Source organism: Centruroides vittatus, unplaced genomic scaffold (assembly GCF_030686945.1).
Source record: "Centruroides vittatus isolate TY-2023 unplaced genomic scaffold, ASM3068694v2 scaffold_576, whole genome shotgun sequence".
Taxonomy (NCBI): Eukaryota; Metazoa; Arthropoda; class Arachnida; order Scorpiones; family Buthidae; genus Centruroides; species Centruroides vittatus.
Window position 1 is genome coordinate 2564256 of NW_027122713.1, and position 258228 is coordinate 2822483.

Consider the following 258228-nt stretch of genomic DNA (forward strand, 5'->3'; position numbering starts at 1 on the left):
ATATAGAGTTGCGTAAACATGATGCTTACGTTTCTTCATATGTGCTATAAATAAAATAGTATAAATAATTTATAAAGGAGGTACTAAAGTTCAAATTTTAAGTTTAATAAATTCCAGTCCTGAAATATAGTAGTATAAGATTTATATACAGTATATAGACTTTATAAACAAAATTAATTAAAATTTTAAGATAGGATAAATTTATAATTAACCATTCAATTTTAATTTAGGATTCCAAATTGAAACTGAATAGTTCCCATCTATTAATTTCCTATCTTATATAAGAAAAGTCCTTCCATGTTTTTATATAAAATAGAAAATTAAAGCAATATATATATATAGGCCCATATATATCGCTTTAATTTTATGTAACATTCAGAAGAATAAAATAAATTAATTAACAATAAGCCTTTAATTTTTAAAGATATTTAATACAAATATACTTTATTACACATACATAGAATATTATAATATTCTATCTGTGTGTAATTAAGTACAGTACGTTTGTATTAAATAATATAAATTAAATTTTAACATAACATCAAATAACACAAACTAAAAGAAAATCTTTTTAAAAATTTATAAGTTGTAATAATCATTCAAGTCTATGTTAGGTGAATTTTAATAACAAAGACAATTTAATATCATCACTATGTTATATTCATAATTCGATAATAGGATGTGGCACTAATTAAAATCAAGAGATAAATTTTTATTCTTAAAGAATTCTTTAAATTACAAAATTTTGGGTCCAATTTTAGTCCATTATGTATATATTCTATATTTTTATATATTATTTTCTATATTTATATTTATATATTTCTATATGCATATTTCTATATTTTATGCGCAGAGAACTCGCAGAAAAAAATAACATACGAGTCAGAGAAATTTAACTAATGTAGGATAGACACATAAGGGTGAGATTAAATTGTCTTCGTGTTTAAAATACATTTGAACGATCGTTGTAATTTATAATTTCTTCAAAATAATTTAGACAAACTTAAACATTACACAAAGAAATTTAAAATTAGACAAATTTGATAATATGTTAAAAATTATATGCATAGACAACATGTTATTTATTTTATTAAAGAATGTTATATCAATGTAATAATCTGATATAATATATGCGTATAATTATAATACAGTATAATACTGATGTATTGATATTATTATATAATACTGATAATATAATATATTATATCAGATTATTATGTTGATATAACATTCTTTATATTTTATAAAAGATATTATGCAAAAAAAAACATAATTAGTTTTTAGCATGACAAAAGTTTTAGCATTCAAAATTAATTTATTTACATATACTTTAGTTTAAATTGTTTATATTTATATTTATATTTTTATATTTATATTTTTATATTTATATAAATGCATTGCCATTCTTTTTCAACTTTTCTTTTTAGATCATCACTCGTGTTTACGTTGCTTTAGTTAACGAACCGTAACATATAAAGTGTAAATATCCAGGATAAAGTCTTTGAAATGTAACAAATGCAAAACAAAATATAACGCTTGTTTTTATTTTTTCTGTATTTTTTACCTTTCATTTTTTACTGGCGAAGCAAAGTGAAGAAAGAAAAAAAAAATGTAAACATATCTGCAAAAACAACATGGTCGTTAAACGATTAATTTTCAAGGTTCTGGAGTTTTTATCACTAGTTTATGTGTAGAAATTTTTATCATCAAATAGAGAAAAAAGGAAAATTTAAAAATATTCCAATTGTGCAGTAAATCGAATTGATAGATTAGTCCAAATTAGTGGAAGAAAACGTTGACACTGTATACGCGTTGGTTCGGTGTTGAACTTAGGACTATTGAATTACACCAAGAAGACAGGAAGTGCATAGAAAAGTTTTACTTTCCTAGAAAAGAACTTAGAGAAGAAATATATATACAACTGTATAAAAACAGTGTTTCCGTTCGGAAATCTTCAGTTGATAACCCCAGTTGTCGGTGTCAAGATTATCGACAAATTAAGTACTTGGCATTTCACTCATTTGATAAGGACCAGTAGATAAAGTTTTCTCGAAATTAAGCAAGTAATAGTTGTTCTTACAGGAGGAAAAAAATACCACGGTCGAACCTGATCTAGAGGAAGTGCTAATTTATAGTAGCGAAGAAAGATAAAAAAAAACCCTCATAAAAAAAGTTTGAATAGGTTTATGTTACAAAACATATTTAGTTTCTATTTTATTTAGGGCGGTTTACTATAGGTTGTTTGTGGATGGAAATTTTCTTCGGGAAAATAACTTGAAAGAAATGTAAATGTTATTTTATGTTAGAATAAAATTATTATATTTAAAAACTTATAAATTTAATTTTGTCCTGATGTAAACCGTAATGATTTTAAATATGATCTATTTAATTCTATAGATCTAGAAATGATTAACTAGGAAGTTAATTATCTCTAGATCTACTTAAACTACAAAGGCATAGAAAATTCATTTATAAAGCTATGAAAACTCAATAATAGAAAAACAGCTTTAAAAATTTAGTTTATAATCCAGTAATTTTTTCTCTCAAAAATATTCAATTCGGTTTTCAATTTTAAAAAATATATTTGTCTGTTTCATATTTTGCACTTTTACTTACTAAACAAGAATTTTTATGTTATAAAATTAATAAAGTTTCTCTTTCTTCTGTTCAATATTTATTTGTGCATTTGCTTACTCGTTTTAAAAATAAATTCATACTAGATAAGAAAATTCATATTAAAATTATTATAAAACCCAAATACACCTGCAATTCATGCACAATGTGAATGTCTAAAAACAAAAATACAAATATTTAAAAAGGTTAAAACTTTAATTTAGGTTTTTAGGATTAATCAAATATTCATGTCACTGAAATGTACTAAAGTGAAACTTTAGTACATTTCAGTGAAATGTACTAAAGTGAAACTTTAGTACATTTTATATTTGGATATTATTGAATATTTGAAAAATTGCGATTTTTATAGTACAGAATATGGATTTATAATAAATTTACTAATTTTTATTTTCGTGTGTGTATGTATATATATATATATATATATATAGGCTTAAATTAGGAATCAAATCTAATTTCTGTTCACTTGCAAAAAATATGTTAAAAGCCTTATTTTTATAAATTTATTTAAAAAACAGACTTTAAAATTTTCACCTCAACTTTTTCTTTCTATGATCAAGTATCTATTACTAAAGATTTACAGGAGGAAGTCGTATCTTTACCATTGACAATTTAATCCTATTTCCTCTCCTTGAGGTGAATGTTCGCTTAAAAATCACGTGATTGGCGATGATTGATCTATCTTGTCGAAAACAGTTTAAGACTTAAATCCCAACAGTCTACGTGGGAGAGAAGTGTGAGAATAACCATGTAATCATAGCAAGCTATACTTTTAAACTTCACCAATAGTATGTAATAAGGAAATAAAAAGCATTCATATTCAAAAAACTGTGTGTGTCATATTTTATTGTATTACTTAAAATAAATATATTTGTCATGTATTATTTTTATTCGAAACACATTTTAACTTTGCATGTAAGATACTGATTCTTAAAGAAAAACAAGGCTGAGTGAAAGCCATTTACAATCACATAACCGCAAAAATAAAAATTGGCAAGTGGAATGATATCAACATTCATTCATTTGCTGGTTCTCTTTGATGTAAATACTGTAATAAAATAGAAAAAGAATAAAAGAAAGTGAAATACTATCAGATATTGGACATAAGACACTTTAACCCACTCGCCTAATGATTGATAGTCCTAATTACGTAGAGTTTAATAACGCATTACAGTAGGTTAGTTGTTGCGCATAACACAACACTTGAAAACCAAAGCAAACATTGGATAACTCAAGGTTGGAGGCCCAATAGTTGGTTTCACTCGACTCTCTACTCCACATTCTGCTGCCGATATGGCTAGGGTGCAGACGTTCATCCCCGTACTCATCGCATTGATGAGTACACTCGTCACTACCGAATTTCATAACGAAACAGAAAGGGAATATGAGATATTCTTCAATCGCGGATTTAAACAGTCTCGTGTGAAATCCCCACCGGGAGATAAATCTAAAGTGGACGTTTTAGGTAGCGTGTTGAAGAGGCACGTGGCATCACTACGAAAAACCACTAACAAACAAGTGGAGTTGGTGTTTCTGGTGGACAGTTCCGCATCGGTGGGGGCCGAAAACTTTTTCAACGAGTTGAAGTTTGTAAAAAAATTGTTGGCCGATTTTACCGTGGCTTATAACCAAACTCGTGTAGCGGTCATTACTTTCAGCTCCAGAAACCGAGTGGTAAAACACTTAGACCATTTGACTCAACCATCCATAAATAACCACAAATGTGTTTTGCTGGAGAAACAGTTGCCTAAAATCTCCTATTCAGGTGGAGGTACTTATACTTTAGGTGCTATGCTTCAGGCTCAGGTAAGTGGATTTAATTGGAGTAGAATAATTGTTTTGTGTTGCTTAATTTAACGAAACATTTTGAGATTCTAAATTCGAATGTCGAATGATAAAAAAAAAAATATACATATATATCTGGATTAAAGAAAATATATAATTTAAATGAGGTTAAATTGTTCATTTTTAAATTTAAGGTATATTAAAAACAATCGTTATCATATCAGTTAAAAGTTATCATATTACATAATCTAAATTATTCAGTTAAATAGCCATTTTAAAAATATTTTTAAAGAAAATTTATCACATTAAAATTATTTATGTCTAATTTTTAAAGAATTTATTGAGGAAATCTTTTGAAAATTTATTAACTTTTGAGCTATGTTAATAATTTAAATGTCATGGAATCCATATCTTTTATCATTAGTTTTCAGAACTTAATTATTGAATAAATTTTGCAACTATACTTAATCGTGTAATAATTTTTATATAATTTTAAAATCGATAGATTCTATAGTTTAATTTATTTGCGATTGAATCTAGAGATTCCCGTTAGGAAATGCTTGTTTAAATAGATATAAGAAAACGATATTAGTTTAAAATAGTCGAGAGGAAATTAAATAAATTTAAATATGTAAATTATATTTAAATTTTTCTCTTTCCGTGATGGATAAAATGACAAGAAAATATTTTATTAATATTCTGCTCAGACTCAGCTTCTTAATGAATACAGTAGAAACATACAATACACCTTATCGCTGAGAACAAACAATTTATTACCTAAAACTAACGTTTTCGGCCCAATTTATGGGCTATCTTCAGGTTACAGCTGTTCGATTCCGATACAAAATCGAACACATTCAAAATTAAACCAAAATAGAACATACGTTTAAATTAAACCAATAGAACAAGCATAGTACAAAATAATAAATAACAAAAATTAAAATAACACGAAAAATGAAAATGAAATTAAAATACAAATAAAATACTGTGACTGGCCGTCAATCTTAAGGAACCATTCGTTTTGCATTAACCCAGAAGCCTACTGAGTGACGGCAGACTCATTATCACGTGTGTTACGTCTTACTATGTATTTCCAGGATGACGGTAACACCGTCGCATCCTTATAATTTAAACATCTGCCAGCCAAACTCGCTCTGTAGATTTCACATTTCTCAGTTATGGACGACAGCGTTGGCGAGTGTACTTTTACAAGAATTTTGGCATTTTCCCATTCTACCACTGAACCATCTGCTTGCGCCATTTTGGATAACGCTGTTGTGCACCTGTTTTTTGTGACATCGTACCGATGCTCCTTTATCCTCACTCCAAGGTTTCTATTAGTGACACCTACGTAGTCCCTATCGATTCCCAACTGGTCATTTTTGTAGGGAATTGCATATACTCCCGCCTGTTCTTTAACACCAATTCTTTCTTTGTCATTTCTAATCAACCTATACACTGTGGGGGCCCTTTTGCATATTAAACTGGCGTTTTTGTGCCTCGCTATTTGCTTCATAATCGGGAAGAGACATTTATTATATGTAAACTTTGTGAAGTTACCCCCAGACTCCGGTTTCTTCTTAGAACTGCTCCTAGGCTTTATGTACGCCGCTATTAAACGTTCTATAGTTCTTGTTCCAAACCCTAACTCCTTTGCTATCTTTTTGATTCTACCCAGCTCATTCATCTCGTGTCCATTATATTTGAAGGATAGGATAGGAAGGATACAAAAGATAGCAAAGGAGTTAGGGTTTGGAACAAGAACTATAGAACGTTTCTATATTACAAATGAAAATTATTAAATTTAAAAATTTGATTCAGCCTATCATTATACGGCATCTCATTTTACGTCACACGTACAGTACATGACACGTCATAGTCAATAAGCAATAATGTGTTAATATATCCCATATTATAAAAAAATATAGCTTTATTTAAAAAGTGCAGCTACGATATTCTTCATAAATTATGTTATGTATCAAAAACAATTTAATTTAATCAAAAAATTTATTTTACGTCGTGCACGAAATAAAATAACTTCTAGGATTGTTTTTAATATTGTTTATATTAAACATAATTAAATACATATTGAAGTATTGATAAATGGATATTAATTGCTTATCATTACTTTAATCTCTACGAACTTTATTGTGACTGATTCTAATGATTGATTCTAGCAAATGCATGTTTAAATTGTCATAAAAATGATATTGATTACAATTATTAGTCTAAAGAGAATTAAAGAAATTTCTTAAATATGTAAATTATATTTTCCTCTCTCTCACCCTGTAACAAACAGACGGGCAAAAAATATTTTATTGAGGGACGTATTCTTCAATGAAACTTACTGTGATGTTAATTTTGAGAAATTATTTAGAAATGAAGTTTTCATTTCTATATAATTTTTCGTCCATTCAATTTTAGTACATTTATTTTAACAGAAAACATAAAGTGACGTGCAAAAATATTTTTACCAAACAGTAAAGTTTCCTACAGATTGAAGTAATGATAAGTAATTAATATCCATTTATCAATACTTCATTATTATCATTTATTCATTAATAATCAATTATTATCCATTTGCAGCATCAATCATTAGATTCAGTCACAAATACATTAAACCTAATTGCGACTGAATCTATCGATTTTATAACTGTATAAAGTATACATAATTGCAAATTTTATTTAATAATTAAAATCCAGAAAAATATAATAAAAAATAAGAATTCCTTAACATCTAACCTATTAGCATTATTTAAAAGTTAATAAATTTTCAAGAGCTTTCCTCAATTAATTCTGTTAAAGTTTGGTATAATCAATAATTTTAATATGATGAATTTTCCTCAAGAACGTTTTAAGAATGGATATTTACTTGATTTCTACAACAAAAAAATGTAAGTAAAATCTAGTTTATGGAATAACTATTTTATTCATATTTTGCCTACAACATATTTCCATCTTGATGATGAAATGATTAATATTATATATTTTAAGTAATGTATAATAAATTCACTATTGCTTAATATAAATATGTCTAGAAAAAAAAGAAAAAATGTTTTAAAACTTGGAAAAGCCAAAGTTTCCTTCCCTGGTTCAAAATAAATATATCTGCGCTGTTTCTTTTTAGAGTAATCAACATGTGGCAAGTGGAGCGATTTATTTATACTTTTTGTAGCATGTCTTCAAATGGTTTGCAGCGATTAAATTTAAGGAGGGGAAAAAAATACATAAAATATAGCAGATACAGCGTTACGTTGACTTTATTCGCTTTTTTTAAAAAGATATTTTATTATTCTATATATTTTTAAGATTGGATGAATTTTGATATATAAGTTTACATCTAATTTTCTTTTTAATATCTAAAGTTTACTAACATAATAAATTATGTACATGTTTAAAGAAAAGGCTACCTCGAAAATATTCTACACTAAATTTTTCGCATGTTTATATTTTCGTTCTGTAATATATAAAGAATACTAAATTTATCGCGAGGATATTTATCTTTAACACAAAAATGGAAATATATACAGTGAAACTTCGATTTAGCGCTATCATTTGTTCGTCTCGAAACTGACATTAAACCGAATTTGGCGTTTAACTGAAGAATCTTAAACAGTAGGCCTAAGAATTGTATAATTGTATTAATGACATTTACGCACAAGTTTGAGAGTTTGAAAGTTATGTGATTTAATGATAATGTCATTAGCAATGCAAAATCGTTCATGAAGAGTTCTCCATTTAGTATTGATGAGAAAGATTCGTTCACAAGTTTGGTTTAGCGCTTTACGTGGGTAGAGTACTTAGGAAGACACTATATCGAGATTCAACTGTATACATGTGTTTTAAGCCAATTCTTTGAAATTTTTATGGAAAATCATAATTTAAATGTCAAATATCTACCATGTTGGCACGAAATGTAAGTTACATAGTGCTGATAACAGTTTCTTTCACGAATTCAGAACTTCGTAATAAAGTAAATCCTCGATTTAACAGATAATAATTTTCTTCTTCCTAAAGGAAATAATATATGTATATATTTCAAATACATTCGATTTAACGGACTTTCGACAATAGCAGACATCGCTTTCCCAATTAGTCGTCAAATCGAGAGTTTAGGCTACTGTATTATAATTATTATGAGTCCTAAAAGAGAATATTTAATTAATTATACAATTTTTTCTTTTGAATTTTAAAAATAAAAAAAAAATTAATCAGTTGGCGCAAAGAAATGAAGCTTCAGATCTTCGTTCTAATCCTTTTCTAGACCAAGTGAAAATGGAAAATTTTATGTATCTGACTGAGAAAATATTCTACTAATTAATAAACCATTGTTGGGAATAAATCATTTGAATAATTTCTGTATTTTCATTAATTCTTTAATTGTTAATTTGCATTTTAAAGTATTACGACATTTAATTTAATAATATAGACGCGAGGTTAATCGATAAAACAAAATTAAATTTAAATAACTGAATCCAGACTTTCAGAAATGTATAAAATATAGTAATACAGTAGAGCATTGATTATCCGACCCTCGATTAACCGACTTATCGGTTAACCGACCGCGTTCTAGTCGGCAAATTCAAATGTCCGCTAGTGATGTGGCGCTACAATATTTGGTTGTCTTATCTACTTTAATATTCTTTTTGTTAAATTTTTGCATGTTTTAACTGGCAGCACTGGCTCGACCATGAAAAGGAGGCTAGTATTTAAACCAGGCCTATACACTATACTAATAATGTATTTTTTCATACTTTTCGGTTATCCGACTTTTCAGTTATCCGACCAACCCCAGTTCCCAATTAAGTCGGATAATCGATGCTCTACTGTATTCATAAAAATACCTAAAACTTGTAGCTTTTAAAGACAGATTTGGAATCGCCTAAGCGTAAATTTTAAATTGCATTTGGCAGCCAATGTAGATTTCTTTTCGCTTATCCCCCTGGCGATTTTTTCCCCTTTCTTTCTTTCATTGTAACTTTGTTTGTCCTTAGGCACTTAAGAGAGTAGATTTTAGAAAGCCCATTATGGGTTCGACCGGTCCCACAATGGGACAGCCGGTGGTATGAGGGACGAGGCACACCCAGGAATTTTTGACCCCTCCGGATTCGATCCCGGAGAGGTAAGCTGCCACTTTAACCGCTAGGCCAGTGTTTTTCAACAGGGGTGCCGCGGCACCTTAGGGTGCCACGGCGCCACGATTGGGGTGTCGCAAAGTTTAGGACCTTTAGGCATTTTCATGGAAATTTACTTAAGTGTAGTTCAAGATAACTCATTGTCAGTATTTCGACAAAATTCAATGGACTTAAATTTTGATTTTAAACACGTAGAAACACTATTTTTGCATCAAAATGCTACTTCAAACTGTCAATTTTTAAAATTTTTTTCCAGGGGAGGGAGTCCCCTCCCCGGACCCCACCCCAGCGTTGTGCATAATATTCGTTTCTGTAAAAACTTCATCTGTCCCCTATTAAGCCTCCCCTTATTCAGATTCTAGACCCGCCGCCGGTCAAGGGTCCCACGATTTTTTATTTTTCAATCAGGGGTGCCACTCAATGAAAAAGGTTGAAAAACACTGCGCTAAGCGATCAGACCGTCACTCCCTGGAGATGGGAGAAGCACTTCTAGGGGAACGTGTATCCCAGGTTGGAAAATTCAACTTTTAGATATATCAACAAATATTTTAAAATTGCTTTGAAAAATTTGTTGTATAAATATGTTGTGATAATTGTCTTAATAAAACAATATTTTTATGTTTATATGATTTAGAATATATTTGTAAAAGAAACAATTTTTTAGTATATATATATATATATAATATAACAAGGAATACTTTTAGTGTCTCAAAATCCTCTACCAAGTTTAATAATTAATATGTTTCTTTATAACAATTTTTATAAGGCTTCCATTGTAAGGCAAAACCAGCCATTCACATTCAATGTTTTTTCTTTTTTAATTTTGTTTCTTTGTTTGTACTTGTAATTGTTGTTTTTAAAATTAACGCGATGCGAGCGTTCACGGACCCTCCCCACCTTCCTTTCTTTCATCCTTACTTCCCTATCCTCCTTTCTTCACCACTTCATCCTACACTTTATCTCTTCCCCCTCCCTTCCGTTTCCTTAGTTAGGACTAAGTCAGCCGTTAAACGAAAGACAGCCCTCTAATTCCTTTATTAAAAGTAAAGTATATCATAACTGTGCAGGCCTGGCCTTGAGGAAATTCAGAATTTCCTGTCACCCACATACGAGGAGGATAATCTCTCAGTTAAATTGTTTTATTGCCCTGTAAACAAAAGCTTTCTCCCCGATTTTAAAAGTCGGTGTTGTCATTTTATTGCATTTAGAAGTGTTCGATTCGTGGAAACAGTGCACGTGTTCAAATCAAACTGCCACTTTGTATTCTTTCAATTTGTCGTTCGACATCCGTTTGGTTTCTCCTGTCTGTGCAGGCCTGACCTTGAGGAATTCCTGAATGTGTGTGGGGGAAAACTGTACAGTTTCGGCGGCCTGTACAGTCCACCGAAGTAGAAACGAAAAACCATTTGATTTTCCTGCACAGTTTTGGACTGCGCAGGCCGACCGGAACGTGTGTGGAGTCGTGTCGTTCAGTTGTGAGGCCGCTGAGTAGTGAGAACAATGTCCCGTGAATTTTTGGAGGAATTTTTAAAAATTTACGAGAGCGAACCATGCCTTTGGCATGTAAAAAATAAAGAGTACCACGATAGAAGCAAGAAAGAAGCTGCTTATTTACGTTTAATTGAAAAACTAAAAGAAATAGAGCCAAACGCTAATAAAGAAAGCGTTGTAAAAAAAATAAACAACATCAGAAGCGCATACAGAAAAGAAATTAAAAAAAATTAAAGCGTCAATTAAATCAGGAGCAGGAACTGAAGATATATACAAACCAAAGTTGTGGTACTTCGAATTATTAAGGTAAGCTTAAATTTTTAACAATAAAATACGACGAAAAATTAAGCAATTTATTTAGTTGTTTGTATTTTAAATTAGGTTTTTAGATGACCAAGATACGCCTCGAAGCAGTCGCTCCAACATAGATAGTGACGATGATATCGACATTGGGGTATTGTAAAATTTGTTTTTTTAATATAATACTTATATTTGTGTCTTTTGTGTCATAAGAAAAAAATTGAAATATAAATATTGTTAAATAAATTAATATGTCATTGTTCATTTAAGTATATATGCTGAGTTAAAAGTACAAAATTTTTATTATTTTAATGGCAATACAATATTTGGTTACAATTACAACGTTGATAATGTTTAAATGAAGTTCAATTGCCACGGAATTTGGCCTTCATTTACAAAGTAATCCATAAAGTCTTCTCTCACTTTTTTTGCTAAAAAACTTGTGTTTCCTGGATTTTTTCGAGCCAGTTGCGTCATTTTTGAGTCGTCTGTGTTATAACCTAAAATAGTAGTTCCGACATCAGTATTTTCGTGATCAAAACATTCTGGAGGAGAATAAAAACTTGGCACCGATTTCATTAAAAAGTTGTGCAAAACACAAGTAGCCATCACAATTGATTCGATTTTACGAGGTTGTAAATTAATTGCCGTATGAAATATTCGAAACCTCGATGCCAAGATACCAAACGCATTCTCGACAATGCGTCTTGCTCGTGATACGCGATAATTATATATTTTTCTATCTTTGGAAATTAGATTTCCTTGTCTAAACGGTTTCATCATATCTACCCTCAAAGGAAAGGCATCGTCAACTACAAATACGTAGGGCATACTTCTACTACTGTTTCTGACTTTACTTTCAACAGGAATATTTAACTTATTGTTTTCAAGTTTTTCAAAAAGCTTGGTGTTTTTTAGAACACCTCCGTCTGAAACTCTACCATTGGTACCAAAATCACACATGATGAATTGATATTTCGCATCCACAATAGCCAATAAAACCATGCTGTGTCTTCCTTTGTAATTATAAAATTCTGATCCACTTCCACTTGGAGGAATAATGTTGATATGCTTTCCATCCATTGCTCCAAGGCAATGCGGGAAATTCCATTTTTCTTCAAAAAGTTTCGCTATATCCATCCATTCTCTTTCTGTTCGTGGAAACTAAAAAGCAAAAAAATATAAATAAATAAATAAATATCTGACTGTTTTTAATTTTGTGTGACGAACCGTGTTAAAAGATAATCAATTTCCTTTACTACATTAATAAAATTGTTATTTTAGGATAACGCTATGGATAATACAACGGAGGAGAATCATAGCAGCGACGATATTATTACTCCATCAATAATCGCAACACAGGATTTAATAGAACTTTCGGATAGTACACCAGTACAGACGCGACGCAGCCGTCCCCCTAAACGAAGTCGAGTAGACCAAGAATCGTTGACGAACGAAGTTTTATTAACCGTGAAAGATCATTTTAACAAACCACACGTTCAAGATGATCGTTTCGATATTTTCGGCAAGAATGTTGCAATCAAATTGCGTGAACTCCCAAAGCAACAAATGCTGATTGCCGAAAAGTTAATAAACGAAACTTTATTTCAAGCGGAGTTGGGAACTTTAAGTTTATCGCATAAATTGGTGTATGAACAGCAACACTTGCCACATCAATTTTTTCGTTATCATCCACCAATTTCTACCGGTTTCGGTATTACTAGTCGTCCCCCTTCCAGCACTTCCGTCCAAATTCATCATGATAACCTTAATTAATAATTAATATATGTAATTTGTATATGTTAATGTGTAATTTGGCATTTTTGTACGTTATGATAATAAATATCTATTAAAAAGAAAAGTTTGTTCTTACCTTTAAATAATCTTTATGAAGGACTTTGTAAATAGCTTCACATGTTTCAGGTATGATGTAGCCAAGAGCTTGAGGTGATATTACTGTTGAAAATTTGAGATCTTCAAAACTTCTGCCAGTTGCCAAATATCTTAAGGTCGCCGTGAGCCTCTCGTGTGGTGAAATTGCTGCTCGCATTACAGTATCTTGTTTTTTTATAATTGGTGTAACCAATGATAATAGATTTAAATACGTTTCTTCGTCCATTCTTAAATAGTTGTGCCAATCTTTAGGTACTAACTTCAATTCTGAGATCAGGTTCACATGAGAATACGATCCTCTTTTTTTAAGCCACTCTTTACACCATAGACTCCTACGCACATGTTTTTTCTTGCGAGTTTTAATAGAATTCGTTGCCAATAAGCACCCAAGAATAGCCAGTACGTCGTCATCAGATGCCATGGCCGACTGACGAACTGAGAGATTAAATTGTACTTGCGATAATGTAAAAAAGATTTATACAGGAGAAACCAAACGGATGTCGAACGACAAATTGAAAGAATACAAAGTGGCAGTTTGATTTGAACACGTGCACTGTTTCCACGAATCGAACACTTCTAAATGCAATAAAATGACAACACCGACTTTTAAAATCGGGGAGAAAGCTTTTGTTTACAGGGCAATAAAACAATTTAACTGAGAGATTATCCTCCTCGTATGTGGGTGACAGGAAATTCTGAATTTCCTCAAGGCCAGGCCTGCACAGTTATTCCTCAAAGGATTTCCTGAACGTGTGTGGCGGCCTTAAGTCAGCCGTTAAACGAAAGACAGCCCTCTAATTCCTTTATTAAAAGTAAAGTATATCATAATGTAAATGAAATGTAACAAATATTGATGATTGACAAGTGAAAGCTTTCCCTCATTATAATACTTTATACGGCAGCTGTAGCGGTAAATTCCTTCTTAACTGATTTACAACCAGGTGTGTTTAACGGAATCTAATTGTAAGTAGGGATCTGAACAGTGGCGGATTAAGACCTTCCATGATCTTAGACACATATGATTGGGGACCTTTCTACATAATTTTATATCATAAGTTAATAACGTCTAATTGTAGCTATGAAATTATAAATTATGATACACAATTGCAACAGTAAAATTGCTTTTTCCAATTTCGGGCTCCGAGACCCGATTAACTGTTCCGAACATTAATAATTACCTTAGTTAAAAAAAAACCGAATTTTTTTAGAATTAAAATTGATTTTAAAATACCGTAGTTATAAAAGATTTAAAACTAAAATTAATTATAAGTATTTAGAATTTTTATATATTACATATGTATATTGAAAACAATGGATGAATTTATGCAAAATGGTATTTGTAGATATTCAGATCTTAATAAAAAGAAATTATCATTATGTGTAAAAATTATTATAAAGTAATATAATGAAAAATTTGGATATTTTTCCCCAGCTTTATCGCTTAATTTATTATTATTATTATTATTATTTTTCATCTTCGTTGTCATGATTTGCTCCAGAACCGTAATGAATTGCATGATTAAATAGTGCAATGTGTAAAAAGGGTGGAGTGATTCATTTAACTACCAAGTGATTGTCACAATAGAACCATAACTAAAAACTGGGCCAGTTTATTTCTGAATTTCATGCCTAGTTTAGTTTACCAAGAAAATTTGAAAACCCACCAATAATAGTTTTCACTTTATCTACTGATTATCGTTTTAAATAGGTACTTAAGTTAATTAAGTGTAAGTTTTGTAAAAGCTTGTTTTATTACACAAATCTTCTTTAGTACCTTTAAATAGTTTTTATTGTTATAATCCGATAATATTATTTTAATCTTCTTATGTAGCATAACTGTAATTTTATCTTTATTTTGATCTTTGAACAATGACAAAATAAATCCTGTTTGTCATTGGTCAAAATTGGGCGCTAGTTCCTTTAAAAGTTCGGTGAACGAAATGAAATTTAAAAGTTTGTTAGTATCTTCAAAGGTCTGATATACGTTTGGTGAGTGGAATTTGACAAAAAAAAAAAAAGATGGCTGCGCAGCACGTTACCTGGTGTAGATCGCGTATTATTAGTGTAATTATTATGACAACTTTTTTCATTTTTATGTGTGCCCTTTTGGTAGTGATGTATAAATACAAGGACTATAACTCAAAAACCGGATACAGAAACAATGTTACGAAAGCGTATAACGAATCTGAACTAGTATCAGAATTGCAGAAAACGAATTACACTTTGATCGAGAAGTTATTGAAAAGATAAAAATTTTGAATTAATATGTCAAAAAGTTGGATATTTGTAACTGTGGTGAGTTATTTTTGTCTATTTTCTCAATTATGTTTATTATCAAACTATAGACTATGACTATTAACATAGTAAACGCTAGCTAAGCTCGTTTGATCCAAATATTAAAAATTATTTTCTATTAATTTACAGATAAATTTTTATTTTTCGACGATTTTACATCTCCTTAACACTACTTTTTGAAGATTTTATTTGCACACATACAACTAACGAATTTTTACAATGATATTTACCCTATGAAAACAATTCAATACCTCAAAATAAACGGTTTTTAATGTTCCTGATACGAAGAATATATCGAATATCGCAGAATAAACAAACTTTTAATGATCCTACGATGAAAAAAAAGAATAGAATACCTCAGAATAAATTGTATATATTATTAATATTTAATTTAAATGCTGAAAAACAGTTTGTACAATATTTTTTAAAAAATAGGAATAAAAATAAATTCTATATATTTTAAATGAATTCTTATGTTTATTTCGAATTGTTAAACATTCTGAAATATTTAATAATAATAAATTACTACAAAATTATAAATAGGCATAGCAAATATTTTTCTGAATTAACAATAATTGTATTTTTCTGCTAAATTTTAACTACGTTGTTACATGTTTACGTTCTTCGCTAGAACTTGAACCACGTGGTTTGGTTCGTAATCGTAGTTTTTATTTTTAAAATACTCGTCTTTCCGTCACTTAATATCGTCTGTTTAGTATCATTAAAGAAGCTGATTAATACTCTTAATGAATGAATGAACTTAACGATTCATAACTTCATAGGAAGATCACCGGCTTCTAGAGATCCGATACATGTTAATGAGTGTCGTGGTGAAAGTAGTGCTCTAGATTTTCTTTTGAGTTAGTTGTAAGCTACTTTACATTGTAAATAACGCACCACTTGTTATTAAGCAGGAAAACAGCAATATATAATTTTAGATCTTCGCTTTCGTCTGGTTAATATTAAAATGTTTAGTTTACATTGATTAGTTAAAAATATGTTTTTATGAAAATTTGATTGTTTTGTCGTTGAGAATTCTGTTTTTATTATGATTTTTCGAATTAATACGATCGCTGTTTACGTTTATTTGTATTACTACGATGAATATGCTCATAAGTTACCAAATATCATATGAATATGATGAAAAATATAATGATGATGCTTTACGAAAATTATAGAGAAAAAATTAGTATGCGCATTTCGAAACAACAAGTCTACAGTATTCGTAAATTCGTCATGTCAACATATAGAAATTATTCTGCATACTGCCACGCAACATTTATGCTATTCTAATAAAAATTTTAAAAAATTCATATTAAAATAAAAAATTTAAATTAACTGTAAAATTTATTGAAGTTATAATATTCTTTGTAATTTCAGATCTAATGCTTTATTTGTTGTATCTAATGTTTATATCTGTTATATAAAATCTTTCAATCCGGTCTCTTCGAAAACCTGACAAATTGAAGGGTTAAGAAAATAAATGACACTCGAAAAATATCTTGCACAACCCATTTCTCTCAGTACAGCTACAATCAAATAAATTGTCATTAGTTATAATTATTAAAACGAGATGATGAGTAAAGACTTCCTGTCTTCGTTTTACTCTACAAAATAAAGATTAATGAATTGCAAATATTAATATAATATATATAAGCAGAATATTATGCTTGCTACAAAACAGTCTTGCTACAAAATTAATTAACGATTTAAAAATCGATATTTGTTCTAGATAATTTGATATTCGTTTGTTATTGTTTTAATTTACAAGATGTTGCTAAGTAAAATAAACGGGTATTTTCTTGCGTAAATTTAACGATTATAAAATTTTTTTGAAAATATTATTGATCGAAAAGATGTATATTTAAAAATAAATATAATAATAATAAAATATAACAGTTACGATGTATGTATGATTTGTAACTTTCACATTTACTCAGTCAAGCTATTTCTTTTTTCATTCGTTAGAAAATTATTTTCTCATCACCCGCTTAATGTAAAGGCCGCCACACACGTTCAGGAAATCCTTTGAGGAATAATTGTGCAGGCCTGGCCTTGAGGAAATTCAGAATTTCCTGTCGCCCACATACGAGGAGGATAATCTCTCAGTTAAATTGTTTTATTGCCCTGTAAACAAAAGCTCTCTCCCCGATTTTAAAAGTCGGTGTTGTCATTTTATTGCACTTAGAAGGGTTCGATTCGTGGAAACAGTGCACGTGTTCAAATCAAACTGCCACTTTGTATTCTTTCAATTTGTCGTTCGACATCCGTTTTGTTTCTCCTGTATAAATCTTTTTTACATTATCGCAAGTACAATTTAATCTCTCAGTTCGTCAGTCGACCATGGCATCTGATGACGACGTACTGGCTATTCTTGGGTGCTTATTGGCAACGAATTGCATTAAAACTCGCAAGAAAAAACATGTGCGTAGGAGTCTATGGTGTAAAGAGTGGCTTTAAAAAAAGAGGATCGTATTCCCATGTGATTGTTAAAAATTTAAGCTTACCTTAATAATTCGAAATACCACAACTTTGGTTTGTATATATCTTCAGTTCGTGCTCCTGATTTAATTGACGCTTTAATTTTTTTAATTTCTTTTCTGTATGCGCTTCTGATGTTGTTTATTTTTTTACAACGCTTTCTTTATTAGCGTTTGGCTCCATTTCTTTTAGTTTTTCAATTAAACGTAAATAAGCAGCTTCTTTCTTGCTTCTATCGTGGTACTCTTTATTTTTTACATGCCAAAGGCATGGTTCGCTCTCGTAAATTTTTAAAAATTCCTCCAAAAATTCACGGGACATTGTTCTCACTACTCAGCAGCCTCACAACTGAACGACACGACTCCACACACGTTCCGGTCGGCCTGCGCAGTCCAAAACTGTGCAGGCCGCCGAAGTTTCTACTCCGGTGAACTGTACAGGCCGCCGAAACTGTACAGTTTTCCCCCACACACGTTCAGGAATTCCTCAAGGTCAGGCCTGCACAGACAGGAGAAACAAAACGGATGTCGAACGACAAATTGAAAGAATACAAAGTGGCAGTTTGATTTGAACACGTGCACTGTTTCCACGAATCGAACCCTTCTTTCCACGAATCGAACCCTTCTAAGTGCAATAAAATGACAACACCGACTTAAAATCGGGGAGAGAGCTTTTGTTTACAGGGCAATAAAACAATTTAACTGAGAGATTTTCCTCCTCGTATGTGGGCGACAGGAAATTCTGAATTTCCTCAAGACCAGGCCTGCACAGTTATTCCTCAAAGGATTTCCTGAACGTGTGTGGCGGCCTTAAGAATAGAAGTGATTTCATTTTCAAATTGCTTGTTAACAAAGTTAAAACTTTCAAAATGTAACTCAATAGTTGTTGCTACTTGATTCTTGCCATTCAAATCATTTAATGTTTGCTCAGAAAGTTACCTCACAAGATAATAAACAATTCATGCTTACTTGTGTCGGTATCGGTAATGTTACTATTATGCTAACACTATACAATACAGTAGTATCATTGAAAATAATATATGTATACTTATTTGAAACTAATTGTAACCGTTGTTTTACGTACTGTGGAGCATTTCCTAGCAAAATTTATGATCTATATAAGGTAAGTGTCAAATAAGGGTATTGTATTGCATTTTAGATCTTTTTTTTTCGATTATGAAACAATTGACAATAAATTTTTTCCTAAATAGGTAATTATACATTTCTATTTAGGAAAAACAATTTAAATAGAAAAAACTCCAGCAACAACTTGCGTGAGTTTCCCGGCAAAAAATTTAAAATTGTATATGGTGCCATCTGTTATAAAAAGTTTTTTAAAAATAAAATATCATATTAATTATTATAAAATCACAAAAAGCTTAATTTCCAGAATAAAGATGAAAATTATATAAAAAAAGAAAAAATTGTAAATGCTAATAACGAGTAATCTTCGATCTCAGTCCGATCTCACTCTAGATATGACACATGGCCCACTTTCTATCTCCTCATCCCTTTGACCTCTAACAAAATTTAATAGCCTTATGCGTGAGCATCGTCTCTGGACACAGAAGTAGTGTGCCCTTGTTGAGTTCTCTGATGAGTCAGGATACAATTTGCAAACTGATTCTCGACGAGTTAACGTATGGAAAGAGCCTAGAATACTCGTGTATTCTACTGTAGAATACGTGATGTTTGAGAGTTTATCAACTCTCAAACATCACGGAAATTGACTGCTATGGTGGAGGTGGAGGTGGAGGTGATCTCTTGGTATGGAGACATCATGTTGGATGGCGCAGCTCCAGCACGTCTTCAAGGCAGAACTTTGACCGCCCAGTGCTTAGAGATGAGAATCTTTTTCGGGATGCTATCGGCCCCAATTCATTTTTACGGACGATAACGCTAGGCCTCATAGAGCTCATCTGGTTATGGATTTCCTTGAAGAGGAGGATATTCTAGCATGCAGTGATCTCCGGGCCTTAAACTTGATTGTTCATGTCCGGGATGCTCTGAGGAAGGTCATTGCACTGTCTAGGACATACCATGAGCTAAAATCTGCTTTTGTGGACGAGTGGGTTTATCGGCCCTAGGCCTTCCCCAGAACTTCGTCAACAGCATGACTGCCTATTGTGGGTGCTGTATAGCTGCCAGGGATGATCACATTCTCTATTAGCATCTTTTTTTCTGGGGGTCTGCTAGTCATGTTTCGGGTATTCTTGGCAAAATATGCATATCACATGACTAATCCCTTGTGGCATGAAGTCTGTGTACAAAATTTCGCTCCGATTCATCAAATACTTTTTCAGATATCCTGTAATTTATTTGTTGCCTCAATTTTGGGCACCAGTATATATCACGAGAACATTGCCACATAAAAATATTAATTTTAAAATAATAATAATTTAACAGAAAAGAAATGAAATTTCGAGGTTGAGAGATATGGAAAGCTTAATGAACTATTAAAGAAATTTAAGTAGGCTTACTTACTGCATAAGATATTTTTATAAATTATTAAATGAAAAATTCAGTCATTATTTATTGGATAGTGTGCTATAATTATTTTATTACATTTATTCTTGTTTAATACGCTATTAAATAAAACACATTAGAAAATGAAAAAACTTACTGCCATCTGGAGAAAATTAAAACAAAACTTATAGAACGAACATCTTGAAATGTTTCGCTCTGTAATTTACTATTTAATTATTGAATTTAAATTTGATAAATTACATCACATTCCATTCTCTTAGAAATTGTTAGTATTGTTTGTAAATAGTGTTTTATGCAGTATATGTTCACTAAGACATCATTTGTCCCTGGATAGATGTTTTTCTAGCATTTCACGAGTGTATGCATATGATGCATGCTTATTTCAGCGCTAAAATAACCGAAGGAAATCAGTTTAAGATCATTTAGTATAACATGCAAATAATTTCCAATTGTAAAGAATAAAGACAACGTTGCACAAACTGATACAGAAAAGTGAGCTTTATTTTGTCAAAGATAATTTTGTTCAAAACGACCGCCTTCGGCAGCAATACAAATATGTAGACGGTTTTGCATGGCTTTATGGATGGCAGTAGCATTCCTGATGTCACCATTTCACGAGTCTCTCGTATGCGTCTCCAGTTCTCCCAATTCATGCGGCGCTGCTAGATACTCATCATAATCTATGCTTTTAGGTGACTCCCCAGGAAAAAATCCAGGTCAAGTCTGAGTAACGGGGTGGCCATAGAACGAGACCGTGTTGTTCTATCCAGTAGTTGCTAAACCGCTTCGCGAGCCACTGACGCACGTCTGTCTGGAAATGATGTGGCACCAATGGCAAGATTGGTACCACCTCATTCCCGACAAATGGCCCAATTTCCTCATACTCAATGGCTCGATGACTTCATCTAGCCATTCGTACATGTTTAGAAAGTTCAGATATCGGTCACTAGTCATGGTGACGTCAATGAATATGGGACCAAGAAGCTGCTTACTCCAAATTCCCACACCAGACGTTTAAGGTAAAACGTACTTAAGTGTCTTCGTGTGTTGCATGCATCGTGGAGCACACTCTGCACAATGGTGCACGTTGTGATGGTAATTCACTCAATTCCGGGAAAACAACGTCTCGTCAGTCTATAAAATATGCCGAAGCAGTTGTGGTTTGTCATGCTGTAAATTTAACATCATGTTGCGCCACTCAAATCACTGAGCGGCATCCTCATCATGCTGTGTTGGTTGCAGATAGCAGCGGAATGGGTGCATGTCATAGCGAATAGCGACGTAGTATCTGGTGTATTTATGTTATTGCAGTCTACAACCTAACCTAAATTAATTTAATCTAACCAATGCTGGAACGATCTCTTTTGCCCTCGGATAGAGTCAATTTGTTCAGTGTATTTTAATTAATTCCGAACTGTGATTTTCGTTTAGGTAAACAGGAAACCGAAAATTATATAATTTTCGTTTTCCTGTTTACCTAAACGAAAATCACGGTATGCAGACCTTTAAGTTTATATTTTAAGATTTTATTTAGATAATTTTTTAAAATATATCTGAAAATAGCAACTATAGAGATAAATAATAACAGTAGGCTATTACTTATCTCTATAATAGATAATTAATAGCCTAAGAACGAATCCTTTTCGCGAGTCTGCAAATTTGTAATATAAAAATTACATAAAAACAGGCTTTAATTGATCTTTTATCTGAGATTTTTCACGTTAATTTGAGTCAAACTTTGCCTAGGCAAACTAATTTTAGTATACTTAATCTACTAAATAAACGAAAATTATATGACCTCAACATTATTAAAAATAATATGTATGTCGTAGGCAAATTGGAAAAATCATCATCTATTTGCCATTCAGCCTGATATTTCTTAGACGTTTTGCAATCAAGCCACAGAGCTTTAGGTAATTAAGAAAGTGAACTTCAGTTTGTTCAATTAGCCTGCTCGATTCTAGGCTTATTGTAATACGCCGAAGACATGGAAGGCTTATTGAAGACAAACAGCAGATAAATGTCAAAGAAAGATTATTATTGTAAAGTAGCCTTAAAATAATTAACATAACGCAACATAATAATAGCAAGGTTGAGGCCGAAGTTTTAAACGCGAAAACGTGTACGTCGGACGTTTAGCGCCGCTTTCTTGTAAGTCTAGAAGTTTGACAACGGCGTTTGGAATGTCGAGCATGATTCCACTGACTTTCCAAACGTCATTGTCAAGCTTCTAGGCTTACAGGAAAGCGGCGCTGAACGTCCGACGTACACGTTTTCGCGTTTAAAACTTCGGCCTCAACCTTGCTAATGATAGAAAAATGAATAATATAAATTAATTATGAAAAATAATGAATAATAATTTTAATTGGAAAAATAATGATTAATTACAATATATTTGTGATATGACAATGAATAATATAGAGTAACAATGTTATATTGAAAATTAATAATACTGAATTTTTATGAAAATAATATTAAATTGCTCGAAGACTTTTTGTTCAAAATTAATTGTTAAAAATGGTATAATTGGGAAAAATAAAAAATATTGATTTACAGTTTTCACTTGAGACACAAACGTTTCATTTATTTATTTTCACACGATGAACTGCTGTGACATAAACGAAAATTATATGACCCTAACATTATTAAAAATAATATGTATGTCGTAGGCAAATTGAAAAAAATCATCTTCTATTTGCCATTCAGCCATTCACCTTCTTACACGCGCGGTTGATTGTTTGACATTGCTTTTTTGATACTATACACTTACAACTGACAAATCCTTGCCCCAAACTGATTCTTTCGCTACAGCTTCTCGTAGAGATACATATTTTTCTGGGATGTCTTCAAGAGTCTGCGTCCCAGAAATCTGGAAATCACTTCTACTGAATCAAGTCTTAATTAAGCCACCCTTCGTTCCAATTTGATAAATATTATTTTTTGCATCAAGAATTTTTCCTATTACATTTTGGCAGTCTAATGGCCCTCTGTCAACCTTTGGAACGTCCAATAAAGTAAAGCCCCAACTTCAACAGGTTTTAGTTTTTTTTTTTTGTAGTAATTTCAATAATTTTTTCTGCTGCTCTTTTCTGGACTCTGTGTGATTGTTGACGTTCCTCTGCAGTTTTTCCTTGTCTTTTGCAAGTGCCACAAACAAACGTCACTAATGTCTTTTGAGGTTCCTCCAATGCTCTGAACACAATTCTTGTGAACTCTCATCGCACACGACGAACATAATATTACGTGTGATTCATTCAGATCTCATACACATACAGAACAAGTCGTTTTCTCAAAATTTCCCTGCTGATTTTCGTTTACTTCCTCAAGAGCTTCTCGTTCTAAGCTGCTTTCCTTAAGTTTCACCAAATCTTCTTCACTATGAAGAGTTTGTAAAATTTCTGGTAAAATATTCGTTGACCCTAATCCTAATTTTGGTTCCGATCCAAAGAGCCTGTAACTCGATGCTTAGAAGAGTTCTTTTTCCACTGAACGAAACGGCAGCCAGTGGAACTACCCAGTTTGTACTACCAGTATCATCCATCCATGCACGTAACATATTTTCAACATCCTGATTGCATCGCTCTACACTCCCCTGGAATTGTGAATGTCGGGGTCTTCCGTGACTATTTTACTGAGAGTCGCTCAATTACATTAGCTGTGAACTCTTTTCTGTTGTCACTCTGCAACATATAAGGCGACCAAAGTCTAAAAATATTTTCAGCAGTTCCAGTGCAACTTCCGCTGTACGTATTATTTTCAAAGGACGAAGAACACAAAAATTTGGTGCGTGATCATGATAGTTCATTAACCACTGGTAGTTTCTATAGGGAGTAGATTGAAAATCAATCAAAACAACTTGATCCCAAAGATTGAAATCCTTCGCAGTAATATGTCGTACGACGATGTTTTTGTGATGATGTCTTCGATTAGCACATTTTACATAGCGATACAAATACCTCAATAATCGGTCATGGGATGTAAAACTTTATTTTTCAGAGCAAATAACACTTTATCACGACCTCCATGACCTGTTGAGCGATGATAGTGAGGTAATATATCAAAACTAGAAATTCTTCCGTCAAGCATGACAGAATATTTTTTATGAGAAAGTAGAGATTGAGAATTGAGAAGAGCCTCAAGTAGAGATTGACGTTGTGATGCTTTTTCTGTGACCTTTGTCAAAGCCATGTTGTTCAAGTCGGACTTCACGGACTTAGAGTGGTCTCGGTAGTTCTTATTCTTTTAGATCTTATTCTTTTTGATCTTTCTAAATAACGTGCCCGTTATTTAGAAAGTATTCCTGACCGTAATTCCGTAATCCTGACGTGTGTGTGTATGAATGCAATGTACGAACGAAACATGCATACATACGAAAGTAGCTCAACCATCCCTAACCTCACTCTCGAAAAACATGACTAAAGCATTTTTAAAAAAATTAAAATTATTTCTTTAATGTTTAAAAAACGATGTCATGTTAATCAACGTATAAATATTTGCCAATGATTAATTTGAAAAACCATCTATAAAAAGTATTTTTTCATTGATGAGCATCCCCGATTTGACGGCTTCAATTTAATTGCACTCTTGTAATATAAAGTGAACATGTCTTTGGTTGTCTTACACATATATCAGATTTGTTAAATTTCTTCTCGAAACTATTCTCTAGTGCAAATGCAATAAGTTCAGAAAGATGATCAGATCACTTGTCAGCCGTCTATGACAAATATTGATTACCACATGTTGCGATTTCAAGATGTTATTGAGTTGGCCTTCTACAGACATCGTTTGTTTCTCGAAATATTTATTCATCTGGTGCATCCATCCGCTTGACATATCCCAACAACATTCATCTGATAACATGCCACCGTAAAGAATGAGTCAGATATCTTCGGGGTATTTTGAGAAGAAAACATTTTAAAAAAAAGCAAAATATCAAATAACAAATGAAAAACGAACTGATTTGTTAACATTATTTATATAATCGTAGACAACATGCATAATAGTGTATCTATTAGCTGTACACACTCGTTTTTTGTAAATTTCCGAATTCAACACTATTTTATCGTCTAAATGTTTAATGTTTTATTTTATTTGTTTTAAAGTATAAAGAAAAATCATTTATAATTTCTGTACATTGATAATAAATGGATACTGACTCAAACATTCAAAATTTCAAAATAAGAATAACTAAAGAAGTAATTTTACTTGTTTATTAAAGAAACAAACAAACAAATTTATTATATTTTGTATTATTGTTAATATTACGGCATAAAGGAAATAGAAAACAAAAGTGCTGTTAAAATTCCTAAGGTAATTTTCATGCCCATTTAATTTGCTTATAATACTGAATATTTAAACATTGACTCTTAATACAGATTAAGCTAGTTTATTTTACTTTATTTCTTAATTTAGAGAAACTAACATACAATGTATAGGCTACATTAATGCTAAGCAGAAATGAATTTTTTCAATATTTCGTTTAATGCTCACATTTTTTATGTACTGTAGTTTATTACAATTTATATTTTTCTAAAATTATGTTTTAATTTAAAATTTCACTATCGTCTAGACTGGTTAACTAGCTTTTTACTGGTTTTTATTAATATTACGTTTTAATTGTAAAAAAAAAAAAACATAATATAATACATGCTTTTAAAACCGTTTTCTACAATGAAAGCAGAAAAATTGCTGTACCTCTGCTTATTTGTAATTTAAAATTATAATATTATGTTCAGACAATAAAAATTTTGAACATTTTTACACACTTTCGTCATTAGCATTCTACAGTTAAATAGAAAGAGCGTATACGGTAGAAACTTTAATTATCTATTATCTATATATATATAAAATTACATATCCTGACTCACTGACTGACTGATTCATCATCGCTCAGAGCAAACCGCTGAACCTAGAGGTGAAATTTGGTACACAGTTAGGGTGCGTCATGAAAATGCACATTAAGAAGGGATTTTTCGAAATTCCCCCGCGGGGGAGAGGGAGAGAATTAAGGCTTAACCTGAGGAACGGCTTCTACTGTACTATTTTAGATGCGATTATTTGTTTTTGATAGTAATAACTTAATTTCCAAATGTACAATATTTACCAAATCATCCAAATCGTTTGCCCGAGCAACACCAGGCTCATTTGCTAGTTGCATATAAAAATAAATTGATATCCATTGCACTATGTTTGCTAAATAACTAGTAATTTATTTTTAAGTTTAATATTACAGTATTTGTAAGTAATAAATAAATTTTTCTTTAAGTTTTAATTAGTTTTGTCTATTATTTTTAATATTATCGTGTTAAACAATACGTATAAAGATATTATTGCTGTATATATTTAATATATATCACTACGTATAATTTTTATGTTCAGGACCATTTGTTACGAGATTTTATTTTAAAATATTTATGATATTAATTATTATAAAAGACAAAAAAAAAAAAAAAAAAAACAACCGTATTTTGGGGTAGGAATGAATTTTTAAAAATTATAAATGACAATAACAAATAAATTTTCATTAAGTTGAATCCCACTCAAAATACGATCCTCTAACCTGCCCCTTGACTTATACTCTCCAAAATATGATAGCATCACAATGCCCCACATGGAGTATTCTTACCAAATTTCAAAATTTTTGGACTATGGGCCTGAAATAGAAAGCAAAATACAGGCCATTACACATGTACAGAATTTTGTTTCCCTTTTTTTTTTTTTTTTTTTTTTTGTTTTGGGAATCAGGAGACCTTAAAACGTCGAGAAATAAAAAATAAAAAATAAAAAAATCTGCCGGGTCAAAATTTGACCGATAATAATACTTTCCTTCTGTTACTTTAACAGCTGAGAAAATATTATAGTACCACCCCAAGTAATGTGAACCAATGATAAGTCGGATAAAACGCGGCCATTTTGCATTCAAAATTACGAATATAAAAGATTTATATGGTAGGGCTTTTAAGCCTCTTTTTATACTTTAGTGAATTTAATCATATTCTTATACAGTAGAGCGTCGATAACTGGAACCAATTGGGGACTGGGGTCGTTTCAAGTAGTGATTTTTTCCAATTTCCGATTATGTACGAAAAAATATATTAACCTGTCCGATGTTCAAATTTTTCTTTGTTGCGTATCGCTTCCTGTTGAATTTTTCTCCGTTGCGTGTCGCTTCGTATTGAATTTTCGTCGATTTTAAGCCTAACGAAAATTTTTATAATAATAATCGAGGCTATCGTATCGTTAAAAATTATTTCTTTATTTTGTACAAACAAAATAAATATATTGAAGAATATAAAAAACATGAAAATTATACTTTAGAAGTAAATTTAGTATCAAAAACGTTCGATTTCAGCACGACACAGTCCGACTGAAAATCGTTCCAGTTTCCGGCCATTTCAATTACCGACGTTCCAATTTTCGACGCTCTACTGTATATAAAATTGTCGTTTCACAATTTTTATTACCGTACTCCTCTGAAACGGCTTTACCGATTTTCACCAAATTTCATATGCATATTCAGTAGGTCTGAGAATCGGCTACTATCTATTTTTCATACCCCTACACCATTTCCCCCTTTCAAAAATATATTTATATATGGATTAAGGCTTTTATGTCCAACAGATGGCGCTAACCTTCCGACGACCTAAGTTTGCTTTTCTGTCAGGCATTCTGCTTTTCTGTGAGAATGGACTGAAGCAGATCATTTTCTATCTTCTATCTATATAAATAAAATATAACGTTCGTTTGTTCCTACCGATTCCTTTGAAATTTTGACACAACGTTGCATTCGAATACGCACGTGTTTTTATATAATATACATGTCGAAATTCCCCCCAGTGGGGGGAGATGGACGGGATTAAGGCTTACCGTGAAGAACTCGGCTTCTATTATACTATTTTACATGCGGTTTTTTGCGTTTTTAATTGCGTTTTAATAGGTTACGTCAACAGAATATACACTAAAAAGGGATTTTTCGATATTCCCCAGCGGGAAAAATGACGGGATTAAGGCTTACTGTGAAGAACTCGGCTTTTATTATATTATTTTATATGCGTTTTTGATTGCGTTTTAATAGGGTACGTCAAGAGAATGTACACTAAGAAGGGATTTTTTGAAATTTCCCCCACGGGGGAAGTGTTATACATTTATAATAGATACATTTTGAGCCACAACAACACGTGGCCGGGTCAGCTAGAAATTACCTAGAAATAATTTATATGGCAAAACAACGTTTGCCGGGTCAGCTAGTATAAGAATAATAATTTTAACAATATTTATTATACAGCTAATACGTATAATACAATAATTTTAAGAATAAAAATGTTATTATTGTAGTTACTTTCTAATATGAATAATTGTTTCACATTGAAGTTAAATGTTAAAATGTAACAAATTATTTTGTAATACATGTTATCGTTTTAAACTTACTTTTTAAATCACTGTTTAAGAAAAGTATTATATTCCCTTTACAGGTTCGCCTCGGATAATACGGAAGCTCGGTTAATCGAGGTTCTACTGTATATATACAATTGCATTCCTTTTCATTTTCAGAATAAATTTTTCTTACCACATAAAATTTACACAAATTTGTCGTATCAAATATAATTACAGTAGAGAGTCGTAATCCGAATCAATTGGGGACTGGGGTTGTTCGGATTAGTGATTTGTTCGGATAACCAATTGTATACGAAAAAATATATTAACCTGTCCGATGTTCAAATTTTTCACCGTTACCTGTTGCTTCGTGTTGAATTTTTCTCCGTCGCGTGTCGCTTCGTGTTGAATTTTCGTCGATTTTAAGCCTAACGAAAATTTTCTGGCCACACGCGGGTTTAGACCCGAGCCACCACATCTCAGCCCTTTGAGCGGTACATATATAAGACCGGCCGCTTCGCCTAACCACCAGGCGGCGCATCGGAAGAAAAGCCGACAACGGCCATACCTTCCAACATAAACCCACGAACAAGAACAAGAACAAGAACATAACGAAAATTTTTATAATAATAATCGAGGCTATTGTATCGTTAAAAGTTATTTTTTTATTTTGTACAAACAAAATAAATATATTGAAGAATGTAAAAACACGAAAATTATACTTTAGAAGTAAATCTAGTATCCAAAACGTTCGATCCAGCACGGCACAGTCCGACTGAAAATCGTTCAGATAACCGGCGATTCTGATAACCGGGGTTCGGATTCTACTGTATTGTATATTCATCGTATTCATTATCATTTCATTTTTAATATGTACGGTACGATTTATTGTAATTAATGTATACTTTACTCTGAATTCGAGAATGTTATTCATTTATTGTAGTATTTATGAAACCGTGCCGGTACTTATTCTGCAACTTGAACACTAACTATATAGTGTATTTACTCGGACACATGGCAAATTTCATCACTAATCTTTATTCAGTTGATCAACGGAATAAAAATTAGTGATGAAATTTGCCATGTGTCCGAGTAAATACACTATATAGTGTTCAAGTTGTTGTTCATTTAGTGAAATAGGCAGTTGATGTACCAATTCCCAGGAATTTGGCAATGTTCCTGCCAAATTTATGAAATTGGCAATTGCCTCAAGTAATGTAAATTTATCAACTTAAGCAATTCGGAAAGCTTTTATTTTGTTTCGTTTTCGTTTACTGCTATTTTGAAATTTCTGGTTTTGAAGTTTTTGTTGTGAATACCCTACTTACTTCTCTATTATAGGCCTATGCTTGAAGCCGGCTATACATGTACCGTATCGGTATACCTGATCATGTGGATGACATGACTGTCATTCCTTTTTCATCCACACGTTCAGGTATACCGGTACGTATGTAGCCGACTGCCTTAATCGTGTATGTAATGTAACATGTACAGTACGTAATAAACATCATTAGGAAGTATAAAATATCATTAATTAACTTTCAAGCAAGAAGACAATACTAAAATAATTCTTTTCCTAACGTTTTCTAAGCCATAACTCGAAAGTCAGTGGCACGTTATTCTATAGACAAAAAGGGCAATTGCCTGGGGCCCCGTCAACAGGGAGACCCCCAAACCAATCTTTTACAAGAGAATATTTCCTCCCAAAAATTCCCTTCGAAGAAAAATGTCTAAAGTACATGGGGCCCCCTGATACAAACTTTCCTGAGTGCCCATAAAGCTATAACGCTCCACTGACAAAATTCGATGTCTTATTGGAAAATATAAAATGGAAATTTCACAAAATAGTCAATTCAAAATCTTCCTAATTCGTGAAATCGGTAGTTGATGTACCGATTTGACGAAGTACAAGAGTTTATTCGCATTTTTCACCGGATGCTCGCCCTCTGGTGTTTAAAAACATAACTATTTTATCTGGGTCGTTTGATTAATTCTTGTGTATTATCAGCAGTAAATATGAATAACAATAGAAAAAGCAAAGCTTTCTGTTGCGTTCCAAATTGCAATTTCAAAGATTTACGGGAGCCTAATATAAGTTTTCGTCTATTCTCACACGAAAAACAGATGATTATTCGGAAATCGGTCGGTTATATTTATGACCTTCTCCGAATTGTGAAAGAGTGAATTAGACTTGGCAGTTTCCCGATTGTCCGATTTTACACGAACAAGTTATGCTGTCAATTTTAAAAGATATTTTCTTAAAGTTAAAATGCCAGTTATTTTGTGTGGGACACAGGGTCGGATTTAAGCATTTCGAAGCCTTAAGCTGAATGTAAGTCCCCTTACCAACCCTTCACAATTTTAGAAGTCAATCATAAAAAGAAAAAAATTAAATCAGACTATCTCTCTGATTCAATACGGTTATTGGAAGAAAAAGATGTGAGGTTTCACTAGTCTTTTGTTTTATAACTGAATTTAATTAAATTTTTATACCCATTCCTTTAAAAATCTTTTTAAAAATTGATTTTATCATTTTTTTAAAAAAAAGACCTTACGTTAATTCTTAGAAAAAAATTAACGAAATACTACACAAAATAGAAAGTAAAGTATGTTTTGTTGGTTTGTAAAAAAATGTTTATTACAAAATTCGACTTTAATTTTTTTTTTGTTTGTACAAATGTTTGAGGCTCTTTGAAAGTCGAAGCCTAAGCGACAATTTACATAGCTTTTTACTTGTAAATCTAACCCTGATAGGACAATGTCAAAGCTGATGTTTTTAACACAAAGGGCACAAATATGCATAGAACGATCTCGCTCACTTGCTTCGATACCACATAATGACGTATCCCGCCAGCAATAATTGTTCTGCTACTATAAAATTTCTCGATAAACAGCTACAAGCAGCATATATCATTATATCGGGCAGTAATATATGATTAATTTTACATTACTAGTTACAAGCGACCCAGATAAAGTAGCCATTTTGTAAAAATTCAGCGCCCTCTATAGTTCATGAAAAACGCGAATAAGATATCTGTGCTTAGGCCTAACGTTTATCATAAGGACGAAACTAGTTTGAAAAATAAGTTTGCATACATTAATTGTAGCAAATCAGTATAATAGTCATTAAAAACTTACCTTCGCCGTTGTTTTGCAATCGCATTTAATAATTAAAGTGATTCAGACATTCGATAAATTATAAACGATTTCATAAAGCTTTCCCGTAAAAACTGAAAAAAAAACAGACGATGTTTTCTCGTTGTCATGACAACAAGGGAAATGTCGTCTGCTAAGAAATCGTCATGGCAACGAATAGTTTCGCATTCGACTGAAACTTAATTTTATTACGATAATCGTAAATATAAATAATATAAATATTAAGATAAAATATATTTAAAAACTTTTAAATATAGCCTATATTTTAAATAATTTTAAATAAATTTTAAATAGAATGTGTCGTATTAAAATGTAAGATGAACATTACATTAATCTACGTATATGCGGTATTAAGAACGATCGGCAAGATCAAAGATTTCGAATTTTATTTTTTCGCGATAATCGAAGTCGTGAACATTTTAAAAATTTCCGTTTATTGGCATATGTTAGTAATTAAATACTTTCGGGACGTAAATGAACTATTATGAAATTATGACGTCAATTGAGATATTTAAATTAATGTAGACGTCGTATTAGATTTCCCTAAATGAAAGTGATGTTACGATAAGATCATAGTTTTAATTTGACTTTCCACTTCTTCCTACGTTTTCTTACAGATTCGGTTTCATAGCCAAATCAATGTATTAAATTTAATTATCGTCTGTAGGGGGAAAGAGAGAAACAAGTGTTTGTTTGATCACTAGCGTTAATAAAACACCCATCATTAATTTTATAGCATGAAGATAAAATTTTATTTATTTTTGTAAAGTGTGTATAAAAATTTCATGAGATGGCATTCTATGTGATCGAGATGAAGACATTTCGTATTCAGTATTTCTGCATTATCTTCGTCATCTCGTTCTCATCATCTTCTTTTCTGTCATCATTTTTAGCTTCTTCATCTTATTCTTTTGTCATTTTTTAAAGGATCCACCAGTGCCCGAATGAATAAAGCCACTAAACACTAGTTGTGGTGTTTTCTGAGTTTTCTTCGCGTGTCTAACGCCTAAATAGGGGCCAGTTTTACAAAGTCCTCCCTTAGCACAGGGATGGGCAACCTGCGGCCCCCGGGCCGCATGCGGCATATTTTGCGGCCCGCGACGCATAAAATGTGAATAAATATATCAATTTCCTAGCTTAAGGAAGTATGCAGCAAAAATTCAAACGTTATTTTTACAACTTATGTATGTGAATAGTTTTTCCCGCAATGAATTTAGTAAAAATTAAAACAAGAAACCGGCTAACAGACACATGGAAACGAATTTAAAACTAGCAGTGACGAATATTTAACCAAATATTTCAATATATTACGTTTACATCAGTTCCAGAAGCTAAATTAAGTATACCTATTCTAATTTATAATTATATGAATAAATAATTCTGATTCACCAACATTTTTTTTTCTCTTTCTCTTGTATGCGGCCCGCATCAGTTCAAAAGTCTTAAAATGCAGCCCTTACATAGAAAAAGGTTGCCCATCCCTGCCTTAGCAGATCATCCATAAACTGTTGCATTACCTTTAATTTAAATTTAAATCGTCAACTAAAACATATCTATTATTAGGACTTATTATACTGGATAACTTGTTCTGCAAATGAAGTAAACAAAGTACACGATATCTTTGTGTTTCGGACCTGTTGGTTTACCATCGACATTCTCTAAAAAATTTCAATTTAAAATTGTTACAAAATTATTTAAAATAACATAAAATTTCCGACAATAAATCAATTTAAAACTTACAATTCCTGAGTTTTTAAGTACATCCTCGAAACTGGCAATATTTAATGCAAAATTCAACAATGTCAATCCAAACATATTCCTGCTTTAAAACAATATAAATAATTAAATTAATGAAGATTGGTTTAAACACATTTTAATAAACTTACATCATCGAGCTTTCGCATTCTCTTGAACGTCGCTTTTACCTCACTTGATTTCTCCTTTTATACTTCTCCTGTCTCCCTCTTCTTCTCTTTTATACTTCTTCTCTCTCCTCTCTCTAACGAGAAATAGACCAATCATGGAATAGCATCATCTATAGAGATAGAGAGGGGAAGTATAGAAGGAGAAATCAAGTGAGGTAAAAGCGATGTTCAAGAGAATGCGATCGATGATGTAAGTTTATTAAAATGTGTTTAAACCAATCTTCATTAATTTAATTATTTATGTTGTTTTAAAGCAGGAATATGTTTGGATTGATATTGTTGAATTTTGCATTAAATATTGCCGGTTTCGAGGATGTACTTAAAAACTCAGGAATTGTAAGTTTTAAATTGATTTATTGTCGGAAATTTTATGTTATTTTAAATAATTTTGTAACAATTTTAAATTGAACTTTTTTAGAGAATGTCGGTGGTAAACCTGCTGATAAGGGAACAACAAAGATATCGTGTGTGTTCTGGTGATAAATAAAGACTGTGTTTTTCTGACTTTGTTTACTTAATTTGCAGAACAAGTTATCCAGTATAATAAGTCCTAATAATAGATATGTCCTAGTTGACGATTTAAGTTTAAATTAATAAATTAAGGTCACAAAGGCATTTAAATTTGTTGCATTACCTTATTCCATCAAAAATCATCTGCCTCTCTTCTTTACCTTTATCCTCTTGGCGGTTATTACACCTATTCGTTCTTATAGATTAATGTTTAAACGTTTATTATCCTTATCTTTGTTAAATTCAGTTGTAGTAGGTCATTTATTTTTTAAATTCTGTTCTTTAATTTAATGCATTGTAATGTTAATGTCACAAATTACATTTCTTATTTACTATAATAATGAATTCACTCGTGGTACAGTACAAAGACAGTAAACTCCACTTTTATGACTTAAAATTTTTAAGGTCTTCACTGTATAGTGTTAAATAGTTCAAATTATATTTTCACGAAGTTAGTCTCAACGTGTTAACGGGTATAGGATTGCTCGTATTACGTATTTTTTTTTTTTTTTTTAATCGTAAAGTAGGTATAAAATCATTACGTTGTTTCTCCATTTAATTTAATTATTTTACTTTCAGACTATTTGATAAAGAGATGCATTTGAGTAAAAAATCTACTTTTTTAGACGCAAATAATATTAAAAATTACGAAATTACTCATAAAACTGTTTAGAAATAACGGTTCGTGCATTTGTTTTGCGATGAAGTCAGATATTTTCCATATTTCTTATTGACACCTATTCTTTTTAACTAATTTTATATTGGATCTTCGACGAGTGCCTAAATAAAATACAATTAAATCATTTTTAAAACCCCTCATCCAGTTAATTAAGGCCTAATTTAACTTGTTTAAATTTATAATCAGTTTAAAGTTAGCATGAAGACAAAATCAAATCCACATTTATATATTCAAAAGCAAAATTTGCTATAGTTATTGGGCTTTTTTTTTAAATTAGCAACATCTTTAAGATATTTGACAATCGATTTACTTTCGTTTAATGCAAAAATTAGCAAATAAACTCAGCAAATGTCTGAAAGTATGATTTTTTTTAATACCTTGAATAAAAGGCTTTTTTTTAGGATCACCGTTCCATATAAGGCAGGGTATTGTAGTTCAATGACTTAATGTCGCATTTCGGGAAAATAAATACATTCACATTCTCAGGCTGATAACCAATGCACTCATTTATGAACTCACTCTCGATTTTCATTAAAGTCCATTATTGCAGTGGGTCTTATTAGAACACCCATAGTGCCTTAAGTAACAATAATGTATCTTAGCTCTAACGAATGTAGCATATCCCCCATTCCTTCATACGTACAGTAGCCTACACGACTGCTTTTTCCCTTAATATCATTCACAGCCTTGATATTTTATTATCCTTCCTAAATATACTAGAAATTATATTCTAGACAGATATTTTTTACAATAGTCTACCAAGATTTACTTTCACGTTCTTTGAATACATGTAGACAACCGCCTGTTTTACGAACAACAATGAAACTTCCACACTGCAACCCATCTGTGGCTAGTGAAAATACTGCAGTATCATCTGTTTGCTAGAAGCAGCTTAACATGTTAATACGTCATTTGGGTTTATTAGGAGTTTGGCCTTGTTAAGTTACTTCATATATGGAATTCATTAAGACTTTACACTTTTCCATGAAATTTCATTAAAATGAGCAATTTTCATATGCAGCTAAGACTGCTCAATGCTTCTTGTGCTATGACATTATTTATTATACTTGTTTATAAGATATGGGAACCCATTATGGACTGCCAAGTTTGGACTTCCTTATCTTATTTACTGTACTATGTACTAATGTTTTTTGTTTTTTTTAAAATCTTTCAGGAAGTACTGGAACATGCTCGTAAAACAGCAACCAAAGCTGTATTCCTCATAACAGATGGATATTCGAATGGAGGAGATCCTAGGCCGGCTGCTAAAACGCTTCGTGATGAAGGTGTTCGTATATTTACATTTGGAATTCAGAACGGAAATGTTCGAGAATTATATGACATGGCGTCCGATCCACCCGAAGAACACAGCTACATTCTGGACAGCTTCGAAGAATTTGAAGCTTTAGCAAGAAGAGCATTGCACGAAGGTAGAAGAAAACAGAATAAAAGCATTACTATAGATTTTTTATGCAAATCACTACACTTTTTATTATTTTTTAAAAGTTCAAAAACTATAATTTATTCATAAGTGAACATTACTGAATTTAATTTTAAAAGAAGTATTAGCATGAGCATCCGCAGATATTTTTTCAGGGGGCAAAGTTTGGAGACAAATAATTACATCAATAAATTTCTATTTAATTATTTAATTTTGGGGGATCTTTTTAAGACTTACAAAGCGTCTCATGGTCGAGGGTGTAAGTATACATTTCAATCACTTTTATGTTTATAATTTGTGGAATTTTATATTCAATCCCACGGGAAGGCAAGTGCCCCATTTCCCCCCTCTGCGGACGTCCATGAGAATATTAGTGATGTATGAATTTTAATAACTTCAATTTTGAAATTCACTCCTGTATAGTTTTCTTGTACACGCATGCTCCCAAATTATTTATATTAATAAGCAATTATTTCTTAATTTTATCTAAAAGACTATCAACATTGGAAAATAATCCAAAACTATTGCTTTTTTATTCTAATATTTCAATACGTCTCAAAATTCACGTATCTTATCGACGTGTGCTTAATTTTTTTACTCTTCAAATATTGTCGATCTTAATCGTTGCTCCAATTTTAAAGTATTGACAATTGAAATTGTTTAATCTTTTAGATTTGCACATTGGAAATTATTTGCCACAAGATCCTTCGGCTTGTTCGAGATTGTGTCCAGAAGGAGGCAATTGCTGTGATAAAGATGCTCAGTGTACATGTGGAACTCATACGGGATATTATGCTTGCCTTTGTAGAAAAGGATATTTTGGGAATGGATTAAATGGAGATTGCCATCGTGAGTAATCATTTAATTGTTTCGTAATGCTTACATTATAATGTTGAGAAATAAAAATTAATTCTCAGTAAAACTTTTTAAACCACATTTGATACGTTCGAAGTTTAGGAGAATCTTCCCCATACACATTACAAATTTTTTTTGTTTTTTTAACCATATGTACGGCGTTATTTCCTTTCCGAATCTCATTAGATAGCAATTTCTCATTAATGATTAACGGATAATTAAATTGAATCGATTCTTTAATTCGTTAATCAGCTGTCCTTTTTCATAGCTATACAAAGCTATTATACGATACCTGCCCAATGACATATAACTACTAGACCCCAAACCGGGCCGCCATCTTTGAAGCGAATTGAATGTGCTTCTGCATGACACTAGAAGGCAGAAAGGTGCTTACTTGCAAGAAATACCTAATACAGATACGACTGTTCATCACATAAATACACAATTTTCATGACTGTAATCTACAGAACCGATAAATAATAAATGAAATAGTCAAAATAATCTGAAAAATATTAAACGAATCTTTAATAGTAAATTATCATTCATATCTTCATATCGGCTGGACATTTCGCCAAATTAAGGTGTACAAAATATAAGGCGCTCCTCGACTTGCGAACGATTGGTTCCTGAAATCTTGTAAATGGAGGAGTGCCTGCACTGGATAATATACATACATACAAGATAGACATCAGCCGTACACGAAGTGTTTAGCCGGCAAAAAAAGAGGGTAAGGAAAAGGGAACGGGAAGCAGGAGGGAGAGGAGATAGACAGTAAAGAAAGATAGAATAATATACTGGATAATATACAACCGTTCATAGGGGATGTCCATAAATGACTTCCAAACTGGAAGGGAGGGATAAATTTGACAAGGGAGAGGGGAGGGGCTTCAGTGGACGTCCGTATATTTCATTAAAATTTATAGTTTATGCATTTTATTAATTTATTTCAAAATTTCTTGTGTTATATATATCATTCATAAAGTGATTACGTTTTTAAGGGGGATCGCGTTTTGTTGGACGTCCGAAAACCGTAGGGGGTTACTGAAACTTGGAGAAACTGAGACAAGAGGGGAGAGGGGAAGCAAAAATTTCAAGAAAAATGCGGACGTAATTTAAAGACAGCCCCATATATTTTCAAATGCAGTAATCCATCAATAAACGTAATTTATTAACCTTTAAAATGAACAAGTTTTGTGTAGCCTACATTTGTCTTATAGAAACACCACGATGAGCCTGACGGGACATTCCAATTTTCAACGCTGACTCAGCGCTGATCTCAACACTCGTTAAAAGTCGTTCCTTTTTCAACGTTGAAGTGGCGCTGTTGTCAACGCTGACTCAACACACTCAGCACTCAACAGATTGTTGACTGCTACTTTCCAATGAATTGTGGGTAATTGGTGAGACATTTGAATAAAATCCATCTTGCTGAGAATGGAATTATGGAAACTAAGCACTTCGTACTCGAGTTGGAACGTCGTTGATGATGTCAAATTGTTGACTTCAACACTCAACACTAGTGTCGAAAATTAGAATGTCCCGTGATTGTCTGATATGGTAGGTCAGGCATTTGAGCTTCATCTCACTGCTGCACCTTCTGCTTGTCCTAGGTATCATCATCTATGTTAGCCAAAGATGTTTGCCTTAGTGGTCTTCGTGGCACTACTGGCTGTCCCTGTAGATGCTGAGGAAGATCAAACTTTGTAGGAACCGATGTTTCATGCAAATAGGTGTACCCTGTTCTGTGTATAGAAACAGAGGTTCAAAGTACCGACTGCAAAGAACACTACTACTATGTTTACTTTCCATTTGTCACGGCGTATCACTGTCAACCACCGACTAAAGTATTGCTTGTTTTTACGAAACCTGTCAACAAAATATCCATCATGCGATCGCTTTAAGTACACAAAAGGATGCCATATCATCGGTTGGCGATCAAAACCTTGTAACTCCAATATTTGCTCAAATTTCACTTACATCATTAGTGGATAACGAAACATGTTTCCCGTGATCTGTAAAACTCTTGTAGGTCCTGAGTTCAGTACATAAATAAATAACCAACATAGGGTAATAACAGACTTCTGAAGGAAGTTTAATGTTTCTCCGGAAAAATTTCTTCAGCAGGAGTTTATACGAGATTTCGATCACCAACTGACGATATAGTATCAAAGCAACTAGGCCTATATCTAACTTGCCGTTGAAACATGATACCGGATCCTTTTTATACCGTGCCATACAATTAACTGCATGGCAACTCGGTAGCATTCCTGTTATGTTCCAGTGACAGTTCCCACAGTCTAAATAAATAGCAATTACGCCAGAAATAGCTACCTTAAGTCAGCATACAACAATGTCCACAGCATATGCACATTTTGCCTTGCCCCACTGTCGTGGCAGAGCCTAATTTCTTTGGCTTCCGATGGCGGCACTAGTTTCTACATTAACTTTGAACTGATTTGGGGTCTTATTCTTTAACTCTTTCCGCCCTGTGGGCACCAAAAGGGCCTCTTTTAGCAAGTCTATTATGGATTCAGTCAGGCTCACAATGAAGTGGTCATGTAGTGAGGGATGGGAAAAAAATTTCTAGGGATTTTTCAACCTGTCCAGATTCGATTCTGGGTCACCCAGAGTGGTATGTTGCCACCTTGACCCCTCCGGTCATCTGGCCGTGGAGTCTAGTAGTTATATGCCATTGACCTGGCCAAAAAATTCTCAAAAATGGCCATAATTAAATTTATGATTTTCTAATGTGTCTATGTTTAAGAAATTTTAATATCTTTTAAAGCTTGTCCGCCAGCAACTTATTGGAATAACAGTGGTCCTGGAGATTTATCCTCATGTCTGCCATGTCCTGATGTAAATCATTATTCTGAACCAGGAAGTACTAGTCCCATTGATTGCAAATGCAAAAGAGGTTATCAAGAAGTTAATAAACAATGTGTAGGTGTGTAAAATTTATAAAAATGTAAAATCTTAAGATTATTTATATACTAAATGGTTTACCATTTCTATTTTAGTTTTGAAATGTCCCCATTTAAAGCCTCCGAAACATGGTTTCTTTGTAAATGACTACTGTAATAATGTTTTTAATGCTGCCTGTGGCATTAGGTGTGAACCAGGTTATAAACTGGTTGGTAGCAGTATTCGGCTTTGTGCAGAAAATGGTAGTTGGACCGGAGAAGATGCTACTTGTGAAAGTATGTATTATAATTATGGTATTTTGAATTATAAATTTAATATTGTTATATTAAAAAATTAATTGTTTTGTAACAAAATACAGAAACTGGAGGGAATGTCAGAAAATAAATTCACACACCTTACATCCATTACTGGAGTTGATTTCTAAAGTGTGAATTTATTTTCTGTTAATTCCGTTGCTTTATGTTAACACAACTTTTTCATTTTTATCCAATATTTACCAGTAATTAAAATATAACTAGCAGGAACCCGATGAAATTGACAGTTTTATACAATTAAAATATGATCAATGTGTTCATGCAATTATTTTACTAATACAGTGGAACCTCACTTAACGAGCACCTCGCAAGAGTATTTCGCATAACAAAAAAACACATTGTAAAAATGACTCACTTAACAAGTGAAGAGGAGAGGGGAAGTCCCGGATTGTGCGCATGTTCCATCAGTCTGTGTTTAGCACTTGTTCCGCTAACATCTTAGTGTCGCCCGTGATCACACATTTTTCCAAACTTGTGTTCACACATATTACGTATAAACATCAACAATCATAGCCCGTTGTATAATAAACACGCCAAACGATATGCCAAATTCTTGGGATAGATGAAGGCTATAATTAAATATTAGAAATTGATTAATTTGACTAGAGGTAGGTAGTTACGCTGCCATCTCGTACTAAATTTATTGACCAATTCCCAAGGTCCTAGATCTTGACCAATTCCAAATAAAATTTTTAAAATGTCTAAATTATAAATTAATTATGAATAATTATTAAATTTAATATGAGATGGCAGCATAACTGCCTACCTCTAGCCAAATTAATTAATTTCTAATATTTGATTATAGCCTTTAGATAGCCCAAGAATTTGGCATATTGTTTGGCGTCTTCATCAGACCAAGACCACCTGCCGATTCTCTCTCTCTATGAGACCAAGCATATAGACTAGTGTTACCAGCCATCCAGTTTTCACCCGGACAGTCTGGAAATTGACTCACTGTCCTGGCCAAAAAAGGTGTTGGAACAAAATATTAAACATGCAGTGGTCTATGTTCATTGACAGGGATGATGCAGCAGTCTATGTTTTTGATGCCTGTGATTCAAGTTTGACTGGCTCAATTTTGTTAAACTTGCAAGATATCAAGTTGATATTTAGCAAAAATAAATATTAATTACTGTATATTTGTTTTAAATTATGTAAAACATTTATGCAATGAATCAAAGCTACTTTTTTTTTTTAAACCTATCTATTGGATGGTATGTTAACTGCAGCCTAATCTAAGTTCAGTGGTGACTACTGTAGCTGTGACAATGCAATACTACTGTTTCTCTCCTACTCTGTAGAAGAGTTAATATAAACATAACTCTCTGTAAAACTGTTGCACCTCATTTTAGACAGGTTTTTTCATAATATTTACAGAAAGATTGGATTATAAGTTTGTTTACAATAAATTGTATTGTTTGACATTCTAAAAATTTTTAAATGTTCAAGAGCCTCTATTTGATAATGTAACGGCATTGTCAAAAATCCATTCTCTTCACTCTATGCTAAAGTCACTGCCATTGTATAGTATAGTTCAGCCATGATTCATGAAATGAGCCATAATATAGAATATTTTATAAATATTATTATTAAATGCTTTACATTTGTTATAATTTAATATCATTATTTCAACATTATTATATAATAATAATAATAAAGTTTATTATTTTGATTTTATTAGTGAAAGCATGTCCACCATTAAATAAGCCACGTCATGGTTCCATATCTTGTACTACAGAAAATTTTGTTTTTGAAACGGAATGTCACTTTTCTTGTGATCCTGGATATACTCTTGTTGGCTCAAAGGAAAGAACTTGCTTAGCTATAGCATTGTGGGATGGACTACCTGCTTTCTGTAGATGTGAGTTTTATTGATATTATTATTACCAGTACTTCAAATATTAAAATAAATTTATTTTTATACAAAAAATTCTCAAAAATTTTAATTTTTTCTACAGCTATAAACTGCCCATCATTATCTCCATTAGCAAATGGCATTATTACACCTAGCAAATGTACTCAGGGTAAAAATAAATTTGGTGATATCTGTCAGTTTGACTGTAAAGAAGGATTTGTTTTAAATGGACCAAGTAGTAAACAATGTATTGATCCTGGAATATGGAGTTCAGAAAACATCCAGAGCACTTGTGTTGGTAGGGTATTAATAAGTATCATAAATTAATTATTATTTTTATATATGCTCTTATTCTTGAAATTACATTTTTAGTGGTAATTTTTTTCTAAATGTAATTGGAAGAATTGAAATTTTTTAACAGTAGAAATTAATTTTTAATTTAAAATCTTACAATTTTTATGTATGACATAAATTATTTTAAGCCATGTTTCATATATTGGTGCTAAATACTACATTTATTTACTATAAATGGGTGGCCAAAAAGTCTATTAACCATTGTAAAGACTAAGTCTTTACAATGGTTAATAGACTTTTTGGATAACAGCAATTCATATTTACTTGTTATCTTATTCAAATAATTATTACTTAAAAACTGTGGAAAAATTGTTCAAAATAATATCCTTCTTGTTCAATATTCAAATATAACACTTTGACACATTTGCATAAATTTCTTCACATAAATCTACATTACTGTCAATCTCAAAAAATAGTTAATTTACTTTTGGCTTACCCTAAACTTAACACTGTATATTCAGACTGTTATACTTATATAAATTGTATAAAACAGTTTATATAAGTATAACAGTATGAAGTATTCTATTGTAATAGTAATATCTTGCTATTACAATGGAATACTTCAGACTGTTATAGTCTGTGAAGTATTTGGTAAAAATTGTATAACAGAGCCTTTTGCTGAAACAGATTTATCCTTTATATTTGAAATTTATTAGAATAATAAATAATCTAAATTATGTAAAAGCATTATCCATTATTACATAAATATATAACTAAATAATAAATCAAGACAAATTTTTTATTAAATAGATTTTATATCTTTAATTTAAAAATATATAAAATCTATTTAATTTTTTAATTAATATATGCAATAATAAACTTTAATAAGGTATATTATTGGATATATTACAATATTTAAACTAAATAAAAATTATTATAAAATATTAATATATATTAAAATTAATTTATTGCAGATGTTCAACCACCAGTAATAAAATGTCCAGAAAATATTGTTGTGGATGCTGAGGAAAATGAAGCAAGTGCTTTGGTTACGTGGGAAATACCAATGGCTGTTGACAACAGTAGAGATATTCCTACAATTTCAGTAATCCCTGCAATTATCCCACCAAGAAGGTTTCATATTGGTGTTTCTACAATTACATATATTGCAGAAGATAAAAATAAAAATAAAAAAGCATGTAATTTCACTGTGACAGTAAGAGGTATGTAAAAATATCTTAAGTTGGATTACGTTCCAATTTGAAAAGGATATTCATAACCATTTATAAAACTATTTTATAACTTATTGTAAAAAAGCAACAAGTTGCATAACTTTCCCAGTGAAAAACACTAAGGCATACAGTACCAAATTAAAATTGTTAGTGGCACCATCTATTATGAGATTTTGTTAAAAAATAACTTTTATATTATTAATCCATTATGAAATGGAAAAAAGCTTAATTTTGAGGATAGAAATGAGTATTATAAAAAAAAATTGTAAATTCTAATAGAAAGTAAAATCTTCAGTCCAACCCCATTGGAAATATATATAACTCCTTCTATCTCCCCACTTGCTTAACCTTTAACCACCAAAATTTAATAGCAACAATACCCCCTTATGCACAGGATACCATGCCAAATTTTATTGTAAGTAAATGAAATAAATGCTAACACATGCACATTTGCAGAATTTTTTTCCATTTTTTTGACTTTTTTGGGTTCAGGGGTCTCAAAATCGAGATTTTCAGAACACCCAATGGGTGAAATTTGTGACAATGTTCAAAATATCTTCCATAAGCACTTATACACAAGGCAAAATTTCTCTTCAACAGTTTTATATACAGTAGAGCACAGTCAGTTGAAATTTATACAGTTCCTTCTATATTGTTCAAAGTTCTTCTTTATGGGTTCTGACTATAAATTTGATCTTATTGAAGTTTTAAAATTGCTAGTATCATTTAGAACCAACTTTCTCGCACTAAAATTCAATTGCATGTTGTGTCTTCTATAAAAATATCAACAGAGAATACATCCATACTTGGTACCATATTAAAGAAATGAACAGTGAATAAATGCTATTTTCAGGAATCAAACAAAAGTTTTTACTAATTACTTTTCTAGTTAAATCTTTATCACTTTTTGCACAAAAGAATTGTAATTTTGAGAGTTTAAAACGTCAACCCATCTACAATCTAAAATTATGGAGTCATTTGCATTAATTACATTACTTTTGTTAAAAAAAAAAATATATATATATATGTTACAGTCAAAACCTGTTTTTAGTTAGAATGCGTTTTAACTAGTTGAAACTAGTTTATACTGGATGTCTTTGTTAAAACCCGTTTTGTCTAGTTAAAACTAGTTTTAACTCAAATTCATTTTTGACTAGCAGTAAATTAACTAGACAAAATCCATTTTGTCTAGTTAATTTACTGCTGTATATGTTTTGATTTTAGATAAAACTAGTTTTAACTTTTAACATTAGTTAAAACTAATTTTAGCTATATAAATATGTTTGGGGGAAATAAAGTTATGTATAGTGATTCAGGGGAAGATGCCTAACATTTTGCTTATGAAGGAAATTATAACGATAATTTTGGTTTTGGAGGCCTCTAACGAAAATATCATATTCTTGAGCATGTTTTTCAAATAAAACTTTGGAATATATGAAAAATAATTGTATATTGTGTTTGCAATAACGACTTTTTTACTGTCTGGCATTTTAGGCATCTCACCCCAAGTATCCGGGTGAGATGCCAAATGCCATTAGGGTAAGATAACAAATATAATTGCATAAAATTGATTTTCGAATATCTTAACCAAATTTAATTTATTGCATATGTAGTACAAAGTACTTCATAGTAAGTATAACAGCGCAGTATAAGTATTGTTAACTTTCCGCCCATTCTAATGTGCTCTATAGCTAGCTGAAAGCTCTTTTCACTCCAAAAATTTTTTTGAGAAGTCCTTATGTAATTCCTATGCATATCCTGCAATAGAATGAGAAAACAAAAATTTATTAAAAATAGGCATATTGGAATTCAATTAACAAAAAATAGGCATGTTACCCCAAGAAAAATGTGGCATCTTTCCCATTTGTCGGGGTAAGATGCCTAGCAGAGTCATGTGTTTTAGTGTGTCTGATCGGAATCAGCGGTAGCTCACAATGGAAACTTTAGAACCTTAACTACATCACACATTAATTGTTTTTTGCAATTTTTAATAAATTTTATTTTAACTTTTAGTTTTAAAATGATTCTAGAAACATTTCACAACAAAAACTTCCTTCTTATCTTGCTTTTATTCTTCTCAGATATAGAAAATGAGGTAACAGTAGCCAACTACAGCTTTCCGCACTCAATATTGGTCCAACGATTCATCATACAAACACATGACAATGTCTGATGTCACCGTTTGAAAATATCAAAAAGTAGGCATCTTCCCCCACTTACCATCTTACCCCGAATCACTCTATATGTTGTAGTCAAAACCAGTTTTTAGTTAGAACGCATTTTAACTTGTTGAAACTAGTTTATACTGGATGTCTTTGTTATAACTAGAATTTACTGCTAGTCAAAAATGAATTTGAGTTAAAACTAGTTTTAACTAGACAAAATGGGTTTTAACAAAGACATCCAGTATAAACTAGTTTCAACTAGTTAAAACGTGTTTTAACCAAAAACGGGTTTTGACTGTAACATATATATAACATTGTTCTATAATCCTTAACATACATTTGTCTGTCCAACTTTTTATTATAATAGGGTTTTTCCAAGAAACTTGTATGAACTTCATTATTAAGTGTCCATTTTGTTAATGCTGTAGCACATTTTTTGTCATTTAATACAATTTCATAATGCTTTTTTAGGCGTTGCCATAGGGTTCTGTACATTGATCCTATATAGTAGAAGCTATTATTCATTGTTTTTAAGGTTGACCATATATACTCTTGCTTTATACATTTGTTTTATCTTTTCCTTATCCATAGTAGTTACATAATAGAAGGGAAACTTCTGATAGTAAAGAAATATTATTCCTTTTAGCGTAAGTATTAATTAAACTGGTCATCTTTACTTTTGTAATTACACATATCTTATTATTAGTAGCTTGATCTTCTTTCTTATTTTCTTTATTATATTCTTTATTGGGACCAAATTCATACTTTTCTACTGCTGCTTTGATGAGACCTTTAATAACCTTACTAGGAAAGCCATGTGTAACTGCTGTTTGCATAATACAGATGAACTCTTGTTACTAGTAGTAAATTATTTTTTAATATCAAAATTAGTACTGTATTAATAATTTAAGTAATTTTATGCTTATTACTTTATGCTTTTATGTGAGTAAATGAATATATTTGATTGTATTCTGTATTTTAAATTTTAGATACACAACCTCCAGTTGTTGATAAATGTGTAAGTCCTCCAACATTTCTTTCAAGAGAAATTCCTGTTGATGTTTCGTGGGAAGAACCAATGTTTTCTGATAACTCCGGTGGCAAAGTGACCATATGGCGATCACATGAACCAGGTTATTTTTCTCTTGGTGAAACATCAGTAATTTATGAAGCACATGATGAAGCAGGAAACAATAATACTTGTATTATAAATATTGTAGTCCAAGGTATTATTCATTGTATTTTTTCCATTAATTAATGTTTTATTTAAAATTTATACTTGTATATTATGTGAGATCGATTAAAATATATTTAAATATATATATGTAATTCTAAAACCTTTAGAAGGGAAGGTATTTTTTAAAAATAAAATAACTTCGATCTTTTTAACAGAAATAACAGAAGAGATTTACTTAATGCATTTAGTGTAAGCAAATCTCTTCTGTTATAAATTAAAAAGGACTGTTAAAAAGATCAAAGTTATTTTATTTTTTAAAATATTTTCCCTTTTGAAATTTTTTAGAATTACATATATATTTTTAAATTTTATTTAAACAAATTTATAAATATTTTAAAAATATTTTAAGATTTGACAATGTATTATAAAATTTCATTGAAAGATTTTTTTTTTCCATAAAAATATGTGTAATTCCACATAAGAACATTTATACATGTATAATTTATTATTAGTAGTATATCTTTAACAATTTTTTGCATTGATTCTTAATAAATTATGGCTTAGTTCATCAAAGGAACAAAACAAATTTCTTTTTACTTGTAAGTTAGTAAAATAGACACTTTACCAAATAAAAATAATAAATTAATTTAATAAAGTATTTTGGATGAATGTTATTTAAAATTTAATATTATACACCGTATTTTACGGACTATAAGATGCACCTTAATTTTTAAGCAATTTTTCGAAGAAAAAAGTGCGTCTTATAGTCCGTAAAATACGGTATACAAAATATAATTTATATGTATGTATGTGTATATATTAAATTTCAAATTAAAATTCCTGAAATTTTTATACAGTATTACATTCATTTTTATATAATTATATTTTCATTGAAATTTATGTTACAAATATACTTTTTAATTGATTCTTTTATATATTCTTTTGAAATTTAGAACATGCTTGTAATTTTCCATCAAATCCTATCAATGGACATACCAACTGCACAGAAACAGAAAAAGCAGTTTATTGTTCTTTATCATGTAAAGAAGGATATGCTTTTGCTATTCATCCTCCTGAAAGTTATTTTTGTGAATATAATGGTATTTGGAAACCTGAGGAAGATATTCCTATTCCTGATTGTTCTGGTATGTGCAAAACAAGTTTTACAGTATAAAATATAAAATTTTCTAAAATGCTCACCAGAAACTTTAAATATACAATGTAAATATGAAAATTATGAAATTTAATTTAATCGTATATGTAAATATTAACACAAATAAATATTCATATACTGGTAATTATTTTAGAGTAGTTTAAAATAGAATTATAATTAAAGTCATTTCAGAATGTCTTACCTTTAGAAATTCTAAATATTTTTAAATCTAAACACCAACCAAATGCCGAAATTCTATCGGGCTAGTTTAAGGCTAATTACTAAATAAATTACGTAAGCAATTTGACTTTAGAGGGAGGCGTTAGGTGCCATCTCGTATTAACATTAATAATTATAATTTTTAATTAATTAATTTAAATAATTTAGAACCGCTGGGAGAAAAAAATCAACCCGGAGCGGGACTCGAACCCACAACTCCTGCTTACCGTTCAGATGCATTGCCAGATAGCATAACTGGCAACGCATTTGCACGGTAAGCAGGTGTTGTGGGTTCGAGTCCCACTCCGGGCCGATTTTTTTCTCCCAGCGGTTCTAAATTATTTAAATTAATTAATTAAAAATTATAATTATTAATGTTAATACGAGATGGCACCTAACGCCTCCCTCTAAAGTCAAATTGCTTACGTAATTTATTTAGTAATTATCCTTAAACTAGCCCGATAGAATTTCGGCATTTGGTTGGTGTTTAGCTTTAATATATCGGGTTTAGAGATGATGTTTATATATTTTTAAATCTAAAAGAGGCCTATTTAGTTTTTACAATATGAACACCAATATTGTAATTACTTTCAATAAAATTTCTAATTTGAAAATGTTTGTTTTTTTTATTCAATACAATGAAGTTTATTAGTTTGTTTCGTTTTTTCGTGAGAATAATAAACATGGAATTGCTTATTGATTTTTGAATGTATTGATGCTATTGCTCTATGTAATAAAAAGTACACAAATGGTGTTCCATGGCCTCAGAAAAGTTGGAAGCAAACTGTTCTAGAGCAAAATAATCTGTTAAATAGAAAATAATCTAATAATTTTAAATTATTAGATTATTTTCTATTTAATGTTATAAGCAACTACTGATTCATAAGAGGAGAACAACAGAAATTCATAATCTTCTATTCTTATGAATCTTACAATTATTACCAATATTAAAAATTAAATATACAATTTATTTAATTTGAACTTAATATTTCATATTTATAAACATATTTTATACAGTGGTTGAGCTATCCAATTCATTATATCAAACTGGTGTAGTATCTGTGATAGCAGATGGATTTGATTGCAAGAATTCATTTTTTGTTAGTCAAGTGAAATCACATCTTCAACATCAAATTTCTAACAAGGTAATATCATGTTTGTTCAAGAAAAGTTTTTATTTTTAAATATGTATTAATAAAATCTTGAAGATTTGTAAACTGTATATAAATGCCATTAAATTAACAAATTGGCATTGGCAATACTCTTAGACCCATGAGGCCAATGCAATAAAATGCCAATTTTTATAGCTTAGAACCAAAATGCCAAAAGAATCTGCTAATTATTTACTTAAAAATGATTAAAGGGAAGCATATGTTAAAAAGAATAAAGTTACATAAGTCACATGCAAGATAAAACATTCCTGTTATCAAAAAATAACACAATTAATTTTTAGATAAAATATTGCATGAATTAAAATTAATTAGTCTTGTTTTGCCCTTTATGTTTCAATGTCAATGATCTCAAGATATATTTTAGGACCCAACAGGACATCTTGAAAATGCCCTCAAAAATGCCATAAACTGTGTACAATTTTGTAATTATTCTGTGAACAGATTCTCGAGAATTTTTCCATATTAAGCTATTTGCTTAATATGGAAAAATTTATGCACCAGAAAAATTTGAGAAAATCAGATATTAAACTTGTTAACTTGAAACTGTAATTAGAAGTCAGGTTTATTTTCAATCCTTAAACTTCAACTTAACAAGGTTTTACTATTTGTTTTTTTATTATTTTTTTATATACTTTTAAAATTAATAATTCTTATTAAAATTATTAATTGTTAAAAACCCAAATAATTTCAGATGTTAATATTAGATTTGAAAGAGTCAAAGAATTCAGCAAATTATTCTTATAAATTATATTGATGTATATTTAAATATTATCAATTACTATTAATCTTAATAAATCATTTATTTTAGATTTCAAAAGTATGTAATGAACCAATTCAATGTTCAGTTGACCAATTGTCTATAGATTGTGACCAGAATAAAGAAGGTACGTAAAAATTATTTTTAAGCAAATGAATATAATTTATTATTGTATATAGCAGAGCATAGCATTAATATTTTAATTTATTTTGCAAATTTTATTAATTGAGAAAGTTTAAATCTTATTTTATTATACAGTAAGACCCTGCTTAAATTGGGGGATGCATTCCTAGACAACAAAATGCTAAAAAAACAGCATTAAATGAGGTTATTTTAACATAGAGTAAACAGGGAAAGGGGAACATGCAACAAAAAATAAACAAATTTTACTTTAATTTTAAGTTATTTTTATATTAATTTGTATAATAATATATATTAAATAACACATAAACATATGCACATAGAAATGTAAAGTTCATTTTTTGAGATGAAGGTCCTGGCTTTTCTGAAATTCTTGTTTTTTCTGATAAAGTCATGTATTTTCATTTGTCACTTTTTTCTTTCCTTAAGCAAGTGTCGGTAGCAAGAGATCACATCTAAAATGCCTTCTCTTGCTTTTGCACTTCTTTCAAAATCTGGATCGTTTGCTACAGTTTGATCAACGATTTCGGTTATCATTACCAAACTTTTACTAAGGAAATCTGTAGAGAAATTCTTTGGGTTCTTCATTTTCAGAATCACTATTTTCCAGTTCTACATGAATTCCTTGTTCTGCCAGTTCTTGAATGTTATCGTTGGTAAGGCTCTCACCAGAAACCTGCTGTAACTCCTCAATATCTGCTAGTCTACATCTCCTAGTCCTGCTGTATTGATTAGGTTGATCAAATTGTCAACCTAACGATATAGCAATAGGCTCTTCTCGTTGAGAATTCTTGGATACCTTCAGCCATAACTTCTTCCACATTTCATTCATGCATTTATCAGTTAATTATTGCCAAGCAAAACCGATATTGCCTATGGCATCCATGATGTTATATTTTTTCCAAAATTGCACCAAACAAACAAAGATTTAAGGAAAGTACAGTGCTATGATGAATTGCTGATTGGTTCATGTTCAGGAATAATTGTATTATATACGAATCAATGAAATGCCATGATAATTTGAATCAGTGTAAATTTTGAGCTGTTTTTTAGGCTTTGAGCAGACTGTGTTACATCAAATCAGCATTAATCGAGGCAGCGTTAAGCAGGGTCTTACTGTATTTATATAAATTTAAAATTTTTAACATGATGTTAATTTGTTGAGATTAATTTTTGTGCCTATTACTTTCATTATAACACACATACTTGTTTAGTATTTTTTATGCATGTGTCATATATATCCAAATTATCAATATCTTGATAAATGCTTTGGATAATATATAATATAAGTTTATCAAAAAATTATCATTAGTTGATTAAGAATTTATAAATAGTATAATTTTTTTAATATATATTTAATATTTCTTAAATAGCTGTTGAATTATTTTTGATTGTATTAAACTGTGATAGAATTACCAGATGAGCAAGGCAGATGAAATATCAGCTTGCTACTCTGAAGGACCTTGATTTGAGCCTAGTTGGATCCTTAGAAATTTTCATAGTTAGTCTGCCCTAAGTAAGAGTCTTAACCCTCATCACTTATCTGTCCCATTTCATGCCTGGCCAAACCCAAAATAATTGAAAGTAATCCAAGCCCACCAGTGGCCAAGTGGATGAAATACTGAACGCTGGTAGTTGGTTGTGGGTCTGTGCCTCATCAACAGGCTGGCCATGTGGAGAGTTTTCCGTATTTTCTTCACATCACTAATGCCTAAATAGAGGCCAATTTCCCATAAAAGACCTCCTGAGAGGCATTTCCCCATGGCAAATTGCCTGTGTATCATGTTGCCTTAATCAAATAAAACCAAAACCTCAGAGTAATCCAAATATTACAAAAACGTTTTTATGAAAAAATGATAAATAGAAAGGCTGTGTCACACCACTAGTAAAAATATCAAATGTTTTCAAATCATTTATGTTGAGAACAAAACAAACAACTTTAAAACAATCATTTCAAAATTAATTGTACAGTAAGACCCCGCTTAACGCTGATTCAATATAATGCAGTCTGCTCGAAGCCTTAAAAAAACCTCAAAATTTATGCTGATTTAAATTATCGCAGCATTTCATTGATTTGTATATAATACTATTCTTTACGAACATGAACCAATCAGAAAAAGGTAGCAAAAAGGTGTACTCTCTTTAAATCTATGTTTGTTTGGTGCAATTTGGAAAAAATATAACATCATGGATGCCATAGGCAATATCGGTTTTGCTTGGCAATAATTAACTGATAAATGCACGAATGAAATGTGGAAGAAGTTATGGCTGAAGGTATCCAAGAATTCTCAACGAGAAGAGCCTATTGCTATATCGTTAGGTTGACAATTTGATCAACCTAATCAATACAGCAGGACTAGGAGATGTAGACTAGCAGATATTGAGGAGTTACAGCAGGTTTCTGGTGAGAGCCTTACCAACGATAACATTCAAGAACTGGCAGAACAAGGAATTCATGTAGAACTGGAAAATAGTGATTCTGAAAATGAAGAACCCAAAGAATTTCTCTACAGATTTCCTTAGTAAAAGTTTGGTAATGATAACTGAAATCGTTGATCAAACTGTAGCAAACGATCCAGATTTTGAAAGAAGTGCAAAAGCAAGAGAAGGCGTTTTAGATGTGATCTCTTGCTACCGACACTTGCTTAAGGAAAGAAAAAGTGACAAATGAAAATACACGACTTTATCAGAAAAAACAAGAATTTCAGAAAAGCTAGGACCTTCATCTCAAAAAATGAACTTTACATTTCTATGTGCATATGTTTATGTGTTATTTAATATATATTATTATACAAATTAATATAAAAATAACTTAAAATTAAAGTAAAATTTGTTTATTTTTGGTCCTGTGTTTCCCAATCCCTATTTACTCTATGTTAAAATGACTTCATTTAACGCTGTTTCGTTTAGCGCTTTGTTGTCTAGGAACACATCCCCCACATTAAGCGGGGTCTTACTGTAATTGTAATTGTCAAAATAAACATTTTTTTTTATATATACAATAGTCACATATGCTACAATCTTATTTAAAAATTATCTCATTTCCTCATCTAGATTTTTATAATATCTGGATCACTCCTGCCCTCATTAGTTTGAATAAGGAAGAGTCTACTGTATATTTTGCCATTTCTCAAATAACATCAGTCAACATCAAGTATTCAGAATTTAAAAATAAAAAAATTCCAAGATCATTTTATAACAATTTATATCATTTCAGAAATACTATTTAACATTCTCTTCTACAAAATAAATGATTGCAAAGGACATGCCATTTGTTATCATTCAATATCCAATGAAAAGCCAATGAATATCAATAGCAAAAAACTTCAAATGATATTTTTACTAGGGAGATGGTGTTTACGGATCTCCTTGGTTCCTACAGGTTGTTGTTTATGATTTTCCACAAAATGTATTACAGAAAATTTAATTTTTTTTGTAAATTTAAAATAAAAGTTTAAAGTAGATGTACCTAGTTCAATTTTTTTTATGAATCATGATAATTACTGTATTTTTGTGCATATAACTTGAAGGTTATCTGTGTTTAGTGCCCATAGGATACTAAAATAGGAATAAAAAACTACATCTTCAAATAAATAAATTTAATTTGAAGAGAATGCAGTTTTTATTCCTACTTTTTCTACCCTATGGGTACTAAGAGAATTGCTGATTTATTGTCCTTTCTGCTTAACGTTGCTTCTGCTGATATTTTCCCTAATACTGTGATCTTCTACATGCATTACTTTATGTCTGTAACGCACTTTCAACAGATAATAAGCTATATTGCAACCTAGAAAAATATTTTTAAGAGGTTAGATTATGTGACCAGACTGAGACTCCATTCTCTCATTTCAGTGGTCTATGGTAGCCAATAACTTACCTCCTACCCCCAAGTGGACTATGTGGCTTGAGAATATTCCCTATGCAAATATTATCATCTTATATGCTTAAGAAATTTTAAAGTTCTGTGCAATATTTATTCACAGATACATTCCTCTGTCTGTACTTTTATTGTAGAAAATTATTAAAATAATAAGTTTAAAATTATATTAATTATATTACCCTAGTTATATTTGTATTATAATATTTAAAAATTTAATTTTATAGAAACTGAAGAAGAAAATAATATAATTTCTCAAAAAAAACGTAGAAGTATAGATTTAAAAACAATTGCAGATCATAGTAAAGTTGGCATTGAGCCATATTTATTGGAATCAGTTAATACATCAAAAAATGGTAATGTAAGAAATAATCTTTTTATTATTCATTCATCTTTTAAAAAGTAATTATTATGATTTTAATAAATTTAAAAAGTGAAATTATACAATAGTTGCAGAGTTTAGAAGTTATTCTTCTCATCATGCAATTTTGGACCTAAAGCAAAAATTCAATGGTTCTAGTCAAAGGTATTTGCAAAATGAGGATAATGTTATTGAAGTTGAATTTGAATTGGCAGGTAGAAGTTACTTTCAAGTTATTTTATATTTATTTTATGATTAATAGTTAAATATGGTTATATAATCTTCAGGAAACAGAAACATTTTAGATGAACAATTAGAAACAAATCTTCAGCAAGAATTATTAGATCGAATGGAGACAGCAATGAACGTCTTAAAAACAGCAGCACAAAAAGGAGAACTCGATCTCTCGCTTGGTAGCAGACGTGTTAAGATTGAACATCTAAGATTTAAAAGAAGCAATCCAAAATTTGTATGTGAACCTGGAAGTGTAATTGAGGGAAATCAATGTAGTACGTAAAAATATTTTGAATTATTAATGACATGTTTATTGATGTTTATAAATAATTTTTATACACATTATGCATTGATTCCTTTATGCATTGTAGTAAGTGCACGTGGTGAGTGATTCACAATGGAATATAACACAAAATTATGTTCTCGTCACCCGTGTTTATTTACTTTGTAGGATTCCTTTACAATTCCAACACTCCTTGTTTTTACAATAATAACCCTTTCCACATATAATTCCGGCAGATGCTCGGATAGGATCGTCACGCGACCTCGCGACAAAGGAATATTCAGCGCGTTACAAAATATAAGGACTAAGACTAATTACTTAAAACTACTTATATAACTAAAAAAGATAGGGAAGAAAAGATAGACAATAGGATAGTTGGAAGTATGATAGAAAAGAATGGGTACCTAAAGTGTCGACGATCTTGGGGTGATGGTTGCGAATACTAGATTGATAATTTTCTGTGTTGTTGATTTTGGACGTTTCTCCGATCCTCCCAATAAGGTTTTTGAGGTTCCTATATCAGGATATACTTCGGATTTCTCACGAACGTTGGCTTAGGCTTATCATCCTTTGTCCTCCAGTTGATGCTAGAACAACCTGGAGGTCTTCACAATACATCCTGTCCCTTCGACGTCTCAGTCAAAAAGTGAGCTGTTGTCCCTCACTAGGCCCTCAGGCTACCACCTTTTCTTTGTCTTTTAATTAGGTCACCACCATTTGAGCAGGGAAGGGTTAGGGAAGACAGAAGTTTCTAGGAAAAGATAGACAAAAGAACTAACGAAGAGGAAGAAAATGGAATAAATACTAAAAATAAAATATACAATATACAAATTAAGGCGAACGGCCACAGCATAAATATTTTCCCATTGTTATATTCACAAATTGCAAGCATTGAAAGATAAATTTTGAAGAATTTTTAGATTTTTTTTTGTTAATATAATGATTAACAATAATGCAAGAAGTTTGGTTAATTAACCAAAACTGTATAAATATATTGTTTGAATTTAGAATGAAGAAAGTGCTTCTATTTATTTACTCTCACATTTGTTTTGATATTTGATTATGCAAGCAAAAAATATTTTATCTTTCAAATTTGTATTTCTGTTTATTGTGTTATAAGTACAATGCGAAAGGAAAAACACATACACGTGTTTACTAATAAAAACGAATTTAATTTCACGATATATGTAGATATATATATATATATAGCGGGAATCCAAAAAGAATCTGTAATATATATATATATATATATATATATACAGATTCTTTTTGGATTCCCGCTGTTCTTTTACTCGTTTACAATTGTCCTCAGAGATGGTTTCGGCGTTACAGACAATCCAGGTAGTTGGTCTTATCCCAACTCCAAACCGACAATGATTCTTATCTAATAGTCTCTCGCGCGATTCTTAATCTAACTTAATCTAATAGAAGGTAGATAGAAGAAGGGGAAGTAAGAAGAGTAATAGGATAGGAGTACCCAATTTTTTCGGCGAGTAGTCCCAGTATTGCTTCGCCTCAAGTTCCGAGTCTTGAATGTTATGTTTTCTTGCAAATCTGCTGTCTGAGGGTTCTTCTCCCGATATATCAATATACTTCCTTCTTGATCCGTTTTCTACGGTCTCCTTTCTTACAGTCTCGTCGGATTCTACTCATGAGCTTTGCCGCCACACGTCTGTCACCTCTCGAGTCCGGCCCAAGAATGTCCACTCGAATCTCTTTTTCCCCTCCAGGTTTGTCGCCATCTATTGTCTCTCCCCTACCTCCTGGTGGGCTAGGGGTAAGTCCAAGTTCTTGGAAGTTCGAGACAAAGCGACAAAGAAAATTGGAAGGAAGGATAAATTTATAGAAATAGAATACAAATTAAACCTAAAACTATACAGAAATAAAAGGCATACAGCCACAATTGAAATATTTACTATTTTTAATAAGCAGTCTAAATAATTGCTTTCTAAACTTCTAATGAATAGTAAACCGTTATTGTATTTTCATCAATCTGCAGATTATCTGTATTTGTAAGGTAGTGTGGTGAGTGGATTATAAATCAATTTTAAATTGCAATTATGAATTTGTGACTAAGGAGCAATGGCTGCTCTCATGGGTATGGTATATTGGAGTGGATTACACTCAGGTTTTATTTTTGTTATAGCAATTTTCAATGGATTATACACATGAAAATATAGCACTAACTTTTTTAGTATCTGTTCATGAACACCTGTTAGCATTAATTTATTTAGCAATAATTTTATTACAATGCATAAGCTAACATTCTGCTGCTAATTACTTAGTTACCTGACATTTTAGTTTATTTTCTTCAAAATAGAAGTTTGTTTGTGATTATTTACTCACCCCAGTAAGTTTGAGAAAAAGACTGTTACAAATAGAAGTTTTATAACTTCAAATTTATTAAATAATAAGATTTTTCTACTTGCATTACCTTGCCAAATGTTGACTTTTATTGATTAAAACTCTAAATATATGATTTAAGACATTTTTTTAACTTATTTAATTTATGTAATACGTACATTTAATGTTTTTTTATATTTCTGTTTATAATTATATAGTTTACAGTTCTCTTTATGTGATTGATTACTCAAAATATTTTATTCTGTTTTGTAAAATGAATATTGTATATTTTCTGATTCTAATTGATTTACACATTTTCTTCCCTACTAGTAAAATGTCCTGTTGGAACATTTTTTAATGTACTTTTTGAGTATTGTGAAGGATGTTCTTTAGGAACATATCAATTCCAAGAAGGACAGTTATCCTGTCTTGTATGCCCAGAACGTACATCAACAACTACAGGTCAATCTAAAAGTGTTGGAGAATGTAAAGGTAAGGATAGTTCTTATAATCTAAAATGTATAATTACTTACTAAAAGTTATTCTAATATTTAAGTAAGAACAATTCCTTCATTAAAATCTAAATTAAAATGCATCAAATTCCCTGCCTTAAATAATCTGATAGACCAGGGATATAAAATCAATATGGTGGCGGGGCTTATTGTGACACCCTGCCTTTATTTGATACAGCACAATGTTTACCCGGCAGCTTCTCATCAACTGGATTAGAAGTTTGTGAAACTTGTCCTCGTGGTTATTATCAGCCTCATTATGCCCAAACTTCTTGCCTTTCTTGTCCTGGATTAACAACAACTTGGAGAAGGGGAGCACGTCGTCAAGATGAATGTCAAGGTAAGTATTAATTAAATCTCAATATTTTTAATAAAATTTAAGCAGCTTAAAAGTAAAATTTAAATGTAAAATTATATACATACATGCTTTTTATTCCACAACTTTAGAAACATGTCCACCAGGCCATGTATCGACAACAGGACTCTTTCCATGTTTTGCATGTCCTATTGGTTATTTTCAACCAGCTGCTGGAGAAAAAGCCTGTTATCGTTGTCCTAATGGAGCTACAACAAATTCACAAGGATCCACGTCAGTAAATGATTGTGCAGGTAAGAAAACAACTTCTTAATCAGTATTGTTTCCTAAAAAATCATAAGTCGAAAATTGTGAATAATGTAAATAAATAGGAAATTAATGCAAATTTTTCTTAAAATAATTTGTATATATGGTTAAATGTTGCATTTTAAATTTAAATAATTGAAATCTAGCAAAACTATTAACTATAAGATATTTTTTTATTCTGTGTAAGATAAAGCAGAAAATTAATTAATAAATATATTCCAATATTTAAATTACATTAAAATTTCTTAAATTAAAATTTTTTTAATTCAATTAAAATTTTATTGTAAGAATTATTTGATACAGGAATGAATAAAATTCTTAAGGATGATAAATTGACTATACCTTTGAGTGATCTGTTATTAGTGAATGATTGCTTTTCTGTTCCTTGCTTAAATGGTGCGACATGTGAAGCTTTAGATTTTGGATTTTTATGTCATTGTGTTCCTGGTTACACAGGTAAGAGGGTGTATTAAATTAAATATAATTTTAGAAAATTTATTGGGCTGCAATTTGAAAAATTGTAGACCTATAAATTCCCACTATTGCCAGCCTGTCCTTCCTTAATCTTGGGAACAAAGTTAGATAGATGGAAGTCAAGACCAGATATGGACAGTATAGGTGCAGGAGGCCCAAATTAACTATATATGAACTTCTGTTGCAAACCTGAACTCGTGTTATTTCAATTAAAAAATATTCCCCAAATGGAGTTAGATAGATGACCAATGTGACTCTATTGCTAACAGAAAAAGTATGATGAACAGGGGCAAGACACTACAAATTTGAGGTTGAGATCATATATTTTCAATTAAATAAATTACAAATATGATATTAAATAAAATCATATCATATTTATATCCTATGATAAATAATTAAATAATATTTTTTTTAAATAAATTAAAAATATGATGAATTAAACCTCCAAATATCCACAATATCCTACTTAGGATTCGGTCTTATCAGCTTCCTGGACTTCGAGGATCCTTGGCCTTACAATGCTACTTTGGATATTCATGTCCTCTCTCTCCAGCTCCCATCCAAAAAAGTGTCTCCTCAAAGTTCCTTCTTTTCTTTTAAGCCAACCACAAAACCCATTGGACTAGTTCTTACCTGGACAAAAGAGGGCACTACTCCATAATTGGAGCAGATCCTCATTGGCAAAGAAGAAAGACAGCCTTACGATAGTAGAAGGAAACAAAAAAAAAAGATAATAGAAAAGAAAATTAATGTTAGCACATATAAAATTATGGCAAACAGCCACAGTTTGTCTCCATTGCCTAACATCTTAATTATAATATTAGTTATAAGTATGAAAAACTGTAATAAAATATTCTATTTATTCCTTATTTTTTTAAAAATTTATATTTTTATGTGTCAGAATTCTTTCAATTATAATGTAAAAAGATAATTATATTTAATATGAATAAAAATCAGAACTTTTAATAGTGATATATATTTAATACTTTTTTTATATTTTTTAACACATCTATTAACATATTTTTAAGGAATCTATTGTGAAAATGAAATCAATGAATGTGAAAGTACTCCTTGTAAAAACAATGCAACTTGCCGTGATTTATTAAATGATTTTGTTTGTGTTTGTCTTCCTGGATTTACTGGAAATCTCTGCCAAAAGAACATTGATGAATGTGCATATGAACCCTGTCTCAATGGTGGTATTTGCACTGATCATATTAATAAATTTTCATGCAAATGCCCTGAAGGTTATGTAGGTATGTAAGATGATTTTTTATATTTTTCTTAAAAATAAAACATATTATGTACTGTGAAAAAAGAATAATTCATAAAGTTTTTGAAAATGCATTACAGTTTACACAGAAAGAGAATTATTCATAAAGTTTTATATGTATAATTCAGTTCATTTTGCCTATGCAGAATGGTTGTATGGGGTATGAAAGCCTGTTGAATTAGGTGGTAATGCTGATATCATGTAACTAAGCAGATCATTCAAAATTGCTTAGCAATTTCCATATGCAGTCTTTTTAAAGCCTCATTATAGTTAATAAGCTCGATCATTCAGTGCTGTGATGTTAACACGAAATTAGAGTTAACTACAAAGGTAGACAAGATATGATAACAATAAGATAGTATATTTTTGCAAATAATTTATTTTGTGTTTTAGTACAGATTCTTATTAGGGATTCCAATATCATGGTACAATATTATATTGTACAAAATTATGGCATGAACAATAGTTTGGCAAACTATTGTTTGATATATATATATATATATATATATCCCGATATCCTGATTGTGACAATATGATCAAGCCCGAAACCTTAAAAACTAATCTTATATACTAACTTACTACTAAAGATAGAAAAGGATAAATTTAAGAAGATATAAGAAATAGTATATAATAGAAGTACGTAAGACCCAGGGTTTTTTGGCGTATTTCATTCTGCCTATTGTTGGGTGGGATGCCACACGTTATTCTTATATAAATGGCCTGTTGTCGTTTTTTTCAATAAAATTTTGTCCTTCTCTTCTTTTCTTATACTTAGTTTTTGCACTGCCTCATTGCCACTACAGTAAGACAGGATCTCTTCCTTAGACTTTTTTCTAAAACCTCTGGTCGTTGCTAACGCGACTCGGAATGCTCTACACCACGTCCGTACACTTCCTAGTCTAAGCAAAGAATGTCTTGCCTTCATATCTTTGGCCTCAGGGTCTTGTTCTCTCCTTTGTTAATCTTATTTCTTGGAACTGGTTACCTACCCAAGGGAAACGATTATAAAGGAAGGTTCTAGAAGGAAAAAGAGATAAGAACAAAGAAAACTAAAACTAACTTAAATTAATAATTACAATAAATATGGCGTGCAGCCACAGTGCACGTTTGTAGCAATGTTTGTTGATTAACTGTACAATCATTTCTATTGGATATGCAGTGTTATACCAGTGTTCTGGATAAGCAAAATGACCTGAATCATATCAAAAGTATATAACAATTCTATAATTTAAAAAAAAATCAATCTATCATAAATTTACTTTTATATACAATTAATGATTTCATTATTAATTCCATGAAGTATTTTTTATGGTCAGTTCAAATTATGTTCATGTATTATTTGTATGTGATATGATCTCTTAAAATCATGCAATTGTTAAATTTATAAAAATATTAAAAATAATGAAATGTTAATTTTTGGATAAAGCAATGTCTAAAAGAATTGATTAAACATTTGTGATAATTAAGAAAGGGTTTTGTTGATCAATGAGGGCAAACACACAGAAAAAAATATACATGCGAAGTAGAAGATAGAAAAATTAATTTATTTCACATGATGATAAAGTACAGGTACAAAGGGATTCCATTTCTAGGGGTTGTTGATTGACAGTCATCCAAAGTCCAGTTATTGGTAGAACAATTTACAAAATTATTGCGATTAATACAAAAGAAACCGGTGATGATAATAACAACAAAATTTTCCTTAACACTAATTTTTAATACTAATTTATACCTAGAAGGAAATAGAAAGGAGGGGCAAGAAGTAGCAAAGATAGCAGATAGGATAGGAAAGAATATCCAGGTAGTGCAAACATTGTTTGGTTACTGTGAGGGGCCACATGGAAGTTTCTTAAACACAAAATTCTCTTTTCTGTCTTCTCTTTCCTCAGTTTTTTAAGGGTTATTTTGTATTTGATTCCAATAGCTGGTCGCATGTTTGGATTCATCAAGCTGAAACATAGACTAACAGACTAACTTTGGGCTGAGGATTTCAAAGTTCCTGCTTGAAGTTCCGACTTCACCTGTCTACTTGGGCACCAAACACTGTAATGTCTCTCCTTTCATTGTCCTCTCTCTTCAAGCATTAGCTCAAAAGTGACCTTCCTCTGCTTCATGTGCCCTCAGGTAACCTTGCCTACAATATGTTGGTAAATGCTAGGAAGTGGCCCTCACCTTCAAGAAAGAACAATTAAAAAGATTAGAAAGTTCTAGAAGGTAGAAAGAACAAAGAGCAAGAAAAATTGTCATAAGAACAAAAGGACAAAAGCATAAAATATGACGTAAAGCCACCTATTTCATTATTTTGCTAAATTTAAATTAATACTTTAGTAAAGTAATAATTGTTAATTGTTAATTAGGGATTTTAGGTCAGATGGATGATTTGTTAAAATTTAATAAGCCATCTGATCTAATTTTATAGTTATGTAGCTATAAAATCAAGATTTTCAAACTTACATATTTGCACTGAGTCCCAAACTATGACACTATCATCTCTGTTACAAGTTTGTTATTAAACTTTCTTCTCTCAATTTGATCCTCTCTAAATTTTTATTCTGTTGTCTAAGTAATATATATATATATATGTTTTATATATATTTAATTTTATTTTGTTTACAAAAATAACATTTTCCAAAACTTTATTATCTCTTGTATCTTGTATCTCTAGAACAGAGATACAAGAACAAGTTTCTCAATTTATTATTTTCACCTATGTAAAATTTCTTTTATATTACTTTCTCTTGATAATTATTTTACTGTTCTATAAGAATTCTTTAAAGTATTTTATTTTATTTTTATTTTTGGATTTGTAACTTCCAGAATAGAGCTTCAATCCAGAAACAATTAAATATATCATATAAAAGCTGGAACTACCTACAACTAAACACCACACAGTTTTCTTATTTTTCCAGCAGTCACTTTAATAAAAGAACAAATGTTTTTGGTCCCTTTATGGATCTGCTTCAGGTTATTAAACCATTTGAATAACTAAAGAGCATTTTATGTTTTCTAAAATAGAACAGTTCAAATCCTACATGGCATCATTTAAAATTTAATTTGATATACATATACAAAAATATGTTCCGAAAGGTGTTAAAAATAACAATAATGAAGTTTGATATCAATTAATAATACTTATCTTTATATGGTGGAAGGTTACATAGCAGTTCCTGCCATGCTTGGAAAAAGTTAAGGCTTTCTTTATTATTAGTGCAGCTACCTTCAGCATTACTCTAAAAATCTCAATTTCTTCAATATTTCTTAACTTATGAGTATCAAATATTTCCCTTATAAGCTTTTCTTCTCCCCAACTTAAATATTTCTACTATACAAGAATATATATATTATTAATTGATATCAAACTTTGTTATTGTTGTTTTTAATGCTTTTCAGAATGTATTTTTATGTATATATGTCAAATTGTAAATCTTTAAATTTAATTTAATTTAAGTTTAAATTTAAATCACATCATGTAAAATCTAAACTCTTCTATTTTAGGAAACAAAAAAACTCTTTAATTATTTTAACTGTTTAATAGCCCAAAACAGATCCCAAAAAGGGACCAAAAACATTTGTTCTTTTATTAAAGTGACTGTTGGAAAAGCAAGAAATGTGTGGTGTTTAGTTCCAGAAGCAATTTTTATTACCTTTATTTTTGGGATATGCTTTTGCTTTTCTGAATAATCATCTTTTTTTTAATTAATTCTATTTCTCTTCATAGTCTTTCTTCATTCTAGTACAGGTACACCACTGAATTTCCAGCTTATGGCAAAGAAGATGCTGAAAATTTGTGGTGTATCTGTATACATTTGTTTTATTAGTTTTTACATATTTATTCAATTTTCTTTCATAAAATTATATAAATGGTCATTAATATTACTTAAGGTACTGTACATTCAGATGTATAATAATTCTTAAAACACTTAAATTAAATTAGTTATATATGAGTGAATAATATGCATGAACTGATTTTCATGCATATTTATTCAACATTAGATTAACATATATTATGACATACTTTTTCTATTAATTAAATTAGTTTATAAAAAATAGTAAAACTAATTAGTTGAAAGTAAATAATTTTTATTAATTCTTTGTATGATAGCTGAATGGTAAAAAAGTCAGCCTATCTCTCAGGAGAATTCAAATTTAAGCCTGGAGCAGCTACTCGGAAATTTTCATGGATGGTTTTGTCCAGATAGCCATTCTCTAACCATCTAGCCTCTTGTAATGAGTCTTCACAGGTTCAATCAGGCCCATTATGGAGCTGTTTGAACCATGATAGACATGATAACTGTATTTTCACATGATCAATAGCATGTCAATGCACATTTCTTGAAAACTTTGAAAATAATCTTAAAATAATTAAAATATTTTAAAGTTATTACTCTAAACAATGCAGGTTTTACAATAAAGGTATTATTCTAAATGATGCAGTTTTAAAACTAAAAAGTGAACTTTTTGTGTGGATACATAATTTTTTACTTTAATTAGAATTAAAATTGAAAGATGATATAATTTTTAAAATGAATATTCATAAAAAACACTTTTTAAAAAATGAATTACTATTGTTTATTTTTAGGCCCGGTGTGTCAATATAATATTGACGATTGTCTCAGTAATCCTTGTCAAAATGGTGCAACTTGCCAGGATTTAATTGCCAACTATACGTGCCACTGTATACGAGGTTTCACAGGACGTAACTGCGAAACTAACATTGACGACTGTGCAGATGACTTTTGCCAAAACAATGCTACATGTATTGATGGAATTGAAGAATTTATGTAGGTTGATTATAATATAAATGTTATGTTCCTGTAAAAATTTCTACAGATTCATTCTTATAAAAGATTTTTATTGTAGTTGCCGGTGTTTACCTGGATTCAGAGGAAGATTATGCGAAGATGATGTAAATGAATGCCAGTCAGAACCTTGCATGAATGGTGCTACATGTTTTGATCAAATTGCCCATTTTACTTGTCTTTGTGCTCCTTCATTTACGGGAGATCTCTGTGAAACTGGTAAGTTTAAATACTTGTTTTTGTTTAATGAAGCAATAAAAAATATTTTATTGTGACAAAAAGTTTTAAATAATATACTTTTGCTACAATGGGTACAAATAACATTGGTGGTTAGTTGCATGAATATGTATTATAGTTATATTTGAAGAATGATTGAAATTAAGCTTGGAAACTTGTGTTACATACCTTCCTGTTCTCACTATTGGGATAAATTGTTAAAAATCAGTTAATTTTCCCCATTTTCAAATGTTCCTTTCTTTTTCAATATCTGTTTATTCTGACATATTCTTATTACAAAGTATTTTCAAAGATATTTTAGATGTATTGTAACTAAAGTATTTCAAAATCTTGTGGATTTAATTGAATTTTAACACTTATATGAAGAAATACCCTCATTCTTAAAATATATTGTTAATTAAAAAATGTATTGAATTATTGGAAAATAATAATAATTTACGTCTTTTGTACTATAGAGTTACTAACTGCAAAAGTTTATTTTTTCTCAATATACTGTATATCACGAATTTATATAATGTTTTCCAGAATTGTCCCAGGATTTTTTTCTTGTGTTTCCATCATCTGGAACATTAGATTTTCTTCAACTAGAAGGTTTCCAACATCCTTTGGATCATGTTACAGTGTGCCTTTGGATGACCACAGTTGACAAGCATAACTATGGAACTCCCCTCTCTTACGCTAATGAAACAGTTGATAATCTCCTCACTCTTACCGATTACAATGGGTATATTTTCTGAAAATATTATTAGTATTATTTATATAATGTTAGACTGTAATAGTTTTAGAATGTTTAAATGTATATTTTAGATTTGTATTTTATATAAATATGCAAGAAGTGGTGACGGATGTGACTGCTAATGATGGTAAATGGCATCACATATGTGTAACTTGGTCTTCACCAAATGGAGCATGGAGTATTTATAAAGATGGTGAACAGGCAGATAAAGGGATAGGATTAGCAGTAGGAACTTTTATACCAAGTAGGTCAAATTAAACACAGTATTAAGTTTTATAAACTTTGTAATTAAAAAATGTAAAAATTTATTTTAAAAAAGTATTTTTAATTTTGATATATTTTCAAAACTCTTATTTGTTTTGAGAAATGCAGTAAAATTGTTATGTTTTTTCATGTATTGCACATAAACTAGTATTGAATAGTGTATTTAGAAACCCAAAACATCAGTTAATTTCAATTGATTTTTGCTGAGTTTACAACATTCAATTTGCCTCTTGAATCATGCATTTTGAGGTGGTAAACTTGAACCCATAGAACTGCTTATGTGAACAAAGAAGAAGAGAGAACAAAAGAATACATAACTTTATTTGACAGGTCAGTATGAGAAAGGAAAGAATAGAAAGATGATTATCATGGTTAACAGCTCTTTAAGAAACAATTACTAAAATCATGAATGTAATCAAAATACAAACACTATAATCGTCATATAAAAGATTCATCCCATAGCTTATTAATTCATAAATATTACATTAATAATTATGGAATTTCAGTCACATATATCCAGGATTTTGAGAATATGGCTGCTCAACACAGTTTTCAGGAGTATCAAGGCACATGCACTATCATTTTTCAGAGAATGTTATTCAATCATCTTAGTTACCTAACTTTTTATATCATCCAATTTTTCATTAGTTTTTTGAAATTGTTAAATGTAGGATGGAAAACGGATAATTGATAATTTTGAATTGATAGATTGATTTTAAAGTTTTCAAATTATAGTATGATTTATATTTTGTATGATTATAAAAGGAAGAATAGAAAAGGTATAAAATCATTACATTTCTTATTTTCATTAGAAATGATTAAAATTAGTTATTTTGAATTCAAAATTACACAATTAAGTACTGGAATTTATAACTAGCCCTTTCAAAACCTTTTTATTTCCAGTAAAATATAATAATATTTACTTGCACGAACAAACATTTTCGTATCTTTATTGAGATCTGCTTCAGGTTCGATAATATTCTACCAATGGAATGCCCAAAGTTCAAAAATTAACTGCCAATTAATTCGTGTTTGAATTATTTGGTGCAAATTAATTTGATTATTTATGTTCTACTCCATTATATACATTCACTGTCTGCATACTAATACTTTATCCCAAACTCTATGAATAAGATGTCAATTTTGTTGTGGATCTTTCTGATATGTATATTGTCATGCATTTGATATAGTATTGCTGTCTTTATAATTTATATGGCTCCCTGCTCTGCTAGCTTTGTATGTTTCCAATTTTTCCAATTCTCTTATATGGTCCATTTGGAACGATTTCTTTCTAAGGGTAGCACTCATCGTAGACTGCATACCTTATAAGCAAAACACACTCAAAACACCTTATAAATGTGCAGCCAGATTTATTAAATTCTAACGTTTTTGGTCATATTGAATGACCTTTATCAAGAATAAACTGAAAAACAGAAAAAAATCGAACACTTAGAACATTTGCATTAATGAACAAGTGTTTTGGAACGTTAGAATTTAATAAATCTGGCTGCACATTTATAAGGTGTTTTGAGTGTGTTTTGCTTATTAGGGTAGCATTTCCTAGGTCAGCATGTATATCAGGGTCTGGCATATGTTCTCAATGCTGTGGTATTCTTACTTTTGTCTATATCATATTTATGTTTTTTTAATCTTTTTTGTAGCAACCTTTTTGTTGATCCTATGTACACCAAGTCTTTATCAAACCTATTATCTTTGATTGGTATTTTGTATACCCCTGGCACTCTCATGTTACTCAGGTTGTCTTTATCATTTCTAAATAGTTCATATATTGTCTGGGTCCTTTTGTATGTTAATTTGATCCCCTTCTCTTCTGCTATTTCTTTATATATATGATGAAGGTTTTTATTGTATTGGACAATCATTTGATTTGTGCTATTTTCTTGCTGAGGAATCTTAGTAGATCCTGCTTGTCCCATGTTATTGCGGATTCTTGTGTGTGGATTGTGGAGCTTCCAGGCTAATTTATGAATTATGCTTCTAATATATCCATGCATGGCTGCTATATCTTCAAGGTGCCTGAGTTCTTTAGCCATGTCTTCACTTCTGCTATTGTGGGTAAACACTTTTTTTACTAATGCTTTGAGTTATAGCACATATGGTGCATTAGATCAAGTATATGTTTCCTTTGTGATGGTAAGTTGTACTTGGTGCCGAAACTTATAAGCCTGTGCCTTCCATCAGACCAGTTCTTGACAAAGCCAGATCCCCTACTAGAATTCTGGAGAGGAAGGTGTGTGGTTGTTCGGAAGGAGATATTTGTGGTGTTAGATCGCGTGAGTGTATGGCCAACGAAAGGACAGGAAATACGACTAAAACAAAACTGTGGTGTGACGGGTTAATGAAAACCACGTTATAAAATAATATCACAGATACACACGTATTACAATTAAACGATAGTAGTAACAGTTTTATTCGTTTGTCATTGAAAATTACAAAGACGAAGCCGATGACTCTTTTTCATCCACAATGCGTGTAGTACGAGTTACATGTTCAAGCTCCAAAAACAGTTGGTTCACAATCAGTTTTAATCTCTTAATAGTACTAATTAAATCTACTTAAATTAGACTAGGACTAATGTTAGTTAGATAAAAAAGAAGAAACATAGGATAGTTATGTTATAAGAAGACCCCTCTTCTTTGGCGAGTTGGGAAGTCTTTTATGATTAACGAAAAACATAACCTGATCAAGTGGAATTCCTTCGGAGGGGCGAAACATCCAATGGTAAATACCTATATTATTTCTTAATCACTCCAGTCCTTGAACACAACTCTGATTCTCCCTCTCTCGTTCCTTATTTTCTTTACCGGCGACTTCCTTTCTCTCCGCACGTGCTTCAACTCTCGTAGTCTCCTTCGAAAGTGCCAAAAATCCTCCTTTTGCCCTTTGACACGGGGTGGGTGACCACGTACTAGCCCAAAACTCGCCAATAAGAGGGTATTTTAGAAATGGGTAAAATAGTCATAACGATAGAGTTAATGGAAACAATGTTAACAGTTACTTTATAAAATATGATAAGATATACATAATTACATGGGGGGGGCTTTATCCACCACATCATCTCCCACCGACAGGTATTTTGGTTACATTACATATAATGACGAGCCACTAGTATCCATGGTGTAACAGGTGATAATTGATGCGCCGTTGTACGGCTCAGGAACCATTCCCGGCTGATCCTTTTCCGGTTGCCTTCTGGCTACTTCATGTTGCAACCCTGTCGAATTCTGATTGCATTCCCGACTGCCTCTGGTAGTTGAGATGATGCGGGGATCAAATTCGTCGCCCTTCTCCTCGTCCATAGTAGTTAATCCGTGGTCCATTTGCATACCCCTCACTCTCCTCTGGCTTTTATGGTTTCTATCGAGGTGTGGTTTGAAGTAAGGTTTAATTCTGTCTATGTGAATGGTTTGTTCGTTGTTATTATTTCCCACACTGATTCTGACGTTAACATCATTGACTACTTCGGTAATGTGGTAAGGGCCCATGTACTTTGGGGAGAACTTTTTCCTCTTCGGGTCGCTATGGGGCCTCAATAACCAGACTCTCTGGCCAACTACAAATTTTCTTACGTTCCTATTTTTATTCCAATATTTGTGTGCCTTTTGTTTTCTCTCCTCACTAACCCGCCTAGTGGATTCGTATACTATACACATTCTCTCCACAAGTTGTTCATGGTATGATTCTATACTCTCACCTTCCCTTGATGGTGTTTCGATGTTAACTTCATGCAGGAAGGCTGGGTCGAATCCATACATGATGAAGTTTGGCGTTTCATGTGTCGTGGAGTTTACACTATTCCTATAGGCAAACATTGCAGCGGGTATGTACTTGTCCCAGTTTCGATTGTCGCCATCTGATATCTTCGATATGATGCTTACTATTGTTTTGTTGGCCCTCTCCACTGCACCATTTGATGTGGGCCTATACGACGTTGTGACTTTCCTTTTTATTCTCAAGTTGGTGCATAGTTCTTCCATAACTTGGCTTATTAAATTTGCTCCTCTGTCTGATATCAGTGTCTGCGGGCAACCGAATCGGCAAATGACATGGTCGAACAAGGCGTCAGCGATTATTTTGGATGTTTGTTGTGGGATGGGGATGGCTTCGGCGTACCTCGAGAAGAGGTCGATTACCTTGTGGTAATCGACCTCTATTTCCAAGGTCTGATTTAGGCAGGGGCCCAATCAGATCCATCCCTAGCACCTGCATTGGGCGACAGATTTTATTAAATTCCTGCACTGGTGCCTTCCCCTTATGCCTGTTATATTTCTGGCAAACAGTAGAGGACTTGACATACTCCTTAACTCTGTCCCACATTTTCCTGAAATAGTATCTCCTTTGCACGTGCTGGTGAGTTTTATACACTCCACCATGTCCTGCTAGCTGGCTATCGTGGTGAAGGCCAATGACCTTTTCATTTGCGTCCTCCCCTACGCACTCCCTAAAGCAGGACCTGTCACTGTCATTGCCTCCCACGAAAAAGAGAGAGCCGTCGATTATGTCAAAGAAGTAATAGAGAGAGGTGGGTTGTCGCTGTCTTTCCTGTTTCCTTGTATTGTGCGTTTTATGGGCCCAAAGAGCGGGTCCATTTCCTGAGAAAGCACTATAATGTTATGTATGTTCTCACACTCATTGCTTGCCACGTCTGCACTTCCGCTGTCGGGTCTTGACAAGTAGTCAGCAACGACGTTATCAGCTCCTCGAACGTGTCCGATTGTGCAATCATACTCTGAGATCTCCAAGGCCCACCTCATTAGGTGCCGATTGTTGTTTTGCATGTTCTTCAAGAACATTAATGGGCGGAGGTCAGAGAAGATCCTTATTGGCCTTCCGAGGATGAGGTAGCGGAAGTGTCTCAGTGCAAAGACGAGTGCCATACACTCTTTTTCTATTGTTGAATAGTTCAACTCACTTCCATTTAATCTCCGACTGTAGAACCCAATCGGCCTTACCTCCAGGTTCGGACCTTCTTGTTGTAAGGTTGCACCAATGCAGTTGTCACTTGCATCTGTATATAGCTGAAACTCAGCATCAAAGTCGGGATGACCTAGTGTGGGGGCCTCAGAAATTATGGCCTTTATTTTCTCAAAGTCATATTCATGTTCATCGGTCCAAATAAACTTAACATTTTTCCTAGTCAGGTTTGTTGTTCTATTTACTATCCCAGACAGACCCTTCATAAACGGGCGATAATAGTTTATCATCCCTATAAATCTTCTCACTTCTCTCACATTGGTTGGTGGCTTTATCTGCCTTATAGCTTCCACATTTTTTGGGTCCGGTGAGATACCTTCTGCATTAATTAGATGGCCGAGGTATTTTATCTTCCTCACGAACAGGTGACACTTTTCGGGTTTTAGTTTTAGCTTGTGGTTTTTTATTCGGCAAATGACGTCGTCTAAGAGTTCGAGGTGTTCCTGTTCCGTTTTCGAGTAGAGTACGATGTCGTCCTGAAAGATGTAACATCCATTTCCGATTATGTCAAACAAGATTGTGTTTATTACTTTTTGGAAGTAGCGCCCGCTGTTCTTTCCCCCCTTGCGGCATATGGCAGAGTTGGTATTTGCCTGAGGGGGTCGTGAATGCGAATATCTCTCTCAACTCCTCATCAATCGGAATTTGGTAATATCCTGAGCTGAGATCTAACACAGAGAATATGACACTACCTTGGAACTGGGTTAGAATATCATCCACTCTGGCCATTGGGAAGTCTTGGCCAACTATGACTTCGTTGACCTTCCGTAGGTCGAAAGTTAATCAGATGTCTCCATCGTCCTTCTGCACCAGGTGGATTGGGGAGTTCCAGGGGGAGGTGCTGTTTTCAATTACGCCAGCCTTCTTGTAATCATCAATTTTTTTTCTCAGTTTTGGTAGCAGGATGTGAGGGATTCTATATTGACAGGTGTGTATAGGTCTATTGTCCGTGATCTTAAACTGGTGAGTGAATTTCGAAGTTTCGAAATTCCCTCACCACTCACCTATTCAAGTCACTCACGTGTAGCGAGAAGCACGCTCTGTATTTATAATTATGCTCCTTATTTCATCCTTCCACGGGCTAGGCACACCAGAGAGATCCACTTTGTCTAATAATCCATCATTCGTCACTTCATTGCATGATAGGGCGATAGTCTGTACCGTGGGAGCATATCTCAGGTGGTTTTGTACAATTCTATCTAATTTCCTTATGATTGATCTATCTTTGAAAAAATAATCTATCCCCAATACCCCATGGTATTCCCTAGTGGGTTCAATGCTGTAAACGATAAAATCATGGTTCACTTCCCTCCCTTTTGAGTTAACCATGGTCAATTCAATTCCCGTCGAGCAGAGTGTCGGTGTACTGTTTATTCCTTTTAATAAGACGTTAATGTGGTAGGTTCGTGCATCAGTGTCATTCATTCTGCTTACCAATCCTTCATCTATTACTGACCGCTCAGCTCCTGTGTCGATGAGGAAATTCACGGTTTGATTGTTGATTTCCGCTGTGCACAAGGGTAATCCACCATGACTTTGTGTTAAACTGTTGGCCATTTTTACTTGGTATTTACCCCGTTGACCCTGGCCATCATCATTGGGGTTTCCTAGTTTAAATCTCTTTGCCATTTACAGTTTCTAGCTATATGGCCTAGTGAGTTACACCTATAACACCTAGGTTCTGCCTTTCTCTCTCTGTTACTAGCCTCAATCTGAGTTTTTAGAGCATCGATTGTAGCTGTCAGTTTTTCGATGTCTGCTCTCATTTGTTTCATTTCTGCTTGATGGGGGTCACCTCTATCTCCACTGACACTATTAACTTTGCATTCTTCAGGCTCTTCCTCAATGCCCGAAGAGTTAACCTCGCTTCGTTTCGAATATCTCTCTCTTTGCTTCACTATCCTTTCAGCCAACTCCACGGCATCCTCCAACATTTGTGGATTGGTTCGGATGACATCCTTCTGAATGTGGGGGGTCAGCCCTTGCAAAAACTGGTCTTTCAACATGTTCCCCTTTATGTCTTTGTAGAGGGGGGAACTCTTTTCAAGTGTCTCCATTGCGGTCTTCAGTCTAAAAGTGTAACTTCAGATCGGTTCCTCTTTCCTCTGTTCGACCCAAATGAAGCTTTTTAGTGCGGCATTTGTATTATTTATCTGTGGGGAAAAGCGCTCAATTATGACCTCCTTTATTTTTTCAAAGTCCGATCCATGGAAGGACTCACTTTCGAAAAGGTATGCGAGTGATCTACCCTTCAGTCTGGCTCTCAATGTCACAAGTTTCGTGATCTGGTCCCACTTTGCCAAATTGGAGACTTGTTCAAAACGGTTGAAGAATTGGGCGGCGCTGATTGACTCCCTCTCGGCAGAGAAGAAGGGAATCATTCCCAAAAACCCAGAGACAATCGGGGCATCTTGCTGGCTGCTGGAGGGTCGTTCATCCATTGTTCTTTGTTCTTCCATATTGTCCGAATACACACAATAACAATTATATTACACTTTTAAATTTGATACGTGCAAGGACACTCGTATCCTGTCACGGACGCCAAGTATGTGGTGTGACAGGTTAATGAAAACCACGTTATAAAATAATATCACAGATACACACGTATTACAATTAAACGATAGTAGTAACAGTTTTATTCGTTTGTCATTGAAAATTACAAAGACGAAGCCGATGACTCTTTTTCATCCACAATGCGTGTAGTACGAGTTACATGTTCAAGCTCCAAAAACGGTTGGTTCACAATCAGTTTTAATCTCTTAATAGTACTAATTAAATCTACTTAAATTAGACTAGGACTAATGTTAGTTAGATAAAAAAGAAGAAACATAGGATAGTTATGTTATAAGAAGACCCCTCTTCTTTGGTGAGTTGGGAAGTCTTTTATGATTAACGAAAAACATAACCTGATCAAGTGGAATTCCTTCGGAGGGGCGAAACATCCAATGGTAAATACCTATATTATTTCTTAATCACTCCAGTCCTTGAACACAACTCTGATTCTCCCTCTCTCGTTCCTTATTTTCTTTACCGGCGACTTCCTTTCTCTCCGCACGTGCTTCAACTCTCGTAGTCTCCTTCGAAAGTGCCAAAAATCCTCCTTCTGCCCTTTGACACGGGGTGGGTGACCACGTACTAGCCCAAAACTCACCAAGAAGAGGGTATTTTAGAAATGGGTAAAATGGTCATTGTTAGACTTGGCACTTATCGGAAAGATTGGTAAAAAGGCAGTTGGACTAGCGTAACCGGTTATATAACAAAAGAACAAAGAATGCACAAAGATTACACACGGTCTTAACTCACGGAAGGTCAGCGCTGGAAAGGGGAGGGTGAAATGAGGTCACTTTCCCCAAGGGGTCAACAATGCCACCAACCTTTTATTACGTCAGAACATCTACAAAACATTGTGATCGTTGATTCCAACACACCCCCTCAACGATTGATCGTTAATACAATCCGATATCGCGAGTAAATTTATTAACCTTATTCGCGTCTAGCGGCTTTGTTAACAAGTCAGCCGTCATCCGTTCACTCGGACAATAAATTACAGTAATTTCTCCCGAATTCTTTAAATCGCATACAAAATGGTATTTTGTGTCGATATGTTTCGTGCGTTGTTGTGCTTTTCCTAATTGTAAAAGTCGTATACAACTTTAATTGTCCTCGAATATTTTGATAGGTGTCGTAATTGGTAGATTTATTTCTTCTAGAAGTCGTTTCATCCATACAGTTTCTTGAGTAGCTTCTGCCAAGGCTACATACTCCGCTTCGGTGGATGAAAGTGCTACACACTGTTGCTTTTTACTGACCCAATGAATAGGACTTCCTTTTAGCAAGAGCAAATATCCTGTGTTCGATTTGCAGTCTATACGATCGCCTCCCCAGTCGGCATCTGCATAACATTTAAGTTCTAATTCTTCGTCGATATTTCCTAATTTAAGTTTCTTCTTTTTTGTCGAATTCAGATAACGAAAGATTCTTTTTACTTCCACCCAATCACTTTCCGAAGGTTTTGTTACTTTTCTCGCAAATATCAATGTACTTATCGCAATATCTGGACGCGAGTTAGTCGCTAGATATAATAAAGATCCAATAGCACTTCTGTATACATTGTTGTTTTTGAACGTATCAGGCATTTCATTTCTTCTTAAGTATCCTGTATCCATAGGAATATTAGACGGTCTTGAATCGGATAAGTTAAATTCTCGCAATTTATTTTCGATATATCTTTCTTGGTGGAGTGAAAATATTCCGTTTTCGTCTCTTTCAAATTGTATTTCCAGATAATATTTTAAGTCACCTAAATTCTTGATTTTAAACATATCCTTCATTTCGGTTTCAAATTCGGTTAACGTATGTTCGTCTGTGGCCATTGCTATTACGTCATCTACATGAATTGCTAAATACAAACATCTTTTATGGCCTCTGGTGTAAAGACAGGGATCGGCCACGCTTCTTCTAAATCCCTTAGATACCAATGTTTCGTTGAATTTTTTATTCCATTCATTCGCTCCTTGTTTCAAGCCATATATATTTTTCAATAATTTGCAAACCATGTCCAGTGATCCTTCTTCGTATCCTTCGGGTTGTTTCATGTATACCTCGTGGGATAAGTCTCCATTTAAGTAAGCCGTTTCGATGTCATAATGCTTAACTTTCATGTTCTTAATTCCGGCTATAGTTAGGAGTGTTCGAAGGGTGGCAGTTTTGATCACGGGGGCATATACGTCATCGTAGTCAAAGCCATACTTTTGTGTGTATCCTTGAGCGACTAAACGAGCCTTAAAATGGTTAACTTTATTGTTTTCGTCCCTCTTAATTTTATATACCCATCTGCTTCCTACTGCAGTTTTACCTGGAGGTAATTTCGTAATTTTCCATGTGCCGTTATTTTTCATGGCTGCTATTTCTTGATTCATGGCTTCGCTCCATTCTTTGGAATGTTTGCCTGCGATTGCCTCGCTATATTCTGTCAGTTCTACTGCATCCTCTGTCACTGATAAATTTATTGTTTCAATTAACCTTATAGGAGGTACTCCCTTAGTAATTCTTTCCGATCTCCTTAAATGTATGCCAGATTCTTCCATTTCTTGTTCCCTTGTTTTCGTTTCGCATTCTTCTTTTAAATTTGTATTATCAACAATTGTAACTTGTTTTCATCCATGCAGGTTATCATTACATTGCCTTTACCTTCAGTGTATAGGGTTTGACCATTGGCTAGTATTACTCTCTCTCTATGTTTACTATTAATGGTTGTGAATAAATACTTCTTGCAACACATATGTGAAGAAGCTCCCGAGTCTACGTACCATTGATGAATCTCGTTTTGTGTTCCTGTCTTAAAACATACATAGGATTCCTTTTCTGGGTGTTGTTCATCACTTTCCGCATAAATTTTGTTGATCTGATTTGGATGTTTTTCTTTCCATGTTGCATATTTCCTACATTCTTTCTTTACATGTCCCTGCTTTTTGCAAAAATAACAACTTTTGAGCAAATTCCTTTTCTGAGTTACTGGGCGTGCTCCCACTTTAAATGCTTTATGCGCTTCACATTCTTCATTTGATGAGGTCTTTCTTCTTGAGTGTTCTTCGATTAATTTATTACGTACTAACTCCTGAGTTAAATCTTCTTCTGGACGAGTCTCTAGTGCTGTTATTAAAGTGCTATAGCTGTCTGGTAAGCTACTAAGTAATAATGCTATCTTTAATCTCTCAGCTAGAGTTTCTCCCAGTGTCATAAGACGATCAACCATTTCCTCCATGTTGGCCAAGTGTATTCCATGTCGCCATTTTCTTCTAGTTTTAAATTGCAAATTTTCTTCAATAGGTAAACTTTATTTGATAGTGTAGACTTAACATGGTGTTTCCTTATGGCTTCCCTTTAGCTGTAGTTTCCTTTCTTACTAATGGCAGTTGATTGTCTTCCATCAGGAGGCCTATCATGGCGCGCGCCTTTCCGTCCTTTGTTAACCAAGATGAGTCAGGATCCGAGGGTATTTCCTTTTGTATTACGTCCCATAACTCGTCTTTTATCAACAGCAATTCCATTTTATATTTCCAAATGTGATAATTGTTGTTGTTCAATTTAGTGATGGCAACGTAACTTTTATCCGCCATTGTGAAGTCTTTTGTTCTCGCCGAATATTCTTCTTACGTAAATTTATTTAGTTTATATTATTCCTTGAATTTACCTTTATCTTTTCCTTATGCTTAATTAGTTGTTGCTGTAACTGGGTCCATAACCTATTAGACTTGGCGCTTATCGGAAAGATTGGTAAAAAGGCAGTTGGACTAGCGTAACCGGTTATATAACAAAAGAACAAAGAATGCACAAAGATTACACACGGTCTTAACTCACGGAAGGTCAGCGCTGGAAAGGGGAGGGTGAAATGAGGTCACTTTCCCCAAGGGGTCAACAACGCCACCAACTTTTTATTACGTCAGAACATCTACAAAACATCGCGATCGTTGATTCCAACACACCCCCTCAACGATTGATTGTTAATACAATCCGATATCGCGAGTAAATTTATTAACCTTATTCGCGTCTAGCGGCTTTGTTAACAAGTCGGCCGTCATCCGTTCACTCAGACAATAAATTACAGTAATTTCTCCCGAATTCTTTAAATCGCATACAAACTGGTATTTTGTGTCGATATGTTTCGTGCGTTGTTGTGCTTTTCCTAATTGTAAAAGTCGTATACAACTTTGATTGTCCTTGAATATTTTGGGTAGTCATAACGATAGAGTTAATGGAAACAATGTTAACAGTTACTTTATAAAATATGATAAGATATACATAATTACATGGGGGGGCTTTACCCACCACAAAACTTTATTTTTATTTTTATAGAAAAAAAAACAATTTTAACAAAACACTTTTCTCCTTCTCGCGTTATGATATGCAGGATTCTTTTAGACTCCAACTCGGGACCTCGCACACATGTAGACGAAGGAGGGGTAGACAAAGGGAAAACACGTGGTATCACACAAAAGAAACACAGCTCAATGATAATGAGTTACAATGAAATATTATCCGAAATATTATAAACTAAGACTAAAAACTAACTTACAAACTATAGAGAGGAAAAAGAAAAGATAAATAGATATATAGAAGTATAAGAAGGAAAGTATAGGGGGTACCCAGGATATGATATGTCTTCGAGATCTTCGGGTCGGGGAATTATGTTCAAGTTGCTGGCTAGTATATTTCTTCTTTTCCAGTCAATAATTTGAGGATATTCAAAGAGTTCCTTGAACTCGGTCTTGGCACATGGAGTTCTTTCTTTTCTCCTGCAGACAATCCCAGTCCTATCTCCGTTCCGCTGAACGAACCATTCGGATTTTACCTCGCAGTCTGCTCCGTCTCAGCTTCTCACCAAGAATGACTGTTACTCCCTTCTACGTGCCTCAGGGTCTTTTCACTCTATTCGTCTTTCCCCTTAATCCCTGGAACAGGACTGCCCCACCCGCAAGGAAAGTGAAAAATCGAAAGATCGAGAAATAGGGGAGATAAAGAACAAAGAATTGAGGAATTAATGTTAGGCTTATAACTATCGCGTATATACAAAATTATGGTGTACCGCCACAGTGGGTCCGCGAGTAACAGTTACAAATAACAATGCAGAGATAAAAATTCACACAATGAATATTCCTTTTTATTTCCTCCGAACGCGGTTCTGTTAATACATGGATCCCAACTCGACAGAATTTCACTTCTATACTTTACAGGGGAGTGAGTCTCCTCCTATTATTTTTACAGGTGGATTCCACACGCGCACATAACAAAGAACAAATGCCATAACCTTAATGACTAACTTAAAACTAAACTTACATCTAGCTTAAAATAATAAGGAAAAGAAAAGGATAGACTTATGAAAGCAAGGGAATGATAGGAAAAAAAGTAGTAAGTACCCAGGTCCAAGTTGTCTGATCGATGTTCTTAACAATTCTCGTCCTCACAATCGTGATTATTTCTCTTTCTCTAATAAACGAGCGGTTCTATGTCTGGATTCTCTCTCTCTTAGTGTCCTATGAATCCTTATATCTCTTTCTCTCCCTGGTCTTCTCAGGTTCTTGGTATGTATGGTTGTCGGAATTAGATTAAGAAGGGTGGAGACGGATTCTTATGAACAAGTAACAAGCACGTCTTTATTGAACAAGAAGCGATACAGAACTGAATTGCGGTGCGCAGGCACACTACAACATAACATATAAGAATTGCCAGAGATAGCACTGCAATACATAGCAGTTCTTTGTCTTTTGACTGCAGTCTCCTCTCTTTCACCCTCTTTTGAGTCTGGAGCACTGTGTCCGACGTCTGTCTTCCTCAAGGTCCAACCCAAAAAGTGACTACTCTCCACTCTTACGCTGCTTTGGGCTCATACTTCCTTTGTCTATTTCCCCAAATTCGGGGAAGTCTTAATCTCCTCCCTCTTTGTTTAACTCATGATTCTTGGAAAGGGTAATCCTTTCCCTCAAACGGTAACAGTTGGTAACAGTTTACGTATGAATTGCTTTGAGACAAAGGAAAGGAATAAGAAGGTAGAAACAAAGGAAGAAGAAAATATATATACAGTATATATATAGAACTTACGAATTATTTAAAAAAAAAACAAAAAAAAAAAACAACCACAATATGGCTGACAGCCACAGGTGCACTACATAATAGCTGCTCTACTTAAAGACTATATCTATACAGTGAGGAATTCCATGGAGCTTATAGATGCACTAAAATGGGATACCAATTACAGAAGACACCCATATCACTGTAATGGATTTTGAGGCCTATACCAATCAATTAAACTACAGCCATGCTTCTGTGCCTTCGGGGATATCTTACTCACCAAATAGAACTTACCATTGCAAAGGAAACATATACTTGATCTAATGCACCTTATGTGCTATAACTCATTTTTTAGTTTTGAAAATGTAGCATATTTGCAAAAAAGAGGGGTACCAATGGGGAGTCCCCTCTTGGGCAACCTATGTGAATTAATACTGAGACAATTGGAGCAAAGTATCATCCCTGTATTTGTTGAAGAAATCATATTATATAGAAGATATATAGATGACGTAATAGTGGTATGGAAAAATACCCAGAGTATCAACAACTTTCTAAATGCCATCAATAACAACCTGTACAGTCTCACACTCAAACTAGACCAAATGTTGTCCACAGAGGTGCACTTTTTAGATGTTTCCATATGTATTAACAACAATGAAATACAAATGATGGTATACTATAAACCGGGATTCTCGCCACTATATATACCAGCAGAATCAGAAGACCCATACTAATATAAGTTAGCTGCCTTCCGAGCATTAGTAAAAAGAGTGTTTACCCACAATTGCAGAAGTGAAGACATGGCTAAAGAACTCAGGCACCTTGAAGATATAGCAGCCATGCATGAATATAATAGAAACATAATTCATAAATTAGCCTGGAAGCTCCACAATCCACACAAGAATCTGCAATAACATGGGACAAGCGGGATCTACTAAGATTCCCGAGCAAGAAAATAACACAAATCGTATGATTGTCCAATACAATAAAAACCTTCATCATATATATAAAGAAATAGCAGAAGAGAAGGGGATCAAATTAACATACACAAGGACCCAGACAATATATGAACTATTTAGAAATGATAAAGACAACCTGAGTAACATGAAAGTGCCAGGGGTATACAAAATACCAATCAAAGATAATAGGTTTGATAAAGACTTGGTGTACATAGGATCAACAAAAAGGTCGCTACAAAAAAGATTAAAAGAACATAAATATGATATAGACAAAAGTAAGAATACCACAGCATTGGCAACATATGCATCACACCCTGATATACATGCTGACCTAGGGAATGCTATCCTTATAAAGAAATCGTTCCAAATGGACCATATAAGAGAATTGGAAAAATCAGAAATATACAAAACTAACAGAGCAGGGAACTGTATAAATTATAAAGACAGCAATACTATATCAAATGCACGACAATATACATATCAGAAAGATCCACAACAAAATTGACATCTTATTCATAGAATTTTGGATAAAGTATTAGTATGCAGACAGTGAATGTATATAATGGAGTAGAACATAAATAGTCAAATTAATTTGCACCAAATAATTCAAACACGAATTAATTGGCAGTTAATTTTTGAACTTTGGGCATTCCATTGGTAGAATATTATCGAACCTGAAGCAGATCTCGATAAAGATACGAAAACGTTCGTTCGTGCAAGTAAATATTATTATATTTTACTGGAAATAAAAAGGTTTTGAAAGGGCTATTTTGAATTCATATATAATTAGCTTTAGTCTGTGCTTTATATTTTCCAACATGTTTTTCCAAGAAATACCAATTTTACTTTATTTTTTCTGTTTGTATAAGATTACTTTTCTCTATTTAAGTCATGCAATATGAGTTATTATGTTTATTTATTTTTAAATAAAAAATCCTGATTGCTTTAGTATCAAGGAGGGAGCTGCAGCACCACACACACACACACTCTCTGGATATGCCCCTGCTTTGTATGAAAGCTTGAAGTTGAAAATGTCAGACTAACTTATTTTGCTATAGAATAAGCCGTAATTGCTGTTGAATGGAAACTGAAATTGACTAATTGGTACACTTTAAATATTTAATGGACATTATATGAAACAAATTTAGTAAACATTTGAAAATTTTATGATAAATCACATCCAATGATGAAAACTAAATGAAATTATTGCTATTATGGCTCTTATAGTGATTTACAATTACATAAAACTTTTTTAATTTAATAATTGAATAATTTAATTAATTAAATTTTAAAACTAATTAACAATAAATTAATATGATAAATAATTTTAAAATATTGGAAACGAATATAAATTTGAAGTCTAGAGATAATTAGTGAAGAAAAAATCAAAGCAGTTTAAGGAATAAGAAATAAAAATTTGAATAAAAATGTCAATGTTTTTTGATCTTGAGTCGGTTTTGAATTGATGTTTCTCAGCAATTTAATAAGGATTGATTATAGTTGAAAGTGTTTTGTTAATTAACATTAATAAAAAATTTGTTTTCAAATAAATTTGTATGTATCAAGTTCAGTTTGTGCCATCATATGAACCACTAGGAACAAATGAAACAAAATATTGTCTGCACACAAACTGTGACACAAACTCAGTTAGAACATGATTGGTTAAAAAGGTTTCAAACATTAGTTGTGAAAAGTTGATTGGTCAAATGAACCAGAGATTAGAAAGAAGTTGAGATATTCTTAACTCCTAACAAATTGATTAAACACTTGCCAAAAGGGAATAAACTGGCAGTTCATATCTATGTGCCATTTGAACCTATATATAGCTTTAATTGGAAAATGAATCATAACATTATACAACTGTTATAATAATAATAATAATAATAATAATATTATGGCCCAAATGATGAGGAATGATGAGTTTTTCAAGAACAAAACATTTTATTAAATTTAATAACATAATAAAAATATATTGTAACTAAAAGGAACACAAGAATAAATGTTTGAAAAAACACTCTAGCACATTCTTAGAAAAAAATCATCAAAAGCTGACATGACTCAACCTGATTGATTGAGCACACTATTAAGCAAAACATGCTTAATTTAATGATGCAATTGTGTAATTCAATTTGAATAAAGAGATATGCCACATAACATATAATAAACATTTTATAAGCTTAATTTTCTTTTAATTGAAATCTGTTTATAGTGAATCCTCATTTAATCACTTGTGTTATGCATGTATTTGAAAAATTAAAGTTACGTTTTACACATTATTTCTTTTATTAACATAGCTGACGGTATTCTTGTTGTTGGACAAGAACAAGATGGAAAAGGAAGCGGTTTTAGTTCTCCAGAATCGTTTATTGGATCCATGTCATTATTACAAATATGGGATTACGTTCTTACTCCAGAAGAAATATCAACTTTTACAACCAGGTGTGATAATTATAAAGGAAATGTAAGAGCTTGGTCTGATTTTCTTGGAGGAATTTTTGGACGTGTTGAAAAGAAATCTTCTGATTTCTGTAGAGGTATTAAGTTTTAGAGTTACAAGCTTTTTTATTAGAAGTATGGAATGTATAAAATATTTTGTAGAATTAAAGAATAAATTATATTTTTAATTTAAACTCTAAAAGTAAAAATTATGATATACAGTAATTGGTGAAATATTGTATTGAAAGATCTTATGTAAAAAGATGCTTTCAAATCAAAAAGTTTTGAAAAAGACCAATAATTTTAAAGTATTAATAATGTAAATTTTTGTTACAAATGATTTGTTTAATATGTAAAATTATTGGAATGCTAGATTGTAATTAATCATTCAATTCCCCTAAAGGAGGCTCCACGTTTGATATTTGCCAAATGCTGAGCAAACATTTGACCAATACCGAGTAGCGTGGATGATTTACTCATGACTTTACTCAACAAATATGCTTAATGTTTTTTTGAGTAGGCATTTATAAGTGAATGCCTACTCAAAAAAATATCATTCAACATATATCATCAGAAATGATGATATACTTTGAATGGCATTTATATGCTGCTAAATTTAAAAATCTGTTCGAAGGAAAGATATGTTTTATATCTGACAAATTCAATATTTAAATATAGAATTTTAAAAATAAACATTCATTTAGGATGTAACACACCTGCTATCCTCGTTCATGGAGATGTAACTGTTAGCGGAGTAAAAACAAATGCCTTAGCAACTTATCTATGTCATCCTGGATATAAGATTACCGGTTCTGTGTCTCGTAAATGTATGGTATATGGTGACTGGTCTGGCGAAAGTCCCTCTTGCACCCGTAAGAAAATATTATGCTCATTTCTTTAGAATAGTCTAAAATGTATAAATGTATGAAATTCAAAAAAATGAATTATGTATTATTTGACAATAATTTTAAATAAACTATTATAGGAATTTCGTGTGGATTTCCCGGTTATTTGAATAATGGATTTATCAGTGGAAGATCTTATCTCTTTCAAGACACGATACAGTACTTTTGTAATTCCGGCTATCATTTAAAAGGAGGGAGCATTCGCACTTGTCAAGCAGATGGTTATTGGAAGGGAGAACCTCCTTATTGCGAAGGTAAGATAATTATTATAAATCATTTTCAAGGTCAGGTTGTTCCATCTGGTGGCCTGATTATGTTAGATAATTTGCCCTCGTCATTATTGTTCAATTTTCATAAACATTTCTACTCAAAACTGGAAAAGACAACTCTGTGAGTATAAACATAAGAAAAGAAACTTGAAAGCAGTTAAAGGAGCCAGGATATATATTGGGATTAAGTGTTTTTTGGGTTTTTAATCCCATATTCAGATCCATCAAATTCTACATTCTGACCATTTGAGTAGAACCGTCTATTCGAATTGTCAGAATATATAATGTTGTTCTATAAATGTATAAATTCTTTATTCTGACAATTGGAATAGCATGTTCTATTCAAATGGTCTGAATATAGAATGTTATGGCTCTGAAGATGTGATTAAAAATCCCAAAAAGCATTTAATCCCAATAAATATCCTGACTTCTTTAACAATTTTCAAGTTTTTTTTTTACGTTTATAAACATTTCTTTCTATATTTTATGAATAAATAAAGATTTTCATATTGATCATGTACAGTACATTTGTAATAACTTCTCCTCATTTTGTTAATTTGACTTCTTGTAACTTAATTAAAATTTTCATGTGTCAAAACTTTTTGATATGAATTTTAAAAATTCTAAAAAAATAGCATCTTAAAATTTTCAGTTTAATTTATTATTATGAAACCTGCCAAGTGATCTGCCAGATTATTTATTTTGGTTTGGTTTTGGTTTTATTGGTATATGGCAATGAGACACATGGGCAATCTGCCAATCTGGGTAATACCTCCCAGGAGGTGTTTTATAAAAACTGGACCCTATTTAAATGTTACAAATATGAAGAAAACCTGAAAATTCCATGTGGCCAGCTCATTGGCAAGGCTTGAACTCATGACAGACTACCAGTGTTCGGTGGTTTTATCTACTCAGCAACTGGTGGACTGATTATTCGTCAGATTATATTAAAGGCTAATGTTGTGAGTTATGCGAATACCGAGTACAAAGAAACTGGGATTTTCAAAAACAGAATCTTTAATTCACGTGATAAGATACAGGAACTTGTAGGATGCCAGCAATACAAAAAATATCTCTCCCCGACAAGTAAATATATATATATATACACCTTATAACTAAACTTATAACTAATTATAACTAAATTAGGATAATGGGAAAATGAGGACGAATAAAGTAAAGGATAGACTGAAAGAGAAAAGGGTACCCAAATTTTATGGCGTTATCACAGTGCGTTATATACAATGGTTGGTGGATCTCTTCTTAATCACGAACGATGTAACTTTGTCACTAAAACGTAAATTCCTTGACAGACGGGGACAAAAATACTCTTGAACTTCTCTTCTTTCGATCCAAATTTTTCTACGTTCCCTCGTACTTCTTTGTTGTTTCCACGTAGTCCCAAAAACGTGGTGGAGAGCTACCTCTGGCGCGTCTTTCCTTCTCGAGTCTTAGCCAAAGAATGACCACTCCGTCCCCGTTCTGCCCTGAGGGCCGCATACCGTCCCATTGTCCACAAGAGACCACCTGCTGTTGCGCCGTTAAGCACCGGTCGGGAGAAAATACCAGGAAGGGAAGATAATAGTACTAGGAAGAAGGAAGGAAAATATATATTCTAATATAATATAAAATATAACTATACAGTACAATAATGGCGTTTAGCCACAATGTATTAATTAGATATAAAGCAATTTGGTTACAGGAGAGGGTCAAGCCACCATCTTGCAATAAATTTTATAATTAGAAATAAAAACAGATTGTTCTTTATGGTATTATTGTAAAAGTCATATATTATACTTTCTACAAATGTTAATTCTTCATATTTTTATTTTTTAGTTTTTATATTAAAGCAATGAAGTTTTATTTCTGATTACAGAGATATTATGCAGTCCACCTTTACCATTAGAAAACGGTAAAGTCATAACAACTCTCCGAAAATACAAACCCAGTCATAAAGTGCAATTCAAATGTGACGATGGTTACAAGTTAGATGGAGCTTCGTATTTAATTTGTGGAAATGATGGACAATGGAATCAAAGTCAACCAGTTTGTCAACCAAAATCCTGTGAATCTCCTCCACGTGTTCTTCATGGCCAAGTTGTCGGTCAACAACAGAAATTTGAAGTGGGCAGCGTAGTTTATTATAAATGCGATAACGGTTACATGATTAGTAATTTGAATGCTGTGAAATGTGCCATCAAGAGTCGTTGGGAAGGTGACATTCCACGTTGCGAAAGAGTAAATTGTGGCCTTCCTCCAGTTATACCAAATGCAAATTTTGAGGGAAGAGATCATAAATTTGGAGGTGTCACAACTTACAGATGTGAACTTGGTTATGAACTTGTGTCAAATGGCGAAATAAGCTGCTTGGAAAATGGAGTTTGGTCTAAGCCTATTCCTCACTGCAAACCTGTTAGTTGTGGCAAATTAGTTACTCCTGAAAATGGATACATTCAAGTTAACAATTATACATTTGGTAATGTTGCAAAGTATTTCTGCAACACTGGATATGAATTGCAGGTAAAAATATGTCATTTAAGTGTTATATTATGATAGTATACCAGTGGCGTGCCGTCATTGGAAGCGGTGGAAGCGCCGCTTCCCTTGTATTTTCTAAAATATAAATTTTTATAATTTAACGTACTTTGAATTAATTAAAATTAATATTTTATTATAACTGCATTATGTATCTTATTAAAAAAATTCTATACTACATGTGAAAAAAACGATAAGATTGCTATTGTATATTCGAATATTAGTGGTGGAATGAAAGAGCTGGAATGTCGAAACAGGCCAGCTTCCAAGCAGCGAGATTATAGGCATTGGCGCATACGCTTTACAGAGCACCAACCTCACGCATTTCACCGGATGCTACACGCGTATAACGCTTCCAATGTTTCTATCCAGGACCGGTTCAGGGCTGTTAGCTGCCTGCCTGCTAGATATTTGGCTGCCCTCGCCCCATTATGTGAATCAGTATTATGTGAATGAATAGACTAGATTTATTATTTAACCCAACCGATAGGAGTTTACTGGCATGTTTTTATGATAGTTCTGTATAGTTGACAGGACTTTTAAAAAATCCATTAAAATATTTGATATTTTTATTCCGCTCTCCCATCTTATATTACTTACGGATTTCAATGTTAAACCGGATATTACGATTTAGTATGTCCCATCTGTAAGGGGGTGCAGAAAAAACGTGTACAATTCTTGTATAATGTTAAAAAAATTAACTGTTACTTTGGCAGCATCATTTACAACTAAATTTAATGAATGAGACATACAAGGTACAAAAATAGCTCTAGAATTTATTTTCCTTAAATTTACGATTTATGTATCGGTTGTCATAAAAATTTGTATTTCCACTTTTTTCCCAAGACTACAAATATTCAAGTACAAAGTAACCAGTTTCAACTTATTTCTACTTAAGAAGTAGTTAAATAATTAAGCGATTAGGGAATTAGGGACATAAATAAAACCCTGATGAAAGAACCGAAATTTTCCTTAAACAGAAGCTTAACCGAACCCAATCTCTTGCTGAGTACAGTGGAGACTGATCTCTTTATAATATTAGATGTAATAAAGACAGAAATTTTTCCAGTTCAATGAGAGTGACCGAAAAGTTGTAAATTTTGGAAATTTCCGTGGACACTTGGTCCTAAAACGAATTAGTTAGAAATCGAACGACGGACAATCTGTTAACTTTAACATATTTAGATTTTTATAGCTATGGTGAGAAATGTTTAAAATTTACAACAACCCTGTCACATCCTTTGAGGTATACTAGTGATGTGACAAAAGAGGCATTTGACATTGACTGGTATCGGCACCCTCAGGATTTGGCACGCACACACCTACCTGGACCGTCTCTGATTTCATTCATTAGCCACTCGTAGGGAGCTATTTCACTAAGTGGATTGTTTTAAGATTTAAAAAGTAAAGAATATTTTGTTATTTTTATGTACGTTTCTTCACAAAGTTATATTTAATTATAAGTTTTTTTAAAAGTATATTCATACAATTGAAGAATTTTTTGTACTAGGTATGCATATTTGTCACACATTTTGTTTTACCAAGTAAGTTTTTCTGATAATTTTAATTCTAGCCCTTATATCGTGGCTAGTGATTCAAAAATTTATTTTAAAAAAGTTTTGGTTCAAGACCGTATAATGAAAAAGAAAACATTATTAAAAGAGAAAGACCAATGCCTAAATTAAATATAAATACGTCGACGAAAAAATTTCAACATTTTGACAATAAAATTTATGATGAATGACGATTCTTTCGTAAAATTGAAGCAATTTGGAAATCAAAGCGGAATAGAATTTAACATTGGTAGACAATATAAAATAAATATTGAAAATTATAACAAGATAATTACGATTAATAGATGTTATATGTTTTTTCTCAAAGCAAGAATTGGCATTTAGAGGGCATAGGGAATTTATTGAATCTAATAACAAAGGTAATTATATTGAACTTTCGTTATTTATTAAGTACGTCAGATAATCTATTAAAAATACATTTAAAGAAGTGTACGGTTTTTACTGGCTTATCGAACAAACGAATACAAACGGGCCCTGACGTGCAATTAATTGATTGCCCCTGTAAGTCTGTTTCTTACAGAAACCAGGTTCCCTATCATCAAATGTCACAGCACGCCACTGTAGTATACTATTTCCAGTGCTGTCTTACAACTATTAAACTTTTCATTATTCAAAATTGAAAATACATATGTTAAAAAAAACTAATTTCACAGAAATTTTTTAAATTTCTGATGAATACCTCTTAAAATTTAAAAAATTATAATAATTTATGAATTTTCAAGGGCATAAGATCAAGGAAATGTCGAGCCACAAGAGACTGGAGTGGAGAGTCGCCTGTTTGTGTTCCTGTTAGCTGCAGTCAACCTGAATCCATCCCTAATGGAAAGTATGCCAAATTTATTTACAGTTGAACTTTTTCACAAGCAAAGTTAATCAGATAATGTTTGATATTATTATCTTTAGTCTAAGTATTATATCAATGAATAACAAAGATCAAATCAAAGACAGCATTTATTAACTTTTAAAATATTATAGATAAAAACATGAAACCATTAGAAATCATTCATTTGTAATGATTTATTTGATGAATATAGATAAAAAAGGGCAAGAAAACATTGCAGAAAAACCATCATAAATTGTGAGAGTTACATTTTCAAAAGTAAAACTTTGTTAGATTTAAATGCATTTATTTACGTTATTGTTAAAATTATTTTTTAATATTCTTTATCTTTTCCAATTAAGAATATTCTGTTTTGCATTGTGCATTTCACTGCTTTTTAATCCCAATATTCTTTTATTCGTAATTATAAGTGAGAATATCGAAGTTATGGGAAGTTTTATTCTTACGAGAGAATATTTAATCATTTTATGATTATGCTCTTTGCCTCATCTCTCTCTAAACTTTTCATTCATTATTGGTTTTTCCAAATTATATGTTACTATATCTAAAATAAAAACAATCAGCTTTTGCACAGATAAAAAGGTAAATACCAGTTTTACCTATTGCTTTGTCTATCAAATTTATTCACATTTGTCTTATATGGTAGTTTTTTCTTTTTCAATGTTATCTTTACTTGCTCTTGCAATTCCAGAAATTATTTAGAATCTTTTAAACCTGTATCCATATCATCACCTATGCTTAAGTTGGATTACATTTATACAAATACTACATTCTACACATTATTGTAGGTCAAGTTTCCTACAGTTAATTTTTTCTTCTCCAGCAGTAATTGATAACTAGGTTTGCCCATGTTGGTTGGACCTGTCACCCATAGAATTAGCATTGTGAACTCTGATGTTGTATATCTCCAGTTACAGTCAAAATTTTAAATGTTTGCATCATGACCTAGACCGAGATGGATTCTTTTTGTATGCAAAAAATTAATTAAATCAGTTGAGAGGTTTCAGAGGCGTTAACCATCACACAAACATTAAAGTCATTGCTAAGAGAGTCATTGCCTCAATCCACTCAAAATTTTGAAAAATCTTCAACCTGTATCATTTACTTCAATACTAGTAAAATGGTCAAATTCCAAGTACAGGGTATTCCAAAATGAATTCCACCATTTTAAATGACTGTATTTATGTTAATTATTATCCAAAAAGTATATGACATACACAATTGATAAAGTAACTAAGTTTCACCTCCCCATCTGCATTCAAATGTCTCTAATTATATTTATATGTAAAGCTCAACCAATGCCGAATTATCAGGCTAGCAAATGGCTATAATAATATTAATAATTTAAGATAATTTGGTACTAGAGTTAGGCGTTAGGCACCATCTCTTGCTAAATTTAATAATTAGAATTTGGAACGGCCCGAAGCGGGACTCGAACCCACAACTTCTGCTATCCGTGCAGACACATTAATGACCGTCGATGGTCGTACGGTAATCTTATATCAGCTGAAAGGGGAGAGTGGACCGAAGGTCCAGGTAGTGTAACTGATAACGTGTCTGCACGGATAGCAGAAGTTGCGGGTTCGAGTCCCGCTTCGGGCCGTTCCAAATTCTAATTATTAAATTTAGCAAGAGATGGTGCCTAACGCCTAACTCTAGTACCAAATTATCTTAAATTATTAATATTATTATAGCCATTTGCTAGCCCGATAATTCGGCATTGGTTGAGCTTTATCTATAATGGGTTAGTAGTTGTTTGTTTATATATTTATATGTAATTATATAATGTGTTTTCATATAAACATGTATAGTATTTAATAAGTTTGGACTGACTACATTCTTGATAAATTTCAATTTAATTCTAGATTTGTCGGGAATGATTGGACAGTGGGAAATATTGTCACTTACAGCTGTCATCCTGGATATATGTTAAAAGGTGAAATGGAAAGAGTTTGTTTGGAAAGCGGCCAGTGGTTACACGAAACGCCAATGTGCGAGCCCATCGAATGCTCTCCTCCCGACCACGTGCAACATGCTCGCATTCACGGAAAAGATTATCATTTCGGACACCGAGTGGAATATCAGTGCGAAATTGGATACGAACTGATAGGTCAAGCCATTAGAGTGTGTTTAGAAGATCAACACTGGGGTCCTGAACCGCCAATCTGTAGACCTGTTTCTTGTGGTCGTCCAACCCAGGTAATTAATTAATTATTGTTAGACTTGATGTTGCTTGTTGGAGATTAGGAAAAACTGATTAGACTCACGTAACTGGTTATGTAACAAAGAAACAAAGAATACACAAAGATTACACTGCCTTGACTCACAGAAGGTCAGTGCTGAAAAGGGGAGAGTGAAACGAGGTCACCATCACCAATGGCTCACAAAGGGGTTAACAGTGCCGCCAACCTTTTATTACGTAATAGAAAAATGTTTACAAAACATTGCTGCGACATAATGCATTGTCTGTAATGATGTCATATAGCATTTAACAATAATTTCAATCGTTGATTCCAACACACCCCCTCAACAATTGATTGTTAATACATTCCAATATTGTGAGTAAATTTCTTAACCTTATTCATGCCTAGTGGTTTGGTTAACAAGTCAGCCATCATCTGTTCACTCGGACAATAGAATACAGTAATTTCTCCCAAATTCTTTAAATCATGTACAGAATGGTATTTTGTGTCGATATGTTTCATGTGTTGTTATGCTTTTCCTAATTCTAAAAGTCAAATACAACTTTGATTGTCTTCAAATATTTTGGTAGATATTGTAATTGGTAAATTTATTTCTTCTAGAAGTCATTTCATCCATACAGTTTTTTCAGTAGCTTCTGCCAAGGCTGTGTACTCAGCTTCGGTGGACGAAAGTGCTACACTGTTGTTTTTTACTAACCCAATGGATAGGACTTCCTTTTAGCAAGAGCAAATATCTTGTGTTCAATTTGCAATCTGTACAATTGCCTTCCAGTTGGCATTTACATAACATTTAAGTTCTAATTTTTCATCAATATTTCCTAATTTAAGTTTCTTCTTTTCTGTCGAATTGAGATAACAAAAGATTCTTTTTACTTCCACCCAATTGACATTAGCAAGAAAAGTAACAAAACCTTGTTACTTTTCTCGCTAATATCAATGTACTTATCACAATATCTGGACATGAGTTAGTTGCTAGATATAATGAACATATAGTACACTTCACGCCAGCATTTAGAAATTAAATAAATGACGCTTCCATGTTGTGGTGTTACTAACAGCGATTTATTAAACTTCAGATATACTCGCAAGTACTTTCAACAGTTTACAACCATCATCCTCAGGCAAAAATCGAATACCTTTATTATCGAATTATCAGCTTTTTAACGGAAATTTCAAATTACGTGATGCACGTGGTTGAAATATAGAATAAAACATTAAAATTGAATAATTAAATATATATATAATGTTGGAATTAAAAAAAATATATATATATATTTTTGTTTTTAATTCCAACATTAATAATTTATTGTTATAAATATATAATACTAGTTAAAAATTAAGATATACCTTTTTCTTTTTATTTATGTTCATGATTATTTTTTTAAAAGACTTAATGTTACAAAAATATTTCCATATAAAATCAAGACCAATAGGCTTATGGTCCCAAATTGGAAACTGCTGTGACAGATGTAACAGACTAAAAAACCATAAGAAGCAGCAAAACATTTTATTTATTAATGTTTTTTGCCATATTTACTGACCTTCTTCAGGTAGAACAAGAATTTGAATGTAAGTTAAGAATGAATGCAGTAGTAATTTAAAAATAGCATTCTAGAATATAAACATTTGAAATGTAGAAAGTCAGATGATTAAAAGTAAACAACGAAAAAATACAAACATAAAAAATGTCATTAACTTATGGTCTAATTAATATGTCAATTCATTTTAAGTGGAAATTTCAATTTATTGTGGTCAAGATAGTACTATTATATCTAAATTACCTTTGAAAAATATTCAATCTATTAGACCATCAAATTGAATACTTATAAGAGTCAATAAACTTGCAATTTAATTCAAATATACAGTAGAGCGTTGATTATCCAAAAGCTGATCAACCAAAACATCGGTTAACCGAAAGCATTCTAGTCAGACTGTGTCATGCTGAATCGAACATTTTTGATACTAGATTAACTTCTAAAGTATAATTTTTTTGTTTTTATATTTTTCAATATATTTATTTTGTTTGTACAAAATAAAGAAATAATTTTTAATGATACAATAGCCACAATTATTATTATTTAAATTTTTGTTAGGCTTAACATTGACGACATGCAACGGATAAAAATTTCAACATGGGATGTATTAATATACTATTATTGGGATATACTAATATACTATTTTAATAATGTATTTTTTCGTACATAATCAGCTATCTGAAAAATCAATTTTCCAAACAACCCCAGTCCCCAATTGATTCGGATAATCGACGCTCTACTGTATATATATATATATATATATATATATATATATACAGTAGAGCGTCAAAACAGAAACCTGCACCTGCCTAAATGGAAAAATTCCTCGTAACTCATCAATTTTGTACATTAAAAACATTGTGTTCAAAACAGAAACCTGTCAAACCAGAAAAAATATTCAGTACCACGCAGTTCTGGTTTACACAGGTTTTACTGTAATTTAATTAAATAATATAAATAAATATATATACATAAAGAAATCAGTATTAAAATACAGGGGCATGCAAAAGTAGGTATACAGTGTTGTTATGAAAAAAACATACAAGGAGAAAATAGAAAGAAAAAATATTTATTTTTATGTACAAATTAAATCACAAATAAGGAATACGAACTAATAAAAGATTAAAAAATAATAATAATAATGAACACCAAACATTTGTATTTCTCAGATTCTCAACTGTATATACTTACTTTTGCACCTCCCTGTACATTAATTGATAAAAGTTATGCACCCAGATAGAATTGTTTGATTACTCAGCATACAGCTATGACTCAGACATGATATAAACAACTAAAGTTGCAATCCAATTGCACACCAAGTAATGCCACCATACTGTGTTAAAATTGCTATTATATGTTCAGAAGTTTTAATTTATCTGTTAGAATTAAATAAAATTTCTGAACAAATTTTTTTTTTTTTTAATTTACCTGTTGTTTGGATATCTCAAAATTTCAGGCATGTCTATATGATGCAGTCAAAAACATTACACACAGCTTATGGAGTTTGAAAAAATCTACATCATTGGGCTGAGAGAAGTAGGATGGCTGTTTTGCTGAAGTGCTCACCATCTAGGCCTTTCTTATCTGTGAGGTGTTGAAGGCATGCAAATGTGGTGGGCAGCCTCTAGACACCCTAAACAGACTACCAGGAGAAATAATTGTCTGATCATGAGACATGCCCAGACAGCTACAGTGATATTTTTGTTCACTAGCCACTGACAAGTGGAAGTCTTGCCTTGCTATGCAACTTCTTTCTGCAGCAGGTGACTAACAGAGGCAAATATGTATGCATGTCCTGCCGTTAGCACTCCAACATTGCCAGCTTTTTGGTGGTGTCATGATGGAGAATCTTGGACTGTTACAGACTGGCAGCATATTGTCTTTAACAACAAATCCTGTTCTGTTTGGGAACAGACAACCATTATGTTAAATTGTAGAGAACTTTAAACCTATCAAACCTATCATAACCCATATGCTTCCCACTGCACTTTGTGTGGCACGCTGCTTCTAACTGCTGGCCTGGTCTGGGGAGCCACCTGGTATGACAGCCATTCCTAGTAGTGATGCAAGGGATAATGTTGGCAAAGTAATATATTTGGAAAATTCTATTTCCTTATTGCCTTTCATGATGGCTGTGAACAGCCATTTTCCAAAATCATAAAACAATTTATTCCAAAACAGTTCTTTGATATACATATTATTTTACCATTTATTACCATTAATTAAAAACGAAAGCAAATTTGCATGCTAATGAAATGTATGTGGTTGTTTAGTTTTACATAAAGAATTAAATTGTGGCCAAATATTTGATACTGTGGGACACAGGGCATCATCTTCAGTGTTTATTCAGAGTTGACTGACATTTTGATTTTATAATCAGCAATGCTAAAATGCCACTTCACATAAACACAGTACAGTACAGAATTTTACTGTTGTTACATTTTTTGTCACACCCACATTCATTCACGTGGATTATTAAATATGGGGTTGCAACCCACAGTTTAAAAAGCACTGTTCTAGATAATTTGATTAAATTTTGGAGAAAATAAAAAATTTAACTTACACTATGTACTCTACAGTACATTTTAGAGATGTTTCCTCATTTTGTTTACATGCATACATATGTATCCATGGAACTTTTCCTGTGTATATGTGTTGGTGTCTATTTCATTTAATATCTCAGACTGGGATAAAGATTAAGAAATTATTTTAAATAAAATCTTGTAACAGATGGTGCCACACACAATTTTAACTTTATGCTGATGTATCTTAATGCTTTTTAAACATACCGTATTTTACGGACTATAAGACGCACTTTTTTCTTCGAAAAATTGCCTCCAAATTCAGGTGCGTCTTATACTCCGTAGCGTCTTATAGGTATTTTTTAAAAAAAAATTGGTTAAAAATTAAGGTGCGTCTTATAGTCTGTAGCGTCTTATAGTCCGTAAAATACGGTAATTATTATTTGTCAGGAAAGTTAGCAACTCAGTGCTGGATTTTTTGTGTGCACTAACACAGAATAAATTCAGACATATTTCTAAAACTTTGTAAGTTTTTGCATGTAGGAAACCATTAACATAACCCAGCACTTCCACAAATATATAACTTTTATCTCCATCTACATCATTTATTCATTAATTTACTGTTTACAAAAAATACAATATTCTCATATGCAACAAAAGTAGATTTATAGTACAGTGGTGCTCATATAACATATTTAATCCGTTCCAGGTGCACGTCCGTTAAGTGAAACGTCCGTTATACGAAACACATTTTCCCATAGAAATACATGTTAAAACATCTAATTCGTTCCGCAGCATAAAATAACCGTACTGTATCATTAAAAAAATGAACATGGGGTGTGTTCTTTTATTCCTCCGCGTAACTCTGCACGAGCAACATCTGTTTAAAAATTCCTGCGGAATGCATTCCTAAATTCCGGTGGGAGTGCGCGCCGTCGAACGGCAAAAATGGCCGCTTGTAGCAGTAGTTTACGGTGGAAAGCAACATGGCGTCCTCCATGGCTCAAATAGTTTTGTTTCCGGGTCCATTATGTGGTTTTACGAATGAGAACTTAGAAATTGCAAAAGCGCGAGTTAGCGCACGCGGTGATGTAAGTGTCTTTACAAATTATTTTTCGAGGCTATTTTTGAATGCTCTTTCAACAAATAATCCATTTTATGGTTAAATTTTACAATTGGGACCCTTCTTTTGCCTTTTAAAGCTCATATTTTAGAATTATAGATTCCTCCATCACGATACTATCAATAGTGTGGGCGCCGCCATCTTTCTTTCTTTCACCGTCGTTCCTAAATGCCTACAAACAGCAGCGCACTTCCGTAGTAGCGGAGACGCAGAGCAACCACTATTAAAAAACACACCCATGGAGCAGTCACCAATTATGCCGGAAAGTCCGTTGTTCGCAGCCAGTTCGTTGCTCGAGTCACGTAACAGCCAAACAGAAAGTCCGTTATTCAAGGCGTACGTTATACGAGGCACCACTGTATTTGTCTTATGATAACCTATCCATGTTGCTGCCATCACAATTTCAAAAATAAATTGATGAATAACACTAATAATTAATTCTATATAATTATGACAACCCATACAACTGAATATATGTAAATTATGCAATGGAAAAAAAACCAGACAGTCCAGCAGATAAAGGTTAATAAACAACACTAGCAAACGTTTTTTGCTGTGTTAAACTATGTAAATTTAAATGAAAAATATTTTTAGTTAGAAATTGTAATGTAAAAAAAGGACAAATAAACAGTAATCAAAAAATGTAAAAGTAAAAATAATAAGTCATATTCAAAATTTATTTTTCTAAAACAGGATTTTTCATAATGAATTTTACCATTTTAAATTGCTGTAATTATGTTAATAATTACTCTAGAAGTTTGTGATATATACCAATTGATAGCAAAACCATCCAACTTTCATCTCCTATCTACATTCAAGCATCTTGTCATATATTTAATTCAAATATTCTTCATTACACATGCATAGAATGTTATTACAATGAAAGAGTTATCACACACACGAAATTATTTGTCTTATATATCCCTAAAATGCATTTCAGCCCCTGGTGTTAATGGCCCTCTTCAGTTAGATGAACAACATTTATAAAATATAAGGCAAAAATTACAAAGGCAAAATGATTCCTAGGCAGAGGCTGCATAGCCTAGTAGCTCAAGCCCCATCAGCTCATAACCAACCAACTATAAGTGGTCAGAGCCATTCATTAAGTTAATGTACAAGCAAATTTAACATGGTAATTATCAATTGGATAAGAAAACTGAAAGACTTGCACAGGATGCAACTAAAATGGTGATACAGGAATGTATTATGCCTGTTTATGCAAGTATTAAAGTTTCAATACATTACTCCAAATGGGAAAGGTCAACATACGGTACTGAGTCTGTTTTTAGTCATTTGAAGGAGGTAGTGGGGGTTCAGTGGAGTACGAGACGTAATAAAGCCATAAAGATCTTTGACAGCAACATCTGTAAAATTACACCTCATTTTAGATATCCCACCATGTCGTTGAGATGTTCACAGTGCAATTGTAAAGCCATCGATAGTTAAGGGGACTGTATGGTTTTAAACATTTTGATTGTTAATAGTTTATAATTCTAATGTTTTGTAAGTGTGATACTTATAATAAATTCTTTAAATTAATTTTTGCCTTATATTTTATAAATGTTGTTCACCTAACTGAAGAGGGCCATTAACACCAGGAGCCAAAATGCATTTTAGGAATATATAAGGCATAAATAGTTTCATGTGTGTGATAATTTCATTTTAATAATATTCTATGTATGTGTAATAAAGTATATTTGTAATAAATATCTTTAAAAAAAGGTATTAAAGGCTATTGTTAATTCTTAATCTTGTCATCTACTATTTCCTGGAAGCACCAAAGACAAAAATGGTGACTCCACAACAGAGAATGCATTTAGCTTTCTGCAGTTTGCAAAGTCAAAATTACTTGTCATTATGCAACATGAGTAATCTGTAGGAGTTATAGAATTGTTGTTGCTGTAGGACAACAAATGTGCCACAGTGAGCATAGGAAGAATTTGAGTATTGTTTAAATATGTGCTGTGCAATACAAGATGCATGTGTTGAGAAATTATAATGGCCAAACGTGAAACTTGGATGGTTATCCAATGATTTAATGTACATTACAACATTCTTAGATAATAATTAACACAATTACAATAATTTAAAATGGTAGGATTCTTTTTGGAGTACCATGTATAATAAATATATTTGTTAAACAAATTGATATGTTATTTTGGAAGATTAGCATTTAGTAAATAAATATACAGATAAAATATTCATAAATTATATCTATAATATTGAAATCATCAAGAATAAATAAAAAATTTTTGAATTAACAAAAATTAACTTAATTTACTTTTAATTAAATTACTATTATTTCAATTTAACAACATTTAATTACATTCCTCAAAACAATTTTATGAAATCAGATTGAAAATGGTGAAGTCATAACTACAAACAATACATTTACCGGAGAGGCTAATTATCGCTGCCAAGTGGGATTTCGTCTGGAGGGAAACCAGCGGCGACGTTGTTTGGCAGACGGCAAATGGGATGGTCATGATCCATCCTGTGAAATTATAAAATGTGTCGAACCAATGCAAGTACAGCAGGCCTATCTATTATATTCAGATGTCAGGTAATTTAAATTTACTCGAAAAAGTTTTCTTTCTATTCTGTTTTTATAATTATACCAAATTTGTTAGGTATGGATCAGTTGTTGAATATTATTGTGATGAAGGTTACAAATTAAAAGGGCTGAGTCAAAGAATTTGTAGAGAAGATGGATTTTGGGAAGGCGAAGAACCTTACTGCGAGACTATCCGCTGCCAGTCACCTTCAGTAATTGAAAATGGTGATATAATGGTTCCGGATACAAAGTTTGGTACACATATTTCTTATTCCTGTCATAGAGGTTACGAACTTGAAGGTCCAAGAAGTAGAGTGTGTCAACAAGATGAACAGTGGAGTGGAAAAGAGCCTAAATGTCTTCCTATATATTGTCCAGATGATGAACTTAAATTACCCAATGGTCATATCAAACTAGAAAGTAATTTGATGGGTTCTGTTGTTTTATATAGTTGTGACGTCGGTTTCGAACTGATCGGGTTAATATCGCGTACATGCCAAGAAAATAAAGAATGGGAAGGAATGCCTCCCATATGTGCAAAAGTTACTTGTCCTCCACCGATACCACCATTAAATGGTGAAGTGGTCTGGTTTAATCACAGGTAATTATTTAAAATTTTAATTTCATTCACAGTGAAACAAAAACAGTATTAAACATTTAAAACTAGTTTATTTTGGATGTATTATTATAAATATCATTAATAGTTTTCTATTTTCAGTTTTGGTGATTCAATAACTTACAGTTGTCATAAAGGATATACATTACAAGGAGATTCGCATAGAATTTGCTTACCAGATGGTACCTGGAGTAATCAAGAACCATTCTGTGAACCTATCAAATGTAGTCTCCCATCTAATATTGAGTATGGTTATGTAAGATACGATAATTTAAATTATAGGTCAAAAGCAAAATATAGTTGTCATAATGGTTATAAGTTAATTGGTTCTAAATACGTAGAATGTCGAGCAGATCACAGTTGGGACGGTGCAGTTCCTCACTGTGAACAAATTTTATGTGCGGAACCTCCACCTATAAAATATGGACATCATATGACAGAGAATTTTACAATTGGCTCGAGAGCAATTTATGCGTGCGACAAAGGATTTATTATGGACTCTTCTAAGCTAGAATGTAATGCAAATGGAAAATGGATAGGAAAAATACCATCTTGTAATATTGTGTCTTGTTCTGCTCCCTCCAAATTTAAATTTGGCAAAATCATTGGCAAGAATTTCACTTATGGAAATACAATACACTTCAAATGCAATTCCGGTTGGGAATTAATTGGTGATTCTGTTCTTTTTTGTGAAGAAACTGGAAATTGGAATTCGTCATATCCTTCTTGCATAGGTACATTTTGTCCTTCTCCAGAAGTTATTCATCATGGACAGATTATTGCAACTGATTTAAAATATGGAACAAGCATTACATATCACTGTAATCCTGGTTACCAGTTGATAGGTGACAGTTACCGCAAATGCGAAATTGATAATACATGGAGTGGCAAACCACCAAAATGTTTACCAGTACTTTGTCCCGAACCACTAGATATAGCTCAAGGTACCAGAATAGGTAACTTATTTGAATTTGGGTCCAATATCACATTTGAATGTAATCATGGTTATCTATTACATGGATTGTCAACTTTGCATTGTTTAGAGAATGGAACGTGGTCTGCATCAATACCAGTTTGTGTAGAAGTATCATGTTCCATTCCTGAACGAATTAAAAATGGTGAAGTTGTAGTACCTATCAGAAAGAGGCAATACCAAAAAGATGATTCCATGCAGGCAGACGAGGGCTTTTTATTAGGTCATAGAGGAGATATTACTGTAGATTCTGACATGATAATTGAAGCATCCCAATCAGATATATTTCGACTTGGTGCAAGAGTAATTTATAAATGTGCAAAAGGATTCCATTTAGAAGGTGAAAGAATGCGTACGTGCCAGAAAGATGGTCACTGGTCGGGTGAAACCCCGTATTGTAAGGCTGTAAGTTGCAATAATGTCAGCAGTATTGCAAATGGAAATGTAAGTGTTTCAACTATTACTTTTCTATCCGAAATTAATTATACTTGTAATAGTGGTTACAAATTGATTGGATCTAATAAACGTATTTGTTTATCAAATGGTTCTTGGTCAGGTAACTCTCCACATTGTGTGCTCATTAAATGTTCACAACCATCATCAATACCACATGGAAATGTTAAATGGGATAATTTGAACTATGGAGGAATTGCAATGTATGAATGCAACACTGGATACAGATTAATCGGAAATGTAAGTCGGATTTGCCAAAACAATGAACATTGGAGTGGTTTAGAACCAAACTGCCAACCTTTGGAATGTACAAAACTGACAAATCCAAATAATGGATGGGTTCAAACTAACAGTCTTATGGTGGGAACAATAGCAAAATATGGATGCGAAGAAGGATATGAACTTACGGGTACAGCTATACGCACTTGTCTTATGAATGAAACGTGGAGTTCTACAATTCCTTCTTGTCACATAACAAGCTGTTTTCCATTACCTGCTATAAAATATGGATACATTATTGGTTCGAAATTTACTTTTGGATCTGTTGTTAAATATAAATGCTACACTGGTTACACTTTAATAGGACCTGCAGAGAGGTCATGTCTTGCCAATAAAAGTTGGTCAGGAGAAAGCCCTCAATGTAATCCTCTAAATTGTCCTCGTCCCCATGCTCCTCATCATGGTTCTGTTTATGTACCCAAACTTGCAGTCGGATGTTATGCCAATTATTCGTGTTATGAAGGATACGAATTACATGGAAATTCTTCTCGAATGTGCATGCCCGAGCTAATCTGGAGTGGAGATGTACCCAACTGTGTGATTGTCAACTGTTCATCTGTTACTACGATTCCTTATGGATCTGTAATGTATACAAATTTTACTTTTGGATCTGCTGTGAAATTTTCGTGCCTACCTAAGTATCAACTCTTAGGTTCTGAAGAAATATGGTGTTTACCAAACAAAGAATGGTCATCTGATATTCCAACATGTAATAGATACATTTGTGATAATCTTAATAATGATAAATACACTCTGATATCCCCTCTCGGACCACATCAAGTTGGTCAAACTGTGAAATTCAACTGTATCATGGGATATCAATTACAAGGAAAAAATACGTTAAAATGTGATGCAAATGGTCACTGGGAACAAAGTATTCCAAGGTGTATACCTGTAGAATGTGGTCCACCACCTGAAATAATGAATGGAAGAATAAGTTTCCTTTCCAATAATAAATCTAACAGTATCCAATATATGTATAAGAGTAAAATTGCTTATGTTTGCAATGATGGCTATGAATTAAATGGCAGCCGTGTACTTGAATGCGAAAGGGATGGTTATTGGGTTGGAGAAAAGCCACAATGTATCGAAGTTAACTGTGGGCATCCACCCATAGTCCATCATTCTACAGTTCAAGTGGAACATAAACCGGGTCTTTCGACAGCAATCTACTTATGCAATTATGGTTATAAATTGATAGGATCAGAAAAACATTTTTGCAAAGATGGCAAAGAATGGAACATAAACAAGTAAAAAAAATTTTTTTGTAGTGTTTTTCTTTTAAACTTTCATTTAATTAATAATTTTATATACACATTTTCCAGTACCCATTGCGAAAAAATATTTTGTGGTCCACCTCCGTATTTTCAATACAGCAAATCAACCAATTTGCTATCCAATAATTACGAAGTCGGAAGTTACATCACTTATACCTGTTTACCTGGTTACAAAAATATTGGAGGAGAAAGTCTTAGTTGTTCAGAGGAAAACAAGTGGATAGGCAGAATACCCCACTGTTTGCCGATCAGCTGTTCTAAGCCTCCTGCACCTAAACATGGAATTGTTGAAGGTGAAGAATATACTTTCCAAAGTATTGTTTTGTATAGTTGTGATAAAGGTTACAAATTAATTGGAAAAGATACTAGAGAATGTCAATCAGATGGAAAATGGAGTGGAGACATTCCAGAATGTAAAAGTAAGTACAATTTGCTACAGCATATTTATAATAATTCAGTTTAAAAAATTTATAGACCTAGCTTAAAACAAGGATCAAACTTATTAAAATGTAGGAAATATTTTAATATAATTAGTTCTTTCATCTGATGTTAACTGAATTTTCTGAACAGTAATGAAATATATAGATTTAAACATATACATTGCCTTCAACAAAATGATACATTTAGTAATATTTTTAAAGTAATCCATTGCAATGAATTAAATGAACCACGTAATGGATATCTATGGAAGGAAGTTGAAATCCGACAGCCGATAGTTGGTGATCGCATTTGGTTCTCTTGCGAAAATGGTTATAGCTTGGTTGGAAGCGAAAGCATCCAGTGTCAAGAAAATGGATTATGGAAACCAGAAATTCCACACTGTACAGGTAAAATCTTAATATATTCTTAATATGTTAATAAATCAAGAATTTTTTGCCATGTATAATTGATTTGAATATCTGATGTAGCAATAACATGTCCACCTCCCGCCGATTATCCTCCCAAAACAGTTGTAATTAAACACGAAGAAATGTTTTCATTTGGAGATCAGCTGACACATGTTTGTGAAGCAGGATACAGATCTGATGGTGATCTGACTATAAAGTGTCTGGAAAATGGAACGTGGTCTCGGCCAAATGGAATCTGTTCAAGTTAGTTTGTCATTAAGTTAAAATGTATTTAAAAAGATTTATCATACAGGAACATACTTCACTCAGATGGACAAATCAAATCTTTGTAATAGTCATTCTGAAAGATGCATTTTGGGTTGGTCTAGACCAGTGTTTCTCAACCTTTTTGGACCAAACGCCCCCTTTGTAAGACCCGCTTCTTAATTCGCCCCCCTATAAATTTTAACTGATAAAAATTGTACGATAATCTCTAATATAAGGTAGATTACATTAGGTGTTAGTAAGATATATCCAAAGAAATTTGAAAGGAACAATAGTAGAATAACATTTATTAGTTATAAATTTAATTTAATTTACAAAAAAAGTAAGATACATAAAGTAATGTGTTTTAATTTTAACATAACAAAGAAATAATAAACTAAATGAAATTTTAATGAGAACCTTGAGGTTGGTGATCTTGACAAAGTTTAATAATATTGGGTTCTAATTTTGACAGATATAATCTTAAGTCACCTTGTTGGCAAATGTTGAGGCGATTTCTTTGCTTAGTCAGCATTTGAGAAACCGCACTAAAACCCTTTTCCACTAGGTATGACGTTGGAAATGCCATGATTAATAGTCTTATTTCTATCCATAGTCTCTGAAATGTGTTAGTACTGCTAATTTTTATCCAAAATTCTTCTAAAGTACTATGTTCAAATGAATGTTTCGCTTCTACATTTGCCTGCAAATCTATTAATATTTCTTGAATGTGCGAAGGAGCATTAGTAGGATCAGCACTAAATGGATTAATAACCCAATCAGGAATATGAATATTTTCAACATCTTTAAACCGAAGTTTCATATCTACAATTAGGCTTTCCAAATGCTTATAATAAACTGCAATATTTTCGTCCTGTACAATTATATTACTTAAACAGGGAAATAAAGAAAAATCTTTTCTACCCATGTTATTTTTATAGAGACTTAATTTATTTATAAAACCAATAATTAAACTTTTCACTTTAATTATGGTCACATTGTTTCCTTGCAGTTTCAAAAGTAATTCATTTATTTTTGCATATATATCTGCCAAATAAGCTATGTCACTCTTTAAAACAGATATCTCCATTGGAAAATTATAATTTGTTGATTCTAAATAACTAATGACTGTATCAAATAAGTTGAACATTCTTCTGAGGCAACTTCCTTTAGATAGCCACCTGACCTCCGTGTGCAATAATAGGCGCTCATATTCTTCATCATTTTCATGGCAAAGTTGCCGAAATAATCTATCATTAAGTGGGTGTGCTTTTATTTTGTTAATTATTGATTTTACTAAATTCATTGTTTCATGTAATCTCCCGCCAATGGATTTGGCAACCAAGTGTTGCCTATGAATTATACAATGAATTGTAAAGATATTTGGATTTTCTTCCTTCAACATGGTTAGAAAACCACGATGACGTCCTACCATCGAAGGGGCACCATCCGTTGCACAGGCCAATATATTTTTCAAAGGAATTTGTTTTTCATCAAAATACGTTTTAAAACATTCATATATTGATGTGCCTTTCGTATCAGTGACTAAATGTCTGCAGAATAACATTTCTTCGATGATTTTTGAATCCTTTATGTACTGTACCTAACATAAGCCATTAATATTGCATCACTATCCCGTACACTACTCTCATCCAACTGTATAGTGAACTCTCGTGTTTGGAGATCCGCAGTTAGTTGATTTTCGACATCATTGGCCATTTCACTAATCCTTCTTGATATGGTATCATTACTTAATGGAATCATTGACAAAATATTGGCTGGATCTGCTGAAGTCATGGTAAGAACTTCCTTTATAACCGGTAATAATAATTTCTCTCCAATATTATGAGGTTTCGCATTTTGAGCTATTATACGTGAAATCTTATATGACACCTCCAATCCCTTATTTATATTTGTGGTTGCTGTTTTGAATACATCCGTTATTTTATTTCTTTTGGTAATCATCGTTTTTAAATTTTCGAAATATTCAATGTCTTTGTCCTGCTTGTCGGGATGTTTTCTTTTTAAATGTTCAATCATCCGGGATGGTTTCATTGCTTCATTAGAAAATACCTGATTGCACAGCAAACACATTGGAAGTTGGCTATTTTGTGGCGAAGAAATAAAACCAAACTTTACATATTCAACAGAATATTGCCGGCATTTCTTTTTCTGGGGCATTTTTAGAGGTTGATCTATAATTCAAATTTTAAAAAAATCAGTTTTAAATATATAAAAAATAAGTAAAATTGAAAATATTTATTTACTCAATGGGTAGAGGAGAACTGCCATATGCGTACCACTTAATTTCAAATGCGATTTATATATTATTTAGTAATAATTTATAGGAATATTATAATTTGAAACCAATCTATAACTACCGAAGTTGCTAATTGACCACAATTTTTTAATTATTATTGATAAATATTTGTGATATAATCATTTTTCCAAGACAATGCATACAGTATGCTTTCGGATACCGGTATCCTAAAGCGTATCTATATGAAAATAGTACTTCTTGAATAAGTTTATATGTAAGTAAACCATTTTATTCACAAAAATATATCTTATAAAGAAAGCTCAGAAAACTCACCTGATTTCTTCAATCTCTTATAATTCACAACAAAACAATTATTGTAACGGAATTTTTGTTCCTACTTTATCGATTTAATTAGAACTTACAATATAAAGCCTTTGTTTAGAAATAAATGACCTAATACGCATTAGGTGACCAGTATGCATATGGCAACTCTCTCCTATAAGTAGTAATTAACTTACCTATGATATACGGAACAAAATGAAATACGTTTATTTTAAAAATAATGCAAATATCATATATGGCGAGAGCACAACAGATCACATTAAAATTCAAATTTAATAATACTCATTACTGACTGCTCGACCAAATGATTGAAATCGTTGCACACGCAAAGCGAATCTAAGACATGCGCACTAGGGATTGCAATACCGGACTGTACGATGCGACTTTGTATTCACAGTCCAATTAATTTTGCCCGTTAGGGAGACATATAAAACATTGAATATACATTGTAGCAATTAAATACCAAAGGATAACAATATTGTTTTACAAAATGTTTTATTCGCTTCTTTCGCAACGCAATATAAAAATGCAGCGGCCCATCACTGCAAGCGGGTATTCAAAATGATTTCGCCCACGCAAAATGACTATCGCCCCCCAAAAGCGTATAGTCAAATAATCGCCCACTGTAAGTTTTCGATCGCCCCCCAGGGGGCGATATCGCCCAGGTTGAGAATCACTGGTCTAGACCCAAAATGCATCTTTCAGAATGAAGTCCTTAATTATCAATGTACAGTAATACCCCGAACTTACGAGATAAGTGGGACCGAGCGATAACCGCGTAAGTCGAATTCGCGTAAGTCAGGGTATAATTTTGCATATAAATACATACAAATTATTTTTAATTGGGTCCACTAAAGAAAACAATAATTTAGAAAAAAATGTTTAATAAAATCTTAGATAACACATGTGTATAACAAATTATGTTATTAAAATTGTAAACCAAAGTTATTTTGATGTAGAAGGTTTCATAAAATCTAACAAATTCGTCTGACGGCTCAAAGAATTTTTTTTTCTCCCGCAAAATTTCCTCGTAGCATGCTAATAATTTTTTTATTTCTCATTTTGTAGAAGAAATGCACTCTTCATTGGAGTCTATTTTCTAAAATTTGTAACCACTTTTCAATTGAACTCGGGCCTTTTGTCAAGTTTTCACAGCTTCGAGAATTTTTTCTTTACCTTTTATAATTGTTATGACCATCGATTCCGGTATATCAAACTTCTTTGCCAATTCACAAATTTTCATTTTTGTATCGAAGTCTTTAATAATGTTAAGTTTACATTCCAAAGATAAAGTTTTTCTTTTCTTGTTTGATGCAGAAGAATCAGTTCTACTTCATTTGGATGACATAGTAGAGTCTCTCAAGTCTCCGTAGATATAACAAACAGAAATAAATAACACAAAATAAATTGTAGCTATATGTCAATTCTGCACGACATGTCCGAACATGTAAGCTGAACAATAGTGTGGGGGGAGCGAGTAATCAAGAAAATAAAAGACGAATCGACAAGATTTGAAAATCGCATAACTCTGGGTTTGCGTAAGTCGAGGTATTACAGTACTACATGACTTAGAAACACAAAGTTTAAAGGACAGGAAACTTCAAGTAAATCATGTATTTAAAAAGTTTTGTAAGTTATTAGAAATAATGACTATTAATGAAAAAGTAATAATAATATGGAAATATTTTGAATTTATCTAAGTTTGATTCATAATTAAGATTAACTGTGAGGATATGGTCTTATAATATGGGTTGAGAAAAACTTTCCTAGAGAAAAGAAGGATATAGCCTGTCAATAAAATTTAAAATTATAGCATTTGTCTTAAAATTTTTAATTAAAACTATTTAATTTTAATTCAAAATATTAAATATTAATTTGTATATACAGAAGTGTCTTGTGGACGACCACAGATTAATAATGGTGGAATTGTTCTCGGAATGTCCTACATGTATCGCGACAAGGTCGTTATTAAATGTCCTCCTGGAAGTAAATCTTCTGGAAAGGTTGTTCTTACGTGTAAGGGAGATGGTAAATGGAATGACGAACCATATTGCCAAGGTAAATTTCACAATTATAATGTATTTATGTTTCATATTTACATTTCAAATTACTTTTAATGTCAGAAGTCAAAATACTTTTATCTATTAGTGACCAAGTAGATAAAATCACTAAATGCTGGTAGTTGGTCACAGATTTGCATCTTGCCAACAGGCTGGCTATATGGAGTTTTTCAGGATTTCTTCACATGTATAGAAGCAGTTTTCAATAGAATGGCCTCCTGGGAGGTACCCCTCCTTGGCAGGTTGCCTATGTTATTGCCTTATTCTGTCAATTCAACCTGATCTAAATTTTAGGCTTCTGAATGTTAATAGTAGTTTTAAATGTAAATATGTGACTAATAAGGCAGTATAAGCTTTGTTTCATATTTATATTTGCATACAAAAATAATTTTAGTTTCAAATTATAAAATATTATATAAACCTAAAGAAATTTAAAACAAGTATAAAAAATAATTAATCATACTTTTAATTTATTTAATTTAAAATATATGCTCTCAATTTTAGTGTCTTGTCCCTGTACATCATACTTTTCCTGATAACAATAGAGTTATACAACTCTATTGATGTACAGGGACAATTCATCTATCTAACTCCGTTCTGGAGAAAATTTTTGAATTCAAATTACACGAGTTCCAGACAGGAAGTTCATTTAATTGGGGCCTTCTGCCCCTATGCTTTCCATATCCGGTCTTGACTTTCATCTATCTAACTCCATTCACAAGGTTAAGGAAAGACAGACAGATGGATGCCAGTGGGAATTTATAGGTCTGCAATTTTCAAATTGCAGCCCAAAATCTGATCATATATGTAATGTTCTCTTTCCATTACATATTTCTTTAATGTACTGTACAGTACACTAGAAGAAAGTGATTTAAAACTAGATGCAAAAACAAATATATTAAATCATTTCTAACAAAAGTAGCCTTAAGCTTAGGCTACTTTTGTTGAGGTTATTGTAGATTCATCAGTCAACATCATCCACTTTCTGCTTTAACCTCCTGCAAACAACCACGGTAGGAGAGGAGCTCCCAGCGTCAATCACATGAAACCCTCCATTGCTGAAAAATATGAAGAATGTAGAGAATAAAACAATCTATTGTTCACAATCTCAAATTATACCAATAGACCTGCATTTATGGACACCAGGTAGTGAGTTAGTAATGCTAAGACATTTAACAGTGAAAATAACTTCCCATGGTTTTCATAACATTATATGTATAGATTCATCAATTCACAATCCAAATGACACCTATCTGTATATATGCTGTTGTTTCCCCATAGACTACACTACTCAGTTTGTTCTATTTAATCTTTACTATTTCTGTCTGATGTACAGTATTCGCTCACCTTAATGTAATACTTCAGACATTGTGAATAAATAAATTTGTTTGATTTCTAACAAAAGCAATGACTTTTACTTTGAAGTATAACTTTTTAAAATCTTTGTTAATAAAAATATAAGTTAAATTTAAACTAGCAGTAAAATATTATATAATTTCTTTATTTTTATTGAAATATTTAATTATTTTTTTTTAGCATTATGTCCCCATCCATGCTTGAATGGAGGGCATTGTATTCCTCCAGGAATATGTGCTTGTCCTCCTGGATTTGCTGGTGAACTTTGTCAACAAGGTAAACAAAGTTTTTGTTCTTAAATTTTTGATATTCAAAAACAAAATAATAAAACAAATATAGTAGTAGAAATCAATGTTCCCTCTAATTTTTTTTATAGCTGCACAGTGCAGAAATGCATCTGAGCAAACAATTTTCATGCAAGATTAAATATGTACATTATTTTTACAAATTGTTTTAATTATAAGTAGGAACAAACATAATAATAAAACGATGTTAACGATAAATTCACACTTTACAGTTATTTATTTTTCTCTGAATTTTTCTCTTCTCTGTAGAAGTCCTTACTTTGCCAACATCGTCTACATTTATTGTCGTACCATTAGCTAAATGCAATTTGATTCTCATAAGGTCATTTAAATGATCTACTTGTAGTCTATTTTGTTTTTTTGTGTTAATTGAATTCATAGTGCTAATCCTCATGGTCTGCACTTGACACTTGAAATGTTCTCATAATATCACAGAAAATTAGTAAAGTATTTTTCTTCTTCATTGTCTGTATTTTTAATTTGTTATTTTTTTCCTACCCTATTTCTTATTTCTTTATACATCTAGTTTATATGTAAAAGTAAAATGCATATATAATTATTGTTTGGGGATCTTTGTAGCTAAAATTTCCCTAATTTCATACCATATGTTGATAAATATATTGTCTGATCAAAATTATAAGAATTATATTAAAAAATAAGAAATAAACATTTTTATTAAACTTTTCTAACCTACATATCAGAAAGATCACATTCCTATTTGTCACTTGCTCCCAACTGTTTAATCTACACATGATTGATAATATTGCATATCAAACTGGATAACAAGAGCTCTGTTGTCATGAATTATTTTCCAAACTAGAATATTTGTGAGCTTCTTTTTAAAGATTTAAATATCAGTAGATTTCCCCCAAACTTAATTTGGCAAAAATTGGAAAACATGCTACTGGTTTTACACCTGACCAAAAAAAAAATGAATGTATTGAAATCCATTTTTTCTCATTGTTCAGAATCAATTCTAGTATTTGACATTCCTCTTACATCTGTTCGTACCTGAAGATGGTCTGTTTAACTGGGTCAAACACATTAGCATTTTTCCAATCTTTTAAGATTGGAAAAATGCTAATGTGTTTGACACACTTAATAGACCAGATAAATTTCATCTTCCAAATGAAATTTTACCTATTTAATATAACAGAAGGTAATTGTACCAATATGTCCTACCTAATCTTTTCAAGTGTTTCTAATTGTTAACAGAGTTCAAAATGAAAAAGTAACGGACAGATTCGAAAGAGGAAACATTTCTGAACAGTGATTAAAAGTATGAGACACTTCAGAATATTTGCATGGGTGCAGTGAAGCTTTTTACAAAAAAAAAGTACCATTTAGGCCCTATTGGGCATGTATATACTCAATATGGCCTAATTATACCTGTATTTTACCTCTTTTTCACCAAAAATGCTATACAAATGGGAAATAAAGTGATCCAATGTTACTTGAATAAGTTTATAAACTTCTGAGAATATTGCCATTACATTTTTATTGACATGTTGGCATATAAGAGTGTACAAAAAGCTATTTTCATGAACAGTCCCTTAGAGTGGATATCTGAGCAGTTAAGATGGCAACCTACTGCTCAGGAGTACCTGGGATCTAATCCTGACTAGTCGAAAAACCCCAGGAATTTTTCAGGGGTGGCATAAATATAATCAAAGGGAGAGTCAATATAAATCAAATAATTTTTAAAAAATTTATTTTTATTGTTATAGTTTTTTGTTTTTATAAAATAAAATTTCAACAAATTATACTATTTTACTAGCAATTTGTATTCTTCCTTGTCTAAATGGTGGAACTTGCATAGAACCATATAAATGCAGTTGTGAGGAGGGGTTCACTGGCTCACGATGTGAAACAGGTATTTGTTTTTTAAAAAATATAAATTTTTCTATTATTATTAGTCTCTTAGTAATATATAATTTATATTTTAGCTATATGCCAACCACACTGTCAGAACAGTGGACTCTGCATAGCTCCTAATCTATGCCGATGTAGGATTAATTTTAGAGGTCCGCAATGTCAATATGAGTAAGTAGTTTTATAATTAAGAAAAAAATAATAATTTAGATTAATTTAATAAATTGAGACAAATACACCATAATCTATTTCAAATTAATATTAAACACATGCAAATCCACTAACCCTTTTTGTTAATTGTGATTGACAATCAATTGAGCATTTTCTATGATTTTAAAGATTTTTGAAGCAGAGGAATAATGCTTATGAAGAAGATAATATGCAACCATATAAAACAACTTTCCATATCAATTAAAATCAGTTCAAAAATTTACATTTAAATATTAATCAATACATTTTACCAAAGACACTTGTTTAAACATTACATAATGTAATTTACTATTGTTTATATTAGTCAAACCTCTGTATTGGTGGTTCTCAAGTTTTTGGAAGCCACAATAACATCATTCATACTTTTTATTACAGGAAACATTAGCATCAATATATTCAAAACTCAATAAGTGATTCTATGTTTACTATTCTCATGAAACAATAAAGCAATAAACTTTACTGAATGATTGTCTCCAAATAAAGTAATATGACATAGCACACTGAAATACATTTGTAATCAAAATCTTAAAAATCTGGTGTTTTTTCTTTTTTTGGTGGAACACTGAAGGGAAATTTGTGTAATACCTGTGTTCTAGGAACGCCAGTTGAGACCACTGCTCTATATGATGGCTACTGACAGAGGGAAAGAAAAAAGGTGCTTGTTTGGAGGTTATTTTGTATGAATTTTTGCTGAAAAGAAAATTCCTGACAAAAAAATGGCCATTGAGAGGTGACCATTATGGGAGATTTTCAGTGATGTGCTGTCCTCAAATTTTATAAAGAAGTTCATTCTTTCAATGAATTTGATAAAATTGTCAATTTATGTAGAAAACCGTTATGCATTTGGGGTAGTACATACTGTTGTGAACAATTTTTTTTCGTGCATGAAGAACAACAAAGCTGCTGAAAGACAAGTTGAGTGATTCCCATTAAGAACTAACATTCTTAGAATTAAGACTAGTACCACAAATCCACAGCCGGATAGCCGAGCGGTCAAGGTGGCAGCCTACCGCTCTGAGGGACCCAGGATCAAATCCAGATGACTTGAAAAATCCCCAGGAATTTTTCACGTGGTGGTCCATCCAGATATCTCAAGCCCCATCCCTCACTACCCAGCTGCCCCATTGTGGGACTGGCTGAACCCATAATGGGCTTGCTGTAAGAGGCCCTCTTAGTGCCCACAGGGTGGAAAGAGTTTAAAAAAAACTACCACAAAAGCAGAATAACAATTCCAAACTGAATAACAATATTATATAAAAAAAAAGCAATGTCAAAAATAGCATTGAATTTATTTGGATTTTGTGCGAGTATAATTTCTTTTTTTTACTGTCAACAATACAGTATTTTTTGTAATTATATATATTTGTTATTAAAATTCGATATTCAAACTTTTTAAATGGGTATATTTATATTAATTATCCTTGTGGCCCACTGAATATACCTAAATTTCTAATTTAGCCCATTAAGGAAAAAGGTTGCCCTAGACCAGGGATGGGCAACGTTTTTCTATGTAAGTGCCGCATTTCAAAACTTTTGTTCTGATGCGGGCCACACACAAGAGAAAATAGAAAAAAATGACAGTAAATCACAATTATTTATTCACACATAATTATAAATTATCATAGGTATACCTAATTTAGCTTCTGAAACTGATGTAAACGTAATACATATATCGGAAATATTTGGTTAAATATTATTCACTGCTAGCTTTAAATTCGTTTCGGTGTGTCTGTTAGCCGGTTTCTTGTTTTAATTTTTACTAAATTCAAATTCAAAAACTATTCACGTACATAAGTTATTGAAAATAACGTTTGAATTTTCGCTGTATACGTCCTTAAGCTGGGAAACTGATGTATTTATTCATATTTTATGCGACGCGGGCCGCGGGTTGCCCATCCCTCTGCCCTAGAACATCACCGACGCACAATTAACTGATTGCCCCTGGAAGTCGGCTTCTTACAGAACACATCTTCCTTATCATCAAATATCACGGCCCACCAGTAGAGATTTTCATCAAACTTATTAAATTAAAATATATTATATATAAAATGGTTATTTATATAATAATAATATTTTCAATATATACTTTTTCAGAAATTTTAGAAATCATAGACCATCGACAAGATACAAGTATTGAGAGTGATGCAGCTTTAAAGTAATATTATATATAAGTATGTTACACATTGAAGATGTTCCTGAAACTTCTTTCAGAAAGTATCGAAGAACACGTTTAACGACATTTGCAACGTTTAATAACGTCGCAAGTCGGATTAAATTAATTACAATCGACAAATTATCATCATCATAATTTATATCATAGAGTTAAATCGATTTAATATCTATTCATTAGAATTACTTTTTTTAAAAGCAAATGAAATTCTAATTTTGTCGACTGTTTTTATTTAATCCAATTAAATGGAATAAAATGTTTGTCATTTTTTAATTACACTTCACTTTTGTAAATATTTAGCATTTTAAATTGCATTAACTTTAGTTTTATATTGTTAAAGTTACTACATAATAATCATTTTTTTTCTATAAATGAGGATTTATATGTGTTTGCAAGTGTATAAAGTAAACAAAATGAAATATAATTTAAAATAAATTTTGTCACTGCTTGAAATGTAAAATTTGTTTTTTCTAAATAAACAAAAGAGAGACATTTTTTTAATTGTCAACGAGGAAATGATTTCTATTTTGGTTTCGCAAAATGTCCGCTTGGGACGCCCTCGTCATTATGAAGGACATTTAAATTTAGTTTTTTAATTTTAAATTTAAAAAAATTCCATATTATGTTATTTAAAAATTAGATGAACTTATATTAATAGATTAATATATTAACTCCGGAAGTTCGAAATTAGAATGGTTGAAAATAGAAGGTATCACCATATATGTCTTTTATTAGATACGTATTGGAATTTTGAAAAGTTCTGTGAGATTTGCTTTCGTTATTTTACAATTTTATTTAATTATGTATCGTTAACTTACCGAGCTATCTGCAAATTATAAAACGGTTATTACCAAAAGGCTAAAAGTTAGGCTTGCCATAAAACTTTTTTTTCAAAATGGACAATTTTGAAAAATTGTCACAACAGAAAATAAAGCCTATTACTGGGATAAGCACTTATAATTGAAAAGGCTAAATAAAGAAGTTGTTAACAAAAAACGACGACTTAAAAGCAATTTTTAATAACTCAACTGAACATACCTTATTATCGGCCCAACCAGTGGCCTAAGCGGTTCCGTTCCCTGAACACTGGGAGTTCAGTCGTGGGTTCGCTCCTCGACCAGACGGGCTGGCCACGTAAAGTTTTCCGGGTTTTGTAACGCCAGAGTAGGGCCAGTTGCCCTTAGAAGACCTTCCGGAAGGCATTATTTTCCGCGTAACGACTATCACAAACGCATACAACTATTATGTCACACTTTACCACGGGCGGTATATGACAATAAATTTGAGTAAGTTCCTTCCAGGCATGCCTTATGTTTCGCACATGTCAAGTGATTTTCAATGTGCGAACGCCCACCATGAGTTACTGAGAATTCTGAAAAGCACGGTTCATATTTATCTTTGTCAATACGATCACAAACTTTTTCAAAACGGATAATCCTTACCCCTTTTTTAATTCATAAGTAAACACACGATTTCTTTTTGGAGATTAAATTAATTTAATGTAATGTACTGTACAAAATAATCGCAAAAAGCCTATTAGCAATTTGAACTCGACTAAGATAAGACATACGCAACACTGACGTGGTCAGAATAACTCCCATGTTGCCAACTCTAATTGAAAAAATATCTAAAAAATTAAATAAAACTATCTGGATCTCATAGGCTTTTTTAAAAGTCTTTCCGCCCTGTAGCCACTAAGAGGGCCTCTTTTTGCAAGCCCATTATGGATTCGGCCAGACCCACAATGGGGCGGCTGGATGGTGAAGGATGGGGCCTGACGTATCCGGACAGACCACTCCCCGAAAAATTCCTGGGGATTTTTTGACTCGGCAGTAGGCCGCCACCTTAATCCCAAGCGTTTTTGTTTATAGCTCTTTTCCTATGGGTCGCCCCCTAAATAATTTCTATGCATTTAGATGTCTACAATCAAGATTTCTTAAAAAAAAAACAAAACAAAACCAAAATTAAGAAAGAACGCGCGATGCATACATCGCGCGTTCATTGTAAAGTTTTAAATATTTTTATTTAAAACTAAGCATTGAGTGCCATGACGTCGCCAAAGGCCTTAACGCAGAATCCGAATATTCTTACAGTACATACACCATTACTAATTTTTTCGCGTATTCCCGGTTAGGAATCGCTGCTTTAGAATGAGACAATTAAGGCAATACAGTAGAGCGTCGTTTATCCGAATCAATTGGGGAGTTGGGGTTGTTCGGATAACCGATTATGTACGAAAAAATATATTAACCTATCCGATGTTGAAATTTTTCTTCGTTGCGTGTCGCTTCGTGTTGAATTTTCGTCGATTTTAAGCCTAACGAAAATTTTTATAATAATAATCGAGGCTATTGTATCGTTAAAAATTATTTCTTTATTTTGTACAAACAAAATAAATATATTGAAAAATATAAAAACAAAAAATTATACTTTAGAAGTTAATCTAGTATAAAAAACGTTGGATTCAGCACGACACAGTCCGACGTGTGATAAGCTTTCGGGATAACCGACGCTCTACTGTATTTCAAAGATAATACAGTAAAATTAAACAAAAACACGCATTAAAACTGTACTCAAAAGGAAAAGGGAAGGACAATACGGTTAAATATAGGACGGTTGGCAACTAGTACAGTATTAATTAATTAGCGAGTTTTTAAGCGAAAATTATAGAGATGTCATTTCCATTTATTAAGTGCGTAATGTAACAGTAATATCGCTTCCTCTATAAAAAGCACATTCCCGAGAAAACGAAGATTAGAGTTTCTTCGCAAACACCTATAGAACATTTCGGATACGTATTAGGATAGCAGCTTGCCGCCCTGGAGAATGGAATCGAACCCGGACAGATCGAGAAATCCCATGATTTTTTCGGGGAGTAATCGCGGGAATATAAAATATCAATAATTATAATGACGTTGGCTTATTTACACGAAAATAATAAACTTATTATTGTTCGATATTGTTTTCTAATAATCGCGTTCTTAAAAAGGCTTTTTTTTCGGCGTTGGAACATCTTTTATTCTATTCTTGAGAATTATAAATTTGAAATTTTATTCAGAAAAAGTGTAATCCATGGAAAACTCAAATCGAATGTCGGCCGAAATTGATAAAACACGACAGGACTGTCCACACTCATCCCCTCTGAACATCTTATGGAAAATAATGAACGAAGATTTAATGTGCGATTCTGTCTTAAAGACAGAAGACGGAGGGGAATTTCATGTTCATCGAATAGTATTAGTCACCTGCAGTCCGTATTTCGAAGCGTTATATACGGATCGGATTAACAATATCCAAAGAAAAGAAATCACAATTCCACGCGTAACGTCCAAGATGCTGCAGCACATAATACAATTCGCCTATACGAGAAACAACGATATATCGATGAACAACGTGCACCAATTAATTTCGGTGGCCCATAAATTTATAGTCACCAAAATGTTAAAGAATTGCTGGGATTTTCTGCTTAATCACATCAACAAAAAAAACTGCATCGGTATATGGAAGTTGTTCAGGTCATACAACTGCGGAGAGATGGAAGCGAAAGCTTTTAAGTGCGTATACAGTATTAATTAATTCTTTCTAAATCATTCTTATAGTGTTACCAGGTTACAATAACGTTTTCGCTTCCCTTAATAGATTTATATTAATCAACTTTACGAAAGTTGCTAGAGAAGATCAGTATCTAACACTATCCGTGGACGAAGTGATAGAGATCGTAAGTCACGAGGAACTGAACGTCAAAGTGGAAGATTTCGTTTGGGAAATGGTTCTGCGTTGGGTCGAACACGATAAAAACGGCCGTTTGACGTACATTAGCAGGCTAATACTGCACGTGCGCTTGGGTTTGATGAATCCGGATTACTTTTTAGAAAACGTCAAACTGAACAAATACGTTTGTAACGATTCAAACTGCTGCTCTGTTATCATCGAAGCCAACCGATGCTTATTTGATTTGGATGCAAAGATGCCGGAAGGAAACTGTATCAAATGTGAATTGCAGAAGACACCCAGATTACCACATGGGGTCGTCTTTGCTATTGGTGGTTGGAGAGACCAAAACGCTATAAATCTAATCGAAACTTACGACATTAAAACGGATAGCTGGATGATTGTGAGTATCTATTGTTTACTTATCTACTATATAAAGCTGAAAAATGGGCATTTTCTTTCTTTCTTTCTGTCACGATATGTCAAAAACGACACTAGGGGGCGCCCCAAGCTATTATTTAAATTAACATTATCCACGTTTCCGTTATTCAACGTAGCGCTTGCTATCCGCTAGCGGATATGTGAAATATTTAACTTCCTGCTGACGTGTTAGATGGAAAACAACAGCTAGCACTCCGCTAATAAAAATGGATCGCGTTTTCACAGCATCTATTATAAATGTTTAGAGTATTTGTTCGGAATCTGTTATAAATCACAATTCCAGCTTTTTCAAAAATGACTACGATGAGCCACAATACTCGTCTTTAATAGCCACAATTGATTCCAACGAGGAACATCGGGAAGATAGGTCCAAAATATCTGGCTATGTTCATGACATCGTGCCTAAATACAGTGACGATATTTTCAAGCAAGCCTAGGTCAACTGCGCTGAATGATGTCTGGAGTTCTTTAAAATAAATTTTGATATTGGTTGCTGTTTCTAATGAAAATATGAAACATTTACTAGTTTTAAAACAAAATTATACTCGGTAAATAATTAATTACTTTCATTCACAAGATCTTTAACAAGCAATAGTGATAAATTAGAAAGGTACACAAAACAATGTGCTGTGAGTACAAATATGCCGTAGATTGCATTATAAAATATAGATAATAAAAAATGAAATATATATATAATGGTTTTGCTGAAAGTTTCGACATGTGGGTTATATAATGCTAATTATTATATTATTACTTGATATCTAAAATCAAGACACAAATAATATAACTAAGAAATTCGTATCTGACATACGAAGACGAAAAGACAATTACGCCTGTCAGTCTTTCAGATAGGAAAAAGTTAAAAATGTTTACTTTTAGCTGTTCGTAAACTGTCATAAGTTATTTCATCCATATTTAAAAAGAAAATTTTCATCTTCCAGTTCAATTAAAACCTACGAACGTGGCGCCGCAATACTTCGTTCGTTGTCTTAGCAAACAGCTGGCGCTCCTCAACCTCGCTAATGAAATTTTGTAAGCGTTTTGAGATGGCGCTGCAAATCGCCATCGAGCTAAAATATGGAACGAGTTTTTATCACTGCGCTGACGTCTCACCGAATAACGGAAAATGTGGTATAAATTATTTTATATTTTTACAGTATAATATTCAGTATATTATTATTTTTATTTGTAATTTAGTATGCCCCGATGCCTGCATCAGACCTTTCGACTTGTACAGTACAGTATAATAATCATGCAGTGCTTACATAGTATAATTATAGTGTTTACTGTATAATTGTTATAAAAACAAGGGATTAAATATGCCTTATTTCTGTTCGAGAGAATTAATGTAACGATTAAATGAGCCTTCCTGTTTTAAACGATTCATTTCTTTATTTCCGAAGAAAGAAACAACAAAATTTTGTATTGCTGTAAAAGATTTCAGGATAATGATGTCATAGTCTATATAAATAAAAATGTAATGTTCGTTTGTTCCTAATAGCTAATCTCCGAAAGTTCTTCACCAATTCCTTTGAAATTTTCACACAACGTTGCATTCGAATACGGGCGTTTTTATATAATATAGATGTCGAAATTCCCCCGGAGGAAGAGGAACAGGATTAAGGCTTACCGTGAAGAACTCGGCTTCTGTTATACTATTTTAGATGCGGTTTTTTGCGTGTTTGATTGTGTTTTAATAGGATACGTCAACAGAATATACACTAAAAAGGGATTTTTCGAAATCCCCCTGCGGGGAAAGTGTTATACATTTATAATAGACACATTTTGAGCCGCAGCAACGCGTGGCTGGGTCCGCTAGTTGTTTAAAGTAATGTTTAAATTATTTTTTATTTTTTGTTGGAAAACTTTAATGTTGTGAGAGGGCGCTTTCGTTTCGCGCGTTTTTTGGTTGTTCCTGAGAGCGTGGACGCCATCTTGGCTGTGGAACGGATTCGAGAGGAGTCCGGGCAGTATTATCGCAGTGTTTTGGATTGTTGTGAGTAATAAAGTTGTTTTAATAGTGCAATTATTGTGTGTGCTTGTATACAGTCCATTTTCGTCGTAAACACTAGTTTTGTAATATAAAAAAGATTAAAACGAAATTTAATTAATGCTTTCATAGTTACCCACAAAATATCAAGTTAGTCCAAGAGCGTACCACAAATGTGCAGTTGTAGGTTACAAAATCTACATTTTAGGCGGCTTCAATGGTACAGAGTTCTTTAATACTTGCTACTGTTTTGATACTTCCGTGTCAACATGGATGGAGATTGCTCCGATGTATTCAAAAAGGTTAATATTTACTTTCTTAACATAGAAAACATAGGTTATGTAGAGACTATACAGGAATTTATTCTTATTTTTATTATATACCGTACATGTATATATTTTTAGGTGTTACGTTAATGTAGCCGTTACAGGCAACATTATTTATGCCTTGGGCGGATTCGATGGAATCGCCAGATTAAACTCGGCGGAGAAATATAATTGTGACACAAATCAAGTAATTATAATAAAATAGTTTTTACTTTATGGAATTTCACCAACTTTAGAATTATATTTTTTGATTTCTCCCTTTAAGTGGCGGATGATCGCTTCCATGAATTTCGAAAGAAGTGATGCGTGTGCTACAAATCTAGATGGATGCATCTATGTTGTAGGTGGTTATAATGGCCATGATTTCTTGAATTCGGTCGAATTTTACAATCCCGAAACGAATCAATGGACTGTGATTTCCTCCATGAGTACCTTTCGTAGCGGGGTTTCATGCACAAATCATAACGGAATTCTCTACGTTTTTGGAGGTTTCGACGGAAATTCTAGACTTTCTACTGGACAAAAATACAACCCTAAAACTAAAGAATGGTATCCTCTTTCGGATATGAAAACACCTAGAAGCAATTTTGCCGTTGTTGTAAGTACATTTTCTTTCCGTTGATTTATGTATATAATATACATATATGCGTATATGGTGTATATATATATGTTACCGGCCAAACTCGATTTCAGGCCAAACTAGTTTGTCCTAGGCCGAACTGATTTAGAATTATTATTCAAGTATATTAATGGTTAAAATAAAATTAAAAGGCAATCAATTAGATTAACAATATTTATTCAAACATAGTCTACTTAATTATAAAAAACGGGGTTAATGTTACTCTAGGTATCGAAGGTGGCGGCTCGTCTCCGATTCCAGCAACCAGAAGACAGGGAACAGTGGGGACTGTTCCCTGTCTTCTGATCGCTGGAATCGGAGACGAGCCATCATCTTCGTACCTAGGGTAACATTAACCAAAAACGGTATTGATTAGAAGTGACACAACACTTGTACAAAACTATAAAATAAAAACAAGATAATCAGTACTTATCAGTTTGTATTTTTTTATTAAGCCATGCACTTTTAAAAGTAATTAACTTTCGAAAATATTTTCAAAAATTCAAACGAAATAATAAAAATAACTTTTAGAGTCAAATTAAAATTAACAATGAACTTATTTGTGCTTCTTAGTGTAACATATAAAATATTTTATCTTTTATTTATTTTTACAGGGTGTACAGTGGTGGCATTTCGAATTACACAAAATCATTTTTTTTACACTGGCACCTATTTATAGTACATAAATCAGTTCGGCCTAGGACAAACTAGTTTGGCCTGAAATCGGGTTTGGCCGGTAACATATATATTGATACACAATTATTTTCTTTTTGGTAGGTTTTAGAAGATGTAATATTTGTTCTGGGTGGTTTCAACGGCACTACAACAATTTCTAGCGTGGAGTGCTACGACATAAAAAAAGATCGATGGACTCGAGCTGAAAAAATGCGCATTTCAAGATCTGCTTTAACAGCTTGTGTAGTAACAAATCTTCCCAATAAAAGAGACTATATTTCGAGAATAGAAGCCTGATCTCTGAATTCTGGCCGCTAAATTCAAGATTATTAATCAAAATTTATTTCCTTCGCACTTCATTTGTTTATAAATAAATTTAAAATAAAATTAAGAATGCTTTTAAAATGTTTTTAAGTATATGCAAATCATTATTTCTTTATACTTGTTATCTAAGGCAGGGGGTTCTGAAAGTTCTTCACTTGCGTGGCTTTTAAAGCTGCTTCGATATTCGCTATTCCTCTTTCAACTCGTATGAACAGAATATTTCAATATTAATAGGAATATAAGAACAGAAACAATAAATTTTACTGTTTAAATAGAAATACAGTATACGCAATTAATTGCGTATGTTTTTATTTAAAATGGTAATAGTTTGCGCCCTTCTTTGGGCACACCAGTTTGCTCACCATTGTCTCAAAATGGAGTTTGGTTTATTTGGCTACACGTGGGCGATCTGTCGAGAGGAGATGCTTCCCGGCAAGACTTTTATGGGAAATTGGCCCCTATTTAGACGTTACTAACGTGAAGAAAACCCGGAAAACTCTACGTGGCAAACCTGTTGGAAAGGCTCGAACCCATGACCAGTGTTCAGTGGTTTTACGCATTCGGCCACTGTGGGCACTTAAACTGGTCAGTTTGCTAAACTATTCCTTAAAAACATCATCTTTTAATAATCTCATTAAAAAAACCTCTTTTTTTTATTCTTCCCATGCTGCGGCACTAAGAGGTCCCTTTCTCCGTCTCTATCGTGGGTTCAGTCAGGCGCCACAATGAGGGCGGAACCTGACATATCCAGGTCGAACTACTACTGAAAAATTTCTTGGGATTTACCCGGATTCGATTCCATGTTCCCAAGAGAGGTAGCTTGATGCTTTTCACGCCTCGGCATCCAGCTATCATCCTGGGGATACGCGACCGAATCCGGGCGAGCAACATCCCAGGAAATTTTCAGTAGTCGTTTGACCCTCATCGCCTGTTGGCCCACCCGCTGAAGCCACGATTAATATGAAAAAGTCCTTACTGCCCACACAGCGGAAAGAGCAAATAAAAAACAAACTGTGAGTTTACGATATTCGTTTTTCGACTGAATTTATCCGTTATATTCTTCAAAGCAGTGGCTTAAACTCCAGAAAAATTGTAATATTCATATTTTCCTTTAAAATGCTAAAAAACTTAATGAAATCTTTTGGAAGAAACATCAAAGACTTATTAATTATTGATGCAGTAATGAATTAATCACTCGCATCTCATTTTATTCAAACTATTCTCTAATTGGCAAACATATTCCATATTCATTTGCATAATCGAATGTAGTAAGAGGGTTAGAAGGGTTTACACATTTCAAATTCCGACCACACTTGCCGTACATATTCCAAATTCCTCCGCACCTTTCTCCAATATCCTGCATATATAATAAATTATCGTTAATATACTTAAATAAAATTATAGATTTAGCGCCACCGATCTAATGTTACTGATTTAATGCCAGTAAAATGGCATTAAATCAAATCGTTAACTAAACGTAGCGAAACCTATATAGCGTCCACTTGTTGCATACTGTAGCGTGTGTTTGAGCATGATCCCCAAAAATCCATGGGGGTTTTCGATCCCAGGAATTTTCGGGAGTATGTCTGACTCCATCCGTTACCCTACCCGACCATTGTGGATCTGGATTAACCCATAATGGGCCTGGGGGAAAAGTTCTCTTAATGCCCACAGAGCTGAGTTTAAAAAACCTCAGGGATCCGTTCCCTGGTTCCCCAGAACGGTACGCTGACACAGCGCCGTAACTAGCCTTTTATGCGCCCGGTGCGAGCATCTGTAACTACGCCCCAAAACTTGGTCCAGGTCATTTCTGCGCCCCCCAGGGTCTACGCCCTGTGCCTGGGCACCACCCTAGTTACGGCACTGCGCTGACATCTTAACCACTATGCTAATTTTTTTCTATAGAAATTATATATTGAATTTAACTCTACTTTGCAGGTACTTTCCTCTTTTCTCGTGTCTATCGTGGATTCTACCATAAATGATTAGGTGGTAAGGAACAAGGCCAACATACAGTGCCGTAACTAGGCAGGTGCAACAGGTGCACCCGCACAGGGCTCACTTGGAAGGGGGGCCCAAAATACATGTAATTGTTTTATTATTTCCTCAAACCTAATTAATCAAGGGGCCTAAATGCAAATTCTTGCACAGGGCACAAGAATGGCTAGTTACGGCACTGCCAACATATGCAGATGAACTCACCCATGACATTTCTGACCTCTCTAGAGACATGGCCGTATAGCCAAGCTGTTAGGGTGGCAGCTTACTGCTCTGTGGAACCCGAAATCAAATCCGAACGAGTCAGTAAAATCCTAGAAATTTTCAGAGTGGTACATCCGGATGTATCGAGCACCATCCCTCACCACCCGGCTGCCCACTGTGAGCCTGGCCGAACCCATATTGGTTTTTAAAAAGACCCTCTGAGTGCCTTTAGGGCCGAGATAGTTTTTAAAAAAGACATCTCAACAGAGATAAATGGACCCAAGAGATCACTTTATCTCTTTAGAAAACTAGTTCGAATCTTCTAGAGCAGGGGTCCCCAACCTTTTTGTACCTAAGAGCACATTCTAGAATACCGGCTGGACGACGGGCACCATTTATTTTTTCAAGGTGAATTTATATTTGGACATAGTTAACAGCGCCGGATTAAGCCTCTAGCGGGCCCTAGACAAAATTTAAATTGGGGCCCCATTTAAATAAGTTGCTTCTAAACAAATCTTATATAATGTGACATTAGCATGGGTGACACCCGGTGCGGATATCGTGGTGTCACCCAGGAATATTTCTAGATGGTGCGAGAGATATCGTGGCGGAGATTACTTCTCACACACGGATGGCTGTTGACCTTTTTTTTTTTTTTTTTTTAGTTAACGACTGCTGAAATTTCTAGGTCACTCCAAGTTACGGGCCCTACACGTTTCCCTACTTTGATTTTATGGTATTCAGAACGGACCGATTTACTTCATTTCAGGTATGGGAAATTGAATTAGTGCAGATTTGGCGGAGGGGAAAAAGAGATCGGTCGCATTTCGCTTTGTGCTTTCATCTGTGTTGGACGCCATTTCTACTTTTGAATGGTTAATCATTCAAAGTGAAAAAACTTTTACATAGCATTTTATCGAAAACCGAAATATTTTTATTTTTATCATGGTCGCACAATGGCGGGCACACGTAAAACGATTGGCGGGCGCCATGGTGCCCGCGGGCATAGGGTTGGGGACCACTGTTCTAGAGAAGCACGAGTCATATTTAACGTTCACCCTTGAATATTATAAAATATTAATTCACATTAATAAAAATGATCTTACCTTAGCACATATTACGCAACACTCGCAAACGTCACGAGTCAAACCTGCAGGACAATCTTCTTCTGTTTTCTTTTCGCACGTATTTTGGTCGCAAGCCAGACAGGTTAAAGCTGATATTGTGCTTTATAAAAAGCGAAGAAAAATTTAATAGAATTCAAAAACCCGATCAAAATACAAATTAATTTATAAACAGTCCTTACTTTTCCATACAAAATAACACGCATAATGTGAAAACAAAATACATATTCATTCTGTAAAAATACACATGCATTTATAAAACCGATATATTCAAAGAGAGAACAAGATAAAGACAGTTTACTCACGTTTACTTTGTTTTTTATGTATAATGATGAATACGTGTAAATTTCTCCAGTTTTATTCTAATCTATATCCTGTTTTCTCAAAATTGCGTCATACACGTTATCTTTAACAAAAGATAATTTAATATTTTGTACAAATAAGTAATTTAATCGTAAAAAGTCGGATATTTATTAATATTATTGCAACATCGTCACAATGCCGGGCTACAATTTTTACAATCTTTTAATTTAAAAAATCACGTGACTTCCGATCCATTGGAAGTTTTCGTAATTATCAGGGTCTCCGGTATCTGGTCTCAATTTTCATCTGTCCAACCCCGTTCTCGAGGTTAACGAAAGACAGACGGACATCAGCGAGATGTATAGGTCTGCAATCTGAAAATTGCTGTGCAATGAATAAATCGATTATATGGATTGGAATTTCTTTATCTTGGATATTTATGGACATTGGAATTTCTTTATCTTGGATATTTATGAACATTGGAATTTCTTTATCTTGGATATTTTTTTTTTTAACTCTTTCCGCCCTGTGGGCACTAAGAGGGCCTCTTTTAGTAGGCCCATTATGGGTTCGGCCAGGCCCACAATGGGGCGACTGGGTGGTGAGGGACGGGGCCCGACATATCCGAACGGACCACCCCCCGAAAAATTCCTGGGGATTTTTCGACCCGTTCGGATTCGATCCCGGGTCCCCCAGAGCGGTAGGCTACCACCTTGACCGCTCGGCCATCCGGCAGCTTATCTTGGATATTTATGAACATTGGAATTTCTTTATCTTGGATATTTATGAACATTGGAATTTCTTTATCTTGGATATTTATGAACATTGGAATTTCTTTATCTTGGATATTTATGAACATTGGAATTTCTTTATCTTGAAGGATCCTAATACTTAACATTGAATAAGATCATTTAATAAATGCTTTATTAGTCTTGTGAGGCCTACAGGTGGCCGAGTGGATAAAATCACCAAACATTGGTCGTGGGTTTGCGCCACACCAACGGGTTGGCTATGTGGATTTTTCGGGTTTCCTTCACCTACTAAGACCTATAGGTAGTGATGTAACGAATGGCCTCAGCCGAATACCGAATATTCGGCTAGGAGCGTGGCCGAATGGCCGAATATTCGGCCAAACTATTCGGCTTGATTAACGCAAGTACGAAAATTGGCGCGCAAACCGCATTATGGCAAGGATCGCGCACCCTGCTCTCTATTGGCCCGCTGTCACTACGATTTTTTCTTCCAGTAGGTCTAAATTATTTAAATTAATTAATTAAATTATAATTATTAAAGTTAATGTGAGATGGAGCCTAACGTCTACCTCTACTGCCAAATTGGTTTATAATTTATGTAATAGCCGTAAATAGCCCGATATGATTCGGCAGTTGTTGGTATTTAGATGTAAGTTATAACTTATAAGTTATTTTATTTGCAATCGATCTTTTTAACTCTAAAATTTTGTTTTTAATACGTATTTGTAGACTGAACAGTGCCCTAAGGATATACTTTAGTGGGGACATATGGTCTAGTTTCTGCCCAGTTGTGGAACAATTCAAATATATTATTGGGGGTTTTCTATTTGTGAAGTTTTGTGATATTTTGTTGCTATTGTTTTTGTCAATATTTTTAAAATTTAACATGATTTCAAATGTTATCTTTTGTATATAATGAGAAATGCTCATTCTTTGCTTTATATATAAAATAAATTATATATTAGTTACTCATCTTCTGGAAATAGATAAATAATTCTTTCATTAAATACGATAAGTTTCAATAAAACGTTTCGTAAATCATTTTAAAATATCGTAAAAAAAATATTAAAATATACGCGAATACGAATATAACATAATTAACTAATCAATAATATTAATGCCCGATACATTCTAACCTACACGCCATCAATGCCATAAGATATCGGGCTAGATAAAGGCTATCTTATTATTTAATTACGAAATAATTTAATACTAGAGTTAGATGCTATTTCTTATTAACTTTAATAATTATAGTTTAATTTTCAGCATTAATAAAAGTTACCAAAATGATTAATTTACTGTGTTTTTGTTATTTCTTACTCCTGTTTTTAGGTATTCGGTATTCGACCGAATAGTGACTAAATATTCGGTATTCGGCCGAATAGTGATTTAAATATTCGGTATTCGGCCGAATAGTGAAAAATAGGCCGAATAGGCCGAATACCGGGTAGTAACCGAATATTCGTTACATCACTACCTATAGTGGCCAGTTTCCCATAGAAATTCCTCCCGGGAGACACTCTCCCTTGGCAGATCGATCGGCAACGCAACACTTCGGCGATCTGTCTAAGGGGGATGTCTTCCAGGAGGTCTTTTTAAGGGTAACTGGCCCCTATTCAGGCGTTACAGACATGGAGAAAACCCGGAAAACTCCACGTGGCCAGCCCGTTCCGGCCAGGCACGAACCCACAACTAAACTCTGTTCAGGGAACGGAACCGTTTGACAACTGGTAGACCCTTGGCAGATTTTATACGGCAATGTTACATATGGGCAATCAAACCAAACAAAATCTTTTTTAGCATATAGTACAAAAAGAAGGGAGGTAAGATTGATGGTATAAAGCAACACAACACATGGGAGATCTGCCAAAGATGAATGCCTCCCGGCAGGATCTCTTGGGGAAAACTAACCGTATAGAAAAAAAACATGTAGAAAACCTGATAAACTCCACGTGGCCAGCCCGTTGGTGAGGGCGCGAGGCCGCGACCAACTACTATCCTTCAGTGGTCTTACCCATTTGGCCATTGGTGAGCGCAACAAAAAAGAAAAAAAATACTAAACCAATAAACTTTTCAAAGATTAATCTAAAATTGGTTTAAACAGCATTTTAAATTTGCATTTTAAACAGGAATTTAAATTATGTACATCTATTTTAATTTTATTTATTCATTCGTTTTCGCGACATAGTCGCTATGAAAGCTAGTTACATTCTTTCCTAGATTATTTCATATTTAATTCTGTTGAAAAATTATTTCACCTTCTATTCGCTAGTTAATACTGTATTCAGAAAAAGGTAAATTTTAAAATCTATTATTACAATGTACAGAATTTTATTTCTCAGTATGACGTCTCAGATTTCCTAGAATTAGAAACAATTATTATTTTTAAAAGACTGAAATTCTTTGAACGTACGGTACTAATTGCAGATTACTTTATTTCCTGTTACATTGGGCAATAAACTGCATTTAAATAAATTTCTGAGAAGGAAATTTCAGCATTTTAATTTATATCAATGCTATTTGCATCCGCAGTCTTTTAACGAGAGTTGAATTTATGAGACTAAACTACTCTGAATTAATTATGAGATTACCTTATAAATTTATATTATACGAGTATTATACTATAAACTAGGTAATATACGCGGTAACAGTCAAAAAAGTTGGATTTTTTTCCTGTATGGATGTGTGTAAGTCCCTGACTTACCCACTTGCAGAATTTATAGGGCTGCATCACGTTATTTCGGTTCAAAAATGTTCTCAAGAACAGAGTTAGGGCTGTTTCACACTATGACCGATTGGAGCGACTGGTCCAACCCGACCGATCCTATAATCGGACCGACTAGTAGTAGAAGCATTCACATTGAGTACGATTATATGTCGGTGGCCGATTCGTAAGGACCAATCGGAACGGGTGTTAAAAATCCTTTTTAAGTTTTTCTAATTTTTAAAAATATTTTTGTAATCAACCTGATTTAAACTTTGCAGATATGATCTTACTTCATTCATAAATTCTTCCGAAAAGTCTAAATATTACCATCTTTTCTTATTACGTCGATAATGTTTTTTAATATAGGCCTATATATTAAAGTCATATGTGTTCCCATATAGAATTTAAGCAATTATGAAAAAATAAGGTACAAGGAAACATTTAAATAAATTAGAAAAATATATATAATGTAAAGCTATGTTTGAGTGATTGGATAGTTTTCGTATATCCAAAGACTGATTAGTTGTAGCTTCGACGCTCTCATTGGCTGTAGCTCACCGACTGCTCCGACCCAACTACAAATATTTAAACTATGCTGACCAGTCACATGACGCACCTTTGTAACCTAGCCCATTGCCTAAGAGGAGTGCCTTCCTAGCTACATCAGACTAAGGCCGGATGGCCGAGCGGTCAAGGTTAGCAGCCTACCGCCCTGGGGGACCTGGGATCGAATCCGGTCGGGTCGAGAAATCCCCAGGAATTTTTCGGGGGGTGATTCGTCCGGATATGTCGGTCCCCGTCCCTCACCACCCGGCCGCCCCATTGTGGGCCTGGCCGAACCCATAATGGGCTTGCTATAAGAGGCCCTCTTAGTGTCCACTGGGCGGAAAGAGTTACAAAAAAAAAAGGTACATCAGACTGAAGATGACACATTACTCTACTGTTATCAGGAAAAGTATGATGTACAGGGACAAGACTACTAAAATCGAGATCATGTATTTTACATTAAATTGGAAATATGATTAAAAAGTGCAGCTCGGCATTGTGACGTCACAATAATTTAAGCTTGAAGTTACTAATTGTGACATTAGAGAGGTTGAGGCGCACGTATTCAGCCCAAAACGTGAACGGCGGACGGACGAACACCGCCATCTGGCAATTCGATATGGTCGATAATGGCGAGTAGAACCGGTTAAAACCATGCAAAAAATCCCATTGAGAAACTAAGTAGAAGAGCAAACAATTTACACTTGTATTTCTCAACAGGACTTTTTTGACTTTCGAATAATCTGAACTCATATAACCAAGATACTAGCAGAAATTTTATGCTATGTCTTGTTACATTCCTGTGTAAGGTCGCCGACAGGTGGGGATAAGTTAATCCCGTGTCAGGATGAACCTAAGGGACGTTTGCATGTGGGTGTGGCGGAGGAGGCAAATGATGACAAGTGTTTTACATAAGGAAACCCGTTTATTGGATAACATATATGCTTACATCCACAATTGACAGTCCATTTCTCTACAGTCCTTCGGAGTGGCGAGGATTTCCCTTCCGTCGAAGTCCCGGGGCAGACGAGATGAGATCGCTGGACAGATGCTCGCAGAGGTGCTGAGGCGTCCTACGTTGTTGGCGGCGACACAACACAACACAGATCACGGCTCTTTGCGGGATGCGGAGGAGACTCTCCCCGACCTTGGAGATTCCGATTTTTATAGTTTTTCGCTCGCTATTCCAATTTCCGATTGGCTCCTCATCCCCTTTCCCGTTTTTCGATTGGTCTTTCCTTTGTTTCTAGGCGAAACTCGGGACGACCGGGTCATGGGAAAAGTCCGATTCGGAGTGTCCATCTGGCGCCTTTTTGACCATTGTGTTCGGAGAATGTTGCTAAATTTACAAGACTCAAACTCATAATTTAGCCCGTTAATTGCGATTTCTGTCATCTAGGAACTTTTACGATTCAAGCGCGATGTTTTTCTATCTATTAAACTGTTCCCCCCTTCCGAAGTTGTCTTCTTAGATCGACTATTTATGAGCACTCGAGTCAGAATTTCACCTATTTATGAGCTTTTGTGTCATAATTCTATTTATTTATGGACTTTCGTATCAGAATTCTACCCTTCCGTTTGACATAGACGGATCGTTTTTAACACGTGTTCCGACACGTGCTCCGACATTCGTTGTTTACATTTTGCGTCGCGATGTCTAGATCAAGAGTTTTTTGTTTTTCTCTCCCTCTCTTTTCTATATAATCTATTGTTATAATTTAAATGCAAGAATTTCGTGATTTACGGACCTCGTCTGCAACCTCACAGAGCTCCTTGCCTTTTTAAAATGTTGCTCGGAATAGCAACATTTTAGCTAGCAGCTTGAGAAGCTGTCAGTCCACGCCTCCGTCTTACCGGAAGTGACAACCGCGTTACTTTACCCTTAACAGGACAACGTCTAATTTGTACAATTACTATTGACCGACAATTAACAAGACATGCGGGAGAAAGAATTTGGTTGACAGACATTCTTCCCGGGCAACCTTCCAGGTAATGTTGAAAGTTTACATTTGCAGGAGCGAAACGCGACATTTCTTTCTTACACTCTTGCATAAATATGGACGAAACAATTCACAAAATTTTTATACCCAACTTTACTTAATACAAAATTTTACGCGGCCATGCACGTTCGCGAGTAAAGTGATGGGTTTATTTAGAAAAGGAACGAATAGAGTAAATATATGTTTATTTGAGTGTGTATATATATATATATATAGGCCTATATATATTATGTAGATTATCATAGGATATAAATATAAAAATAAGTGGATTATCATAGGATATAAATGTTGAGGTTATTAGGCGATTTATATGTGAGTATACAAAATAAGACTTTGGAACAATATACGAAGATTTTTCCTTCCCTTTGGGCATTTTCGATTCTTTGTTGGCTTATTTTTACTTCCTTGAGCTTCAGGGGCTGGTCCTTCCTACAGTCGGCGGTTCCCACTTCGCGCTCGTCCGCACGCGTTTTGTTTTCGGTACAGGTTTTGACAGCGCTGCATGACCTCCAGGATTTCTTTCCCCGGCCCACTCCCTGTCGGGGTCGAGGCGAATTGATCTCTGTTCCTACCGGCGGAGATGGTCGAAGTCCGTTAGTATTTCGGGAGGTTACCTCTGGGTGATCTGAGCCGCCGCTTGGATCACCGTTCAGCCTGACCGTCGTCGATCGCAACCCTGACCTCCTCTGGTTTTGGATTTGCATCGCTCGTATTTCGGCGAGCCCGTTGACCTCATCCACCTCCGCTTGTAATTCATTGGGGACCTCTGCCTTCTGAGGGAGAACGATTATTTCTGGGTATCGGGGTGTTGCCGCCCCTCGAACCCGTCTGATGGCGTGTCGAAGAGAACGTTCGTCCACCTTATGCTTTGGGTCCTTTCGGCGGAGGCTTGGAAAAAATATTCCTTCGAGATCGGCGTCATCCAAATCCCAGAGTTCAGTGGACTCCGCCATCGGTTTGTCTGGCAAGACATAAAGAAAGGTGAAATTTAATAAGCAAAAGTTCACACTCTACTTCAAGAATTTGTGTATGTGAGCGACACAATTTCGCCGCGTTAACTCCGACAGGTATACCCGCATTCACAATATTCTTAGAAGAATTTTTGACCGATTTGAGCTATTACTATTCTCCGTCCTGCTCTGTCCCTTCCGCTGGGCTCCAGTTTCTCCCAGGCTGGATAGTCACCGTGATTGACAGGGTCAAATTTTCGAGCATTCTTTCTATTCTGGAATGCAGGATTAGGCAATCGCCTAACCCGGTGATTTTTTTGACATCACTCGTTATACTTCTCGGGATCGATTCCCACACCACGAGTCTGCCCTCTCCTCTAATCTCAATTTTCCTTTTAAAACGTTTCGCGTCTTGTCGAGTTCCGACGTTTCTGACAACTACATAAAGAAGGTAGGCATTTTGTATGTTCTCGGTTTTTATAATTTGGATAAGAAAGTCTCGTTGGTAACAGTGTAGCCGTGTGAGCCAAGTCAACGGCTGAATTGAATCTAGTCCAACAATTATCATTCGGGCAGATTCATGATTTAGGTGGAGTGAGGGAGAATGATCTTCCATTAAATGAGGGACTACCTGTTGGTGGCTCCCTTCCCATGGACAGAAATCGTCCATAGCAGGACATGAACAGGTTTTGAAGGAGCATCCTCTTTCGTGAGCCTCTCGCTCTCTTAGGATATAGGATTTTTTACACCCGTTGTCCCTATACTTACAGGATAGAGTCACGATTTCGGCCAATTTCTCCAAGGAAATATTTCGATGGTTATCCATTTCCCTACGGCAAGTCGGACACCATTGTACCAGCTCCTTACATCTAGAACAGATCATATGACCCGCCGGGCACTGATACCTCGGAGGCGACATGTGTTCGTAACACACAGGACACTCGAATAGGGCGACCAGTGCGGGATCCGAAAGGAGACGTTGAGCGGGTCCTCGCCTGGCGTTCGCCGTCTCAGTGGGAGTAGTAGCCGTTGATTCTTCCATGGTTGTTTCTAAATAAACGAAAAGAAAGATAGTTGAGTCTTAGTTCTTCTCTGGTGAAACTGTACACGAAATTATCGCTAAGGAGGTACGGGTTCTTCCTCGCGATTTTGCAAACGCCTCATTTGAGTAGGAATTGTTTCGACTCCAACGGGAAAAGCAACGGACTCTTCCCGTTTGGGTCTCATTAACATCGACTGCTTACTTTCTAACACATCTAGAGTCCTCGAAGGTGGACTCGTCTCCACGGCCACTGGCATCAACTCGATCATTTCTCGGGGAGCGGATTCCGCTCGGTTTTCTTGACGGAGAGGGGGATATGTGATTACCGGTCTTCGTCTCCTTAAACAGCTTGATAGTTTGCGACAGCTCCAAACATCGCGAGAATAGCTACAATGCTTACAACAGGGACTATGAATGACAGATTCCATGTGGAGAATGGAGAAGTCCATAGGTTAGAAGGTTTCGAAACGTTGGTGTCGGTCTTTATCGATCTTATTTTCCGACTTATGTCCCGAAGTAGCCGTCCAGAAAATTCTAATGACCAACCGCGTTCACTAGTTATGCTTGAGGTAACGTTTTTCTGGATGTATTCTCGTAGGATCCCAACCTCCGTAAGATTGAGGACATCCGTTATTGTGGGTATTACATAATAGTTTCGAAGGGCAACCTTGAATGTGAGACGTAAGACGTATACCGGGTACGTGGCCGACACAAGTCATAGGCAATTTAAAAATTCCTGTGTTGTTTAACTTGATCATTTTGACCCGTGGTTGCATCGAGCTGCTTATTTGGTTGCATTCTATAACTAGATTTAAAGGCGATGGGGTGAAATATATCCAAGTCCCTTCCTCGTCAATACGACGAAACATTGGCTTGGGGTAAACGGTAACCTTTCTCTTACACAATTTATTGACAGTTGGCTCATCTGCCATAAACAAGGCGTATTCACATGCTTGATACGGTAACTTCCATACTGCAACTTCCGGTGCGCAAGTCGTCGTTAATTTCGTGATTTACGGACCTCGTCTGCAACCTCACATGTAAGAAAGTTTATTCAATCATAATGATTCTATAAATATAAACATAATAGGAGTATGCAAAAAATGCAGCAGAGATGCAGAAAAAAAAATGAAAACACTAGAATGAGGACAATGGAGAAATAAAATTGATAAGAATATATAGGAAATCCAAAAAGTTACTGTGCAATGAAAAAGGTTTAAGTAAAGTTTTAATAAACAAAGCTTTGGTTAGGTCTATGTGCAGCATTGCATATGAGACTTACCGATCTCCTATGCAATGCTGTAAGCATAACTTCAATGTCATTACAAATTTCTCACTGCACAGTAACTTTTCAGACACCTTGTAGTAAACGTGATGGCAGAACATGATTACCTGTAAAAGATAACTCTTTACATTATCTTGATTAAATTAATATACAATATTCAATAATACAGTTCTCTTTTTTTGAAAGTTATATTTATTATTTCCAAATTTTTGCAAATAATCTTTTTGTATAATGTTTCTTGCTAATATTATTTGTAACAATTACGACATAATAATTGCAAATAAAACAAAAAATAAAAATTTAACAAACCTGTGTTAAAACATCACCTGAATAAAATCTTCAATACAATGCACCGAGACTGAACTCAACAAAACATATTCACATACATATAAACGACTTTCACAAACGTAAAAATTTTATGGATTTTCTCCTATAAATAACACAATTGCAATTTCGTAACTTGTTGTCTACTTCAGTTTCTATGATTTTGCATGTTAAAGGGTACTATTAATTTCTTTTTTCATATCTTCATATATTAAATATAAAAAAGAATAAAGATTCAACAAACTTCACAGTAAAAAGATTTCATTATATTGTTATATAATCTATGTTTTGATATATTAAATAAACAATTTATATTAAATAGTTGTATTATATACAAATACAGCTGTATCATAATAATTATATTTTATAAAATGTGTAAAAATAAAATCAATAAATTTTTAATCTGTTTGTTAATCCACTCAAGAATGATTCTACCTTCAAAAGGGAAGATAATACAATTCTGGAATGGTTGTTGCATGGCAGTGATTTAAATATTTGTAAAAATGACAAGTTTTATGTAGTTTCTTTCAGTTTCAGGAAATCGGAATACAAATTCCTTATTGTTGAAACTTCGGCAATATACTGATTTTGCTTCTCCATAAAATCAATGAGATTTTCGAAAGATTCTTTGACAGATTCAAAACTAATTTTAGAACTGTCATTATTTGAGTTTAATATATTATTTGCAGTTTTAACCGTTTCTCTAAGCTGTTCATGAACTGTAGACTGAACTACAGATATGTCCTTGTGAGTATCCTCATGTGATGATTTTACATCATCTTTCCTATTCCTTGTTTTCTCATTTGAAAATATACAATTATTGTTGTAATTTTTGTTATCAGAATTTGGGTTATCTTGGATTTTCCCAGGTAAAACAAGAGTCTTTGCAATGTTTTCACTATTTGTGGTTTCAGTTTGAGAAGCAATACAATTTATTTTAAGATTTTCGACACTTGTTTCATTATTACTTTTAATTTCATTAAATGAAACAGAAATTTGTGTGTTATCTTTATTATTCTCAGCTATATTCAAGTCAGCACATTCATTTGTTTGATTATCTTCATTACTCTCAATTGTATTTGAGTCAACACATTTATTTGTCTGATTATCTGTGTTTATTTTCTTATTTTGAACTTTGTTAGGCAAAATAGTAGTACTTGTGGCATTTCCACTATTGTTAGTTCTAATATTTGAGTTTATCTGATTGTCTGCATTCAATTTTTTATTTTGAGTTTTCTTAGACACAACTGAATTTGTTTTAACTTTTTTTGCTTCTCTTCTCTCTTCTACAGTAGTAACAACTTTATCATTCATGAACCATTTATCAAATTTGTCCTTAGACAAGTAAGACTTCAACAGCTTTTTAACTTCTAAAGATTTTGTACTACTAATATAATTCTGTAATTTCAATTTTAATTTCTCTTTCTTATCAACTTCAGAAGGGAAACCTAAGAAATTTTCATTATCGTCATCAGAATCAAATATTACAAAGGTAGGCCAAAGTAGTTTCCAGGCTTGCTTTAAATCTGACTTCTTTACATTATTCCAAGCTTCGGAGGCTTTCCACACGGCAGTCTTTATTGTATAATTTTCAAAGTAGTCGTTAAGATAACCGTCATACTTACAAAGACTTTCTAAATAAACTGTTCTATACTGATGTTTAAAGTTTTGGATTATTCCATTATTTACAGGTAAAATTAAAGAGCTAACATTACAAGGTAGACAGATTGTAAAAATATTTCCATTTTGTAGTTCATCACTATTTGTATAAGCTGGACTATTATTTATCAGTAAAAGTGCTTTACTGTTTTGTGGTAGACCAATTTGTCTAAAGTGATGCCTAACTTCTAGAACAAAATGATCATGAAACCAATCCTTAAATGTACATTTATTCATACAAGCACTTCCTTGAGCTCTGAAGAGAACTGGAAGATACTTGATACCTTTAAAAGGCCTTTGATGAAGTAATTTGCTATTGGCAACTATCAACAAATTGCATTTATGTGTACCGGCAGCATTAACACAGCATAATACTGTTATCCATTCTGTACTTTGTTCATTTCCTGTAAAAAAAGACATTTTGTTTTTGCAACTTAAAGTTGCTGTGGGTAACACATTCCAGAACAAACTACTATCATATGCACTGTATATTTGTTCTGCTGTTAATTTATTTTTAGCCACAAGCTGTTCAAATGTTTCTTTAAACTTTTGTGTATTTTCTTCTATGTCACCATCTAGCTCTTCCTCTGTTAATTCATTTTCAGTCGTGTCTACCATTGATGCATTCTTGCTCTCTCTCTCCCTTACTCTGTATTCAAACGATTTTTCGAAATCTTTAATACGTTTTGTTTTTAATTTATTTCCTGTTTTATATTTTTGATAGCTTTCATTATTTGGCTGCCTATCATGTACAATTATGTTGTTCTTATTTGCATTATTAATGTAATTCTTTTTGAAATGCCTCAACCAAACATCAGAATATGAACATGCTTTCTTTATTTTCATTCTCCGATGAAATTCTTTTGCTTTTCTTTTAATAGTTGTATCATCAATTGATGTCTTACCTTCAGCTTCCAATTTTTTGTACCAAGTCCAAACTTTTTCATTAACTGTTGGAACTCTATCACATAGAATATATTTTTGTGAATGTGGAGAGTTATATTTATTAAAATAATCAGAAATGATTGCTTTATTTCTTATTAGACGACGTAGAGTCGTTTCTCCAATATTAAACAGCAGTCTAATCCTATTTTTATCCATACCACTTTTCAATAATTTAATTATATCCATTTTTTGTTGAAGAGTCAGTGAGACATGTTTCCTCTTTGTTCTGTTCTCACTACCTCCTATACCATGATTTTTCTCTTTCTCATTTGATTTATTTTTTGTTACTTTTGCTATTAATCTATTTTCTGTTTCTTTTTCCTCACATTCATCAGTTACTTCTAATTTTTCTGTAATATATGCATTTCTGTCTTCTGCATTATTTATTTGTTTACCTTTTAATTTTGCAAGTAATTTATTAAATTTTTCTGTATCCTGCACAACTTCATCTTTTTTGCTGCTGTTCTTAATAATTCCATAGCACATCTTGAAAGATTGCAACCATGCTGGCGAATAAATAAATTCTTTCTTTATTTCCAATTTTTTATGTAATTCTTTAGCTTTTCTTATGATGGAAATATCACTGAGTGGACCTTTACCTTTAGCTTCCATTTGTTTGTACCATGACCAAAGTTTCTCATCAACTTCAGAAAGCATATCAACTTTGTTATGACTGATCCTTTTTCTTGAACACAAATCACTAGTATTATGTTCAAGAATCACAGCTTTATTTCTTAATATGCGACGTACAGTTGTTTCTCCAATGTTAAAATGGTGTGCAATCATATTTTTGGATATACCATTTTCTACTAATTTAATTATATCCATTTTTTGTTGAAAGTTTAATGTCATATACTTCTTTGTTTTATTCCTACCTTTCATACTATATCTCAGATCGTCCTCTGATTCTCTTCCTCGAACATCATACTCAGATGTCTCTTCACAGTTTCCTGCCAAATCTGCATTTTTTTCCTTTATATTTTTTACTTTGGTTTTTACATTACTTTCAGTTTTAAGTTTTCCAAATATTTTATTAAATGTCTTTCTATTATCTGTAGTAGTTGTATTTCTATTTTTAACATTAATGCCATGACGCCACTTAAAACGCTTCAACCATCCTTCAGAGTATGAACATGCTTCTTTTATTTTCATTTTCTTATGGAGTTCTATTGCCTTTTTAATTATAGATTTACCCATGACTGGACCTTTTGCTTTCATTTTTTTGTACCAAGACCAAACTTTTTCATCAACTGTTGGAACTCTACTTAGTTTAATACTTTTTCTTAAATGCATTAAATTACACTTATTAGCATTAAAGTCAAAAATTCTAGCCTTATTTCTTACTATGCGACGTAGAGTTGTTTCTCCAATGCAAAAATGACGAGCAATTTTACTCTTTGGTATACCACTTTCTACCAATTTAATTAATTCCAATTTTTGTTGAAGGGTTAAAGATACACGCTTTCCTTTTGCTGTATATCTATCATCATTTGTATGTTCTACTTGAATATCACTATCATTTATAATTTTGTCATTTGTCTGTTCCTGTATTCTGATGTCATCATTTATCTGTTTTTCTACTATGTTTATATCATTTAAAATATTACTGTTTACCTGTTCTTCTGTAATATTACAGCTTGTCTGCTCTTCTATTGTATCCTTATCTATTGGATTCTCATCATTTTTCTGTTCCTGTATGCTGATCTTATCATCATCCATACCATTAATCTGTTCATCTACTGATGTGCCTTCTTTTAATTCTGCTGCTAATAAATTATCTTTCTCAGTTATCTTGCTATCAACTTTTTCTTCTGATTCTTTTGTAATGCCTATAAATGCCTCTTCTTCATTACTTGATTGTTTATCTCTTAATGTATTAACTGTTACAACTTTTTCACATATTTCATCAAATATCTGCATATCATTTACAACTTTGATGTGTTCATTTTGCATCTTAAATTCCTTAATGTCATAATACCATTTAAAATGATTTAACCAGCCCATTGAATATAAACAGACTTTATTTATTTTCATTTCTTTATGGAATTCTTTTGCTTTCCTTATGATGAATGCATCTTCTATTGGGTTCTCACTTTTAGCTTTCATTTCTTTGTACCATGACCAAACTTTTTCATCAACTTCTGGAACTCTCTTCTGTTTAATATTTTTCTGTGAGTATCCAAAATTATGAAATTTATTAGCATAAAAGTCTAAAATTTCACCTTTATGTTTTATAATATGAGATACAATTGATTCTCTAAGGTTAAAATGATGAGCAACTTTATTTATGGGTATACCACTTTCCACTAGTTTAATTATATTCACTTTTTGACGAAGATTTAATTTTTCCACATACTTCTTCCTCAGCCTAGTGTATATATTATTGTTTATCTGTCTCTTTGTTGCATTTCTACATCTTCCCACATCATTATTTATCTGTTCTCTTGTGTTATCATCATCTATATTGTCATCCTGTACTTCTATTTCTGTTGTATTTTTGCATTCTTCCATAACATTATTACTTATCTGTTCATCTGTCATACTGCTACATTTTTCTGCACTATCATCATCAATATACTTCTCCACCAAATCATTTTTTGTCACTTTTTTTATTAACACAATTGCTTGTTTATTTGCTATATTATTTTCAAATATTCCCTTACATTCTTCTGCAGTATTTGTGTTTGTTTCTTTTTCTTTTAATTTATTTTTGATTTTAAATTCTTCAAGTAATTTATTGAAAGTTTGTGCATCATATGTAATTACATTATCATCTTTTCTAATGTCCACGATTCCATAACGCCACTTGAAATGCTGCAACCATCTCACAGAATAAATACACTCTTTCTTCAGCTTCAATTTTTTATGCAATTCTTTAGCTTTCCTTATGATAGTTATATCACTGATTGGACCTTTACCTTCATCATTCATTTGTTTATACCAAGACCAAACTTTTTTATCAATTGGAGCATTTTTATATCTAATATATTTTAACGAATGCTCAGAATTATTATATTTATCATCATAATCACATATAGCTGCTTTATTTCTTATTATACGACGTAGAGTCGTTTCTCCAATATTAAACAGCAGTCTAATCCTATTTTTGCCTACACCATTTTTCAATAATTTAATTATATCCACTTTTTCTTTAAGAGTCAGTGACACGTGTTTCCTCTTCGTTCTGTTCTTGTCGCCCACACCTTCATTTGTCTCTTTCTCACCTGACTTGCACTTCCTTACTTTTGCCATTGATCTATTTGCTCGTTCTTTGGCCTCATATTTAGAAATCACTTCCAAAATTTCCTTAGTATATCTCTCTTCTGCATTATTTAAGTGTTGACTTCTTAATTTTTCAAGCAATTTGTTAAAAGTCTGCGCGTCATAGGTTACTGCGTTGTCGCTTCCGCCATCAATTCCGTAACGCCACTTAAAACATTGTAACCACACCATCGAATAATTGCAAGATTTCTTTAGTTTTAATTCTTTATGTAATTTTCTAGCTTTTTTCATAATGGCCACATCACTGACTGGACCTTTGCCTTCACTTTCCATTTGTTTGTACCATGACCACACCTTTTCATCAATTTCAGGTGTTTTGCTTTGCTTGATATTTCTTGAGCATAAGTTAGAACATTCAAGGATTTCTTTCCTTTTCTTCACCATACGACGTACAGTTGATTCTCCAATATTAAACTGGCGAGCAATCTTAATTTTAGGTATGCCACTCTCCACTAATTTAATTAAATCCACTTTTTGCTGTAATGTTAATGCTACGTGCTTCATTCTTGATTTATTGTTACTGTTGGCAGTCAGCATTTTGATGCATTTAAATTAAATGTCTAAAGTTTATTTATTTTTTTTTAAATTTTAGCATTATTTACAGGCGAATCGAAACTGCTAAACATCACATCAAAACAGACGATAATATCGGATGCATGGCGCCACCTGACGTATTTCGTGTTAGAAATCGATTTTATTTTTTTAATATTTTAAATTGATTTAAACTTTTCTTGATTTGTTTATAAAATCGATTGCTTCGAACGAAAATAGAATTAATTAGGTATAATTAAAGATTAAAAAATTTTAAAAATGATTTATTATACGAGAGATTTTTTTAAAACTCTTTGTCCTGTGGGCACTAAAATGGTCTTTCGGCAAGCCCGTTATGGGTTTGGCCTGGCCCACAATGGGGCAAATGGTTGGTAAGAAACGGGCACAACTTATCTGGACTGACCACTCCCCGGATAGGTGGTCCGTTCGGATATGTCAGGCCCCGTCCCTCACCATCCGGTCGCCCCATTGTGGGCCTGGCCGAACCCATAATGGGCCTACTAAAAGAGGCCTCTTAGTGCCCACAGGGCGGAAAGAGTTTAAAAAAAAGACCACTTCCCGGACAATTCATGGCGTTTTTCGGCCCATCCTGATTTCATCCCGGGTCCCCCAGAGCGGTAAGCTGTGACAGCTTAACCGCTCAGCCAACCGGCCGCTTATACGAGGCATTATCGTGTTATGCGCTACATTGCTGGCTACTTTATTTATTAAACTCTCTACCTTACTAGCGCTTACAATGTTTTTTCTATGTCCTTCGAGAATTCACCCAGGGTATACTATAGATTACTCCCTATGGAATTTCGTGTTTGGGTATATATCTGAACTCAGGGGACCGAGACGAGTTCAACGATACTCTACTTTTGGACCGGAGACGAAAAATAAAAAAGTTATCATACTTTTTTCTGGCGATCGCGCGATGATAGGGAGTCGCGTCACTCTCCGCTAAGTCGGCCTCGCTATCGCGATCGGGAGTCGCGTGCTTGCCGTTAAAATCAGGGCCGTTCCGACCCGGGGGTGCAGAGGGTGCGGGGCACCCGGGCGGCAAGCCTAGGGGGCGGCGCGAGCCGCCTTAGAAAAAAGGGAAAAATTAATTTATCATTAAATTAACCTCTTAACAGTGAAGGACGAGAATAGTCGTCCAAGACGATCGAGTGGCAGTGGTGAAGGACGACTATAGTCGTTAAAAAATTCTTATAAAATACCTGGACCATTTCGTGAAGTCGTAGAATTTTCACGAGTAGTTGGGTTCTCCAACTTTGTTTTGGAATATCCTTTAGTTCTCGAGAAATTACAATAAAAGAGAGAAAATTAAAATAAATATGAAATTTTAGACGGCCATCTATCGACATAAATCGAATTTAAATTTCCCGCCGTCATCTGATTGGTTAAAAAAATTAATATTCCTAATTGGCTCGCGTCAGAAAAAAGTAGGTGTGACTTCTGTAAATGACGCTATCGGGAGAGCACCGATGCAACCGAAAAAAGTAAACAGCCTACGTCATTAGTCTAACGGTCCTTGTCTGACATACTTTTCGTAGAATCAACATTAGAGTAAGCTGTAGTAAAACGTAGTAGTTTATAGTAAAACGGTCTTCTCTAATATTCATAGTACTTTGTAAAGCTTGGATTTCAATTTAATAAGTATTATTTAATTCAGAAACATTATAAATACATCATTAAGTAAGAGAATAACGAAAAACTTTATTTTTTAGTATAATACAATTTACAAAATCGAAAGTTCGTATATCGTAATATTATAAAAAACTACATCGAAACATACAAAGTCACCTAATTTACTTAAATTCAGTTCATTATACAACTGTCGATACTCTTGCCTTCCTCAGTTTCCTCAAACAAAATTCGAAAACTTCAATTAATCCTATAAATATTTAAGCGCCATTACTATTCGAATTAACTGTAATTACAAATATAAATGAAAAATATTTTCGACATAAACCCTAGGCAATAATTATCAAAACAAAATTCTTCAAGTATAAATTTTTCTGTATAAATGTCAGCGATCCAATGTGTGACCTACTTTCTCTAACGTAGTAAAACAAAGTAAGTTGCAGTACAACAATACACATAAACACAAATAAATTAGTAGCTCAATAATACATACTTTCATTTATATCCATATGTTATATCCAAAAGTCAGTTCTCCCAAATTGTCGAAAAATAAATTATTTTCAACTTTTCTTTTTGTAAAGTAGCATATTCTGAAATACAAGTTCTATATTCAGTGTAAAATTTCCACCTTTTATCCGTTAAAAACAACGCAAAATGTACGAATCCACGTAATAAAAAATTATCGCAGTGAACTTCGAAAAAACCAGAAACACAGATACACCAGACTGCACTGTACAAAATTTTGCCACGAACTGATTCATATTTTAATGCACCTGTGAATAATTTCATCACATGACGAAAAGTTTTTGAATAAAAGCTAAAAGTTTTTAAAAATTCTTTCATAAAATCCGATGAATTTAATTAATACACAATAACTAGATCTGTTTAATAAAGATTAATAATTTTCCATTATAATTATGCAAATTAGATATAAAAAAGATCATCGCGCAAATTCTCCCGCGAACCATGGATGACTCTTACGTCACCTGGATTGAAGTTTTCCTGCAAAATACTGAAAATTTTTATATAATTATTTTACTAATCCAGTCAAATTTAAATAATATAAAATGTCTAGATCTGTTTAATAAAGATTAGTAATGTACTATCACTAATATGCAAATTAGATATGACAAAGATCACTGTGGGAAAATTCCCGCCAAGATAAAAATAGCTTTCGGTCACGTGATCACCAAAAATACGAAGAAATATGTCTACAGTTTAATATTTGTGTACATATTAATAAATTTTAATTAATGTCATCGTTTAAAATTTAATGTTTCTGTAAAAATTAGTAAATTGTAACAAATTTCATCAAAGACAACAGAATAATTTTCAGCTTATAAAAACTCTACAATAAATGATTATTTCTTCGAAAGACGTCGATATGCACGAATAAATAATAAATATGCAATAATGCTTTTATCCATTTTAAGTGGATATTGTAAAAATTAAGCTATTTAATTTGTTTGGCTTTTATAATTTAGTTTCCGAATATTTTACTGTGAAATTCCATTCAGTAAACAGAAACAAAGACAGCTATTAATTATAAACAGGACAATAGAATAATTTTTACGTAAATTGAGTGAAAATACAGAAAAAAACGAATTATATCAAAGATGGGGACAAACAAGCTTACATCCCCAGAACAGAGCTTATAATTTGTTGTCAATTTCAGCCTGTTCCTACTTGGACTGTTTTATGTTGGTAAAAAGTTAATGTTTTAAGATGTTCTTAGTGAAGAAACATAAAAGTATCGAAATATAATATTCACACACACAAAAATATTTATGTATGTCGACATTAGAAATTTGAAATGAATTATAGAATGTCCTGGATAGAGATATCGTGTGATTGTCTGTTTCTTCTGTCTTATTTTGTTTTTCTACGTGAAAATAAGATATCTTTTATAACTATTGATAATATAAACATTTTGTTTCTTTATATATTACCTTCAATTACAGCTGCAAACTTTAACACATGGAGCATGTGAGAAAGTATTATTGTATAGATTATTACATTTTTATGAATACACCTGAGACTCGTGACAATATATATTAACCTACTTTAAGTGTCAATATTTTATTTAGAATCATTTCAAACGTTATTATTACATCAAATTATGAAATGGAATGTTCCAAGTATAGGAGTAAGAGGGAGGGGAAAGAAGCCATGCATGGGGAAAAAATGAGTTTTTATCTAAATTATAATAAAATTTACTTATATTTACAAGAAATATCGATAATTTTCTTTTGGAGAAATGTATCTTGATAAAATTAATTATCTATATAAATGAAATTTTCAATAATACATTAGTTACAATGACTGACGTTCCTTTCTTACCCTTTCTGTAGTATGTCTTATTATTAAACATAGTTTCCTAGATGATAGCATAATAATGTGTAAAAAAAACGGAAAATTCTGTTAATTTGTAAACGCAGATACTATCACATAATAAGCATACTTTATCTTCTGTATATTTAAAGTCAGTTATTCGCGATTGAATTTTTCTAAATAAACCTGTTTAATCCGTAATTTATTTGACAGAAAGAAATTGTTTATGGCCGTATTTCATTTATATAATGTTTTTCTCGTGATATTATTTCTAATATCGGAAAAAAATATACATTTCTAATATGAACATACATCAATATTTTTAATTCTGAATATTATATTTCGATACTTTTATCTTTCTTCACTAAGAACAATGTACTTTTATTTTAAAAAATAACTTTTTACCAACATAAAACAGTCCAAGTAGGAACAGGCTGAAATTGACAACAAATTATAAGCTCTGTTCTGGGGATGTAAGCTTGTTTGTCCCCATCTTTGATATAATTTGTTTTTTTCTGTATTTTCACTCAATTTACGTAAAAATTATTCTATTGTCCTGTTTATAATTAATAGCTTGACTTTGTTTCTGTTTACTGAATGGAATTTCACAGTAAAATATTCGGAAACTAAATTATAAAAGCCAAACAAATTAAATAGCTTAATTTTTACAATATCCACTTAAAATGGATAAAAGCATTATTGTATATTTATTATTTATTCGTGCATATCGACGTCTTTCGAAGAAATAATCATTTATTGTAGAGTTTTTATGAGCTGAAAATTATTCTGTTGTCTTTGATGAAATTTGTTACAATTTACTAATTTTTACAGAAACATTAAATTTTAAACGATGACATTAGTTAAAATGTATTAATTTGTACACAAACATTAAATTTAAGGCGTATTTCTTGGTGATCACGTGACCGAAAGCTATTTTTATCTTGGCGGGAATTTTCCCACAGTGATCTTTGTCATATCTAATTTGCATATTAATGATAGCACATTACTAATCTTTATTAAACAGATCTAGATATTTTATATTATTTAAATTTGACTGGATTAGTAAAATAATTATATAAAAATTTTCACTATTTTGCAGGAAACTTCAATCCAGATGACGTAAGAGTCATCCATGGTTCGCGGGAGAATTTGCGCGATGATCTTTTTTATATCTAATTTGCATAATTATAATGGAAAATTATTAATCTTTATTAAACAGATCTAGTTATTGTGTGTTAATTAAATTCATCGGATTTTATGAAAGAATTTTTAAAAACTTTTAGCTTTTATTCAAAAACTTTTCGTCATGTGATAAAATTATTCACAGGTGCATTAAAATATGAATCAGTTCGTGGCAAAATTTTGTACAGTGCAGTCTGGTGTATCTGTGCTTCTGGTTTTTTCGAAGTTCACTGCGATAATTTTTTATTACGTGGATCCATACATTTTGCGTTGTTTTTAACGGATAAAAGGTGGAAATTTTACGCTGAATATAGAACTTGTTTTTCAGAATATGCTACTTTACAAAAAGAAAAGTTGAAAATAATTTATTTTTCGACAATTTGGGAGAACTGACTTTTGGATATAACATATGGATATAAATGAAAGTATGTATTATTGAGTTACTAATTTATTTGTGTTTATGTGTATTGTTGTACTGCAACTTACTTTGTTTTTGTGAGGTTGCCGACTGGGTGCCGACTATGTCAAGAGGGTCGAGCGGTCCCGAAGGGTCGTATGTGGGCGATCGGCACTGAGACAGACTCTACGGTTACAAGAAACCGTTTATTTGACACGAAAGAAGCTTACAAGATTTCCGCGATCTTGGAAGTTCTAGGTTGGCAGCAGTCTCTGGGTCTTCCTCTCCTTTCGAATATAGTCTCATTTTGAAGGAGTGTCCCTAGGTCGCGAATGGCCAGTTCCCTCGACGACTCCTCGACTCCAGGACGATGCGGTCGACTTCCGTTGATGGAAAGATGTCGATCCGAGGTCGGGAGACGGAGACGAAGATGGGCACCAGACTCACACACAACAATAGATCCGTCACTTGGAACTTTCGGGAGAAGCCCTCTTTCCTTTCCTTTCCTTTCGCTTGTTTGATATGGAGGAAGAAGCCCTCGCGTCCTTGAATTCTCAGGTTTTATCTGTTTTCCTCCGATTCCGCTTTCCGATTGGTCTCTTCTCGTCACCTGATGACAATTCGAAACCTTTCGGGGGCGCGGGAGAGGTCAAAATCGAAGTTTAATTCGATTCCCACTCGGAGATAGACGATCTACGTTTCCCCATTGTTCTATTGTTTAAAAGTTCGCGTCGTTTTCTTTAAGAAAAACTATTTCTACCTTCTATTTTTTTTCCTCTAAAAAAATAATCTTTTTCTAAAAAGAAATGATTTTAACGCAAATTTCAGTGAGGTTCGGACCTATCCAGAGCCTCACAGAGCTTCCCGCCAATTTAAAATGTCGTAACGAAATAACGACATTTTAGCTGGCAGCTCTGGAAGCTGACAGTCCTTTCTCCCTTTGTTTGCCAAGTGACGTAACAACAATACTTGTCTGAGAATCCGGCTTTCTCTGGCGCGCGTTCGGTTTCGCGTTACAACAAAGTTTTTTTTTTTCAATACATTATTGAATGGTATAGAATATCGTTTACAATTCATCGAAATGTTTGTGTAACATCACATGTCTGTTTATAAGATTGGTTACAAATAATCAAATAACAATCACGGTCATCAAATAATATTTTAACAACATAAATGATCGACAAACTATTTTCTAAATCATGTGACAGTTTTTTTTCTTCGTTTTCAGACTGAGCAATTCACACAATCTCAAAATTTTCAGAAAATTGTCTGAAACGGAGGTGGTGGAAAATGGAATGTATTCGTGTTCCCTTCCTAATTCTTCGGAACATCTGATTCAGAAATCTGATAACAGGTTCAACGTTTAGTTTAATTCGCCTGTTTCAATCAGAATTGGAACTTGGGAACTTCATAGCCATTCAGGTGCACGTGTAGCGCGGAGTTCTCTGGATCTAAGTTGAAGACACGTGCTTTTCGAAGCTATGCATCTAGTTCCCTTGCAAGTTTTCTGAAAAAACTTCGTTTTTACCATGGGGGGGTCGAATCTTTTCCATTTTTTTGTACTGGACCGAAAGAGGATCATGGAGTTTCTGCATTGACGGTGTGCAGTTGTGATCTCGCCAATGTCTTTACGGCCATAACTTCCGGATGTCAGTCTCTTGAACCCGTGACAGTTCTCTATCATCGGTTTTCCGACGCAGATTACCGCTAATCAAGGTCACGCAGTTCAGAGTGTTGTTTCCGTAACTTCTGTTTGATCTGGTCAGAGTCTATTCGCAGTTTCGACAGTGACAGGTATGATCAATCGTCATGTACGCAAAAAGGGGAAAAATTTTCTGACATTTTGACTATATAAATTACTCAATCTATAACTGAAGTTTTCATCAATGTTTTGATCGCGACAAAATTGTTTTCCGATGAGCGCGAATCAAATAGAAGATTATCGTTAAGTTTTCTCGAGAGTGATCAAATCCTCATTCTCTCTAGGACGGACAAAGTGACAATTTTCTGTCATCTATCCTAAGTATGAGAAAATTTTGGAAAGGCGTTGACCAAGGAGATAAGTCGCTTTCCCGACATGACTCTCTTCCCTTGACCAGTGCAGGCTCAATCGTGAAGCGCTTCGTAAGGGATGGACAGAACGGTTTACACGAAACTAAAACAATACTATGGCTCCCTTTCGAAATGCACCAAGCTCACATTGACTTGAATTCCGATGCGCGACAATTTTAACATTTAAGCACGTTTTTTGCATACATTTTTTTTCAGCGACAATTTTTATTTTCAGAAAACGTGAATTCAATTAAAATTAACATTCGCTTTTGTTTTTATGATGATCTCTCCTCTCCAGAATGAAAGTTCATCATTCACAGTTCTCAAAACCGGACCGATAGAAAAGAGAGAGTAGGATACCGTAATCGCTTGTAATCTTGACCTTAGGTTAAAGTTGCTATATTTTTTTTTTTTTTTTTTTCGCTATTGACAATCTGCTTGCTTTGCGTCTGCCTTGGGACTGAGCAAAGCTAAGCATCTAGATGCGGTCGCATTGGCCTGTTTCCGGGCTAATACTGTCAGAAAATCCTCTACATAAAGTGCCTGTTCTAAATTTCGATCGACTTCGGATTCGATTTGCTTATTCTGCGGTTGATGAAAGAGTATCTACTGAAATAATTAGCCTATATCGCAATAAATACGATGGATTTATAATCGGAACCTGCAACGCATTGGCCTCGATCTCCACTCGACTAGAGATGGCAGAGGGACGTCATTTCCTCCGTACCAATCGGGCGACAGTGGTTGCATGTTATGAGGTTGTGAAAAGCATTGCAGCGAATTCGGATAGGTGTGTGGGTTTCCTACTTCGATATTCCCTCGTTCCATGGGTTGTCCTGTTCGTTTATTCTGAATATTATCTTTGCGCACCAGTTATCGGTACTGACAATGTTCGATTATCTAACCTTTTTCCTAAAGTTTTAAACTGTTTAAAATTTTGACCCATCTTTGCACCGAACGCAGATTCCTTATGGAGTTTCACTCTTCCCGAATCCATTAGGTTATTCTCCACCGTTTCATCTTCACGCCTGACAAAACTGCGCATTTTGCTAGTCAATCGTTTCTTCCCTAATGGTTACCTTTAGAGCTTTTGTGAATGAAGCAGTGTCAAGCATCCTGACGCTCAGTTTAATGTTCTTACTTATATTTTGAAAAACTGACCTCGGAACATTTTGCCTACTTCCGCTGCTGGCACTATTTTATAGTGGCGTTTTGATGCTCGGTCAAGCCTATTTATTCTATCATTGTCGCACCTGCGAGCTTGCGCTTGGTTAACTAAAGCATTTCTGCGGGATCATCCAGCTAAGCTCGATATTTTTTTAAGGGATCGAAGAAGTCATAATACGCTTACTTTCACCGAAGAAAGCAGGTATCATTCCTCCCAAGGCCAATAAAAGAGAACTGCTAACTAACTCGCGAGTTCGCGCCGAAGTGTCTGTCTCAGCATCTATCGTTCCGACCCACCTTTAACTCAATTTCGGGGCGAAATTTTGATGTCGGCATCCTCAACTATAGTGTGGGCCCGCAGAATTTGTGCAAATTCTGCATTTAAAATCCCACTTCTGACACCAGTGTGAGGTTGCCGACTGGGTGCCGACTATGTCAAGAGGGTCGAGCGGTCCCGAAGGGTCGTATGTGGGCGATCGGCACTGAGACAGACTCTACGGTTACAAGAAACCGTTTATTTGACACGAAAGAAGCTTACAAGATTTCCGCGATCTTGGAAGTTCTAGGTTGGCAGCAGTCTCTGGGTCTTCCTCTCCTTTCGAATATAGTCTCATTTTGAAGGAGTGTCCCTAGGTCGCGAATGGCCAGTTCCCTCGACGACTCCTCGACTCCAGGACGATGCGGTCGACTTCCGTTGATGGAAAGATGTCGATCCGAGGTCGGGAGACAGAGACGAAGATGGGCACCAGACTCACACACAACAATAGATCCGTCACTTGGAACTTTCGGGAGAAGCCCTCTTTCCTTTCCTTTCCTTTCGCTTGTTTGATATGGAGGAAGAAGCCCTCGCGTCCTTGAATTCTCAGGTTTTATCTGTTTTCCTCCGATTCCGCTTTCCGATTGGTCTCTTCTCGTCACCTGATGACAATTCGAAACCTTTCGGGGTCGCGGGAGAGGTCAAAATCGAAGTTTAATTCGATTCCCACTCGGAGATAGACGATCTACGTTTCCCCATTGTTCTATTGTTTAAAAGTTCGCGTCGTTTTCTTTAAGAAAAACTATTTCTACCTTCTATTTTTTTTCCTCTAAAAAAATAATCTTTTTCTAAAAAGAAATGATTTTAACGCAAATTTCAGTGAGGTTCGGACCTATCCAGAGCCTCACATTTTACTACGTTAGAGAAAGTAGGTCACACATTGGATTTCTGACATAAAACTGTCGGCTTTTTCAGAGTGAAGCGGACCTTCTCAAAGAAGCGTGTTTTAGGGAAGTTATGCTTTTTTTTTCTGATGCATGCCAATTGTGAAAATTGTTTTTAAAATTAAATATCGGCCAATGACGATAACATATGTTATAAATGTGAAGATGAATATAAAAATATTTCTACATTTTTTTATTGTTTTGTTGTTTCTTAAAGATTAATTTATTTAAATTTATTATATGTCAAGTAAGTTTATTTACAAAATGCTAATATTTTAATTCGCTTCAATATTTCGGTGTAAATTTGAACAAGGAATTTTAAAATTTTAAATAAACGATATACTGAAATTTTCTTTTATTTACAATGATTACGTCACTTCTACAGAAAGTAGAACACGAGACGACCTTCACCCACATTTCAGTCTGGGGGGAAAGGCCGCCAGGCGTCATAGTTGTAAACGTAACAACTTTTACGTCATCTATTGTTGTGGATGAAATTCGTTAACTGTCAATTACATTTTCTTGAATTTGATTCGAAGGTTGAAAAAAATCGTCATGACTTAAATGCCTAAAACTTTAAAAAATTATATAAAATTGAAAATAAATTAAAAACTTTTGAAAAAATCGTATCGGACAGAAAATCAAAAAAGAATTTAATATAAATTTGAAAAAAAAATTTTTAGCAAAAAATTACCGCGAAAAAAATTCACATATAAAAAAATTATGTGACAATAAAGAACGATTTTTTCTTTACAAGACGTAACTGATTAAAATTTTTTTTTCCTAAACGAAAACGAGAAAAACGTGGGAAAATTCTTAAAAATTTTCCCACGGTTTACCTCCACAACTAACTGGTAGTGCGGCGTCCGACTGTTCCACTGTTAAGAGGTTAATATAATACATAAATATTATTCTAAATATTATCATTAAAATACTACTATTCTAATATTATTTGAATATATGTACTATTCTAAAATATTAATTATATTTCAAATTCAAATTTTATATACACAACTTATTCAGGCCACAACAAGTGGCAAGTATAACAGTTTCTTGTTTTAACTCGTCTTAAGCTATTTTTCACGTCGGTCGCGAGGAAGATTTTACAGGAAAATACTCGTCTGTGGTCAAAGCATAGAAATGCACGCACCGGGATAATTTCTTTTATTTTAATTTTAAACGTGTAATCGTGTAAATCACAACAGCAAACTTTACTGTATAACTTATTAGTAGAAATAGTAGATATGTTAGCATCCTTGCCTGTATGTATGAATTATGTATTTATTTCTTTATTACATTACAAATAAGTTGTAACATTATATTCTATTAAATAAACTGTGTATATTTGTACAATTTTTTTAACTTAAATTTACTTTATCTTTTTTATTTGTAAATTTTTAACAACTTTGGGGGAAGGGGCGGCAAAATTATTCTCGCACCCGGGCGGCAGATACCCTAGGAACGGCACTGGTTAAAATTGCCTTTAGTAGACGTTTCCCCCTTTTTTTACTTTGTTCAAGAACTACCGTGAATCGATCATTAGTTTAGCACATGGCGGCGTGTGGTGGCTCCCATACGAGAGGTCAGTCGGGCCGCCATGTTCGCTGCCATAAGTAACATTAACCGAAATAGCGATCGCGCGATGATCGGAAGTCGCGTCGCTCTCTCCACTCTCATATCGCGTGTTTAACGCTCCGGGAGATGACCGTAGTCCGACGTCACGGTTTGCAGACTTTACCGCAAGATGGCAATACTAGCAACTACGGTGCCGTCTGCATGAGAGCATTAAAAAGGTATGGTAACTTAAAAAGTGTGATAACTTTTTTATTTTTCGTCTCCGGTCCAAAAATAGGGTACCGTTGAACTCGTCTTGGTCCCGAGTTCAAATATATAAACAAAGTCCCGAAATTCCATAGGGAGTAATCTATAGTACACCCTTCACTCAAGTCCACAACAAGGCCGAGATGGTCAGGTTGCTGTTCTGGTAAATCAAGATGGAGTTCGGGTAAACAATCTCAGATAATTTTTCATAAAGGTACTAGACATCATACCCCGTCTTTCACCACCCAGCCTAACCTAACCTGGTCAATCCCATGACAAGAAAAAGATCCTCTTAGCGCTCATAAGACGAAAAAAAATTAAAAAGAAAGTCTATAATTAGGATGGTCAGGGCCCAACACATCCGATCAACTTACCCAGAAAAATTTCTGAGTGAAGTCAGACTTGAACCCAGGTCCTTCAGAACAGAAGGCTAGTATTTTTATTGCCTCAGTCATCTGGCTTAGGCGATAAAAGCTCTTTACGAGATTCGAGCCAAGGACCGCACTCAGCAATGACAATGCCTCGCTGAATGCAAAACTAGGTGTAGTGATTTCATCCTAAGCAGTTCAAAATGAAATCCAGAGTAATATATTTCACGCTATTTATTTATACATAGCGTGGTTGAGACTTTATTTCTATATTTAGATCATAATTCGAGTCTTGATATCGTATGATTAAAAATTCAAATAATGTGTTATAATGTATTCACAAAAGCAAAACAATAAAATTGCAATAATGATCATTAAATCAAAAAATTCCGTATAAATAGCAATATATATATATATATTCACAAGGCAAAATTATATGTGCATAACACTGAGTTAAGGAACAACAATACTGTTTTATTTCATTCATAGAAAATATAGACAAAAAGAATTAGATTAAATGACAATATGACGATACAATGTTTAAAAACAACTTTAAACTGCATAATTTTTCCGCAAAAATTTAATTATAGGTTCAAGTGTGCCATGAAATAAAAAAGGTTGAAAAAGACTGCTCTAAGTAAAAGATTACAGATTCATGGTGCTTACCGTTTTCCAGTTATGGGTTCACCATAACTAGAAAATGATCTGAAATTTTTTTTTTATATACTTTCAGTAGTGTTAAGTAGGCTCTGATTAAACCTGGAAAACAACGTGAACTACCACGTTTAATTTTTTCTCCCATTCTGATGAGCAGCAGTTATGGCAAGCATAGTACAAGATGGGACTTATGTGCTTTGGATTGCTAAGTTGTCCAGATAAAAAACAGGATAATGCACTAAATAGAACTGTTGGTCATGTATAATCCTTTACTTAGAGGATGTAATTTCCTCATCATTTCCTCCCTCTCACCATTTAGAGGTACTAGTTTGGAAGTGCCAAGAACATAATTTCTTTGTAAATCATATCTGCTCTATACAACAGACTTCCATAAAGAACAATTTTGCCATGTGACATAAACAAAATTGGTGACATACATGCGTGGGACTAGCCAATAACAAAGCATTTCTAGAAGCTCTTGCAAGTTCAGCTAATCAGAACACGGCACAGGAAGAACTGAGAAACTTGTAGAAGAAACAAATGTGTATAGATGGAGATTCACTGTTCAGCTGACAGTACAATCTGATCAAGTGATTGCAAGCATTCAAGTGAGATTTTCTCAGTTAGGAAATGAAGATATTCTACAACATACAATCTTTTTTCCAAAAATATAAATAGCTGTCCCAGAGAAACAACTAACAATATTGGTGAGACTGCAAACAGGAATGAGATAAGCACCACTACATAAAACAATCCTTCACTATCAATGTTAGTAATAGTTGGCTCAGATGAAAAAGTTGAGATCATAGAAACTGAGGAAGGAGGACACTTAGATCTGGACACTCGAGTAATTAATTTTGGTCTCAGTTCACTTTCTAAGTCAGTTTGGAAATAGGTAGTGACTATTTCAGCCAAATAATATGGCAAACTGGCTTGAATTTAGCATAAAAAACAACAGTTCTGGACAGGAAACATTTATGATCAAAACAAAAAGTTCATTAAAAATTTGAATTAGATGCTTACAGGCATGAACAATCATTGCATCATATTAAATGTAGAGAGCTTCATATCCTACAAACATTCTTTGGGTCTGGAAATGAGCTTTTAATGAAGCATGAAAGTAATTAGTTAATTTAATGGGATAAGGCAATGCAACACAAGAGCAATCTACCAAAGGAAAGAGCTTTCTAGGAGGATTTTCTATGAGAAACTGGGATCTATTTAGATGTTAGATACATAAAGAAAATCCAGAAAATTCCATGCAGCCAACCTGTTGGTCAGACACAAACCCAGACTAACAGTATTCAGTAGTTTTATCATCCACCTGACTACTGGTGGCCTGAAGAGAAGGTAGTGCAGAATAGACTATTTGATGAAACTGATTCATGAATTGTGCCTGGTACATATATCAAGGTTTATCCTTGATGTATGTACCGGGCACAATTCATAAATTAGTTTCATATAAAATTATTGATTCATTCTTCATTGCTTCAAGGAAGTATTTAAAAAGATGTAATGTGGGTTTATCATTAATAAGGAAGAGCAGTTATCAATAAGGTACATTCTAAACCATTAGATACATCAAGAAATTAGAAATTAAAGAATGATTTCTTGGTTTATTAATTTGTTCCATCTTCAGTTCTTCCAGTTCCAGGCCATTTTAGAGTTTCTAGAAAGATGTAATATGACTGGTATACCAGTAATTGCATAGTTGGATGCCAATGTCAGGAAAGAATTAAGATCTCCAAATAAAAATATCCAGCAACAAGTTGCTTAACTTTCCCAGCAACATTTGGTGACACCATCTGTTATGATATTTTATTATTAAAAACCTTTTATTGACAAGACTATGTCTTGTTTATAAAATCGTGCTGCCTGCTGTCTTACCAGCTTAGAGGTATGAAGGAGTACATGTCAGGAGTTGAAATTTGGCACAGAGTATTAGGTGCCCAAATCTTGCGCGCACAAAAAAAGCAGATAGTAGGTGGTCAGGGGACCGAGAACCGAAACACAATAAAATACAACATGGCGACACTCTCTACAAGCAGGCAGTAGTGCGAGATTTGCACATGCATTGCTTGTTGGTAAGCTGGAAATACAAATATTGCTAAATCGAATTTTGACAAATGAATCTTTGAAAAAAACCCATTTACCTGTCCCATGTTATTCCCCACATATTTCTGGTCACCACGTGCTAACCTGGACTGATTGACCGAAGATATCTTGTTTCATCATCAGAACTTTTTGAAACTAGATGGCGCGTTGTTATAATTTTATATTAAAACTAACTTCCAAAATATAATTATTTTTCTTTTTACATATATATATATATATATATATATATATATATATATATATTTCGTTTGTGCAAAATAAAAAAATAATTGCGAACGATACAATAGCCACCATTATTTTTTTCAAAAACAGGAAATTTTCACATTGACAAAAATTCAACCTGGGGCGTTCTGCAACGGAGAGAAATTTCAACATATGATAGGTTAATTTCACTAAAAATGCATTGTGGATGATCTTGTGGTCGTGGCTGTGGCCAGCGAAGTTTGAATGATTGTGCTCAAAACCAGCAATACCAAAGATGATTGGAGAATGAGAACGAGATCTGCCGTGAGCGTCGAAATGATCCCACTTAGTAGTGAGTTTCAGAGACACAGTCTTATCCCAAATACGGCCTTACTGTTTTACTTGTATTTTTAACTATTATAAAATGGCAAAAAGCTTAATTTTGAGGGTAGAGATGGGTTTTATAAAAAATTGTAAATGCTAATAATGAGGAAAATTGTTATTAAGTTCAACCCTACTGGATACACACACAACCCCCTTGACTTTTAATCACCAAACTTTATCATCATCAATCCCCTAATAAACAAACTTCCCTGCAAAATTTCAGAAATTTTCAACAAAAAGCACAGGCATTATTAAGCTTCAAACAGAATAAACAAAATTGTGCTCCCACACACTAACATCCATATATACAGAAATTACTGCCAATTTTCTTTGCATTTCTTGACGTTTCACATTCCAGAGTCCAAAAATGTAAAAATCTTGGGGTCATTTTTTGACCAATCATACTCTCTCTCTGTTATATATAACACAGCTGGGAAAGTAGTAATCCATATCCACTGTTTAGCACGCTCAACTTGTGCAAAAATTTCATTGGAACACCATGCCAACACCATATTGGAAGTGGTAAAGGAATATCCTTTAATTGCTACATCACAATTCACTGAAGACATGATGCATAGTAGAAGGCAATAGTTGCCAGAAATAGGCAAACAAAGTGACTTGAGAGACTGAACATGGGAAAATCGTTGGGGTCCAGAGGGAGGGTATCAGTATTTCCAAAACATCTGCACTAATTGAGTGTTGTTGTAGTACAATGTCCAGGGTGTACAAGTGAATGAATCATGCACAAATATCCACTAGATCAGGGGTGGCAAACCTGTGGCACGTAAGAGAAATCATCTGGCACATAATGTACCATATGATTTCTGTCCTTTTCAATCATCCTTTCTGTTTATCACCTGATCATCCTTTTTTCAATCAGATTTTTTACATTTATTTGAACTAAAGCGTATACGTTTAATTTCTTTAAATATCATTATTCGAAGTCTAAGATTTTGACATGCATTAACATCTTTAAAGTTAAGTATGCTTACAATATGGCATGCAGACTCAAAAAGGTTCACCATCCCTGCACTAGATAACAGATGAGTGTTGCATGTCAAAACTGGTAACTGAATAAAAATATGTCACAGTGGAACAGCTTACCTGCTAGCATAACAGTGGACAAAGTAGATGTGTTTTGACAATGACCAAGTGACATACTTTGCATTGATTGGGATTCAATAGCCTAATCAATACAAGGTATGTTGCATGCCCAATCAACAGATGACCTGCATGGTTCATCTGTTGATCACAGGTCATCACAAACAACACCTTGCATGGGTGAGGGAAAGACATCATTGGACCTTGGACAGTTAGAAGGTCATCTGGAGTGATGAGTCTCATTTCATGTTGACCTATGCTGACGGCTGGATCTGAACCTGGCCTAAACAGTATGAAGCTAAATTCCCTGGTTTCACAGTCGGGGTTCCAAAAGCTGATGGTGGCAGTATAATGGTCTGGGAAGCATTCTTTTGGCAAGGCATAGAACCATTGGTTGTAATTCTACAATCCTTAAATGGTGAATGATACAGGAACCTGTTAGGTGATCATCTGCACTCATATCTCCAGGCTATATTTCCTTACAATGATGCCATGTTTCAAGATGATAATGTGCTTTGTCATTGAGCAAGGCTCACTCAGGAATGGTTGGAAAAATACAAGAATGAATTCCACACATTTCCTTGGTTCCCCAAACTCATCAGATTGCAGCCCTATTGAATATGTTTGGGATATACTGGAATGTGTGGTGAGGTAATCACCCACTCCTCTGTGAAATGTGCACCAACTGATAAAACTGCTCAAGCAAACATGTGTCTAATTAATAATAGAAGATGTTTGACATTTGGTAGAGTCCATGTCTGGCATTTACAAGCCACAATCACCCAGAAAGATGGACCAACCTGTTATTAGGCAAGTGTTCCTAATGTAGTGTTCAGTGTACATACATCCATCTCTTAAAGACCAACAACCATGTCCATCTTATGAAAGTTTATGACAGTGGGTATCAGGACCAACTCTGAAATGGAAGTTTACGTACCATTGGATGGAACTGTCATCATTGAAACTAAAACTGTATTGAGTAATTATGATGTAATCACAGAAGTTTTGGAAGAAGTCAGCCAGGCCTGAGATAAGAACTGGTTGGGACTTGCTTCATGAAACTAGATTTTGCTGTGTTTCAATCATTATTTATTAATCATGACTGTACGGAATAAATACCTCCAAAGTTAAAATGCAACTTTTGGTCAAATGAGTGAAATAATAACGAGCAATTATTTATTGTAACATTGTCACAATGCTAGGCCACAATTTTTAATCAAATTTTTAATTTTTTTAATTTAAAATATATGTTCGCCACCTCAAATTAGTGGCTTGCCCCTGTACATCATGCTTTTCCTTTAACAATAAAGTCATGCCAGTCATCTATCTGACACCTTTCAGGGGAAAAGTTTTGAATTGAAATAACTTCTGGTACAAACCGGATATTCATATATAATTAATCGGGGCCTCCTGGCCCCTTAGGTCTCCACATCTGGTCTCATCTTTCATCTATCTAACTCTGTTCTTGAGATTAAGGAAAGACAGATGATACACAGATGAATGACAGCGGGAATTTATAGGTCTACAATTTTTTCAAATTGCAGCCCAATGAGCATCATTGCTAGTTTTTAAGAAGGGAAACCAATTCAATGTCATCTACAACAAAATGATAGGCTCATGACTTATTGTTCTGTGAATTAAACAAGAATCAAAGAAATCTTAAATGCATAGATCAGAATCAAGGAATACATCTAACTATATTTGCTTATATTGTTATAGGATGTAATTTTTTCCTGAAGCATTACTTTCCAGAATCATATTTACTATGTTAACCAAGGATTATCTGTACATCATTACTAAAATAATGAAATACATTTACAAGACTGTGAACACAGGCATTTGGGGTATTTAATCCCTCTGACTGGAAAGAATTAAAACACAAAATAGCCTGTATACCTATATTGTGAAAATTAATAAACTCATGTTATAAAAAAATAATGTTTATTTTTAACCCATCCTTTTAAAAATCCTGTGCAGGGGTTCTTTTTGATAGAAAATATCATTGGATCATTTGTGCTAAACTTTGAACAAATGTAAGAATTATGCAACATTAAAAGAGAAAAACTTTATTTCCAATTTAGCAATAAATCTTGCAGAATTTTCCAAGTTCACAGAACAATTAAATATAGATCAAAATTAAACTGCTTAAATTTTAAATAATTTAAAAATTGACATAGCTTTTTTAATATAAAACATTTTAACTTTTAATTTTATCTTCTATCAAGAACAAGAAATTTATACAAATAAATAAAAATAAAAAATAAGAATCATCAGCTATAAATTAAAATTCAGGAAAGTTCTATAAAACAGAACTCAGCACTTCAAATAAAATTATCATCATAAATCCAGAAAAATAATTTGTCTACTTTTCACAATAACATCTCCATTTGCATTTCAGAAAATGCATAATAGTTTTATAGAATGGTCAAATGAAAAGTTTATTTGTAAAGAGTAGACTTGGCAATACTGTAAATTGGCTGTGCTTGTTACTGCCATGCATTTAGCACTTAAATCTAGGAACATTTATTTACTATGGACTCAAGTGATAACATCCAAATTTCTCATTGACAGACAGCCAGATAGTTGAGATTAAAAAGGCATCAAGCACTCTGGGTTTGAGTCCAGGTGGAAGACTTTAGGCAGTCTGTTTTGAGTGTGTTGAGCCTCATCACTCTCCATCCAGTCAATCTCATAGGCCTGACTGAATTCATGATGGACATGGTAAAACAGGCCCTCTTAGTGACTACAGGAGAAAGAATAAGCAAAAAATTCCTTGCTAGCATTGCAAAGTCTAATCTTTGCAACTGAACTTTTCATTTGATGACCTTGTATTAATAAAAGTAAATATATTCATTATAAACTGATAAAAATAATATAAATATTTTAGAAAAATTATATCATCATTAATAATGTATAGTAGACATAGTGTACATATTGTAAGTAATGATCAATATTTTTTAAAATGTTGCTTATGATGAATAATTATTGCTCATTCAATAAATATTTTCCTTATTGTGTTGAATTACACTTGCATTAATCCTAAATGAGTATAATGATATTGCTAATGAAAGCTTCAAAAATCTGAAATACTTTTTTACATAAGTTATTACTAGAATTGATCATCACGACTTAAAAGTATCTTCTGATGATGATGAGGAACTGCCAACCGGTTTTAATTTTTTTACTGCTTCAATCTGTTGATGAGTACAGTAATCTTCTAAGAAAACATTTGCTAAATTACTGAGTCTTTTATTTGAACTTTTCTGAAATCTGATGATGCAGTCCACTACAGATGGTGTCACTATCTCTGTAAAATTAGAAATTATCATTATATATTATTGTTGTTTATCAAAAATAATGCTAAAAAATTATATGCAATTTTAATTTATCATTTTATTTATTGCAGTCTACAAAATTATTTTAAAAATTATTTGCAATATTTGGAACTTAATACATTTACAACAATTTTTTTTTAGACATTTAAGGATGTGAATTTGTCTTGTTGAAGAAATACTAGAACTATTCCAAAATTACATAGAAGCATCAGAATTAAACTTCCATAAATCACAGTCAGGAATTGTCTTGCCAAATGATCCACTGGATTATTTATCAGACTATATTAAGATTAATTCAATAATGAAATACAAAGCAATTTGGCTAAAGGTAGGCAGTTAAGCCACCATCTTGTGATAAATTTAATAATTAGAAATAAATTAATTTTTAATCTAAATGTAGAATATTCTGGAAAAAAAGACTGACCCCGAATGGGAGTCAGTCTTTTCTTCCATGGGAGTCAAACCTACAAGTCCTGCTTACTGTGCAGATTGTTGCCAGTTATGTTATTTGTACCTCCATCTGATCTTTGCTTCCAGAGCTATTAATTAATTCATTTTAGTATAATCATACTGGTCAGTCATGGCACTGACTGGAGATGACTTGTGCCCGCAGCCCTGCATGCTCTCAGCCAACTTATACTTTTACCCTAGCATAATATACATTGGAATCTGGTTAACTGAAAGTTGTGTTTAGTCAAAGTCATTTCCTTTCTCTGATTGTCTAAGCCTAGCGATTTAATGTTAAATCAAACTGGTTAACTCAAATGGGATTTTGACACAGTATTTTCACAAACACACTAGAATTTTAATTTAAATAAAATAATTAATATTTTTCCATCAAATAAACTGATCAGAAACTGTCTGTAAAGTGCAGGTATGACAAAAGACTAAAAATAAACATCATGTCATGTGACAGCAGCAGAGGTGGTGACTTCCAGACTGTATGTGACCTAGATACTGTAACTGCCATTTGAACGTGCTTTTTTCAAACTTTTTTTTTTTTTTGTTTTATTTGATTGCTGATGGATTTCTCCAACTAGCTAACAAAATAAATAAGTGGATTTTTGATAAATTAATTTTTGAAAACGATTATAATCCAATTCTACATAAAAATTTTAAAAATATAACAATCATAAAGAGTGGTATGTTTGTGATAGAAAAATAAAAAACAGATCAATTTAAGGTGCAAAATATTGCAATTAAAAGAAATCCTTACTAAACACTGGATCAGCCATTCTGGAAAGCATTTCTCAATAGCTTATTTAACCATTCTGTTAAGTGTTTTTGGGTTTCTGAACAACACCAAGAGGTTTACATTGACACAACAATTCTATGTAATACGACCCACAGAAATATCCTATGAATAATTTATTATGAATCACCAAACATCTATGCACAAAATCTTGATTTTTAGCTGAACCTCAACAATACAAGTCCAAATTTTTTCCTAGCCGATTCAAGTTAATCAGGTTCTACCGTATATATAACAACATATTAGAATATTCTAAATTAAAATTAAAAATTAATTTATTTCTAATTATTAACTTCATCATGAGATGGCAATCTAACCACCTACCTCTAGCCAAATTGCTTTGTTTTTCATTATTAAATTTGCCTTAATATAACCTGATAAATTATCTAGCAATTGTTTGGCAATACTAATTGTTTGGCAATACTAATGTTTTAATTTATTTGGCAATACTAATTGTTTGGCAATACTAATTGTACACTCAAACCTGTTTTTGTGCGGTCTTTTTTTGTGCAATTTTTTATATGTGCAATGTGTTTTGTGCAATTATTTTTGTGCAGTATACCAATTTGATTGAAATTCATATACTGCACACAAAAAATCACACAAAACAAATTGCACAAATAAAAAATCGCACAAAAAAAGACCGCACAAAAACAGGTTTGAGTGTATTGCCAAACAATTGCTAGATAATTTATCAGGTTATATTAACCAGTTGTTTGCGGAGTACTGCTATTGGAGTAACCGGTTTTCGTTAAACTGTTGCGGAGTACTCCAGTTGGAGTAACTGTCAATTTTCTTTCGTAATTAACTAGTTGGTGGCGATTTAAGCACTGATTGGCTTTTATCTACATAAACTAAGTCTGTTTCAACGAATAAGATATTTGTTACCACCCCGTATTCTTAAATTTAGGCACAAAACTTGTCCATTCCATGTTAAGTCTATGGGAGACCTTTCTTTTGTTCATTTGACAATAAAATCCTAGTTAGCATGCCCGTTAAGTTCTAATTGGTATATTATAGCTAAATGACTATTCTTTGACCAATAAGCATTGACTTGGGTTTGTGGGGTGGGAACTTTCTTGGAAAAAGTTATACCAACTTTGAGCTACATTGTCAGCTACAAACGTAAACAAACAATTATAAATCGTTATTCTTATCTATTTTTAGCATGAATTTAATAAATTTTTATGTATATTTATCCTATTTAACAAATAAGCTTGTTTATTAAGCCATTCAGCCATAAATTTTTCAAAAAACAAAGTACTTCCGGTTATGGTGGTACTTCCGTAATACATAAGATATACATGTATAGTCGTTAACATAATAAAGTAATAATCGCTTATTATAGTCTACTATTAGTACAATAAATTAAATAACGTATAAATATAATCAAATACACATTATCAGTAATAAAAGTGTATTAACCTAGATTTAGAAAGGCCACCACCCCCCCACGCCGATCGGCGTTATAATATATAGGCCGTATTATTTCTCTACGTTGATTTAGAAAGCTGCAGTTTTTTTTATTTGACAGAAAATATACATGTCTAAGTAACGTATGTAACAAATTAATGGAAAATTTATAAAAAAACGATTTTTTAAATATTTTAAAATCTTAAATTTTATTAATTTTTTTAAACATACATAATATTTCAAAGTTAACAATCGTAAAGTGTAATATGTACGTAATAGAAAACTGAAAACAGATTATATCTACTACAATTTTTAAGCGAGATATCGCAAATTGAAAAACCACTTTAAAAACCACAAAACCTGTACGCAACAGCGGTGTTGTTTCGGATTATCGAGTGCGCAGCTGACAGGTTAAGGCAAATTTAATAATGAAAAACAAAGCAATTTGGCTAGAGGTAGGTGGTTAGATTGCCATCTCATGATGAAGTTAATAATTAGAAATGTGCCATGCACATTTGTGACCATGCATTTGTCCCAGCATTGTGACCATGTCACAATAAATAATTGCTCTTTTTTTAAAACTCTTTCTGCACTGTAGACATTAAGAGGGCCAGTTTAATCAAATCAGCTCGCTTTATACGTTGTTGAGCTACAATTTGGAAAAATTGTAGATTTATAAATTTCCACTGTCGTCCATCCGTCCATCTTTTCTTAATCTCAAGAATGGAGTTAGATAGATGAAAGACAAGACCAGATATGGAAACCTTATAGGCGGGAGGCCTCAATTAACTATATGAACTTCTAATGCAAACCATAAGTCATGTTATTTCAATTCAAAACTTCCCCCAAAAGATGCTAGATAGATGACCAGAACAACTCTATTGTTAAAGGAAAAGTATGATGTACAGGGGCAAGCCATTACTAATTTGAGTTGGAGAGCATATATTTTAAATTAAATAAATTAAAAATATGATTAAAAACTGCAGCCCAGAATTGTGACCATGTCACAATAAATAATTGCTCTTTTTTTAAAACTCTTTCTGCACTGTGGACATTAAGAGGGCCAGTTTAATCAATTTCATTGTGTGTTCAGCCAGGCCCACAATAGAATGACCAGGTGGTGAGAGATGGGATCTGATATATCCAGATGGATCACTCCACCCTTAAAAATTCCTAGGTTTTCTGACCTATCCAGATTTGATCTCAGGTTCTCCAGATTGTAGGAAATTTATTTACAATAAAAACCTAAGTTAGAGAATGCTCTCAAGATCAAAGTCAAGACAGGTGTCTTGGTAAAAACTTGCTGTAACATCCAGAGATTTTTTAAAAATAATCAATATATTGTGTTTTGTAAAATATATGATAAAATTGAATTTAGAAACAGTCAAAAAATTGCAAAATGATAGGGCTTATTTTATATGATAATTATTTGACATAATTTGGCACTAAAGTATTAAGCACCATTTTTACTAACTTTAATCACTAAAACTCAATAATTAATTAATTTAGATAAATCTAGAAGAAAAGGTAGGCCTGGACTCAAAAGAGATTATCCATAAATTATGAAATGCTATTTTTATACTTCTCAACTATCATCCCACTCCCTGTAATGCTCTATAATTCTATTATACGTACCTACCTCAAAATTACATAAGGCATAACCTTGATCAATTTTCTTAATTGTACTAAAGAATAATACACAGCACAAGGTGACGAACATTACATTATTTTATTAATTACATGTGTAGCACAAAAAAGCTGTGACATAAGCAGAATGGTTCACTATGAAACACTTCAAAAATAAAAATGAATCATTCTGTTACCCAAGGGTTGAGACCCTAGCACAGTGATTCTCAACCATTTTTTCATCATGGTACACTTTTAATAATTTAAAAATTTGGTGGCACACATGATTACTTTGGTAAGTACTGCAGGACAACCAGTTATGTCATAACAGTGATTTTAAACACAGTTGGTTATTTAGGTCACATTTTCTAAACGCCTTGTTAACTACCAGCAGTTACTGGTAACACTGGTTACAATTTCCAGATGTACCCTAGAAAGGTAGAACCGTTTAAACCGGTGTTTCTCAAACTTTTTGGTCCGTGACCCTCTTTTGCACTTAAAAATTTCGAAAGACCCCCGAAGAATCAGTATGTGTAGAAAAACATCCCGGAGGGAGGGGGTTAATTTAAATTCAGGAGGAGTTAATTTCTTTTGTTTAATTAATCTATTCCAAGTTGAAATTTCTCTTCGTTGCGTGCCGCTTGTCAATGTTAAGACTAACGAAATTTTTTAAAAATTATTTCCTTACTGTATTTTTCACAAACAAAATAAATATATTGAAGAATATAAAAACAAAAAACATTATATTTCGGAAGTTAATCTCGTCTCAAAACGTTCTGATTCAGCACAACACAGTCCTCAGAAAAACAAGCAAAACTTACCACTCACGATGGGAAAAAAGTCTCATTCAAATACTGGCGCGTCCTTAAGTACCCTCTCATGGTCGCGCCAGTGCTGCCAGTTAAAAACGCATATCAACTAAAATAATATCGGAGTATCCCAGGACATAGCCAAATATTGCAGCGCCACAGCACTAGCGGAAATTTGAATTAGCCTACTGAAACGCTTTCGGTTGATCGGTTTTCGAATAATAGACACTCTACTGTATTTCTAACTCGACTTGCCTACAGACGCAACGCTACTAGTGAACACCGTTCCAAATGACAACGCTGTTCTATCATAGTTTAGGCGAAGAGTGTAACTCGGGGAATTCCCCAATAGATCACAAATTTATGAATATTATATTTAGGCTTGTATTTTAATATTTATATTGTTTTTATTATTTATATGTGCAATAGTAAAAATTAATTTATATATTTTTTATTTCTATTATTTCTAAACATGAATCCATAGTAAATTTATAAAATATTTGAAAAAACATTGATCTGGCATCAATTTTTCAGCGACCCCCCAAATATTTTTCGCGACCCAAGGGGGTCGCGACCCCCACTTTGAGAATCACTGGTTTAAACTACTTGTATGACGTTGCTTATGTACGGATATTCACAGTGGCAGCACACTTAAAAAGATCTCATGGCACACTAAAGTGCTGTGGCACAATGATTGAGAATCACTGTTCTAGCGTTATGTAATATTTGTGTAAACATCCCACCCCCTTGTAACACATTGTAATGATTACATACATATCCACTGATATCTGCATTACATAATTCATGGACAGTCCCAAACTACAATCAGTTGCAATTTTCAGATTCACAACTTAGGCTGCATTCACACTTCTGATGACAATGACCACAGACCCTAAACCAGGGGTGGGCAAAAGCCGGCCCGCGGGCCGGATCCGGCCCTTTTGCTAATTTTATCCGGCCCGTTGAAAAATTCCGCACACAAATTTTTTTAAACTCTTTTATGAGATTTTGTTGACATCAACATTATTAGTGTGCGTACTGTATATATAATAGGCGTAATAAAATGGGCGGTCGGCTGACTACACTAGTGTGGACGATGTCGCGACGATCGCTCTCAGGGCGGTTTTTTCGTCGAACACAAAGGAGATCGCGCTAGGTTCGAAATGCATGTGTGGACGGCATATGCTGCACTCCTCTCACTTTTCGAGGGACGACAGGTCGCACCACGCGTATTGTTAATTTTGATTTAGCACTGATCGCATACTCTTTTTTGTTCGAGTCTAATATTAGTTTGCAAATATAAAATTGAAAAAGTGGACTTTTTGTAAGTAAAATTTTAAAACATTGGTTTTATTTTATTGTATTAATTAAATTATTTATTTGTAGACCTTTGTAAAATGAGTCAATCTAAAAAAAGAAAAGTTGATTTGGAATGCAGAAACTTCAATGAAGCTTGGACGGTAAAATATCTTTTTACAAACATTAATAAGAAAGCAATTTGTTTAGTTTGTCAGGAAACAATTGCTGTTTTCAAAGAATACAATTTAAACAGGCACTTTACAACAAAACATCCAAAATATGCATCACTTTCTTTAAAAGAACTTCAAACTGTAGCAGAAAACTTAGCAAAAAACTTGAATAAGAAACAAAATATTTTTACCAAACAAAGTAATATAGAGAAATCTATCACAAAAGCAAGTTATGTTGTCGCACACAAAATTGCTAAGTTCTGTAAGCCATTTTCTGAAGCAGAATTTGTTAAACAATGCATGGTACAAGTGTCGGAGATATGTTGTCCTGAAAAGAAACATATTTTTGAAAATGTAAGCCTTTCGAGAAGAACAATAGTATGACGGATTGAAAATATTTCAGGAAACTTACTTGACCAGCTAAGAACAAAAATTGCTGATTTTACCTATTGTTCTCTGGCTTTAGATGAGTCCTGCGATATTACTGATACAAGTCAATTATTAATATTTATTCGCGGCATTAACAAGAAATGTGAAATTAGCGTGGAACTTCTTAGTGTGCATCCAATGAAAGATACAACTACTGGTGAAGACTTCTTTCTCGCTGTTGAAGAGTGTTTAGTTAAAGTAAGTTTAACTTGGAATAAAATAGTAAGCGTCACTACGGATGGTTGTCCTAGTTTAACAGGGAAAAATGTAGGCTTACTTAAACGAATTCGCGACAAAGTAAAAGAGTTACAACCAGAACACGATATATTATTTTTGCACTGCATTATTCATCAAGAAGTGCTATGCAGAAAAGTTTTGAAATTGAATCACGTCGTTACTGTTGTGACCAAAGTTGTGAATTTTATCCGAGGACGTGCCGTAAATCATCGACAGTTTGTTGAATTTTTGAAAGAAATTGAAAGTGACTTCTACGAAATTCCTTATTACACTGAAGTGAGATGGCTTAGCATTGGTAAAGTTTTGGACAGATTTCAATATTTGCTTGATGAAATAGTATCCTTCTTGTCGATAAAAGAAAAACTACATGATTTTCCTGAATTGCAAAATAAGGCTTGGCTAAACGATTTCTCGTTTTCAGTAGATATCGTAAAATATTTGAATGAACTAAATATAAATCTACAAGGGAAAAACCAATTCGCTTTCAATATGCACTCAAACGTCAAAGCATTTATGACAAAACTCAATTTATTTGCTGAAAACTTTAATAATAAATTATTAAATCATTTCCCCTCATTGCAAGCACGGCGAGAATCATTGAAAAATACAGATTTTTTTAAATATAGTGCAATAACACAAGACCTGCATTCTGAATTCCAAAGAAGATTTCAAGATTTCAAAGCTATTGAAAAACCTTTATCATTAATTAGCCAACCTTTCAATTTCGATGTGCAAGAAGCTCCTGTTGAAATTCAACTAGAACTAATTGACTTACAATCAAATAATTTACTAAAAGAAAATTTTCACTCAAACGAATTGAGTGCTTTCTATGGCGCTTTGAATAACGAACATTTCAAACATTTTTTGAACTATGTTCAAAAATACCTTGTTTTATTTGGTTTGACATATATTTGTGAAAGAACTTTTTCTTTAATGGTTTCCACGAAAAATAAATATCGATCACAAATTACTGACGAAAATCTACACTCGGTATTAAGGATTGCTACAAGTGATTTGGAACCCAATTTTGAAGAAATAATGTCAGATGAACATTCGAGATTTCACGTTTCGCATTAACTTTAAATATTTATTTTAACGTTTGATGTTTTTCTTTTCTTTTTTGAATTCTATTTACTATTATATTTACGAAATGCAATATAAATGTTAAATTGTAATAACTATGTGTCAATATAAAATAATTTGTATCGTTAAGACATAAATAAGTAACAAAATAAAATCTTTCATTGACTGGTTTATCTAATAGCCATTTATTTATAATAATATTTCTTTAAAAATTACGTGACATATTTTATTCAAATTGAAATGATACTTAGTGTTTTTGTCAAAAAAAAAAAAAAAATTGGGCAGGGAAAAAACTCCATCCAAAACATCCGCTTGTGCAAAGCATACGCGGTATAGTCCTCCGGCCCGGGAGACATTTTGAAAATTTCATTTTGGCCCGCGCTTTAAAGTATTTGCCCACCCCTGCCCTAAACCGATAATGAGTGTGTCTTCATTATATTCATTCATCACCAAAGCATTCATATTGTTCATTAGTTTTCATCTTAGAGAACATGCAATTTACATTACACTTAACACTATTTCATGGCTTTCTGCACTTTCAGACTGGACTAAAACAAATGAGTTTTAAAATTGGATACGCAGAGTAAAATGTTAATTCTTTGATGTCAACAGCAGAATTTATTACTCTTGTTACGGAAAATATTGAAAATCTGATGGTGGATCAGAACCATTCATATTGAGAAAAACACAAAGGCAATTTCCATGCTTTTGTGCAAGAATTACAATTAAAAGACATTAAAGAATTTTTAAAATTATTTTCATACATTTCCAAGTACTTTTGACCATTTATTATGCTTTGGAGGCCTCTTCTTTGACACAATAGTAGTGGTTCCTCTATCATGTTCAAAGAATTGTGGGAACTCATGTTGATTCATCTTACTGCATAGTAATCTGATGACTTTGGCTTACATTTTTAACAGTCACTTAAAAAGTAAGAGCAAATAGTTTATATGTAGTCTGATGATGACAATATGCCAAAAAACATAATTGAGAAAAGTGCTAAATAAAATAATATAAACCCCTTGATTGTGGTGTGTGAATCTTTAAGCCTGATACTACTGCAGAATCTTGGAATGGTCCTTTCAAATTATCTTATTAAAAATATTTCTTTAATAAATATTTGAGTATCATCCAAATTTTAATAATATAAAATTTTCAAACCTTGTTAATTTTAATAAATATGTGAGATCGCAGGTTCAAAAGGGCGCTAATTAATTAAATAATTTTTTAAAATAATATTTTATAATTTTTGAAAATGATTCAAAAAGAAGTTTCCATTGAAATAACTTCCTGGTCGACGACGTCAAATATGTCAAGAACTTTCGATTTCGTCTGTTTGGATAAAAATCTCTATTGTTAGCTTTAAAGAATTATATGACTATAATTCAATGGTCGATATAGAATGTTATGTAACAGAAATAATGTCAAGTCAAATTAAGATATTTTAGAAAATCATTAAAATAATAAAATGTAAAATCAAAAGTATTATCAAATCAACGGAAGTAGACTTCCTTTCCATTGACAGAGTTGAGATAAATCATAGTACAAGTCTTGGCCGGCTGCAGGCTGCTAGGCCCTATAAAAGGGAACCGTTTTAGCGCCAAAATGTGCAGTTCATCAGAGGTAAATTTAACCTGAAACGGCCACATAAACTTTAAGGCACAGTCCAAAGGAGGAAAGCCATTCAAGAAATAGTTATTGGGTGTAGTTCCCGCATGTATAGACGTTATTAATATTGTTATATATGAATATGAGAAGGTTACAAGTTCTTTGAATACTACATGCTATAAGAAGCTGCTGAGGTATTGATTGTTAGATATCTATAAACTCTCTCTCCACACGCGAACTAGGTATAGATTAAGTTAGAATATAAGGTAGTTTAAGAGGTTAGGCTTAGATCTAATAGTTCAAATTATCTTTTGTTGCATTTCACATTAATATAATATTGTTTGTGATTTGCATTTATTGTATATTCCTATTTTAATTTATATTAAATTTATTTATTATTTAAATGCATGACTCCTCATTCTACCGCTCGCATGACGCTCTTGTATTTTCACGAGACAAATTTCTACGCGTTATTCCACGTATAACAAAACTGAATAACTGGTGTCTGGCTCCTGACGTTAAGGAGAACGTTGATTTTGCAATCATTGATCTCCGATCTTTTATCTTTAAGTCCCTCCTACCACTCGGAACCGCAAGGAACCATCTCCTAAATTGGGTTTATGACAATCAGAGAAACTGTTTATGACAAACAGGGTTGTGTAAGCAGTATAGAAGATAGTTTTGTATCTTCCATACCCCCGCGGATCTCACAAATAAATAAGAATTATTAATTCAGACAATTTATATCTGTTTTCTCTATTATAGTATTTGAGATTTAGTTTCAACAATTTTCGAGACAAGAAGCTCTTTTATAATATTGTGCAATTTTGTTGTGAAATAAATAATTCAAAACATTAAATGAGAAAAATCTTTTGTTAAATTCTTACAACATAAAAGTCTAAACCTACCTGATTTTGATTCAGGAGTTACAAGAAAGATTAAAGTAGTAAGTGCAGATAGAACAGTTTCTTCTCTTGGACTAGAGAGACAATTTACAATCTTTTTCACATTACTATTTTGCAAGATAAAATCTTTGTTTTTCTTATCTAAGATAATAAAATGTAAAATTATACATTTAGAAGATATAAAATAATATAAATGTTAACAAAATATTAAAAGAATATCTTTGGTAAAAAAATATTTAAATGAATTATTTAAATGAATATAGTTATTTTAAATTAATTTTTACAAAAAAAAAAAAATAAAATAATAAACTTCTATGTTTAGACTAGTACTAAAAACATGCAATTTAATGCAAAACTAATAAGAATTCATCTTCAAAAATTGTTAGAAAAATTTCTTAAATTATAGAAAACAAAGTGACCTTAAATTCATGATTATACAGTATGCAAATATATTTTGAATTAAGACTCATTTTTTTCACATTTCCAAAGTTAAGATTGGGTTGAAGTGCTTCCTAAATTCAACATTCCTTCAAAAGTTCATACATAATGAAAATTTTATAGTGTTTCATTCACTTTATACTTTAACTTACTTAACATTACTTCATACTTTAACTTAAATATACCATTAACATTCTTAGTCATTAATAACTTCTTTTACATTACATTTACTTCTAATTAGCAGCCTACTTTTATGTTGAAAATTCTTTTTTTAAAGCAAAAATGCATCTTAGATTTAAAATAATATGGCATATATATTAAATAGTTTCAAGAAATGATTATAGTCCTATTAAAATGAGTTGTCATGTTAATAAATTAAAATTAAATATGTAGAAAAATTATAAATTTATTTATTCGAATTCTTTTATTTCAATATTGGTTTTTTATGTTATAAGCAGTTAAATCCATCAGATGTTTTTACTTATTCAAATTTAATAAAACAAAAATATACATGAGTTTTTCTTAATTTTAAATATTCAAATTAATTTTATCTTAATTATTTTATGCAAATGTTTTTTTTATCAGTTATGGTATTTTTTATGTTTTCTTTATTAAATTTCTTTTAAATCCACTAGAGAAATAGCATTCAAGAAAGACAGAGAGAATATTCATTAGCCATAGTTAAGTGATTTAAAGTCAACATGTCACGTAAACTAATGCAATTAATGAATTTAAATTCATAAAAGCAATATTCACGAGCAATTATTTATTGTGACAGCATCACAATGACAGGCTGCAATTTTTCATCACAATGCACTTAAGTTTAGTAGTGTCTTGCTCCTGTACATCATACTTTTCCTGTTAACAATGAAGTTGGGCTTATCATGTATCTAACTCTATTCAGGAGAAAATTTTTGAACTGAAATAACATGACTTTCAGTCCAAAGCAGAAGTTTGTATATAGTTAATAGAAACCTCTTCCCCTAAGTTTTCCCTATCTGGTTTTGACCTTCATCTATCAAACATCATTCTTGAGATTAAGAAAAGACAGACAAACAGACATATGGGCAACAGTGAGAATTTATAGGTCCAAAATTTTTTCAGATTGCAACCCAATTAAATAAAATTACTGAGAAATTAGTATAATTAACCTTAAAAATATTTAAACAATATTTTAATCAAGACTTTTCAGATTGTCAGTTTATTAAAATCAAACCAAGAAACTAAATGTTTCAAGAGAATGCATTGTGTTTTTTATGCTATGTTATTCAATAAATGGTCAACATTTATTGAATATTTAATATAACTAGTCATTAATTAATGTCTAATGAATATAATTACTTTCAATAATTATATTCATTAGACAGTTAACAAATTAAAAATTAAATTACACAATTGTAATTTTTACCTAAACATAAATTACACAATCCTCCAATTGCAAATTCTATTAACTCTTCATCTTCTTCATCAAGCTGATCTATAAAAAAAATTTACATTAATACAAACAGACTATATACAAAGTCTATACAGTCAAACCTGTTTTTATGCGGTCTTTTTTTGTGCGGTTTTTTTGTGCGATTTTTTATTTGTGCGGTATAGTTGGCGACTAGTCTCGTGCGATTCGTCATGTCTCACGTTGACTTATTATAGCTAAATAAACTTATTATAGCATAAATGAACTTATTATAGTAATATTATTGCATGAATATGCGAAAAATGAAATAATTTATTTTTTAAGTCAACAAAACACCACCTGGACGAAAATATGTAAAACAGACGATAGACGAGACGATGCAGTCAAGTGCTGACATCTGTTGTCAATAAATTCTATTTCGTACGGTTTTGAGTTATTTTCTATGTGAAACTTTTTTTATGCGGTCCCTATTGATCGCATAAAAAAATATTTTTTAATTGTGTTGCGAAAACTATTTTTTATAGCCATTCGTGAAGTTTCGAGCAATTTTTTTATGCATTTTTTTTTATGCGGTCCCTATCCACCGCATAAAAACAGGTTTGACTGTATATTGTTTCTATCATTAGATATAATACAAATCTATCATCATCTACAGAGTGGGTGGAAAATAACTAGGTATTGAGAAATTGCTAATTTTTGTAATAATAATGCAATCATAATAAAATCTGTGCATGCATTTACATCAATCAATGGAATTTTATAATTCCCACATTGATGATGTGGACATCAAGAGAGACTGCACATGCAATGACAAAAATGATAGCTAATCATTTACGAGGGCTGTTCGGAAAGTTCACGGCCTCAAATAGAACAACAAACAATAATGTTAATACTTTTTTATTTTTCAATGTAGTCTCCTTTATTAGCAATTCACTTATTCCAGCGACGTTCTAGCTTTTTTATGCCATCACAATAGGTCGATTTGTCAAGGTGTGCAAAATACTCGTTCACTTCAGAGATGACTTTGTCATTTGAGTGACATCTCTTTCCAGCCAAGAATTTTTTTAGGTTTGGAAAAGGGTGGAAGTCACTGGGGGCCAAATTAGGTGAGTACGGTGGATGTGGAACTAATTGGAAGCGAAGTTCGTTTACCTTTTGTTCAGTGATTCTGCAGAATGTACAGGTGCATTATCGTGGTGGAACAGAATCTTTTTCTTCTTCAAGTGTGGCCTCTTTTCTTTGATTTCTTTCTTCAGTTTTTCCAAAAGTTCACAGAAATAGACAGCATTGATGGTCTTTCCTCTTTCTAGGTAGTCAATAATGATGATTCCTTTAGCATCCCAAAAAATTGAGGCCATCACTTCCCCTGCTGATGGAACTGTCTTTGCCTTCTTTGGTGATGGCAAACTGTGATGTTTCCATTGCTTCGACTGTTCTTTTGTTTCAGGAGTGTAGTAGTGGACCCACGTTTCATTAGTAGTCACAAACCGATGCATGAAATCCTGTGGGTTTTTCTGATAGAAGACCAAACACTCCTTTGACATCAAAGTGCGAACACGTTTTTGCTTGGCGGTCAGCAGACATGGCACCCGCCTTGCTGAGACCTTTGTCATACCCAAATTTTCAGTTAGGATGTGGTAAACTCGGTTGACAGAGATGTCTCAGCTATCTCACACGTTTTCAAACGGTGATCTGCTAACACAAAATCATGAACTTTGTCGATACTTTCTTCAGCGACAGCAGTTGACGGCCGCCGCTGCGAGGGTCATCTTCCACTCTCTCTCTGCCAGATTTAAAAAGGGCTGTCCATTTTTCCACAATGGTGTATGAAGGAGCAGCACCTTTTTTTCATCGGGTATTTTATGACTGCACGAGTCTCCATTTTTTCCATTTTTGACAAAGCATGTGCACACTGACTATCTGATAAGCTGTTGTGAAAAAATTTTATGACAAATCAAGAGGAAATTCGTATTGTATCTTTAGCAAAGATGACTGAATTATTCCCGCCAAAAATTAAATTGATTGCAGCGCTACATATAGGCAAGGCCGCGAACTTTCCGAACAGCCCTCGTATCTGTCCAAAAGCGAGTGAAGGTTGTTGCACACTATGAGGTGTGGAAATCAGTGGTTGCTGTGAAGGGTTGGTGCCATACAGTGAAGGGATGTCTTGCCATAATCCATCAGGAAACGATCAGGAATTGTCATTTAAAGCTAATGACAAGTTTGGTTGTGGACACAGAAATCACTGTCCATCCTCATCGTTTGTGGAAAAGTTGTCATTGGTGGATGGCACCAGCACCTACTTTGAATTTTAATGTATGCATCCATATTTCCATTTAATAAGGTACAGTACATGGCAAATAATTTTCATCATCATTAAATTAGAAATATAAAAAATTATAGTAATTTCTCAATGCCTAGTTACTTTCCACCCATCCGATATATTAGATCTTTTACCATTTAAAAAAATTTTTTTATAGAAACAAATACTGTCAAATATTTTTAATTCAAACAATAAAAGGAATTCAAAAAAGTTCAAATTATCAAAAACTCAAGCTATCCATTTTAAAAAATTAAACTAGTTCTATATAAGTTTCTAGTGTTTACCATTATGCCATACTCTGACATCACAACATTTTCTATTCACTTTCTCTTTCACTTCTTTAATCACTTCAGAGTTAAAAACTGAAAACATACCTGTGTGTATTCTATACTTGGATACCATAAAAACCTAGCTAAACAGTCCATGGGTACATTCCTGTATGCATCAAACAGTCCATTGATGAACTGCAGTGTACTAGTGTACTAGAATGTGTTTCAATATTCACCAATGAGTTAATCGGTGCAGCAACTGATGCACATCACACTCATCAGGCTATGGATATGGCTATCTCCAATGGAGCAATATAGTTATATTATTAGCACCATTTTTACTAGTCATCTGTATTAACCCAAAGTTATTTTAACAGGATAAGTCTGCAAATGCCACTGTTGTGCTGTTTACTTCTGCCATCTTGTTAGCTTGCAAGATGTTCCAGTAAAAGCTTATTAAACCATTTACCAATGCATCAATTGTGCTGAGACTGATTCATACTGAAATGTATCCAGTCTTACTATCTAGATGTGAATGTCATTAAAACTGTTGTGGCCCGACCAAGCCATTTTTCTTTCTCTCTCTGGACTCTCACATTCCAAACTGGACTACTTCCAGTCTTTTATACATCTAGTTTTCCTAGTATTAGTTGGCCTCAGGCAGTACTTCCAACAGAAGGGTTACAGGATAGTATTGAGGAAGAAGGGATTATATTGGGTGTGCTCATGATAAGATAGTGTGTGGAAAGACTTTTGAAAGAGGACTAAAAATCCAGCTCCATTGAGAATGGCTTTAACCAAATTTCATTGATAAAGCATTACCTGAGGTTGATAGATCCCAAGTTTTTTATGGAAGTTTTAGTTTTTCCTTAAAAAGTTTTTCCCTGTTGTGTTTCCAATTCAGATCACCCACCAGAGAAGGCAATGGACATATATGAGCAGACAAGGTGTAGCATGGAAGGAAGAAAAACTCAGAGTACAACTCCCTTTTAAAAAAAGGAAACCCTTAAAGAAAACAAAAAAGTAAGTAGAAGTGCTGCCAACCATTCTTTTCTCAATTTATCTTACATTTTCTTGACATTTTTAATAACCCTCCTATCTGACCCTTTGGGCCCTGATAGATCTTAAGTTTTAGATTTAGACCTTAGAAATACATTTAGCTTAAGCTTTTTTTATTTTTTTCACTATGTGATTTGAGTGTTTTTTGTTTTTCTTTTTTTTTGGTTTGTGTCACATCATTTTACTTGTCATATTTTTTAAAAAATGCCCAAAATGGTAATTTGTATATTATTAGTAAAAGATACTGTTAATAAAAATCTAAAGAAAATTTTTATCTATGTTAAGTGAATTTTCAAATTTTTTTTTTCTGGCAGTGAACACATGTGGCAACTTTTCCCATGTTTAATTCACACTAAACAGTGCAGCATCTTATAAGCCAGAACAAGCTGCAACACATAAGAGCACGTTCTTATATTTGAGATATACTCTTATAATCGAAGCAGGATGTATGTTTCAAAACTGCAAAAGCAAACAATTTTCACATATCAGAGCTGTTATTTGTGCAGAAATATAATAAGTGTTTCTCAGAGAAAATGCTTGCCTTTTATATCTTCTAATCATCTGAATCAATTGATACACATACAAATAAATCAGAGATAAGTCATTAATACAATATAACAAAATATATTAAAAAAAAGCATTAAAATATCACAAATAATATAGTTTCTAATTTAAAACTTACCCAAAAAGAGAGCAATAATATTTAAATTCCTAAAATGATCATAATTTATGGGATCGTATGCAAAGTTTCCAAGATTAGCTAAAACCTGCTTCTTTGCATCTGAAAAAATTTAAATATATTTAATTTTGAATATAAATTTCCTAATTACATATAATTACAAATTTAATTTAATTATGAAACAAAATAAATTACATTTAAAAATGTACATGAAAACTGTTCAAGATGCTATTCCTTCTGTAGAAAAATCAGCATCATGAGCATCTAATATCACCTCATATGCTAACTAGCATAATTAGTTTTTATATTCAAAATGGTACCTTAATTCACAAATTGTACTCGCTTCTGATTTAAGTGATTACTACAGCTAGAAGATCTACACACTAAAAATCATTCATATAACGCATATAAGTTACATGATTTTATAACTATTTACATGACTTTGCACCTATATGTCCTAGCTCTAGTGATTACATTGTTTTGAACTAATGTTTTACTGAACTATTTTTGCTAATCTTGGCTTATGAAACCAAAAGCAATATTTTGTTATTTGTACATGAAATTCAATTCAATCATTTTACTTAAAGTGATCAAAATGCCATTTACAATTTACACATATTATAAATATTGTTACTATTTTTTTTCTTTTTCCATTCCCTTCCTTTTACTTGTATATTTAATGAAACTTTAGTAGTAATTTTTTTTTGAAAGCCAATCTCAATAAGAGGTACTCTTTCATAGAGATTTATGTAACCTTTTTTAAATTCTCTTGTTTAAATGCTGTAATAGAAAATAAAGAAAAAGGCAAAAATAAAGAAAAAGACAAAAATAATGCTACTGTAAACCATAATGTATGAAAAGAATTTGAATATTATAAAATACTATGTTGAATGCAATGTTAAATAGGAACTTCTTAAGAAATTGGACTGAAAAGGAGTAAAAAAAAAAAAAAAAAAAATGCCTTACATCAGGTTCACTTAGAAGAATGTAAGTGAATGTGATGCAAGACTATTAATCAGACCCAAAACATTTGTTTCTCTATACATATTTTTCTGGAAAGAGAAAAGTTTCTTATGTAATTCATTTCAAAGTATTCCAGTTTTGCTGTTTGTATTGCTTTATATATAACTTACATATATAAACTTTAACCAAAAAGCTAAACTAATGGTGTATAAGTGCTATTAACTAGAAAATTAAATGATTCTATTGAAACCATGTTGTAATTTGTGTTATGATATAATGGCACGATGAAGTGACTTTCATTCAACACTGGCTAGTTTTCCATCTTTTATTCAGTTAGTAACTGAATAAAAGATGAAAAACTAGCCAAGTGTTAAATGAAAGTCACTTCATCGTGCCATTATACCATAACTAACTGAATAAAAGATGGAAAACTAGCCAAGTGTTGAATGAAAGTCACTTCATCATGCCATTATACCATAGATAATTAAACTAAAAATTTGGCATAATGGTAGATGGTTAGGCCATCATCTTGTATTAATATTAATAATACAAGTCTGCAAAAAAAATTTTTTTCAGCTGCATGGGATATTTTTGCTGAATTATATGTTTTAAAGATCAGAGATTCTAAAAATGACTTCCGTAACATCCCATCACATATAGGTTTTTCGCAAAATAAAAACAAATTTTTGATAAAAACTCTTATTTATTACAATGAACTAAATATATTACATTTCCTTACAACTAATCAAAAAATTGTTTCTGATATTTATACACAATTTTAGGTCTACTCTTTTTTCTTATGAAACCTTTTCTTCTTCTCTTTGATGCTTCTCTGAACTCGTTTCCGATTTCCTTCTCTGGTTTCTTGATTGAGCATCCAACAGTAGTCAGCTAACATACTGACATCCCATTTTCCTTGATAACATCTCTCGATATCACAGACATCCTGGTGAAATCTTTCACCCTGTTCTTCACTGTAGGCGCCCAAGTTTTCAGGAAAATAGTCAATATGGGAGTGTAAGAAATAAACTTTTAAGCTCATCTTGCATCCTTGAGCTTCATACGGTGCCAGCATGCGTTGAACAATGGTTTTGTAGTCATGGCCCTTGGTATTCCCCAAAAACTTATGCACTACATTCTTGAAAGAGTCCCATGCTTCTTTTTCCTTTTCTCCCATTGTTTCCAAAAAGAGGGGAACAAATAAAAGTTTTCTTATGTCGGGACCAGTGAAAACTCCCTCTTTTAACTTGGCTTCAGACAGTTTCGGGAACTTGGAACACAGATATCTGAAACAATCCCCACTTTTAGGATATTTTGTATAACTCCCTGCTGACTCAACAACATGGTCAGTATATTGAAATCTCCACAAACCATCCATTGACGCTCTTGATATTTGATTTTCTCAAGAATCGTAGCCAAGTCAGTATAGCTTTCTCCCATATGACCCGAGTGTCCCATAGAAAGAGATGCAAATATATTTCCATTATGCAGCAAGACTGCTTTGAGGCTAGTTTTAGATGAATCAATGAATATGCACCATTCTGATGAATCATATTCTGTTTCATGAGCCCATGAACATCATTACAATAAACTAGATTTCCCTCTTTGGAGAAAAACTGAGTAAATTCTCTCTCTCGATGCCTGTACCATGAAAATGAGGTCCCAGATGATGGCAGGTTTTTGTTTTTTAGCCTTGATCCTAGCAATTCGGCTGCATCTTTTGAAAGACCTAAGTCTCTTACTAGGTCATTGAGCTCACTCTGAGAAAAAAGTTGAGATCCTTTGTCAACAGAAAAATCTGAGCTAGATTCGTCCTGGGAAGCTAATGTGTCTGAGTCCTTTTACTGACTCAGGATGTCATCTAAATTAGAAGGTGGCTGCGGAACTGGTATTTCAGAACCATGGGACACTGGACGAATAGCTAAGTCAAGATTACGGTAAAATATTTTCTTTTTATTTTTTGTATTAAATCTTTTAACATCAACCGAACAGAAGCAGCAGTCAGTTGTGTGATTTTTCTGTTCACACCATATCATAGGAATGCCAAAACAAAATGAGTTTTTCTTACCCTTAAACCACAAATGAAAATCTTCCTTGCATCTTCTGCACACCTTATGCAGAGCCCATGCTTTGTCTTGATCTCCAAGTTTCAATTTGAAATACGCAAAATAAACTTTCTTCACAAACTCACTTATGTTTCTTTGTTGACTTTTCACTGTGTATTCACTACAAACGTAACAGAAGCCATCGGGAGAAATTACATAACCTCTGCATGCTATACTCCAGAAATAAAAATACAAGCACAGTAGCATTCGAATGCTGGATATAAACTGAGTGTGGCATTAGATGGCCAGCGAGATACTGAACTTATTTAGCTTGTTGAAACATGATCTAATCCAACAGCAGGTTGTTTATATTTATTCCTAGTATCCCAGATAACATGTCGAAACATGCTCAATCTCACCAGTAATATTACTCACTAACAACTTTTAACCTGTTTCTACACGATCATGTGACCTTCCTCCTAATGCTAAAACTACTTAACCCACCTCCCCCTACCACTACTCTCTTCAACCATTAACATTTTTATTTATTTATTGCCAAGTTCAGCTATAATTGATAGAATTAATGGGAGAAGTCTTTGTTTTAATGCCATTTTTTAAATAAAAAAAAAAAAATACTAAATTTTAAGTTAACTAGGAATTTTACGCTAAATACAAACGAAAACTTGAGTGTAACAAAAAGAATTGACGAGACGGAATTTTTTTGGTATTTTTTTTTGTTTTTACTAAGTTGAAATCTATAAGAAAATGTATAAAAATCCTATGCAGTTTTTTACTTGCAGACCTGTGTAATCACATTAACTTTAGAATTAAATTTAATCATTTAGAATATTTGGATAGAAAAGATTGAACTAACTATCTGCCTTTAAGCCAAACTAAGCTACATAGTTTAATTATCTTTTTAACAGCTTTGTTATTGTTATCTAGTAGTTTAGATGTTTAATTATTTGAATATATTGAGCTACAGTCTATGTTTGCAAATAAACTTTAATTAGTCAAAATTATAATAGTTTTACCTTGTGATGAAGAATCTTGAAATTCAGTAACTAATTGCTGCAAATATGAATATCTCTCCTTACTTGAGTATCTTGCCATTATACACAATTTTCTTTTACATTAGCTATTAAAATAAAAACTATTTTATACAATTCAAATATAAATATTTAAATATCTAAATATTTATATACAGTAAAACCTCTCTGTAATGGACACTTGCTCAACCAAAAAAAAACACACTGTTCATTCTAAAGATGTCCATCCAAGAGAGGTTTTGTAAAAATTACTGGTACTTTCTGGTTAGCAGGATGCCAGTCAATAGATGCAATCAAAATTGCAAATTCATGTGAAATTTTCTAAGTTACAACAGATTAGTTGTTTTAATTGAAAAAGGAAGCAAACTTACTATTTCTGTTAATAAGATTTAAAAATTTATGAAAGATTATTGTGAATTTAACAAGCGTGCTATCTTTACACTAAGTTCAACAAAACAATTAGCATATTTACGTGCTTATGTCGGTTTTCGAGTGAAAATTCATTTTATTATACCTCATTAGTTGTAAATATTTATAAACATGAAATACATGATTAATATTGATATTGAAATATATTTTATGGGGTTTTTTTAATTTTTTTACAAACCTGACAATGAGATGTCATCAATATTATGTCATTAATTTCATGCAATTATGCAAAGTGGTTTTGCACATTGGCAAGAAGTGCAGTAATTTAGGCAAATTTCATAGTGAGTACTGTTTGTGGAGCAAGTTTGTGTCTTTTCTAGTTGCTTCCTTAAAAATTATTAAAAATGAAATTTACATTGTAGGATATTCCTCACAACGAAGCAGATGCAATTACTTTATTCCAAAAACAAGGAATATTGCATACTGAAAGACTGTGCTTGAATAAACACCAAATATCTTTGTATTTTTGTTCATCAGAAAGTTCAAAATGGAGATGTCATATAAGAACGTGTTGTGAAAAGAAGAGAATTAGAACTGACAACTGGTTTGTAGGATCAGACCAGTGGCGTAGCGTAGTGGGGGCGGCAGGGGCAGCCCGCCCCGGGTGGCACTTATAGGGGGCGGCAAAATTTCACAATAAATAATAATATCTTGTAGAAATACCTAAATAAGGGGGCGGCGAAATTTTCCTCCACCCCGGGCAGCTGACACCCACGCTACACCACTGGATCAGGCATATCATTTTTAAATGTGTTTTATCTATTTATGGTCAATAGAATTATCATCCTGTGAATTTTGTCAAATGCAACTAGGTCTAAATTGAAATACTACTGTGGACTGGAACAGTTACATGCAAGAAGTTTGTGCTCATTCCCTAATAAATCATTCTAAATTAAAGATTGGCAGTGTGAATAGAATTGTCAAAATTGACAAGAAGACAACATTCTAAACAGGAAGCCTTTACAGCTATGTTATGCGACATCTCAAAATTAATGCCACCCAAATGATATGCCACAGTTATAAAAAATGAAAAGTTACGTTATTCTAATGTAAGTTCAAAAAAATTCTTTGTATTTATTTAATTTATGTTTATAATTAGATTTATTTAAAAATTGCAAAATAAAAGTTCATTATTGCAAAAAATAGTAGGAATTTCAATGGCGTCCTGCTAACCAGAAAGTACGAAACATCATTTAAATGAAGTCTGCAGTATTTTCATTTACAAACAGATAATGTACGTACAAACCATGCAGAAAATACTAGTAAGACACATCACAGTAAGTAATGAATTATCATTAAAAAATCAGAATTATTTTTTGCAAATAATGGATTTCCTGCATACCCAGGAAAATTTCAATTACGTTTGTTTGTTTTTTACAATTGACTGTAGCAATTTGCATCTCACTATGCATAATAACTCTGTGTTAGTTTACTACTGTCAACATCTTTTCTATTGGTGTAAAACTGCTTCAGTTTGTTTATGCAGTACAGGGCTTGTCTGTATGACTCTATTGGTGGCTTTATAACAGATGTCATTTTGACTGTGAAGCCATAACCTTGTCATCGCCACCACACTTGTTATTCTCCCTTTCTTGAATCTCAGAAATTGACTGAAGGACTGTTTTTGTATCTTGGCTTGTGCACTCAGTCAGAATCCATGTTGACATAATGGATGCAATAATAACAAATTCTGTTGTATTCATGAGCTCTGCATTATCTCCATACCATTCACAATTGCTGCTTGTTTCTTGAAAGTGGTATCTCCTTCCAGTAATGAGAATGCAGTAATTGCTGCTGCAAAAAAAATTTTCAAGAAACAATTCTTAAACTGTTGATGGCAGAATCTGTCTCCAAGCACTTGAAATTCATGAAATAGCTTGGAAGACATAGGGTTGCTTTGTCAGTGTTTCAATTAATGTTCCACAATCTATATTTGAAAATATTTGCTTCAGAACTATTTGTGTGTACCTGATTTTAAAATTTTGAATTAAAATAATTGAATTTTGAAGTAATCTGTCAACCTTTGAGAGAGTGAAGTGACACTTGGTGGTAGAAATGTGTAAAGTTATAGGAATTGTCCAACACCACTCGATTAGGGTCTGCCTTAGGTGAAAGGTTGTGTGACCCTTGCTTTTCCTGCAATCTGTCAGGATGACGTAAGAAAGCCTTTTTGACATATGCAGTAGTGGTTTGCTGAACGCAAAGATACTCACACAGAGACTGTACTGTCAAAATTAATGTGTTTATTTATATAGAAAATCACGCTTACAGATAAGGCAAATTGCCATCTATACACGACGCTACTGCTGTTATGTTAGGGGGCAGTTCTGTGAGTACTGCAGAGGAAAGTTCGTTTCCACCATATTGCTGGCCCGCAGAGTGGTCCACTGAAGTCATCTTCTGTCCCCCTCCAGTAGTGGTCAGGAGATGATGCAGAAGAGGGAGATCTCACTGGACTCGAGGCAGGTGGAGTCATCTCCGGTAAGCAGGATGGGGAGCCTGGACGTTGACTTGGTCAGAATTGCCTCCAGAAAACCGGGGTCTTCTCTTCTTTGGAGAGCCTGGTCCTGACTTAATCTGAATTGGTCACCGCACAACCCCAGTTTAGACAATCTTCCACTCAGTTCCTCAACCTCCCTGTGTCCTCGGGATTCTGGGCTTTTATACTATTTTTCACTTGAAAATTCCGAGATTGTGGGTGGTCCAAACGGTAATCCCACAAAACTTAATTGGCCCCTGGTCTGTTGCCAGGAACATAATTTGGGTTGCGGGGTCGTTGAATCTCCTCGTCTGGGCTGCTCCCCTCCAAAGTCAGGTTGTGCCCTTCCCGGAGTGACAGTCCCATAAATTTTGGTCTAATATGTTTTTCTGACTCGGAGAAGGCGCAGCAGGATCCAATCAATCCCAAACACCTCCTCTTCTAAAGGAGGATCCACAAACTCCCGCTTTGAACTCTGTGTAAGATGGCGGTCAATTTCTCTCCCACCTTCTACGATCTACAGTCAGGGACGTGTCAATTTGGTCTGGGAAGGTGACAATTAAATCGTTTCACACCGCATTCCTTTACTGCCCTGGCCTTATTTACAAAATAAGTCACCAATTTTTAGCTTTAACTTGACAGCCAGTCTCCCATCGCAGGTGGTAAGGACAGCATCACAAATATAATAATCTTGACATTTTTGAGCTGGATGTGATGCTGCATTATCATGAAACAAAAACACTTTCCTATTTTGTTATAACATTTCCTGTTCAGCTATTTCAGCTACTCTGTCACAATTTCTCATCATTCTTTCTGTTTGATTTCCACTCAATTTCAAATTTTATAATGTCTATATTCTTGAAACATCTTGTTTGGAAACATTCCTAATTATCAGGTGTTTTTCACATTCTCCACTCAATACTTGAATATAACAAACTTGTCAGTCATTATTGCTATTTGCTACCAAAACATGATTCATCCTTGAAGCACAAAGTTTTGTCTGAAAGAGTGCTAAAGACAGTTCTTTTTTATCAGTGTTTAAAATATTTTCTGAAGAATTAAAACCAGTGATAATGAAAGCTTAGCCTCCCACTGTGGTACTGCATTACAATCAAATCCACACAATTCTCCACAAATAGTTTTGAATTTGATATTATATCATTTTTGAATTTTTTGAGCTATCCATTTGAGGCTTTGAAGTTCTCGGCATCAAATTCAGATGCAAATTGTAAAGCTTTGGCTTGAATGATCTACCTTGAAACAGGAACTCTGTGCAGAACTAGTCTATGATTACTTTGTCAATGAGAGTGCTATTCCCACCATGCAACTGTTGATTTGTTGCTTGTTGTCATTACTGAATCAATGGTTGAATAGTTGTTTCTTGACAATTTCTGCAGCTTACATTTTTCCAATCTTTAAAAATGTTACTGATTTTCTCATTCCACACTTCTCTCACTTGTGATGTTCAATAATTTCAACCTTGTTTTTAATGTTAGTATTTACATGGAATCTTATCAAAACTTGCAGATTCTCTTTCCAACACAAAAAACATGTTTTGTCTTCACTACAGATTAAGAATAGATAAGGATATAGACATGGACAATCACATAGTACTTTCTATTGTAACAGAAGTTTTCTAAATAGCCAACCAGTGACAGATGGTTGCTGAACAACTTACTTGACAATCAATTTACCATAAGGCCTGTAGCTTACACAGAGGTTTGTCTTCTTATGATAAATGCAACTGTCTCTATGACTTGTTGGCTATTTAAAAATATTTCAATCTGTCATAAATGACACAAGAATGTGAAGAGAGGTCAAGACAATAGGTATGACAATTGTGAGACTGAATTTATGTCCACAGAGTTGTTTTGGACCAACCTCATTGTTGTGATATAATTAAGGTACATGTGCTTCTTACAGATTGATATGAACAGATACACTAAGCAAACTCCTACAATAGCAAGTTAGTTAACAGAAATTTTACTGTGTTGCAATAAAATCATGCACTCAAATTGATTTTAAGAAAGCAATTGATCATCAAGCAATAGTGTTGAATCTTTGGAATTGATTTAACTGCAACCATGTAAACTCCAAACAATGAAGTCAACTTGATGAAAATCCACTGTGTCTGTTAACCATTTATTATGCAGTGAATGTTTATTATTATTCAAACATTTTCAGTCATCTTAATCAACCTTCTTCAGATATTTGAATTTTACAATTTGCAAAAGAACAAAGCTACTACTTATTCTATAATTATTTGCAACATTCCTATTCTATAATGGAACATTGTAAACACTATACAATAAGTAGCAACTTTGTTCTTTAGAAAATTAAAAAGTTCAAACACCTAAAGAAGGTTGATTAAGATGATTAAAACACTTGAATAATAAACATTCATTGCCTAATAAATGGTTATGTTTTGTGGTTAAAATTATAATTGAACATTTGTAAGGGCTACAAAAATGCAAAATGCATTACATAACATTTACAAAAAAATAAAATAAAAATTATTATAAAATGTATAGTACACTAAAAACTAATGATGTAACACAAAACATATTACATACATACTTGCCAACCTTTACAATGGGGAATAGCTGGAATGCTGGTATAAAAATGCTGACAGCATAAAAACAAAATAATTCTTTATTAATTAACATCGATATTGTACAATGCTTATATTAAATACCTTTAATAAACAAAATTTAATGTTATCTCTGCATATGATATCTTATAAAGCTATTGCCATAAATACAGTCTAGAGCAGCATTTCTCAACCTGGGGGTCGCGGTGATATTAAAGGGGGGTCACAAAACAATAATGAAATCATTTTATGAGAAAAAAATCATTTATTATAAACTTATAAACATTTTACTTATAATAAGTACACATGTAAAGAAATTAATGTGATGGTTGCATTTGTTTTCATTTATAATTACAGTTAAAATTCAATTAGTAATAGTAAGGCTTACTGTTATTACTCCTTTGGGTAGGGGATTGCGAAATATTAATTTTATTTATATTTACTATTTGGGGGTCGCAGAGCTAAGAAGGTTGAGAATTGATGGTCTAGAGCAGGGATGGGCAACATGCAACCCGCAACGCATAAAATGTGAATAAATATATCAATTTTCCAGCTTAAGGAAGTATGCAGCAAAAATTCAAACGTTATTTTCTACAACTTATGTATGTGAATAGTTTTTCCCGCAATGAATTTAGTAAAAATTAAAACAAGAAACCGGCTAACAGACACAAGGAAACTAATTTAAAACTAGCAGTGACAAATATTTAACCAAATATTTCCAACATATTACGTTTACATCAGTTTCAGAAGCTAAATTAAGTATACCTATGTTAATTTATAATTATATATGAATAAATAATTCTGATTTACCAACATTTTTTTTTCTCTTTCTCTTGTATGCAGCCCATATCAGTTCAAAAGTCTTAAAATGCGGCCCTTACGTAGAAAAACGTTGCCCATCCCTGGTCTAGAGTATGGCAATAGCTTTATATTCTAAATTGAATATAAAGCTATTGCCATACTCTACACTGCACAATTTAAAAAATGTCAAATATTTTATAGGACATATAATTCTACACCTAGATTTATGATGTGTTCTATCTTGATGTGTCATAAATCTTGATTCTGCATGAGTCTGCCTCCTGTTATATGCCTTTGTGCAATGTTTTGCTTTGTTAATAATTTCTTTTGTTACAGTATAATGTACTCATGACAGTTGCTATCAGTCAGTTTATTGACTTTCACTGCAATAATGAAAGACAATAATTTTTCTGGTTATTTATTTCCTATCACTGTCTTTTTCTTACCATACTGAATATCTTTTCCTTTTGCCTTTACTCAGCCTTACTATTTTACAAAGATTACAAATCTTTGTAAAATCCCACAAGTCTCAAAAAAACTATCTAGTTTCTTTTCTTGGGAAAGTTCATGCCATACAGCCTGTATATTTTTAAGTGATATATCAGATGTTTCTTCTTTTTGGATGGAGAAACTGTAGCGCTGCTCCAATAATTTGGTATAACTGTAAAATTAATTCATTTTCTTCTGCTAATGAGTCGGCCACAATTGATTTAACTGCCCATGTAAAGACACTTAACATTGCCATACTTGGGGATGCAATTTATCATATCTGCCACTTAAAATAATATTTGAGCTAAAATTCTCACACATATAACAATATACATATATTAAAATATTAATCTTGTTTCTTTCCCAATTGAAGGAATCTGAGAATATTGTTCTGGTTCACTTCAGTCATTTGTAATAAAATACAGGTAATTAAACTTATATCGTAATCTATAGTTACCACTTATATATTTAGTTATTAAACTGTGTAGACCATAAATCAATATACTTTTTTATTTAAACAGTTTCCTTAGTTTCCTTTTAAATACGTAAAATCGTGTTCGTGAAAATATATAAATGCAACGGTTAATGTTACCCTTGGTGCCAAGATGGCGGCTCGTCTCCGATTCCAGCAAGGAAACAGTGGGATACACGTTCTAACCTAACCTAACCTAACCTATTCTAATAATTTGGTTGCTAATAATTATGGTAATTTATTAGAATAGGTTAGGTTAGAACGTGCGTCCCACTGTTTCCTTGCTGGAATCAGAGACGAACCGCCATCTTAGCACCAAGGGTAACATTAATCAATGCAATGTTACAGTAAATTTAATCGCAAAATTCGTACATTGCAGCATGCATTACAGATGCAATGCGGATAAAAACGCATTACTAACCAAATGTATGTGCATACTTTTTATTCTAATATAAATATAAATAATATATATTATAATCTCGTGGAAAAATTATTTTATAATTTCCTCAATTTCAAATTCAAAACACATGCTTACTTCTCTATTTCTATCGCCATCTGGTGTCACGCGAAAATTTTAAATAACTGAGGCGTGTTGCCAATTCTAAATTATGATTTTCAAAATTATCAATTATTTACTTCAAACAAGAATTTTTCATTTATAAAAATTTTGGCAATTGTAATGCTAAAATAAATTGTAAATTTCGAAGTAAATTTGTTATTAGGAAACATAGATTACTATTATATATCAGTGGCGTGCCATCATTGGAAGCGATGGAAGCGCCGATTCCACCTTCCAATGACCTTCCCTTGTATTTTATAAAATATAAATTTTTATATTTTAACGTACTTTGTATTAATTAAAATTAATATTTTATTATAACTCCATTATGTATCTTTTAGAAATTTCTATACTACATGTGAAAAAAACGATAAGATTGCTATTGTATATTCGAATGATTCGGTGGCGGAAGGAGTGTCGAAACCGGGTCAGTTTCCAATCAGCCAGATTATATAGGCATTGTCACATGCGGTTTACAGAGCACCAACCTCACCCGGTTTAGCTGGTAGAAGCGACACACGCATAAAGAGTCCTACTTTATATCCCGGAGCGGTTGTGGGCTGTTAGCCGCCTGCTAGATATTCGGCCACCCTCGCCTGATTATGTGAATCATGAGCAGACTAAATCAACGGCGGACAACCCTCGGCCCGCGGGCCAGCTACGGCTGGCAAAAAGTTTCTATCCGGCTCGCGAGATCTTTAATAGATTATTAAATTGGAAAAATAACTAATTAATAGTTATTTTTCCAATTCTTTGTAATTTTCGAAAACGATAAGAGAAATAAATGTAGTAATTAACTTTTTATTTATTTATTTCGTATTTGCAGACTAAAAAAATTACGAGTCACAAGAAAGCGTCAATTAACTACTACGGCCCGCGGAAAAAAAAAAAAACGTAAAATTTATTCTGGCCCACGTTATAAAAAAGGTCGCCCACTGTAGACTAGATTTATAACTTAACCCAACCGATAGGAATTTACTGGCATGTTTTTATGATAGTTCTGTATAGTTGACAGGAGTTTTTAAAAAATCCATTAAAATATTTGATATATTTATTCCGCGTTTATTCCGCTGTCCCATCTTATATTACTTACGGATTTCAATGTTAAACCGGTGATATTACGATTTAGTATGTCCCATCTGTAAGGGGATAGAGAAAAAAAAAAAGTGTACAATTCTAGTACAGTGATAAACTGTTTACTGTTACTTTGGCTGCATCATTTACAACCAAATTTAATGAATGAGACGTACAGTACAATGGTACAAAAAGAGCTCTAGAATTTATTTTCCTTAAATTTACGATTTATGTATCGGTTGTCATAAAAATTTCTTTCCACTTCTTTCCCAAGACTACAGATATTCAAGTACAAAGTAACCGGTTTCGACTTATTTCTATTTAAGAAGTAGTTAAATAATTAAGCAATTAGGGAATTAGAAACATAAATAAAACCCCGATGAAAGAGTCGAAATTTTACTTAAACGGAAGCTTAACCGAACCAATCTCTTGCCGAGTACAGTGGGGTCTGATCTCTTCGTAACATTAGATGTAATAAAGACAGAAATTTTTCCAGTTCGACGAGAGTGACTAAAAAGTTGTAAATTTTGGAAATTTCCGTGAACACTCGATCCTAAAACGAATTAGTTAGAAAACGAACGACGGACAATCTGTTAAGTTTAACATATTTAGATTTTTACAGCTATGATGAGAAATGTTTAAAATCTACAACAACCCCGTCGCGTCCTTTGATATATACTAGTGACGCGACAAAAGAGGCATTTGACATTCACCGGTATCGGCACCCTCGGGATTTGGCACGGACACACCTACCTGGACCGTCTCTGATTCCATTCATTAGCCACTCGTAGGGAGCTACAGTATTTCACTAAGTGGATTGTTTTAAGATTTAAAAAGTAAAGAATATTTTAGTTATTTTTATGTATGTTTCTTCACAAAGTTATATTTAATTATAAGTTTTTTTAAAAGTATATTCATACAATTGAAGAATTTTTTGTACTAGGTATGTATATTCGTCACACATTTTGTTTTACCAAGTAAGTTTTTCTGATAATTTTAATTTTAGCCCTTATATCGTGGCTAGTGATTCAAAAATTTATTTTAAAAAAGTTTTGGCTCGAGACCATATAATGAAAAAGAAAGCATTATTAAAAGAGAAAGACCAATGCCTAAATTAAATATAAATACGTCAACAAAAAAATTTCGACATTTTGACGATTCTTTCGTAAAATTGAAACAATTTGGAAATCAAAGAGGAAAAGAATTTAACATTGGTAGACAATATAAAATAAATATTGAAAATTATAACGAGATAATTAGGATTAATAGATATATCTAAATTAATAGATGTTATATGTTTTTTCTCAAAGCGAGAATTGGCATTTACAGGGCATAGGAAATTTATTGAATCTAATAACGGAGGTAATTATATTGAACTTTCTTATTTATTAAGTACGTCAGATAATCTATTAAAAATACATTTAAAGAAGTATACGGTTTTTACTGGCTTATCGAACGAACGAATACGAACGGGCCCTGACGCGCAATTAATTGATTGCCCCTGAAAGTCGGCTTCTTACAGAAACACAGCTTCCCTATCATCAAATGTCACGGCACGCCACTGTTATATATATATATATATATACAGGTATACCGCGCCTTATCGGTAATTGGTTCCAGGAGAGGCAACGTAAGTCGAATTTACTTGTGTAGTTACGACGTAAGTCGAAACTACGGTGGAAAACGCCAATAATGAGCACTTAAAGACCGCTAAATAAGACGACAAACACAGAAACATAGATGTTTTCATGTTTCGTTCTCTAGGATTTATGATGATTATATTAACATTTACTGTAAATGTACATATTTTAATATGATTTCATGTGCTTTTAACGCTTTTCTAGTGATATTACGACTTCAATATTTGTGACGGACGGATGTAAAGTCGAATAAAATGACTTAAACTTGATTTTTATTTTCCCATATACTTTTTTGACAAACGACGTATAATCGAGAACGACGTAACTCGAAACGATGTAACTCGAGGTATACCTGTAATAATAATCTATATATATCTATTATATATATATATATAGTTTTTTTTATTCATTTCAATAAGGCTATATCATCAAAGTTTAATCAGATTTAAATATTTAATACTTAACCAAAGCGATAAAAGCATTAACTTGCCACTCTGAAATATTTTGGTTTGAGCATGGGTCTATTCTTATAAATTTTCATGAGCGATGTAGTCCGGATGGATCAGGCCTTTTATCGCACCACTCGACGCTTAATTATGGATCTTGCTGGACTCTGTGATGGCATTTAATAAAGTTCTTACTCACCACAAAAATGAATTATAAAAAACAATTATAATTTAATCAATTTATGTATAATTTTGTGTTTTGATAATATAATTAAACAGTTTATCTTGTTAAAGTATCGTTTAATTGAATTATTTTCTACGCAAGATCTTTAACGTATATCATATTCTCAGATAATTTAACATGCACAGGTCTAACTCATTTCGATCTTCTTGCTGTTATTCTTCTTCACTCCAGACAGCATACAATTTGACATATTTATAACTGTAATTGTTGTCCTGGACATGGATCAACAAAAAGCGCACAGAGCTGCCACAAGTTTTCCTACACAAGAGCGTCGCCAGCCAATGGGCCAGGGGGGCAAGAACAGGCCGGATGGCCGAGCGGTAAAGGTGGCAGCCTACCGCTCTGGGGGACCCGGGATCGAATCCAAACGGGTCGAATAATCCCCAGAAATTTTTCGGGGGTGGTCCATTCGGATATGTCGGGCCCCTTCCCTCACCACCCGGTCGCCCCATTGTGGGCCTGGCCGAACCCATAATGGGCCTACTAAAAGAGGCCCTCTTAGTGCCCACAGGGCGGAAAGATTTAAAAAAAAAGGGGGGGGGCAAGATGATGTAAATTGATAGAGGATATGAATTGTATGTAGATAAAATAAAAACGATTCATAAAATTTTAACCATTTACTATGTACCAGAAAAGAAATATCTTACTTAAAACATTTTTTTAAATAACTTACATAAAGCCTAAGAAGATTATTTTAATTAAAACTTAGCATTTAAATAATTTTTTTCGAATTTCTAGGGGAGGGCAGCGGTCCCCTCTTGCTCCCCCTTGGCGACGCCCTTGTTCCTACAATAATAGCGAGGTTGAGGCCGAAGTTTTCATTTCTATAAAAGGTGAACGTCGATCGTCGAGCGCCGCTATCTTGTAAGCGGCGCTATTATTGTATACGCATTTCATTCCTGATCCGGCTTTCATCAGTAGCTGGTTAAAACAACTGTACACTGATAGCTGATGGTGTGTTTGCCAAAATGCTGGGCACGGAGTTTCCAGGTTTTCTTTACGTGTCTAACACTTAAATAAAGAGAAAGTTTCGCGTAGAAAATTTTTTCGGAGGGGATCCATCCATCTAATTAGTCATATTATCGACAGCCGGATAAACATGGTTGTAAAGGCATCAGCCTGCTACTCTGGAGATCCGAGATCAAATCCGAGCAAGGAACCTCAGGAATTTTTCAGGGTTTATCCGTCCCAAATACATCCTGCGTCTTTCCTAACTACTCGGCGGCCCCCATTTGGGTATGGCCGCCATAAACTAAAAGGGAACTCAAAGGGCATACAAAAAATGCTCTACGGCCGGATGACCGAGCGATCAACGTAACTGCCTACTGCTCTTGGAAACCGGAATCGAATCCGGACAAGTCGAAAAATCCCCAGGAATTTTTTGGGGGAAAGAGTTTAAAAAAAGTAAAAAAGGTCTATTTAATCTTTTTTAACCCCACCATTTTTTTATAACTCTTTCTGTCCTGTGGGCAGAAAGAGTTATAAAAAAAGAGGCCCTCTTTTAGGAAGCCTATTATGGGTTCGTTCAGGCCACAAGCGGCCGAGTGGTGAGGGATGGGGCTCGACATAACCGGACAGACCACCTCTAAAAAATTCCTGGGGAATTTTTGATCCGTCCTGATTCGAACCCGAGTCGCCCAGAGCGGAGTCCAACCGCTCCATATTAGAAAGATATTATCGTAAACGAATTTAATAAAAACATAAATTAAATAAATTAGCAAATTTTATAATTTATAATTTATAATTTCGATTTATAAAAGTTATCAATTAATATAAGATAATTAATGAAAAAAATTTAAAATAATTTCTCAACCCTAATTACTGTTTAGTAATAAGATTAAAGATTTAAAAATCTATTTTAAAATTATAATGTTTTAAATATGTAGTGTAGTAGTTCTCTACGTTTAAAACAAAAAAAAAAAAAAAAAGGGGAAAGAAAAAATTATGACGTCATTCCACCATTCTCATCAACCATCTCGTAAATTTATCAAAGATGGCGGAGAAGGGGCAATCGTCTACTCAAGGCGGACAACCTCTGGTTAAAATTGGACACTACATATTAGGCGAAACGTTAGGAGTGGGCACATTCGGAAAAGTTAAAAGTGAGTTAATCCTAAATTTGAAACAGAACGATTTTAGATGTTATTAATTTAAAAAAAAATAATTAATTAAATGTGTGTGCGATAGCTTTTTAAATTTGAAAATTGCTTATGTTTACATAAGCTTAATGTTTGTTTATATTTACGAAGACAATTACATTTTAATCATTAGAATTAAAATGATAGAATCTCGCACTTAAAATTAATTGTCTTAATTTGATTAAATTTATTTTTAAGAAAAGTTTAATTTAATTGAATGAATTTCTGTATTTTCTATTAAAACAATGAAAATGTGAGAAAATTAATTAATATAAATTATTTCTTATGCATTAAATGAAAAAAAAGAAGAAAATGTATTAATTTATTACAGTCTACATCATAAATTTTATTGAATTGATACATAAAACATCTAGTTTCAAGGTTAAACTTATCTTGATTCAATTATAATAATCTTCAATAACACTGTTTACCATTCATAGATACAAAAGAGTTGTTAAAGGAAGACAAATGTTTATTTCTCCAAGTTTTTTTTTATTTTTTTAAAAGTAGAACGAATAACTGTACGCTTTTATAAATGCAACATGTGCGAAAACCAAAAATTAGTAAAAGAAATATAATTTATTGATGAAAACATGTTTTTGACTACTTTTGGTGTTGTCAAGTTAGAATGGGAATTCCGACATACTGTTTAAATGATTGGAACATGCATTCATTTGGACGTGGCAATGGTGGTTGTTGCCGCTGTCAGATAATTATTTTCCGTGACTTCCAAAAAAGGATGTCGTGGTAGGGTGTTGTCATCTTTATAGTTTATAACTGTTTTTTTTTCCAGTTGGTTTCATATATCTCCAATTTCTCTAAAACTTCTAAGATGGGCATTGTCTCTGATGTATGATGTATGAGAGAAACTTGAACTTTGTTGGTTGTGAAGATGGCGAGTGTCATAGTGAGGTTCTTTTTTAACTGAACTATTGTTCTTTTAACAATTTTTAATGTTTCCACTTATCAATCTGTATTGCTGCAGCATGTACAGATAGAAAGAGATGGATATTATGAGATTTTCAGTAAGTCTAAGTGCCTGTGTGGTGTTTCAAGAAAACTATGAAGAAATTTTTGCTAAATTTAGAAACTAGAACAGAAAAATAATATATATTTTTTTAAATAGTTAAATGTAGGCTATAATTAACCTAATTATTAAATAGCATAAATTTGGCCCAAACATAGGTAGTTAGGTCACAGTCATGAGCTAATTAAAAATTAATTTTGAAGATTACGGAAGAACATATCTAGTTTTTCTTTCCATATAATCAAGACGTCATCGACATATCATGCATATATTAGCATATGAACTTTGTATTTCTTTAAGATAGAATTCTCTAATGTCCTTAGTACCATCTCACATAGTGCCCCAGATACGGGACTTCCCATTGCCACTCCTCTATGTTGAGTGTATGTTATATTGTTAAAATTGAAGACTGACGAATATGTAGCTAGATGTGCCAGTTCCAGTATCTGTTTTTTTAGTTTTGTCGTATTTCCAATTTTGTTCAATAAGAAGTCTCTCAGATGGAAAAAGCATGGTTCTAGTTTAATTGAGGGGTATAAATGTATCAATGTCTAGTATTGTTATATAAATTGACAATCTAGCTACATATTCGTCAGTCTTCAATTTTAATGATATAACATACACTCAACATAGAGGAGTGGCAATGGGAAGTCCCGTATCCGGGGCACTATGTGAGATGGTACTAAGGACATTAGAGAATTCCATCTTAAAGAAATACAAAGTTCATATGCTAATATAGAACATATCTATCTGGAGTAAGACTAAGACTGCAACTTCTCTATGCAGATGCATAATTATTAATGCATTTGTATTGTTCAGCATAGACAGGTCTATCTAGGATTTGAAGATATGGATGCTGCTTTGGGCAGATTTAGGGGTAACAAGGCATGTGCCCAGTCATTTTTCAGAGAATATTACTTAATTACCATAGAATTACTTTAGTTACCAATCTTATCTAATTTATTTTTGTTTTAAAATGACAAAACCAATTGCTTCAGTATCAAGGGGATGTTGCAACTGCATAATCAATTATATTTTGCAGTTGTCTGTTTGATATATACATTTCGTGATCGTTTTACCATAGAAAATGCAAATGAAATAAAATGTTTGACAAGTTAAATAAAATTTAAGTTAATGTTTCCCAAATTGGAAGTTTTAAATGAATTCTCTGAGGAAATTTGCATATAATGTAGAAAGAGTTTTTTAAAATAAATACTACTAGTTTTTTATGTAAGAATTTAGTGTAGATTAACTAGAATTCTATTATTAAAAGGTGCTGTAACTAAATTAAATTGGGGAACATGACTAATTTTAAATGACATTAAATTTAAAGAGTTTATCTTGGCTGAATGCATGCTTTTTATATTGACTTAATAATGACAAGCTGTTTCAAAAATGTCTGATATAGTTTAAATTATTACCAAAATAGATTTATTAACCTGTTGCATAATCTATTTGTTATTACTACACACAAACTTACAGAATTTTCTGTGGGTTATACAAATATTTTCAATAACTTTATGAATTTATTGATATGATTTTGTTCTTTTTAAACCTACATTGAAGGTATGCAAAGTCTCTCTATAACAAAATAAGTGATAAATAATTTTATATATATTGAATTACTTATAAAAATGCTAAAATGAGATTAAGTAAATATATCAATTGACAATGCCAACAAGCTATAAAGGGTGCTATGTAAATTTAAAATGGCGAATGCAAGTAGGGCAAATTTGTTTACATTGACATTTGACGTTAACTGATGTCTTACATGTTGTTAAAGTGGATATAGGTTCATGTTATTTAAACAAAAGTCAAAGTATAATGAATGCAGATTATATTAATCAAATTTTAAGGAAAAAATTTACTCAAGATTATTCTTATTGGATTGTGTTGCAACTTTCAAGTATACTAGGCTCAGTTTATTGCATTTTATGACAACTTGTTGTTACACATTGCTGTTACAATAATAATGACATTAAGTAACAATGTCAAATGGTAATGATAAATTAATGAAGAAAGTTTTTCTTGTACCAAAAACTCGTGCTGAAATTCTCAGTAGGATTTTGTGATGACCCATTTTTACTTTATTTTTTACTTTTAAACTTAATCTAGAAATTTGTTCATCCCTGTACTCATAGACCACTCCCATAATTTGGTTGATGGTGTTTATGAACTATCCCAATTATGTAAATTATTGAATTTAAAAAATTTTTGTGCATTTGTTAAATGTGTTTTTATGTGTCACTTTGGATCTTTACCATAGAAAAATGCACTGTTCCTACTGCTTATAACAGCAGAATTAATGATAGCTTTGAATTAATGATAACTTTGAATAAGGTAATCAATATCAGATGAGAGTGGAACAGTTTGAACTTTTGGGCATGGCATTTTCAACAATATGAACAACAGTGCATTCTATCAAAACAAACTATGCAGAACCTACTCAGTTATTTGACATGGTAGTCACCATTAGCTGGCCAAAGGAATTGTGCATTCAGAATGACATAGCAAATGATCTAAAAAATTTTTTAAATATTTAGATGTTTGCATCAATGTAATTCAATAAACTGATTTTGCAACTTTACCAGTTTTTCAAGACTCCTAGGCTTAAGTTGCAAATCAGTTTATTGAATTACATTGATGCAAACATCTAAACAGTAATACCGGTAATTCCAAAAAAGCAAATTTTTTTTGTTTCTTTTAAATGTTTCAGTGACTCTGAAAATGGAACTAAAGTTTCTGAAAACTTTTATCTTTCTAATGGTATTTATTTTGAGAGTATATTTAAATATTTGTTTGTTTATGGAGCCATTATATATGCTAAGGTAACATCTAGTGTAATTTAAATGCACTAGAAATAAAGGTAATAAAATGTATGCTAAAACATGATATTGTTCATTACAAAAACTAGAAGCAAGGATAACAATTGCAATATTTTAAAAGAAAAGTTAAGAAAAAAAAATTAAAAATAATATTATTAGAAAAAAAAATTAATTATAAAAATATTTGTGAACAAAATAGAAAAAGCTTCATTATTTTAGTCTAGATTAAAAAAATAGTCAGAAGAATGCAGAACAGAATGATGATACATCATATTTATTCAAATATAAGATGTTATTGATTCTAAGACACTAATTTCTACATGTTCAACCACAAAAATTTTTTTTTTGTGAAGTAAACAACTTGAGACAAATTTGTCAGTAGAACTGATTCTGTTGACATAAATTTGTTTAGTATTATTTTTTATTCCTCTTTCCACCCCATGTGCACTAAGAGGGTCCTTTTACTTTTCTGGCTGTTATATAGAGGGAAAGTATGGCAATCTGGCAAAAACACAAACCTTCAGATTTTTACATTTTTGGACTTAGGACACCTTAAAATGTCAAGAAATGAAAAAAAATTTGGGGGTAATTTCTGTATATATGGGTGTTTGTGTATGTAGGGGGCACAATTTTGTTCACCCTGTTTGAAGCTTAACTCTTGTGCTTTTTGTCGAAAATTTCTGAAATTTTGCAGAGAAGTTTGTTTTTGTAGGGGAATCGATGTTGTGTAAATTTTGATGGTTAAAGATTGACTGGGTATGGAGATAAAGGGAGTTGTGTGTATCTCCAGTAGGGTTGGACTTAATGACAATTTTACTCGTTAGCATTTATAACTTTTTATAAAACTCATCCCTACCCTCAAAATTAAGCCTGTTATATTTTAAACTATTATAAAATGGTAAAAAGTTTTTTTAATAAAATGTGATAGCAGATGGCACCATGAAAATTTTAAATGTTGCCTGGAAAGTTGAGGAATTCGTTGCTGGTTTATTTTTTCTAGCAAGCCCATTATGGATTCGGCCAGGCCCACAATGGGTTGGCTGAGTGGTGAGGCATATCCAAATGGACCACTCAAAAAATTCTTTGGATTTTTTTTTACCCTTGCACACGCCCTGTCACACGTCCCATTTCAGATATACTAAAATCTGAAAAAAGTGCATCTTACATTCAAGTAAATACAATAATCTAAGCCATCTTTATTCTTTATCTGTATTAAGATATTGCATAATTGTCAACAGAGAAATTTAAAAACAATCTGCATTCTTGAATTAGCATGCCTTGATGTTTGCAGTGATTATTGATGGATATTTTTCCTGTTTACTGTGCTCGATTGATCACCAAGAACTTAAAATAAAGAGAAACTTTGATACATAACTATGTAGTAAATTTTTTTAAGTTTGTTATGTATATATATAATTATTTTTGAATATTAAAGATTCTGAAAATTCTAACAAATGCCCCATATTACTGTAAATGTTTTTCATATTTATCATTTATAACTTTGATTTTTGTTTATATTAAAATGTCTAGATTCTTATTTTGTTTTTATTATTTTTCTTTTTTAGAAATAAATATTTAAATTTTAAAATATTTTAAATAAAACATAAAAAATATCTAAGCTACATTTATATATTACAAAGGCAATGGCTAGCCCTCATCACAATGGTTCTCATCAGATCATTGAAATTAATCAGTATGAAGCTTGGATAAAATTCTGCTTGTAAGTTACATGGAATGTTCGATGTTACTGCCAATTCCACCCAAGCTCTATGAATCTGGCTGGCCCCATTCCAGGTAAAAAAATGAAGGTTGATGGCATGAGAAAGTCATCTAGCCATAAAGTGTAGCAAAATCAGATCCCTACTTACAGAGCAGACATCAGTGACTTCACATAATGTGGAAATAATAAAGCTGAATAATATCTATTACAAATTCAGAAACATTCAGATAATGTGTTAATAAAGGAATTCAAGTAAAGTTTATTTATTTAAAAAATTAGATATACATTTGCCTTCTCCAATACAGTTACTTTTGGGTATATACAACCCCATTAGAACAATCAGTTGATTAAAGACTGTTTTTTGCTCAAACTGTTTTGATCTGATCATGAACGAAATATCTTGAAAAATATTAAATATTCAGACTCAAATATTTTAGCATTCATCATCATTAGTATCATTTTTGTCACTCTCTAAATAACTTGAGTTATTTTTCCTGAGTAACGAGTATTCCTGCCTCATTAATAAAATATACTTTGGTGTAAATATCCTCATTGTAACAATGATGTATGAAAATTTGTTTGACATAAATGCATGTTTACAAGTAATCTAAGATAAAAAAAAAATGCTAGCAGTGTTGTCATAAAAAGGATTAATGCTATTTTCATTAAGTATAAAATAATTCAAGAATTTTATCTAATATTTAATGAATGATTACATTTATCTTGTTTGGATTCTTATGAGATAAATCTCGTTGCTTGTTAGATTATTATAATGTGTTTGTTGTTATATTAAATTTGGTTTATTTTTATCTGCATTGTTTCCTCAGCAACTTAATTATATTTATCCAAATGGTTATATCTTCAACTGAATTTTTTTTTAATCATTATTAGTCATTGTGCAATGATGATCCTAGAATAAACATCATTTCACTATGACTAATGTGATGAAAGGAAACAAGCGTTTGATCATGTTTGCTTTTTGTTGTCGTTTAACATGTTAAGTAATTCTATTTTTAATATTATTTCATAGATGCAATAGAGATGAGAGTATGATTTAATTAAAACATTTATTTTTACAGTAATTTTTTTAAGTAACCATTTTAGTGTATTTGATACCATTGATGACTTAAATTATATCAAATAAAAGTGTTATTTAGGTCAGCAATTCCCAAAGAGAGCACTACTGCTAATTTTGAGGGTGGTAGATTCAAGGGCATGCTGGAAGGCAAGGGGGACAAAAATTTATTTTGAAACAAAAAGTTAAGAAATATATGCATTGAAAGGGGATGGTAGTCTGAAAAGTTTTAGAAACAATGATTTAGATAATTATCTTAACAAAAAAGTGTATGTAGTGAGTGCATGCATATGCATACTCATGTATGTAATCAGAAAAATAACCCATTCTTGGTTGTTTATTATGTTTTATTTGTATTGATTATTGAAATGATGTTACTTATATTAGGATTATCAGGTTATTTAATCAATGTCAAAACAATATAGATTAATATTAGAAATCTTTTGAATTGATAATACAAATACAGTAGGCTTTGTAATAATGATACTGTTATCAGTTGTTTAATGTTATCAAAATTAGTAGGTCCATAACACACAAGTTAAAATACATTATGAAAATTTTGCTTATTGGAATTTGGTTATAATCATCATCAGGTAAATAAACAATCTTTTATGTTGTCATCCTGAATATATGGTTGATAAAGTGCATTTGTTATCGGTTGTTGTTATGATTCGTAACCATGCTTTAGATATTAAACATTGACTAAATAATCTAAATAATCAATGTTTAATGGCTAAAACATGGTTGGATTTACGATTTTACCTATTGATTGCAGTATAGTAGTATATTTAAATAATTTCTTGGCCATTTCTTACTCTATATATGGCCTTTAACAACAGCTAGGATATAGCATGTAACAATACTGGATGAATTACACATTAATTTATTAATAAATTTTTAATATATACAGCTTTTAATTGTTTTAACAAACCCTTTTAATGCCAGTGAATAAAACCAGAAATGTCTACTAATTATAATTTTATTTAGTTACCATACTTAATGTGATTGGTCAGTTATTAACAGTTTAGGTCAGTCTCAAAGTGATTACAATAAGCCATAAACATGTAATGCTTAAACAATATTTTAGTTAGCTCTAATAAATTTACATGTATTACATACCTTTGAAAGATTCTCCAGATGCTTTTGTTTATGAGTAGAGATAGCCCATTCCTTTGGGAGGCATGGCATTATGGGTGGTGAGTAAATCTAAGGGGATGAAAAGAAGCAAGTGGGTGGGAGGGGGTGCTAGAATACTGCAGCGGAACAGTAAACATAGGCGAGGGTTGGGGTCACTGACAACCTTTCCTTTGTTAAATGGATAAGAAGAAACATTGCGTTTAATGGTTCCAGATGTGGAGAACAATGTATGGTAAGTATGGGTATCATAGAAAAGTTTTTCTAAAACTATTTTCAAGCCTTTCTCACACAAGAGAAAATGGGTTAGGGGTATTGGGTATAAGTTTATGGAACCAAGGGGGCAATGGCTTAAAAAAGTTTTAGAATCACTGCTCTAAATAAAGGTCACCCTGTCATGAGACTGTTATATCCTGATGGTGTGCAAAAGGAACAAAGTGTGAGGACACTTTTAAAATATTATCCAATTGAAAACTTTTTGTAAATTTTTAAAATTTTAACATTAGTGTATATTTGTTTTCAAACAACTGTACTAAAACCTGATACAATTTAATACTAAAGCTAACCACTGTCGTATGCTATCGGGCTATATAATGGCTATAATGTTAATAAATTAGCAAACAATTTGATACTAGAGAAGGCGTTAGGAACCATCTCTTAATAAATTTAATAATTTTAATTTTAATTAAATAATTTAGATTAAACTGGAAGAAAAGAATCAGCCCTGTGCAAGACTCAAACCTGCAACTCCTGCTTACCATATGTATGTGTCACCAGTTATGCTACCTGGACCTCCAGTTCGATCTTGTCTTTTGGTATATAAAACATTATGCTATAACCATCGTCAGTTATTATGGTGCCGCTAGGGATACATCAAGCACATTCGTCCTGTAAACTCTCTCATAAGGCACTCAACCAGCCATTGTACACACCAGCAAAGCATATATAAATAAACAACTCTACTGAAATCTGATACAATTGATGCATCCCCAGCCAACACCAAAATAACTGACAATGATTATAGCATAATGTTATATATACTGGAAGATGATATTGGGCCAGAAGTCTGGGTAGCATAACTGGTGACGCATCTGCATGGTAAGCGAGAATTGCAGGTTCGAGTCTCGCATAGGGTGGATTCTTTTCTTCCAGTTTAATCTAAATTATTTAATTAAAATTATAATTATTAAAGTTATTAAGAGATGGCACCTAATGCCACCCTCTAGTATCAAATTATTTGGTAATTTATTAACATTATAGCCATTACGTAGCAAACAGCAGTGGTTGGTTTTATATTTATTTTCTCTTTGATTTGAAAATTCATAGAAAATTTTAAGAACTTTTCATCAATAGTACAAAAAGAACATTTCCCAGTTGTCTTTATTGGCAATTTCCTCTCAAACATGTCGAGATATAAAACTGTAGCAATTATTTCCATATACAGAATCTGTCACACATTTCCCAGCATTCTTGGACAATTTGAATGAATGTGCATTACATGCAGTGAAATCTACAACCATTCACTGATCAAATCTGTGGTCATGGAGATTTTACATGTCCTCTTATAATTCTTTCCACATTAAAACACTCCCTGGGCCATCAGGTAACAGAAAATTGATGGTGAATTTGCAGAATGTACAAAAGATATCAATTGGTTTAATCAAGAATTTATTAAAAAACTTAACCATTAATTAGATTTTTGTCTAGCTCAGTGTTTCTCAAACTTTTCAGACTACTGCACCCTTTTAGTGCATACATTTATTTTGTTTTTTGTTTTAAAATGAATTTTTGTCCCCCCTCCAGCAACCCCTTGAGTCTTCTACCAACCTTGAGGGAGCAGTTGCACCCACTTTGAGAGTCACCAGCCCAGCTTATTGGTGAGAAAACACTGATAAGTTGCACACGACTTCTGTATACACACATTCCATTTGTTTTCATATTAGGAAAAATGTAATTAAATATATAAAAATCAAGATTGTCGTAGCTATAATTATTTTTGAATGAATATTGAATGCTCTCATCCTTAAAATTATCATTTTCCTTAATTATCTACATCAAGAGTATTAATTTTTTTTTATTAGGAAAATATGTTGTTATTCAGAATGATTGTATAATTTTCTGTAAATTATTTTAAGCTCATTACTGAAAATAAAATATCAATTAAAAATTAGGATAATAACAGCTCAGTTTAACTTAAAATAATTTTATTGTTACAGTGTCCATTATAAATTTGATTAATTATTGTTTTATATAAAAAAAGAATTCAAGGTTACTTAACATTATTGAAGGAATTATGTAAAGAAAACTTTGACCTTGAAGTTTTTGAAATGTTCTGATATGGCATAGGGAAAGCATGATTAACATAATAAATGCATGTTTATTTCTTAAATATTAAATTATACAATAATGTATTTAGTAAATATATAACAATTTAGCCCAGATTTTCAGTAATGAATTATCTAATTGCCAGATTTTTTGAGATGTAATTCATCTAGATTTTTAATTAAACTAAATAATTTTGTCTTTGAACGTAGTGGTTAGACTGCCATTTTGTATTAATAATTAATTTAGATAATAATTTAATATAAGATGACAACTTAATCTCCCATCTTTAATCTAAACTACATATCTGTACATTTAATTAACTGGGTTATAGCTCAATAATGAATCTGACATTATCATTTAATTATTAATAGATAATTATTAATGATTGGAGCTTGGTTTGCTATATGATAATTTAGAATATTGTATTATTAATATTAACACAAGATGGCTGTCTAACCACTTGCTTTTATGTCAAATTACTTAGTTTAATGCTTAAAGTTTTGTCAAATTATAGCCCAAAAAATCTGGCATTTAGATACTTAATTATTAATTTAGTACTGAATAACATTTCTTACATTTTTTTGTTTGCAGATGATCTGCAAAGAAAAACATCAGTGTAGGGCTAAAATTAAAAATAAGCTAAACGGGGCTTTGCAGCAGGAACTGACCTAGCAATTACACTGCCCTGGGCAAGATAGTTATTTGTCATCCATTCTAGATATAGACATAGTGTAAAATATTAAACACTGGTTCAATTTATGTTTTTTGGGAAAGTTGAAATTAGTTTAGATTTCACTCTCCCATTTTTGGCTTGCAAACATGGTTATTGTTTCGTCTTTTGTGCCCTTTTTCAATCAAAGAAAGATAGAATATTATTGTTGTCTTATAAGATAATAAACAAGGGCTCAGACTGCTTGCATTTAATTACTTAGTTATGTTCAAAAAGTAAAATAATTGATTATCTGAAATTAAAAATGTTTTGTCATCATTTTTATTTTCTTTGGACAATTTTGCCCTGTCCTAGCAATCTGCCTCCTTGGGCATCTGCCCACCTTGCCCACTCTGTCTTGGCCCCTGCTTCACAGTACCAAGGACTATAGCCTAAGGCACGGTGGCCAAACTGCAGTTTACAAGCCACTTGTGGCCCTTCTAGACATGTACTGTGGCTTCTGTACACTATAGTATTTTAACTATACTATATACAATATATATAACTGTTTTAATAGAGGAAAGGATACACCTCTCATATTTCTAATATGCAATATATGGCTCCTATCATGACAGGATTTGGCTACTCCTGACTTAGTGCTTCTTATAACTTGTAGCTTAGGATTACAAAAAGTTAAATGTTTTATTACTTAGTATGTAATACAGTAGAGCGTCGGTTAACCGAAAACTTTCCAGTTGGACTGTGTCGTGCTGAATCAAACGTTTTTGATACTAGATTAACTTCTAAAGTATAATTTTTTTGTTTTTATATTTTTCAATATATTCATTTTGTTTGTACAAAATAAAGAAATAATTTTTAATGATACAATAGCCTCGATTAGTATTATAAAAATTTTCGTTAGGCTTAAAATCGACAAAACTTCAACACGAAGCGACACGTAATGGAGAAAACTTTCAACATCGGATAGATTAATATATTTTTTCGTACATAATCAGTTATCCGAAAAATCAGTTATCCGAACAACCCCAGTCCCCAATTGATTTGGATTAACGACGCTCTACTGTAGTAATTAAACATTTTTAAATGTTTTTAATGTAGAATTTTTTGGAAAATTTATAATAGTTACTGTTTTATACTTATTAAATCTTCTAATTAAATAAGTAATTCAAATAAATCAAAACTGGAAACCAATGATCATCTACACACAACCTTGTGCAGCAGCAAAAAAGGTTTATTAAACTGAAAAGAACTAACATTTTTGGTTATATTTAATGACCTTCATTGGGTTGATGTTCCTTAAACCACTTTTGCACATTGTTGTGCCTAGATAATTGAGTGATTTACTACTGAAGCAGTTACTTTATGAATTATTGGAACCCAAATTAATGAACACAATAGTCATAAGATTCCAGCAGAATTCAATTTAACAAAGCTAACCTTTCTACCATATTTTAATGGTCATCTTCAGATAGATCATCATGATACATCAGCTACATCATGTTCTGTTCATTCATTCTAAAGACATATGGTTGAAATATAGTCAAAAATGTTAGTTTTATTAAATTGAATTCTAGTGGTGTTCATTAAATAAGTATATTCTGAATTTAGTCTAATTGTTATTAATAGTTTTCATTGAGATTTAAAAAAGATCTGCTTTACTTTCCAGCTGTTATATATAAGAGGAAAAGTATGGTGTTTGGTCAAATATGACCCCCAAGTTTATTACATTTGTGGACTCACGACCTTGAAACATTGAGAAATGAATAAAATTTGAAGGTTTTTTCATGTATGTGTTTGGAGGGAATGATTTTGTTGATTCACTTTAGAGCTTAATGTTATAACTCCTGCACCATTAGTCAAAAATTTCTGGAATTTTGCAGGAAGGTTTCTGTATAGGGGATTGAAGCTATTAAATTTTTTTGGTTAAAGATCACTTGAGATGACACGACCCCCTCTATCTTCCCATCCCCTGGGGATATAGAAGGGGTTGTGATGTATCTCGAGTGGGGTCAGACTTAATGATTTTATTCCTTATAAGCATTTACAACTTTTTTAAAAAAACTTATATCTACCCTCAAAATTAAGCTTTTTGCCATTTTATAATAATAATATAAAAGTTTTTTTTAATAAAATCTGATAAACGTTAGCATCACGCACAATTTTAACCGTTTCTGGGAAAGTTATGCTACTCATTGTTGGAATATTTTTTTTTTTTTTTCAATTAGAAATCTAAATTACTTGATTATTCTTTGGCTCTGTTTTGAGTCTGTTAAAGAATATAATTTGGCCTAAAAGTAATAGTTAGCCTACCTTCTTGTACTAAGATTAATAATTAGAATTAACGGCTTTCATTAATATGTATATGTGAAGCAGATGATGATTCTTCTGTTTAATTTTCTTTAAAATATTATATAGCTAAGAATTCTTGCAACTTGAAATGCTGAAAAGTGTAGTAATATGATGTTTTTCAATTGAATTTAAGTAAGTTGGCGACGACTAATAAGATACCTTCGGTTTTAGTTTTAATTGAATTTGAGTCATTTATTGTTGTGTTTACTTCTGTAATGGACTTGATGATGAATTATCATTATATGTTTTCATTTGTTGCAATAAGTCCATTTGTTGGAATCAAAAGATATCTTGCATTATGCGGAATCCCTTAATTTTAATATACTTAATTCACGTCTATATGATATAAGCATTAATATGTGAGTGAATTTTGATGTTAAAATTTTTTTTAAAAATCGATAATTATTTGTGTTTTTAGGTGCAATCCCTTTAAATATTTAATGCATAATGGGGAAATTGTCTTTTGTATTAAAAGATAGTTGAAGAAGTTATTTCTCGCTCTCCTGGGTCGAAGCACGTCGGCAGTCAAAACATCAGTAATAACAGCTGTGGTATGAAGCTTTCTTTCTTTCTTTGTATGGGTTTATATGGAGACTCTAGTCTGTTTGCTTTTTCTCCGATGTGCACCACCTAACTATTATGTGAAGCGGTTTACTTGATATACAAATTGTTCCAAAGCCTCCATGTGCTGGCAAGGAAGGAGATCTGTGTGCAGCCAGTATATTGGTGTGAGTGAGCAGACAATATTCAGGTCCAAAGACATTGGAGTTCTACCTAAGTCTTGGTGAGCCCCCACATACTGCGGGCAATTGAGCCAATAGTATAAGGTAGTTTCTGGAGTGCCACAATGGGGGCAGTCAGGTGAGTTGCACAGGAAGCGGGAGTGGAGGAACCATTCAACGGGGCCATATCATTACAAAGACAGACCAGAAGGGTTTTGGTCTGGTGTGACGATACATAATGATATGCCCAAGGTGCAAAAGGTCGGAGGTGATCACAACCTTTATTCCTATGGACTGTGGTCCAGGAGTCCATGAGACTACGAATGGTCGAATCCCACATAGCATGCTTAAGATCATTAGGCATTATGGATCTCCATCAGGATCCTATCAGATTTGAGACTCGCTGCCTTGTCAGCTGCCTGCTTTGTTGATCGGGATATCGACATGTCCTGGAGTCCACCTGATTTCTAGAGGCACTGGATGTGAACTGATGGCTTCTGCTAGATCAATTATGATTGCTGGAGAGGAGAAGGAAGCATTGGCCACCGCCTGGAGGACCGATCTACTACCTGAGAATATGGCCATTGGTCTGTCGAAAAGGGCACTTAGCTGGATCGCCCTTTGGATCCCAAGTGCCTCCACTCCGAAAATGCTGCAATGCTCATGCAGTGCATGCTATTGATAATTGTATTCAACATATTAATTTGGCTTGTGAGAAATTTATTCCTAGGACCACTTCCAAGTGCAGACTGGTGGAATGCAGAGCTGTCTGCATTACGTAAAGTTAACATTCATTTAAGTCGCAAATTCAAACATTGTCGTACTGCATCTGTGAGAGAACAGCACCATGACCAGTATCTACAGCACCAATGTATGTACAAAGACAGGATTTTAAAAGCTAAATTACAGTCTTGGAAAGAGTACTGCACTCGTGCTTCTGGAAACCCATGGGGGTACCTTACGAAAATGTGTATCTGGAAATTAAAAAAGACCATGATTCTTTCGAACCTCTGTACTGGTACAAATGTTACCAACAATTTATATGAAACTGTTGATGCTTTACTGGACACCTTCTGTGTGGAAGACTGAAGATGATGATACTACATTGCACCAGAACTTGCGTGCCCTTAGAGGTAGGTGGTTAAGCTGCCATCTTGTGTTAAATTGGATGGAAGTCCAGGTAGCGTAACTGCCAATGCATGGTAAGCAGGAGTTGCAGGTTTCAGTTTTACTTTGGATCAATGTTTTTCTTCTAGAATATTCTAAATTAAATTATTTTCTTTTCTAATTATTAAATTTAACACAACATGGAGGCTTAATGTTCACTCTTATTTTAACTGTAAAAAAGAAGAATTTATATGATAATCCTTACAATTGTATGATCTAATATAATCGAATGTAATGCAAGACTGGAAGCAAATATTAGGTGAAGATTCATTTATATCATGTTCATTGATAATATTGTAATAAGGACTAACCAAATAAATGTATATTTGCTGCTTAATTCTAATTGATATTTTAAGATGCAGCTGTTTGATTAATCTTTTTTTTTTTTTTTTTTAAGCTTAATTGTGTACACAGCACCTTTTTTAGATAATTGATTTAGATTGTCTTTATCAGAGACATTTACTTGACATTTGGATTTCGTTTAATTATGACATTGGTGTCATAACTAAATCCTTTAGTGTTACCCTCGTAAAATTGGCAATGCTCATCTGTAATATTTACTTGTTTTAAAGACAGTATTCTCTATAAGATGTATTATTTTTTTAAAAAGTAAATAAATATTATATAGAATATTTTATGTATATGTATATATTTGTATATACACCTATCCCTCGATTTACATGGAAGATAGGTTCCTGATAAAAACGTGTAAATCGAATTTGTATCTTTTTGAATGTAAAACCGTGTAAATCGAAAAGTATGCAAAAAACGCATAATTTCGTTGTTTATTAATTATGAATTTTTTTCAATATTTTAAAGGTACATAAATCAAACAAAAATATTGAAAGGCAAAAAAAATATATTCTTTTATTAATTAAATACAAAGAACAAAGGAACAAAAAACAAAATCTGAAAGATTCATAAAAATGTAATGTAATTGTGTAATGTAATGTAAAAAATGTAATTAAAAATAATGTAATCGTTTGTTACTTATGAATATAAAAAATTAAAATTTTCTGGTTTAAAACTATGTGCAATGAATGCAACTTCGTGCGTATGGGGGAGTACCCTATATCGGTTTATTGGTTACTATTTGACGGATTGAAATAAAACTGTCACCTAGTATCCTAAATATCAACTATAACATATAATTAAGGTGGATTGGAATATAGATGTAGATTAGAGTTAAAAATTGTTTCTTTTGATCATAGCCAGTTTATTTTCTACATTTATTTTTTAAACCGTGTAAAAGCGAAAACGTGTAAAAAAGGTACCGTGTAAAACGAGGGATAGGTGTATATTATAACAATAATTTCTATTTTATTGAATATTTTGTAAACATCTTGCAGCTTTGTAAATGTAATTTTAAATTAATTTTTCCAAATTGTTTTATTGCCTTTCAATCATTTTTAGCTGCACGTCATCAACTTACTGGTCACAAAGTGGCAGTCAAAATCTTAAACAGACAGAAAATAAAGAATCTTGATGTTGTCGGCAAAATAAGGAGAGAGATACAAAATCTGAAGTTGTTCAGGCATCCTCATATTATAAAATTGTAAGTGGTGATGTCACAGAGCAAATTTTAATTTCTTATATTATTATATATTATGAATTACCAAAAAATCAATTATTTTCTTATTAGATATCAAGTTATTAGTACGCCAACAGATATATTTATGATTATGGAGTATGTTTCTGGAGGGGAACTGTTTGATTATATTGTTAAACATGGCAAGGTAAGAACTATGTTTTGAATGATTTTATATTGAATTTATTAACATGTTTATAATTAATAACTCATTTGTAATATTAAAAAAAAAAAATAGTAAATTTACTAAAAATGTTAAGGTATATACTATAGCTCACTCTGTCACATACATTAACATGTTTGCTGCATTGTGTACCACAGATGGTGCATTGGTGTCTTTTGTATTGGCCATCGTTCTCCATCAATGGCTTGCCACTATGTAAACTTCATTGTTACTTAGCTTGGCAGCATTTTTATATTAGGAGTTTATTTTTGATATACAACCACAAATAAAATAGTTCTACCATTGTATACCATATTTAGAGTGCATGCACTTTCTTTTATGATGTAAGTTATATACAATGTAAAATGTACCAGATATATTTATATCGATTAAAAAATAAATTAAAATTTATCATTATTTTAAAATACAACATATGTTTATACTATCTAGGATCCAATTTTTATTTTAAAAATTATATAAAAAACTAAACATAAGTGATTATGTAATCTGCAAACAAGTCTAATTTTTCTGCCATAATTTTTGGCCAAAAATCAGAGGCTAATTGCCTAACTTTATTAAAATATTAGCCTAAATATAGCCCAAAAAATGTATAAATATGTTAATTAATAATAATGGAAGATAATAATAATAATTATTATTATTATTTTAAATAATTAAAAAATATCTATTTTTAGTATGAACCACAAATGGTACATAATGTGAAATTTAAATAGAATAAATCACTCTGTACCACATGCAAACATACAAAAGAAATGATCTATTATAATCACACTTATCATAAATATCATATCTGTGCTCTAAAACAAGTTTTAAATGCACAGGGTCTTACAAATAGTGCATATTTGTAATTTAAAATATTGAGGAACAAATTAATGATGATAAGAATCTTTAGAAATAGACAGAGAGCACTTAAGTAAATGCTCACTAAACAGAATCTGATTTGTAAATTATTGAAAATACATATGAAAATACAATTATGATTGTTAAACATGTAGAAATAATTGTATTTTTACATGGAACATAGAAATATAGAACAAGAACAAAAGATTAAAAAAAAAAGCATGTTGGGTTTTAAATAGACCCAAAATATTATATTTATTACTGCTGCAAAACAAAAGAAAATAAAAATATTGTATTTAGTTAAATTTAATAAGTAATTATTTTTAATATATTACATAAAGAGAGAGAGAGAATTAAACTCTAGTCAGAAACTGCAGGCATTAGTGACTATTCCATGGTGCAGTTTAGCTTAGTGCATGTTGGGCAAACTACTTATTAACTATGCCTGTATTTCTTTTCAAGTTTCCTCATTGTGCATTGCCTGTTTTTGCCCTTGTCTGTTTATAGAGGACACTGATGATAAATTAAATTTTATTAAAAATTTCATGTAGTAAATTGTGGTCTTCCCTTATCAGTTTTTTTGTATAAAAATTTATATTCTATTGAACAGGCATTTTTATTCTCTGAAATTTCCATGATTAGAAAAAAAAATAATTTAAAATTGAAGAAATTGCACATTATATTAAGAAAGAATACAAATAACTGTCTTTTGATATTAAAATATATATAAATAACAAAATAACTTGATCATCTTTGATTATTTTTACATATATTTTAGCTGTTATAAGCAAATTTATAAATACATACTATAATAATGAATTTTATACATATAATTATTAATGATGACAATAAAATATTCTTTGATATTTTACTAATTTCCATTTGAAATTGAAGGTATCAGATAAATTCTTTTCAGAATTCTAATTATAGCAAAATTTTACTTCATTTTTTTCAGCTGAAAGAAGCAGAAGCACGGCGTTTCTTCCAACAAATAATTTCTGGCGTTGATTATTGCCACAGACATATGGTTGTGCATAGAGATTTGAAGCCTGAAAATTTACTTCTGGATCAAAACTTAAATGTTAAAATTGCTGATTTTGGTAAGAAAATTAATTAACTGCAGATATGTGCCGCTTAATGATGGAGATATGCTCCAAGAAATATGTCGTTAAGTAACTTCATTATTAAGTGAATTGCACAGTATAGTTAGATAAACTTTATCACAGTCTATTACTCATATAAGCTATTATGTAACACAGTGATGAATATTTATGTATCTAAACATAGAAAAGGTAGAAGCAGCTATGAATTTTTCATTTCCATTATAATCTTGTGGGACCTTTGTTACATGCAGTCCCATCATTAAGCAGTATATACAGTACCTATATATTAAATTTATTTGATACTTTTTTAAAACTAACTACACAACAGGAGTTTGTAAAAGTTTCATCTGATCACCCAGTATATTTTTAAAAAAAATATATCTGTTCAGACCAACAGCTAATATTTATTTTATTTTTATTTTTCTTTAAAACAAAAACAATCGAGGGGCCCTCCTCTCTTTGCGTGCTTTTTCCAAAATAGTTGTTAGCACTCATCTGGCAAAGTTACTTTTTCTTCCCTGATCTTGGTTTGTGTTATTTCAGGGCTGTACCCTGCATCTATGTATCACATTGTTCAACTTTTTTTGTGAATCAACAAATAAATTCACCAGCTATTGCTGGAGGTGTTTGTTGCGTTAATTCTTAGTCCACTTCATAATTAGATGCACAACAATATCAATTATGATGAAAGTAGTAAATTATTTCATTAATCATATGTAAAAGCTACTATAATATATTTATAACAGTTTATGATGAATTTTTCATTAAAGGTTTATCTAATATGATGATGGACGGAGAATTCTTAAGAACAAGTTGTGGTTCTCCTAATTATGCAGCTCCCGAAGTTATTTCTGGAAAGTATGTTTCTCTCTGTTAATTTATAGAAAAACAATTTATTAAATATGAATTATTATACAAATATAAACATCTGTTAACCTGATTTTTGATTAAGGCAAAACGATCTGTTGGATTATATCAAGCTATAATGTGGCCACTACTTAATAATTATTCAGTAATTTTGCCTAGATGCCATCTCTTGATAGATTTAATAATTATAAATATTAATTTTTAATTCAGAAAGTGTTGGATGAATATTTACATAGTTCTGTTGCCATATTAGAGCTCGATATAATTTTGCAGATCATTTTACCTTATGAATTATTAGTTTAAAATTTAAAAATTGCTTGCACAAAAGTTATCCTATTAGTAACAGTTTATTCTTTTAAAAAAAAAAAATAAATAAAACTTACCATGTACAGTAAATATGCAGTTAAATAATGATAAATTCTTGCATGAATAATATAAATAATTCATTTTGTTGATAAAATTGATCCCCCCAAAAATAAAACTTTCACAATAAAATTTAAAATGAACAAAAAATAAATACAAATAATTTAAAACATAGATTTATATTTTTCTTCTGCAGTTTTATCTTAATTTATTTTCAGCTATAAGTAAATGCTTAATATGACAAGGGACAATTTTGTGGATTGTTAAGAATGTATTGCAAAACAAATATTGTACATACAGTAGACCCCCCTATAACACGGTAGATACATTCCGTGTTATATGAATTCCATGTTGTATGAGTCACTTAGATTTTACAAATACGTGAGCCATTCACAGCCCGGCACTTGTGCAGTTTAGGAGGTATGGCTGTTTGAAAGGTTTTATTCCATAAAGTTAATCGATTCTAGATTAATTTGACTTGAACATTTCCAAAACACGTATAATTTTTTGGGAATAATCCATATAAACTATGCTATAAACAAAAAATTGTAGGAATACTTACCAAGTGCACACCATTTGAAGATGCCATTGCTTAAGCTTGTTTTTGTCGTGGAGCGGCTCATCGAACAGCGGACGCATTTCCTGATAAGTTATTCTTTCTGAGAAAAATTCGCTGGACTTTGGAGACATCATTAATAGAAATATAATTTTTATGGCCGTTAAATAATAAATGTTTTTTAGTAGGTCTGCTGCTCATTTAAACTCAATGGTTTGTGCAATGTCCACTATTGGTCCAGATTCGACCAATCCTGTCGAGACACGAGTCAGCCATGACAATCTGTCTCATTCTTTTGCCGTGTTGTATGAGCCTCTTTTAACATGTTATATGAACACGATTGCAATTTTTCCGCCGTGTTATACGAATCCGTTCTATATGAACCTGTGTTATAGGGGGGTCTACTGTAATTACAATATATTACTGAGTTTCAATATCATCTCTTAAGTTGCCATTTTTCTCTATTTAGAGTGGATATAGTTAAAAGTTGAATGTGAAAAATTAAAGAATGCATAAAAACAAATAATGGCCTCATCTTAATAGTTTTTTTAATGCAGAAAATGATAAAAAGTATACAAACTCAACTTTTATAATCAGTAATATCTAATTTTTTGATGATGATATATATTATATCTGTTAATGGAAAGGAGTTATATTTAAGATTGATTATTTTGTCTTCCTTATAAAGGAATAAATACTCCAAATTTATTCTCCCCACGGGCACTAAAAAGCCCTTCTTATACATAACCATTGTGGGTTCCATTAGGCTTGCAACAAGGGTGGCTAGGTGGTGAGGGGCAGGGACTTGACATATTTGGGATGGATTACCTTTAAAAATGTCTGGGGTTTTGATTTTCCAGATTAGATTTCATCTCCCCAAAGTGGTAGGCCGATGCCTTAAATCAGTGATTCTCAAACTTTTTCGATCCACCGCCTCCTTTGTTTCATAAAGTTATACCCAACGCCCCCTAACTTATTTTCTCTTGTGTGAGAAAGGATTGGAAATATTCTTAGGAAAACTTTTCTATGAATCTCACACTTTGTGCCCTTACCGTACATTGTTCTCAACGTCTGAAAACCATTAAATGCAATGTTTCCTGTTATCTGTTTAACAGAGGAAAGGGAACAGCTGTCAGTGACCCCAACTTTTGCCTTTGGTCACCATTCAGTACTCTGCCTCCAGCGCCCCACTAGATTTACTCACCGCCCACAAGGGGGCGTTATCGCCCACTTTGAGAAACGCTGCCTTAAATGCTTTGGTTATCTAAATTTATGGTTTTTTTTGTCCTTATGTTATAAAATTAGAAAATAACAGTCTTAAATCTTTTTATATCATTGGTTTTCACAATGTTTCTGGAATATTTCATGCATATAACTTTTTTCTAGACTATATGCTGGTCCAGAAGTAGATATTTGGAGTTGTGGTGTGATTTTATATGCTCTTCTTTGTGGAACTGTAAGTAGTTTATATATTATGAATGAATTAAATTTTAAGCTTTTAATAAATAATTTAGTTCATAAAATAATGAATATTCTACTCGAAAAATATTTTAAATATTTATTATATTATTAGTTGCCATTTGACGACGAACATGTTCCAACACTCTTCAGAAAAATTAAGTGTAAGTAAATTATACCTGTATCAACACAGTATCTAATAAATGGCATTTGACTAAATAAACTCTAAGCATAAAAATCTAAGATTTTTTGCAAAGATAAACTTCAGATATCACGATTTTATTTTCTTTCCAAATGTGATATTTCAATATCTGTAATTATAATTGATATAATATTTTAAAAGTGGAGATAATGTCATAAAACAATGGAAACATTTGCTATTGCAATGACAGAAATGAAATAAAACTATTAAAAATATATTGTAAAACAAATACTTTCAAAAATTGATTGTAATTACATTACTAACATTATTTTTAATACAGTAGATACTGCATATTGTAATCGTGGATATGATTATCAGTTGTTTAATGTTATCAGAAGTAGTGTGCCCCAAAAGTTAAAATAAATTTATAATAATCCTTGTTTTTCTTTAGTATCTTCTAAGATACATTTAAATAGTCTTAATACAATTAGACTATTTTATCCTTTTCTTTCAACAGAAGTTCACACTTGGGTTGCTAAACTTTTGTAAAAAACACTACAATTTCTTAGTTATTTTTGGGTAATTAGGCATTTTTAAACTGTCTTTTCACACAGTATGAAAAGACAGCATATGATTGATTATGTGTAATTATTACAGATTTTAATCAGTCCCTTAAATGTTAGCAGTTAATCATTTTAATCATTATCTGTTTACAATATGGTGGTGTAAATTACTGGTGTTTGTTACTTTAATTACATACTGGATGAATTACTATTACTATTACTCCTAATAATTTTTATATTATATACTCTATACAGGATTTCTCCTCTAGGAGGAGGGGTTAATACATATAATGACGTTTACAGTGAAGTTATATTTTTTCCAAACTGTTTCTACAGAATCTGTTAGAAAACAATCTGTGAATCTTGTCCCCAGTAGAAATACAAACATTGCAACAATTTTCAGTTGGACAAGAAAGAACAAATTTTTCACAATTAAATAGATGATGATTCAAAGTAGCATTTTCCAGCATACAGTAAAGATGTTAAATTGTGCTACAAAATACAGTATCTATGTTAAATAAAGACAACTGGTAAAGTTGCATAAATTAAAACTTCTGCCACATACATAAAGGGATTGCTGCAATTAATTTCGCACATTAATCAAATCCCTCATTAAGCAAGGGATACTGTATTGAATGTCAACTTGCTGACATGAATGTTTTAGTATAAATATTAATTAAAGTTTAGACAGTTATTAGGATATTAAATTGTAAATTTGTCTTATATTATTATAAGAAAAACAATTAAACCTAAATCTTCTGAATTTTCTAAAATGCATAGATTTCGTATGGTTCTTATCATGATGATTTTAATTGTGTTTTTACAGAAAGTAGCATATTTATATATGTTAAATTTTTAATCTTGGCAATATTTTAGAGTTTTATTTATATATAATTCAAATAAAAATACTTATTATGTTTTAAACTATTTTAGCTGGAATATTTCCTCTTCCTGATTATTTAAATAAATCGGTTGTAAACCTTTTGGTTCACATGTTGCAAGTCGATCCAATGAAAAGAGCAACTATGGAAGACATTAAGTAAGTGTCTAGTATTTTATTTTAATAATTACTTGAAATTTTTTGAACTACTGCTATAAAATTAAATGAAAATACTTCTAAATTAATAATTAAATTTGAATTTTTGATATACAGGAACCACGACTGGTTTAAAAAGGACTTGTCGGCCTATTTGTTTCCTTCTCCCAATGATGCCGACGCTTCCATCATAGATACAGATGCAGTACAAGAAGTTTGTGAGGTATTGTTATATAAAATTTGCTATTGTAAAAATAATAATAATATATTTTTTCCTCATAAAACTATGAAAAAGAGAAAGGAAATATTGCCTACAAAAAAGAAAAAAAATGCATAGAAATTTTTGTTTCAAAAATCTCTCATTTAATATTTTAAGGTGTAAGAGCACTGTTTGAAATGTTAAATAAAATAACAATAAAGAAAGAAACTGCTGAAGTTCTATTTACCAAAAAATATTTAATCAGAAATATTTTCATCTTTCAATTTAGTTCATCCCAGTCTTACTGAATAAACATAATCAAATTGTTTCAAATTTAAATTAGATAGTTTATTCTGTCAGTCAAGGATGACATGAAGGTTGAAAACATTTCTGATTTAAATATTTTTCAATAACCAGAACGTTACAGTTTATTTTATCATCAACTTCATCGTAATGCTGCCAACTTTTGTTGAATTTCACATTAAATAAAATAATTTTTCTGTTACTGAAAACAATATTTGTGTAATACACACACACATAAAGCATATCGTGTAAAAATACATACATATGTATGTATATTTTGCAACATAAGGAATGATAATAGTGAGATAATTAGTAGTTTCTATAGGTCTGTAACTTGGTCCTTTTTAAGATTCTAGTTAGTTTTTAGGAACTTTTTTGTGCAAAACTTCCTAAAGAAAGATTTTTGAAAGTCCTTTTTGTATCACAATACAAAAAAGGACTTTCTATTTCAAATGCAATTATTCCATGCATTTTCCATTCATGTTGGAAGTTCATTCCAGTATTTATTACTTTCTAAAGAAAAAAAAAATGCGGAAACTCTGAATGACCAGTAGTAATCCTGGAAGCCATTCATGAATAAAATGGCAGATTTAACATAGACAAATAATTTTCATATATTGGATATATACAAACAAGTATTTTGTATGTAATGTTAAGTAATACATGTCCATTCAGACATAGCAAATTGACACTGTAATTTTTTTTGCAAATTTTAAAATAAACAGAAAACAAAACTTTTTAACTGTTGTTTTTTTATTTCAATGCAAGAAATTTAGCGTTCAAGAAAAAGAACTACACAGTGCTTTATTAAGTGGAGACCCTCACGATCAACTTGCTATTGCTTATCATTTAATTGTGGATAATAAGAGAATCGAAGACGAAACGGCCAAACTCGAAATTCGGGATTTCTACGTAGCCTCGAGTCCTCCTCCAACACTCTTGGATGTATGTAATTGTTTTTTGATGACGTTTTTTAATTCAGTCCTTGATAAAGTAAAGTTTATTTAATTTTTTCAGAGTCCGGCACGTCCGCATCCAGAGAGAATGGGAGGTAAACTTAATTTTAAGATTTTTATGGTTATGATTAATGAAAATTAGTTTCTCATGTAATTTTATTTATTCAGCCGGAAGGCAAAGGATGTTGAGTGGAGGAAACAGTACTGATAAAGGAAAAGGAACACCGATGAAACGAGCAAAGTGGCACTTGGGTAAGATTCCTTTCGGTGATGATTGTTTTCATAATCATCATTATTGTTCACATTTTGACCATACGTTTTTAAAAATTTAAGGTATAAGGTCTCAGAGCAAGCCATTCGACATAATGAATGAGGTGTACAGGGCTATGAAAGCTCTGGATTTTGTGAGTATTTTTAATGTAGAAAATTCGATGTATAAACTATTTTTAGAAAATATCTATTATTGATAACATGTGGATTAAATTTTATTTTATTTTTGTTAGGAATGGAAAATAGTTAACCCCTTTCACGTGAAAGTAAGGAAACACAACACTGTTACAGGAAAATATGTGAGTTTTCATATCTTGCCATTGATGGAAGCATTTTTCCATACTACTTCATAAATTTCTCAAGTTTATATTAAACAAAAAATAAATAAATAAAATAAAATTGTTGTTTATTAATAACAACTTCTTTTAAAATCAGTAAGTCTTAAAAATGACTTTTAATAATAATCATAAAACACTTTAAGAAATGGCAATTTCTACTCCCATTTTCAATAATCATCATTATAATCCCTTAGGTAAAGATGAGTCTACAGCTGTATCAGGTAGATTACAAGAGTTATTTGCTGGATTTCAAGTCTCTCTCTAGTACCGAAAGTCCAGAACAAAATAAAGGTTTTGGTAAGTAAAACAGTTTATTTTCTGAAAATAAATTAAATATATAAAGGGATTATGTATTTGTTTTTTGTGACATGGCATGTCACATGGCAGTAAAAAAGGGAAAGATGATGATGGCAACTTAGCTTCAAACTACCTTTTGCACTGCTTTCTTTTGTGAAGTAGAAAGAATTTCTAAGCTCTCTTCTTGACAAAGAGAAGTGAGGAAAATATGAAATGTCATTTAATGTAGAATATTACTGGTTAAAAAAATTATAGGAATAAGTAAGAATTTAAAGATATTGCTTTTTTAAAACAAACAGACCCACTGTAGGGATTGCATGATAGAAATGTGGCAAGTCAGATTTTTAATGTTCATATTGTGAGATTGTGGCAAAGCACCAGCAATTTCCACCTTTTGCCATCACACTTCATGCATGCATCATTCCCGAGTCTTAGGGCAATACGAAATTTTTTGATGATGAATCTCATTGTTCGATGAACATTTTGCTGCAATTCACATACAGTGGAACCTCGCTTAACGAGCATAATTCGTTCCAGAACCTTACTCGTAATGTGAAACACTTGATAAGCGAAACAATTTTTCCATAGAAATTAATATAAAATATGATAATACGTTCCATGCCAAAAAAATACTCAAATGCCGTATTTACTCGCGTATAAGACAAGCTTTTATTCATTTTTCACTGCTTCTAAAACCTAGGTTGTCCTATATGCATGGCATGAGTGAGGGATCCTTTCTGTTTTTGCTGAATTTTTGTGAACTGTGTATAGTTCATGATGCCATTATAGCAGAGTGCTATCGAATCAAGGGAAATGTTACTTTTAAAGAGATCTGAAAATAGCTGGACACTTAGCAATGATTATAAATGTAGTTATTTCATATTTGTTAAATTGGTATTTTTAATGAATATTTGTACATTCTGAATCATTAAAAATAAACTTTTTCCTGTCACGTGCATTATAATCTTTTGGTTTTGCTACATGGGTACAGGTGCATGGAAAAGCAGTCATTCAGGAAATACTGCATTTTAAATTCACTCAATGGATCAGAGGACGATGCTTTGTGGAGTAAGAGTGAAAAAGAGGAAAATTGTAACTAAGCTTTCGAGGACGAGTCTGAGTAGACAAAAGGTGATAGCATCAAGAAAACATGGCTGTTTGCCTTATTACATGCATTTAATGATAATTTATGTGTGATTTAATACAATTCTAATTTTAATTCGTTTATAAACTTAATTTTCTTTAAAGTCACATCGTGTCCTATATGCAAGTAAACGTGGTATTTTATATATAATGTTTATTCAAAGAAAATTATACAATATACATTGTTAAGGAGCGTGAATCAACATCACCTTTTCTTCTAGCACAGAATGAGCCAACCTGGAATGCAAATTCTATTTCCAAAAAACAAAACAATCACAGATAATAGCATGATGGAGCATGTGCACAATCTGGGACCTCCCCTCTCCTTGTCACTCATTATGCGAAACTTCACTCATTAAGCAAGCCAAAATTTAAAAATTTGACTTGCTCATTAAGCAAGGTTTCACTGTATTTTAAGTATAATAATTCATATTATGCTTACATTAAGAACCTTTTGTGCAAATTTTACCTGCAGCAAATTTTGAATAGCTTTTGGTGTTTTGCAGGAACAGAATTATATCAAATGTATTTACTATTTCTTACACATCTGGAGAAACCTTTTTTTGTAGAAATGAACAATGTAACAGAAGTTCTCATTCCTAAGTCGTTTCCAATTTTGTTTCAATAGACAATATCATCAAACAAACTTTCACAAACAAATCATCATATGCTTCAAGGGGGTTTTGAAAATCTTTCGCATAATAAGAAGATACATCCCTTGCAGTTTCACACTATTCAACCCTATAATGGTATCTTGTCTTTTGAGTGTATCCATTTCTTCTCTTTTTAACTACCAAATTACAATAAAATAAAGCAATGGCATATGTTTTTGTGTGTATATTCACATAGATAGAAAAACAGACATAAAATGAAGACACTTGTGTTTATCTGCTGACGACCAATGAGCCACTCTATACCAGAAAATCCTCTCATTTGAATCTAACTAAAACAGTTGATCATCTCAGTTTATGAAACATTGGTGAGCCACAAACATGCATTGTAAGATAACATATGACTCAGAACTGAGACTTTATGATGTACGATACACTATCTTGGAAATTGAGAAAATTTGTGCTGCCTTTAGACTTTTATGCCAGAAATGCCAAGAGAAAACATGAGGGCTTGCTAGTTTTGTTGTTATACAAAAGGTTTATTGATGAAGTTACATTGACCTGGAATTCATTACATAAATCATTAAAACTACTAAAACTGGCTGTGCTTACCATATCATGGTTCTAATTTGTGTCTTAATTTTGTTTGGAAAATTACATTTGTATTTATTTAAAAAGAGAGGCATACATTTATTTATTTATTCAAATACAACTTTATTATTACTTTTGTACAAATTTTATGTTGTAAATAATGCAGTAGAACACCATATGATCTTTTTTGTGCCTGGATAAATGTTAAAGTGAATCACATGCACATCCTAAAAGTTTATAATAGTTGAATTCTTTAAACCTTATAAAATAGTGTGCACCAATCACGTATGTAATTGAGGGGATAAAACCATTTGTCAGTTAGTATATAACATAATTAGGGTGATTTTACATTATGATTAATTCTAAGTCAACCTACTTGTTGTCTTGGCAACACAACTGAGTAGTTAAAAAGTTAAGTATTTGGCTATAGCTCACTGATTGCTCCAACTTGTTTACCATCAGACTGATTCATGAAAACCTACATAATGAGAAAAGATGGCAAAACAATACTGTTCAGAAAATTCTCTACTTGATAAAGTAAAAGTTATCTACAAATTTGCAATATTAGTCAGGCAGATTACAAAAATATTTTTTAAAAAATTAGAAAAACTTAAAATCAAATCAGCCACCGACATAAGCATATTCAATGTGAATGCCTTTACAAAAAACTAAAACCAACACCTTAATGTTCGCTGAGAGATTTATTAATTTAACTAACGTTTTCGGCTTACTCAATAAGCCATCTTCAGGTTTTAACTTTCGAAAAAGAAACAATATCATTCCATTAATAGAATACAATTGTTTGAAAAAATTCAAATTATTAGTAACGGACAAAAAATAAAAACAAAGAGGATGAACATGGTAATGTAAATAAATAAATATACAAAAATAAATAAAAACAAAAAAAGAAGAAGAACATAGTAATATAAATAAATATACAATAAAATCGTAAAAGATACAACAAATGTAAGATAAAAAACGTTTTACTCGTGCACATATATAATACTATCTATCCTAACCAGAAATACTTCACCATTAAAATATACTAGAGCTCACGTGTCTCTCATAAATTTTTAACAGCATATTTCCAAGCCGAAGGAAGACCCTCTGCGTCCCTTGCGTTAATACATTTATCTTTAAGCTTGCTTCTGTAAATTTCTATCTTTCCAGCTGTTCTTGCCAAAGTTGGGGAGTGTACCTGCTTTATGATTTTCGCCTCATTCCAATGTACCAAGGATCCCTCCGCCTGCCCCATCTGGGCTAGTACTGTTGTGTTGGAACCTTTTCTAATATCATATTTATGTTCCTTGATCCTTATTCCTAGGTTTCTAGTAGTAACCCCTACATAATCTTTATTAATACCTAATAGCTGGTTCTCGTAGGGAATCTTATACACACCCGCCTTAGAAACGATAAAGGGTTAGTTAAAAAAGAAGATAAGGTGGGTGTGTATAAGATTCCCTACGAGAACCAGCTATTAGGTATTAATAAAGATTATGTAGGGGTTACTACTAGAAACCTAGGAATAAGGATCAAGGAACATAAATATGATATTAGAAAAGGTTCCAACACAACAGTACTAGCCCAGATGGGGCAGGCGGAGGGATCCTTGGTACATTGGAATGAGGCGAAAATCATAAAGCAGGTACACTCCCCAACTTTGGCAAGAACAGCTGGAAAGATAGAAATTTACAGAAGCAAGCTTAAAGATAAATGTATTAACGCAAGGGACGCAGAGGGTCTTCCTTCGGCTTGGAAATATGCCGTTAAAAATTTATGAGAGACACGTGAGCTCTAGTATATTTTAATGGTGAAGTATTTCTGGTTAGGATAGATAGTATTATATATGGGCACGAGTAAAACGTTTTTTATCTTACATTTGTTGTATCTTTTACGATTTTATTGTATATTTATTTATATTACCATTTTCTTCCTTTTTTGTTTTTATTTATTTTTGTATATTTATTTATTTATATTACCATGTTCATCCTCTTTTTTATTTTTTGTCCGTTACTAATGATTTGAATTTTTTCAAACAATTGTATTCTATTAATGGAACGATATTGTTTCTTTTTCGAAAGTTAAAACCTGAAGATGGCTTGAGTAAGCCGAAAACATTAGTTAAATTAATAAATCTCTCAGCGAACATTAAGGTGTTGGTTTTAGTTTTTTGTATATTGAATTCTGCTGGGTACGAGTGTGGTTTATGTGAATGCCTTTGCCACTAGCCAGTCCAATTATAGGATTGGCTGGATTAATCCAGTCCATGTAATTGGTCATAGTGTAAAATCACCCTTAACCAACATAATACTTGATTTCTAGTGCTAGTACAGGTAATGGAAGAGAGATGCAGAGGATTTAAGTGAAAAATTTTCATCAAAGACAGATGACACAGGTAAGATTCTCTACATACAAAAAAAAATGTTTAAGGCATAATCTGATTGTAGATACCCACGTCACCTGTCTAGTTGGGGAGGTATTATGATTCAGTTCAGTGCATAAAGCCACTTTCAAGGAGGAGGTTTGGCTTCTACCAGCAGACATGCCATTGCTCATACAATGGGCTGAAAAAATGAAAGATGTACCCATTTCATACAGAATTTGCATGCTTTCTGTGAACATTACTTACTCTATTTGATGGGATTTTCACGGCAGTTTCTGCAATAGTGCTTTGTGGCCAGTTTCCTACTACGGTGCCATTCACAGAGGAAGTTTTCAATTTGCAAATGGTTGTGGCATTCATGGTCAGAAACATCAGATTCGAATACAAAGCAAAATAAAACATTTGGGAAACAGCATCAAAGAAGCTATTGAATTCTTCTCTACACTCACCATTCGTGTGACAGGTTTTCCACTAACACCTATTGTGTAGATACTTTAGCCTACTGTAGTGCTTTAAACCCTAGGCTAGAAATGCTTCCTTATTATTAAAGTTTGATACTTGGTACCATCTTTAAAAAATATGCTGTATATAAATATTTTATACAAAAACAATTATAAACTTTTTTAGATTCTCTTACTTCCTCAACGGATTCGAACAGTCAGAACCAGTCTCACAACACAATGGAATTCTTTGAGATGTGTGCCGCCCTGATCACTCAACTGGCTCGTTGAAGGCAACTTTCCCGACTCTTAGTGACGGATTTGTTTTTTATTCGACTCTTTGGCCGGAAAGCTAACGGATGGCGTGCAGGCACCATTCTAACATTGGCTTGTGGCCCGATCGTCCTTCACGCAAATAATCAAAGACGAAGATGATTACCAGTACCTGAAAATTTGTAAAAGCCAAGTCTTCGTCGCAGTCTCGCCCTCATCCAAAAAGCAAATGTAATCAATCAGGGGGAAAAATATCGTAACAAAAATTAGATGGCTTAATAAAATTTAATCAGATATACATGTTTTGTATATAGTGTAAACATTATGCGCGAGTTACATGTAATCGGAGACGTAGATAATTTTATGTACATCGAGAAAACATTCAGTCTAAGATATTAGGAATTTTTTTTTTGTTAAATTTGGATAAGCTTTTGTTTACAATGTATATGTATATTGTATTGCATTTGAATCAGAATTTATATGAATAGTGATAAATAAACACTTATTCATGATGGTTTAGTTTAGTTTCAAATGACTTCTATGGCTTGAATACTTTCAGACCTTTCCGTTTGTCTTATCATAAAATGTACTATTATTTTCCTTGAGCTCAGTGTTAGAGATATATAGTTTATGCTCCCAAAAATAGTATTAAGATGTGTATTGCAAATAGGAAGTATGACATTTCATAGTCACAATTAACATTAAGTGAATTTAATTGATGAGGTACAAGAGGATCAACAGTCTTACACGAAGAATGCAATCACAGTATTCGAAACAAATTTCTTCCATATTTTAAACATAAAATAATAAACTTTAGTGCTAACATAAATGCAGATGTAAGCGTTGATTGTACAGGGTGGCCCACAGAAAAGTAGCCCGCCAGTAGACATGATGAATAAGTGGACTGCTTGTCTAAAGCTTTATTGACTTACCCACATGTTACAACAGATGCTGAAAGTTGCACATAGCCTTCCACTATCATTATTTGCTGTTGCATGGAGAACACCATCTTTTTGACATGACAAGCACAGAAGGATTAGAACCAACTGATTGCAAAGTCACAATGTTAATTTCCCTTTTCACCCGTCTGGTGACATGACATCAGACGGGGTGGAAGGGGATTCACCTCCAATTCAGAGTGAGGTGCCTGCTGGATATGAGGCAGGCTACTTTTTCGTGGGTAACCCTATATTTCTCCCATAGTGTGTGTCAACCAAAAGTATAATAATGTGAATTATTACAAGATAGTTTAATAGAAAACCCTTAAGGGAGCAATTGTGGCTGTTAGTCTACAGATAATAGGCAATGTAGGTTCTGCATCTATAAGTCAATCCAGATGATCCAGATATGACCTTCCCGCCAGGATAAATCGACAACAGAGAAAGAATGTTTTCCAGTCTGAAGATTTGTCCAGATAACGAGCGCTTCCGTCCAAAAAGGTAAGCCTTCTGGTCTGCAATTTTCAAAAATTGTTTTATATATTCCTACTGGTATCGGTCTGTCCTTAACCTTGAGAATGGATTCAGATAGGTAAAAGCTGATTGGATACAGAGAGCTTAGGGGCAGGAGACCCCGATTAACTACATACAATTTTAAAATTTTCTCCCGAATGGAGTTGGATAGATCAGTGTTTCGCAACTGGTGTGACATGAACTTTTACATATTATGTAAATAAAACTTGAAATTAATAATTTTTATCACGGTTGCTGTGTTTATGCTTGTATTTCATTCTCTGCTGCAGCACTGATGAAATATGATGATAAAGCAATAAACACAAACACACGTCGTCCCAGTACTCACATATTCTTTTGGAGTTATATATTGGACTCGCACAGATCTTGACAACTCCAAACAAAAACACCACCACTTATTAAGCATATCATCATCATCCTAAATCCACCATAGAAAGATTAACCCTTCCATGTAAAGATGGCGGATATGGTCTGATCGACATAGTTAATCTTCACTACAGACCTTTTGTTTTTTGTAGAAAAAACTCAGTAACTTCACAGTTACATAAAGTAACTACATAAATCACTAACTCTAGCAGACTCAAATAATACACCATTAAATTTACATTCACAATGTATGGACACGACACAACACACAAATAGCATAGGCACCATTAAGCAATCATATGGGTGCGAAAGGCACTCCATGGTAGACATCCCTATGATCTGGCCCAGAATTTTCTTGACAAAATTGCATCAGACAGCTGGTTAGCTTGGGGATGCCTGTTTGGAGAGATGGAAGGATTCATGATTGCCATACAGGATCAGGTCATAAATACTAAAAACTACAGAAAACACATACTCAAAGATGCAACACTCACAAACAACTCATGCAAAAAATGTCACATCATGCCAGAAAGTATACAATGCATCATTTCTGGTTGAAAGCTCTTGGCACAGACAGATTATTTACACAGACATAATCAAGTAGCAAATATAATACGTCAAGAGCCTGCAAAGAAACACAAATTAGTAGACATCCACGAACCATACTACAAATACATTAGACCACAGACAGTATTGGAAAACAACACGCACAAAATGTACTACGACAGAGCCATAATCACAGATGAAACAATTTACCACAACAGACCAGACATCACACTCATTGACAAACAATAAAATCACATACATTATAGACATATCCATTCCAAACAAACACTCACAATATACAAAATACATTCACTGAAAAAATCAGCAAGTATACAGAACTCACCCAGGAAATAAGGCATCTGTGGAGGATGGATAGGGTGCTTATTGTACTTGTTCTCTCCTCTACAGGTGTCATACCATACACACTACACAAAAGCCTGGGCACATTACAATTGAATAGAAACACATATATCATACTACAGGCCACTATATTGAATACATGTGATATATCATTAGGAAATTCCTGAATACTGACACACTTCTTTAACTTTTGTTTTGGTTACTATGTCTTGACTGGTCTGGCATAGTACACAGCCATTGGTGTCAACCAAGTATAACTCACAAAACCCAACATAATAAAATTTCATAATGCCATATACCTATTAACCCAGTAGGGATCGTATCATTTGACAATTGATAAGGGTCACTGCGTGTCACCTTGACCTGCATTTTAAATATTAATTAAACTGATATAAACTTTTTTCAATTTTTTCTTTTATATTATTTCTTATTCTGTTTAGTAATTAAATAAACATATATGTTAACTTTAATAAATAATTAACTAAGGCTTTCAAACATTTGAATTTACATGTTAAATTTTGAAGGAAATTTTTATAAGTATCTGAAAAAACATAATTAGTGATGATAAAAGTTATTTTTGTTTCATCATAGAAAAGGTATGTCACTTCATGATTTAAAAAAATTATATTTATTACATTTACATTGCATTAATAATACAAATTTATGCAGACATCAAGAGTCACTGTGGGTCACAGTGACCCCAAAGAGCCATTATCTTTTAATGCATTCTGCAAAACTGAGTAATGGCCATATGTTCTGATAATAACTTAGAATGTAGGAAACTACTGTGAGTCACATCAGTAAAACAAAATTATTAACGATTCAGCAAATCATAAGGTGTGCAGGTCAGAATGGGGCATGCGACCCCTCTCGGGTTAATAGTATCCGGTCCATAAGTCCATTTTTTCTTCTTTCACGATATTTAAACATTTTATTTATATTTTTGAATCAACTAAAATGCAAATATACTAAGTTTGACAATGTTTCTACAACTTTAGAAATATGTAAGTTGATTGCATAAAGACTTCTATGCGAATTTAACTAAACTAATATATTCTTTCTGGGCCATAAATGGACTTACACCACTTTCATAAAAATTTAATGAATTTTACAATTCGATAATTATTATTTAAAACTCAATTTCACTTGAAACACATTGTGTTTTATTTTGATTTTGTTTATATATAATAAGAAATAAAATAGCATTGTTTAGTCTGAATGTTATAAACTTATTTACTTATCATTAATCATTATGATGAGCTTTTCATTTAGGTTCATTACATGGATTTTTTTCCATTCCATCAAATTGTACATGTTGATAAAATTTATAGTTTTATTCCTCTGTTGTAAAGGGCTGTCCATAAATGATGTCCACACTGGAAACGACTTGTCTTAAGAGAGGGTTAACCCCCCTCCCTTAAGATAAGTCGAACAAGGGGCGGTTGAGCATTAGTGGACATTCATTAAATTTTATACAGTTTATGCAATAAATGGATTTTATTATATTTATTTCAAAGTTTCTTGTATGTTTCATTTCCACTTATAGTATCTATCATTCATAAAGTGATGGAGGTTGCATTATGTTGGACATCCAAACGGGGGAAGGGTTACAAAAACTTGGACAAGAGGGGGGGAGTAAATGTTCAAGGAAAATACAGATGTAATTTATGGACGGCCCAAGTGCTTAATTACACTGCAGAAAATGGACTTACACCACTTTCAAAATAAATAATCCATATATTTACAATTCAAATGTTTATTATTTAGAAAATTTGCTTTGCTCTTTGAAGCCAAAATGTTAACATTTAGTATAAGATGACAGCTTATCTTAACCACAAGTATACTAAATTATGGATTTTAGCCTATACTATGAAGAATATTTCCCCCAAAAAATCAATTCCTCTTTCTGGACTAAATTATTTGAATTAAAATGATGAATCTAAAGATACTAATCGTTTGGCATTAATAGCATTATTAATCTGGCAATTACTGATGTCAAGTAATTTGGTCTAAAGGTAGGTGTTATGCACCATCTCTTGATTAATAATAAATTAGTTTGAATATCCAATATTTTTTAAGATCAGTTTTAATAATTGTCAAATTAAGATTTCCCAAAAAATTTTTATTTCGTATCTATACAAAGATATCGCCGCCTTCATTTAGCAGAGCCGGTGGCCGCTGCTCCACGCTTCATGCTCTTTGCCTGGCCGCCTTCTCGAAAGCCATGTCTAAAAATAAAATTTTATTATAATATATTTATAAATCTAGCTTTTGCAAATTATCAATAGTCATAATCACAGGTTAAAAAAATTCTAAAAATCAAATCAGACAAAATTGACAAGAACAAATTACAACTACAGATAGACCTCAATTAGCATTCGGTCGGCAATTATGACCACTTTTGATGAACAATACGTTAACTCAGAACTGTCTGTATGAGAATGAAAAAATGGCCTTCTCTGGGTACATCTGCAAAGCTGAGCAAGACAATGATTTTTTGTTGTTTAACTTTTTTGGTCATCATGGCCATTCCAAATGACACTAGTGGAATCATACACACAACTTTTTCTTGGGTTGTTTCACATAGGCAATTATCAACACCATTTCACTTTCTAAATTCACACTACATTAAATCATTAATACTGACAGTTTGCTTTGTGGTAGAAATGGCATCTAATTCTTTTCTTCGTGAATTTCATTTGAAATATCATAACTTATACAAAGTCATAACATCTAGTGCCTAGGTGTTCTAGTGACATAGGTTATTTAATGTATCACTCCTAATTTTTAGTGCCTAGATGTTCTAGCCTTAATCATTACAAAGCATCTGCTCTGAATGGACACGATCCTTTATGACCGCCTTATTATTCAACTACAAACATACCAATTGTTATTAGTGCCTATCCAATGGTGTTAGAAAATTACACATAAGGGGAACAGAAATTGATCCGAATGCTAATTGTTGTTCAAATTTCCATTCAATATTCAGAAATCAAGAATTTTACATTTTTCTTCTACAAACAAATTCAGTTAAAATACATTTTAATTTATAACACAGTCAAATCTCGGGTTTCAATAATTCATTTCTAAAAGTTGTTTTGGGGGTTGGGAACAGATACAGCTTAAAGTTTTTTTAAAAATACTCTTTTATTTCACTCACTCAATGCCTACAAATGCAATATAATATTTTTATCTAAATCCCTTTATATATATGTATGAGTATTAAAAGCAAAATGTTCAATCACTGCCAATTGAAGCCAAAACCGTCACTTTACAAAAAAAGTGCTATAGACTTTATATTTATCTGGACAGAGTAATCAAGACAGACAAGTACTTTGATTTGAATTTCTGAAATACATCTAAATTTATTCACACTATCATAATATTAATATTTAATATAATGTATTAAAAATAATTTAGTTAACAAATTTTGTTATTTGAGTTATCCACAAATCAGTGTTTAAATCAAATTAAATTCAATTACAATGATTACCCAGGTATGCATTAAAATTAATTTGAATAACATCGATGGTTCGTGTTGTGACATCTAATGACAAGGTGATCTCAGCAACACTTACTTCCGAATCGGTAGTCCTGTCACTGATTAATCAAGGCTGTTGGCAAGTATACAGAGTTGACTAAGTTAAGTAGCTTGTATGGCAACTGGGGCCAATATGGCATTCAATTTTGTTTGAAACCTGAGATTTGACTATATGGCTAAAATTCTTGAATAATGCAAGCCTTAAGGGTGCGACTATGCAGACGAGAGTGAACGAGAATGTGTGGCAAGATGCAAGACACGATAAATATCAAACCCCATCAAATATGTGAGAGAACCAGAAATTCACTCTCGCCAGCGATATTTCTCACTTCTTGCTTGTGCACAGTCTTCTTTTGCAAGAACTGTATCACTCGCAACCTCTCGCTCACTACTAAATTCATGTCTACATAGTCGCACCCTAATTGTTTTTAATTTGTAAACAGTTCTAATCCATTTACTTAAACTTCCAATATTGACTGAAAAATTAAAAAATGGTAGTAGTTTGAAGAAAATAATGCCTAGTCCTTGTAATTTCCCTCCCCCTCTACTTTTCAAACTAGAATTAGAAGACTAACATTGCAAAAGAATTTTATATTGAACGATCAAACAGCAAGTTTAATTCAAAGAAATAGCAAGAAGTTTGGCAATATGAAATGGCCATGCTACATACAAGAGCAAATAAAAACGTTAAGCACTTCAGTTCATAATACTCTATTAATATATAATGTTCATGGGCAGCATTTACTTTATAAGGCTGAAATTTGATTGTTTACACAGCTATTCCAAATAGAGCTAAAAGATTTCATGATTGGATAACTTATATAGATCCTGTGGATTGTCACTTAACATACATGTAAAGTATGTAAACAAATTTCTATAGTAGTAGTTTTCAATACAGGCCCTGCCTGCAAGCATGAGTATATTTTTATTGCCAAGGGTATCAGAATACTGTTTTAATTTCTTTATTTTTTGTTGTTTAAAAATGTACAAAAAAAGCTTTAAAGCAGTGTTGCTAACCTTGTGACAGAATTATCGTACAGCTATCTTGATTCATTACACTTCTGTCTTCTATGCATAGAAGTATTAAGAGATTCTGATGCAGGGAAACCTAGTTAAGTTTTTTATGTAAGACCTCTTCTTACAACAAAAAATTTTTAAAACCCATTTAGAATGAAGAAATTTTCACAACTCTCCCTTATAATACGGGCAAAACAAACATCTGAATGGCATAAGCTTGAAATTGTATGCAAAAACATAAATTTTACCTACTTATTAATAATTATTTGTTAATATGTTAACGCATTTCTTTATATACCATACTTACTTCATATGTATAAACCTTAGTCTACCCCTCACTGCCCTAAGAGGTCACAAGCACTTATTTCCTAAATTATGTTAAAAAGGTTCAGTTCTAGACAGCTCACTAGATGGAAACTACTCTAATAGATTTTATTACAATGTAGTACTTGTATAAAATATAAGTAGATGTATAATGGCATTTGAACAAAACGTTTATTTGTACAAATTTTCTTTGAGACCAACCAATAAAATGCTCAAATCGATGTACAAAGTATGAAAAAAGCATGCCTTATAAATCGAGAATATACAGTAATATCTAAAAACTTTCAAAAAAAATTTAGCAGCCCTCTAGCAGAGAAAAATATCACTGAGAAGTCAATACATACAGTACAAAAATGGTGATTACTGAAAAAATTTAAATTTGCAAACAGTTATTTTGAGAGTAAGGCATATTTCTGAAATTATTGTACACCGTATGGCCCCTGAAATAACCATACAAATACAATACTTAATTATTGTACAGATGGCAACTCTGTTTTTAATACAGTTTCTTATAGTTAAGTAATGTACCATTTATAAATGGCCATTTTTAACAGTTTTATTGAAAATAAGAAAATAAAAATTTCTTATAAGTATCCTTTGCACAAGCCTTAAAGGTTGCTTGCAGAACCCTGGGGTTTTGTGAATCTGTCTGGTTTGTTGGTGTACTGCAACATATGTGGGCGATCTGCTGAGGGGAATGCCTCCCTGGAGGTCTTTTTATAAAAACTGGCTCCTATTTAAGCATTACTAACATGAGGAATGCCCAGAAAACTTGTGCCTGGCCAATGGGTTGGTCACATAAAATCCACAACAGTGTATACACTAGACCACTGGTGAGCCATTCTGTGAATCAGTTCGAATTCCACTACTTTATGGCCACAGATATTAAAATATTTTGGTATAAATCATTGCCTTAATTTTTGGTAACTTACATTACAGAATAGAGAATTTTCATAGTGAAAGACATTTCCAGTTGCTACAATGTTTAAGTAACAAATTAACACTACACTTGGAAGTTGGACATGAGCTGTCATCACAAACCCAGACTGTGACATTGCCAAACTCCTCACTATATTTCTTGCAATTGAACTTTTACTTTGCCACAAAGTCTTAAAACAAAAAACTTTTCAATGGACTTAAACAATCTATTATTTAAATTTCTACATATGCATGTCGGCAAATAAAATTTTCATTTTACAATTTATCTTAATAATTATGAAATAAATTTTAGGAATTTCCTAGAATAATAATAAAAAAAAGCCATTATATTGATTGTAGTTTGTATGGTCTCTCTTCCCGGTTATTTTAAATACAGGAAGCTAATGGAATATACATACTTTCTGTCCTCACCAAACTGAAAAAACAGAATGGGGACAGGTTTAATATTCAACACTGTGGCATGGAAACACTGCACATAGAGCAGCTCCGGGCCACAAAAAAGACTTAAAGGCAAAGTGGACAAGTCCATTAAGTGTTGGTAAAACTAAACAATAATCAATTTGGATTTAATTTATAAAGTTTAATTACCATATTTACTCGCATATAAGACGAGGTTTTCATTCATTTTTCACTGCTTCAAAAACCCATTTTTCTATATGCACGTGCGAAGAATTCTTTGCACTTTTACAATAATTTTTGTAAACTGTGTATTTGCATTTCTTACTGGATGCTCACCCTCTGGTGTTTAAAAACAAAAGTATTTTATCTGGGTCATTTGAATCATTTTTGTGTATTGTCAGGAGTAAAGATGAATAGCGATAGAAAAAGCAAAGCCTTTGAATTGAATTCCAAAATCATACAAAAGCCCAATATAAGTTTTAATCCATTCCCACATGAAAACAGATGATTATTTGGAAATCAGAATTCGGAGAAACTCATAAGTGTAATTGACAGAGTGGATTCGACTTGACAATCGGAAACATTTTATGCCAATTATTAAGTCCAGCCTTACACGAAAAAATGTCGTTGATATTACAAGATTTTTCCTTAAAGTTTAAAATGCCAGTAATTTCTGTGGGTCAATATGTGCATTTGATATTAGAATTGTATTAATAAATCTAATTTTCTTTATTTTGATCTTTAAAGTCACACCTCGTCCTATATGCGAGATTGCCTTATAAGCTAGTAAATATGGTAGATATTAAAATATATTTTACAATTAATGTAGAATTTAAACAAGTTTTTGTTTTAAAGTAAAAAATAATGGTATTTTGAAACTACTGTCTATAAAATAAACTATCTGAACAACCGATAATTTACAAAACTTCATACAACGTAATTAATTTTGACAGCATAGAGAGAGACATTACAGATACATTATAAACTTAACTGTAATTCAAAGTTATTGTACAAATTTAATGCTTTTGAGTTTGATGAAAATTAATGATGATGTGCTATTTTACATATTTTACAGTGTTGGAATTTAAGACTAAATATTTAAAGATTTATACACGATACTTATACCTATTCTTAGACCTGCATGAAAAACACATTTCAAAGAAGAGAAAGATCAATAAAGATGATTTTCGTCCATCTTTAGAATATGTGTGTGTATATCTTAGCCTTGGTTGTAATGTATCATCATTTAAAAGATGTTCACTAAAAACAGTCTATTGAATTTCACAAGAAATTTATTTTAAACTTTTGGAAGTGATATTCTAACAGGACCAAACATTACTTTCAAGAGTAAGGGAAAGTAATACCAAATTAATTAATACAGTTGAAGTGTATTCTAACATTGTTTGATCCATTCCTGGTTCTTATAGACATATGATCTAACTATTTCAATAATAATATTTTGCACTTCATTTTTAAAGTATTTAAAACAATTCTAAATACACACCTGAATCTTCTCCAAACTTTTCTGAGATGGCGTAATCTTCCAGTTCCAGTCGTTTTCCTACGCTTTCCCTTCTCACTCCAATTATCTATTAAAACAAAACTGTTTAGAAATCTCTAAATTATGCAAATTATATTTTCATTGAGTGACAATTGATTGTAGCTTGTATGGTCTCTCTTCCTGGTTATTACAACTACAGGAAGCTAGTGGAATATACATACTTTCTGCCCTCGCCACACTGCAAAACAGAATGGGGACAGGTTTAATATTCAACACCGTGGCATGGAATGCACTGCACGTAGAGCAGCTCCAGGGCCACAAGAAGGCTGAATGGACAAATCCATTTTTACCTCTAAGTGTTGGTAACAACTAACTACAGTCAAACATAAATTTAGTACTCTCCCTAAATAGCATCAACAAATAGGCCTACTCATGAAAGAATATGAACACACAAATATTAAGTATAAAAAGAAATTATAAATTACTAAATGTATGATTTTTCATTGCAAACAAAACCTTTATCAGCAAATCACAAAATTTCAAATTCTCAAACTGTTGTGTTTATTAATAGATCTCAATTACTATATATAATTCTTATTGTTTAGGCTCTTCAATTTAGTGCTGGATTCAGAGCAAACAACATACATATGGTACTAAATGACTATTTTTACTAAAATTACAAACATTCAGACCAATGACTCCTAACTGGAAAAATAAGAGGAAAACAATGCAGCGTAAGATTAAAATCAGTTTAATATTAAATTATTCGTTGTCGTTATTCTAAATTTATTACATTTAATACTATTTTCTGTCAATATTTGTTAAAAGTTTCAAATCATGCATTACAAGTGTAATTCACCTCTAAATATCTTACTTTATTACAGTTGAGCATCGTTTATCCTAAAGCCAATCAACCGAAACATCAGTTAACCAAAAGCATTTCAGTCGGACTGCGTCATGCTGAATCAAACGTTTTTGATACTAGATTAACTTCCAAAATATAATTTTTCTGTTTTTATATTTTTCAATATATTTATTTTGTTTGTACAAAATAAAGAAATAATTTTTAACGATACAATAGCCACAATTATTATTTTAAAAAATTTATGACAGGCTTAACATCGACACGCAATGGAGAAAAATTTCAACGTGGGATAGGTTAATATACGCTTTCGTACATAATCGGTTATCCGAACAACCCCAGTCCCCAATTGATTCGGATAGACTATGCTCTCCTGTAATTTAAAATTTTTTTATATCTCAAATTATCTCCACTTTGTTTTGTTTCCTCACTAATACCAAAAATCGGATATTTGTGTCACAATTAAAGATTCAATGATATTAAATGAATAAAAATTAACTAATAATAATGACAATTACTTAAATATAGAATTTAATACAAGCATAGTAGTAAGTAAATGTCTTCAAAGACACAAACAAGAAAGAACTCTCTCTATTTTCCAATTGGCAAAATTAAAATCGTAATGGCAGTACCTTTTTTGAATTATTTTAGCAAATTTTGATACTTACAATGCCTCATCTTTCGATCAGGATAGCCACACTGAGCACATCTGGATTTCTGAATGTGGAAACTACTTCGCCCACAACGACGGCACAGTGTGTGTGTCTTGTTGCGCCGCTTACCAAAACTTGATGTTCCCTTTGTCTAAAAATAAGAATACTAATATTAGAGCAAAATTTGTGTATATCTTAATATAAATTATCATACATAGTAATTAGAAATGGATACCCTTGTAGCTTTTTTACTATCAGTTATATCACCATAAAATTCATTTGTCAGATTTTTGTGTAGTTAAATCAGTCTACCAGTAGTAAAAGTTTCCAGAATTCATTTTCAGCACCAAAATTACAATCTACAGAAGCATATTTGTTTGTATTTCCAGTAAATTACAATCAAACTTGGCTCTAACAAGTACAGACTTAAATGAATTTGCTTGTATTTATAACCATTACTCATTAATTGTTATATCAATTGATGAAATATACAACTCATATTTATGTAAACAACACTTGTGTTAATAGATTACAGTGAAATAAAAAACAAAAAGCAGTAAACAAAACATTATGTATTAAAAAAACTAAAGTACATCTACAGTACATTTAACACCTACAATACATTTTTCTCTCTTAAATTTGTATGTAGTATTAGGTGTCAAACTATAAATATGCTCACTTTGTCAGCATTATAAGTGTCTTTGTTTTTAATGTTTTCTGCATTCGATCCAGTCACTTGCCATTTCTGGATCAGCAGATCAACCTTCTTCACTTATTTTATCATACATGATGCTGTTTGTTTTTAAAGTAAACAAGCCACCCACTATTGCAAATAAAATCTTTATACCCAAATACTTTCACTTTTCTGTTCAACCTTTTAATATTGGCCCATCAATTGGAAACAGACATTCCTTTGAACTCAAAACTATTTTACCAAGCATCATCAACATCACCAAAAACATCCCAAAGGGACAGTCAAAGTTGAACAATTATTTTCAGTTCTGCATTTACTCGAATTTCACTTGTGCTTACTGAAAGATGGCATAATAGAAGCTATCATTTTTTGAGAACAAATTCTCATTCAATCTTTTTAGTGTTAATTTTTTACCTAAGTATTTATATCATTACATATAATATTAATGTATTATTATACATAAAATAATAAAAATTTAATAGTCATTCAATTTTTTATAAGGGCAAACATTATATTGTTCAATATGTATTATGCATATGCAATGACAAAAAGGCCCAAAATTGAAGTGTGTGATTAGTTTAAAGTTAATGTAAAAAAGACATAGTCTGTCAAAATATTTTTTGAAAACCACCATTTATTCTAATCACATGTTCTAGAACACCTTATAAATTTATCTTAATCGTAAAATTTCATCACATGATAATTTATAAATGTAAATTCCTTACAAGAACTGTCACCAGAGGGATATCACCAAGATAGACATTTTAACAGCATACTCCTTCAGTGGATATAAAGGTTGAAATTCCCTACCTGAACAGGATGAACTCAAGACGTCTGTAAGACCCACCAGTTCCGATTTTTTACTTTATTGTTTTAATTGGATATTTTTGTGTATTTTTAAGGAATGTTTTAACCTGATGGCCAAATAGCCTCAAAAGAAAGGTCCGGTCACCAAGGTGTTCTAGAACATGTGATTAGAATAAATGGTGGTTTTCAAAAAATATTTTGGACAGACTACGTCTTTTTTACAGTAACTTATAAATTATCATCCAACGAAATTTTACAATGTGCTTAGTTTATATTCTATTTCATATGAAAATGTTGAGTTTTTTTAAAATTTTAGCTTAAGTCAATATTTTCTGTTTTTTTTTTAATTTTTTGCTACTTTTCAATTATTATTATTATTACTTCACGTAAACTCTTTGGAAATTGTAAAAAGACCTATTATATGATTACAGTATTATATTACTATATAAATATAGATTAATAAAATTATTCATAAATAGTATTTATGATTTTTTAAAATTCAAATATTCTTCTTAAGTATTATATTTTTGTGTATAGTAAATAAAAAATATAAATATATCAACAATCTGAAGCCCAATACATTAACCTGGGTGAGGTCGCAAAGATCAACAACTGATAGAGGTCGCTGCGGGTCACCTCGACCCGCATTTTAGATATTAATTTTTTTTTAACAGTTCAACTTTTTTCACTTTTTTCTTTTAAATATTATTTTTCATTCTGTTCAGTAATTTAATAAATATATATGTTTACTTTGTAAGCCTTAATTATTTATTTATTAACATTCGAATTTACATATAAAAATTTTCCTCAAAATTTATTAAGTATCTGAAAAATTTTAACTATTTAGAAAAACATGAAACAATTAGTGATAATAGAAGTTATTTTTATCATAGAAAAGATATAATTTTTTAAAATTATAAAAGTGACATATTTATTTTACATTACATTAATAATACAAATTTACGCAGACGTCAAGGGTCGCTGCAGGTCACCATGACCCTAAAGAGCAATTATCTGTTAAAGCGTTCTGAAAAACTGAGTAACGGCGATATGTTCCGATAATAACAATAAATTTAGAAAGCTACTGTAAGTCACATCGGTAAAACTTAATTATTAACGATTCAGTCGATCATGAAATAGGGGGTGCAGGTCAGAATGGGTCATGCGACCCCTCCCGGGTTAATACTAGGGTTTCTCATTTCCCGGTCTTTTGCTTGTTCTGGGATTTTGGGAAAAAAGTGAACTGGATCACAAGACAGAATTAATTATTTTTAAGATATACAAAATATCTTGAAATCAAAAGATATTAAATTGCTTTAAAAAAAATGAAAAATAATTATATGTTCTGCAACCTCCAAAATCATCATAATGCTGTGTGAGATATATATTAAAAATTACCTTTGAACTATGTAGAAATTTTCACAAATAGAAAAAATTTATTAAAGTTTGCTGGAAACTGCATACAACAAAAAAAAAATGCTTTCAATGGAGTTAAAAATTTTTTAAAAATGAACTTAAATCAAACTTCTAACTTAAAAGGCAATTTTCATTTTTTAAATAAAACAAAAATTTACATTATTTTTTGTATAATAAGATTTTAAAAAGCAAGGATGGTCAATACTCCGATCACTCAATCTGATTCTTATTTTAGTAATGAAAAGTCCTGCTACCAAGAATGCTCTTTCCGATTCAATTGATGTGAGTGGAATAGTGTTTAATGCATTTAAGAGAAGACAGATGTGATATGTTTTTTCATCTGTAGCCTGGAAAATCTCTAGTTCGTTTGAGATTAGTACTTCTTTTGCTCTCTAGTATTCTTGATTTGTCTACCTTGGCTGCTTTAATAGAAACATTAAGCTTATAAACAAACTGCCAAGTTATTGGGCTGTCTATTAATCACGTTTATGCAGAAAAACTTCATACTCATTTGTATCCTTGCCCAATTTGCACAACATGGCATTACACAGATATTGAAGCTACTGTGCATGGTTAAAAATTAAGACAGCATAAGCACAATTATTCCATATATTACAGGTTCTGACAAGTAAAGAATTTTCAGAATCCTGCCACAAGCTACATATTGTTTATTAACCATTTGTGACATGCCATAAACAAGCAAAGATTTAAGAAAGTAATAAGTAGGTTTAAAATTAATAAATACAAATGTATTCTGACAGTTTATGAGTTAATTATACAGTGATACCTCAGTTTTTGTTGATAATCCATCTGAAAACAATTGGTAAAATCCAAAACTAATGAAAACTGAAGCAATTATTTCCATATGAATCAATGTAAATCCAATTAATTCGTTTTAGATACTCCAAAATACATACCAAAAACACATTTTATAGAGAATTAATATAGCATTAAATACTAAAAGTAATAAGAAATTAACATAAAAGACTAATTAGCATAAAGATAAAAGTATTAAGATTAAAGATAAGATAATTAGCATGAAGATAAAAGCAATGGAATTGTTCAGCTAGACACGCGGGGTAATGTCTTATCTTGTAGAAGCTAGTTGAACATGAGCTTCTAGCCTATATCGCCCCATGGTAAAGTGTGACGTAATTGTCATGTAATACAGGTAGCCCTTGGTTTACACCGGCTCAATTTATACCCAATTCACAATACAGTAATACTTCGACTTACGCAAACCCGGAGTTACGCGATTTTCAAATCTTGTTGATTTATCTTTTGTTTGAGTGCCACGCAACTCTTAATTACTCAATCCCCCACATTATTGTTTAGCTTACATGTTCGGACATGTCGTGCGGAATTGATGCATATCTACAATTTATTGTGTGTTTGTCGGGGATCTTGCAGGAACATGAATCCTGCCTTTTTAAAAACTGGTAACGGTTGCAGTTACAAAAAAATGGTTGAAGAAGCCACCGTTGGAGTTTGAATGCGTATCCGCTGATTGGTCATTAGACCGTTACACCACCTGTGGACCTCCGATAAAGCTACGACCATCGGGAATCGCTGATTGGTCAACCGAGATTGATCGAGAATTGCCGATTTTATGAAGCCTTCTACATCAAAATAACTTTGGTTTATGATTTTAATATAATTTGTTATACATATGTATTATCTAAGATTTTATTAAACCTTTTTTTCTAAATTATTGTTTTCTTTAGTCTCCGGTCCCAATTAAAAATAATTTGTACGTATTTATGCGTGAAATTATACCCCAACTTAGGCGGGACCAAGCGATAACCGCGTATCGCGTAAGTTCAGAGTATTACTGTAATGCCACTGCGCAATTTGCCGTTTTATGGTATAGATCTCCGATTTTCCTTATGCTAGACTGATTTTCATTTCAGTGTTGATGTATATACTGAGCCGCAACATTGTACATTTGTTAAAACAAAGATTTTTATTGAGTAATTTATTTTCTCTGTTTAATATTATTGAGTATGTATACATTTGCATTAAATTAATATTAAAATACTAAACGTTTAGGTACCACGAGTAAAGTTATTAAACCTAATAGTCCAATAAATGGTGTCCAAATCCAGAGCACCAATGAATGCAAATAGTTCGTATCTCATATCAGTTCATTCAGGAAAACACCTTACGATGCAGTAGCACTTCCGGAGATCACAAACTAAACTATTGTTAGTGAGACAAAACCAACTTCACTTTTCCCACCCAAACCGACCTTATATATGTCGCCAGCAGTTGACCAATCAGAGTCTCTGCTCGTCTGTAGTTCTATGTCGAGTTAGCGTAACATTTCAACTATGGAAAGTTTGATGAATGAACTTTGTCAGTTAGACAACAATTGGGAGCAAAGTGCAAATGTAAAAAGGAGCATCATCGCATCCATTTGACCACATTCCGAAATTCTTAATGAAAAAAAACAAAAATCTAAGCAATTAAAGATGGATACTTGTACTTTTTTCCGAAAAATGTAAGAGATTCGAAACTTTGAAATATCATTTGTTTTTCTTAAAATTTTTTTTTAATATAAACATTTCATTTTATTTTATCATAAAATATATTTATAAATTTAATGTTTAAAAATGTATGTATTTTATATTATATTGTATTATTAAACAAAATTATTTGCTTGTTTTTCATTTATGTAGAACCTAACCCTATACCTCACTGTAAATATGAATTCATTTTACACTGATTCGATTTGCACTGGCTTTTGTAGGAATGGAACTGCAGCATAAACAAAGGGCTACTTGTAGTAGTTGTATGCATTTATGATGGTCATTTCGAGGGAAATAATGCCTTCTGGAAAATCTGCTTAAGGGTGACTGGCCCCTATTCAAGTGTTACAGTCGTGGAAAAAACCTGGAAAACTTCATGTGGCCAGCCAGCACTGGCAAAGTGCAAACCCACAACCAAACTCCCAGTGCTCAGGGAATGGAACTGTTGGTCAATCGCGGTCAACGGTGGGCCATCGTGGGGTAATTTTCACACGAGAAATAATGCCACACTGCTCCAGAAAACACATGGGTCGCCCTTTGTTTTCGCAAAATTAGCAGCAAGGTAACTTGAGCATGCTAACAAAATCTGAGGCAATCAATGAAAGCCGACAAATTTTTTGCAAAAAAAAAAAAAAAACTGAAACCGATGATAACCAAAGTCAACGAAAACCGAGGTATTTCTATTTGCAAAATTTCCTCAATCCTAACACAAAATAAGAAAAAAGTGAACTTTTAAGAAATTTGCAGGATTTCCCTGGTTAAAAAAAAACAACCAGCATCCCATTTGAGAAACCATAATTGATACTAAGCCAAACAATTGCCATAATTAATCAGGTTATTATTATGCATAATAATTATGGTAATCATTTGGCTTAAATAAAAATACTATTTTTGTCAGCCACTTCATTTTTAAATTCCTACTATTAGTTCACACACTCCCCATATATATATCTTGTTCAAATTTTCAATCATTAATAAAATACTTTTTATTCATCCACTCAAGTTTAAATACATTTTTTTAAAACTTGTAGTGGATGACACTTGATGTTAATACAGTTTTTTCAAATATTAATTTATTAATTAAATTTAATTATTGGTTAATATTACCCGTGGTATCGAAGATGGCGGCAGGGAATTTTTTCCCTAGATACTAGATGGTGATGGGGAAATTCCCCCCTACGTTTAGATGGCCGTATTTCCGGTAATCTCGAATCAGATTCTCGAGCAATAATCTGGAAGCAGATTAACAATGGATAATCTCAAAGTAGAATAACGAGTGATCTAAACGTTAGGGGGCATACCCGTACTATCTGTCGCATTATGCAAATTAATAAATTTCCCCGTCGCCATCTTCAATACTACGGGTAACATTAACCTAATTATTAAATAGAGTTTTAGCAGTTTGTAATGAAAATTGAAATCAACAGGCAGTAGCTCAATCGGTAAAATGCAAGGATTTCAGTATTTTTCATGTGAAGGTGAAGAGAGTTCAATTCTTGCAAAAATCAATAATTTTTTGATAAATTTTTTAAAATTTTTGCTTTAAGTAGACGTTTTATTCAAATGATTTTCGAGAGTGAGTTAGCAGTTGTGGTTTAGTGGTTAGAATGAAGGATTTTTCTCAAAAAATGAAATTGAAGAAATTTTATGCTTTGGGTTCAATTCCGATTTCTCTCTATTTTGCCACTTAATATTGTGATTCTGTCATATGTATATACATATTTATATTAATTGTAATTAATTATTTAATAAAAAGTAACTAAAATAAAATTTCTCTTAGTACTAAGTAGGAATTAATATAAAAAAAAATTTTTTTAAAGTCACTTGTTATTAAACTACTAACTCACTAGTAGTGAATTGGTGAAAGGAATCGGGAGTCAGTGATTTTTAAAGTCAACTTAGGCATCACATATTTTTCCACCAACTCCCCCGTCCCTGGTCAAGTATATGCTAAACAAAATTTTTGTTACATCTGTGAAGTAAACTCACTATAATTTTGTTTCTATATATTGTTTCTATTGGCATAAAATATGGCTTAACTAAAATCAAACGGAAGGTTGTTTGCAATAAACTTGTTGTAACCAAGTTCAACTATATTATAGTAGAACGTTGATTATCCAAATCAATTGGGGACTAGGGTTGTTCAGAAAATTGATTTTTCGGATAACCAATTATGTATGAAAAAATACATTATTAATATAGTATATTAATATATCCCATGTTAATATTTTTCTCCATTGCATGTCACTTCGCGTTGAATTTTTGGTCGATGTTAAGTCTAACAAACATTTTTATAATAATAATCATTGCTATTGTTTCGTTAAAATTTCTTTATTTTATACAAACAAAATAAATATATTGAAAAATATAAAAACAAAAACAAATTATACTTTAGAAGTTAATCTAGTATCAAAAACGTTCGATTCAGAACGACACAATCTGACTGGAATGCTTTCGGTTAACCGGCATTCAGTTGATTGGCATTCGGATAATCGACACTCTACTGTATTAGTAATCTCTAAATTATGCAAATTATATTTTCATTGAGTGACAATTGATTGTAGCTTGTATGGTCTCTCTTCCTGGTTATTACAACTACAGGAAGCTAGTGGAATATACATACTTTCTGCCCTCGCCACACTGCAAAACAGAATGGGGACAGGTTTAATATTCAACACCGTGGCATGGAATGCACTGCACGTAGAGCAGCTCCAGGGCCACAAGAAGGCTGAATGGACAAATCCATTTTTACCTCTAAGTGTTGGTAACAACTAACTACAGTCAAACATAAATTTAGTACTCTCCCTAAATAGCATCAACAAATAGGCCTACTCATGAAAGAATATGAACACACAAATATTAAGTATAAAAAGAAATTATAAATTACTAAATGTATGATTTTTCATTGCAAACAAAACCTTTATCAGCAAATCACAAAATTTCAAATTCTCAAACTGTTGTGTTTATTAATAGATCTCAATTACTATATATAATTCTTATTGTTTAGGCTCTTCAATTTAAAAATACACTAAGTTTAGTGCCATATTCAGAGGTAAACAAATGTGGTACTACACGAAGATTTTGAATGAAATGAAATTACCATTTAGACCAATGATTCCTAACTAACTATCTGGTAAACTGAGAGGCTGGCATGAAAAGCACAAATACACAATATATGGTACTGGTACAATGTTGTGAACATATTAAACTATGACAATTCAGGTTCTTGTCTGATTATGGAAGAGTGCCTGAAGAAATTGACCAGAAAAATTGTATAATGAATGGCTATGTCACCAAGACAATGCTCAAAACTGACTCAGCCATAGTGGTAAGTGATTTTCTGACAAAGTATCACAGTTGTAATGCTTTTCTTTGTCAGAAAATAAGTTTTGCCTTCCAGGATTGATTTGAAGAATGGCAAAAAGTGTGTTTTGTTGGACTATGAACCCAAAGCTGAGTTTTAATTAAACACTTTGCTTTATTTCCATCTTTATTTAGTTGAAGAACTATCAACTAAATAAAGATGGAAATAAAGCCGTGTGTTTAATTAAAACTCAGCTTTGGGCTCATAGTCCAACAATCAATCAAAGAAGAAAGTGTTTTGCTCAAGAACAGTATTTTGAAAGCATCTAAGTTATTCAATCAATCTACTCAATGCCTAAAATCCAGCAAAAACTTTAACTTATGTAAACGTTTACCATTTGTAACATTTCCAATAGGTGCCACTTACAATCCTATTCAAAGAGCTGCTTGGTACTACTGGTATTTTAGAGTAATAGGAAAATTATAGTTTCTTTGGATATTATTAGCATCTTAGGGTTGTAAGTCATCTCTATATAAGCAAACAAAAAAAAAATTACAAGTTCAGGAATGATCCTTCACAAAATTGTTTCAAAGCTTTCCTTAGACAGTGATTTGTCGGACTAAAAATTTTGACTAATTTTGTATGTTCTCTCTCAACTATTTGCTAGGAAGAACCTTATAATCTGTGAAGTATATACAGGTATACCTTGGGTTATGTCGTTTTGAGTTAAGTCATTCTTGATTATACATCGTTTTTTATTTTTCCATATTTTTTGACAATCAAGTTTAAGTCATTTTATTTGACTTTACGTCTGTCCGACACAAATATTGAAGTCGTAATAGCACCAGAAAAGCGTTAAAAGCACATAAAATCATATTAAAATATGTACATTTACAGTAAATGCTAATATAATCATCATAAATCCTAGAAAACAAATTATGAAAACACAAAATATGAATATCTGTGAAATATAAACAAACAAACAAACGAAATATGAATACAACACAGAGTCACAGATGTGACTGTTATATTCATATAAATAAGACGATTCAAATAAGACAACACAGTCACAGATGCGATTCTGTGTTGTCTTATTTAGTAGTCTTTAAGAGCTCAATATTGGCATTTTCCATGGTAGTTCCAATATCTACTGTTTGGTGTCATTGTCAATGCCACTCGATAAATTAATTTATGTTAACATTTACTATTATTTTCTATCATCGAAAAATAATTTTAATAACTGTATTTGTTATTTAACCATACAAAATCATCTTATTTTATAATGTCTTAGAGCAAACCACATTCACAAATAAAGAGTCTGCAATGTACTGTAAACATCACCAAATTGAAAACATGTACTGTACACTTAGAAGTATGTAGTGGTACATACATGTATTTGTATATTTAGATTAGTTTTTAATATAGTACAGAAAAAAGTAAAATTTATTTATATTTGTAAGCTTAAAATAGATTCTTATTAACCATATACCTAGTATTATTAAAAATTTTTTTTAAAATAAAATACAGAACTAGGAATGGTTATTTGTGGTTTAGCTTAGTAACAAGTAAATTCGACTTAAGTTACATCTATAATTGGTTTCCAGGAGAGGCAAGATGAGGTACACCTGTATTAAAAATTTAATTTTACTACAGTATAACAGAGCATTAATATTGATCCCTGTGCACTGAACATGCAGGCAGGCATTTATCCCAGGTGCTAGAGTAAGGAGGGTGCAGGAAGGCATGTAATTTGAAAAATATAAATAATTTACTAATGCCAGGTAAGTGGATGCCAAGAGGAAATGATGTATAATGCTGAGTACCCACTTAGTGTGTTTACAGCACAAAACAATTACGACTTTTAAACAAAGCATGCACAATATCAGTTTATTTTCACCATAGTGTAACTCAACTACTCTAAAGCAAACAAAACAATAGAAACCGGTTGAACTATTTTTTTGTGATTTGAAAGTTTTATGAAAATAGTTTGTAATTTCTAGTAGCTTTTCAAATATCAGAGGACAGGGTCTCAAAAAACTATTAAATACACTTAATTATAGGCCTATATTAAGCTGTATTAAACAAATATAGAAATCACAATACTTTCTGTATTAGTCAGGATTCATTTCTAGCATTCTAGGCAAAATACTCTGGCATATCCATATTCATTTCTTTCTTTAAGAACAGAATTTAACCCACTAATGCCACTGTTTGGCCACAGTCCTTTTTTCCAAAATTCACCAGCAGCAAGACAAAATGATTGTGTTTTCCTCCATATCTGCCATGTTCATTATTTAACCAATAATCACACAAAGTGTATACACAGGAACAATGTGAAAAACAAATAGCTAGCAAAGCCATCACTTTATGTCTGAATTGCCCTAACAAGGACCAGACATTTGGGTCTTTGATTTGAAATGGAACTTGGTAAGCATGGTAACCTTTAACACAAACAGTTCCTTGTCTAAATAACAAGATCCACCTCCCCACTTCTCAACTGTTCCAAAAAACAGGCCTCTGAAAACTAAGTGTTTAGCTTATAAGGCTTTGAAAATTTCATGTTTTCTTGGAGCTGTTATAGTCAAGTGGACAACCCACTAAGCACTTGAGTGACACAATGCAAGTTTGAAACTTCAAAAATTTAGTTTTTTTTTGTGTGTAACATAATTATTTTATCTCATCATTGACATTATTATTATTATTATTCCTCACATTTAAAGCTTATAAAACAAATGCAAAAACTTGGAATTAAAAATATATATACTGTGTCACTATGAGTGAATAAGCCTTTAGATGAAAAAGAAGTCTTATGAAAATAGGGTAACATAGCCATAGCATTTTCTATTGTTAATGTTATGGACTATTTCTTATACACTTGTGTTTGTTACACTTCAAATATAACAATACCACCATATCTGAAAGTAAATACGAAAACAGAAATTTTATTTAACAACATGGAAAGAGAAACTATCATGTTTAACTATTTAGCCCGTGTAACTATGTGCACTATTAGCCCACTAGACCTTTTATGGAGTATTCAAAGTTATATACTTTTAGGGGTTTGGGGATTGCCCTCTCATGGGGTGTCAAGGTGAGAGCAATAGGCCACATTTCTTTATGCAGTGAGAATGTAGTGAAATGATGTCACGAGCAGTGTTGGCCAATTAGAAACCAGTTTCAGTGTGTTCACTGTAAAGCACTTCTCGAGCGTTACATAAAGAAACGTGGCCATGGTAAGCCTCAACTGATGTGAATCACAGAATAGGCAGTACTACTAGTTCATGGTAAAAACTGAACCTTGGAGGCAAATATCTTACAAAGGGTCACTTGTACAAGTATGGTTCCATTAACTTTTTCACTGGTACAAGGGAGGTGGCAAATCCCTCATTCAGATTTCACCTCTTACCCAGAGACAGACTACAGGATTAACAAAGTAAGGTAGAATTTTACCTATGTGCACTATCATGGCAGCGGTTGCAACTGTTTATGCTCCCAACGGACTCCTCCCGGAGGGAAGCCGTTGGCAGACTGCCAATTGATTAATGTTACTAGTTATTCCCGACAGCTACACTCCGGGAGGAGTCCGTCGGGAACACGAACAGTTGTGACCATCACCATGACGGTGCACATAATAAACAAATACCATTACAATTTTGTCTAACTATACACCAATGTTCTATCTCTTAATTTTATTTAATAATAAGCAAATACCATTGTACCCAAAGTAACAACAGTGCCCAATAGGACCCCCATTGTTTTCACACACGTGAAGGATTTCACTCATTCTTTATGAAATTTATTTAAATAAAAAAAAATATTAAATAAAACTAAATTAAATGGGCAAGAGTTACTTTTAAGCCATTTATACATTCAGATATAGCACATCAATTAACTAAAAGTAACTTCCACTAATAAATGCCTTATACTATAATTGTATTTTAAAGAAATTTGATTTTTCAAGAAAACTGTAAAAATGAAAAAATTTTATCAATAAATAGCTCCATTTTATAGATTTAATTACATTTTACCTTTTATTAAAAATATAACCTTAAATTTTTAATGTAATTGAATGGGCTCCATACCTCAAATACAGAAAAATTCACATAATGTCTACGCAGGTTTTATACTTTTAAAAATTACTATAAACAAACTTAAAGGTTTCGAAAATGAAAACTTAAAAAATAATTTCTGTATAAATTCACATTTTACATCCGATTAAAGTAGATTTAATATATTTCCACTTACCATACTGACGATACTACGAGAAGCTTTACAGAGAACTTCTTTTTAGTGTTGCCAATTTATAGATGTAGTAAAATAGCCAAACTAACGCAATTTTAATATATTTTTCTGGTATTGTCGTATTTTTTGTTCAAATTTTACATAAAAATTGCAAAAATATTTTTGTCTTTTTAATTTTTAAAATAAAATAAAAACTTCTTTATTGTTGTTTTAAATGATTATAATCAATATATTTTTAGAGTTGAGTAATTTGCAGTGATTTGATTTGTCGAGATAATTTAATGTTATTTAAGTGATATAAATTCAAAATTAAATCTGTTATTAAAAATAATCAGGAATAAATCAATCTTAAACATGCCTTATTTCGAGACTTCTCAGATTGATTTCCTTATATTATCTACTAGCTGTTACCCGCGACTTCGCCCGCGCGGATTTTGCAAGAAAGCGCCATTTCAGTGGCGTAGCGTAGTGGGGGCGGCAGGGGCGGCCCGCCCCGGGCGGCACTTTTAGGGGGCGGCAAAATTTCACAAAAAAATAATATCATGCAAAAATAACTAAATAAGGGGGCGGCGAAATTTTCCTCCGCCCCGGGCGGCTGACACCCACGCTATGCCACTGCGCCATTTATATTCAGTATTTCAACTACCACAGTAATTGTTATATAACACCTACCGCTGAGAATGATGAGAATTGCTGAGAATCAAACGAACTGTTTTCAATTTGATCAATTTTCTGGAACGTTTACAATCGTTCTATAATCGAATCAATATGCAATAACAAATTCGAATTTAAACAATTCGAATATTTGGTTGAAAAATCGAAATATATAAAAATTTTTATAACGACGTCTGAAATGTTATCAATTTAATACACCCAAGTACACAATGAAGACTAAATATAGTTGAAAACAAAAAATCGCATCTAAAATAGTACAGTAGAAGCCGTTCTTCAGGTTAATGCTCTCCCTCTTCCCCCGCGGGGGAATTTCGAAAAATTCCTTCTTAGTGTGCATTCTCATTGCGTACCCTAACTGTGTACCAAATTTCATTAACAAAAGACTAATCATTGTCTTAGTATAAAGGCGTCGATCTGTCGATTTTGGATGATTTCGGTTTCCAGTTCGACTCAAATCCTCAGAAATTTTCATAGATAGTTTGAACCGATACTGTATACGTTATTAGACAAATAGGTGCCGCTGAGAAGTACTACGTAGAAGGGAAACGCACTGCGTTGTAACGGGATAAAATTGCCCAGCGTTGGCGGGGAATAGGAGAAATAAACGTTACTGGCCGAAATACGTGATAAAGCGATACGTTATAACGAGGTTATACTGTATTTGTCAGATTCTATTCCTTATCACCTAGCCATCTCTATTATGAGTCTGTCAAAGCCAAAAATGGATATTAAAAGAAAGAAAATAAAAGTTCTTAATTTCCCAAAGCAGAATTAACAAAAATAATTAAAAAGTAAATTATAAATAGAATAAAAATATTTTAAAACTAGATTCATTAAACAACATTTAAAATAAATTCTATAATATAATTTATTAATAAACGTCGCCTATCTACAGTAGTCTGATCTCTGATGAAGTAAATTATGGATTCACGAGCAAATGTCCACAGTAAGCAATACGGCATGCTCCTGAATCCACAATTATAAAAATTTTCCCACGTTTTATACCTGCTTTAATCCATTGAAATATTTTGCTTTTCGGATTTTGTCCCACGAATATCGCTGTATTAATCAAAACTATATTATTAAAAATTTTGCTTATAGAGCTATCTCATTTATAATTATTCTGTTGTTTTTTCATTTAATTAATTTTTGACTTTGACCTCCCTGTAGACAGTAAACGGATTGGACTGGGTTAGTGGACAACGTTTCCTCTAAGCCGCGCACTAATTTCTATGAAGTCACGTCACACAGGTACAGTACATTTACTTATCGCTCACAGCCGTCAGCAGGGGACATCTACATACAAAACATTCCGGATGATCTAAATAATTTCTATATACATACGTACCGGTACATGAAAGACATCGGCCGTGCACGAGGTGTTTAGCCGGCGGAAAAGAGGGTAAGGGAAAGGGGAGAGGAGATAGACAGTAGAGAAAGGTATGATCCCTCTGAGCGGCATACGTATGGCTACTGTACCTCTATGTTTGATGTTGGCGTGCAGTTTTTAGGCTGCAAGGCCGCCGTAGTCTCCCAAAGGGTCTAAAAGAAAACCAGAGTGTAGCCAAATTTCTATATACAGAGTAATTCAGGAGGAATCTGCAATATTTCGGAAGATTCTACGTACGAGTGATTCTAAGCAAAATGTTCTTATGAACATGTATCGGATTCTAGAAATTTTTAGTTTGGGTGCATTTCGGCACTGCGCCGCTATACGAAAAAGTAAAGGTAACATTGTTGATAGGATACAGTAAAGCAACATATAGGCAATCTGCCATAGGAGCGCGGCTCCACCGTAAGGTCCGCTGGTCTCGCCAGGAGTGGTGGGGCCGCCTTTGCGCCTTCCCCCTCCCAGACATTGTACAAAATCTTCCGCAGGCTGCGGACACCAGCCATCTTACCCGACTCACATCTGATTCTCAGGAACCCAGATGTCCTAATGAGGCGGAAGCCTTGGCAGATTTCTTCGACCGGTCCCGCCCAACTGGGGCGTTCGCTCCACTTCCGGCACCTCGTCAACATAACACCCGGACGGAGGACCAGCCTTCCACTTCCTCGACCTCCGCCGAGCTTTTCGGCACCTCCGTAACGCTACACCGGGTTCTGATGGCGTAAGAGCCCAGGCGTTAAAGGCTCTCCCGCCGGAGGGAGTCAGACTCCTATTACTCGGAACTTTCGACCGATGGCTGTTTTTAGCCACGTGCTACAGCCAACCAATAGAAAATTTGGCAATCCATTGTCTCCGCGGTGATTAACTCTGCGTCAGGCACGCGGGGGTGCACCTGCATCCCACGCGACTAACGTTGTTACTGAAAAAATCAAAATTATTTTCGCGGTTTTTTTGTTTTTGACGTTAGTGGGATTGTGTTTCTGATGTATTAATCAACAATACTGCTTAAAATATATCAATTTTGTTTATTTATAACGAAAACAAAAAGTATTACGTTTCGGGAATTTTTCAGGGAAAAAATCGTCAACTTCAAAAGTCTATTTTTCAAACTGTAAACAAGTCTGTTGCTATCTAATCGTTGAATCGTGTTCCCGTATGTGTTTCTTAACTGTTCCAACCATTAAATGCTTTGTCACAAACTCAAAAATATTTCAGTACAGTCAAACCTGTTTTTATGCGGGGGATAGGGACCGCATTAAAAAAAACGCATTAAAAAAAATCTCACGAAACTTCACGAATGGCTGTAAATAATAGTTTTCGCAACACAATTTAAAAAATAATTTTTTTATGCGGTCAACAGGGACCGCATAAAAAAAGTCTCACATAGAAAATAACTCAAAACCGTACGAAATAGAATTTATTGACAACAGATGTCAGCACTTGACTGCATCGTCTGGTCTATCGTCTGTTTTACATATTTTTGTCCAGGTGGTGTTTTGTTGACTTAAAAAGTAAATTATTTCATTTTTCGCATATTCATGCAATAATATTACTATAATAAGTGCATTTATGCTATAATAAGTTTATTTAGCTATAATAAGTCAACGTGAGACATGACGAATCGCACGAGACTAGTCGCCAACTATACCGCACAAATTAAAAATTCGCATTAAAAAAATCGCACAAATAAAAATCGCACATAAAAAGAGCGCATAAAAACAGGTTTGACTGTATTTCCAAAAGTACACCCCCCGAAACTCCACAGCAACTAGAGATAAAAAGGCGGATTATTGGCAGATAACATCGATAGTTGACTTCTTTTACACTGTAATTGGTTACTTTCTTTGTCTGTTATTAGATCCACGAGTAAAAACAATTGTCGGTAAAATTTCCGCGAAATGCCACGCTCCCGCAGACTACCACTTTGACTTATGTAAACAGTCGCTATAAAATCGTTTGTTTTAATCGTTTTTTTTTTTTTTTTTACTTCTAACTTGGTAACGAAAAATTGTTTGACGTTATTTAGACAAATAAACACGTTTTCAAGACAATTTAGCAATAAATATTTCCAGAAAACTCCACTTTTCGTACTTTCAATGCTAAATCTATGGGACACCTTCTTTCCGTTAATTGGCCTTAAAAGTCTTATTTATACGCCTTCTATGGTCTTAGTCGTTATTTGTATTATGACTGATTCGATATCAGGCAATGACCGTTTTTTCAGTACACTAACTCGGCTCCACCCCCTCCAGTGGTCGCGCTAATAAAACTTCCTCCATTATTTTAGGCGCGCGGGGTGCAGGTGCACCCCATGCATTTTGCTGTGTGTTTTTGTGAAAAGTTATTTTTTCTCCTGAAATTTTTAACTTTTTCAGTGCGATCTTCAGTACTTTGAAGGAAGGTACTGAGGGCATCATTTTTGAGCATTC

General features: G+C 32.5%; 9 protein-coding genes across 11 annotated transcripts; 4 read left to right on the top strand and 5 right to left on the bottom strand.

Annotated features, from left to right (window-relative positions):
- Positions 1 to 3894: 3894 nt before the first annotated feature.
- Positions 3895 to 115580, top strand: LOC136989474 (sushi, von Willebrand factor type A, EGF and pentraxin domain-containing protein 1-like). The gene is made up of 41 exons (XM_067287629.1): positions 3895 to 4437; positions 36315 to 36570; positions 37254 to 37430; positions 40222 to 40380; positions 40454 to 40633; positions 42354 to 42533; positions 42631 to 42825; positions 43796 to 44044; positions 47208 to 47444; positions 48349 to 48540; positions 49785 to 49912; positions 50748 to 50823; positions 54942 to 55070; positions 55165 to 55290; positions 55363 to 55584; positions 58266 to 58427; positions 58626 to 58787; positions 58895 to 59056; positions 59373 to 59525; positions 60572 to 60799; positions 65396 to 65597; positions 65677 to 65834; positions 66378 to 66576; positions 66660 to 66832; positions 83669 to 83908; positions 84515 to 84682; positions 84796 to 84969; positions 86858 to 87501; positions 89813 to 89916; positions 91797 to 92130; positions 99670 to 99878; positions 99946 to 100470; positions 100588 to 103440; positions 103516 to 103886; positions 104109 to 104294; positions 104376 to 104558; positions 109048 to 109218; positions 110757 to 110852; positions 112659 to 112754; positions 112828 to 112924; positions 115058 to 115580. Exons 1-41 carry the CDS (start codon positions 3925 to 3927, stop codon positions 115098 to 115100), a joined length of 11112 nt encoding a protein of 3703 aa, XP_067143730.1. The 5' UTR covers positions 3895 to 3924; the 3' UTR covers positions 115101 to 115580.
- LOC136989491 (uncharacterized) lies at positions 11263 to 13203 on the top strand. Its single transcript, XM_067287667.1, has 3 exons — positions 11263 to 11348; positions 11424 to 11496; positions 12627 to 13203. Exon 3 carries the CDS (start codon positions 12636 to 12638, stop codon positions 13116 to 13118), a length of 483 nt encoding a protein of 160 aa, XP_067143768.1. The 5' UTR covers positions 11263 to 11348; positions 11424 to 11496; positions 12627 to 12635; the 3' UTR covers positions 13119 to 13203.
- Positions 11697 to 13674, bottom strand: LOC136989513 (putative nuclease HARBI1). The gene is made up of 2 exons (XM_067287698.1): positions 13216 to 13674; positions 11697 to 12506 (listed from the first exon to the last, which is right to left on the bottom strand). Exons 1-2 carry the CDS (start codon positions 13654 to 13656, stop codon positions 11697 to 11699), a joined length of 1251 nt encoding a protein of 416 aa, XP_067143799.1. The 5' UTR covers positions 13657 to 13674.
- Positions 115581 to 118121: 2541 nt separating the features above from the next.
- On the top strand, positions 118122 to 123304 carry LOC136989468 (kelch-like protein 10). Its single transcript, XM_067287623.1, has 6 exons — positions 118122 to 118687; positions 118773 to 119247; positions 121408 to 121577; positions 121680 to 121788; positions 121867 to 122199; positions 122998 to 123304. Exons 1-6 carry the CDS (start codon positions 118206 to 118208, stop codon positions 123190 to 123192), a joined length of 1764 nt encoding a protein of 587 aa, XP_067143724.1. The 5' UTR covers positions 118122 to 118205; the 3' UTR covers positions 123193 to 123304.
- Positions 123305 to 124380: 1076 nt separating this feature from the next.
- Positions 124381 to 126905, bottom strand: LOC136989443 (venom protein 302-like). 2 transcript variants are annotated; one of them, XM_067287596.1, is made up of 4 exons: positions 126851 to 126905; positions 126728 to 126778; positions 126528 to 126648; positions 124381 to 124576 (listed from the first exon to the last, which is right to left on the bottom strand). In XM_067287596.1, the coding sequence occupies exons 2-4, from the start codon at positions 126775 to 126777 to the stop codon at positions 124436 to 124438; spliced, it is 312 nt and encodes a 103-aa protein (XP_067143697.1). In that variant the 5' UTR covers position 126778; positions 126851 to 126905; the 3' UTR covers positions 124381 to 124435. The 2 variants fall into 2 exon arrangements, with proteins under 2 accessions (XP_067143697.1, XP_067143696.1); XM_067287595.1 differs by lacking the exon at positions 126851 to 126905 and having other exon boundaries at positions 126728 to 126842.
- A 7070-nt stretch (positions 126906 to 133975) lies between these two features.
- LOC136989456 (E3 ubiquitin-protein ligase SIAH1A-like) lies at positions 133976 to 134845 on the bottom strand. Its single transcript, XM_067287610.1, has one exon. The coding sequence runs from the start codon at positions 134843 to 134845 to the stop codon at positions 133976 to 133978; it is 870 nt and encodes a 289-aa protein (XP_067143711.1).
- Positions 134846 to 136967: 2122 nt separating this feature from the next.
- LOC136989458 (putative leucine-rich repeat-containing protein DDB_G0290503) lies at positions 136968 to 142877 on the bottom strand. The gene has a single exon (XM_067287611.1). It carries the CDS (start codon positions 142875 to 142877, stop codon positions 136968 to 136970), a length of 5910 nt encoding a protein of 1969 aa, XP_067143712.1.
- Positions 142878 to 161529: 18652 nt separating this feature from the next.
- On the bottom strand, positions 161530 to 191698 carry LOC136989488 (armadillo repeat-containing protein 7-like). 2 transcript variants are annotated; one of them, XM_067287661.1, is made up of 6 exons: positions 191680 to 191698; positions 183870 to 183973; positions 179831 to 179929; positions 175492 to 175560; positions 173649 to 173786; positions 161530 to 162786 (listed from the first exon to the last, which is right to left on the bottom strand). In XM_067287661.1, the coding sequence occupies exons 2-6, from the start codon at positions 183946 to 183948 to the stop codon at positions 162602 to 162604; spliced, it is 570 nt and encodes a 189-aa protein (XP_067143762.1). In that variant the 5' UTR covers positions 183949 to 183973; positions 191680 to 191698; the 3' UTR covers positions 161530 to 162601. The 2 variants fall into 2 exon arrangements, with proteins under 2 accessions (XP_067143762.1, XP_067143761.1); XM_067287660.1 differs by lacking the exon at positions 191680 to 191698 and adding an exon at positions 189370 to 189417.
- A 5353-nt stretch (positions 191699 to 197051) lies between these two features.
- Positions 197052 to 229282, top strand: AMPKalpha (AMP-activated protein kinase alpha subunit). Its single transcript, XM_067287692.1, has 16 exons — positions 197052 to 197209; positions 213673 to 213814; positions 213902 to 213995; positions 215827 to 215971; positions 216745 to 216832; positions 219147 to 219216; positions 219334 to 219382; positions 220857 to 220962; positions 221077 to 221182; positions 222230 to 222406; positions 222479 to 222512; positions 222586 to 222669; positions 222751 to 222821; positions 222921 to 222986; positions 223220 to 223322; positions 228678 to 229282. Exons 1-16 carry the CDS (start codon positions 197101 to 197103, stop codon positions 228779 to 228781), a joined length of 1548 nt encoding a protein of 515 aa, XP_067143793.1. The 5' UTR covers positions 197052 to 197100; the 3' UTR covers positions 228782 to 229282.
- The last annotated feature ends 28946 nt before the right edge of the window (positions 229283 to 258228 follow it).

Coding starts and splice junctions, on each gene's coding strand:
- LOC136989443 (XM_067287595.1), bottom strand. CDS start 126,798: ATGCATGTGTATTTTTACAGAATGAATATGTATTTTGTTTTCACATTA. Junction 126,649..126,727: donor GTGTTATTTTGTATGGAAAA/GTAAGGACTGTT, acceptor CTTTTTATAAAG/CACAATATCAGCTTTAACCT. Junction 124,577..126,527: donor GTTGCGTAATATGTGCTAAG/GTAAGATCATTT, acceptor TTATATATGCAG/GATATTGGAGAAAGGTGCGG.
- LOC136989474 (XM_067287629.1), top strand. CDS start 3,925: ATGGCTAGGGTGCAGACGTTCATCCCCGTACTCATCGCATTGATGAGT. Junction 40,634..42,353: donor AGAAGATGCTACTTGTGAAA/GTATGTATTATA, acceptor TGATTTTATTAG/TGAAAGCATGTCCACCATTA. Junction 44,045..47,207: donor TTTCACTGTGACAGTAAGAG/GTATGTAAAAAT, acceptor TTTAAATTTTAG/ATACACAACCTCCAGTTGTT.
- LOC136989468 (XM_067287623.1), top strand. CDS start 118,206: ATGGAAAACTCAAATCGAATGTCGGCCGAAATTGATAAAACACGACAG. Junction 121,789..121,866: donor ATAATTGTGACACAAATCAA/GTAATTATAATA, acceptor TCTCCCTTTAAG/TGGCGGATGATCGCTTCCAT. Junction 122,200..122,997: donor GAAGCAATTTTGCCGTTGTT/GTAAGTACATTT, acceptor TCTTTTTGGTAG/GTTTTAGAAGATGTAATATT.
- AMPKalpha (XM_067287692.1), top strand. CDS start 197,101: ATGGCGGAGAAGGGGCAATCGTCTACTCAAGGCGGACAACCTCTGGTT. Junction 220,963..221,076: donor GCAACTATGGAAGACATTAA/GTAAGTGTCTAG, acceptor TTTGATATACAG/GAACCACGACTGGTTTAAAA. Junction 222,513..222,585: donor GCATCCAGAGAGAATGGGAG/GTAAACTTAATT, acceptor TTATTTATTCAG/CCGGAAGGCAAAGGATGTTG.
- LOC136989491 (XM_067287667.1), top strand. CDS start 12,636: ATGGATAATACAACGGAGGAGAATCATAGCAGCGACGATATTATTACT.
- LOC136989488 (XM_067287661.1), bottom strand. CDS start 183,948: ATGGCAAGATACTCAAGTAAGGAGAGATATTCATATTTGCAGCAATTA. Junction 175,561..179,830: donor TATTATTGCTCTCTTTTTGG/GTAAGTTTTAAA, acceptor TTTTTTTTATAG/ATCAGCTTGATGAAGAAGAT. Junction 173,787..175,491: donor ATTGTGTAATTTATGTTTAG/GTAAAAATTACA, acceptor TTATTATCTTAG/ATAAGAAAAACAAAGATTTT.
- LOC136989513 (XM_067287698.1), bottom strand. CDS start 13,656: ATGGCATCTGATGACGACGTACTGGCTATTCTTGGGTGCTTATTGGCA. Junction 12,507..13,215: donor TTCATAAAGATTATTTAAAG/GTAAGAACAAAC, acceptor TTTGCTTTTTAG/TTTCCACGAACAGAAAGAGA.
- LOC136989456 (XM_067287610.1), bottom strand. CDS start 134,845: ATGGAAGAATCAACGGCTACTACTCCCACTGAGACGGCGAACGCCAGG.
- LOC136989458 (XM_067287611.1), bottom strand. CDS start 142,877: ATGCTGACTGCCAACAGTAACAATAAATCAAGAATGAAGCACGTAGCA.